The sequence below is a fragment of the Mesoplodon bidens genome (genome assembly GCF_964165515.1).
Source record: "Mesoplodon bidens genome assembly, chromosome: 11".
Taxonomy (NCBI): domain Eukaryota; kingdom Metazoa; phylum Chordata; class Mammalia; order Artiodactyla; family Ziphiidae; genus Mesoplodon; species Mesoplodon bidens.
Window position 1 is genome coordinate 28,061,367 of NC_138167.1, and position 257,008 is coordinate 28,318,374.

Sequence of the window (257,008 nt, forward strand, 5' to 3'; positions counted from 1 at the left end):
CAGAACAAGTATCTCTTTAGTAATAATCTTAGTACAATCATTATGTTATGAGATATATGTGTATTATCTTAGTATACTTTGATTAAAAATAAATATTTCCATTCAGTAGAATAGTTGTTGGAGGTCATAATGATTTAAAGAAAAATGATTTTCTTATGGAGCGTTTTTCCTACTCTCTATTTGGCAAATCCTTCTATATGGTGGCTCCTTACTCTGGCTGTGAAACTTGAAATCTGAGTTGTGTATGTTGCTAGAATGATCATCTATGAAAACAGTGATAAACATAGCTCAAGCTTGTATTTGTTTAATCTCTTGTTTCCCCTTTCATATATTCAAAGGAAGCCCTTTTCAGCATTTGCATGATCATGATTTACTAAGTCTTCCCTCATAAAAATCATACTTTAAGAAAAGATCTGATGAAGTAAAACCTTCCAGAAAAAAAAAAAAATTCTTGGTACAAACAATTATGTCAGTAGTTTTATAAAATGTACTTATTAATTCTTAAAAGTCCCAAGTCTTTCATCTCCAGACCTCCCTATATTTTGTAGAATGAAAGGCTTGGCTTATTGTTAAATGACTTTCAGCAGAGCAAACAAAAGAATATTTGGTGGGAAGGTGTGGGTGAGGGGCAAAGTAATGGTGATGAGGGCAAGGCATTTAGAATTGTGTTCATTTTAGGGGAAAAAACCCCAACAATTTTGAATTCCTTTGATTTTGTGTTTCAGTGTCCTGTGGGTCATCTGGTGATACACAGATTAAGGAACTCACTTTTTCTGAGAGTGGTAGAGTGTTTGTTTGATGATTGAAAAGGCAATAATTCTCAGAAATTCTATAACTCAATGTAAAAGGATGTACTTGATTAATGTAAATTGAGCTTCTCATGAGGACTCTCACAGCTAATTCTTCTGGACATTGCTTCCACAATAGATTTATCATGGAGTTTCATGTGAAATATTTGAATATAATTGTAGTATAAATATATTAGGGAATATAAGTAGAAAATAATCAAAGAGAGAACTTGTTATAAGCAAAGATTATGTGAGAAATAATCTTCATAATGCAGGGCTTCTTTACCATTTTAAGTCAAGATATACTTTCCTGCCTTTAAAGTCAAGATTAAAAAAAAGGAATAATGTAAAATTTCTTGAGGTTAGCCAATAAGGATACTGAAGGCTGCGAGTCCCTACTATCCCAATGTAGCGCAACTGCAAGGCATACACCTGTAAGCTATCTGAGACACATTGATGGGAAAGCTCTGCACAAGCATAATTTTTTAATATAATATATTTATTGGAGTATAATTGCTTTACAATGGTGTGCTAGTTTCTGCTTTATAACAAAGTGAATCAGTTATACACACATATATATGTTCCCATATCTCTTCCCTCTTACAACTCCCTCCTTCCCACCCTCCCTATCCCACCACTCTAGGTGGTCACAAACCATGGAGCTGATCTCCCTGTGCTATGTGGCTGCTTCCGACTAGCTATCTATTTTATGTTTGTTAGTGTATATATGTCGATGCCACTCTCTCACTTTGTCACAGCTTACACTTCCCCCTCCCCATATCCCCAAGTCCATTCTCTAGTAGGTCCGTGTCTTTATTCCCATCTTGCCCCAGGTTCATCATGACCTTTTTTTTTTCTTCTTAGATTCCATATATTTGTGTTAGCATATGGTATTTGTTTTTCTCTTTCTGACTTATTTCACTCTGTATGACAGACTCTAGGTCCATCCCCCTCACTACAGATAACTCAATTTCGTTTTTTTTATGGCTGAGTAATATTCCATTGCATATATGTGCCACATCTTTTTTACCAATTCATCTGTTGATGGACACAGGTTGATTCCATGTCCTGGCTATTGTAAATAGAGCTGCAATGAATATTTTCGTACATGATTCTTTTTGAATTATGGTTTTCTCAGGGGATATGCCCAGTAGTGGGATTGCTGGGTCGTATGGCAGTTCTATTTGTAGTTTTTTAAGGAACCTCCATACTGTTCTCCATAGTGCTGTATCAATTTACATTCCCACCAACAGTGCAAGAGTGTTCCCTTTCCTCCACACCCTCTCCAGCATTTATTGTTTCTAGATTTTTTGATGATGGCCATTCTGACTGGTGTGAGAGAGTATCTTATTATAGTTTTAATTTGCATTTCTCTAATGATTAGTGATGTTGAGCATTCTTTCATGTGTTTGTTGGAAATCTATATATCTTCTTTGGAGAAATGTCTACTTAGGTCTTCTGCCCATTTTTGGATTGGGTTGTTTGCTTTTTTGATATTGAGCTGCATGAGCTGCTTGTAAATTTTGGAGATTAATCCTTTGTCATTTGCTTCATTTGCAAATATTTTCTCCCATTCTGAGGGTTGTCTTTTGGTCTTGTTTATGGTTTCCTTTGCTGTGCAAAAGCTTTTAAGTTTCATTAGGTCCCATTTTTTAATTTTTGTTTTTATTTCCATTTCTCTAGGAGGTGGGTCCAAAAGGATCTTGCTGTGATTTATGTCATAGAGAGTTCTGCCTATATTTTCCTCTAAGAGTTTGATAGTGTCTGGCCTTATATTTAGGTCCTTAATCCATTTTGAGTTTATTTTTGTATATGGTGTTAGGGAGTGTTCTAATTTCAAACTTTTACATGCACCTGTCCAGTTTTCCCAGCACCACTTATTGTAGAGGCTGTCTTGTCTCCACTGTATATTCTTGTCTCCTTTATCAAAGAAAAGTTGACCATATGTTCATGGGATTATCTCTGGACTTTCTATCCTGTTCCATTGATCTATATTTCTGTTTTTGTGCCAGTACCATACTGTCTTGATTACTGTAGCTTTGTGGTATAGTCTGAGGTCAGGGAGCCTGATTCCTCTAGCTCCATTTTTTGTTCTCAAGATTGCTTTGGCTATTCAGGGTCTTTTGTGTTTCCATACAAATTGTGAAATATTTTGTTTTAGTTCTGTGAAAAATGCAAGTGGTAGTTTGATAGGGATTGCACTGAATCTGTAGATTGCATTGGGTAGTAGAATCATTTTCACAATGTTGATTATTCCAATCCAAGAACATGGTATATCTCTCCATCTATTTGTATCATCTTTAATTTCTTTCATCAGTGTCTTATAATTTTCTGCACACAGGTCTTTTGTCTCCTTAGGTAGGTTTATTCCTAGGTATTTTATTCTTTTCATTGCAATGGTAAATGGGAGTGTTTTCTTAATTTCACTTTCAGATTTCTCGTCATTAGTGTAAAGGAATGCCAGAGATTTCTGTGCATTAATTTTGTTTCCTGCTACTTTACTAAATTCATTGATTAGCTCTAGTCATTTTCTGGTAGCATCTTTAGGAATCTCTATGTATACTATCATGTCATCTGCAAACAGTGACAGCTTTACTTCTTTTACGATTTGCATTCCTTTTGTTTCTTTTTCTTCTCTGATAGCTGTGGCTAAAACTTCCAAAACTATGTTGAATAACAGTGGTGAGAGTGGGCAGTCTTGTCTTTTTCCTCATCTTAGTGGAAATGATTTCACTATTTCACCATTGAGGATGACGTTGGCTGTGCGTTTGTCATATATGGTCTTTATTATCTTGGTGGAAGTTCCCTCTATGCCTACTTTCTGCAGGGATTTATCATAAATGGGTGTTGAATTTCGTTGAAAGGTTTCTCTGTGTCTATTGAGATGATCATACGGATTTTCTCCTTCAATTTGTTAATATGGTGTATCCCATTGATTGATTTGCGTATATTTGTGAATTAACTCCACTTGATCATGGTGTATGATCCTTTAATGTGCTGTTGGATTCTGTTTGCTAGTATTTTGTTGAGGATTTTTGCAACTATGTTCATCAGTGATATTGGCCTGTAGTTTTCTTTCTTTGTGACATATTTCTCTGGTTTTGGTATCACGGTGATGGTGGCCTTGTAGAATGAGTTTGAGAGTGTTACTAACACTGCTATATTTTGGAAGAGTTTGAGAAGGATAGGTGTTAGTTCTTCTCTAAATGTTTGATAGAATTCTCCTGTGAAGCCATCTGGTCCTGGGCTTTTGTTTGTTGGAAGATTTTTAATCATACTTTCAATTTCAGTGCTTGTGATTGTTCTCTTTTTATTTTCTATTTCTTTGTGGCTCAGTCTTGGAAGGTTGTGCTTTTCTAAGAATTTGTCAATTTCTTCCAGGTTGTCCATTTTATTGGCATATAGTTGCTTGTAGTAGTCTCTCATAATCCTTTGTATTTCTGCAGTTTCAGTTGTTACTTCTCCTTTTTATTTCTAATTCTGTTTATTTGAATCTTCTGCCTTTTTTTCTTGATGAGTCTGGCTAATGGTTTATCAATTTTATCTTCTGAAAGAACCAGCTTTTTTTTCATTGAAATTTGCTATCATTTCAATTTCTGTTTCATTTATTTCTGATCTGATCTTTATGATTTCTTTCCTTCCACTAACTTTGGTTTTTTTTTTCTTTCTCTAATTGCTTTAAGTGCAAGATTATGTTCTTTATTTGAGATTTTCCTTTTTCTTAAGATAGAATTGTATTGCTATAAACTTCCCCCTTAGAACTGCTGTTGCTGCATCCCATAGGTTTTGGGTTATCGTGTCTGCATTGTCATGTGTTTCTAGGTAATTTTTGATTTCCTCTTTGATTTCTTCAGTGACCACTTGGTTATTAAGCAGTGTATTGTTTAGCCTCCATGTGTTTGTATTTTTTAAACATATTTTCCTGTAATTGATATCTAGTCTCTTAATTCTGTGGTCAGAAAAGATACCTGATATGATTATAATTTTCTTAAATTTACCAAGGCTTGATTTGTGACCCAAGATATGATCTATCCTGGAGAACAGTCCATGAGCACTTGGGAAGAATGTGTATTCTGTTGTTTTTGGATGGAATATCCTATAACTATCAATAACTCCATTTTCTTTAATGTATCATTTAAAGCCCTGTTTCCTTATTTATTTTCATTTTAGATGATCTGTCCATTGGTGAAAGTGGGGTGTTAAGTCCCCTACTATGATTGTGTTACTGTCGATTTCCCCATTTTATGGCTGTTAGTATTTGCCATATATATTGAGGTGCTCCTATATTGTGTGCATAAATAATTATAATTGTTATATCTTCTTGGATCGATCCCTTGATCGTTATGCAGTGTCCTTCTTTGTCTCTTCTAATAGTCTTTTTTTTAAAAAAATAGCATATTGTTTTATTTTTGTTTGTTTGTTTTTTGTGGTATGCGGGTCTCTCACTGTTGTGGCCTCTCCCATCATGGAGCACAAGCTCCAGACGCGCAGGCTCAGCAGCCATGGCTCACGGTCCCAGCCACTCCACGGCACGTGGGATCCTCCCGGACCAGGGCATGAACCTGTGTCCCCCACATCGGCAGGCAGACTCCCAACCACTGTGCTACCAGAGAAGCCCTAATAGTCTTTATTTTAAAGTCTATTTTGTCTGATATGAAAATTGCTACTCCAGCTTTCTTTTGATTTTCATTTGCATGGAATATCTTTTTGCATCCCCTCACTTTCAGTCTGTATGTGCACCTAGGTCTTAAGTGGGTCTGTTGTAGACAGCATATATACGGGTCTTGTTTTTGTATCCATTCAGTCAGTCTCTGTCTTTTGGTGGGAGCATTTAATCCATTTACATTTAAAGTAACTATTGATATGTATGTTCCTATTCTCATTTTCTTAATTGGTTTAGGTTTGTTATTGTAGGTCTTTTTCTTCTCTTGTGTTTCCTGCTTAGAGAAGTTCCTTTAGCATTTGTTGTAAAGCTGGTTTGGTGGTGCCAAACTCTCCCAGATTTTGCTTCTCTGTAAAGGTTTTAATTTCTCCATCCAATCTGAATGAGATATTTGCTGGGTAGAGTAAGCTTGGTTTTAGGTTTTTCTCCTTTATCACTTAAAATATGTCCTGCCACTCCATTCTGGCTTTCTGAATTTCTGCTGAGAGATCAGCTGTTAACCTTATGGGGATTCCCTTGTGTGTTATTTGTTGCCTGTTTTCCTCTTGCTTCTTTTAATATGTTTTCTTTGTATTTAATTTTTGATAGTTTGATTAATATGTGTCTTGGTGTGTTTCACCTTGGATTTATCCTGTATGGGACTCTCTGTGCTTCCTGGACTTGATTAACTATTTCCTTTCCCATATTAGGGAAGTTTTCAACTATAATCTCTTCAAATATTTTCTCAGTCCCTTTCTTTTTCTCTTCTTCTTCTGTGACCCCTATAATTCTAATGCTGGTGCATTTAAAGTGGTGCCAGAGGCCTCTCAGAGTATCTCCAATTCTTTTCATTATTTTTTCTTTATTTTGCTCTGCAGTAATTATTTCCACTATTTTATCTTCCAGGTCACCTCTCTGATCTTCCTCAGTTATCCTGCTATTGATCCCTTCTAGAGAATTTTTAATTTCATTTATTGTGTTGTTCATCATTGCTTGTTTCATCTTTAGTTCTTCAAGTTCCTTGTTAAATATTTCTTGAATTTTCTCTCTTCTATTTCCAAGATTTTGGATCATCTTTACTATCACTTTTCTGAATTCTTTTTCAAGTAGACTGCTTATTTCCTCTTCATTTGTTAGGTCTGGTGGGTTTTTATCTTGCTTCTTCATCTGCTGTGTGTTTTTGTTGTCTTCTCATTTTGCTTATCTTATTGTGTTTTGGGTCTCCTTTTCGCAGGCTGCAGGTTTGTTTTTCCCGTTCTTTTTGGTGTCTGACCCCAGTGGCTAAGTTTGGTTCAGTGGGTTGTGTAGGGTTACTGGTGGAGGGGACTAGTTCATGTGTTCTGGTGGATGAGGCTGGATCTTGTCTTTCTGGTGGGCAGGTTCACATCTGATGGTGTGTTTTGGGGTGTCTGTGGCCTTATTATGATTTTAGGCAACCTCTCTGCTAATGGACGTGGTTGTGTTCTTGTCTTGCTAGTTGTTTGGCAAAGGGTGTCCAGCACTGTAGCTTGCTGGTCGTTGAGTGAATCTGGGTGTTGGTGTTGAGATAGGGATCTCTGTGAGATTGCTGCCATTTGATAGTACGTGGATCTGGGAGGTCTCTTGTGGATCAGTGTCCTGAATTTGGCTCTCTCAACTCAGAGGCACAGCACTGTCTCCTGGCTGGAGCACCAACAACTTTTCATCCACACAGCTCAGAATAAAAGGGAGAAAAAAATAGAAAGAAAGGAGGATAAAATAAAGTACGGTAAAGTAAAATAAAGTTATTAAAATAAAAATTATGAAATAAATATCAAGAAAACAGTTTTAAAATTTAAAAAACAAAGACAAAACAAGGGATGGACAGAACCGTAGGACAAATGGTGAAAACAAAGCTATACAGACAAAATCACACACAAAAGCATACACATACACACTCACAAAAAGAGAAAAAGGGGAAAAATAATTTATCTTTGTTCCCAAAGTCCACCTCCTCAATTTGGGATGATTCTTTGTCTGTTCAGGTATACCACAGATGCAGGGTACATCAAGTTGATTGTGGAGCTTTAATCCAGTGCTTCTGAGGCTGCTGGGAGAAATTTCCCTTTCTGTTCTTTGTTCACACAGCTCTCAGGGTTCAGCTTCAGATTTGGACTCGTCTCTGCATGTAGGTCACCTGGGGGCGTCTGTTCTTTGCTCAGACAGGATGGGGTTAGAGGAGCAACTGCTTAGGGGGCTCTGGCTCACTCAGGCCGGGGGGAGGGAGGGGTACAGATGCAGGGTGAGCCTGCAGCAGCAGAGGCCTGTGTGACGGTGCATCAGCCTGAGGTGTGCCATGCATTCTCCCGGGGAAGTTCTCCCTGCATCACGGGACCCTGGCAGTGACGGGCCACACAGGCTCCCAGGAGGGCAGGTGGATAGTGACCTGTGCTTGCTCACAGGCTTCTTGGTGGTGACAGCAGGAGCCTTAGTGTCTCATGTCCGTCTATGGGATCCGAGCTGATAGCCTCGTCTCATGGCCGTCTTTGGAGCTCCTTTAAGCAGTGCTCTAAATCCCATCTCCTCACGCACCAGGAAACAAAGAGGGAAGAAAAAGTCTCTTGCCTCTTTAGCAGGTTCAGTCTTTTCCCCCGACTCCCTCCTACCTAGCTGTGGTTCACTAGCCCCTTCAGGCTGTGTTCATGCTGCAAACACCAGTCCTCTCCCTGCAATCCAACCAAAGCCCAAGCCTCAGCTCCCAGCCCCTGCCTGCCCCAGTGGGTGAGCAGACAAGCCTCTCGGACTCTTGAGTTCTGGTCAGCACCAATCCTCTGTGCAGGAATCTCTCCACATTGCCCTCTGCACCCCTGTTGCTGCACTCTCCTCCATGGCTCCGAAGCTTCCCCCCTCTGCCACCTGCAGTCTCCACCCACAAAGGGGCTTCCTAGTGTGTGGAAACCTTTCCTCCTTCACAGCTCCCTTCCACTGGTGCAGGTCCCATCCCTATTCTTTTGTCTCTGTTTTTTCTTTTTTCTTTTGCCCTACCCAGGTACATGGGGGGTTTCTTGCCTTTTGGGAGATCGGAGGTCTTCTGTCAGCATTCAGTAGGTGTTCTATAGGAGAAGTTCCACATGCAGATGTATTTCTGATGTATTTGTGGGGAGGAAGGTGATCTCCACGTCTTACTCTTCCACCATCTTGAAGCTCCTCAAGCGTAACTTTTTACAAGTAGATTTCCATTCTTTTGATCTTTATTAAGTCATACCACGTGCACTCAAAGGAAACTAATTTGATCCTCAGCTCTGTTTCTTTATTAGGAAGTTTATCCTACTTGTTCTAATGATATAAATTAATCTTTAGTGAATTTTTATTAAGCATCTTCTCATTTTTGTGTCAATTACAAATATAAGTAACACAATGGCATAAAATAGTAAAATTAAACACAAGCTGAAAGGACAAGGCATGCCCTTCAGTAAAATCTTTGGCAGTTGCTGGTCCTCTACGAAACAAGCACGTCAGTGAATTCTATCAAACATTTAGAGAAGAGCTAACACCGATCCTTCTCAAACTCATGAAAAAAAATTGCAGAGGGAGGTACACTCCCAAATTCATTCTACAAAGCCACCATCACCCTGATACCAAAACCAGAAAAATATATCACAAAAAAAGAAAATTATGGAACAATATCACTAATGAACATAGATGCAAAAATCCTGAACAAAATACTAGCAAACAGAATCCAACAACATATTAAAAGTATCATACACCATGATCAGGTGGGATTTACCCCAGGGATGCAAGGATTCTTCAATATATGCAAATCAATCAATGAGATACACCATATTAATAAATTAAGTAATAAAACCATATGATCATCTCAATAGATGCAGAAAATCTTTTGAGAAAATTCAACACCAATTTATGATAAAAACTCTCCAGAAAATGAGCATAGAGGGAAACTTCCTCAACATAATAAAAGCCATATATGACAAACTCACAGCAAGCATCATACTCAATGGTGAAAAACTGAAAGCATTTCCACTAAAATCAGGAACAAGACAAGGATGTCTACTCTTGCCACGCTTATTCAACATAGTTTTGGAAGTCCTAACCATGGCAATCAGAGAAGAAAAAGAAATAAAAGAATACAAATTGGAAAAGAACAAAAACTGTCACGGCAAATGACATGATACTAAACATAGAAAATCCTGAAGATGCCACCAGAAAACTACTAGAACTCAACAATGAATTTGGTAAGGTTGCAGGATCCAAAATTAATGCACAGAAATCTCTTGCATTCCTATACACTAACAATGAAAAATCAGAAAGAGAAATTAAGGAAACAATCCCATTTACCATCAAAACAAAAAGAATAAAATACCTAGGAATAAACCTACCTAAGGAGGTGAAAGACGTGTACTCAGAAAACTATAAAACACTAATGAAAGAAATCAAAGATGAAAAAAACAGATAGAGAAATATACTATGTTCTTGTATTGGAAGAATCAATATTGTGAAAATGACTATGCCACCCAAAGCAATCTACAGATTCAGTGCTATCCCTATCAAAAAACCAATGGCATTCTTCACAGAATCAGAACAAAAAAATTTACAATTCGTATAGGAACACAAAAGACCCTGAATAGCCAAAGCAATCTTGAGAAAGAAAAATGGAGCTGGAGGAATTCAGGCTCCCTGACTTCAAACTAAGCTACAGTAATCAAGACAGTATGGTACTGGCACAAAAAGAGAAATATAGATCAATGGAACAAGATAGAAAGCCCAGAGATAATCCCACGCACATATAGTCACCTAGTTTATGACAATAGAGACAAGAACATACAATGGAGAAAAGAGAGCCTCTTCAATAAGTGGTGCTAGGACAACTGGACAGCTACATGTAAAAGAATGAAATTAGAACACTCCATAACACCATACACAAAAATAAACTCCAAATGGATTAAAGACCTAAATGTAAGACCAGACACTATCAAACTCTTAGAGAAAAATACAGGAAAAACACTCTGACATAAACCACAGCAAGATCTTTTTTGACTCACCTCCTGGAGTAATGAAGATAAAAACAAAAATAAACAAATGTGACCTAATTTAACTTAAAAGCTTTTGCCCAGCAAAGGAAACTACAAACAGGACAAAAAGACAACCTTCAAAATGGGAGAAAATATTTGCAAATGAAACAACGGACAAAGGATTAATCTCCAAAATATACAAACAGCACATGGAGCTCAATATCAAACAAACAAACGACCCCCTCGTCCAAAATAAAGTGGGTGGAAGATCTAAATAGACATTTCTCCAAAGAAGACATACAGGTGGCCAAGAGGCACATGAAAACATGTTCAACATCACTAATTATTAGAGCAATGCAAATCAAAACTACAATGAGGTATGACCTTACATGGTCAGAATGGCCATTATTAAAAAATCTAGAAACAATAAATGTTGGAAAGTGTTGGTGAGAAGGGATCCCTCCTGCATGTTGGTGGGAATGTAAATTGATACAATCATTATGGAGGACAGTATGGAGGTTCCTTAAAAAACTAAAACTACCATATGACCCATCAATCCCACTACTGAGCATATACCCTGAGAAAATCATAGTTCAAAAAGAGTCAGGTACCACAATGTTCATTGCAGCACTATTTACAATAGCCAGGACATGAAACAAACCTAAATGTCCATTGACAGATGAATGGATAAATAAGATGTTGCACATATATACAATGAAATATTACTCAGCCATAAAAGGAAATGCAATTGAGTTCTTTGTAGTTAGGTGGATGGACCTAGAAACTGTTATACAGAGTGAAGTAAGTCAGAAATAGGAAAACAAATACCATATGTTAATGCATATATATGGAATCTAAAAAAAAAAAATTGGTTCTGATGAACCTAGGGGCAGGACAGGAATAAAGACGCAGACGTAGAGAATGGACTTGAGGACATGGGGAGGGGGAAGTGTAAGCTGGGACGAAGTGAGAGAGTGGCATGGACATATATACACTACGAAATATAAAATAGATAGCTAGTGGGAAGCAGCAGCATAGCACAGGGGGATCAGCTTGGTGCTTTGCGACGACGTAGAGGGGTGGTATAGGAAGCGTGGGAGGGAGGCTCAAGAGGGAGGGGATATGGGGATATATGTATGCATATGGCTGATTCACTTTGTTGTACAACAGAAACTAACACAGTATTGTGAAACAATTTTACTCCAATAAAGATGTATTTAAAAAAAAACACAACCACATCGACCTCATCCTTTTGAGAGAAACCTCTTTATGTTCTAAGCTGATGATAAGCCACAGTTAAAAAAAAAAAAAGTACATGAGTCTCCCTAATTATCTTTACTATGTCTAAAGAACAAAATAGCCTATGTTACATACCTACTGTCACTGCTGCCCACCCCCTCCCCACTATTCAGAGTTTTATCTACCTTTTCTTTCCTCCCCGTATTACATGATGGGAGAGAGAATTTTAAAAGTAGTGGTTGAATCATCTGATGTTCTTTAACTGCAACAGTTATACTCCCTAGTTACACATTACAGTAACCTGGGAAGCTTTTAAAATTAACCTATTCCAGGTGCCATTAAATCATATTTTCTGGTGTTGGGGAGACAAGACGCCCCAAACAAAGTAAAATAGTTTATATATAATATGAGGTGATTAATATGTTAAAATGCAAAGCAAAAGTGAGTTCATAGAAGGTAGTGATTATTGTTAGCTGAAGTTTTAAAAGAACATAGGTGGAGTTGGGGCTTGAGTTAGAACATTCAAATATCCTAGGTGGAGGCCTAAGGAGAGAGCTTGATGGAAGGAAAAATTATGAACTATGCCTGAGACTCCAAATGAACTCAAATTGGTTGGGGAAGAGTGATGAGACAAGCCTGGATAATTTTAATATTCATTTGGGAAGCAATGGAAATTGATATTATAAAACCAGATGATGGAGATGATTGAATAGAAGTCTGAGGGTTCATCCTGTAGTTAAAATTGTTTTCATCAGAGAGGAAGGGAACGGAATTAGAGAGAGAGAACAGCATCCAAAGCTCTTGGGGGTCTTGAGGGTGCCCAGTGACAGTCCTGCTGTTTTCTGCAGCAGGTTTGATGATTTGGAGCTATCACTCTTCTCTCGATATATATCTTTCTCATTGCTCATTACCTAATGCTCATATCCCTGATACCTAGATTGTATGTGCAACTATTAGAATGTGTTTGCATTTATGGAATATGTCTCTGGTATTATTCATTGTACATCTTCTAACAGCAACTCACAAAATTTAAGTAGTTTCACAGTGGTAATGAGCTTTACTCTAGTTACGTCTTGGATAAATCACCTAACCTCTTCAGTCTTGTTTTTTTCATTTATGCAACAAAGATACAAGTCTAGGTATTTTCTAACCTTATGTATAGAACTAACATCACATACATTTCTTATGATTATTCTCAGCCATACAAAGGATAAGGCTTGTAACTGGGACTGTTTCTTTCTTTCTTTTTTTTTTTTTTTAAAAGAAGATGTTGGGGGTAGGAGTTTATGAATTAATTAATTTATTTTTGCTGTGTTGTGTCTTTCGTTTCTGTGTGAGGGCTTTCTCTAGTTGTGGCAAGCGGGGGCCACTCTTCATTGTGGTGCACAGGCCTCTCACTGTCGTGGCCTCTCTTGTTGTGGAGGATAGGCTCCAGATGTGCAGGCTCAGTAGTTGTGGCTCACGGGCCCAGTTGCTCCATGGCATGTGGGATCTTCCCAGACCAGGGCTTGAACCCGTGTCCCCTGCATTGGCAGGCGGATTCTCAACCACTGTGCCACCAGGGAAGCCCGGGACTGTTTCTTAACCATTTGCCCCCACTAGGTTTGGGCACACTATTATTTAAATAAAGAAGTGTACATCTTTCATTTTTTTCTGATCAATTCAAATAAAAATAACATGTTTGATAAGAAGGAAAGAATATTGATCTTATTTATTTTCATTCTTTAGAACTGATGAATGAAGGCAAATAATACAATTGTAGGCTAATAAACTATACTGACATAAATATTTGTGACCAATAAAGGAAATCATCAGATTCCATGTCATTTATACATAAAGTTTACAGAGCAAGTAGTTAATCTTTAAAAGATTTTAATATATACTCCAAAAATGGACAATTTAGGAGTACATAATTATATAACATCGATTCTGTTAGATATGTGAATGTATATATTTTTGTTTTCCATAAAATAATTTCATGCTTATAAAAGTCACCCTAAGTCAACGTGGGACAAAGAGAACAACATACAGTAGAAATAAACCAAGTAGTAAATGAGATATAAGTAAGGAAAATATTATAAAGCATTGTTGACACAAAAGAAAATAACAAATTCACTTTTCTATTACTTAATGGTAATTAACAATCATTTCCAGGAATTCTGTGAGAATTTAAGGCCATTTGTTCTAAAGATATGTTTTAATTTAGACACAACTGTCATTCTTGTCACAAAACTGCAATTCTCATAAAAACTGTACATGCAAAAACTCTTTACAATTAATCGTGGATAGGCAGATCAGTCAGTATATAGGAGTGGGTTATTTCACAAATGTGTTGTGTACTAAGTCACATGGTAGTGTACATTTAAATGGGAATTTCGCAAAAAACTTCCAGCCTGTGCACCCTGCGTGGCAACTTGGAAAGGAATTCAAACCAAGAGAGCCAGTATCCCTCTGACTTAAAATATCTAGACAAGGTACAATGAAATAGAAAGTTTAAAACATCTGCTACATGGTTCACAGTCAAATATTCTGGATTTTAGTCTTTCTACATGGTATTGTAATATAAAGATGCTACTTTTTACACAAAGTATTTTCTGTGCATTTACAGTTCACGATGTTTGACTTTTTATTATTTCTACTTAGCATTACAAAACATAAACAAATTGCAGCCTAAATTTAGAATCTAAACTTCATGAAAAATGCATGTTCTTTCAGAATACATATCTGCTAAGTGTAAACTCCCATACTTGGCAAATGGCACAGAGGAACTGATTACTAAGCAGATGCAGCTTCATAAGACAATTCACTTACTGAGAAATATGAAAGTATCTTCACCTTCCCTTGCTTGCAATTGCATTTCTCCAGACAGTCATTCAAAGAGATATTGCTCTTGTGATTATAGCTATTGCAATTTAGAAGGCAAAGGATTCAATATTCAAAACTTGTATTCTTAAGAACAGTTATAAAAGTATTGGAATTTAAAAAGTAGTAACATGTAAACATTGATATAGAGAGACTGCTTTCCTATATACCTAGCAGTCAAGGACAATATTTGAGTTAAAAACACAGGTTGTGCTTTTTCCCAACAGTACATTGGAAATTAGCTGTTTCTGTCCAGAAAACATTTAAAGATTCAGAGAAGACATCCATATTTTGTTTCAAGCATTTAAACAATTATTCTGTTGCTCATGCAACAACCGTAGTTTACAGTTTTGGTTTAGGAAGATAATAAATTTTGGATCCAAGAAAGCATACAAACCAATACTGCTGAAACCAAACTGAGAAAAGTATCTCATTCCCTAGTTCCTTATAGAGCACCAGGAGAAAAGCATGGACTCAGCAGTTCTAACTGAAGTGTAGTTACATTAGCATTTCGGAGCACAGTCATATTTGAGTATGTAACACATGCGTAGGTGGGGTGTACGGGGGAGGTGCAGGCGATGGCTTGATTCCTCTGGCCCTCATGTAGGAGAGAAACTGCTCTGGGATCTCCGCTAGGACATCTTTAGCTAATCTAGCCATGCTGAGTATGTGGTTTCCGCTTCTGTCAATATAATCCCTGAATGGCACAAACTAAATCAGAGGTGAAAGAAAGTTATTTAACAGACCTTAGCAAGCTATTTAAATAAATTAAAAAATAGACACAAAAACCAACATATGTAAACATTTGGTTGTAGGAGAATCAGAGAAGCCTGGAGTAATGGTGAGATGCATGATAATAACTATGCATTTTAAATATATTTGATTTATTACAAATAGCTCTAACAGTGACCACAACTTTCTAATATATACTTTATCTAATAAGGGATGTAATCTTTATCTATGTTTTTCCCCACAATAACTCTTGTCTCCGGGTCCTGATACACCCATCTTGTTGCTACATGTATTCTGCAGTTTTGAGTTCGACACTTAGGTGGATGGAGCATTATCCTCTTCAGGGCTCAGTTTCTTGTCAAATGGAATTAATGCATGCTTAATTCAGCTTTCAATGTAGAAGTATTACTCAAATCAGAGTTAAAAATAATGTATATTGTTAAAGAGTCCTAAACACATGTAAAGTATTTTTAATTATTTTACTAGACCATCAAATCACATGGGCAATGAATATAAAATTTACACAGTTCACATTAGTAGGTACCCAAAATATTCAGTACATTGAATCTAGCCCCAAATGTTTGTTTTTTATATCTGTTATTTGGAAAGGCAAAACATAAACAACCAAAAACCCTCAGTGTAAGATTTTGGTATACTTTTCATTGAAATATCATCAAATATCAATATTCTTATTTTTACATTACATAAAAATGATTGTTCTATCTTTATATAAACAATCATGTGAGAATACTTATCACTGAATACTCTGGCAATATATTGCCTGATTCCATTCTCATTTATAATGGTTACTTAATAAACACTGTGCTGCTTGTGGGCATTAGTTCAATTTCTCCTTACAGACATCATGATTCTTGAAAGCAACTGGGAATGATTGTAACTGTTAATGTTGTGATAGTTTGGGGACACAGTAATTTTAGGTTTTGGAGAAAAGGCACAGCGAAGACATTTCAGGAGGTTGAACAATTTTCAAATATAATATTTTAAAGTTTATATTAAATCATTTTTTCCTCCAGAGAAACAGAGAGTGTTCACACTCTCATCTCATACTGTAATGTAACTGTTTTAAATTTATTTTGAAAAATTTACTTTTGATTTAAGCAGTTACTCAAGATGTGCCTTCAGAAAATTAACTTTTATTAGGAAGCAGACTTTAAACCACTCAGGTTGCGACAGATAAAGCAGGTTAAAATGTTAAGGAATCAAATAGCAAATGTAATACCATTTATGCAGTGAAAGCAGTCTCTTTTAAGAAAGAGCAGAAAAGTACTCCTTTCTTTTTAAAATAAGGCACCTTATAGACAGAAGCATACCCATATGACCATAATTTTACCGTGTCTTGATACCAGGTGGAAAACTCAGTACAACTTTTAGAAAAGTGTGATAGAAAGGTGACAAATATTTCTCTTACCTTAAAGGTAGCTAAGTAAGGGTAAGAAAAACTAACAGAGTAAATATAATCTTCAGCTGAGAAGAGAAATAGGAGTATATGAACATTTGTGAAGTTATATCATCTGACTTGGACAAGACCTGACAAAGAGGTGCAAACAAAGTTAGGTTTATTTTTCTCTCTGAAACTATAATTAGAAAGGTAAGAAAATAAGAATCAACATAGTGAGGGATTAATAAGAAAAAGATCTCTAATTTCAGCTATAGCTTATTTCACTCTTATTTTAAAAGGCATAGTATTTTAAAAAATTAGTAATGATATGGTTAGTATATACATAATTACCTTTTTAAAATTTTATTTACTTTTAACATCTTTATTGGAGTATAATTGCTTTACAATGGTGTGTTAGTTTCTGCTTTATAACAAAGTGAATCAGCTATACATATACATAATTATCCCTTAAACTATTTCTTAGATCAGTTTTTGAAGAATCTATAACTAATACCTACATTTCAGGGAAATGGTGACACTCTAGCAGATAGTTGATACTTCTCTAGGGAAGGGGGATATTATACCTGCTGTGTTTTTCCTTTACCTCAACTTTGCTCTTATATTTACTTTTATTTTGGTCTTTACTCTTCTCTTAGACCATGGTAATTAAATTCAATTATCTTTTTACTCCCTATTCTCACAAACTCTGGAATTAGACTTCCCAGGTTCAGATGCTGGTTCTGCTGCTTATTAGCTGTGTGGTCTTGGACAAGTTATATTCTACTCTGACTCAGTTTCCTCTTCTATAGAATGAGGATAATAATAATAATGCCTACTTCATTAGGTTGCTATATTAAATAAGTCAACACATACGTGCATAAAATAGTGTTCAACTCATAATATGTATAGTATGATAGTCATTATTATTACTATTCATTAATTTATAAATTTATATATGCAATATAAATATGAGACTTTTCTTTCTAGTCTTTTGTTTACATTCATATCAAACTTTAAATATTTTTATCAATTTTTTATCTCTTTCAAACTTAGGTACCAGTATTATAATCTAAAACTGTAATTCCTGACCTTTTTGTTATTTTAAAACACCTGATTTTTCACCTTTCCAGCAAGTGCTATAGGATGTGCTAAATTTTTTATTGAAGTAAATACAAATTCATTTTTAAGAATGTTATGACACTCTGGAATGTCAAAACTAAGATTCATAATCACTGTTCTCATAATATATACACTTCTACTCATCCTTAAAACATGTTCATAAACAATGGATAAGAAAGAACTCTTAGTTTTCAGCCAAGGAGGGAAGAATATATCTCATTTAACTTACGTTTGCTAAATGCGGGCACAGATTCTGATACATCCCTTGAGTATTAAGGGACCTTGCCCCTGGGTTAAGAGTAACTGTTATAGCAAGTGATATTATCAACAGGAGCACCTCTTATTCCACATGTGTGTTGGGAGCAGAGAAAAAGATGTTGAGAATCTTCTACTCACTAACCTAAATTATCTAATCCTTTCCCAAAGGAATATTCATCTCTTCAGTCAAGTCATGAGGTACTTCCCTAAGTGAGAGATGAAAATGACAAGCAACTCTCTTTCCTTTACCTCTTATTAATGTTAAACCTTACACTTTTGATGACAAAAATATATTCTCTTTCTTGTTGGACTATTGCTGATATCCTTCTACAGTAACAATTTTCCACTCAACTTCTCAGACCCCTCTGTTTATTGTCCCTTTTAATCACTCATTTCTGATCACTGTACCTGGGGACCTCCTGTTCAAAATAACACTCACACATTTGTGAATGTATGTTGATCACTGACTATTACCACAAATTAACTTGGACCCTTAAACTGTTCAGGTTAGAGGAACAAATCATTTTTACTTTGCACTAATTTATCCCATTCATATGAAGAATACAAATAAATGCATTCTGTTCAGTTGAAATATACCATTTCCTTGACACGCTACATCTTTCTTTTAGCATCTATCCTGTACAAGGAAAATGTTCTATGTGGTTGCTCTAACAGCTAGCTTTGCCTATTTGTGAAGAAAGTTTGAATCAGTTTGGGCAAATGAGCTTTTAGTTGTGGTTCTGCTCAATTTTATTTGATTGTTCCCACTTTGCAGAGCTCCATTAGTGATTTTCAAGTCTAAGCCTTCAAGATAATTATTCTCCTTTTAATGAAAGATATGATTTAAATATAATTTTTAAGGAAATGATAGGCTGGACAGCAGCTGAATGCAGCCAGGAGAAATGATATTGCATTATATACAATGGCCAATCCACAGCACAAGCAAGCAAACAAACAAATGGAAAGCCTTTACATATATTGATCTAAGAAAATAATCCATTTAAGTTTTAGAATAACAACCATAGAATCTCTTCCTGCATACTGTTTATATTATATTCATATGAGAGTGAATCTTGAGGCAATGAACATAATCATATATAAGACTGACTACAGTGTCATATGTCAAGGTACAGCTACTATGAAACAGTGACATAAAAATGCCTTCCCACTGTACTATGCCAACATACTAACTAATAATAATAACTGAAACTAATATTAATGCATTTATTGTGCAAGTTGTAGGTGAGGGGCCTTCTGCTAAGTGATTTAGTATAATATCTCATTCAGTTTCTTACAAAGCAAAAAGGTAAGAGAGCCTAAATACACCTTATTTTCTGATATTATTTTAGCCAGCAGTGTTTATAACATTGATTATGATGGCTTAGATATTTCCTGGTGGTAGGAAGATTGACAATATTATTCTTGGTGTGCCCTTGCAACCCCAATATTATACATATTCAAGAATATTTCTATTCTTAAAAATAAATCATTTAAAAATGTTTTAGTGAATGGTAGGACCAGGAAACCTGTAATGGTGGAATGTTTTAACATTTTATTCAAGGTGAGAGAAAATATGCTAATTCTTGAATACAATGTGATATATAAATGTTTACCCTGGGAACTTTTTTTTTTTTTTTTGCGGTACGTGGGCCTTTCACTGTTGTGGCCTCTCCCGTTGCGGAGCACAGGCTCCGGACACGCAGGCTCAGCGGCTATGGCTCACGGGCCTAGCCGCTCTGCAGCATGTGGGATCTTCCCAGACTGGGGCACGAACCCGTGTCCCCTGCATCGGCAGGCGGACTCTCAACCACTGCGCCACAGGGAAGCCCAGTGGGAACTATTTTTAATAGACCAATCACCATTTAAGAACTTTTCCATGAAATTAGAAAAGGGTGCATCAGATATCCTTAACTAAATATAGACATGTAAGTCAAGGTGTCACTGTCATTCAGGAGTCTACTAATTCTCTGGGAAGATTTTAGTTTCCTGTTCAGTATCTGTGAGATCTCATGACTCTTTCACTTCAACTTTATATGGTAGAATCCCTTGAGTGTTTAGCTATATCCTCAGGTGTCTTCAAAATCTTTGGTGATCTCAGTGTCACTTTATGGTGATAGACCAGTCTCAAGATTTTGACTTTCAATGAGAGGAAATATATATATATATATATATATATATGTGTGTGTGTGTGTGTGTGTGTGTGTGTGTGTGTGTGTGTGTGTGTGTGTTTATGTATCTTATACTGATAAGTAACAAAGTATTTTCATGTCTGTTACTTCCTCTGAGACTCACTACATCATGGAAAGAGCAAAGATAAAAGAATGGAGTCTGGAGGTAATGAAAGAAAAGCTCAAGGGAGATTTACTGACTTGTTCAAGATCATAGATTTGAGTCCTATCTCACTATTCTGTCCAATGTAGCATATGCAATTAGAGATGAAGTACTTTCATGATCATGGAAATTTTTGTTTTATAAATAAAATAACCAACAACTGTTGGTTGTCACTAACATAACATGTTAATCCTCTTAAAGTAAATCTTAATGATGTGAGCAATCTTAACTACCTTCTAAAGGAGAGAGTAATACCAGTTTCCCTTTAGCATCATTTAAATCATACTATGAGATATGAAGCTGTCTCCTTTAACTTTGTAAAAATGCATTCCAACAGCAACATAATACATTTTAAAGGACTTCAAATTCATACTTCCATGCAGTAATTTGATTTTTTGGTTACTGTGAACTGGACATTATGAAGAGATTTTTAGAAAAAGTGTAATTACTTGGACTTATAATTATGCTAATCAGCATAAGGTGAATAATCGTGTGTCTACTTATAAAAAACAAAACATCATGGGATTCTTAAATAGATGACCACATCACCATGTTCCCTTTCTCAGCTGCTTTTAAACAAATTATTCATGTGTGTGTGTGTGCTCTTTACGCTACCAAGAACATTAGGTTAAAATGTTAACATTTTAATGTTAATATTTAAACATTAGGTTTAAATCATATTTAATTATCTTCTTAAAAAACTGTTATACAGATGTTTCTATTTTAAAACTTAATTTTGCTGACAAATGAAGAATGCTTTTTTATCTTTGTCAAGATTAATCTTTATATTTACAGATTATTTTACATTATTCTCCCTCTCTAATTTTTAAATATTTTTTGTTGTATTTTACTGAGTTCTATTTCAGTAATGTAATGTATTTTATATATATTATCTGATAAAATCTTTAAACAATGCCAGAACACTGAAATTTAGAAAGCTTATCCAAGTTATCACAGTGGACAATCCAGGATTTGAACCAAATTCTCTTGGATTTCAAATTAGATTATCTTAATGACTGTATTATGGGTGAATATATAGGTTGTTATTTAGGAGATAATATTGAATTCCATTGTTTGCTCCTTTAAGTGCTCAAATTGTACTGAGAACTTTCCTTTACATTTAGTCTTCCCTTCACAGTCTTTTTTTGCTTCTGACATCCTAAAAGATATGAAGACTCTAAAGTATGCAGAAATTTTGTTGATTTAACTCCTTTGTTTCAATTATAAAATTTAACTGCTTTTTTTCTTTCTATTCACTCCTAGAATAGTAGGCTTTAGTTAAGTATTTTTCTTGATTCTAATAGAATCATGAATCATATATATGTCTATATATCTATATATAGAGATATATAATCTATTATTATGTTATATTTCATTATAGTATTATACATATTATGTTACCTTGTATTATATTAATATTATTATTTATATATTTTATATAATTTTAATATTTATATATAATTATAAGATCTATTTTTCCACTTTTCTAACCATAACCTATGGGGGAAATAGAACAAAATCTACATTTTTGGTTTGTTTCTACTGTTCACTTACACTGAATATGTATCAGCTGTCTTAAAATTTTATCTTTATTGAGGTCTAAGTAATAAATAGATAGCATCATTAAAAGCCTGTTATGTTTCTAGCTTTTAATTTTACTAAAGATCTCAATGATATTTTCTGGTAATAATAAAGTAGGAAAAGACACTTATTAACAATTCTATTTTATATATGGTGAACATGAAGAACGGGTGAAAATAATTTGCTGCTTATTCTAGGCCATTACTTAACATGCATTTTATAGAGAATCAACTGCCTAAATTAAACAGAACCTGAGACTCTTGATTTCAATTTAAACTCTTCAATTACAAATCAGAGCTGACATGGGCTCTTCACAATGAACAAAATAAATAATTTTCATTAAATTTCTTACCTGCACAATGTCCCTTTCAGCATATTTTCCTCTGGAGGAAACTCTTACATCATCTCCATCCAATTCAACCATTGCTTGAAAATAAAAAAGGATAATTTATTCAGTGCATTTTAGCTAAATACTATAACAAATGTTGGCAATAATGAAATCAAGATACGAAGTAGCAATATGTCCTATGTCAAAGGCAAAAAGCTTGTTGATCCTTTCATCTCTTCGGTGATTTCTTCCACAAAACTTAACTGAGTGCAAATTTTACAAGTGGAGAAAGCATGCTAAGACCTCATGTGACCCTTTGAAAGATGAGGAGAGCGTATGCAGTGTAGAAGTCTTTAGGTACATCTCCCAATTCTATAGGTCCTTAACTCTGGATTACATGCTTACATGACTGATTCAGCAAGTGATACTAATTCATTCAATTTTAATTTTTTCTTTCTAATTTAAGAAACTAGGCACTAATAATTATAGAACTTCCAATAACAATTTGAACTTTATTCTCTTTGAAACTACACAAAGCTATATAATCATATTTTCTGTAATCTTTTTATGAATAGATTTATAAACAAAAAGGCATTTTCTCTGCTCTTATAGTGATTGGATAAAGCATGAAATTTCTGAAGTATGATTTTTTTGTTGATTAAAAATAATTTCAACATTACATAGATCAACTGGTATTTGGGAATGCTGTGATATAACGGGACAGCTGGTATACAATAATGTTACGCTGCAATTAAGAACATTTTCCAGAGTTTAATGTTTCAGTGAGAATTCTCTAAATAACTAATTACATGAGGAATGCTAATTTGTATTTAAAGTATATTCTCGTACTAATAATCCATTTTGTATGCACATGATATTCACCAGACTCCAGAGAGCCACTTGCAATTATGCTTGCTTTGTCGCCTTCTAAAAATACTAGAATACAATCCTCACCTTTTCACTATTTTCTTCAGTGCTTGGATAATGCATTTGGGTTAAAGACATTTTAATCTTTTTTCCTATTTTATTTTTTTTGATTGAGGTATAATTGACAAATAACATTATATTATTTTTAGCTATATAACATAATGATTTGCTACTTGTATATATTGTGAAATGATCACCACAATGAGTCTAGTTGACCATACATAATTAAAATTTTTTTTCTTCTGATGAGAACTTTTAAGATCTATTCTCTTAGCAACCTTCATATATGCAATACAGTATTAAATATACTAACCACACTGTACATTACATTCATGTGACATACTTATTTTAAAACTGGAAATTTGTACCTTTTGACTTCCTTCACCCATTTCACCCACCTCCAATGCTGGCAAGCCTCTGGCAACCACCAATCTGTTCTCTATATCTATAAGCTTGTCTTTTTTTAAAACAGGTTTTAAGTTTTACTTTTCTACACATGTTCAGGAATCAGTGTCTGGACTGAAACATTGCCAGTACACATAACTGTTAGTGAGCCATCATCCAATAATGTCCTTAGATATATAATATATGTCATAATTTAGTAACATGTAAATTACCAATAATAAGGTAATTAACATTCAAAATACAATAGAACTATTTTTTTTCTCTCCTACTTATTAGGGATTTAAATAGGAAAATTCAATATACCTAGATATTTTCAATAGTTAATTCCTTTTTTTTGGTCTAAGTTTGTTTTCAAAATTTTCAAATTACTTTGAGACATAAATGTACATTGATTGTGACATGCCAGCAATTGGAGAATCTTCTCCTTTATTATCTAATTTGCTAATAACTCCTAAAAATTACCCTATACTCACTCTAAAATGGGAGCCAAAATTAAATGATAATCTGGGCCTCACCTTCTACAATCCTCTACAATCTCCATTGGCCTTTGTAAGTGTTTTATTTCAATTAAAGAAAGTGACAGTTATTCAGGCAATAGTGTATTAGAATGAGATCCTATAAAATATCTCCCACTTTTCAGTATGTCCTTTGAGTTAAAAAGCTACGGGTAGCAGAATTGGAGGCTACATTTTTGAGAACAAGGAGAAAAGAAATGTCATATAAGTGGTGGAAGGGAAATGTTCACCCTTCAGTTTTTCAGATCATCTAGTCCTCAAGGAGCCTGAAATTGTAAGCAGAGGTTCCCCATCAGTACCCGTCTCTGGAAAAAAGCTGTATAAGATACAGACCTGTATTTCTTTCTAGCTTTGGGAGACAAAATCATGTTAGAATCCCTTATAGTTCTCTCCCTTTCCTAACTTGTATCAAAGTAGTTAATCAGATGCTACTTTAATTTGCGTTTTTGCCTTTTAAGGATAAAGAAATCCTGCTTTGAGAAATTATACAGAAAGTTTTAAATTGTTCTCATTGAAATAAAGAAACGACTTTTAAATACTCATGAATCTAGTAGTTTATTTATATTTCCTCTACCTTCAAAGAATGAATGGCAAAATGTGGCATTTCTTGCCTATGCAAACCTCCTGGTTAAGTTACGTGTAGATGTTGGATTTATGTGGTTAACTGATAAAATCTGCAAGTTTTATTTCAGTCTTTATGTCAATTTATGTGTGCTATTTAAACTTACTTATCATAGATTTGGAAGTGCCTAGAAAAACGCTCTTCTGATAGGATAGCAGCAACTTGAATATAAGTCAGAAATTTTCTTCCAGCAGGGTGAAAGCAGAAATCAGGTGTTTCAGGACCCTAATTCCCTGTTCACAGGTTTGCCAGAGGAAAGTTTCACTGTAATTCCCAGAGGGAATTCTATGCGACGGCAACTTCCCTCTTTGTCGATAATCTTTGCTACTTTTCCTCAGGAAAAGAGGACTGATTCACAAGATAACTAAGATTGGGAGATGGAATGATCTTGAATCTCTCTCTTTGGAGTAGGCTATCCTCAAGTTGAAGACAATTTCTCCCTGTGGTATGCTTAATAGGCAAGGATCTGCCCCTGTACAGAGAAGGCCTGGAGATAAAGGTGAAGTCATTTAATCTTTGGGGAAAAGTAGCAAGAAGTCTAATTCTGTGCACGGGGCAACCCAAATTCTCCAATTCTACACTACTATTAATAAAACATATTCTGATCTCTGAGTGACTCCTGCATGTTTTTTTTTTTCATTAATTCAAGAAGTCAGAGAGGGAAATGATGAATTTTCATACCTCAAAACCCTGATAAATAATTCACTGGGAACAAAATTTTGAGGAAAATAAATAGGTGTGGCAGTTGTAAGAAGGTAGTACCCAAATACCTGTGCCTACTGCTTTGAATAGAAATTTATGACCAGAAATATACATAGGAAGGTCAGTGGCTCTCTATTTACACATTATGTGTGGGAGCTGTTGGGGAACAAGTGACAGGGCTTACACCTAACAACGGCCTTCCATAGGAGTCTGGGAGACCTGGAATGTACCCAACGAGAAGTGCATACTTGAGATGCAAAAGCAAATTAGTAACTAAAGAAGAAATCTTGAGTTATTTTAACCTAGCAATCAGTGAAGTTTGTGAGCCACAGTCTATCACTGCTCAATACAGATGATCAAGTACACAAAGTGTTAACAAGAAAGATGTGTCTTAGCTTTCCTGACTCCAGAGTGGTATCTCAGATTCATGCCTGATGGACAATGTAAACAGATGTAAATATTCAGAGAAACAGAAAATATTAGCAGGAGCTAAAATGACTTCTGCTTCAGAAACTGGAAGATTATAATGATGCAAATTGTGACCAGCCAAGCATGGAATCAAAGGAAAGAATTTCCAGGATCAGCAATATAACTGCTTGTGTTGTTTTACCTGAGACTGAGAGATCTATACTATTCTTATGGAGGAGGCACTGGTGGTTAAACAAGAATCATCCTAGTGATGATCATACGACAATTAGCCACCTATGTGCCTAAATTAACCTGTAGCATACCAAAAGTTGTTCCAAATATTCTAAAATTATTCTCATTTCTAAAGTTCCAAGCTAAATACTGTCATCATTAATGTAAAAAGACCTGAACCAGGTGAATGTTCTGTGGTTATGCAGTTGATGTCTAGCATAGAGTTCTCTTAAAGGAATTCATCAGGTGACGAGGAATAGGCTATCCTTAGAGAAGTTTACCCAGATCAGTAGTCACACAAACACCCGTCACACTAATTGGCATTTGAAGATGGCTTGAGCCCAAACAGAAAACTACCCAGTAAGTGAATTTAGCATAATCATATAAAGTCTCATTAAATTTCAGATGGTCAATTCCATTTTCATTTTACTTTGCTCTTTCATATGACAGAACTTAAATATTAAAGATAATGTCTATCAAGTAGCCAAGGTCTGAAAATCCATTATTATGCTTGTGTTAATATTTCTATTATACAACCTAGTGGTTTATTAATTTAGTGCTCATTCTTAAAAGTTTTTAGGGAATCCAGAGTGTATTTTGCCTTGGGAAGAAAAACTCAATTTATCACTCGGTCTTAAGAAATATTTTGAGGTACACGCCATCTCTAATAAAACAGAAAGCACGCTTCCCTGGTGGTGCAGTGGTTGAGAGTCCGCCTGCCGATGCAGGGGACAGGGGTTCGTGCCCCAGTCCGGGAAGATCCCACATGCCACAGAGTGGCTGGGCCTGTGAGCCATGGCCGCTGAGCCTGCACATCCGGAGCCTGTGCTCCGCAACAGGAGAGGCCACAGCAGTGAGAGGCCTGTGTACCAAAACAAAACAAAACAAAACAAAAAAACAAACAAACAAAACCCCAGAAAGCTATATGTTGAATTATCCTATACTAGAGAGATAATGTCCTACTCAGAAGACATCCTTTTAATTTACTCACCTTAATAGACTCAATCATGTAATATTTATATTTATGTCTATATGTACATGGACACTGTATACAAATCCATATGCACACTCACATCCTTATATGCAAAAAAAAAAGAGTGATAGAAACCTAAGTGCATAATGAGTCAGATTAAATAAACTCCCAAGGAATACTATTGAAATTTTATTACTCACCATCAAATTCTGCTGGCCCAACACCTACTATAATTATTGACATTGGAAGTTTTGAAGCCTTCAAAGAGAACACACAGTTAATTCACAATTAAGAAACTGAATTGAGAAAACAACTAAGAATTAAGAAGAAAAAAATATCCTGAGTTTTGATATTTTTCACAGATGTTCATTAAAATAGTTTTGAACATATTTAAAATTAACACAGAATAATATACTTGATTCCACTCTTATCCTTTCTGAACTCTGTACATATGATAATTCACTGGGATGTTCTTCAGGAATGACCAGTCTTGGATAATTCTTTTTTTAAAAGTACTGAGCATCTGATTTCACTTGCTATTCTCAGACAAAATATTCCTAAGCTTATTCTGGGTATCTTTGGTCTCTTTTTCCATGTTCTCTCTCCACTCAAAAATCTTTCAGTTGCTAAAAGGGAAAAAAAGGTACCATATTTGTGAAAAAGTAGTACTCTATTTCATTTATAGCTATGGTTAGGAAAGCAATTTTCATAGTAAATGAGTGAATACAAATGATAATTATAGAAAGTTATTATTAGTATGATAAAATAATTTTATGGTAAGAATATAAGATCCACCAACAGATAGGTGGAACAGCATAGCAACCACATCTTCAGCTGTGAAGTTCACTGAATTATGAATAACTGTTCCTCAGTGCATGTTCTGTTAGTTTAAACCTAAATTACTAAGTCCATATTTTAAAGAGGATGCTAATGCCACTGATCAGAACATAAAGGAAATCAAGACAAATCCAACCCAGTGTGTCTAGTCAAAACCAAATAAACAAACAAGTAAATGTGCAAGATTTTACCTCTCTTCCTTTTTGAGTTTGGTTTTGCTAAGTGTATGTCTATAAACATTTGATTTTTTCCCCACATGTAACTATTTTTCTCTCACACAAACAGCTAATTATATTTTCCCTATGCTATTAATAATTATGAAGTATGATAAACAATTCTTTCACACAGCCCATTTTTACTAATGTCTATTTTGTGTCAAACATTGCTAAACCTGAGTATAGAAAAGTAAGTAAAAATAGATATAATTTTAGAGGTTGTAGTCTAGTAAATATAGATGTTATAAATTATAGTGTAATAAAGAAGACAATGAATCATAAATATAACACATAATTAGGAATAATGAGAAAAATGGATTTTGAATCAATGTTAGCCCTTATCCAGTTCTATAAATATAGAAATTAGCACAGTTCTCCTGCAACTATTACTGTAAATGTAAATGTTAAAGAAATATTCTGTATAAATTGTACAAACTATATACAAGCACAACAAACTAATCAAGATAAACACAGTCATGCACATGAAGGTGATGCTATTATTTTATTTTAATTTTTTGGAAATAATTTTGTTACAACCCAATTATTCACACCTCTTAGTTTGGTCCTTATGGATGAATGCTACAAATGTGTGTGAGTTTTCTGGATAATGCAATTGGCTGCAAAGGCATGGGCATTTTGTTTCACTCTTAAGTCAACTAAGTAGACTCTAGTTAGTCAACCTAAGTAGCACCATGCATTCAGTTAGCCAGCCCAAGGCTGAATGACTCCTACTTACATTAACTATGGACTCCTTAGTTTGAGCCATATCTGAGATAACACCATCTGTCACAATCAGTAGCACAAAATACTGGGAGCCATCCTTCACAGAAGAAGCATATCTGAAAGGCAAAGAAAAGGTAAAGAATACCACAAAATAAAACATTTCCTCTCGACATGATAGTTGCTAAATATAATTTGGAATAGCCAACAAACATTTTAATCTCAAGAAAATATTTAAACATATCTTAGGAGCCTATATATGAAAACACTCAAATATGCATTTTTTTCTGAAATAGCACACTAGAATAACAGCAACATTACTGCATGTTGGCACAAAGAAATGCCTGGCTGCCTTAGAAATTCATTCACTAATAAAAGGTGAGCTCGATGGTATGTGAGCACAGAGGAATGGCTACAGCTTTTGGAAATAGACATCCTGGCTAAGCAACATATTATGTGTATGATCTTCAGTATAACATTACATAAGCTATCTGAACTTTATTTTCTCATCTTTAAAATCAAGATAATGCAACTTTGTATTCTTAATAAAGAAATTTCACATATGGTAGTAAATATTTATACAGTTATATAACTGGTAGATTTTATATATGGTAGATTATATAAGTGATTATGATTTTTGTTTTGGAACTAGATAGCAGTGATGATTGCCCAACATTGTGAATATGCTGAATGTCACTGAACTGTAAACTTTAAAATGGTTGGTTTTATGTCATGTGAATTTCACCTTAATAAAAAAATGCAACAGAAGAAACACTTTTTGACATAGCTATAGTTCCAATTCTTAATACGTGTTAAATTGGTGAAAGATGGGAAGGAGAATTATAGCAAACAAAGACAAAAATTAGGTATGTAATAAGAACATATTCTAGTACTTGTTTTTTGTATTCTAGTGCAGAATTCTCACCAAATAATACTCAGACATTTAGAGGAGAATTTTAGGACTATATTTTGTCTCTTTTTTTCCATTGTGTTCTACTATTATGGGTATCTAGATTATATTCTCAATAGAATGACTTTTATGATTTTTAGTACACAACTAGTATGCCAGTCATATCTAGTAATGAGCAAGCACTGTAGTGCTTGTAGGAGATAAATAGTTAACAAGAAGACTTTGGTCTACTTTCCTAAAAAATCATCAAGTAAATCACAGAAAAATTGGTTTCAAGAAACTTCTATTGATTACCAATGAAAATCTTTCAGTACCTGATGGACTCTAAATAATAAATTTTGAATAGTTTGGGGAAAAACCAATAGCATAATATGACAGGGGAAAACTTATTTCTTGTAAAGCAGAATTTATAACTATATGAACAAGAAAATATTCACAACTTTGCCATAGACAAGAGAAACTAATAATTGCTTATGCTGTTAATAAAATGATTGGTAATTTTATAGATTGATGAAGAGAATACAGCAAGTGATATGTTCATATACTGAGGAGCCAGTTAAAAATAGCATTGAACTCTTCTACAACATATAGTCAAAAATGCTCTCACAATGTTGAACAATTGATCTTCGACACTAAGGAATTTGTATTAATTTGATGGTAACACAGCAATGAAAAAATCCAAAGCAGGTATGAACTTACTCTCCTATTTTATGCTTAAATTTTCTTTCTTAAGAAAAGAAGTAGGATAATCTCCCTCAGGAATTCATTTTTTAATTTTTAAATACCCATTATTTTTAAAAAGCATTTTTTACTGCTATGCTTCAAAAACATAAGGATTATATTTCATGTGATTAACAGGAGGTTATAAATATTGGGAAAAACTTCTATGAGTACAACTCTATGGCTTTTATGCTTTTCATGCCAAATTATGTGTTGAAAATGGTGAGAAGATGGAAAGTTGAGCCTTATGCAATCTTATGAATATCACTTCAAGTGGCTTAACTGATCTTTTTTCTGGGGGGGATGTTTACTTTTTTAAAATTAATTTTTATAGGAGTAGAGTTGATTTACAATGCTGTGTTAGTTTCTGCTGTACAGCAAAGTGAATCAATTATATATATATATATATAAAATTATATATATATATATATATATATATATATATATATATATCCATTCATTTTTAGATTCTTTTCCCATGTAGGCCATTACACACTATTGTGTCGAGTTCCCTGTGCTATACAGTTGGTTCTTTTTTTTTTAATTAATTAATTAATTTTTATTTTTGGCTGCCTTGGGTCTTTGTTGCTGCGCTTGGGCTTTTCTCTAGTTGCAGTGAGCAGGGGCTACTCTTCATTGTGGTGTGCGGCCTTCTCTTGTTGCAGAGCATGGGCTCTAGGCGTGTGGACTTCAGTAGTTGTGGCACTCAGGCTCAGTAGTTGTGGCTCGTGGGCTCTAGAGCGCAGGCTCAGTAGCTGTGGTGCATGGGCTTAGCTGTTCCGCAGCATGTCGGATCTTCCCAGACCAGGGTTCAAACCCGTGTCCCCTGCACTGGCAGGTGGATTCTTAACCACTGTGCTACCAGGGAAGTCCCTACAGTAGATTTTTATTAGTTATATATTTTATATATAGTAGTGTATATGTGTCAATCTCAATCTCACAATTTTACCTCTCCCTCACCTTTCCTCCTTGGTAACCGTAAGTTTATTTTCTACATCTGTGACTCTATTTCTGCTTTGTAAATAAGTCAATTTGTACTATTTTTTTAGATGCAACATATAAGAAATATCATATGATATGTGTTTTTCTCTGCCTGACTTACTTCATTCAGAATGACAATCTGTAGATCCATGCATGTTGCTGCCAATGGCATTATATCATTCATTTTTATGGCTGAGTATTTGTATATATGTTGTATATATATTCCACATCTTCTTTCTCCATTCTTCCATTGACGGACATTTAGGTTGCTTCCATGTCCTGGTTATTGTAAATAGTGCTGCAATAAACATTGTGTTGCATGTATCTTTTTGAATTATGGTTTTCTTGGGATATATGCCCAGGAGTGGGATTGCTGGATCATATGGTAACTCTATTTTTTGTTTTTTAAGGAATCTCTGTAGTGTTCTCCATAATGGCTGTACCAATTTACATTCTCATCAACAATGTAGGAGAGTTCCCATTTCTCCACACCTTCTCCAGCATTTATTGTTTGTAGATTTTTTTGGATGACGGCCATTCTGAATGGTGTCAGGTGATACCTCATTGTAGTCTGATTTGCATTTCTCTAATAATTAGTGATGTTGAGCATCTTTTCATGTGCTTTTTGGCCATCTGTATGTCTTCTTTACAGAAATGTCTTTTTAGATTTTGTGTCCATTTTTTATTGGGTTGTTTGTTTTCTGATATTGAGCTGCATGAGCTGTTTATATATTTTGGAGATTAATCCCTGGTCAGTCATTTCATTTTCAAATGTTGTGCTGGCCAAAATGTTCATTCGGGTTTTTCCATAAGATATTTTCTCCCTATCTGTGGGCTGTCTTTTCATTTTGGTTATGGTTTCCTTTGCTGTGCAAAAGCTTTTAAGTTTAATTAGGTCTCATTTGTTTATTATTTATTTATTTATTTATTTTATTAATTAACTAATTTATTTATTTTTGCTGTGTTGGGTCTTCGTTTCTGTGTGAGGGCTTTCTCTAGTTGTGGCAAGCGGGGGCCACTCTTCATCGTGGTGTACAGGTCTCTCACTATCACAGCCTCTCTTGTTGTGGAGCACAGGCTCCAGACGTGCAGGCTCAGTAGTTGTGGCTCACGGGCCTAGTTGCTCCGCAGCATGTGGGATCCTCCCAGACCAGGGCTCGAACCTGTGTCCCCTGCATTAGCAGGCAGATTCTCAAACACTGTGCTACCAGGGAAGCCCATCATTTGTTTGTTTGTTTTTTCTTTTCATTACCCTAGGAGGTGGGTCAAAAAAGATCTTGCTGCGATTTATTTCAAAGTGTGTTCTACATATGTTTTCCTCTAAGAATTATAGTATCTGGTCTTACATTTAGGTCTTTAATCCATCTTGAGTTTCTTTTTCTGTATGGTGTTAGAGAATATTCTAATTTCATTGGTTTAAATGTAGCTGTCCAGTTTTCCCAGCACCACTTACCAAAGAGACTGTCTTTCTCCATTGTATATTCTTGCCTCCTTTGTCACAGATTAGGTGACCATAGGTACGTGGGTTTACCCCTGGACTTTCTATCCTGTTCCACTGATTTATATTTGTTTTGTGGCAGAACCACACTGTTTTGATTACTGTAGCTTTGTAGTATAGTCTGAAGTCAGGGAGCCTGATTCTTCCAGCTCTGTTTTTCCTTCTCAAGATTGCTTTGGCAATTTGGGGTATTTTGTGTTTCCATACAAATTGTAAAATTTTTGTTCTAATTCTGTGAAAAATGCTATTGGTAATTTGGCAGGGATTGCAATAAATCTGTAGACTGCCTTGGGTAGTATAGTCATGTTGACAATATTGATTCTTCCAATCCAAGAACATGGTATATTTCTCCATCTGTTTGTATGATCTTTGATTTCTTTCATCAGTATCTTATAGTTTTCTGAGTACAGGTCTTTTGCCTCCTTAGGTTTATTCCCAGATATTTTATTATTTTTGATGGGATGATAAATGGGATTGTTTCCTTAATTTTTCTTGATAATCATTAATTGTTAGTGTATAGGAATGCAAGAGATTTCTGTGTATTAATTTTGTATCCTGTAAATTTACCACACTCATTGATAAGCTCTAGTAGTGTTCTGGTAGCATCTTTAGGATTTTCTATGTATAGTATCATGTCATCTGCAAACAGTGATGGTTTTACTTCTTCTTTTCCAATTTAGATTTCTTGTATTTCTTTTTCTTCTCTGGTTGCCTTGGCTAGGACCTCCTAAACCATGTTGAATAAAAGTGGAAAGATGGACAACCTTATCTTGTTCCTTATCTTAGAGGAAATGCTTTCAGTCTTTTACCATTGAGAATAATGTTTGCTGTGGGATTGTCATATATGGATTTAATTATCTTGAGTTTGGTTCCCTCTATTCCCACTTTCTGGAGTGTTTTCATTATAAATGGGTGTTAAATTTTGCTGAAAGCTTTTTCTGCATCTACTGAGATGATCATATGAATGTTATTCTTCAGTTTGTTAATGTGGTGTATCACATTATTTGTGTTTATTGAAGAATCTTTGCACCTCTGGATAAATCCCCCCTAATCATAGTGCATGACTCTTTTAATGTGTTGTTTGATTTGGCTTGCTAGTAATTTGTTGAGGATTTTTGGGTCTATGTTCATCAGTGATAATTGGGCCTGTAATTTTCTTTTTTTGTGATACCTTTGGTTTTGTATCAGGTTGATGGTGGCCATGTATAATGAGCCTGTGAGTGTTCCTTACTCTGCAATTTTTAAGAATAGTTTCAGGATAGGTGTTAACTCTTTTCTAAATGTGTGACAGAATTCGCCTGTGAAGCCATCTGGTCCTAGACTTCTGTTTGTTGGAAGTTTTTAAAGCACAATTTCAATTTCCATATTTGTGATTGGTGTGTTTATATTTTCTACTTCTTCCTGATTCAGTCTTGGCAGGTTGTGTATTTCTAAGAATTCATCCATTTCTCCTAGGTTGTCCATTTTATTTGCATAGAGTTGCTTGTAGTAGTTTCTTATGATTTTTTGTATTTCTGTGGTGTCCATTTCAACTTCTCCTTTTTCATTTCTAATTTTATTGATTTGAGTCCTCTCCCTTTTTCTTGATGCGTCTGGCTAAAGTTTTCTCAATTTAGTTTATCTTCTCAAAGAACCAGCTTTTAGTTTCATTTATCTTTGCTATTGTTTTCTCCATCTCTATTTATTTCTGTTCTTTAGAATTTCTTTTCTTCTACTATAGGTTTTGTTCATTTCTCTTTCTCTTGTTGCTTTATGTGTAAGGATAGGTTGTTAATTTGAGAGTTTTCTTGTTTCCTGAGGTAAGATTGTATTGCTATAAATGTCCAAGAACTGCTTTTGCCAAGTGCCATACATTTTGTATCATCATGTTTTCATCATCAATTTTCCGTAGGTATTTTTTTATTTCCTCTTTGATTTCTTCAGTGATCCACTGGTTGTTTAGTAACATATTGTTTAGCCTCCATGTGTTTGTGTTTTTTTTACCTTTTTTTCCCTGTAGTTGATTTCTACTCTCATAGCGTTGTGGTCAGAAAAATATTTTATGGTTCCGATTTTTTAAATTTACTAAGGCTTGATTTGTGGCCCAAGGTGTGATCTTTCTTGGAGAATGTTCCATGTGCACTTGAAAAGAAAGTATATTCTGCTGCTTTTGGATGGAATGTCATATAGATATCAATTAAGTCTATCTGGTCTAATGTGTCACTTAAGGCTTGTTTCCTTATTAATTTTCTGTCTGGATAATCTGTCCATTGGTGTAAGTGGGGTGTTAAAGTCTCCCACTATTATTGTGTTACTGTTGATTTCCCCTTTTATGGATGTTAGCATTTGCCCTATATATTGAGGTGCTCCTATGTTGGGTGCATATATATTTATAATTGCTATATCTTCTTCTTGGATTGATCCCTTGATCATTATGTAGTGTCCTTCCTTGTCTCTTGTAACAGTATTTTAAAGTTTATTTTGTCTGATATGAGTATTGCTACTCCAGCTTTGATTTCTATTTTCATGGAAAATCTTTTTCCATCCTCTCACTTTCAGTCTTTATGTGTCCCTAGGCCTGAAGTGGGTCTCTTGTAGACAGCATAATATGGGTCTTGTTTGTATATCTATTCATCCAATCTATGTCTTTTGATTAGAGCATTTAATCCATTTACATTTAAGGTATTTATCATATGTATGTTCTTATTGCCATTTTCTTACTTGTTTCAGATTTGTTTTTATAGGTCTTTTTTCCTCTCTTCCTCTTTTGTTCTCTTCTCTTGTGGTTTTATGGCCATCTTTAGTGTTGTGTTTGGGATGATTTTTCTTTTTTGTGTGTGTATCTCTTGTAGTTTTTTAGTTTACTGTTCCCATGAAGTTTTGATATAGCAATCTGTATAGGTACAAGGTTGTTTTAAGATGCTGGTGTCTTTCCCACCTAGAGAAGTTCATTTAGCATTTGTTGTAAAGCTGGTTTGGTGGTACTGAATTCTCTTAGCTTTTGCCTGTCTGTAAAGCTTTTGATTTCTCCATCAAATCAGCTCGGTGGTTTGTGGCCACCTGGAGGGGTGGGATAGGGAAGGTGGGAGGGAGGGAGATGCAAGAGGGAAGAGATGTGGCAACATATGTATATGTATAACTGATTCACTTTGTTATAAAGCAGAAACTAACACACTATTGTAAAGCAATTATACTCCAATAAATATATTTTAAAAGTCTAAATGAGAGACTTTTTGTGTAGAGCATTCTTGGTTATAGGTTTTTCCTTTTCATCACTTGAAGTATATTGTGCTTTACACAATATACAGGAGTGCCTTTCTGGCCTGCAGAATTTCTGCTGAAAAATCTGTTGATAACCTCATGGGGATTCCCTTGTATGTTATTTGTTGCTTTTCCCTTGTTGTTTTTAATATTTTTTCTTTGTCTTTAATTTTTGTTACTTTGATTAATATGTGTCTCAGCATGTTCGTCCTTGGGTTCATCCTCTCTGGGACTCTCTATGCTTCCTGGACTTGAGTAAGTGTTTCTCATGTTAGGGAATTTTTCAGCCATAATATCTTCAAATATTTTCTCAGGCACTTTCTCTTTCTTTTCTCCTTCTGGAACCCCTATAATGTGAATGTTGGCATGTTTAATATTGTCCCAGAAGTGTCTGACACTGTCCTCATTTCATTCTTTGTTTCTTAAAAAAATTTTTTTAGATTGAAGTATATTTGATTTACAATGTTGTGCCAATCTCTGCTGTACAGCAAGGTGACTCAGTTATACACATATATATATTCTTTTTTTATATTCTTTTCTATTATGGTTTATCACAGGACATTGAGTATAGTTCCCTGTGCTATACATTAGGACCTTGTTGTTTATACATTCTTTTTTCTTTATTCCGTTCTGTGGCAGTGATTTCCATCACTCTGTCTTCCAGCTCTCTTATTTGTTGTTCTCCTACATTTATTCTTATATTGATTCTTTCTAGTGTATTTCAGTTACTGTATTGTTCATCTCTGTTTGTCTTTTAAATCACACTCCTTCTTAAACATTTCTTGCATTATCTTGATCTGTGCCTCCATTCTTTTTCTGTGATCTTGCATAATCTTTACTATCATTACTATTAATTATTTTTCAGGTAGATTGCCTATCTCCTCTTCATTCAGTTGTTCTTGTGGGTTTCTATCTTTTTCCTTCATTTGCACCAATTTCTCTGTCATCTCATTTCATCTAACTTACTGGGTTTGTGGTCTCCTTTCCACAGGCTGCAGGATAATAGTTCCTCTTGCTTCTGGTGTGTGCCTCCTGGTGGGTGAGGTTGGTCCAGGGCCTTTTGCAGGCTTCTTGATGGGATGGACTGGTGTCTGCCCTTTGGTGGAGCTGGGACCATGTCAAAGGGTGTGTTTTGAGGTGGATGTGAGCTCAGTACCACTTTAAGTAGCCTGTGGTCTGTTGGATGAGGCTGGGCTCCTATCCTGTTGGTTGTTTGTCCTGAGGCTTTCCAGCACTGGAGCTTGCAGGTTGTTGGGAGGGGTTGTGTCTTGGTGTTGAAATTTTGGCCTCTGGGAGAGCTCACTCTGATCAATATTCCCTGGGGCTTCTGCTACCAGTGTCCTTGCCCTCATAGTGAGCTATAGTCAACGCTTTGCACCCCAGGATACCCTCCAACACCCCTAAGTAGGGGTAACCCAGGTTCCTATGGAGGTACTTTGTGCTGGGCCCCAGCACAGGTGAGACCTTTGTACACCCTCAAGATTGGAGTCTCTGTTACCCCCAGCCCTGTAGAGCTCTTGCACTCAAGCCCCACTGGCCTTCAAGTCTGAATGCTCTGGGGGTTCTTCCTCTCATTTCAAGACCCTCAGACTGTCTTGGGAGGGTTATTTTTATGTGGGAACATCCCTGTGTAGCCTGTGCAGGTTTAATATTTTTTTGGTGCAAGCATTGTTTTTAGTATAGAAGACTGCCACCTTTTCCCTCAGTGTATGTATCAACTCCCATTGATAGGAGATGTGACTGATGTTGTGGTGACCAGAGCCTGCACTGGATATTGAGTGGGGCCTCCCCTTTGCTCTGTGGTTGTCACTGCCCTGTTAGAGGTGGGGTTTGTGCTATAGTTGTTGGAGTAGAGGCCCCAAGATCTGTTTCTTAGCTGTGTTTCTGATCTGCAGTGTGAGGTAGGCAGGATTAGATCACTCCCACTGGGAGGAAAGCCACTGAGTATTCCTCCTCTGGAGTTATTCACCTGTGGGTGTGCTCTGTCATGTCACTTTTCACCCATTGTGCAAGTTCTCAGATTACACTATTGTTGGCACTGCTCTCAGCCTTTCCTTAACTGTGGGTATGCCCACAATTGGCCCTGGTGTCTTTCAGATGTTTTCACCAGGCCATCAGCATAGGTCCACTAAAGTCAGGTCCCAGGATTGCAGTAATCATGGGTCTGGAACCCCTGTGGTCAACTCAGACTCTAGCCTGGCACAACCCTGGCATGTCTGTCCCCACAAAGTCTACAGCTGCTAAAGCTAGACTTGTCTTTGCTGTGGGAGCACTTGTTGTCCATTCAGATGTTCTGTAGGCACTGAGTTTACAAAGCCAGTTGCGGGGGTGTCAATTGACAGTTTGCACAGCTGCGAGGAGAGATTTCAGATTTTCTTCCTTAATTGCATGGCTCCTGGGGCTTAGCCATGGTTTCAGCCCCACCTATTTGTGTGGGCCACCCACAGGCATCTGCTTCTGAGGCTGCCCGGAGCACATGAGTCCACCCATGAAGAGGGGGTGCAGAGGAGGCAGCAGATGGGGTTGTAGGAGCCCATGTAGGAATGGGTCATGCAGGGGAGCTGGCAGCCACAGGAGTGAGAAAGCCAACTGGTGGCATTGGGTATGATAGAGCTGGCCCTGGTGGGAACAGGGTATGCTGGGGAGCTGGTGGTCAACAGTGCAAGAGAGTCAACCCTGGCAGGAGCCCTTCCTAGTGTCTGGGGAGGCAGGGGCTGGCATGTGGGGAGAGAGGATGCAATGGTAGCCCCACCCTTTTTGTGTCATTCAACAATGGCATTTCACTTATATTGTGGTCTGGGTTTCCTCTACAAGCATTCCCAGTTGTGGATTTCCTCACTCCCATCCCCTCAGGCTGTCTCCTTGCAGCCAACAGCACTATTCTCCCCAGATTTGCTCTCCAAATCACAAGTTCCAGTACCCAGCCCCCTTCTGCACTGGTGGATGCACTTCTCAGGCTGAGGCATGCAGGGCTGTGGCACAGACTATCTGTGTAGGTCTCACTGTGTCCTGCTTGTCACAGACTGGTTGCTGCACTTTCCTCCGATAGCCCCCAAAGCTTCCCTTCTGTCCCAATTGATCTCCACACCAGTGAGGGGGCTTCCCTGGATGCAGGAACCTCTCCTCTCCTTCAGCTCCCTGCCCAGGGCTGCAGGTCCCTTTCCACTTCCTCTCCTCTTCCTCTTCTCTTCTTTCATCCTACCCAGTTACATGGGGATCTTTCTTGTCCTTTTAGGTGTCTGAGGTCCTCTGCTAGTGTTCATGTGGTGCTCTGTGAGAATTGTTCCATTTTTAGATGCATTCTTGATGTATTTGTGAGGAGAGATGAACTCCATGTCCTCCTACTTCTCCACCATCTTGGCAGAGTCAGATTGGGGCCCCAGGTTCAGCTCTAGAAGCCCACTTTGATGCAAGTAAGCCTTCAGCTTCTTCGACGGCCTCTGGGGCAAGGCACTGCTCCATTGTGCGAGTGAGGAGAGAAGTGAGTCTTCCACCTGGGGGCATTTACTTTTTATTTCTCTTTCAACACTTCTTGTTACCTCTGGAGAAAGTCTCAGTTGTTATTACTATGTCTTTTTCCCCGCAGCTTTATTGAGGTATAATTGGTATACAAAAAACTGCACATAATTAATATAAGCAAATTGCTGTGTTTCAACATATGTATATACTCATTTTACCATAAAAACAATCAAGGTAATAAACATATCCATTAGCCCCATTTCCATGTGTCCCTTTCTCTCTCTCTCTCTCTCTGTGTGTGTGTGTGTGTTTCAATTGCCTTATTTGTTATTGTTCTGTGCAGGCTCTCTATTTCTTCTTGGTTCATTCCTGGTAGGTTGTAACTTTCTAGGAGTTTATTCATTTATTCTAAGTTGTCCAATTTGTTGGAGTCCAATTGTTTATAATAGTCCCTTATAATATTTTTTATTTCTGTGACTTCAGTTGTAATGTCTGCTCTTATATTTCTGATTTTATTTACTTAAGTCATTTTTCTGCTTAGTCTAGCTAAAGGTTTGTAGATTTTAGTTATCTTAAAAAAATCAACTCTTAGTTTTGCCAGTTTCTATTGTTTTCCTAGTCTCTACTCCATTTATTTCTGCTCTAATTTTTATTTAATTTTAATTATTATTTCATTCCTTCCATTAACTTGTGCTTAGCTTGTTGTTTTCCTAGTTCCTTGAGGTATAAACCTAGGTCATTTGAGATTTTTCTTCTTTTTAAAAATGTTGTCTTATCATTATAATTTTCCTTTTTAGTACTGATCACACTCAAAAAAATAGTACAGTATTTTACAGTATCCCATAACTTTTGGTATATTGTGTTTTCATTTTTCTCATGATATTTTCTATTTTCCTTTTTGATTTCTTTGACCCAATGATCATTCAAGTGTGTGTTAATTTCCATTTGTTTGTGAGTTTTGCAATTTGTTTTTGTTTTTTTCCCATTGTGTTCAGAAAATATACTCAGAATGATGTCAATCTTCTTACATTTAATGAGACTTGTTTTGTGACTCAGCATGTGATCTATCCTAGAGAATGTTCCATGTATGCTTATAAAAAATATGTATTCTGTTGCTATTGAATGGAATGTTCTGTATATGTCAATTAGGTTCCATTTGGTCTAGATCATTACTCAAATTTGCTCTTTCCTTATTTATTTTTGGCCTGGGGTGATCTATTCATTATTGAAAGTGGGTAGTGAAGCCTTCTAATACTATTGTATTAATGTCTATTTCTCCCTTCAGATATGTCAATTACAAAATATGCTTAGGTTCTTTGATGCTTAGTCTATACATATTTATAATTATTATGTCATCATGTTGTATTGACCCTTTAAAATTTTGTTCTTTTTAATAAAATTTGCATTTAAGGTGTACAACATGATGATTTGATATACATATACACAGTGAAATAATTACTACAGTCAAGCATGATAACATATCATGATGTCACATAGTTACCATATTTTTTTGGGTGTGATCAGTGCACTTGAAAATTACCCTAGCAAATTTACAGCATTCAGTGCAGCATTTATTATAGTCATCATACAACATAAGAGATCTCTACACATATTCATCCTATGTAATGCAACTTTGTACCCTGTGACCAATATCTCCCCATTTCCTTTACCTCTCCATCTCTGTTAACCACTGTTCTAACACTCTGCTTCTATGTATTCAGCACTAAAAATCCTACATATAAATGAGATGATGTACTATTTTTCTTTCTGTGTCTGGCTTATTTCACCTAGCATAACATCCTTCAGGTTCATCAATGTTGCAAATGACAAGCTAAAAAATATATACATAATTATATAAAATGATATATATCACATAAATTGACCCTTTTATTATGTAATGACCTTTGTCTGTTGTGACTTTTTTTTTTTTTTTTTTGCAGTACATGGGCCTCTCACTGTTGTGGCCTCTCCCATTGCGGAGCACAGGCTCCAGACGCGCAGGCTCAGCAGTCATGGCTCACAGTCCTAGCTGTTCCACGGAATGTGGGATCTTCCCAGACCGGGGCATGAACCTGTGTCCCCTGCATCGGCAGGTGGACTCTCAACCACTGCACCACCAGGGAAGCCCAGTTGTGACATTTTTGACTTAAAGTTTATTTTGTCTAGGTATAGCTGCCCTTGCCTTCTCTTTTTTGGCTACCATTTTCATGGAGTATCTTTCTATCCATTCCTTCATTTTCAACCTATATATGTCCTTATTTCAAAGTTGAGTCTCTCATAAACAGCAAAAAATTGGGTCTTTTTTAAAAAAAATCTATTCACCTACTTTACATCTTTTGATTGATGAATTTAATCCACTTATATTTTGGTTTTCTTTTGATTCACCATAAAATATACCTAAGAGAAGGGGAAATATATTCAACCATCAAGAGAGTTAAAGATAGAGCCTGAAGCAGATGCAGTAAACTTGGAATTTCTTTGAAGTTTGTTGTTTTATCTTAAATATTCATAGAAATTTTGCATTTTACTTTAAAATAAATTTGTGCTTGTATTAATGCTTTATGTCTTAATTTTGAGGAAAATTAATGGTGTAGAAAAAATCATAAGTGTATTGTGTGGCTCTCACTCCTGCTAGATACACTAATTTGAAAACACAATGTACTTTATATAAGAACCATTCAATCCATTTTAGTCTTGTCACCATCAGTAGCATAGAATAATCCTTTAAAACTATTATCTCGGAGACCTTCAAGATGGTGGAGGAGTAAGACGTGGAGATCACCTTCCCCCCCACAAATACATCAGAAATATGTCTACACGTGGAACAACTCCTACACAACACCTATTGACCACTGGCAGAAGACATGACTTCCCCAAAAGGCAAGAAACTCCCCATGTACTTGGGTAGGGCAAAAGAAAAAGAAAAAACAGAGCCAAAATAATAGGGAGAGGACCTGCACCTCTGCGAGGGAGCTGTGAAGGAGAAAAAGTTTCCACACATTTAGAAGCCCCTTTACTGGTGGAGATGGGGGTGGCAGGGGGAAGCTTTGGAGCCACGGAGGAGAGCACAGCAACAGGCGTGCAGAGGGCAAAGCAGAGAGATTCCCACACAGAGGATCGGTGCTGACCAGCACTCAACAGCCTGAGAGGCTCCTCTGCTCACCTGCCAGTGTGGGTTGGGGCTGGGAGCTGAGGCTCAGGCTTTGGAGGTCAGACCCAGTGAGATAACAGGGGTTGGCTGTGTGAAGAGTGCCTGGAGGGGGCTAGTGCACCACAGCTAGCTGGGAGGGAGTGTGGGAAAAAGTCTGGAACTGCCTAAGAGGCAAGAGACCATTGTTTTGGGGTGTGTGAGGAGAGGGGATTCAGAGCACTGCCTAAATGAGCTCCAGAGACGGGCGTGAGCCATGGCTATCAGCATGGACACCAGAGACTGGCATGAAACACTAAGGCTGCTGCTGCAGCCACCAAGAAGCCTGTGCTCAAGCACAGGTCACTATCCACACCTACCCTCCTGGTAGCCTCTGCAGCCCACCACTGCCAGGGCCCTGTGATCCAGGGACAACTTCCCTGGGAGAACACACAGCATGCCTCAGGCTGTTGCAACCTTATTGTGGCCCCTGCAGCTGCAGGGTTGTCCTGCATTCTGTACCCCTCCCTTCCCCGGACTGAGTGAGCCAGAGCCCACTAATCAGCTGCTACTTTAACCATGTCCTCTCTGAGCAAAGAACAGGCACACTCAGGGGACCTACATGCAGAGGCAGTGTTAAGTCTAAAGCTGAACCCCAGGAGCTGTGCGAACAAAGCAGCAAAAGGGAAATTTCTCCCAGCAGCCTCAGGAGCAGGGAATAAAAACTCCACAATCAACTTGATGTACCCTGCATCTGTGGAATACCTGAATAGACAACAAATCATCCCCAAATGTAAGCAGTGGACTTTGGGAGGAACTGTAGACTTGGGGTTAACATTCTGCATCTAATTTGTTTCTGGTTTTACATTTATCTTAGTTTAGGATTTAGAATTTATTATCATTGGTAGGTGAGTTTATTGATTTGGTTGCTCTCTTCCTTTTATATATATATATATATATATATATATATATATATATATATATATATATATATATATATATATATATATATATATATATATAATTTCCTTATCGTCTTATTGTGAGTGTGTATGTGTATGCCTCTTTGTGTGATTTTGTCTGTATAGCTTTGCTTTTACCATTTGTACTAGGGTTTTGTCTGTCCCTATTTTTTTCTTTTATTACTTTATATATTTTTTTAATAATTAAAAACTTTTTTGTTTTAACAATATTTTATTTTTTATTTTATTTTATTTTACTCTTTCTTTCTTTCTTTCTTTGTCCCTTTTAATCTGAGCCATGTGACTGGGTCTTGGTGCTCTGGCTGGGAGTCAGGCCTCGGCCTCTGAAGTGGAAAAGCCGAGTTCAGGACATTGGTCCACCAGAGACTTACTGGCTCCACATAATATCAAACGTTGAAAGCTCTCCCAGAGATCTCCATCTCAATGCTAAGACCCAGCTCCATTCAACAACCAGCAAGCTACAGTGCTAAACACCATATGCCAAACAACTAGCAAGACAGGAACACAACCTCACCTATTAGCAGAGAGGACACCCAATACCAGAGAGGCTGCCTAAAATCATAAGTTCACAGTCACCCCAAAACACACCACCAGACGTAGACATGCCCACCAAAAAGACAAGATCCAGCCTCATCCACTAGAACACAGGCACTAGGCCCCTCCACCAGGAAGCCTACACAACCCCTGAACCAACCTTAGCCACTGTGGGCAGACACCAAAAACAATGGGAACTACAAACTTGCAGCCAGTAAGTTAAGCAAAATGAGAAGACAGAGAAACACACAGCAGATGCAGAAGCAAGGTAAAATCCCACCAGACCAAACAAGTGAAGAGGAAATAGGCAGTCTACCTGAAAAAGAATTCAGAGTAATGATAGTAAAGATGATCCAAAATCTTGGAAATAGAATGGAAAAACTACAAAAAAACGTTTAACAAGGACCTAGAAGAACTAAAGAACAAACAATGATGAACAACACAATAAATGAAATTAAAAATTCTCTAGAAGGAAAAGAAAGCAGAATAACTGAGGCAGAAGAATGGATAAATGACCTGGAAGATAAAATAGTGGAAATAACTTCTATAGAGCAGATAACAAAAAAGAATGAAAAGAATTGAAGAGAGACTTAGAGACTTCTGGGACAACATTAAATGCACCAAGATTCAAATTATAGGGGTCTCAGAAGCAGAAGAGAAAAAGAAAGGGACTGAAAAAATATTTGAAGAGATTATAGTTGAAAACTTCCTTAATATGGGAAAGGAAATAGTCAAGTCCAGGAAGCACAGAGAGCCACATACAGGATAAATCCAAGGAGAAACAAACCAAGACACATGTTAATCAAATTATCAAAAATTAAATAACAAAGAAAAAATATTAAAAGTGGCAAGGAGAAAGCAACAAACAATATATAAGGGAATCCCCATAAGGTTAACAGATGATCTTTCAGCAGGAACTCTGCAAGCCAGAAGGGAGTAACAAGACATATTTAAAGTGATGAAAGGGGAAAAGCTACAGTAAAGATTACTCTACCCAGCAAGGATCTCATTCAGATTCGATGCAGAAATATAAACTTTTACAGACAAGCAAAAGTTAAGAGAATTCAGCACCACCAAACCAGCTTTACAGCAAATGCTAAAGGATCTTCTCTAGGAAGGAAACAGAAGAGAAGGAAAAGACCTACAATAACAAACCCAAACAATTAAGAAAATTGTAATAGGAACACACATATCAATAAGAACCTTAATGTAAATGGATTCAATGCTCCAAGTGAAAGACATAGATTGGCTGGATGGATAAAAAAAACAAGATCCATATATATGCAATCTACAAGAGACCCATTTCAGACCTAGGGACACAGACAGACTGAAAGTTAGGGGATGGAAAATGATATTCCATGCAAATGGAAATCAAAAGAAAGCTAGAGTAGCAATTCTCATATCAGAAAAAATAGACTTTAAAACAAAGACTACTACAAGAGACAAAGAAGGACACTACATAATGATCAAGGGGTCAATCAATCAAGATATAACAATTGTAAAAATTTATGCACCCAACATAGGAGCACCTCAATACATATGGCACATGCTAACAGCCATAAAAGGAGAAATAAACAGTAACACAATCAGAGTAGGGGATCTTAACACCCCACTTTCACAAATGGTCAGATCATCCAAAATGAAAATAAATAAGGAAACACAAGCTTTAAATGATACATTAAACAACATGGACTTAATTTATATTTATGGACACACCATCCAAAAACAACAGAATACACTTTCTTCTCAAGGGCTCATGGAACATTCTACTGGATAGATCATATCTTGGGTAACAAATAAAGACTTGGTAAATTTAAGAAAATTGAATATATATCAAGTATCTTTTCCAAACAGAATGCTATGAGACTTGATATCAATTACAGGAAAGAATTTGTAACAAATAGAAACATATGGAGGCTAAACAATAAACTACTAAATAACCAAGAGATCACTGAAGAAATCAAAGAGGAAATCAAAAAATACCTAGCAAGAAATGACAATGAAAACACGATGACCCAAAACCTATGGGATGCAGCAAAAGCATTTCTAAGAAGGAAGTTTATAGCAATACAATCCTACCTCAAGAAACAAGAAACATCTCAAATAAACAACCTAACCTTACACCTAAAGCACTTAGTGAAAGAAGAAACCCCACCCCCCAAAAGTTAGCAGAGGAAAGAAATAATAAATATCAGATTAGAAATAAATGAAAAAGAAGTGAAGGAAACAATAGCAAAGATCAATAAAACTAAAATCTGGTTCTATGAGAAGATAAAAAAAATTGATAAACCATTAGCCAGACTCATCAAGAAAAAAGGGAGAAGTCTCAAATCAATAGAATTAGAAATGACAAAGGAGAAGTAACAACTGACACTGCAGAAATACAAAGGATCATGAGAGATTACTAGAAGCAACTATATGCCCCCAAAATGGACAACATGGAAGAAATGGTCAAATTATTAGAAAAGCACAACATCTGAAGACTGAAGCAGGAAGAAATAGAAAATATAAACAGACCAATCACAAGCACTGAAATTGAGACCATGATTAAAAATCTTCCAGCAAACAAAAGCCCAGGACCAGATGGGTTCACATGTGAATTCTATCAAACATTTAGAGAAGAGTTAACACCGATCCTTCTCAAACTCTTCCAAATATAGCAGAGGGAGGAACACTTCCAGACTCATTCCATGAGGCCACCATCACCTTGATATCAAAACCAGACAAAGATGTCACAAAGAAAGAAAACTTCAGGCCAATATCACTGATGAACATAGATGCAAAAATCCTCAAGAAAATACTAGCAAACAGAATCCAACAGCACATTAAAAGGTTCAGACACCATGATTAAGTGGGGCTTATCCCAGGAATGTAAGGATTCTTCCATATACACAAATCAATCAATGTGATAAACCATATGAACAAATTGAAGGAGATAAAGCATACGATCATCTCAATAGATTCAGAGAGAGCTTTTGACAAAATTCTACACCGCTTTATGATAAAAACCCTCCAGAAAGTAGGCACAGAGGGAACTTACCTCAACATAATAAAGGCCATATATGATAAACCCACAGCCAACATCATTCTCAATGGAGAAAAACTGAAACCATTTCCTGTAAGATTAGGAACAAGACAAGGTTGCCCACTCTCACCACTATTATTCAACATAGTTTTGGAAGTTTGGGCCACAACAATTGGAGAAGAAAAAGAAATAAAAGAAATCCAAATTGGAAAAGAAGAAGTAAAGCTGTCACTATTTGCAAATGACATGATACTATACATAGAGAATCCTAAAGATGCTACCAGAAAATTACTAAAGCTAATCAATGAATTTGGTAAAGTAGCAGGATAAAAAATTAATGCACAGCAATCTCTTGCACTCCTATACACTAATGATGAAAAGTCTGAAAGAGAAATTAAGGAAACAGTCCCATTTACCATTGCAACAAAAAGAATAAAATGCCTAGGAATAAACCTACCTAAGGAGACAAAAGACGCGTATGCTGAAAACTACAAGACAGTGATGAAAGAAATTAAAGATGATACAAACAAATGGAGAGATATACCATGTTCTTGTATTGGAAGAATCAATATTGTGAAAATGATTATACTACACAAAGCAATCTACAGATTCAATGAAATCCCTGTCAAACTACCACTGGCATTTTTCACAGAACTAGAACCAGAAATTTCACAATTTGTATGGAAATACAATAGAACCTGAATGGCCAAAGCAATCTCAAGAAAGAAAATGAGAGCTGGAGGAATCAGGCTCCTGGACTTCAGACTATACTACAAAGCTACAGTAATCAAGAGAGTATGGTACTGGCACAAAAACAGAAATATAGATCAATGGAACAGGATAGAAAATCCAGAGATAATCCCACGCACATATGGTCACCTTATTTTTGATAAATGAGGCAAGAATATACAGTGGATAAAAGACAGCCTCTTCAATAAGTGGTGCTGGGAAAACTGGACAGCTACACGTAAAAGAATGAAATTAGAACACTCCCTGACACCCTACATAAAAATAAACTCAAAATGGATTAAAGATCTAAATGTAATGCCAGACACTATAAAACTCTTAGAGGAAAACATAGGCAGAACACTCTATGACATGAATCACATCAAGACCCTTTTTGACCCACCTCCTAGTGAAATGGAAATAATAACAAAAATAAACAAATGGGACCTAATGAAACTTAAAAGCTTCTGCACAGTAAAGGAAACCATAAACAAGATGAAAAGACAACCTTCAAAATGGGAGAAAATATTTGCAAATGCAGCAACTGACCAAGGGTTAATCTCCAAAATTTACAAGCAGCTCATGTAGCTCAATATTAAAAAAACAACCCAATCCAAAAATGGACAGAAGACCTAAACAGACATTTCTCCAAAGAAGATATGCAGATTATCAACAAAAAATGAAAGGATGCTCAACATCACTAATCATTAGAGAAATGCAAATCAAAACTGCAATGAGGTATCACCTTACAGCATTCAGCATGGCCATCATTAAAAAATCTACAAATAATAAATTCTGGACAGGGTGTGGAGAAAAGGGAACCCTCTTGCACTGTTGGTGGGAATGTAAATTGATACAGTCACTATGGAGAACAGTATGGAGGTTTCTTAAAAAACTAAAAATAGAACTACCATATGACCCAGCAAACCTACTACTGGGCCTATACCCTGAGAAAACCATAATTCAAAAAGATTCATGTACCACAATATTCACTGTAACACTATTTACAAATAGCCAGGACATGGAAGCAACCTTAATGTCCACTGACAGATGAATGGATAAAGAAGATGTGGCACATATATACAATGGAATATTACTCAGCCATAGAAGAAAACAAAATTGAGTTATATGTAGTGAGGTGGATGGACCTAGAGTCTGTCATACAGAGTGAAGTAAGTCAGAAAGAGAAAAATACTGGATGTTAACACATATATATGGAATCTAAAACATAATAAAATAAAAAAGGTTCTGAAGAGCCTAGGGGCAGGACAGGAATAAAGATGCAGATGTAGAGAATCGACTTGAGGACAGTAGGAGGGGGAAGGTTAAGCTGGGATGAAGTAAGAGAGTGGCACTGACATATATACAGTACCAAATGTAAAATAGCTAGCTAGTGGGAAGCAGCCACATAGCACAAGGAGATCAGCTCGGTGCTTTTTGAACACCTAAAGAGTGGGATAGGGAGGGTGGGAGGGACATGCAAGAGGGAGAAGATATGGGGATATATGTAGATGTAAAGCTGATTCACTTTTTTATACAGCAGAAGCTAACACACCATTGTAAAGCAATTATACTCCAATAAAGATGTTTAAAAAAAACCCATAAAACTATTATTTCTATGGTATATGCTCTACACATTGGCATATTTTTGCACTTTGCAAGGAAACCTAAATTTCAAACAAAATAATCTTTTCTGCTACCATTTCTTCTAATTTAGCTTTTTAAAGTGTTATATATTTATGATAAAATAATTAAATTGCTTCAGAAATATATGAAGTAGAAAGTAGAGTCTGATCACATCCTAACTTCTTCAAGGAGGTAACACGTATATATAGACTTACAGAATCAGATTATATTTTAAATGTACTAAAGAAGCTTGCTCCTTCTGTCTTTTTTCAAGTATAGGCAATCTATAATTTATATTTTAATATTACTATGACAAATCTTAGGGAGACGTTAACTTTGTCAGGGTTTTGGAATTCAAACACATTTCTTTGGAGTCTTTGTCAAGTAAAATTCTTTGATTGTTTTTATAAAAGTTCATAAATCGTTGGTTCAGATTTCTGGAATATTCTTTCAGCTCATTATTAGTACATAGGATTAGAGAGGGCAACAAGAAAATGTAAGAAACTGACTCAGAAATATTTTATTTGAGTAGTTTAATTTTGATATACACAATGAGTTAAATCTTCTCAATTATGGTGTACATTTAAATATGTCAAAGTAACACAGCAATTTTTATGTTACTATGTTATTACCCAAACTACTTTTGACAGTGTACTGAAGTGACCAACAGTATCCACAATGATAAGTCATTTTCTTACACTTTCTTTTGTGACTCTTTACCTCTCTAGCAGAGATTAAAAGTATGCAAAGTATCATAACACAGTGAATTGGAATCAGATTATTTTGTTTGGAATTTTAGCTCCACCACAAATGGACACTGTATGTATCCATTTTATCATCAGTAAAACATAAATAATAACACTATTGTCACATATTAAAGGAAATAATCCATATTATAGCCCTGAGCATATTCCCTAAAATAGATTATGGGTTTGATAATGATTGTTTTGAGTTTATTATTATTGATCATACAGATGGAAGAGAAAAAACATAATACATTTTTTAGGTTAATTTGAAAATTAGTCATAAAGATTCCAAAACAAACAAATATTATTTCCTGAAAAAGGAATATTAATTTTAGCTGGTTATCTGGATCCTGGAAATTTCTTAACATCAGAAGAAAAGAAAAGAAAAAAAAAAAAACAATGGTCTAGCTAATAGTTGGAATTGATAGGTCCCTCTTAAGAACTGAAATGTGACAGTCTCAAAACAAGTGACTGGTTAGGCATAGGTAACAAATGAGTAGTAGCTGGGAAACAATAAATATTATTGAAGTCAAGTGAAAAAAATAATGAAACTTTCTTTTTTTCAATGTGGAAAAGATCTATATGTAACAATGGAGTGGAATCAAATTAGTAAGTGCTGTGATAGAGGTATACATAGAATGACATTACAGACTAGGAGTAATGATTCTCTGTGACTGAAGTGCAGTACACTTTGGAGAATGTGGAGGGAAATGAGATTGGATAGCTGAGTGGTAGTTGGATATTGGAAGTTCTTGAATACCAAACTAGAGTGTTAGAACTTAAATTTGTGACAAGGCATAAACGGCTGTTGAGTAGGATTTTTATATCATTTGAAATGCTGTTCTCTGGACAGCATTAAAAAATTAAAACTGAGAAGGCAGGAAATTTGAGTTAGGGGTTGGAAAGCCTCAGAACAGCACATAAAGACTTCAAGTTTTGTAAACTTGATGTCTTGGGTCTTGACTATTTCACAATATTGCCATCTCAATATTATCTCAAAAGTCTTATCACATAGATATTAGTTCTAAAAGTGAGCAAGTGCTTAAAATGATTATTCTTAAAAAGAATAAGAATAAACTTTCTTCAAGATGCTTATAGAAAACTATTACAAATAACTAAGCTTTTACCAATATAGAAAACACACTTTTTAAGAGGAAAAATTAAGCAAATAAATAAAAATGGGTATGTATTTACTCTTGACTTTACAAAAATCATTTTTAATGACAAATATTATAACATATATAGAATTCACTTACTAGATACTTGTTGAGTACATGGTGAAGTATTGTTGAAATGTATTTAAGAGTGACAAAAGGCACCAGGAGCTTTATTTAAATAAAGGCCATATACATTGGAATAAAGGCTCTTCTCTTGATTTAGAAACAAATAGTTGTCTTGAGCTATTTGTTCTAAATATATTTGTTCTTGAAAAATGTAGCTTGTATTTTAGTTGACAAATTTTTTAGATGATAATTTTGGGTCAGACAGAAATTGTCTCTCTTAATAATAGATTAAAAATAAAATTAAACATAACTCTCAGAGATTAGAAAAAAAGGAGAAAGGTATTTCTTAGATAGATTCATAGGAAGAGATAGATACATGGAATTTCAAATTGTATTGGAAAGAAAAGGTGACTACCCAAAAGTCATAGATTTTTGTATTTCTTATTTTCTTTTATTAAAAATAACAATAAAGAATTATTAGATCACAGATTTTAAAGTAGTCTGAAAGTGTTAACTGACAACTACCCCTATATTTGAGAATTTTTAAAATGCTGGACAAAATATAAAAAACTGCAATATAACAGTGTGGAGCCTGTAGTTTTAGTTGGTGTATAGAAATGCACCTAGGAATTTTATATCTAAAAGTTTAACTTTTACAGTAGAGATATACCAGTACAGAATCTACAAAATTAATTGGTAAACACTGATAAGAGCATTTATAATAACTATCATGAGTTCACACAAAATAAGTTCTTTCATTTTTTCTTCTACTTTTATAAAAAACAGTGATGGGTATGATACTGTGTAAGAGAGAGTAAGAATCGACTATAATTTATTTTGCATTAATATAATTTTTGATTCTGCTTTATTTGAGAGCCATCAAAAAACTAGGAAAAGAAAGTATAGATAACACTACTTATATAGGCTAACACAATGAGCTAGGATTTGATTTTCAAATTACAGATAATGATCCATTAGTGAATTCTGAAATCAATTTTGTGGGTCAAGACCTGTATTTAAAAAAAAGTAATACAGAAGAATAGGATACCATAGTAATAAAGAGAAAATATAAGTATTATTTCATAATCTTTTATTTAGTTGTGTGTGTCCAGAGATGAGATATAAAATTCATAGCTTAGTATAGATTGTGGATGAAAATGCTTGAAAAACCTGAGCTAAAGAGTCACACTCAGAAAATGGTTATCAATGTATCTGTCAACCTGAGGTGGAGTTCCACAGGAGAGTCCACTGGGGTCAACCCTGAGTGCAGGTGTATTTTAGCATTTTGTCTATTTCTCAGATAATGAAAAGTAGAACACATTTTGCTAACAATGTCTAATAGGGAGATGGTAAAGTACCAGAACCTTCGAATAGAGAACTGAGGTTTCATACTGCCTTTGAACATTGATAAACTGATCCAAGTGAAGTACTTTTTCAAATTTTGGCTACATATTGGGAAAGATATGAGAGCTATACTTTTCTAATTACCTAAAAATAAGGCAGGGTTTCATAGGATTTGCAACTGAGCCAAGACAAACGTTTTAGTGATTTTAAAAGTGGTGTCTAATTTACTTATGCATTAGTAAAAAATGATAAGCAAGAGTATATAGAACTTTACATTAAACATTTTTTTTTCTAGAACATGCATTTGGAATCGTTAACAATTATATTCTGATCTCAATACCATGTATTATATACAGGTAGAACTCTGGGAATTTATAAAATTAGCTAATATATTAATTTCAGAGAGGTTAAAAGAGTGTGCCCTATATATCACTGAAAGGCTTCAGTTGTCTTCGTAGAATTCAGTCTCTTATTACTTCTGAGCTACTATAGAATATACATTAGATATGAATGATTTACACAATTGAGATTATGATTGATATTGTTCTCATGGATGCCTTTTCAATGAAAAAAAAATGTTTCCTCAGTCGAACAAATATAGGTCCTAACAGAAGCCAGTGTATGTTTCTTCATTTGAGATTCTGATGTAAAGTTCTTATTGAAATATCATGATAGCTCAATGGAGATTCTTTTTACTGTATATCTTTTCCCTCACTTTCTTGGAGGTAAATTAGAAGAAAACAACTTTCATTTGTGGAGCCAGGCTAACAATAATGTTATGATTTCACTCTGGTCCAGTACACTAGAAAAAATAAGTTATCTACTACCACTTACCTCGCTACATGATTAATTACAGGAGCAAAGTTGGTTGGCCCATACAGTTGTACAGATTTCAGACTCCTATAATAAGCCTCCATGACACCCTCAATGCCATCACAGTAGGGGTTTCGAGGGTTCCCATTCTGTAGAAAGTTACAGGCAAAAAAAGAGAGTAAAGAATGAATAGTGTCTGTAAAACTCAATTAAAAAAGAGAATGATACAGGTTCATACTCATAAAGCTTTTTTGGATGAAAACTCAGTTATAGATTTATAATAGCAAAACATAATAATAAATTAAGTGATCAACATAGATTACATTTAAATAGATTGTGATATGAGGTAATGTGCAATCATTAAAAATGGATACTTTTCAACTAAAGGGCAGGAGAAAATTCTAAATAATCTTGAGAAGCTGAATATAATGACATTTTACAATTAATAATGTCTTATTTATACACAGGTCTGTGTACATACAGAGATAAACATATAAAAATCTAAAAAGAAGGAAACAAAATGCTAAATTTGTTACCTCTGAGTAGTTATAAATTGTTGATTTTTATTTCATTGTTTAGACTATTCTATATTTTCCAAGTTTTCTGCAGTGACATGTATTCAAATCAGAAAAATAATTCTATTAATTCAAACAGTTTTACTTTATAGAAGCAAAAATGTAAAATATCTGCCATATGCACATTTTCAGGCCACAATTAATAACCCCAACTAAAGAAGCAATCAGAGGGAATGTAATATGGTGTGAGTAGCATCAAGACAAGGTAAAGGGAAAAGAATCAAAGAAACATATCCATATTGTTCAAGGGAATTGGAGCTTAACACCGGAGTTCTCATTCTGCAGATAGTAACCCAGAAGGGCAACTTTAAACCTGGAGACCTAGTCTAGCTTTCTCATACTTTGAATGCTCTATTAGGTTTAATTCTCCTAGTCCAGCTTCCACAACTAACACAAATAAGGCAGTGTTATCTATTGCTATGTAGTAAATTATCCCTAAAGTTAGTGTCTTAAAATAGTAGGCGTTTATAACCCCACACATTTTTTTAGGTGTCAAGAATCCAGAAGCAGCTTAGCCAGGTCATTCTTGCTCAGGATCTCTCAAGAGCTTGAAATCAAGAAGCCAACATGGGCTGCAGTCATCTGAAAGCCTGACCAGAGTTGGAGGATCTGCTTCTAAGAAAGCTCACTTACATGGTTTGCTGGCAGTAGGTCAACACGAACTCTGCATAGGGCTGCTTTAGTGTTCCAACAACATGGCAGCTAACTTCCCCAAAATGAGTGATCCGAGAGAGAGAGAGAGAGCAAGGAGGAAGCTCCAATAAGCTCCTAGTCTTATAAGTTGCATAGCATTACTTCTACTTTCATCTATTTGTTAGAAATGAGTCACTAAGTGTAGCCCATACTCAAGGGAAGATGAATTAGGTTCCACCTCTGGAAGGGGGTAATATAAAAAAATTTGTAGCTCTATTTTAAAACACTAGGTACAGTGACCATGCTTAAACATAGTCAGCAGTAATTTTAGCATGTAAGTTTTTACCTGAACAATCAAAAGCGACTAGCAATTTATAACTTAAATTTGATGAATTCTATATACTAAGCTTTATATTAAAATATTTACATACATTATATAACTTTTATAGTATGACAACCTAAAAAAGTAGATAAAATGCTATTATTATTCTCACTTTACAGATGAGGCACTGAGAGCTTAGATATTGTGCCCAAAGTCACGCTACACCAGTAACAGAGACAACATTTCCAGAGCCCCATCTCTTAACCACCAGTACACCACCATATTACAAAATCCTAAGCATTTTGAAAGACTGAGGATCTTAGGGAACTAAGTCAGATGTTACCAACCATTTCAATTTTGTCATTTGTGAAAGAAGGATTTATAACCATTGTCCTTTTAATTTTGTCTTTTTATTCAAACTTTTTATTTTTATCTCATGTAAAATTTTAAGACATAAAAATAATAAAAGAACTCTTTATATTATAAAATTGCCTACAGGAATTGATTGAAATTAAAATGTGAAAGTTTAATATTTAGCACAAAGCAGCGACTAGTTGGTTTTGATGTTAATCTGAGCTGACCTTTAATTAACCTTCCTTTTAATAAAATTTTATGGTGTTCTATCTCTTGATAAGGTATAAAGCTAATTAAAATTAAAACTCATTACAGATTTTGGGCATATAAAAATGTATTATATATCTGCCTTAAGGGAACAATTACACACCAGGATAGTTCTGAGTTACTTTTTGATCAGCATTTTAACATTTTGACTGGAGGTATTTATATTTCTATAAAATTATGAATTTCCTTTATTCCTCTGGAAATAATAAAGTCACCATTTTCCCCACCATTTCATTTATCTCGATTAGAAAGATTTTATAAATCTTAAAAAAAACATTTCTTAAAATAATTATGTGGAGAATTAGTTTTTGCTTGTTATGACAAATAAAAATAAGCTTATGTGTGGCTCTAACACAAAAGTAAAACAGAATGTTTTTGAAAATAAGTACATTCAATTTTGTTGTTTATTAATGAAGAGGGCAGTGGATGCCCAATTTTATATTTCCTTTTTAATTAACAAATTTTCAAATTCTGAAATAATGAATGTTAATTTGTAGAACACATAGAAAGTATAAAGAACAAAATTCAAAATGAGCAATAATCCCACACACAGACTTAAGTGAGGAGTGTCCAGCTCTCACCAGTTTTTTCCCTTCATTTGGCTTCCTGAGGGATTGTAATGGAGATTTAGATTCAGTTCTGGAAGTGAGGCTCATAGTCTCTGTTGCTACCTATAGCCTATAACAATTTTCAGTGGGGCTAACATGTTGCAAAATGCTGAAGAGAGCTGTTAGGAGCTGTTGCTTTACTCTTTGAAATGTATCTGTAGCTGCCCAGAGACTGACTGCCTACTACAGGGGAAAGTTGAGGGAATTCTCCCTTTTATTCAATAAACAAATATCTATTGAGCTTCTATTTTCTGCATGCAGTCTTAAAGACTTTGGTGATTATACTGTTGAATTTAGTTGGAAGAAAATGTGTACACATAAATATTAAATTGCTAGATTTCTATAAATGCCAAAATAAGTGAAAAGTATACCAGTGATTTTAGATATTTGGTAGGAGAAATCACTTGGACAGATGTAGCATTTCTCTCTATTGATCAACACAGAAGAACCTCTTTTAAGGGTCACTGGCTATATGCCCATTAGAAATACTTCCTCTAAAGCCTTACGCTATAAGGAGTCATCAAGAATCATCATGAGACATGACATTCTTTCCACAACCAACAGTGCTAATGTGGTGATATTAGTATATTTTTCCTTTCTTTTTCCATTCCCTTTTCTTTTTCCACCATATCTATTCTTACACATATTTCAAATGAAAAGCTGGGGTTTATACCTTAAATCCTTTTGATTGAGTAAAGCTCAATTTCAACATCTGTGCTAGCCTCAAACTCACAATTAGGGATTTAAACATTTTTTTAAAGGCCTCCCTTGCTATCTGAAAGATTATTTTAATTTGGTGTGATACACAGATTAATTATTGTGAATACATATCACAAATTCTTACCATGGAAATATGAGGGTTTGGTAATATTAGGTAGTACACTAATTGCCAGATTGACATGGACTGAAGTTTTTCTATTTGCCATTTTCAGCACCTACAGATAAACATTGCAGTTATTTAGGCTGAAGTTAACACAAAAATCAAATGGAGCACTATCTCTCTGAAGACATACTTAACCTTTGCCTTTCTTACTTATTCAAGAAAACAAAAGTGCTTTGAAAAAAATTAAAGTCACATAATTATTAGGTAACATTAAAGGTGAGGCGTTATCATCATCATTGATATTATCATTGTTGTTTCATCAATTTTAGAAACTATTTTTCATGAATTTAAAGGGGCATGATCTCTATCCTATAAATATTTGAGTTGGGTTGAAAGAATCTTTTAAGATGCAAATAATAAAAAAGTCCCTCCTTTGCATAGGTTTGGTTACAAGGAATGAATGTGGAGGTAGGAAAAGCAGAAAATTAGAGAGTGAAAAAGGAAAAAAAAAATCATACACAAAGGTGAGACGAAACTTATGGAAGGAAAATTAATCAATATCATTTAGTTTAACATAATTATTCCTTTTCTTAAGCCTTAAAATAGTTCATGACCTTTTTCCTGAGGCACTTAAGACTCAGGAGCACATGAGTGATTTTCATGGTCTTATAAGTTTCTGGGAGAATTTAATTCTCTAAGACACAACAAAATCCCAACAGATATTCATTTTTATATGACATTGGTGGTTGTGGCATGTGGGCTATTTCACAGAGGAAGAATTAAAACCTCCAGCAACCTTCCCCAAAATTGTGTGGAATAGAAAAAGCAAGAATAAGTATAGGAAAAAAAGTTAAAATATAGCTCTTAAAATATATTTAAGGAAGTTGAAGTCTAATCATATGAAAGCTTCTGGGGGGGGTATGTGTGTGTGTATATATATATACATATATATATATATATACATATATATATATGTATATATATATTTATATATGTATATATATATATAAATACATAATGGTGTTCATAAAGGACATATCTGAGATGTGGGATTATTACAGATGCTTTTATAAAAAGTGGTTTAGTAGTGGTTAAGAATGTGGATTCTAAAATAAGACTGACCTGGGTTCAAGTCCTGTCCTCTGTAATCCTGATTAACTTCTGTGACTCTGAGCTAACTTATACAACTCCTGGGGGTACTCTTTTCACTGTATTTAATATGAGTGGCTCTTAATAGACTAGTGTGATGTGACAGTTGTTATATACCTACCCGATAAGAATTTTATGAAGATTATATAAGAAATGAGTATAAAGTACCTGGCTTGATACTCAGTAATTACTTAATAAATGATTTCATTATTGTTTATTTCTATTTTTCTTGCAGAACTTAAAAAATATATATATTACTTTTGTATCAAGAATAAAAACAATAAAAAAAGACCTAAAAAATATTGGGCATGGAAGAGTTTATTTTTACAATATATAGAGTAGGGTAGGGAGGAATTTCTATTAGGAAAATCTAAATTTTTTTCCAAAATAATATCTAACCATTCCTCCATTGAGTTTCACATTATTTCATTAGAAAGTGCAAGTGAGAATAAGACTGATTAGGAGTATAAGCACCATCTGTGTGAAATTTATTTTAAAGGTAGAATGTAGTACATTGCTTATTTGTAATAATATAGCAGGAGTAGATTTATGTGAATTAAACAATAGAAAAAAAATATTTATTCCAGTCATATTTACTCCATTATATTGAAACTATAATTAATTATAGCCATAATTATTGCTTCACATTTGAAAAAAAATTCCAGCCATAACTAATCCTTTATATTTGAAAAGAAATGACATTTAGAAGATGGAAGATTAAGGATAGCTACACATTCTTTGATACCTCTCCCATTGAGAGGTGTTTCCCCTATCTTGAAACTGGGATGAACTTAGTGACTTGCTTGACTAAGAGAATGTAGGAGAAATAACTTTCTGGGACTTCCAATGCCCTGCAGTTTCCGCCCCAACCTTTTAGAATACTCACTCTGGGAAAGCTGGTTGCTGTGTAAGAAATATGACTACCTTGAGACCACTACACTATGATGAAGTCTGTGATAACCATATGGACAAGTTGTATGTAGAATGAAGGAAAGATGCCTAGACAACCCAGCTATTTCAGCCATCCTAGCTTAGGCATCAGACATAAACTAATGAGCCATCTTAGGGGACATACTAGCTCCAGGAGATATGACATGGAGAAGAACTGAGGAATCTAACCAACAGCCAAAATAAAACTCAGATATATGGCTCTAGAAGAACAATTCCAACCATCTCTAGCCAATCAAGGCATCCCAGGTGAGGCCCCAGACATCCTGAAGAATGTACCATCCCCCATTGTATTCCGCTCAAATTCCTGACCCACAAATCACGAATATAACAGAAGGTGTTATGCAGCAATAGATAACCAGAATAGGGCTCCTGTTTATTGATCAGATGCACTTTAGGTAGATTTACTGATAAGCTACTTAACTGTCTTTTTTCCCATTAATATCACACTCCTAAGTCAATCATTCACTAAAATTAAGCTGAGTGTATAGTCATAAGAAGTTGCTACATGAGTAATTAAAGCATAAGCAGCAAGCCAATTAAAAGATTCAACACATTTTTTTTTCAAAATATCAATTCTTTCAATGTATTCTTACCAAAGCAAACTCATGAGATATCCTTCCATCTGGAGGCAGTTTTGCACCAAAACCTAAAGCTGGGAACATTTTATCACTGTCATAATCTTGAACGATTTCTCCCACGGCTTTCAGTGCCATACCATAGGCATTCAGTTGATAAGGATTCATGTAGTGGAGAGAAGTGGGTTGGGTAGGGTTGCCTGATGACAGAAAAAAACATTTCAAACGTGAGTGATCAGGTTAAACATATAATTTTTTGGACATATTTCTTGATATCTATTTCAGGTTTAAATATTAAAAATAATGTTTTCTGCCTACATTCATATTATGTTAAATATCTTCTTTTGGATAAATATTGACATAGAGATATTTATTAAATTAGATCAGATATGTAGAAAGTTTCCCAAAGATATGCTAAAGCATATGTAGATTTCTTCAAAAATTATTTCTCATTGTCAATGTCACAGGCTATTATTGAGTTTCAGCCACAGAAGCATAAAAGTATTTTTGTTAATCGTATTTTATTGTAATCTTTATTTTTTAAAATTGTGTGCCTTTGGTTTGAATCCTTATGCTATAATCAGAGGACCTAACTTATGTAATAGGCTTCAATAATTATGAGGCCTTCCTAAAGTTGTATCACAAACATAAATTGAATATTTGAGACATATCTTAATTTAATCACTTGAAAAGAAGAGAGTGTAGAGATTTTCAAATTCATGCTAATTAAATATCTAGAGCTGAAAAATTATTCAGAGTTTCTAACTAGACATTTAGCTAGGAGTCAAAAGGCTCGAAGTCGGGTCTTGCCATTTGCAGGACAACTATATAATTACTATGATAAATCCTACCACAGTATTTACTGGGAAGACAAAATAAGATTATGTGTGTGAAAGTGATTAAAAATTATAAAGTACCATAGAAATGTAAAGTTTAACTACTACTGTTATTATTGTCTGGGTCATCCACAAATGTAGGATGTTTCATTTGAATGAGTATGAGAGAGAAAGTAATATATGTACTACCACTCAAACACATTGAGATTCACATTCAGTTGCCCTAATTATCAGCACAAAGGCAGCCCGAAAATCCCTTTAGTTTCTTAAGTGAAAATGGAAATTAAATGGGACTTGTAACAGCTCATAAAGCTCAATTCTACATTAAAACATTGTCCAAAGAAGAAATGCCTCAAGGCATAGTTCTTTTTTGATAGGGAAAAAATAATAATAAGCACTTGAGATCCAGAGAGAAACAAAATAAAGATCTCCCTTTGGTTTATAATGTATATAATAATGCCCAGACCAATTTTGGTTTCAAGATAATTCATTGCGTACATGCATTTATATTTCCAAAGGGTTATCAGCATTCAAGAGCCAAATGACAAAATTTCTTTAAAAAGTGTCTTCTGACCAAGATGGGCCTTAATGTTCCCCTCAGCTTGCCTAAACTTAAGAAAGGTTTCTCTTGACTATAAATCCCTGACCTCCTGTTTCTTAGAACATTTACTTTAGAAAACTTGAAATTGTGAATTCCTTCTCTGTTCCTTTGAGATGTAAATCTTCTACAATCCAGGAATGTCTTCTTCAGGGACCTGGGAGCCATCCCTTTGAAATGTAATCACCAAGAAAAATATCACCTCTGTTGCCTAGTCTCTATGGGAGAGCAGGAGCCTACCTTCAGTAAGTGCTAATTAGTAAACACAGATGGCCTAATCACACAGACCAATTTCCCCTCCAATCTCTCAGTACTTTTCCACTAGCTCATCACAGCACTTAAAAACCCTCTCACCTTTTGCTTTGGAGGAATTGAGTTCAATTTCTTTCATTGCAATAGCTTTGATTTCTATTGCAAAAATCCTGAAACAAGCCTTCCTTGCCTGTTTAAATTATCTGGTGCAATTTTTCTTTGACAGTTCTTTCTAAAGCAGGGATTTTGCCTCTTGTTCAAAAGCCTACCGGAGCCATAGATAAACGATACCAAGACTAAGTTGTTATTTAACACAACTCTCAAATGTAAGAAGAATTGTTACCCATCGCTTGCAATATGCAACTAATTCTATTTCTCTAAGAAAACCACAGCTTAAAGCTAAAATAAAAAAGCTACTAATACCCCAGCGTATCTAAACATCTTAGCCTATCATGCACAGCAGCGCCCAATCCTACCCATTCAAAGATGTTCCTTATCTCTTTGTAGCATCTTCATCCAGACCAATCTCTTCACTATACCACTAATGATGTTTTCTTTTCCATCCCTAACTCTCACTTTGCCACCTTATCCTGAAATTCACTTTCTCCTCCTCCAGCTTATGTCTCACATGTATCAGACAACCTTCCTTATTTATTCCAGCCCTTATTGTCTTTCCTCTCCTACTCTTATGCTCTTGTGTTCCGTATCACAAAATTTGGCAATTCCTTGAATCTGGGACCATATTTGTACCAGCTCTGTAACAGCAGCAATGCATATGGAAAAATGAACTTTTAGTAGGTTGGTAACATTGAGTTATCAGCTAATAACAATAATAATTATAATAGCATGGAATGTAACATGAACTTACTTCATATCTCACGTAATCCCTTTTCAACAAACCTATGACATGGGTACTTTTATTACACCTATTTTTCAGATCAAATAATTTTCAGATTAAATAACTTGACCAAATCACACGGTAATAATTGGTCAAACTAAAATATGAATCTAGGCAGATTCCATAGCCCTTATTCTTAGTTATAACTGTTTGCTTAAAGGATTTTGAAATATTTTAAACCCTGAATATTTTCAAACATATCTGATTTTATTTTAAAGGTACACTATGCCTTAAAAAAAAAAACTTGAATATGCTCTTTTTTTTTTTTTGTGGTACGCGGGTCTCTCACTGTTGTGGCCTCTCCCGTTGCAGAGCACAGGCTCCGGACGCACAGGCTCAGCGGCCATGGCTCACGGGCCTAGCCACTCCGCGGCATGTGAGATCTTCCTGGACTGGGGCACGAACGCATGTCCCCTGCATCAGCAGGTGGACTCTCAACCACTGCGTCACCAGGGAAGCCCTTGAATAGGCTCTTTTAAAAAGCTTCATTGAGATATAATTCATATAACTTATAGTTAACCCATTTAACATGTACAATTCAATTATTTTAAGTATATTTACAAATAAGCAGAACCATCAATACAGTCAATTTTAGAACATTTTCATCACCTCAAAAAATGTACTTATTTACAATCATTCCCTTATTACTCCATCCAGCCCAGCACTAAACAATGACTAATCTACTTTCTGTCTCTTTAATTTGCCTATTCTGGACATTTCATATAAATAGAATTACACAGTATGTGGTCAATTGTGACTAGGTTTCACTTAGTACAGTGATTTCAAGGTTCATCTGTGTTGGTACTTCATATTTCATTCCTGTTTATTGCTGAATAATATTCCATTGTATGAATATACCACATTTTAAAATCAGTTTATCAGTTGATGGACATTTGGGTGGTTTCCACATTTTGGCTATTATGCTGCTATAAACACTCATGTACAAACTTCTGTGTGGATATATGTTTCCATGTCTCTTGCATATATATCAAGGGTGGAACTGCTGGGTCATATGGTAACTCTATGTTTAACAACTTGAAGAACTGCCAGAGTCTTCCAAAGTGGCTGCACTATTTTACATTCTCATCAGCAGTATACGAGGGTTCCAACTTCTTCACATGCTCACAACGCTTATTGTTTTCTGACTTTTGGATTATAGTCATCCTAGTGGGTGTGAAATAGTATCTCATTATGATTTTGATTTGCGTTTCCTGATATGTAAGTATGCCAAGTACCTTTTCATGTGCTTACTGGTCATTTGTATAGCTTTTCTGAATAACTGGAATACCACTTTTAATTGGGTTGTCTGTTTTCGAGTTATAAGAGTTCTTTATACATTCTAGATACAAGTCCTCTATGAGATATTTGATTTGCTAATATTTTATTCCATTCTAAGGTTTGTTTTTTCACTTTGTTAATTATGTTCTATGGAGCATAAAGAAGTTTTAATTTTGATGGAGTTCAATTTATTTATTTTTTACTCTTGTTGCTCATGTGTTTGGTGTCATATCTAAGAATCAATTGTCAAACCCAAGGTCATGAAGATATATCCCTATGTTTTCTTCTAATAGCTTTATAATTTTAACCCTTACATTTAGATTTTTGATCTATTAAGGGTCCAACCGCATTCTTTTGCCTGTGGCTATCCAGTTGTCCCAGTGTCATTTGTTGGAGAGTCTATTCTTCCCCCATTGAATTATCTTGGTACCCTTCTCAAAATCAGTTAACCTTAGATGCATGGGTTTATTTCTGGAATCTCAATTCTATTTCATTGATTGATATATCTATCTTTATGCCAGACCTACACTGCCTTGATTACTGTTGCTTTGTACTAAGTTTCAAAAACGAGTATGAATCTTCCTACTTTGTTCTATTTTTTAAAATCTGCTTTGGTTCTTCTGGGCCCCTTTAAATTCCAACTGAATTTCTGGGTCAGTTATCCATTTCTTCAAAAAAGATCTTTCAGATTTTGATAGAAATTACAGTGAATCTGTCAATCTCTTTGGAAAATATTGCCATCTTAACAATGTTGAATTTTCTAATCAATGAATGTGGCATATTTTTCAACTAATTTAGATCTTTAATTTCTTTCAAAAAATTTTCAGAATATAATTTTAGGGTATAAGTTTTGCACTCACTTTGTTAAATTTATTCCTAAGTACTGTATGCCTTTTGATACTATTGTAAATGGAACTGTTTTCTTATTTTCATATTGTTCATTGGAAGTGTATAGAGAAAGAATTGATTTTTATATATGGATCTTCCATCCTTCAATCTTGCTGAATCATTTAATAGTTCTAATAGATTTTTTAGTGGATTCCTTAGGATTTTCTACATAAAAGATTATGTCATCTGCAAATAAAAATAGTTTTACCTCTTCCGTTCCAATCTGGATGTCTTTTATTTTTTTTCTTGCCTAATTGCCCTGGCCTCCAGTACAATGTAAAATAGAAGTAGCAAGAGCAGACATCCTTGTCTTTTTCCTCATCTTAAGGTGAAAGCATCCAGCTTTTCACCCTTAAGTATGATGTTGGCTATAGGTTTTTATATTTTCCCTTCATAAGGTTAGTAAGTCACTTTCTATTCCTAGTTCATGTGGTTTTATTAAAAAGTATGTTGGACTTTGTCAAAATCTTTTTCTATATCAATTGACATGACCATGTGGTTTTTACATTTTCTTCTATTGGTACAGTGTATGCCATTATTTGATTTTTGAATATTAAGTCAACCTTGCATTCCTGGGATAAATTTTAATTGGTCAGGGCATATAATTCTCTACATATGCTGCTGGATTCAGTTTGCTAGTATTTTGTTAAGGGTTTTATATCCATAAAAGATATTGTTCTTTAGTTTTTCTTACAATGCTTTTGTCTGGTTTGGGTATCAAAGTAATACCTCTTAAAATGAGTTGGAAATTGTTCCTTCCTCTTCCACTTTTGGAAAGTGTTCCTTCCTCTTCTTCTTCCAATTTGTGAAGAATTGGCATTAATTCCTCTTTAAATAGAGTTCATCAGTGAAGCTGTCTACACCTGGGTTCACATAAACTTTGTGGATAGTTTTTAAGTTACTAATTCAATCTCTATTATGGATCTGTTCAGATTGTCTATTTTCTTAAGTCAGTTTCAGTAGTTTGTATCATTGTATTGAATAAATTCTCACCCTTCTAGTGGTGCTAATGTTCATCAATAAATGAAAGCTAGCATTTTAATCCAGTTGGATTTTGGTGTATATGTTTCCTATATTACTGAATAAAACACATGTGTAAAAATCATTAACTTGAAGCCACAATATTGGAGAATAAATTTATCATGTAGTCAAAGATAAGCTAAATTAGAATTTGGTCTCCTCATCTCTATTTGTAACTCTACTGCCAACAAGTCAAAATGTGTTGATTAGTAAAAGGATTTTTCTAGATCTGAGTTTTCTTATTTGTATAAGAGGATGATGGTTGGAGTAAGTGATCTCTTACCTAAAAATTCTATTATTTTGTGAAATGTGAGTGAATATGAGAGAAATGTGAAGTGAATTTAATGTGAGAGTTACAGCACAATAAATAATTTGAAAAGAAAACTAGATAAATATATAAACTAATGGCAACTTCTGGTAAAAGTTAAAATATGAGACTCAAGGGTGTGGTGAAAAGGGAACCCTCCTGCACTGTTGGTGGGAATGTAAATGGAAACAGCCACTATGGAAAACACTATGGAGGTTCCTTAAAAATCTAAAAATAGAACTACCATATGACACAGCAATCCCACTACTGGGCATATACCCTGAGAAAACCATAATTCAAAGAGACATATACCACAATGTTCACTGCAGCACTATTTACAATAGCTAGGACATGGAAGCAACCTAAATATCCATCAACAGATGAATGGATAAAGAAGATGTGGCACATATATACAATGGAATATTACTCAGCCATAAAAGGAAACGAAATTGAACTATTTGTAGTGAATTGGATGGGCCTAGAGTGTGTCATACAGAGTGAAGTAAGTCAGAAAGAGCAAAACAAATACCGTATGCTAACACCTATATATGGAATCTAAAAAAAAAAAAAAGGTCATGAGGAACCTAGGGGTAAGACAGCAATAAAGACACAGACCTACTAGAGAATGGACTTGAGGATATGGAGAGGGGGGAGGGTAAGCCATGACAAAGTGAGAGAGGGGCATGGACTTATATACACTACCAAATGTAAAATAGATAGCTAGTGGGAAGGAGCTACGTAGCACAGGGAGATCAGCTCAGTGGTTTGTGACCACGTAGAGGGGTGGGATAGGGAGGGTGGGAGGGAGGGAGTCGCAAGAGGGAAGAGATATGGGAACATATGTATATGTATAACTCATTCACTTTGTTATAAAGCAGAAACTAACACACCATTGTAAAGCAATTATACTCCAATAAAGATGTTAAAAAAAAAAGATGTGGCATATATACATACAATAGAATATTACTCAGCCATAAAAAGAAATGAAATTGAGTTATTTGTAGTGAAGCAGATATACCTACAGTCTGTCATACAGAATTAAGTAAGTCAGAAAGAGAAAAACAAATACCATATGCTAACACATATATATGGAATATAAAAAAAAATGGTACAGATGAACCTAGTTGCAGGGCAGGAATAAAGATGTAGACATAGAGAATGGACTGGAGGACACGGGGTGGGGGGGGGAAGCTGGGGCAAAGTGAGAGTAGCATCGACATATATACACTACCGAATGTAAAATAGTTAGCTAGTGGGAAGAAGCAGCATAGCACAGGGAGATCAGCTCGGTGTTTTGCGATGACCTAGAGGGGTGGGATAGGGAGGACAGGAGGGAGGCTCAAGAGAGAGGGGATATGGGGACATATGTATGCATATGGCTGATTCACTTTTGAGTACAACAGAAATGAACATAGTATTGTGAAGCAATTATACGCCAGTAGAGATCTAGTAAAAAAAAAATGATAATAATAAGATTCATGTTCTTATGATACATAATAACTGATTTTAAATGATTGTTCTGTTTGAAACAAAGTTACTTCAAAATAAAGTTAAAAGTCCACTCTCCTTTCTTAAAATGTTTGATATACAAATTAGGAATATCCATACATGGGTTGTTACATGATGGTCCATCTAAATTAATTAAATATAAATGTGTTAACATAAGTAATTCTTAAAAATAATTGAGTAAAAGAAAAGTAAGCTGCTACTGTACATGTACTTGAATTACATTTGTATAAATTAATACACAGAAAAGTAGTATAAAAATGAGGATTATAGTTAGACACACTTCAGAACTGTAGTTATGAATGGAGAAGAAGGGAGTGTAGAAAAATGGGGCAGGGTACACAATGAGCTTAACTAGATCTAAATTTTTCCTTTTAAAAATATGTAAAACATAAAAGACAATATTTCAATATTTAATAAATTTGAATGGGACTATTATGTGCTTTTGTTTTGTTTCTTATAGTCTTTTGTATATCTGAAGTATTTCATAATATTGAAAAAAGAAAAGTTATCTGAATTTTATAGGAAACACTTCAGAAGTATGTATTCATGGAAAGAAAACATCTAAACCTCATGAAAATAAATATATATATTTTAATGTAATTGCTGATAATTTTTATTATGGGATAGTCATAATACTCACCATTTGATGCAGTAAAATCAATAGCCACTGTGAAATTGATTTGTGTTCTAAAATATAAGTAAATTAGAATCATTAATAACTGAATAACCTCATACAAAGAAGTTTGATTTCCAGTTTTGTTATATTTTTAACATCACTAAATTTCTTAAATTACTAGCAACTATGTTACAGCACACACTGAATAGTATCACTTAGGCAGTTTTACAAGCTAAGAACCTGGCAAAATACCTTTACGACCATGCAACTGTAAAATACAAAATAAAGCATCAGGAATAAAAATAGCTCCCAGTTGAAAGCACAATAACTAAGTGAGGAGCTCATAATGAAGTCAGACTATAAATAATTATTTGCCAGTCTCCAATGTCAACATTTATTATTAATTTGTTTTCAAAACTATTCTGTAGTCGATGTGAAATTATTATGTCCTTAAAAGTATGGCATTGCTAAAATAATGTCTAATTATATCGTTCCTTAAACTAATTCCAACAATCCTGAAAACAGGATTTTCTTTTGCTTTCTTCAGAACTCAAGTATTTCAAATACTAATCAGTGCTCAGTGCTCACAGCATTCCTGTGTACTTGTGTGTATTTATAGATATGGATAAATATTTATATAGATGGAATTGTTATATATACTTAAAACTTTCAGCACATGGTAGTTACCCAAAATTATTTTACTGTATTAGTGTTTTTTTTTTCTTTTTTTCCCCTGGTAGAAACCAAGGAAGTGGCATTCACATTAAAAATTCACTCTTTTGGATATACCTCTAAGTCTTTCTATATGTAATTCCACTTTCTCCCCAAAGAAGGCATAAAAACACAAATAATGACAATGATATAATTACTGGGATAACCTGTTGTCACATCTAATTTACAAAATAATTTTTAAATTTAAAAATAAATAATCTGAAAACATCATTACTTAGAATATTTTAAATACCAAATTAATTTTGATACACTGCACAATTGATTTAACACTTCAAAGTTTGAGCTGTTATTTATTTATTTATTTATTTATTTATTTATTTATTTTTTGCTGTATGTGGACCTCTCACTGTTGTGGCCTCTCCCGTTGCGGAGCACAGGCCCCGGACACGCAGGCTCAGCGGCCATGGCTCACGGGTCCAGCCGCTCCATGGCATGTGGGATCTTCCCGGACTGGGGCACGAACCTGTGTCCCCTGTATCAGCAGGCGGACCCCCAAACACTGCGCCACCAGGGAAGCCCTGAGCTGTTATTTAAATGGTGGTGTGATGATGATGAGGATGGTGATGATGATGGGTATGGCACTATAGGGTCCCTTGTAGTTCTCTTAGTATAAAGTATAGTAACATTTCCTTCTTTCTATAAAAATTCAGCTGAAAAACCCTTAATACTGCTCAGGTGTTGAAAACAATTCACGTTTTTTCCCTAAAGAATAAACAACCTTTTTTGTTTAACATTAATAAAAAGTAATATAGATTCTCTTTATAGCTATATGGTAATTTTTTTTCTCAGAGTAGAAATTAGGTTTAGAGGCTAAGAATATAGGCTAATTTGGAGCATAACACTTTTAGCACATAAAGCTTTTAGAAAAAGAATCAGTGAAACATTTGGGAGAATATTTTGAGATAATAAATCCATTTGAGGAATTGAAAAGAACAGTCACCATCAGGACATTGCTTTGTCATTCTGCTGCTAGAGAGAAAGTGACTATAATACAGGGTATAATATGGTATATTAGAAAGGGTTTATTAGCTTTTGAGTTTGAAAGGACTGGGTTTGAATTTCAGCAACCCAGTTGCTGCCATTAGCCAAGTTTTAGAACTCTCAGAAGGCAGGTACCTGGCACATTACCATTAAGCAAGGATGGACAGAAAAACTACATGAAACATTATATTTGTGTGTGTGTGTGTGTGTGTGTGTGTGTATAGACAGACAGACACACACATATATATAAAACATATACATATAGAATGTGTTTTTATATAGCTTTTATCAATTAACCTCATAATAATTTTTAAAGGAAGGTACTAGTATTCTCCTTTTATAGACGAGGAAATCTATGCTCATAAAACTTAGCTTCCCACATAAGTAATAAATGTCAGTACTGGAATTCAAATTCACATGTAACCTCCAAGACCATATTTATAAACTCGATGCTACTCCAATTGTACAATTAAATATTTGTGAACTGTCTGGTTATAATAAAAACACAATAAAGGATAGTGATTATTATGTTACAAACTGAAAAATGACACTATACAGATATCGTTAATGATAAAGATACCAGGACATAGTCTCATGCTCGGGCAAATCTGTCCTTCTTCTATCACTTATGTTACATACATAAATCACAAGATAATTGTTATAAATGCCTTTTTATGTTCTTTTACTCAAATGACACTTCCTTAGGAATGAAAAATAACTCTAAGCTTCAAGAACATGGGTTTTAGCACATTATAAAAGTCAATATAGCAGTTGTGTCTTTGGTTCAATCTTCCTTAGGTTTCAGGGATAGACACCTTGTTTTGGCTCAACTCTCTCTTATAGCAGTGTCTGCTTTCTACATATTGGAACATCACTGTGTTTACTGGATGAATGTGTTCATTTTATGACTGTTTCTCATATATTTTCCAAGGTAGCCCAGGATGTGTAGCATAAATACCAACTTCTTAGAAGCATTAGTTGTAGATTAAAAAAAAAACTTCAATAATCAGAGATACAAAGGTCATTTCAAAGCCAGTTTTACCTAGCAAAGCTGCAAAAAGATATGGCTACTAACTGAAGAAGTATACTGTATATAAGAATAAAAAATGAGAGAAAAGTATTTATTTACTGAAACCTTTAGCTAGCTAAACAAACCAAATTATAAAACCAAGTAGATTAGGTACAACAAAAAGTGTAAAAAAAAAAAAGAAGAAGAAGAAGAAGAGAAAATTTCAAAAGAAATGAAAGGAAGAGGAAGGAAAAAGGAAGGAAAAAGGAAAGAAGGGACAGAGGAGCGAGGGAGGAAGGAAGGAAGGCAGGAAGGGAGGAAGGAAGGGAGGGGGGAAGGAAGGAAGGGAGGGAGGAAGAAAAGAAGGAAAAAATAAAGAAAGTAAGAAAGGAGGGAAGAAGGAGGGGAGCCAGGCTGTACCAAGAGTACCTATGAAGCTTGAAGCTTGGGACATTCCAAAACAATACAAAAGACAGGTGCATTTAGCACTAAATGATAACTAAGACCATTTGATAATCATGGTGCAACAGAAAATCTCAACAAGTAAAACAATCATTGATGCATATTTGTGGTTAATTGATTTCAAGATTTGATTACTTCCTTGTTTCATTCTGCATATCAGAATGAATCTCACTCCTTTACTGTGTTGAATCAACAGTATTCTAATCAGAAGGGAAATATGATGGCTCACAAATCATTTCATGGTTGTGATAGTCCATTAATCTATTATCACACCATTTGTATTTTTCCATCTAAAAAACTACAATTCAACAGTTATTTATTGAGCATCTTCTGATTGTCAAGCACTGTGTTAAGTGATCAACAGAAAATGGGAGCAAAGCAAACACTATCATTGAACTCATAGAGCTCAATTTCAACTTTCCACAATTAAAAACAATGACAAAACAGCACAGCAGATTATCATGTAATTCATAAACAATAGCCTAACTTAAAACACAACTGTGCATTTACTGTGGATAACAGCTTGTTCATTCCCACGATTCTTAAATGTTCTAATTCATATTATAATGTATACTTATTATGCCAAGGGCCACATTCTATGTATTTTGAAAATATTAGCTAATAAAAGTTTTAAAGAAAGTTGCTAGCAATACTACAACTTTAGGCTAAAACAGATTTCTTGAAGACTTTGATAAATGATTTGCCATAAAAGTAAAATAAATCATCAGTAATTTTTACCTTTTTATTTTTTTAAATTTATTTACTTTACCTTTAATACTTTTTGAAGCCTAATGTTAGAGAAAAAAGAAGCAACCATGAGTCAAAGTTAAAAAACAACAACAACAACACAACTGAATTCACATGAAATTTCTCTTGACAGAGTATTCATAAAGCTATCACATATAAATCCTTGAAACATTTTGCTTAGGAAGTGTTATTGTAGCTCTCATTTTATGTTTTAGAAGTAGACAAAAAAGAACAGGATTTCAAGAAACCCAGATAGTATAAAAAAGACACGGCTGCAAAATTTCATGAGTTAGTAGTAACATCTCATGACACTTCCCAATGCATCTGTCCTAGTACTACTGAAATATATTCTTGGAAAATGTCCTTATTTCATTCTGCCACCTTTCTGAAAGTTATGAATGACAGATAAATCAGATGTTAATGTGGAAATTTTAACTAGCACATCAGAGATACATAGAAAACATATATGTGCACGTCAAAGAAAGCTACACATACACACATGTATGCACACACACAGAGTGATACCATCTTAGAGAACTTTTCTACAGCTGTTATGAATTAATAATCAAGAACTAACAACTGTGATGGGGATGTGCAGAAGGATTGTTTCACTTTCTTCCCCAATTCAAATTCTGTTCAGTTGAACAAACTGAACGTTATCCAACATGAAAGATGAAATTTCTCCACCTTTCTTTAAATTAATCTTGACAAAGGCAGATTCAGACCAACTAGCTATTGGAATCTAGAACCCTAAAGGAAGTTGAGATGCCCACCCAACTCTAATATTCTTTTCATTCTTTCCTCGCTGATACCAAGACTATGCTTCTGCCTTGATTTACTGAGATGCACTCTAGCTCACTCTTGGGTTCTGGAACCTGCCCTGAACTCAGGTTCACTTCCTCAGGCACTATTATCCAGACTAATCCTTCTTTATCCTAGCTTACCATGGGCTAAACCTTGAACTTTTCTGCCTTGCCTTTCCCTTCTTTCTTAAAAGCAGTTCAACTACCTGAATGACAACACAGACAGCTGCCTGACTCTAAATTTTGCTACATCTTCAAAATTCCGGATTCTTGTGCCCATAAACTACTGACAGGATTATTTGCCCTCGACAAGTGAGGTCTGCTAGAATGAGGGCAGGCTTTGAGAAACACAAATGCAAATTAAAATATAAATAATTTCACCTACCTGCAATATGATCTTTGAAAGGCTATTTAACCTCTCTGCACCTCATTTGTAATAAGCTAGGGTTAACAAAATCTTTCTTGGATTGTTGCTGTAAGTACAAGGAAAGCACCTGCCCTTTATAGCAGGCACTCAAGAAGTAACTGTTATGATTATTATCACCATATTGAAGCTAGTTTTTTAGAACCCAAGTTTAGCATATTTCTTTGAAAACTGGAGTGTGTAATATTTATCCAATTTCTATATCTATCAGAGTTTCAGGTTTTTTCTACAACCTGATCCTCCCATATCAGATTTCCTTTTCTTCACACTGGCTTCTAAGGTCCCAATCTACCCAAACCAAAACAGCACCATAAATGATCTAATTTTGTTAGAAAGTGTCATCTGGGTACTTCCTCAAACAAAATCCTCCTGCAGGAAGTAATTATAAGCTTTGATCCTAGTTTTATTTTCGTTCGTATCCTTCCTAAAATTTTGTATTTCTGTGGGATCAGTGAAATGTCAAAAGTAAGAATAAAAAAAAAAAAAACTTGAAACAAGTGATATGATTCCTAAACCTTTTTATGCTAATAGATTTTGGTACTTATTAAATCTAGTTTCCATAAATTAACAAACCTTTGTACATTCTCCAGGTTTTGAGGATTAATTTCAGTATTATTTTTAACACAATTAAAGTGTTCCAAAATACAACTTTGCAAGTAGGTAAGCTGATCATCCTGTAGTTCAAGAACTCCTTATCAAGGTAGGTATGCAAGATGGCCAAACTTTTTCAAATCATTAGTTTAGAAAATATGTCATAAGTGACATAAAGAAAACAAAATAAAACATATCAACCTCTAACCAAAAAGAGAAGCAGTATCCAATAGAATCCCTTTCTTTTTTTGGCGGGCCACGCTGCAGCTTGCGGAATATTAGTTCCCCAATTACGAGTTGAACCTGGGCCCACAGCAGTGAAAGCACTGAGTCTTAAACACTGGACCACTAGGGGATTCCCTAGAGTCCCATTTTAAATGAGGTAGTTGCTGAAGAGGCATGATGCCTAGCAACAAAGCTATGAACTTTTAAATTATAGATTGGAGTTTGGATTTCAGAATTACAACTAGCTAGCTAGTTGTGACTCATTTGCCAAATTACCATGTCCCTGAATCTCAATTTTCTCATATGATAAAAAGGTACCAGCTACTTTGAAGAAGCCCTCTACTTATCAGAAATAAAATCCTGAAGTACCTGTATATAACAAATATTCTGTGTGCTGGAGGACCAATCTCTTGAGCAACCATGTCATCCTTTCCTTATTCACATTAATCCTTTCCTCTGTTGAGTCAGATGACACACTTCTCTCTTTACATTAACATATATATATTTCTTTTTTCATTAATTCTTCCCATAGTGAAGGTAAGTTGTGTATCATGGCTGGGGTAATGAGCCCCCAAGGGTGTAGGCAGTAGGAGGTACATTGTCTGCAGATAACTTAAAAACAATAATGTAATCTACTAATACACAGTCTACATTTTAATATCACCTTACACTAGCAGTTCTAAGCAATGTCAGTGATAAATTTTCCCACCCTTCCACAACTTGCCCTTGGTATACTACCCTTATTTGCTTAACTCTGTTTCCCTTTCCCCTAGCTGCCAAGCTTTCTGTTCCCACCAGAAAGAAACTATTTTAGACATAGTGTGGCTAAAAGTACGCACTCTGATAATTAAATATAACTAAGAAACTGCCTGGTAGAAAATAGACTGTCAATATTTTGGCTAAATTTGCACTGGTTCTGATGATGAAACATACATGCAATTTCCTTTGACTCTGAAATATATAGTTCTGAAAAAATCATTTGAAAAATAACATAAGCTGGCAATTAAATCACAATCTTAAAGGCTATAACTAGACATCTTCAGAATTCTCAAGCATGCATTTTGTATATATAAAAATTAGAATCAAGCATTAACCAAAACAGTGTTTATGAGTCTTCTTAATACTTCCAAAAGTTTCTTTTCTAAATCACATTTTAGATGAGTTTAGTTTAGATATGATAATATTTTAGGTGAATGTATTTCTAGAAGGCAGAATGGCTTTACTTTTATTATATTTATCCCCAATCAGCACTGCAGGGTTTAGCTCTCGACTTATTTGATGAATGCAAAACACTTGGGTGCCACAACAAGAAGCACTATAAAAAAATCCTAGTTATGTATATTCAGTTTTCAAAAAGAAACTGGACTAGGAAAAAGACTCGTGTTGCATGATCTGGCAAGATGTGCTCCCTGAGATGACATATCTAATATAATGCCACCAACTGTATAAAACTAAGGCAAATATTTTATAGCATCATTTTACTTGCTTCAAGTATTTAAAAAAATCCTTATGGAGCTCGTTAATAATGGCACTTACTTATATTCAACTCACCTTTAAAATAAGCATATTAAGAAGTCCACTTTTAGCCTCTACAATGAGCCTATAATAGGTAGATATCTTTAATTTTTCTAAGACTTTTTACTTGGAGTGGGATATAAACCTTTTGCGTATAATTTCAGACAAGTTTTAGATTCAGTGTCAAGAGTTTGGGTTGTGATTGACTACAGTGGAAGGAATAACCTGGCATGATCCTCCAAAGAGAATTGAACTAAAAAAAATAAAAAGACTGTTATTGACTTTAAAAGTTGAATATGTCTTTTTCTCTCCATGTCTCTGTTAATTAGGACATTTACCACCAACAATGAGAAAAGACATATTAGAACTTTAAACAAGTTCAGATTATTCAGAAAAATGATAGATAGCATTTATCGAGGGTATATGCCATTTAATCCACAGTCACTCTGTGACATACGCATTATTATTTTTATTTCTATTTCATAGAAACGGAAACAGGTTATGCTAGCAAAAGACAAATCTAGGATTTGAACCAGGCAGTTAGTGTCAGAACCCAAATTCTTGGCCACTCTTATGCATTGCCTTCAGCAGCCACTTATTTAACTGACTTGATATTTTGCCAAACATTTACCCCACGTTTTGATTCTTTCCCAGAACTTGCCCACTTAGGGTCTCCCCTATTATCTTCTCTCATGCTCCCTTTCAGTTAATATGTGAGGAAAATAAGCAGTTCATGCTTCTCATCTTGATCTTGCCTTCTTCTAAGTCACTAAAACTCAGATACAGAGTTGAGATGATTTCTGGCAGAGGCAACACAAAAGCATTTTTTCTTATCCCAGAAAGCCTGGTCCATCTGTTTTCTTTGTTGATTATGATATGAGGTATGGAAAGAGGAAGGTCACAAGATGATAAAATCTGAGCTAGACAGACATGGGGGTTTGTAATCCAGTTAACTAAATTGTCACACTCTTTGCTTAAAGTTCCTATTTGTTTTTAATGTTTCATTATGCTAAGAGATTTGGGAAAGAAGAGTGGAAAATCAGGCTTAAAGTGGCTTTCTAATTAATCTATATTTATTCAGTGGCTACTCTATGTTCAGCTCTATAAAAATATTTTGAGAATGAACAATTAAAATGGTAACCAGGGAAACTAGCAACCATTGTATATAAGTGGTTGTGAAGCTTATTTGGGACAAGGTGGATGACATTTTGGGCTTTCTTCAGAAGAAGTAAATGACAGTCTGTAGGCCTGCAAGTTTCTAATACACTCAATTTTCTGATAAAAGTGTAGATTAGGGTTTCAGGTTGACATGACATTCTGGTTGCTTAGGGGTACAGTGTGCACGAGAATTTGAGATCTTCCCCATTCATCTGCCAGTCAAAGAAATGTGAAAAACTTTATATATATTTGTTCCTTGGTCATGTTAGTGGTGGAGTGGAGTTTCATGAAGACTTGAGAGAAATAGAGGACTGAAAGGCAGACAAAACCAAATTGAAACTAATGATTCTGTCCCCAGACACTCATAATGTGAGCTGTTGTCTGTAGAGGTCAATAAACCCATTTCACAAATAATAATTATTATAAAAATGATGATGTTACCCTAAAGGAGTATTTAGATTTCAGAACTGTCTCTGATTTTCAATGAATCTGACATTGTCCTTATCAATGATAACTGGGATATTCAATGTCATACATTAAGGATTACTGAGTAAATATCTTTGGTTGCCAATTATATCAGAATTTTAGTATTAAAATTATTTTTAGTAAGAAAAGAGAAATAAAATAACCACAGGAAAAACATACAAAGCATGAATAAAAATAATAACCCCAATGTCAACAACTCAGAAGAGGCAATCCATTTTTTTTCCTCTACAGTAAGACCACCTTTGTGGATATTATTGTATTTAGAAAATAAAACTCTTTACTACCTCAAGTCATAAATTGTATCTTATGCTCCAGGGAAAGTATGGTTCTGCTTAGCAAAAAAAAAAAAAAAAAAAAGGAAAAAAAGAAGGTCTACAAATTAAATTTTTATTTCACAGAATATTTCTATAAAAATTGGACCTTGTCTGATTGAGAATGCATCTGTCTCATCTGCTCACTGTGTACCTCAATCCATAAACTGTCTACTGCAGCTAAACACAGTGTGTTAGGAACTGAGACAATAAATGAAAAGTAACACACTAACAACATGGTTTCACAAACAATCAATCAATCAGGTAAATATCTACATCAATAATGACTACAGTAATGGAAGCCTAGAATACCCAATACTAAGAATTAGACATATAAAGAAGTTCCTTTGAAGGGGAAGATATTAAAGGACTATTGAGAACAATTTTGTTTAATATTTAAATGTGTTCATTCTTAACTATACATAATTTCTACTTGGATTCATGAGAAAACAATATTTTCATAATTTTCTATTCAATTATTTTTTGTGAGATGAAACAAGAAGAGAGATTACATTTTAAAGTGTGATTCAAGAATTTCCTTCTAAGAGTTTAATCACAACCTGTTAGTCCTACATGTTTCACACGAGTCAACTGTTTTGCCCTCTTTGTCTATTCTCATGCTCCCACATGTTGTCCAGTATAAGGAAAATAGTTGATACAATTAATGTAGAGAACAAAATGAATACAGGAAGACCTAAACTAATGTTATTTTGGATAACCCACAGCTAGCCAGAGTACCAATTTAATTGCTGTTACTCATGTTTTATATGATGATCTTCCACCTTTTTTGAAAACATCTAGTTTTATTTGTCAATTAAGATTCAGCATAAGCAAAACTCAACAATAATTTCTGCTAGACTAGAATGGTGAGTAGGTTCCTGAATTGATGCCATCCAAATTAGCAATAATGATACTCACCCAAGTTAAAAACAAAACAATACACAAATACCAGTAACAAATGCTGATATCTTGGTATTTTAAGTTAAAAGTGAGTAGTTACTATAATTTTTTATAAAAACAAAACTGAATTCAACACTTGGTTCCAATCACTTCTGAAATATCATACTTATTCAGAAATATGGTGGGACATCTCTTCAAAAGAACTAACGATAACTCCACAAATCTGCAAATAGTTATGACCTCCAAAATACTATTTTGGATTGCTTCGTTGATTGCAGCCCAAAGTGTTAGTTAATTTTATTGTTTTTCTTCAATGTAATCACGGGGCAAAAAGCAAGGCCAGATTAAAAAGAGTCTTTTTAGATGTGTGCAGAAGAGAAGTGGTGTCAAAGACCAAGATGTGAATATTGGGGAAGTTTATCTGAAGTGTTTACTGTACTGAAGGATGAAGCTCCCTACTACCTTTGGTCTTGTGTTCTCAGTTAAAAATATTCAATCTTTTATGGTGGGACTAGGGAGGAGGGAACAGGGGAAAAGCAAAAATAAAAGATTCTGAAACCTGTGTTTCCAAAGATACGGCTGGTTAAATATGGGCTTTCACAAAGGACATCACAACGGCTAATAAATAGGTTTCACAGATAAAAACTGACAATGATTTATAATATTTATCTATTAAATTAGCAAAGTTGAAAAAGTAGTGATGCTATCCAGTAAGGGTAAGTATATGGTAAACTTGCATACACATATGTTAGAAGTATAAATTATTATTATTACCCTTTTGTCAACACAATAATTTAGAAATACCTGACAAATTGTAAAATATGCATACAATTTAAACCAACAATACTATTTCTAGGATGTGACCTTGCAGATATGCTTAATGAAGTGTACAAAAACCTATGTACCAGGGTTTACATTGCAGCCTTGTTTATAATATGAAAATAAAATGGATGCAACTAAAGTGTGTATCAACAGGAGATTTTTAAACTAAATTATGTACATCCATATGATGGAAAGCTATTAAAATATGGTAGATCTATAAGTACTGACACAGAAACATGTATACACAGTATATTAAATGAAGAAAATATACATTACAATATTGTTCACAGTGCTATCCTACTCATTAAAAATAATGATGTGTGTTTGGGAATAAATACATTTCTAACAGTGATTATCTCTAGAGAGTATGACTACAGGGGATTCTAGTTTCATAATAAATTATTTTCATTTTACGTTACTTTTTTTTTTACCATTTCACATTTCATGTTTACAATGTGAAACACAAATATAGATATTTATGTTTAAAATTTGGGAGATATAATACTTCTTTTCCTCAAAACTGAAAATAAAACACTAAAAAAAAAATGTTTCTGTGGTTTCAGAAAAAAGTTACTCTGAAGAGTACCAAATATTACTGAGTTGTTTAACAGTTTACAGAATTTTTTTAGTTGCAAGAGACGAGAAATTCTGACTGATAATATTCACAAGAGAGTCAATAGCCATTATTGAAACTATAATAATTAACTGTGAATTATTATAATTAGTTCTAATTTGAAATGAATGTAGTTCATTATATTCTATTTTGCTATTATTCAGAAAGTTTGTGTAATTATGTGTCTGCTCTTAATATAATTTTCCATCATGGTGGTGCATTTATCTACTTGGAGGTTGAGATTTCTTAATAACAAGGGAAGAAAGCTTACAATGTCTATCTTTTTTTTTTTTTTTTGGCCACACTGCACAACAGGTGGGATCTTAGTTCCCCGACCAGGAATCGAACCCGTGCCCCCTGAAGTGGAAGTACAGAGTCTTGACTGCTGGACCTTCAGGGAAATCCCTTACAATGTCTAAAAAAAATCAATAGGAAATCTGTTAAGAAAAATAAAAGTAATTTGCTGCAATATTTGGAATAGATGCAGCTACATTTCCACACTGGCTTTCATGTTCTCCATTTCAAATTGCTACAAGTTGTTATTTTCATACCAATAGAGATTTTTTTTTTTTTTTTTTTTTTTTTTTTTTTTGCTGTACGCGGGCCTCTCACTGCTGTGGCCTCTCCCGTTGCGGAGCACAGGCTCCGGACACACAGGCTCCGCGGCCATGGCTCGCGGGCCCAGCCGCTGCGCGGCATGTGGGATCTTCCGGGATAGGGGCACGAACCCGTGTCCCCTGCATCGGCAGGCGGACTCTCAACCACTGCGCCACCAGGGAAGCCCCCAATAGAGATTTTTAAGAAAGATTAGAACATAAAACTCTATTCCTCATTTCCTATAACTAGAGTCAGGAATTCTATGAGGTAACCATCATAATAAATACCCACAACTCACAGTTAAATAAGTTTAAATCTTCACAAATATCTGATGGTAAAATTCTTAGATATCCTGCATGCCAAAGCATCATTTTCCCTTAGGCTATGTAAACTAAATTATATTTTTGACTAGCAGCAATGAGATAGGAAATATTAGTTATACAAAGACTGAAAGTTAACAGTACATGAAGTAAATAAACTTCATTACTTTTTTAGAAAACAGAGAATTATCAACGTGAATATTACTCATGAGAGAAAGAGGGACAAAGAGAAAGGAGGGGAGCAGAAAGGGAAAGGGACCAACAGAGAGATGGGTAGAGTTAATAACCCTGAGGCACTTAGCTGTCAGCAGATGTTAGCTATTATTATACACAAATTACACTGTATAGTAAATTGGTAGATGAGAGTAAGTTTTTTGTAGGAATATAAGCAATAACTTCAGAGTGAAGGGATATAAATATCATTAAGGTCATGAATGAAACTAAGGTGACTCATGTAAACTACAGGAAATTGAGGTGATAAGGAGTGTCATGATAAAGCCAGATCTCCTCACCATATTATTAATAAAAGTCAGAATTTAAATTTTATGCCCTATTGCTTATAACAAGTCCTTAAGAGCAAAGACGCATAAAGACACAGAATACAGTAATTATATTGCTTCTCAATTGGGATTCCATTATCAAAGGGACAATATCTGTATAATAAGTATTAGAAATAGTGATGAATAATAGGTAAACATGTAATTGTAGTATATTTTAAAAATATATAAATTTATTATATACATCTTCATATAAAAATGAATTATATGCAGATATTTCTCATGTCCTTTTTAGATAATATTATATAAAAATTAATAGAAGTCCAGTTAGATTAACTATGTGGTAAATTTCAAACTCTATTTCTCCATATCCCATTTGTAAATAAAAAAATATGGGTTTTTTTAAAACCCTTGGGAAGCCAGGATTGGAACAAAGTGTACCTCATAGGTTGGGGCTCCATTTATACACTGACTTCTGTCAGAAAAAGGTCACTAGCATTTCTTCCAGCACAGGCAGTGCTATAAAAGTAGGATGTGTGTAAAGCAAAAAAAAAAAAAAAAATCTTGGAGGTGATAAGAAGCATAAAAATGACAGTTGTCAATACTGTTATTGCTTAAGTATTGTAGAAACCCATTTGCTCTAATTAGCCCTAAGAATCCTCAAAAGGAGAATGTGAACAACCAATAAAAGTGATTTATTGGTAATAGGTTCTGAAAATTTCTTTTACTGTTAGATTCACATCAAAATATTACTTGATTTGTACTGCTGACAATACTTATTGGGTATTTCTTTCACACACACACACACACACACACACACACACACACACACACATTACCCACTTCACATGATCACAAAGCAAAGCCAAAAGACAAACAAAACAAAAACTAAAAGGAATTTTTAGTATTTTAAAACTTCAAATCATCATTTCAACATGCAAATTATAGCCAGATCTATCAAGCACCTTTTTAAAGTTTATAAAGAGCATGCTAAGAGATGTCCATCTTTTTAATCAACTATTATCTACAGCTACCAAGGAGTTTATTTATACAGGAATCTTTTTTTTTTTTTTCTGTATGCGGGCCTCACAGTTGTGGCCTCTCCCGTTGCGGAACACAGGCTCCGGACGCGCAGGTCCAGTGGCCATAGGCTCAAGGGCCCAGCTGCTCCGCGGCATGTGGGAACCTCCCGGACCGGAGCACGAACCCGTGTCCCCTGAATCGGCAGGAGGACTCTCAACCACTGCGCCACCAGGGAAGCCCAGGAATCTATTTTTTATGACAAATTCAACTTTCTATTTTCCCATCTTCTAAAGACAACAATATGCACAAACATCGGAATACTAAGGAGAGTTGGCAAACATTTTTTCCTACTTAGTACGTTTTCTTTTAAATTTATTGAAACAATCACCCTGTAGCTTCTTAGTCTATGTATCCAGGTGGCAGGTTTCAAGATGCTCATATATAGCAGAGATTCCCCATTTGGGCAAGTATAGCTTTTGTTTGTTTTGTTTTCTTAACAAAGAGCAAAAGGGGATAAGCTCTTTGTTTTGGGGGAAACTGTCTTTGTTCCTTTGGCCCCCCTCATTCTCTCAATCCTTCTTTGGCTTGACAACACTCTAGCACTAAATCAGTATTGGCAAAACAAAACAAAACAAAAACCTCAAAAAGACCCTGCTTAATTATAATTAGGAAGAGGCTTACATAAGTGATGTCTCTGACTGCTGTTGTCATGAAGTTTCTAAACACATTCAAACTTGCCTCTCACCATTGCTTAAGCAATGAAACAATTTCAGAGAATGACTTACCCTCCCTTAATATAGTCAAGGAATGAAACTTCTGTTTCTACCAAGAAAGAAAGTAACGTGACCTGAAAAAAGAAAAGAAAAAGAAGGCAGAATTACCTGCTAGTACTAATTGCATCCCCAAATGGACGTTATTTTCTGTTAGAGAGAAAATCATGTTTCCTAGCATTTTGAAAATCAATAAAGATATTACTCTTTATTAAAATTTACTAAGACTGATTTTTCTTACATTTAAAATTATCAGAAGAAAAGGGGCCAAAAAATTAAATGACTCCTTTCTATGACCAGTTTACTTCCTTTGAAGAACAACATGCAAATTATCTACAAGGACACTGTGTTACTTCCCATTTTAGATATAAAGGAAAGATGAAAGGAAGCTAGAAAATGGTTAAAACTAAAAAATCAAAATCAGTGAGCTAAGCCATATAAAAAGAAATGGGTGTTTTTGTCAGGGACCTGTAATTAGGCCATCTAATATTTTAAATATCTTGCTTTATAAAAATCTTTTAAAAGAAAACTTGAAGGGAACTTATATTTGCTTCTCCCAAGGACAGTTAATCATAGTATAAAATTTTCTGTATATTTTTTATCAAAATAGGATGATTTTGATTTTTCACAATTTTAACATACTTTCATCTTTGCACCTTCCTGTACTGATTTAGTCCAGCATTTCCACAGAGTTGTCAATTTTAATGCACTATAAACAAATACTTTCACATCTTATAAAACAAGTCTTAAGTATAACCTATAAAGAGTATAATATTTCTTATTACAACTTACACTTTTTCAGGTCTACTTGATTTTCTCTAGTGTGATTTCATTGAATGAAGAATTCATAATCAAATTTCATCTTCTCTCAGAGGCCATTCAACCCCTAAGACAACTTGCAGGAAGCTGAGTCGCTAACTCCTATAAGGTGTTCTCCATTACAATTCCCATAGCAAGTTAATTTTTTATTATATACATTCACATTAAAACCCTAAGTGAAACAGTGAAGTGTTTAGTAGCTTTTACTCAATATAAAATGTTATATATATATATATATATATATATATATATATATATATATATAATTCATTTATTTGAATCCTTAATGAATAACATAAAATTTGACTTACTGTTCCTGAATTAGTATATTTCTTCTTTTTTCCTTTCTTTTTGGGATTTATCACCTTAAAGAGCAGATAAAACAATTACAATGTCAGGTTTTATACTGAAATATTTTTAAAATGTGTAGTTCAACCTGGTGCCTTTCACTTCTTGTCATGAAGGCATTTATTTATTCTTACAAATGTCTTTAGTATGACTCCTAGATAGTTATCAGCCAAAACTTCTCTGCAAAAGTTACTAGTGATCATCTTATATCAAAATATATTTTCAGTAATATTCTTTCAGTAATATTCTTCTCAGTAACTTTATGCATTGATTAACCTACCCATTTACATCTTCTTGATGTGAGAGAGATTTTTAATATTCAAGGTCCCAAATAATAGTGATTGCTTTGTAGAAAAACTATGGGTTTCTCTAATAAATAAAATATATTCAAGAGACATAATACTTTTTATTTGATTAAATGCACTAACATGACAAATCACCCAAATATGTGAATATTTATGGGAGCTCTACTTATTGCTTTATAATGGTAATAATTTCCATCAGACACATAATAATGTGTAAAAGTTTGGAGTCCTTGTGGGAGTCCTGGTGGGAGTCACACCGGTTCACAAACTTAGAAATAGGCTGACTGACTGAGGACCCAACTGTACACCCTGAAAAGGAACCATGGCCCAGGACCACCCTACTGAACAAAGGTACTGGAGCCAGTCTCATCCACCCAGTACCGGACATAATCCACACTCACCTGAGCCCCTATTAACAAGCACATCGACTGCAGATCCCACAGTAGACCTAAGCCTTAAAACTAGCTCCAAACCAGCACAACTGCAATTCTGAAGGTAGTCCCATAAGCCTGGGGAACCACCAGGAGAAGGTCTTTACCTGCCAAAATGAATCTGTAAAGCAGTAGGAGGCGTTTATTTATTTACTTATTTGTTTTCATTTTAGGATTTTATTTAATTTTAAGTTGGGTCTTAAATGTTATTATCCATGGTCTTTTCATCATCCCATTTAATTCTGCCTGGCTGAGAATCATACCCTACAATGTAGTGAAGCTAAGAAACCATCCATAGGGACTGCCTCCTCTTTGTCTCATTTTATCGGTAGTTATAAAGACTCTTTACAAGAATATAAAAGTAACTTGTGTGTTTTCTTTTTTGCACACAGCCTTTAAAAGAATAAATGTAGAAAAAGATTTTAGCCATTACTGGAGTCAAAAACAACAAGAACCCAAGCCTAATTACATCCCAGCACCCACAGTTGCTAATTGTTTCCATTCCTTAGATGCTCCTGCTGCTTGGGTTGTTTCTGGTTTTGTTTTTAACATTTCGTTTTGTTTTATTTTATAATTTTTTTCAATTTTGTCCTTTTTAGTTTTTAAATTTATTTTTTTTATTGAAGTGTAGTTGATTTACAATGCTATGCCAATCTCTGCTGAACAGCAAAGTGACTCAGTTTTACATATATATACATTCTTTGTTTAATATTCTTTTCCATTATGGTTTATCTCGGGAGATCAGATATAGTTCCCTGTGCTATACACTAGTACCTTGTTGTCTATCCACTCTAAATGTAATAGTTTGCATCTACGAGCCCCAAATTCCCAGTCCATCCCTTTCCCCCCACTCCCTTGGCAACCACAAGTCTGATCTCTGTGTCTCTGAGTCTGTTTCTGTTTTGTAGATAGGTTCATTTGTGCCATATTTTAGATTCTACATATAAGTGATATCATATAGTATTTGTCTTTCTCTTTCTGACTTAGTATGATAATCTCTAAGTTGCATCTATGTTGCTGCAAATGGCATTGTTTTGTTCTTTTTTATGACTGAGTAGTATTCCACCGTATATATGTACCACATCTTTATCCATTCATCTGTCAATGGACATTTAGGTTGTTTCCATGTTTTGGCTATTGTGAATAGTGTTGCTATGAATATAGGGGTGCATGTATCTTTTTGAATTATAGTTTTGTCTGGGTATACACCCAGGAGTGGGATTGCTGGATCATATGGTAATTATATTTTTAGTTTTCTGAGGAACCTCCATACTGTTTTCCATAGTGGCTGCACCAACTTACATTGCCACCAACAGTGTAGGAGAGTTCCCTTTTCTCCACACCCTCTCCAACATTTGTTCTTTGTAGATTTTTTAAATGATAGCCATTTTGACTGGTGTGAGGTGGTACCTCATTGTAGTTTTGGTTTGCATTTCTCTAATAATTAGTGATTTTGAACATCTTTTCATGTGCTTTTTAGCCATCTATATGTCTTCTTTGGAGAAATGTCTATTAAGGGCTTCTGCCCATTTTTTGATTGGGTTGTTTGTTTTTTTGTTGTTGTTGGGTTGTATGAGCTGTTGGCATATTTTGGAGATTAAACCCCTGTTGGTTGCATCATTTGCAAATATTTTTCTCCCCTTCCGTATGTTGTCTTTTTGCTTATTTTATGGTTTCCTTTGCTATGCAAAAGCTTATAAGTTTGATTAGGTACCATTTGTTTATTTTTCTTTTTATTCCTATTGCCTTGGGAGACCAACCTAAGAAAACATTGGTACGATTTATGTCAGAGAATGTTTTGCCTGTGCTCTCATCTAGGAGTTTTTTGGTGTCATATCTTATGTTTAAGTTGTTAAGCCATTTTGAGTTTATTTTTGTGCATGGTGTGAGGGTGTGTTCTAACTTCATCGATTTACATGCAGCTGTCCAACTTTCCCAGCACCACTTGCTGAAGAGACTGTTTCCTATTTTATATTCTTGCCTCCTTTGTCAAAGATTAATTTACCATAGGTGTGTAGATTTATTTCTGGGCTCTTTATTCTGTTCCATTGACGGATGTATGTCTGTTTTTGTACCAACATCACTTTATTTATTGTAGCTTTGTAGTACTGTCTGAAGTCTGGGAGAGTTATACCTCCTGCTTTGTTTTTGTTCCTCAGGGTTGGCAATTCTGGGTCTTTTATGGTTCCATATAAAATTTTGGATTATTTGTTCTAGTTCTGTGAAAATGTCATGGGTGATTTGATAAGGATTGCATTAAAACTGTAGATTGCTTTGGGTAGTATTGCCATTTTAACAATACCAATTCTTCCAATCCAAGAACATGTGATATATTTCCGTGTCTTTGAATCCCCTTTAATTTCCTTTATTAATGTTTCAGAGTGTTTTATAGTTCTCAGCATATAACTCTTTCACCTCCTTGGTCAGGTTTATTCCTAGGCATTTTATTTTTTTGGTGCAACTTTGAAAGTTATTGTTTTGTTTTACATTCCTTTTCTGATATTTCATTGTTAGTGTAAAGAAATGAAACCAATTTCTGAATGTTAATCTTGTATCCTGCTACTTTGCTAAATTCATTTATTAGATCTAGTAGTTTTTGCATGGAGTCCTTAGGGTTTTCTATGTATAGTATCATGTCATCTGCATATAGTGACAATTTTACCTCTTCCCTTACAATCTGGATACCTTTCTTTGTCTTGTCTGATTCCTGTGGCTGGACTTCCAATTCTATGTTGAATACATGTGGTGAGAGTGGGAATCCTTGTCTTGTTCCAGATTTTAATGGGAAGGCTTTTACCATTGAGTATTTCACCATTGAGTATTCACTGTTGAGTATTATACTGGCTGTGGGTCCATCATAAATGGCTTTTATTACGTTGAGATATATTCCCTCTATTCTCACTTTGGTAAGAGTTTTTTTTTTTATCATGAATGGATGTTGAATATTGTCAAATGCTTTTTCTGCATCTGTTGAGATGATCATGTAGTTTTTGACTTTTCTTTGTTAATGTGATGTATTGCATTGATTAATTTGTGTATGTTGAGCCATCCTTGTGATCTTGGAATGGATACCCCTTGATCATGGTGTATGATATTTTTATGTGCTGTTGGATTCAGTTTGCTAATATTTTATTGAGAATATTTGTATCTATATTCACAAAAGATATTGGCCTGTAATTTTCTTTGTTGGTGGTATCTTTGTCTGGTTTTGGTACAGGGTGATGGTGACTTCATAGATGTCTTTGGGAGTGTTCACTCCTCTTCAATCTTTTGGAAGAGTTTGAGAAAAATAGGTGTAAGTTCTTCTTTGTATGTTTGGTAGAATTCACCTGTGAGGCCATCTGGTCCTTTTGTTTGTAGCGAGATTTTTTTTTTTTTTTTTACTACAGATTTTATTTCACTTCTAGTGATCAGTCTGTTCAATTATATCTTTCTTCTTGATTCATTTTTGGTGGGCTGTATGTTTCTAGAAAGTTGTCCATTTCTTCTAGGTTGTCAAATTTGTTGGTGTATAATTGTTCATGGTATGTTTTCATGTTGTTTCTGTATTTCTGTGGTATAAGTTGAGAATTCTCCTTTTTCATTTCTTCTTCTTTTTTTTTTTTTGGTGTTCTCTTTCTTTTCTTTCTGGTGAGCCTGGTCACAGGTATGTCAACTTTGTTTATCCTTTCAAAGAACCAGCTCTTGGTTTTACTGATTCTTTGTTTTTTACTGTTTTTATAATCTCTATTTTATTTATTTCCTCCCTGATCTTTATCATTTCCTTCCTTCTGTTGACTTTAGGTTTTGTTGGTTCTTCTCTTTATAATTCTTTTAAGTGGTAGGTTAGGTTAGGTTGTTTATTTGAGATTTTTCTTGCTTTTTGAGGAAGGACTGTATTGCTATGAACTTCCCTCTAAGAACTGCTTTAGCTGCATCTCATAGATTTTGTATGGTTGTGTTTTCACTGTCATTTGTCTCAAGGTATTTGTTAATTTCCTTTTTGATTTCCTCTTTGACCCATTGGTTTTTTAGTAGCATGTTGTTTACTCTCCATGTAATCATTTTTTTCTCATTTCTTTTCCTGTGGTTGATTTCTAGTTTCACGCTTTTGTAGTCAGAGAAGATGTTTGAAATAATTTCTATACTCTTAAATTTGTTGAGGTTAGTTTTGTGCCCTAGTATGTGGTCAATCCTAGAAAATGTTTGATATGCACTTGAAAATAATGTATATTCTGTTTGTTTTTTTTTGCATGTAATATCCTGAAAACATCAATTAAGTCTAACTGTTCTGTTGTATAATTTAGGATCTCTGTTGCCTTACTGATTTTCTGTATAGAAGATCTGTCCACTGATGTGAGTGGGGTGTTAAAGTCTCCTACTGTTAATGTATTCCCATCAATTTCTCCCTTTATGTCTGTTAGTATTTATTTTATGTATTTGGGTACTTCTATATTAGGTGCATATATGTTGATGAGTGTGAAATCCTCTCGTGTATTGATCTTTTTTTCATTATATTGTGTCCTTCTTTATCACCTTTGCTTTAAAGTCCATTTTGTCTGATATGAGTATTGCAACACCCTCTTTCTTTTCATTTCCATTTGCATGAAATATCTTTTCCATCCCTCGCTTTCAATATATGTGTATCCTTTGCCCTAAGGGGAGGGGGTTTCTCTTGTAGGCAGCATATTTTAAGCTCTTGTTTTTTATCCAGGCTGCCACTCTATGCCTTTTGATTGGAACATTCTGTCCCTTGACATTTAAGGTAATTATTGATACATATGTATTTATTGCCATATTATACCTTGTTTTCCAGTTGATTCTTTGTTTCTTCTTTGTTCCTTTCTTTTTGCTTTTCTTTTTTTTTTTTTTTTTTTTTTTTTTTTTTTGCTGTACGCGGGCCTCTCACTGCTGTGGCCTCTCCCGTTGCGGAGCACAGGCTCCGGACACACAGGCTCCGCGGCCATGGCTCGCGGGCCCAGCCGCTCCGCGGCACGTGGGATCCTCCGGGATAGGGGCACGAACCCGTGTCCCCTGCACCGGCAGGCGGACTCTCAACCACTGCGCCACCAGGGAAGCCCACTTTTTGCTTTTCTTTTGTGGTTTGATCATTTCCTTTTATTTTATGCTTGCGTTCTCTTCTTTTTGGTCTTTGTGAATCTCTTGTATGTTTTTGATTTGTGGTTGCCCTATTTTTCAAGTACATTAACCTCTTCCTATTTCTGCTTGCTTTAGACTGATAGTCATATAGATGGAAACATATTCTAAAAAAACCTCCAAGAATCTGCATTTTCTTACTCTCCTTCCCCACATTTTATGATTTTGATGTCCTTTTTTACATCTTCATATTTATCCTTTTGCTGTTCCTTGTGTTTATCATCACTTTCACAAATAGGTTTTTTTTCTTTATATTTTTTTATCTGCATACTGGCTAATTTAAGTGATTTACTTTCAAATTATGATTTCCTCTTTCCTGTGTCTTCTTGCTCTTTTTCTGTTTAGAGAAGATATTTCAATATTTCTTCTAGGATAGGTTTAGTATTGCTGTATTCTTTTAGTTTTTCCTTGTCTGAGAAATTCTTTATTTCTCCTCCTATTCTAAATGATAATCTTGCTGGGTAGAATATTCTAGGTTGCACATTTTTCCCTTTCAAGACTTTGAATATACTTTGGTACTCCTTTCTAGCCTGCAGTGTTTCTGTAGAGAAATCAGCTGACAGCCTTAGGGGGGTTCCTTTGTAAAGAACTCTTTGTTTTTCTTTTGCTCCTTTAGAATCCTCTCTTTATCTTTAACTTTTGTCATTGATGTAGGTCTTGATGTAGGTCAAGATGTCTTGATGTAGGTCTGTTTGGATTCATTTTGTTTGGGACCCTCTGTTCTTCCTGTAACTGGATATCTGCTCTCTTCTTTAGGTTTGGGAAGTTTTCAGCCATGATTTCTTCAAATACTTTTTCAATCCCCTTTTCTCTTTCTTCTCCTTCTGGAATCCCTATTATGAATAGATTGGCACACTTTATATTATCCCATTGGTCTCATATATATATATATATATATATATATATATTTTTTTTTTTTTTTGCATTTGACATTCTATCTGCTGTTCTGATTGGGTAATTTCCATTATTCTATCTTCCAGATCACTTATTCTTTCTTCTGCATTATTCATTCTGCTACTCACTGCCTTTAGCTCAGCTTTCATCTCAGCAAATTAATTTTCTAAATTTTCTTGGCTCCTCCTTATAGTTTCTAGTCCTTTTTACAGTAATCTGCATTTCTGTCCATAGCCTTTCTTAATTCCTTCAGTATTTTCATTATCTCCTTTTTGAACTTGGTGTCTATTAGACTGAAGAGATCTGTTTTATTGTTCCTTCAGGGGAATTCTCTTGGGCTTTTAATGGGAGTGGTTCCTCTGCTTCTTCATTTTGCTTATATTTCTCTTTCTCTGTGAGTTTAGGGGAAACAGCTATCTACTGTAGTGTTGGAGGGCTATTTATATACAGGAGCCTCTCTGCATAGCTTGTATGGGTTTATTATTTTTTTGTGATGAGGGCTGTTTTTGGTTTGGATGATTGCCATCTCTTTCCTCAGTGTGTGCTGGCCATTTTCCCCTTGATAAGGGTTGTGCAGGCATGTGGCTCATGTAGGCTCCCAGGAAGGTGGAGGCAGAAGTTGGCTCTGGGTTGTGGGACCCTTGGCAGCCATGGTAGGTCACACACCTTCCCAGGGAATCTGGGGCAGCAGTTGGTGCCCAGTCACAGGACTCTCTCTGGTGGTGGCAGGCTGTGCATGCTCCAAGGAAAGCAGGAACAGTGGCTGGCTCCCTGTCACAGGACCCTTGGCAGTGGTCTGCACCTGCCTCTGGAGTCCGAGATGGCAGTGGCAGCTTGTACCTACCTCTGGAGCTCATATAGATATCACCTGAGAGTGTGTGTGGAGAAAGGAACTCCCATGACGGACCCACCCCTCTCCTCGCATGCCCCCTAAAAATAGCACCCTCCCTTTCTGGTGGGCCCAGGCCTCCTCTCACACCACACTCTACCACCCTCAGGCTGTTTTCATGCAGCCAACCCCAGTCCTCTCCCCCGGGTCTGACCATCAAAGCCCAAGCCTCAGCAAATAGCCCCCACCTGCCCCAGCAATGAGTGTCTCAGGTTGTGGAGTGCTGGGTGGATGGCACTGACCATGTGTGCAGGTCTCTCTGAGCTTTGCCCTCTGCAAACCGGTTGCTGTGCTCTCCTCCGAGGCTCCAAAGCTCCCTCTCTGTCCTTGCTGATCTCCTTGCCAGTAAGGGGACTTCCCAGTGTGTGGAAAACTTTATCCTTTCACAGGTCCTTCCCAGGAGCACAGGTCCTGTCCTGATTCCTTTCTCTCTCTCTCTCTCTTTTCATTTTTCTTTTGCCTTATCCAGAGATTTTCTTGCCTTTTTGGAAGGCTGAGGTCTTCTGCCAGAATTCAGTAGAGGTTCTATGAGAATTGCTACAAATGTAGATGTATTTTTTATGTAATTTGTGAGAGAAGGTAAGCTCCATGTCCTACTCCTCCACCTTCTTGATCTGATCTCAAATAGGAGGATTTAAAAGCTCAGGCATATTGCTGGGGATCTAGAAGACTAAATGCTTGTGCAGGACTGTATGCATGGCCAGAGAAGACCTTGAGGAAGCCCTAATCCTTCAATTATGACTGACTTTGAGCCTCTGTTTAAAGAGCAAGTGAAAACAAAGGCAGAATTTTTTACTTGGAGCATATAAGAAGTGCACCAACATGCACAAATCTGTCAAATCATGTGTTGACCACTAGCTAACAAGGCACAGACTGAAATGACCCACACAGCAAAGAAAACAGACTTTACAGAATTACTCCAGGAAAGTAACTAAACAAACAAACAGCAACAACAACAAATCCCAGAAAAGCAGGGGATCTGATCTCCAGTGTTACTATATTTTATTTTTTAAAACTTTCCAACATTCAACAACCAAAAATACAGGACATGCATAGAAACAAGAAAGTATGGCCCATACAGAGGAAAAAAGCAATCTAGAAACTGCCCCTGGGAACTTGTAGATATGGGATTTATTTAATAAATTATTTAAATAAGCTACTATAAATATGTTTAAAAAACTAAAGAAGAGGCCAAGAAGCCTGTGTGCGAGCGCAGGTCACTGTCCACACCGCCCTTCCGGGAGCCTGTGCAGCCCGCCACTGCCGGGGTCCCGAGATCCACGGGCGGCTTCCCTGGGAGAACGCACGGCGCATCTCGGGCTGGTGCAATGTCACGCCGGCCTCTGCCACTGCAGGCTTGCCCCGCACTCCGTGCCCCTCCCTCCCGCCAGGCCTGAGTGAGCCAGAGTCCCCGAAGAAGCTGCTCTTTCAACGCTGTCCTGTCCGAACGAAGAACAGACACACTCTGGTGACCTACACGCAGAGGCGGGGGCAAATCCAAAGCTGAGACCCAGGAGCTGTGAGAACAAAGAAGAGAAAGGGAAATCTCTCCCAGCAGCCTCAGAAGCAGCGGATTAAAGCTCCACAATCAACTTGATGTACCCTGCATCTGTGGAATACATGAATAGACAACAAATCATCCCAAATTGAGGAGCCAGGAGTCAGTGCTGTGCCTCTGAGGTGGGAGAGCCAACTTCGGGACACTGGTCCACAAGAGACCTCCCAGCTCCACATAATATCAAACGGCGAAAATCTTCCAGAGATCTCCATCTCAAAACCAGCATCCAGCTTCACTCAACGACCAGCAAGCTACAGTGCTGGACACCCTATGCCAAACAACTAGCAAGACAGGAACACAACGCCACCCATTAGCAGAGAGGCTGCCTAAAATCAGAAAAAGTCCGCAGACACGCCAAAACACACCACCAGACGTGGACCTGTCCACCAGAAAGACAAGATCGAGCCTCATCCACCAGAACACAGGCACTAGTCCCCTCCACCAGGAAGCCTACACAACCCACTAAACCAACCTTAGCCACTGGGGACAGACACCAAAAACAACGGGAACTACGACCTGCAGCCTGCAAAAAGGAGACCCCAAACACAGTAACATAAGCAAAATGAGAAGACAGAAAAACACACAGCAGGAGAAGGAACATGATAAAAACCCACCAGACCTAACAAATGAAGAGGTAATAGGCAGTCTACCTGAAAAAGAATTCAGAATAATGATAGTAAAGATGATCCAAGATTCTATTTCCAAGATGCAAAATCTTGGAAATAGAATAGACAAAATGCAAGAAACAGCTAACAAGGACCTAGAAGAATTAAAGATGAATCAAGCATCAATTAAAAACACAATAAATGAAATACAAAATACTCTAGATGGGATCAATAGCAGAATAACTGAGGCAGAAGAACGGATAAGTGAGGTGGAAGATAAAATAGTGGAAATAACTGCTGCAGAGCAAAATAAAGAAAAAAGAATGAAAAGAACAGAGGACACTCTCAGAGACCTCTGGGACAACATTAAACGCACCAACATTCGAATTATAGGGGTTCCAGAAGAAGAAGAGAAAAAGAAAGGGACTGAGAGAATATTTGAAGAGATTATAGTTGAAAACTTCCCTAATATGGGAAAGGAAATAGTTAATCAACTCCAGGAGGCACAGAGAGTCCCATACAGAATAAATCCAAGGAGAAATACGCCAAGACACATATTAATCAAACTGTCAAAAATTAAACACAAAGAAATCATATTAAAAGCAGCAAGGGAAAAAAAACAAATAACACACAAGGGAATCCCCATCAGGATAACAGCTGATCTCTCAGCAGAAACTCTACAAGCCAGAAGGGAGTGGCAGGACATAATTAAAGTGATGAAGGAGAAAAACCTGCAACTAAGATTACTCTACCCAGCAAGGATCTCATTCAGATTTGATGGAGAAATTAAAACCTTTACAGACAAGCAAAAGCTGAGAGAGTTCAGCACCACCAAACCAGCTTTACAACAAATGCTAAAGGAAATTCTCTAGGCAAGAAACACAACAGAAGGAAAAGACCTACAATAACGAACACAAAACAATTAAGAAAATGGGAATAGGAACATACATATCAATAATTACCTTAAATGTAAATAGACTAAATGCTCCCACCAAAAGACACAGATTGGCTGAATGGATACAAAAACAAGACCCATATATATGCTGTCTACAAGAGACCCACTTCAGACCTAGAGACACATGCAGATTGAAAGTAAGGGGATGGAAAAAGATATTCCATACAAATGGAAACCAAAAGAAAGCTGGAGTAGCAATTCTCATATCAGACAAAATAGACTTTAAAATAAAGACTACTAGAAGAGACAATGAAGGACACTGCATAATGATCAAGGGATCGATCCAAGAAGAAGATATAACAATTGTAAATATTTATGCACTAAACATAGGAGCACCTCAATACATAAGGCAAATACTAACAGCCATAAAAGGAGAAATCGACAGTAACACACTCATAGTAGGGGACTTTAACACCCCACTTTCACCAATGGACAGATCATTCAAAATGAAAATAAATAAGTGAACACAAGCTTTAAATGATACATTAAACAAGATGGACTTAATTGATATTTATAGGACATTCCATCCAAAAACAACAGAATACACATTTTTCTCAAGTGCTCATGGACCATTCTCCAGGATACATCATATCTTGGGTCACAAATTAAGCCTTGGTAAATTTAAGAAAATTGAAATTGTATCAAGTATCTTTTCCGACCACAATGCTATGAGATTAGATATCAATTACAGGAAAAGAGCTGTAAAAAATACAAACACATGGAGGCTAAACAATACACTCCTTAATAATGAAGTGATCACTGAAGAAATCAAAGAGGAAATTAAAAAATACCTAAAAACAAATGACAATGGAGACACGACGACCCAAAACCTATGGGACGCAGCAAAAGCAGTTCTAAGAGGGAAGTTTATAGCAAAACAATCCCACCTTAAGAAACAGGAAACATCTCGAATAAATAACCTAACCTTGTACCTAAAGCAATTAGAGAAAGAAGAACAAAAACATCACAAAGTTAGCAGAAGGAAAGAAATCATAAAAATCAAATCAGAAATAAATGAAAAAGAAATGAAGGAAACGATAGCAAAGATCAATAAAACTAAAAGCTGGTTCTTTGAGAAGATAAACAAAATTGATAAACCATTAGCCAGACTCATCAAGAAAAAAAGGGAGAAGACTCAAATCAATAGAATTAGAAATGAAAAAGGAGAAGTAACAACTGACACTGCAGAACTACAACAGATCATGAGAGATTACTACAAGCAACTCTATGCCAATAAAATGGAAAACCTGGAAGAAATGGACAAATTCTTAGAAATGCACAACCTGCCAAAACTGAATCAGGAAGAAATAGAAAATATGAACAGACCAATCAAAAGCACTGAAATTGAAACTGATAAAAAATCTTCCAACAAACAAAAGCCCAGGACCAGATGGCTTCACAGGTGAATTCTATCAAGCATTTAGAGAAGAGCTAACACCTATCTTTCTCAAACTCTTCCAAAATATAGAAGAGGGAGGAACACTCCCAAACTCATTCTACGAGGCCACCATCACCTTGATACCAAAACCAGACAAGGATGTCACAAAGAAAGAAAACTACAGGCCAATATCACTGATGAGCATAGATGCAAAAATCCTCAACAAAATACTAGCAAACAACAGCAAAGGAAACCATAAACAAGACCAAAAGACAACCCTCAGAATGGGAGAAAATATTTGCAAATGAAGCAACTGACAAAGGATTAATCTCTAAAATTTATAAACAGCTCATGCAGCTCAATAGCAAAAAAACAAACAACCCAATCCAAAAATGGGCAGAAGACTTAAATAGGCATTTCTCCAAAGAAGATATACAGACTGCCAACAAACACATGAAAGAAGGCTCAACATCATTAATCATTAGAGAAATGCAAATCAAAACTACAATGAGATATCATCTCACACCAGTCAGAATGGCCATCATCAAGAAATCTAGAAACAATAAATGCTGGAGAGGGTGTGGAGAAAAGGGAACACTCTTGCACTGCTGGTGGGAATGTGAATTGGTACAGCCACTATGGAGAACAGTATGGAGGTTCCTTAAAAAACTACAAATAGAACTACCATATGACCCAGCAATCCCACTACTAGGCATATACCCTGAGAAAATCATAATTCAAAAAGAGACATGTACCAAAATGTTCATTGCAGCTCTATTCACAATAGCCCGAAGCTGGAAACAACCTAAGTGTCCATCATTGGATGAATGGATAAAGAAGATGTGGCACATATATACAATGGAATATTACTCAGCCATAAAAAGAAACGAAACTGAGCTATTTGTAATGAGGTGGATAGACCTAGAGTCTGTCATACAGAGTGAAGTAAGTCAGAAAGAGAAAGACAAATACCGTATGCTAACACATATATACGGAATTAAAAAAAAAAATGTCATGAAGAACCTAGGGGTAAAACGGGAATAAAGACACAGACCTACTTGAGAATGGACTTGTGGATATGGGGAGGGGGAAGGGTAAGCTGTGACAAAGCGAAAGAGAGGCATGGACATATATACACTACCAAACGTAAGGTAGATAGATAGTGGGAAGCAGCCGCATAGCACAGGGAGATAAGCTCGGTGCTTTGTGACCGCCTGGAGGGGTGGGATGGGGAGGGTGGGAGGGAGGGAGATGCATGAGGGAAGGGATGTGGAAACAGATGTATATGTATGACTGATTCACTTTGTTATAAAGCAGAAACCAATAAAAAAAATAAAATTAAAAAAAAATACTAGCAAACAGAATCCAACAGCACATTAAAAGGATCATACACCATGATCAAGTGGGGTTTATTCCAGGAATGCAAGGATTCTTCAATATATGCAAATCAATCAACGTGATACACCATATTAACAAATTGAAGGAGAAAAACCATATGATCATCTCAATAGATGCGGAGAAAGATTTCGACAAAATTCAACACCCATTTATGATAAAAACCCTGCAGAAAGTAGGCATAGAGGGAACTTTCCTCAACATAATAAAGGCCATATATGAGAAACCCACAGCCAGCATTGTCCTCAATGGTGAAAAACTGAAACCATTTCCACTAAGATCAGGAACAAGACAAGGTTGCCCACTCTCACCACTCTTATTCAACATAGTTTTGGAAGTTTTAGCCACAGCAATCAGAGAAGAAAAGGAAATAAATGGAATCCAAATCAGAAAAGAAGAAGTAAAGCTGTCACTGTTTGCAGATGACATGATACTATACATAGAGAATCCTAAAGATGCTACCAGAAAACTACTAGAGCTAATCAATGAATTTGGTAAAGTAGCAGGATACAAAATTAATGCACAGAAATCTCAGGCATTCCTATATACTAATGATGAAAAATTTTAAAGTTAAATCAAGGAAACACTCCCATTTACCATTGCAACAAAAAGAATAAAATATCTAGGAATAAACCTACCTAAGGAGACAAAAGACCTGTATGCAGAAAATTATAAGACACTGATGAAAGAAATTAAAGTTGATACAAATAGATGGAGAGATGTACCATGTTCTTGGATTGGAAGAATCAACATTGTGAAAATGACTCTACTACCCAAAGCAATCTACAGATTCAATGCAATCCCTATCAAACTACCACTGGCATTTTTCACAGAACTAGAACAAAAAATTTCACAATTTGTATGGAAACACAAAAGACCCCGAATAGCCAAAGCAATCTTGAGAAAGAAAAATGGAGCTGGAGGAATCAGGCTCCCTGACCTCACACTATACTACAAAGCTACAGTAATCAAGACAGTATGGTACTGGCACAAAAACAGAAAGATAGATCAATGGAACAGGATAGAAAGCCCAGAGATAAACCCATGCACATATGGTCACCTTATCTTTGATAAAGGAGGCAGGAATGTACAGTGGAGAAAGGACAGTCTCTTCAATAATTGGTGCTGGGAAAACTGGATAGGGACATGTAAAAGTATGAGATTAGATCGCTCCCTAACACCATACACAAAAATAAGCTCAAAATGGATTAAAGACCTAAATGTAAGGCCAGACACTATCAAACTCTTAGAGGAAAACATAGGCAGAACACTCTATGACAGAAATCACAGCAAGATCCTTTTTGACACACCTCCTAGAGAAATGGAAATAAAGACAAAAATAAACACATCAGACCTAATGAAACTTAAAAGCTTTTGCACAGCAAAGGAAACCATAAACAAGACCAAAAGACAACCCTCAGAATGGGAGAAAATATTTGTAAATGAAGCAACTGACAAAGGATTAATCTCTAAAATTTATAAGCAGCTCATGCAGCTCAATAACAAAAAAACAAACAACCCAATCCAAAAATGGGCAGAAGACCTAAATAGACATTTCTCCACAGAAGATATACAGACTGCCAACAAACACATGAAAGGATGCTCAACATGTTTAATCATTAGAGAAATGCAAATCAAAACTACAATGAGATATCATCTCACACCAGTCAGAATGGCCATCATCAAAAAATCTAGAAACAATAAATGCTGGAGAGGGTGTAGAAAAAAGGGAACACTCTTGCACTGCTGGTGGGAATGTGAATTGGTACAGCCACTATGGAGAACGGTATGGAGGTTCCTTTAAAAACTACAAATAGAACTACCATATGATCCAGCAATCCCACTACTGGGCATATACCCTGAGAAACCATAATTCAAAAAGAGACATGTACCAAAATGTTCATAGCAGCCCTTTTTACAATAGCCCGGAGATGGAAACAACCTAAGTGTCCATCATCGGATGAATGGGTAAAGAAGATGTGGCACATATATACAATGGAATATTATTCAGCCATAAACAGAAACGAAATTGAGCTATTTGTAATGAGGTGGATGGACCTAGAGTCTGTCATACAGAGTGACGTAAGTCAGAAAAAGAAAGACAAATACTGTATGCTGACACATATATATGGAATTTAAGAAAAAAAATGTCCTGAAGAACATAGGGGTAAGACAGGAATAAAGACACAGACCTACTAGAGAATGGACTTGAGGATATGGGGAGGGGGAAGGGTAGGCTGTGACAAAGCAAAAGAGTGGCATGGACATATATACACTACCAAACGTAAGGTTTGGACCAAGAGCTAGCTAGTGGGAAGCAGCCGCATAGCACAGGGAGATCAGCTCGGTGCTTTGTGACCGCCTGGAGGGGTGGGATAGTGATGGCGGGAGGGAGACGCAAAAGGGAGGGGATATGGGAACATATATATGTGTATAACTGATTAAGTTTGTTAATTAAAATATTTAAAAAAAATAAAAATAAATTTGTTATAAAGCAAAAAAAAAAAAAACTAAAGAAGCTATATATAAATAAATGAAGTATGAAACAATGTCTCAACAAATAGAAAAATCAATAAGTAGGTCAAAATTATAAAAAAGAACCAAATAGAAATTCTCAACTTAAAAAGCACAGTAACAAATGAAAAATTCGCTAGAGGAGCTAAATTGAACATTTGAGCTGGCAGAAGAAATAATGAGTGATCTTGAAGATGGGTCAGTTGAGATTTTCTAGTTTAAGAAAGAAAAAGAAAAAATATGAACTTGTGAGATATGATCAAGCATAACAACATATATATATATATATATATATATACATACTGGGAAAACCAAAAGGAGAAGGGAGAGTGAAAGGGGCAGAAAGAATATTTTAGTACAAAAAGGAGAAGGGAGAGTGAATGGGGCAGGAAGAATATTTGAAGGAATAATTGTTGAAAATTTCCAAGGTTGCCTCAACAAAACTGAATCCTTACATGTGTTCAGAAAATGAAGTTTCCAGTGTATTGGACCAAGAGCTAGCTGTCCATCGAAATTCTAAAAGTACTTAGACATAACACATAATGTTCCTCCAGATTTTCTTCAGACTGATCTCTTCTATTGATAATATGAATAATAAGAATACATTTTTATTTGAAGTTATGGCACAAGTATTCATGCAGGTGTTTAATAAGGAATAATTGTTACTAAGTTTATTTGTCATAATATCAGATGTGACACCAATCTCATTAAACAAGCTTTGTTGGATAAGAGAGATACAAAGAGAAGAAGACATTTTAAAGCTAAGGAAACTCAAAATAATTGATCTCTGGAGCATTATGTGACTGGCAGTAAATGAGTTCTAAGTACAAGGAGAACTAGTATTAATGTGTTGTTTCTCCTCAGCCTTGAGGGTTTGGAGAAAAAACAGGCATCCATATAAGTACAACCTGTCTTATATTACTTCTACTGTCTATTTAGAGCCTTAATATTCTGTCCCCAAAAGACCCAGATAGAAAAATTGATCCATTACTCCAACTTTGTCTTTGCCGGGGGTAGCTTTTCTTGGGATAAGTTTGCTGCACCACACTCTAGATATCTCAGAGTCAACTAGGTATATATAGCACCTATCAAGATAATCTAAATGCATTTTACGTGTTTGTCTCTCCCATTAGACAGTGAAATTTTCATTCATTGCTCCATCCTTGGGAGTGTGGAATATAGAAGTCATGTCATAAATATTTTATTCATAAACTAATAAATGAATGAATGCATGGAATACAACTGCTTTAGCCTAGTAAGAAGGTGATAGGAGAAGGAGATTCCTCCACTCTTAACTTAAAGGAGGTCAATTTTAGTGTCAAATAGTGTCAATCTGGCAGGAAAGAGTTATCATTATTTACTAAGTACTGAGATATTCTCCTTTGCTAATGATGTATATTAAATTTAAAAAATCACAGAGGGAACTTCCTGGTGGTCCAGTGGTTAAGAGTTCACCTTCCAATGCAAGGGGTGCGGGTTTGATCCCTGGTTGGGGAGCTAAGATCCTACATGTCTCAGGGCCAAAAAACCAAAACATAAAACAGAAGCAATATTGTAACAAATTCAATAAACATTTAAAAAATGGTCCACATCAAAAAAGTCTTTAAAAAAAATCACAGAGAATATACAGATAACAAAGCTCAAGGATTAACAGTGCTAGAACATACCTTATGCTCAACACGTGTCTGGTAGTTAACTGGCAAGATAGGTTTAAGGCAGAAATAACTAGTGTGTTTGCTTTAATAACTTGGATTTCTTTAATGACTGAATCATACTTTCCCATTTCCTTCAGTCTTCATCTAAATAACAGGTAAGATGCTCAAACATACTAAGCAAAAAAACGACTTGTTATGTAACACAATGCCTACACAGAAAATTTTTCTATTTTTATTAAAAAAGGATTGAGGAAGATCTTAGGAAGGCAAAACATAATGGCTGAAGCTCAAAGAAGAATAAACTTGTATCTATATTGAATGTTTTTAAAATAAGAAAACTAACCTTTGGCAATTATCTTTTGTAAAAACCTATACTTTAAAAGAATAAATATACTTAATCCAGAGAAAAATAATAATAAAATAAAATTCCTCTTACCTCATATATATTGAACTGTGATTGCCCTCTAGAAAGTTCCCTATAGCTTGTTGTAAATTCTCCAATGAAATCATGACTAAAATTAAGGGGAAAAATATACATAGTATTAGTTTTCATATATTTGTTAATTATGTTTTAAAACTTTAAAAACTATAGTTTAATCATGAAAAATGCTTGATATTATTATGAACATAACATGATAATTTAAAACACACTGATACATAATTTCATTGTTCTTTAATTGTTAAGTATACCCAAAATTATATTTTGTTAGTATTCAAAAAATATTTAACTTATCCCACCAATGCTAATATTTCAAAGAGGTATATTAGGTTTAATAACTCATATCTCAAAAGCATTTTATCATCTATGCTATCCAAATAATTAACTATTAATTAGGATGAAAGTTTAAGACACTCAAAGATTTATTATTATCCATATCAATAATCACAAATATAATAAACAAAATCTTCAAACTTTTCTATGACCAGGATGTAATAGGACACTAGTTTTAAAAGGGACACTATTTTTTTTTTTTTTTTTTTTTTTGCGGTACACAGGCCTGTCACTGTTGTGGCCTCTCCCGCTGCGGAGCACAGGCTCTGGACGCGCAGGCCCAGTGGCCATGGCTCAAGGGCCCAGCCGCTCCATGGCACGCGGGATCCTCCCAGACCGGGGCACGAACCCGTGTCCCCTGCATCGGCAGGCGGACTCTCAACCACTGCGCCACCAGGGAAGCCCCAAAGGGACACTATTTTTAAACATTAACATAGAGAATATTCACCAAGCCTTATACTAATAATTTTAAAATATATTGTTAATACAAAACATGGTTATTCTAAACTTCTTTACCTTAAAGCAATCATCACTGCCTTCTCAGAAACAGAACTTCTACAGGTGCCTTCTCAGTTTAGGTGTGGAAGGGTAAGGATTGAGAAAGCATATGTTAGTTCTCACTATAAAATCCTTACTAATGTGATTACTGAGGCTGGCTTATGCAACTGTAAAACAGATGTTATGCATTCACCGGTTTAGAAGGGACGTGTATTCTACTACTCTGCACTAATTTAATGGTCAACACTAGGTTGAACACACACTGCTGAGAAATAAACATATAATGCTGGTATTTGGTGCAGTGGTGAAATGTAATGCATCAGAGGAAGAAGATCAAGACTGTAGGAGCTGAAGTAGTATAACAAACATAGGGGGTGTTGTCACTGTTATTTGTATCATAAGAGTTTAAGCTTGGCCCATTTGCTTGCAAATGTGAGGTGTTTATTACCATAAAAATGGATATTTTCCCCAAACTCCAGGCAGGTTTATGCTTAACTGTGATTCACTAAAATCCATAAACCTTCCATAGACCTGATGACCAGTAACAAGCAACAAGCAAATTGTGGCTAGGCAACGAAACTACTGATTGCTAAAGCTGGGATTTCAAAGGAAAATTTGCTGCCATTAATTTAAGTAGCGTTTTTGTAACAAAAAAATTTTTTTTTTAATTAAGATAAAACTCAGATATCCAGCCTCCCAGTTCTCCCTTATCTTAAAGATCTTGTGCTTTTATGACAATAGTCTATACAAGGCATTCTTCTTTACCCCAGTATCACCTTTTTTAGATTTAACTTTCCAAAGCAGATCTACACACATGAAAATGATAAAAGGAAAGAGCATTGAAGACTGTAACCAAATATATTTGCATTTTTGCATTTGTGAATCCAAACCTCCAGTATTCACTCTTTCGATTTACACAGGGAAAATTACAAAACAGTACTTTTGTGCTACATATTTCTTATAAATAAAATAATTCTCTTTGACTTTTAGAAGTGCAAGCTTATAACTGTGATATCTTTCACAGAAATCTTGAAAATTCTGAGTTATGGAAATTCTGCTTAGAACCTATCCTCTTCCATTGCTATGTGTGTTTTATATAACTTAAGTAATTGTCACCGAGAAAATGTTCTATTAAAGCACTTTAAACACAACACTTTGATATTGGTAAGTGTGGACAAGCCTTGTATAACCAGAGTTCACCACACTTGTGGTAGGAATCTAATATTGAAGCCTTAGAAAATGGCTGGATCATTTACTCCCTCATGGTAGTTTTCTGACTGTGTAAATTCTACACCTGTTTGGTTCATTATTTAAATTCAATGTTTAGGCCTCCTGCCACTCAATACTAATCAAGAACTTGGGTGAGAGAAGCAATAGTTACTGGTTTCCATTACTCAGTTGAGATCAATCATGCAATTATTCAATCACATCTCAAGAACATGTAATACATCCATCTGGATAAAGCCCGTCCAACAGAGTGGCAAATCTGGACTCAAGTGCAATGGTCAGGTTTCCTCAACTGCACACTGACATGCCATGCTGAAGTCATGGTGAAGCTTTCTAAGAAGCAGTTTTTGAATATCTAGATCTGTTTTGTTCTTGTTAAATTTGTTACCCTGCAGAGTTGAGTGATTAACAAAGGGGTACAATTCTCTTTGGTCTCAGTGCTAGGAATCTGTGCTGCTCACTTGTGTTTCCTATTCTGAAAAGACCCTGTTTATCATGAAACGGAGATTTTTGCCTCTGAAGTCGGTTGTTAAAAGAGCTTAAGCCAAATTTGTGGCACATCTCTAGCACGATATGTTTTCATGATGTGCTAGGAATCCTCAGCAACCTTTTCAGATATCTTACTCTTATTTTCCCTTTGCTTCAATTTCCTCACACAGTTTGGTTCACTATGTCTTATTATAAGCTTCCTTGGATCTTTTCAGAATAAGACAGAACATAAATAAAGAATGAATAAAATACTTGTTCCCCCTTCTGAATCTTGTTCAAGATGATTATTTTGCATAAAACACTTAATTTGCATGTCATACAAATGCAATGCCATCTTTGTGCTGTAGAGGAGAAAATGTATTGAGTCACAAATTACATTTCATGCTCCAAGACAAGATTTCTGTGACATACAGAAAACACATCATTGAATCTATTTAGATACAGAGAAATTGATGATCAAGAAGTGATGATTTGTCAAAAGGTCATAAACATAAGTGGCAATAGCAATGAAAGAGCCAAGCCTAGACATAAGGTGCTTTGTCTCATGAATACATCTGAAGAATCTGGGTGGATAAGTGAATAATTCTCAGATCTCTTGAAATGCATGGGAATTTTTAGTTTCCTTTGTCAACTGCTGTCCTTCAAATACTATATATTAAATCATAGGTAAGTACTTTAAAGTAAGTATTGAAGGAGGTTTTCACTGATTTATTCTTATAATTATCTTTTTCCCCATCATCAACCATTACTAGATTCTACTGAGATTAAAAGAAAGAAAAGTAATTTAATATTTTTTTCTGTTCACAACTGTCAATACTGTAATTTGAAACAATTCTTACTATACAGAGAAATATGATGAAAAGTACTTTGATAATAAATTACAATCAACAATTTCCTTGAGATTCAATAATACTGCTTTGCTATTTCCTGTTAATTTAATTGTAACTAAAATAATTCTTCTATGTTATAAGTCTCAAGCTCTCTGACTGCATTTACAAAATAAAGTTTACTGCAGGGTGGTTGATCTGATTTGTGTCCATTTACATCTCTAATTTTTTTCCAAAAAATTTTTTAATTGATATATGTTATTTAAAATCTGAGGAAATAAACCAATATTGAGAGCAAATTGATTAATATCATAGGTAGTAACTTGGCTCTAAAATGCCTTGTTTGAGTAAAGTGATTAAATTTTTGAATAAAATCTGTATATTATAATCATTTCTATGCTCTATTAATAGTGGAAAATGGGTATTATGTACATTCATATTTCTATCTGAAACATGTAGGACAGTCCCTATTTAACAAAGTGTCCATCTTCCCCTACTTTTGGCATCTTGTTTCACTTATCTTTTACTCTACTGCTTCGCTATTATCTCCTCTAAGAAATCTTTCCTGCTTTCTGCTCTTCCCCTTTGTTTAAAAAAAAACCCCAATCCTCTCTATCATCATACTTCCTATATTGTATAAGAGCTGTTGTTTATATATCTCCCCTCTTAGCTTTTATAACATACTTGAAGTTAAGAAAGATGATAATTTCATCTCAGTATTCTCAGCATCTACTTCAGTGCCTGGTAACCAATGGGAATTTTTGAATGTTGCAAATATACTCAAGTTAATGTCACGGTCATGCTGTAATCTTCCCTTGCCAGTAATATTAACAATTTTGCCTCTCATGAATTTTATTTAGTCCAAAAGAATGGCACAACATATTAGCAAATGGCAAAACATATTAGCCATTGTTACTCTATTTCTTTGAAACAACTCTGAGGGTAATGCTGATAACTGTTATTTTCCCATAGAAATGCACCCACATAATCACACCAAAGACATAGAAAAAAGAGAGGAGAATATTGCCTTTGCTTGGCGTTTCCAGTGATCTTCCTGAAGATCAACCTGCTTTGGGCAGAATAGATGACGCTTATTTTCCTCTCAGTCATTAAACTAATTTTTGCACATAGATACAAATGACAAATACACACTGAGTCCATCTCATCCCTCTCTCTATCATCATGTTGTCTTGAGTAAATCAGTCACTTTGGGGTCTTTATGTCTTCACCTAAAAATTGGAGGCAATGTCTATTTACTGTTTTGAAAATAATCCTAGATAATTCATTTGAATTCTTTCTGTGAAAGGTGTTTAATTCCTTATAAAAACATTACTAAAATACATTTTTCTGATTAGTAAGTAATATGACTCTAGACACTTATATGTATAGTTTTAAAGAAGCTTTCATAAAAATAACCCTTTGAAGATATAACAGGTTGATGAATTGCTATTTGGGTGTTACACATATACATGTGTCTTGTACTGGTCTTATGTAAGAATGTTTAATTCATTAAGCATACCTCTCTTTTGGAGTGTGACATGTTTCAGGTGTGCATTAACGAATGTCTCAAATGAGGATTTGTAAACAAACTGTAGATTAAAGAAAATTTCCCTAATTGGGATACTGAAAAGGTTTCAGCACAAAAATTGGCAGGATCTTTCTTATTTGAAGCCAAGCTATTAATTCCATAATTACAAGTAAAATGTACCATGGGACTTGTGATTTCCCATGATCACCACAAAAAGTCTTTATAAGTCCAGATAACAATAGCCTATCAGCTGTCCCTGATTTTGCTTTTTTTTTTTTTCCTTCTAGTCAAAGCTTTTGACTTTGACCCAACTTTTCAGCATTTAGGAATTTTTTATTAATGAGATGACACTAGCCTTCACTGATTCTTAAAATTTCAAAAAAATCAAGTATTTTTTTTACTTCTAACTTTCTCAAATCCAGACAGAGAATTTAGTTTCCTTTAAAAAGTCAGAAATATGGCTTTAACTATTCCTCAGTTATGAGTTGGTCTATATTTAAATCTACAGAACTATCATGATTCTTAATTAATTGCCCCAGTAAACACAGATTATCAGCACATTCTGACAAAAGTAATTTTTTTCTTTGTAATGTCCTGGTTTGTTTTTACTGGTAGAAATTATTATATATAAGATATATATGAATGTATTCAATGTAGAAGTTTTCATTTATCTCCAGTTTTGTTGAAATTTTAAGTAATTTCAAAAGGTTTACGTTTACTTTGCTCCTTCTGTAGATTACAACAACACTTCTGAGCCTCCAAGAAGGAAACAGATATCACCCTCAAATATTAACAATTCCCAGGAGAAAATGGCTAATTTTATCAGTCTTATTAAAACCTGCTCCTTGATCCATTTCTAATACAGGCAGAGATTTTAAAAGATATAAATACCATATATATATATAATAAGTCTTCATTTCCTTTTGGGTGTAAATATATATAAAATTTTATATAATCATATATAATGTTACGTCTACATAATCATACATTATAGTGAGTTTATATTTCACCTATTATTACTTAATATTTTGCTTATTAACTTTATTTTCACTTATTTCTTTATCTACACAAAGAGTTAGACAAATCACATTTTCTAAGATAAAGACAATATTTTTGATGTGGTTTAGATATAGCAAATGATATATGCCATAATAAAGAAACTGTTATTTATGATGAGTTATCAGATTGAAACCAAAATTGTATGCCTAAATACTCCAATTTAAAAAAAATACACGCTGTATACGTATTTTTAAAGTGTATTTTATATTATATACATTACTTTCAATGTTAGATTATTTAAACTGCATGTATATCTATACTGTAAATTTTAACTACACATAAAGTCTAACTTTTGAAAGAGAATTACCTTCAATTTTTTTCTATTGCCTCTAATAAGCTTAATGCACCAAAATATTGTCAAGCAAAAACTCCTCATTCAAATTCCATTTTACCTAATCAAATAAAAAGTGTGTCATATCTAAAGCCAAAAATTCTTAATGCAAAATAACTTTTACCTAGCAACAGTTTTACAAATGCAATTTAATTCATTATAAGGCAGGATGGAGTTTCTTTAGCTCTACAGGGCCTCTGGATATTTTTCTACGATAATATGAATTAGGAAGTTAACTGAGATAACATCTGAAGTAAAAATCTTCTCTAATTTTATGGAGTTTTATTTTTAATTTTATTTATTTATTTATTTTAAAATGTATTATTAATTTATTTATTTATTTTTGGTTGGGTTGGGTCTGTTGCTGTGTGCAGGTTTTCTCTAGTTGCAGCGAGTGGATGCTACTCTTCGTTGCAGGGCGTGGGCTTCTCATTGTGGTGGCTTCTCTTGTTGCAGAGCATGGGCTCTAGGCGCGTGGGCTTCAGTAGTTGCACCACGCAGGCTCAGTAGTTGTGGTGCACAGGCTTAGTTGCTCCACAACATGTGGGATCTTCCCAGACCAGGGTTCGAACCCGTGTCCCCTGCATTGGCAGGCAGATTGTTTACAACTGTGCCACCAGGGAAGTCCCCAATTTTGTGGATTTTTAAATACTTATGTTATGCATGTCACATATTTTCTCTGTAATTTCAAAGTGATTGAATTCTAATCTTTAGCTTGAGCGTTAATCTCTGGAAAGAAATGTCTGTGTGATTCAGTATCCCGTTTCTAAAATATACACTATCAGTTAGTGAATGTTATTTTTTTCAGACTAACGAGAATTAATAAAAATAATCAGTATTACTATAATAAGCAAAGCAAAACAAAATAAATGAAACAGAAGCAGTATTAACATAAAATAATAATAAATTTGATATTGGCCAAAGGATCAAAGTTTTAAAAAATGGGATTCCATGCTTTTGTAGCTTCTTAGTCTTTCTTTGTCATTGGTTTATGACCAAATAAATGCAATTCAAAGTAATCACTTTCTCTCCAGCATAATACAGTAAGTCCCCTACATATGAACCTTCAAGTTGCAAACTTTCAAAGATGCAAACGTGCATGAAATTGAAGCTTGCCCTCCATCTCCTATTGCTGAAGATCCCTCAGCTCTATCATCTCCCAACTCCTCTCCCTCCTCCACTCAGTAACTCTTCTTGCCTGTTCACTTGATGCCAGCCCCTGTATGCCAGCTGTTGTACTGTACTACTGTATTTTTCAAGTTACTGTACTGTAAGATTAAAAATGTTTTATTTCTTTGTGTTTGTTCTTTTTGTATTATTTGTGTGAAAAGTATTATAAACCTATTACAGTATAGTACTAGATAGCCGATTGTGTTAGTTGGGTACCTAGGCTAAATTTGTTGGACTTACTAACAAATTGCACTTACGAATGGGCTCTTGGAATGGAACTCATTTGTACTTAGGAAACTTACTGTAACATTTATTCAAGACTAAAAAAAAAAAAAAAAAAGAAAAGCACACAAACACCAGTCATAAGAAGATAGGCTCAATTCATAGTTTAAAAACTGTTATTTTAGCTATGTATCATATGCTTTTATAAATTGTTTGTTAACACACTGGTATATTTCTTGGCTAGTGCTCATAAATTAGTACTTAATTTATGTATTACTTTTTTCACTCAAACTTGCCTGAGTTCATAGATAAATCTATTTGCTCATCCATCTAGATTTACTATAATATTGCTAGCTTTGTTTATTCTCTGTAAGCATTGACTACTACTGTAATGTCTTTAAGAGATAATTATATCATCTTAACTTGTCTTCCTTTCTCACAATGTTTAAGACTGGAACACAGGGATTCTATGATTTCTCTAACCAAGGTTCGTACTGATAGGAAAGTGCCAGTGAAAAAACCTGACAGGAATAATACACACACACACAACACAATTCCCAGCCTGAAAGAGCAAAAGCTGGCAAGTTGCACACTACAGTCCACTGCTACCTATGGTTAAGGTCTTTTCAGTGGCAAACAATCCCTTCTTTGCCTCTGGCATACCTTTTCTATTCTATGTGTAGGGACACTTTTTCCTACAGTGGTGCCAGAGTTGCCAACAAACATCATAAGTGTTCTAGCTCTGTTGCCATCCTTACTTGTGGAAGGATGTTCCCTCTGGCCACCAGTCTCCATACTGTCCATTACCTTCCTGACAGACTGAGGTACTCCAAAAGAGACAAGAGAGATCAACTGCAAATGGTAAGTCACAAAGATGAGGAAATTAAAGTAAATTTGCTATTGAAGTTCTTTCAAACCTATGGGGAAAAATGCATTTTGGAGAGCTTTCTCTGATCAGTGTCAAGGTTTCAGATTTAACAGGCATACAAGCTAAAAAAAAAGTGTGTTTATGCAGTAGAAAAATATGAATTATTGCTGTTGTAGTTTCTAATTAATATATATAGATAATTCAAGTCTGAAAGCAGTCATCCAAATTGCCTAGAATATTTATCTCAAATAAAACCAAGTAATTCACAAAATTTTATTTTGTGCTGTGTAGATCAGGCATTGGTAGTAAAAAAATGTACATGTTATAAATTTAAAAAATGATCATCTCACTTTGGTGAAATTTCACATTTAAAGCTGACAGAATTTACTGTAATCCTTGGCATAGATCTCATGTGGCAGCTCAGAACTTGCAGATTTGAAAGAGTTTCAGCTACAGGGAGTTGTGTGCTTATTTTTATATTAATATACTTCACATTAATATAAAGATAATAACTACTTATCACCATTCAAGATTTATAAGGTCTTTTTGAGTACCTATATAACTATTCTTTCCACTTCTCTAAATGAATATTATTTTCTTATACTACTTATGGAGAAACACATTTTTTAGGTACTTTGGGTGGCTCTAATAATTCTTTATGTTTTTGAGCAGTGTAATCTTTATGACAATTGGTTTAACAGTGTAAATATCTTCAAAGTATTAGGATATGGAAATAAGATAATATACCTCATAAAAGTGTTTTTTTTGTTAGAAGCTTGAATAAATTAATATATTTTTAACTATATGAGACACCAGAAGACTGTGAAGCAAAATTTCAGAATACCTGAGTTTTCGAGAGATACAGATCTAAGACATTAATCAACATTAAAAGTACTGAGTGAGTACTTTTAGATGGATAATCCCTATTTGTAGAAGCTCTTCTTCTTTAATACTAAGCATAGTACGAAACTTGTGCTTAAAACCCAACCTAAAAATCTGTGAATTTTCTAGTGGAAATCAAAGAACTATCCATGCAACTCAATAAAAATAATGTTTTCCTGTTGGTTCTACCTTTGGGTTCTACTGATTCTGGTTAAGTCATTAGGCTTCTTAGTAAAAGTTTTCACCCCTCAAAATCATAAAATATACTTTCTCATCCACTTCACAAGAAAAGTTTAATTGATTAACTTGAGTTGTTCTGAACAGAACATCAGAAATATGTTTTGGGTTCTTGGAAGAAATGTACTATATTAGAAAATGGCCATAAATGCATAATCTCAATATATGTTAAAATTAATTTGAGAGGTTACAATATAAATTTACAATACATACATTCCATTGGCTTGCTTGTTTAAACTATGCTCTCTATATACAAATATATTAGCATGTAATATAAAGTGCATATATGCTCAACTCTTTTTACATATTAAATATCTTATTCTATACAGTTAGTAAAATAACAATAAAGAACTATTTAGAGAGCAATGGTTTCAAATGGGCATTGTGAATGTGTGAAGATTTAAATATAAGAATATTTTTATATACATCTAAATAAATATTCCAATTTTGAATTCACTTTAAACATAAACCATAGGGAAAACTGCACATCAAAAATTCTTCTCTAGTTTGTATGTTTATTCGGTTCTACCAGTAAAGTCACAAATTAAGGCCAAAAAATATGAGTTAACAAGTATTGTATCTCTATTCCAGGGTTGTAATCATAGAATAATTCTAGTAAATCAAGCAACTTAAGTAGCATGATCATTAAATATACATATATTTTCATATGTTGATACAATTTTATTTCAAGTGTGTATCAATCTCAAGATTTAGAAGATTTGTTTCTGAAAAAGATTGCAAATAATTCTGCAACACCCCTTAGTGTTGCATATATGATTGTAATTAATACATGCCATATATATAATTAACCTGAAATTCGAAAGTTAATAATCCAGATTACTTTGACTTCCTTAGAAACATTACATAATACATATTATATATAGGAGAAATTGAGATACCAAATTTAGTTCTTTTTAAGGACCTTATTTACTACTCACAATATAGTTACTGAGTACTCCCTCAAACTGAATCTTAATGCTAAACAATTACATTTAATCTGTTTAAATATACACACAGAATAAATGAGAAAAATGCAAGAGAATGGCTTATTCTCAGATATTCCTTGATCGTGTCAAATTGAGTGCAATGCCAAAGATGGAAATTTTATGTGGGGCTAGCATAATATTAAAATGTTGCTAATTTTTAGTAACATAAATCTTAATGTGGGCTATAATACATGGCTTAAACTATAATGCAGAAATGATTCAAGACATTATAAAACGTACATACAAAAGAAAGTTGTGCCTTCCATTTCTAATGAAGTGGATAATTGAAGCAATTACTTAGATAATATAAATACACTATTATCTGTATACTTTAAATAAAACCTATTTTTCAGTTTTTGTTTTCCCATCTTCAACTTGCATGTATAGGCACAAATTAGAAATTATGAGTACCAAAACTATGCACCCAAGCAGGTTGGAACTAAGAATATCATAACTGTATATCAGAGTTTAAATATCAAAAACAGAGTAGAAATGCTTGATGTAGGAGAGCAGTGAATCAAACTTCAGGACATTAAGTATCTTTTAGGTACCTCAGCTCAGTCATTTGGTTAAAAACTTTTTAAAATAAATAAATAACACCAAGTTCTCAAATATATCTGAACATTTACCAAAGCTAAGTTTTCACTGGTAGTGACAATGTTCTGTGTCTTAGTTTTCCTTCAGATCAATACAATTTGCCTTTTAAGTGTGATTTGACTATAACATGTATAAATGGCTAAAATATTATTTTTGTCTTGTTTTAATTCTTTCAGGTAATGTCTGCTATAGTTACCATCAAATGCTAAAAGGAAGAACCTGTGCTTCAAAGGAAAGATTCTGGACTTCTGAATATCCTGTTCCATTTTTCCTACACTAAGATGATGGGAGATAAAAGCAGCACTTAGAAAGGCAGTTATGTCACACAGTAGTTTGCTTTGAAAGCTATGACTACCTAGTAGTCATATAAAACAGACAAGTCATTTCCACATTCTGAACCTTAATTTTCATATCTAAAAAAGAAAAAGAACAATAATAATATTCCTTTGGGGGATTTATTTTTATAATTGAGAGGGAATATGTATAATTGCTTAGACTATCAAATTAAAATTAAAACTCTTATAAATAATCATCATGTAATTGAATTATCAAACTATTCTGTAAGAGAAATTTATACAACAAAAAGACCACACCACAATACTCTTTCTTTCCCATTCATATTCTCTCTTCTTTATCTCTTTTATCTCTTTTTCTGACTAGCCAATTTCAATGGAATATTAAAATTATTACAAAATAAATGTATTCGGCAAGTTCATGTGTGTAGTGAACTTCTCAGTTGTCAAATTTTAAAAACTGTTTTTTACAGGATTTACTTATTGCTAAATTTAGTTTCATGTGTATTTGAAACACTAATAGGTGACTGAGAAACATAAAGCTACACAACACATGTTAACACAAAATCTCAAATTGTCTTCGTGTTGAGAATCAGAGAAAACAGTGGGTGACCATTACATACCAATAATCATCCTATTGTATAAAGGATAAGTATCATTACTAACAAAAAGTCTTCATACTCACAACCAGAAGTTTCATTTAACTGTAGGACTTTTATGGCCAGCTCTGCAGAATTTTCTCCCAAAACTCTCATGAAGCAATTACATATACTTAAATTGTTCCAAATAAATTTTTAAAGTAGAATGTTTTCCAATTTATACCTTTAATTTATATTCCAACATCTCTCAGATTCCCTAGTCTCATAGTTCTAATAGCCTGATACACATCTCCACTGTGATATATAATTTTGAAAACAGGAATTAGGGGTGGGAAAGATAAAAGGATATACTGTAAATGGAAAAACCTTTAGCAGCTCATTCTTGGGAGAGGTAAAGAGAAACTGGGTAAAACCCAGCCAGGACTTGGATATATCTGAATCTGTTAGGAAGAGAGAGCTGAGCCATGTGTAAGAAAGCACAACAGAAATAGGTTGATGTCATCTGAAATGTTTTCATTCTTCTGGCATTAGATCATCAGGAGAGTTTTAGTATTATCTGATTGAGACTATAAAATAGGTTTACATTTGGAGTATCATCAAGACCAAGCAAAAGGTAATATTAGAATTTTAAATTCACCAAGTCCAAAATCAAGTCCATTTCATCCATAAACATGGTTTAATTGTATTGATCTGTTCCAAATCTCAAAAAGAAAAAAAACAAAACAACAACAAAAAAAACAGTGTCACCATTGGAGGTTTTTTATTATCCTATTCCAGGATGATTTTCTAAAATGGTTCTCAACCCAAATGTGCATCAGCATGACCTGGGGAGTTTTTTCAAAAACAAACCTTTAGACTGCACCCCAAGCCTTCTGAAGTAGAATCTGCAAAGATCCTATTTTGAGAAAAGCTCTCTAGAGGATTCTCATGCAAGTCTTCAGTTGAGACCACTGCTGTAAATGGTCCACAATGTTTCTGGCAAAAAGAAAATTTCAATATATTTTGATCCTGATTACAGAAAAAGATCAAGGTTTTCTAGAGAACGGAGATGTCACTTAAGGTCATCACAGAGATGTGGAAAATATTCTTCAGGGTAAGCAAAGGTAAAACACTTTGAATATGGATCAAAAATATTTGTGGATGTAGATGGTAAAGTTACCTGAAGCCACGACTATATAAATCAATGCAATATTTTATCCAGTAAACTGGAGGTCAAAAATGATTGTCATGAATTAGTAAAAGAGGTAATGCTTTTTTTGCCTTTTCTTCCTTGGAAACCTCAACACATTTCTCATGCATACTATAATATAAATAAGCTGTATTTTTTCACACTAATTTTTTACAAAATTGCAAACTGGAAGATAGGTCAAAGTATACCATGAAATAACAAAAATGATGAAAACAATGCTGAGCTGCTTCAGAGTTGAATGACTGAATATCTTATGTACACAAATGTCAGTCTCTCAAAATACTGTTGAAAACTCTGCTTTCTTTCATCAGGAGACTGTTCCTTGGCCAAAAGCCTCAATAAAGAAATTATTCTTCAATGTTTGGAATATAACAGAAACATAAAGCTTTTTATTTTAAGGACAAACACTGAGGATCCTTAGAGATCCTAAGATTCAGAGGAACTTAAAATGATCAGCAGTAAAACAGGTGTTACCTTATGTTTTATGGGGAAAAAGTGCTATTAAAAGTTTCCTCTTTGTTACTGCTCAACTTTAAAATAAGATCTAGAGTCCTATGTAGGGAAAATACAGATTGACTTTAAATATGATTTTGATGTTTTTGTCACTAGAACTGGTAAAATGAGCATACAAATTATATTAATTAAATGAGTAAGAAAAAATTTAATATATATTTTCTATAAAGATGAATTTGAAATTTGGAACAAATGAATGATCTGGGAGCCAGTTTAACTTCTGCCAGCTCACTCACACTTAATTAAGCATCTATATTTGGAATATAGAATTCCACTCATCTGCTCTTCCCAAGCTGATCTGAAGCAACCAGATTTTTCTGGATTTAATTGAAAGAAAATAATAGATTCAAGCTCACTAAAAAAAGACACCACATTTTGTATTAACAGCTAATCAAACTACTATTACCAATATTTGTATTTATTGCCAAAGATAGACTCCTTTGTTACGTATCCTCCATTGTGTATCTGTCCAGAGGTAAAATCTCTGCTTGTTGACTTAATCATCTATCTCTCAAGCCCAGAGATAAAAAGGTATGAATTGGATTAGGAATATCTAGTCACGCTGTAGAAGTGGCGAGTTGGTATGTCAAATTGATTTATTTATAATGTTGGTATTTCTATACATCTGGTTGACATATTTTCTTAAGAGCTCATGGTAAAATTCTTGAGGATAAGGTAACGCATAAAAAAGTAAATAAAAGGGTATTTAATCACACTATCCATAGATAAACTTGCTAATGGTTAGTATATATTTTCTATTTACATATTTTAACATATTCCAGATACAATGTATAAAGCTGCACTGTCCAATAAGGGAGACATTAGTGAAATGTAGCCATTGATTACTTGAAAACGTGGCTACCAATATGCTGAAGTAGCCTACTAGTAGACTGGCACCAGCCTTGGGCACCCTGGGCCTTGCAGGCAGCTGCCTCAAACTCAGCCCTGCCCCTAGTGGGCAGACAGGAGCCCTCCACTGCAATGACCCTCCCCCTGCCAGGGTCCTGCAATTAGACACTCTGGGACTTGCCTCTCCAATCAGTGGGCCCAAACCTGCCTGGGTTTGAACTGAGCATCCCCAGGTCCATCAGCCAGTGGACCAGGACATCCACCAACCACCAGCAGCTAGCACCAAACCTGAGAACTCCCAGGCCACACAGCCAACAGCATTGGAACACAACTGCACCCACCAGCAGGCCACCAGTCATGACACAAGGCAGGGTCTGGCAGCCAAACAGGGCAAAAGTCAGCCACGTTCACCAGCATCCCACAGTAGCTGGCATTGACACAAGGGAAGGGCCTACACTGCCCATACAGGGGGCTCCACTAGAGTGATACATCTGGTGACCAGAAGGAAGTATGCTGCTGGGCTCAATAGGATGTCTCCAACATAAAGCCACTCCTCCAAGACTGAGAAACATAAGCAACCTACCTAAACATAGAAATAAACATAGAGAATTAGACAAAATGAAGAGACAGAAGAATATATTCCAAATGAAGGAATAAGATAAAACCTCGGAAAAAGAAATAAATGAACTGGAAATAAAGAATATTACCAAGGAGAGTTCAAGGTAATGATCATAAAGATGTTCAACAAATTTGGGAGAAGAATGTATGAACACAGTGAGAAAGTTATAAAGAACTGGAAAATATAAAGAAAAACCAAACAAAGCTGAAGAATATAATAACTGAAATTTTAAAATCACTAGAAGGGCTTGGTTGAGGAAAATGGTGGAAGAGTAAGACTTGGAGATCACCTTTCTCCCCACAGATACATGAGAAATACATCTAGACGTGGAACTGCTCCTATAGAACACCCACTGAATGCTGGCAGAAGACCTCAGACCTCCCAAAAGGCAAGAGACTCCCCACGTACCTGGGTAGGGAAAAGAACAAAGAGAAAACAGAGAGAAAAGAATAGGGAAGGGACTTGCACCAGTGGGAGGGTGCTCTGAAGGAGGAAAGGTTTCCACACACTAGGAAGCCCCTTCACGGGCAGAGACTGCGCATAGCGGAGGGGGGAAACATCGGAGACGTGGAGGAGAGTGCAGCAACAGGGGTGTGGAGGGCAAGAGATTCCTGCACAGAGGATCAGTGCCGACCAGCAATCACCAGCCTGTGAGGCTTGTCTGCTCACCCGCCGGGACGGGTGAGGGCTGGGAACTGAGGCTCGGGCTTTGATCCTATCGCAGGGAGAGGACTGGCGGCATGAACACACCCTGAAGGGGTTAGTGCGCCATGGCTAGCCGGGAGGGAGTCTGGGAAAAAGCCCGGACCTGCCGAAGAGGCAAGAGACTTTTTCTTCCCTCTTTGTTTCCTCGTTTGCAAAGACAGGGGAATAAAAGCGCTGCTTAAAGGAGATCCAGAAACGGCGCAAGCCGAGGCTATCAGAGCAGACCCCAGAGAAGGGCGTGAGGTGCTAAGGCTGCTGCTGCCACCACCAAGAAGGCTGTGTGCGAGCACAGGTCATTATCCACACCTGCCCTGCTGGGAGCCTGTGCAGCCCGCCACTGCCAGGGTCCCGGGATCCAGGGACAATTTCCCTGGGAGAACGCATGGTGTGCCTCAGGGTGGTGCAATGCCACAATGGCCTCTGCCGTCGCAGGCTCGCCCTACATCCATACCCCTCCCTCCCCCTGGACTGAGTGAGCCAGAGCCCCCGAATCAGCTGCTCCTTTAACTTCATCCAGGCTGAGCAAAGAACACGCGCCCTCAGGGGACCTACATGCAGAGCGGGTCCAAATCCAAAGCTGAGACCCTGGAGCTGTGCAAACAAGCAAGAGAAAGGGAAATCCCTCACAGCAGCCTCAGGAGCAGCGGATTAAATCTCCACAAACAACTTGATGTACCCTGCATCTGTGAAATACCTGCATAGACAACGAATCATCCCAAATTGAGCAGGTGGACTTTGAGAGCAGGATATATTATTATTTCCCCTTTTCCTCTTTTTGTGAGTGTGTATGTGTATGCTTCTGTGTGAGATTTTGTCTGTATAGATTTGTTTTCACCATTTGTCCTAGGGTTCTTGCCCTACTTTTTTTTTTCTTTTTACTTAAAAAAAATTTGTTTTCTTAATTTTTTTTTTTTTTTGTGGTACATGGGCCTCTCACTGTTGTGGCCTCTCCCGTTGGGGAGCACAGGCTCCAGACCTGCAGGCTCAGTGGCCATGGCTCACGGGACTAGCCACTCCACAGCATGTAGGACCTTCCCAAACCGGGGCAAGAACCTGTGTCCCCTGCATTGGCAGGCAGACTCTCAACCACTGTGCCACAAAGGAAGTCCAATTATTTTTTATTTTAATAACTTTATTTTATTTTATTTTATCCTCTTTCTTTATTTCTTTCTACTTTTTCTCCCTTTTATTCTGAGCCGTGTGGATGAAAGGCTCTAGATGTTCCAGCCAGGAGTCAGTGCTGTGCCTCTGAGGTGAGAGAGCCAATTTCAGGACACTGGTCCACAAGAGACCTCCCAACTCCATGTAATATCAAATGGCAAAAATCTCCCAGTGATCTCCATCTCAACATCAAGACCCAGCTTCACTGAAAGACCAGTAAGCTACAGTGCTGGACACCCTATGCCAACAACTAGCAAGACAGGAACAGAACCCCACCCATTAGCAGAGAGGCTGCCTAAAGTCATAATAAGGCGACAGACACCCCAAAACACACCACCAGACGTGGACCTGCCCACCAGAAAGACAAGATCCAGACTTATCCAACAGACCACAGGCACTAGTCCCTTCCACCAGGAATCCTAAACAACCCACTGAACCAACTTTAGTCACTGGGGACAGACAGCAAATAAACGGGAACTATGAACCTGCAACCTATAAAAAGTAGACCCCAATCACAGAAAGATAAGCAAAATGAGAAGATAGAAAAAAAAAAAACAGCGGATGAAGGAGCAAGGTAAAAACCCACCAGACCTAACAAATGAAGAGGAAATAGGCAGTATAGCTGAAAAAGTATTCAGAAAAATGATAGTAAGATGACCCAAAATCTTGGAAATAGAATAGAGAAAATGCAAGAAACATTTAACAAGGACCTAGAAGAAATAAAGAGGAAAGAAGCAATGAGGAACAACACAATAAATGAAATTAAATCTACTCTAGAAGGGATCAATAGGAGATTAACTGAGGCAGAAGAATGGATAAATGACATGGAAGATAAAATAGTGGAAATAACTACTGCAGAGCAGAATAAATAAAAAGAATGAAAAGAACTGAGGACAGTGTCAGAGACCTCTGGGACAACACTAAATTCAAATTATAAGGGTCCCAGAAGAAGAACAGAAAAAGAAAGGGGCTGAGAAAATGTCTGAAGAGATTATAGTTGAAAACTTCCCTAATATGGGAAAGGAAATAGTTAATAAAGTCCAGGAAGCACAGAGAGTCCCATACAGGATAAATGCAAGGAGAAACATGACAAGACACATATTAATCAAACTCAAAAATTAAACACAAAGAAAATATATTAAAAGCAGCAAGGGGAAAACAACAAGCAACACACAAGGGAAACCCCATAAGGTTAACAGCTGATCTTTCAGCAGAAACTCTGCAAGCCACAAGGGAGTGGCAGGACATATTTAAAGTGATAAAGGAGAAAAACCAACAACCAAGATTACTCTAACCAGCAAGGATCTCATTCAGACTTGATGGAGAAAATAAAACTTTTACAGACAAGCAGAATCTGAAAGAGTTCAGCAGCACCAAACCAGCTTTACAACAAATGCTAAAGGAACATCCCTAGGTAAGAAACACAAGAGAATGAAAAGACCTACAATAACAAACCCAAAACAATTAACAAAATGGGAATAGGAACATACATATTGATAATTACCTTAAATGTAAATGGATCAAATGCTCCCACCAAAAGACACAGACTGGCTGAATGGATACAAAAACAAGACCCACATATATGCTGTCTACAAGAGACCCACTTCAGACTTAGGGACACATACAGACTGAAAGTGAGGGGATGGAAAAAGATTTCCATTCAAATGGAAACCAAAAGAAAGCTGGAGTAGAATTCTCATATCAGACAAAATAGACATTAAAATAAAGACTATTAGAAGAGACAAAGAAGGACACTACATAATGATCAAGGGATCGATCCAAGAAGAAGATACAACGATTGTTAATATTTATGCACACAACACAGAAGCACCTCAATACATAAGGCAAATACTAACAGCCATAAAAGGAGAAATTGACAGTAACACATTCATAGTAGGGCACCTAACACCCCACCTTCACCAATGGACAGATGATCCAAAATGAAAATAAATAAGGAAACACAAGCTTTAAATGATGCATTAAAGAAGATGGACTTAATTGATATTTATAGGACGTTCCATCCAAAAACAACAGAATACACATTTCTCTCAAGTGCTCATGGAACATTCTCCAGGATAGAGCATATCATGAGTCACAAATCAAGCCTTGGTAACTTTAAGAAAACTGAAATTGTATCAAGTATCTTTTCCTGCTACAATGCTATGAGACTAGATATCAATTACAGGAAAAGATCTGTAAAAAATACAAACACATGGAGTCTAAACAGTACACTACTTAATAACCAAGTGATCACTGAAGAAATCAAAGAGGAAATGGAAAAATACCTAGAAACAAATGACTGTGGAGACACGATGAAAAAAACCTATGTGATGCAGCCAAAGCGGTTCTAAGAGGGAAGTTTATAGCAATACAATCCTACATTAAGAAACAGGAAACATTTCAAATAAACAACCTGAACTTGCACCTAAATCAATTAGTGAAAGAAGAACAAAAAACCCCAAAGATAGCAGAAGGAAAGAAATCATAAAGATCGGATCAGAAACAAATGAAAAAGAAATGAAGGAAATGATAGCAAAGATCAATAAAACTAAAAGCCGGTTATTTGAGAAGATAAAAAAAATCAATAAACCACTAGCCAGACTCATCAAGAAAAAAAGGGAGAAGACTCAAATCAATAGAATCAGAAATGAAAAAGGAGAAGTAACAATTGACACTGCAGAAATACAAAAGATCATGAGAGATTACTACAAGCAAGTGCATGCCAATAAAACGGACAACCTGGAAGAAATGGACAAATTCTTAGAAATGCACAAACTGCCAAGACTGAACCAGGAAGAAATAGAAAATATGAATAGACCAATCACAAGCACTGAAATTGAAACTGTGATAAAACATCTTCCAACAAACAAAAGCACAGGACCAGATGGCTTCACAGGCGAATTCTATCAAACATTTAGAGAAGAGCTAACACCTATCCTTCTCAAACTCTTCCAAAATATAGCAGAGGGAGGAACACTCCCAAACTCATTCTACGAGGCCACCATCACCCTGATAACAGAACCGGACAAAGATGTCACAAAGAAAGAAAACTACAGGCCAATATCATTGATGAAAATAGATGCAAAAATTCTCAACATAATACTTGCAAACAGAATCCAACAGCACATTAAAAGGGTCATACACCATGATCAATTGGGGTTTATTCCAGGAATGTAAGGATTCTTCAATATATGCAAATCAATCAATGTGATACACCATATTAACAAAACTAAGGAGAAAAACCATATGATCATCTCAATAGATGCAGAGAAAGCTTTCGACAAAATTCAACACCCATTTATGATAAAAACCCTGCAGAGGGAACTTTCCTCAACATAATAAAGTCCATATATGACAAACCCACAGCCAACATCATCCTCAATGGTGAAAAACTGAAACCATTTCCACTAAGATCAGGAACAAGACACTCTCACCACTCTTATTCAACATAGTATTGGAAGTTTTAGCCACAGTAATCAGAGAAGAAAAGGAAATAAAAGGAATCCAGATCAGAAAAGAAGAAGTAAAGCTGTCACTGTTTGCAGATGGCATGATACTATACATAGAGAATCCTAAAGATGCTACCAGAAAACTACTAGAGCTAATCAATGAATTTGGTAAAGTAGAAGGATACAAAATTAATGCACAGAAATCACTGGCAGTCCTATACACTAATGATGAAAAATCTGAAAGTGAAATTTTAAAAAAACACTCCCATTTACCACTGCAAAAAAAAAAAAGAATAAAATATCTAGGAATAAACCTACCAAAGGGGACCAAAGATCTGTATGCAGAAAATTATAAGACACTGATGAAAGAAAATAAAGATGATACAAATACCATATTCTTGGATTGGAAGAATCAACATTGTGAAAATGACTCTACTACCCAAAGCAATCTACAGATTCAATGCAATCCCTATCAAACTACCACTGGCAGTTTACACAGAAGTAGAAAAAAATTTTTCACAATTTTTATGGAAACAGAAAATACCCTGAATAGCAAAAGCAATCTTGAGAACGAAAAATGCAGCTGGAGGAATCAGGCTCCCTGACTTCAGACTATACTACAAAGCTACAGTAATCAGGAGAGTATGGTACTGGCACAAAAACAGAAATATAGATCAATGGAACTGGATAGAAAGCCCAGAGATAACTCCATGCACATATGGTTACCTTATCTTTGATAAAGGAAGCAAGCATATACAGTGGAGAAAGACAGCTTCTTCAATAAGTGGTGCTGGGAAAAGTGGACAGGTACATGTAAAAGTATGAGATTAGAACACTCCATAAGACCATACAAAAAAATAAGCTCAAAATGGATTAAAGACCTAAATGTAAGGCCAGAACTATCAAACTCTTAGAGGAAAACTTAGGCAGAACACACTATATCATAAATCAGAGCAAGATCCATTTTGACCCACCTCCTAGAGAAATGGAAATAAAAACAAAAATAAACTAATGGGACCTAATTAAACTTAAAGACTTTTGCACAGCAAAGGAAACCATAAACAATATGAAAACACAACCCTCAGAATGGGGGAAAATATTTGCAAATGAAGCAACTGACAAAGGATTAATTTACAAAATTTACAAGCATCTCATGCAGCTCAATAACAAAAAAACAAACAATCCTATCCAAAAATGAGCAGAAGACCTAAATAGACATTTCTCCAATGAATTTATACAGATTGCCAACAAACACATGAAAGAATGCTCAACATCATTAATCATTAGAGAAATGCAAAGCAAAATTAAATGAGATATTATCTCACACCGGTCAGAATGGTCATCATCAAAAAAACTAGAAATGGGCTTCCCTGGTGGCGCAGTGGTTGAGAATCCACCTGCCGATGCAGGGGACGTGGGTTTGTGCCCTGGTCCGGGAGGATCCCACATGCTGCGGAGTGGCTGGGCTCGTGAGCCATGGCCGCTGAGCCTGCGCATCTGGAGCCTGTGCTCCACAGTGGGAGAGGTCACAGCAGTGAGAGGCCCGCGTAGCACACACACAAAAAAAATCTAGAAACAATAAATGCTGGAGAAGGTGTGGAGGAAAGGGAATACTCTTGCACTGCTGATGGGAATGTAAATTGATACAGTCACTATGGAGAACAGTATGGAGTTTCCTTAAAAATAGTACAAATAGAACTACCATACGACCCAACAATCCCACTACTGGGAATATACCATGAGAAAACCATAATTCAAAAAGAGTCATGTACCAAAATGTGCATTGTGCTCTATTTACAATAGCCAGGAGATGGAAGCAACCTAAGTGTCCATCCTCGGATGAATGCATAAAGAAGATGTGGCACATATGTACAATGGAATATTACTCAGCCATATAAAGAAACGAAATTGAGTTATTTGTAGTGAGGTGGATGGACCTAGAGTCAGTCATACAAAGTGAAGTAAGTCAGAAAGAGAAAAACAAATGCCGTATGTTAACACATATATTTGCAATTTAAGAGAAAGAAAAAAAGGTCATGAAGAACCTAGGGGCAAGACGGGAATAAAGACACAGACCTACTAGAGAATGCAGTTGAGAATATGGGGAGGGGGAAGGGTACGCTGTGACAAAGTGAGAGAGTGGCATGGATATATATACAGTGGCAAATGTGAAATAAATAGCTCGTGGGAAGCAGCCGCATAGCACAGGGAGATCAGCTTGGTGCTTTTTGACCACCCAGAGGGGTGGGATAGGGAGGGTGGGAGGGAGACGCAAGAGGGAAGAGAAAGGGAACATGTGTGTATGTATAACTGATTCACTTTATTATAAAGTAGAAACTAACACATCATTGTAAAGCAATTATACTCCAATAAAAAAAATCAGTAGAAGGATTCAGTGGTACATTAGATGGTAAATAGGAAAAAATCAGGAAACTAGAAGACAGAATAGTGAAAATCATCCAAGGTGAAAAGAAACAAAGAAAAGAAAATGATTTTTAAAAAATGAGGACGAGGGGTGCGGAGAAGATGGCGGAAGAGTAAGACGCAGAGATCACCTTCCTCCCCACAGATACACCAGAAATTCATCTACACGTGGAACAACTCCTACAGAACACCTACTGTACGCTGGCAGAAGACCTCAGACCCCCAAAAAGGCAAGAAACTCCCCACATACCTGGGTAGGGCAAAAGAAAAAAGAAAAAACAGAGACAAAAGGATAGGGACGGGACCTGAACCAGTGGGAGGGAGCCGTGAAGGAGGAAAGGTTTCCACACACTAGGAAGCCCCTTTACGGGTGGAGACTGTGGGTGGCAGAGGGGGAAAGCTTCAGAGTAGTGGAGGAGAGCACAGCAACAGGAGAGCAGAGGGCAAAGTGGAGAGATTCCCATACAGAGGATCGGTGCCGACCCACACTCACCAGCCCAAGAGGCTTGTCTGCTCGGCTGCCGGGGTGGGCAGGGCTGGGAGCTGAGGCTCGGGTTTTGGGTTTTGGTCATAGCACAGGGAAAGGACTGTGGTTGGTGGCATGAACACAGCCTGAAGGGGTTAGTGCACCATGGCTAGCCTGGACAGAGTCTGGGGAAAAGTCTGGACCTGCCAAAGAGGCAAGAGACTTTTTCTTCCCTCTTTGTTTCCTGGTGTGCAAGGAGAGGGGATTAAGAGCGCTGCTTAAAGGAGCTCCAGAGGTGGACCCAAGAGATGGGCGTGGGACACTGGGGCTGCTGCTGCCACTGCCAAGAGGCCTGTGGGCAAGTGCTGGTCACTGTCCACGCCCCCTTTCCAGGGAGCCTGTGCAGACTGCAACTGCCGGGGTCCTGGGATCCAGGGACGGCTTCCCCAGGAGAGTGCACAGTGCGCCTCGGCCTGGTGCAACGTCACGCCAGCCACTGCCGCGGCAGGCTCGACACGCACTCCGTACCCCTCTCTCCCCCCCCGCCTGAGTGTGCCAGAGTCCCCGAAGAAGCTGCTCCTTTAACTCCGTCCTGCCTGAGCGAAGAACAGACGCCCTCAGGCGACCTATACACAGAGGCGGGGCCAAATCCAAAGCTGAGACCCGGGAGCTGTGAGAATAAAGAAGAGAAAGGGAAATCTCTCCCAGCAGTCTCATAAGCAGTGGATTAAAGCTCCACAATCAACTTGATGTACCCTGCATGTGTGGAATTTATGAATAGACAACGAATCATCCCAAATTGAGGAGGTGGACATTGAGAACAAGATTTATGATTTTTTCCCCTTTTCTTCTTTTTGTGAATGTGTATGTGTATGCTTCTGTGTCAGATTTTGTCTGTATAGCTTTGCTTCCACCATTTGCCCCAGGGGTCTATCCATCCCATTTTAGAAAAAAAAATTTTTCTTTAATAATTATTTTTTTATTTTAAAAATGCTATTATCTTTTATCATAATTTAATCTATTTTACTTTATCTTCTCTCTTTCTCTTTTTCCTACCTTCACTCCTTCCTCCTTCCCTCCCTCCATCCCTCCTTCCTTCCTTTCTTTCTTTCTTTCTTTCTTACTTCCTTCTTTCTTTCTTCTACTACTAATTCTATCCTTCTACTTTTTCTCCCTTTTATTCTGAGCCAGGTGGATGACAGGCTCTTGGTGCTGCAGCCAGGAGTCAGTGCTGTGCCTCTGAGGTGGGAGAGCCAAATTCAGGACACTGTTCCACAAGAAACCTCCCAGTTCCACATAATATCAAATGGTGAAAATCTCCCAGAGATCTCCATCTCAGCAACAGCACCCAGCTTCACTCGATGACCAGCAAGCAACAGTGCTGGAACTCCTATGCCAAGCAACTAGCAAGACAGGAACACAACCCCACCCATTAGCAGAGAGGCTGACTTAAAATATAATAAGGCCACAGACACCCAAAAACACATGACCAACATGGACCTGTCCCCTAGAAAGACAAGATCAAGCCTCATCCACCAGAACACAGGCACAAGTCCCCTCCAACAGGAAGCCTACACAACCCACTGAAACAATCTCAGCCTCTGGGGACAGTCACTAAAAACAACGGGAACTATGAACCTGCAGCCTGCAAAAAGGAGAACCCAAACACAGTGAGATAAGCAAAACAAGAAGACAGAAAAACACACAGGAGTTGAAGAGCAAGATAAAACCCTACCAGACCTAACAAATGAAGAGGAAATAGGCAGTCTACCTGAAAAAGAATTCAGAATAATGATAGTAAAGATGATCCAAAATCTTGGAAATAGAATAGACAAAATGGAACAAACAGTTAACAAGGACATAAAAGAACTAAAGATGAAACAAGCAACAATTAGAAACACAAAAAATGAAATTAAAAATACTCTAGATGGGGTCAATAGCAGAATAACTGAGGCAGAAGAACGCATAAGTGAGGTGGAAGATGAAATAGTGGAAAAAACTGCTGCAGAGCAGAATAAAGAAAAAAGAATGAAAAGAACTGAGGACAGTGTCAGAGACCACTGGGACAACATTAAACACACCAACATTCGAATTATAGGGGTTCCAGAAGAAGAAGAGAAAAAGAAAGGTACTGAGAAAATATTTGAAGAGATTACAGTTGAAAACTTCTCTAATATGGGAAAAGAAATACTTAATCAAGTCAAGGAGGCACGGAGAATCCCATACAGAATAAATCCAAGGAGAAATACGCCAAGACACATATTAATCAAACTGTCAAAAATTAAACACAAAGAAATCATATTAAAAGCAGCAAGGGAAAAACAACAAATAACACACAAGGGAATCCCCATCAGGATAACAGCTGATCTCTCAGCAGAAACTCTACAAGCCAGAAGGGAGTGGCAGGACATAATTAAAGTGATGAAGGAGAAAAACCTGCAAGCAAGATTACTCTACCCAGCAAGGATCTCATTCAGATTTGATGGAGAAATTAAAACCTTTACAGACAAGCAAAAGCTGAGAGAGTTCAGCACCACCAAACCAACTTTACAATAAATGCTAAAGGAACTTCTCTAGGCAAGAAACACAACAGAAGGAAAAGACTTACAATAACGAACCCAACACAATTAAGAAAATGGGAATAGGAACATACATATTGATAATTACCTTAAATGTAAATAGACTCAATGCTCCCACCAAAAGACACAGATTGGCTGAATGGATACAAAAACAGGACCCATATATATGCTGTCTACAAGAGACCCACTTCAGATCTAGAGACACATACAGACTGAAAGCAAGGAGATGGAAAAAGATATTCCATGCAAATGGAAACCAAAAGAAAGCTGGAGTAGCAATTCTCATATCAGAAAAAATAGACTTTAAAATAAAGACTATTAGAAGAGACAAAGAAGGACACTACATAATGATCAAGGGATCGATCCAAGAAGAAGATATAACAATTGTAAATATTTATGCACCCAACATAGGAGCACCTCAATACATAAGGCAAATACTAACAGCCATAAAAGGAGAAATTGACAGTAACATAATCATAGTAGGGGACTTTAACACCCCACTTTCACCAATGGACAGATCATCCAAAATGAAAATAAATAAGGAAACACAAGCTTTAAATGATGCATTAAAGGAGATGGACTTAATTGATATTTATAGGACGTTCCATCCAAAAACAACAGAATACACATTTTTCTCAAGTGCTCATGGAACATTCTCCAGGATAGATCATATCTTGGGTCACAAATCAAGCCTTGGTAAATTTAAGAAAATTGAAATTGTATCAAGTATCTTTTCTGATCACAATGCTATGAGACTAGATATCAATTACAGGAAAAGAGTTGTAAAAAATACAAACACATGGAGGCTAAACAACACACTACTTAATAACGAATTGATCACTGAAGAAATCAAAAAGGAAATTAAAATATACCTAGAAACAAATGACAATGGAGACACGACGACCCAAAACCTATGGGATGCAGCAAAAGCAGTTCTAAGAGGGAAGTTTATAGCAATACAATCCCACCTTAAGAAACAGGAAACATCTCGAATAAACAACCTAACCTTGCACCTAAAGCAATTAGAGAAAGAAGAACAAAAACATCCCAAAGTTAGCAGAAGGAAAGAAATCATAAAAATCAGATCAGAAATAAATGAAAAAGAAATGAAGGAAACGATAGCAAAGATCAATAAAACTAAAAGCTGGTTCTTTGAGAAGATAAACAAAATTGATAAACCATTAGCCAGACTCAACAAGAAAAAAAAGAAGACTCAAATCAATAGAATTAGAAATGAAAAAGGAGAAGTAACAAATGATGCTGCAGAAATACAAAAGATCATGAGAGATTACTACAAGCAACTCTATGCCAATAAACTGGATAACCTGGAAGAAATGGACAAATTCTTAGAAATGCACAACCTACCAAGATTGAATCAGGAAGAAATAGAAAATATGAACAGACCAATCACAAGCACTGAAATTGAAACCATGATAAAAAATCTTCCAACAAACAAAAGCCAAGGACCAGATGGCTTCACAGGTGAATTCTATCAAGCATTCAGAAAACAGCTAACATCTATCCTTCTCAAACTTTTCCAAAATATAGCAGAGGGAGGAACACTCCCAAACTCATACTACGAGGCCACCATCACCTTGATACCAAAACCAGACAAGGATGTCACAAAGAAAGAAAACTACAGCCCAATATCACTGAACATAGATGCAAAAATCCTCAACAAAATACTAGCAAACAGAATACAACAGCACATTAAAAGGATCATACACCATGATCAAGTGGGGTTTATTCCAGGAATGCAAGGATTCTTCAATATACGCAAATCAATCAACATGATACACCATATTAACAAATTGAAGGAGAAAAACCATATGATCATCTCAATAGATGCAGAGAAAGATTTCGACAAAATTCAACACCCATTTTTGATAAAAACCCTGCAGAAAATAGGCATAGAGGGAACTTTCCTCAACATAATAAAGGCCATATATGACAAACCCACAGCCAGCATCGTCCTCAATGGTGAAAAACTGAAACCATTTCCACTAAGATCAGGAACAAGACAAGGTTGCCCACTCTCACCACTCTTATTCAACATAGTTTTGGAAGTTTTAGCCACAGCAATCAGAGAAGAAATGGAAATAAAGGAATCCAAATCACAAAAGAAGAAGTAAAGCTGTCACTGTTTGCAGATGACATGATACTATACATAGAGAATCCTAAAGATGCTACCAGAAAACTACTAGAGCTAATCAATGAATTTGGTAAAGTAGCAGGATACAAAACTAATGCACAGAAATTTCAGGCATTCCTATATACTAAGGATGAAAAATCTGAAAGTGAAATCAATGAAACATTCCCATTTACCATTGCAACAAAAAGAATAAAATATCTAGGAATAAACCTACCTAAGGAGACAAAAGAACTGTATGCAGAAAATTATAAGACACTGATGAAAGAAATTAAAGATGATAGATGGAGAGATGTACCATGTTCTTGGATATGAAGAATCAACATTGGGAAAATGACTCTACTACCCAAAGCAATCTACAGATTCAATGCAATCCCTATCAAACTACCACTGACATTTTTCACAGAACTAGAACAAAACATTTCACAATTTGTATGGAAACACAAAAGACCCCAAATAGCCAAAGCAATCTTGAGAACGAAAAATGGAGCTGGAGGAATCAGGCTCCCTGACTTCACACTATACTACAAAGCTACAGTAATCAAGACAGTGTGGTACTGGCACAAAAACAGAAAGATAGATCAATGGAACAGGATAGAAAGCCCAGAGTTAAACCCACGGACATATGGTCACCTTATCTTTGATAAAGGAGGCAGGAATATAGAGTGGAGAAAGGACAGTCTCTTCAATAAGTGGTGCTGGGAAAACTGGACAGGGACATGTAAAAGTATGAGATTAGATCACTCCCTAACACCATACACAAAACTAAGCTCAAAATGGACTAAAGACCTAAATATCAAACTCTTAGAGGTAAACATAGGCAGAACACTCTATGATATAAATCAGAGGAAGATCCTTTTTGACCCACCTCCTGGAGTAATGGAAATAAAGACAAAAACAAACAAATGGGACCTAATGAAACTTAAAAGCTTTTGCACAGCAAAGGACACCATAAACAAGACCAAAAGACAACTCTCAGAATGGGAGAAAATATTTGTAAATGAAGCAACTGACAAAGGATTAATCTCCAAAATTTATAAGCAGCACATGCAGCTCAATAACAAAAAAACAAACAACCCAATCCAAAAATGGGCAGAAGACCTAAAGAGACATTCTCCAAAGAAGATATACAGACTGCCAACAAACACATGAAAGGATGCTCAACATCGTTACTCATTAGAGAAATGCAAATCAAAACTACAATGAGATATCATCTCACACCAGTCAGAATGGCCATGATCAAAAAATCTAAAATAATAAATGCTGGAGAGGGTGTGGAAAAAAGGGAACACTCTTGCACTGCTGGTGGGAATGTGAATTGGTACAGCCACTATGGAGAACAGTATGGAGGTTCCTTAAAAAACTACAAATAGAACTACCATATGACCCAGCAATCCCACTACTGGGCATATACCCTGAGAAACCGTAATTCAAAAAGAGTCATGTACCAAAATGTTTATAGCAGCCCTATTTACAATAGCCCGGAGATGGAAACAACCTAAGTGTCCATCATCGGATGAATGGATAAAGAAGATATGGCACATATATATATAATGGAATATTACTCAGCCATAAAAAGAAACGAAATTGAGCTATTTGTAATGAGGTGGATGGACCTAGAGTCTGTCATACAGAGTGAAGTAAGTCAGAAAGAGAAAGACAAATACTGTATGCTGACACATATATATGGAATATAAGAAAAAAATGTCCTCAAGAACATAGGGGTGAGACAGGAATAAAGACACAGATCTACTAGAGAATGGACTTGAGGATATGGGGAGGGGGAAGGGTAGGCTGTGACAAAGCAAAAGAGTGGCATGGACATATATACACTACCAATCTTAAGGTAGATAGCTAGTGGGAAGCAGCCGCATAGCACAGGGAGATCAGCTCGGTGCTTTGTGACCGCCTGGATGGGTGGGATAGGGAGGGCGGGAGGGAGATGCAAAAGGGAGGGGATATGGGAATATATGTATATGTATAACTGATTAAATTTGTTAAATAAAAATAAATAAATAAATAAAGACTATTAGAAGAGACAAAGAAGGACAGTATATAATGATCAAGAGATCGACCCTAAAAGAAGATATAAGAATTGTAAATATTTATGCACCCAATATAGAAGCACATCAATAAATATTGCAAATACTAACAGCCATAAAAGGGGAAATCAACAGTAACACACTCATGGTAGGGGACTTCAACACCCCACTTTCACCAATGGACAGATCATCCAAAATGAAAATAAATAAGGAAACGCAAGCTTTAAATGATACATTAAACAAGATGGGCTTAATTGATATTTATAGGTCATTCCATCCAAAAACAACAGAATACACATTTTTCTCAAGTGCTCATGGAACATTCTCCAGGATAGATCATATCTTGGGTCACAAATCAAGCCTTGGTAAATTTAAGAAAATTGAAATTGTATCAAGTATCTTTTTGGACCACAATGCTATGAGACTTGATATCAATTAGAGGAAAAGATCTGTAAAAAATACAAACACATGGAGGCTAAACAATACATTATGTAATAATGAAGTGATAACTGAAGAAATCAAAGGGGAAATATAAAAATACCTAGAAACAAATGACAATGGAGACCCAACGATCCAAAACATATGGGATGCAGCAAAATCAGTTCTAAGGGGGAAGTTTATAGCAATACAATTCTCCCTTAAGAAACAGGAAACATCTTGAGTAAACAACCTGACCCTGTACCTAAAACAATTAGAGAAAGAAGTGCAAAAACCCCCCAAAGATAGCAGAAGGAAAGAAATCATAAAAATCAGATTACAAATAAATGAAAAAGAAATGAAGGAAACGATAGCAAAGATCAATAAAACTAAAAGCCGGTTCTTTGAGAAGATAAACAAAATTGATAAACCATTAGCCAGACTCATGAAGAAAAAAAAGAAGACTCAAGTCAATAGAATTAGAAATGGAAAAGGAGAAGTAACAACTGACACTGCAGAAATTCAAAAGATCATGAGAGATTACTACAAGCAACTCTATGCCAATAAAATGGACAACCTGGAAGATATGGACAAATTTTTAGAAATGCACAACCTGCCAAGACTGAATCAGGAAGAAATAGAAAATATGAATAGACCAATCACAAGCACTGAAATGGAAACTGTGATTAAAAATCTTCCAACAAACAAAAGTCCAGGACCAGGTGGCTTCATAGAAGAATTCTATCAAATATTTAGAGAAGAGTTAACACCTATCCTTCTCAAAATCTTCCAAAATATAGCAGAGGGAGGAAAACTCCCAAACTCATTCTACGAGGCCACCATCACCTTGATACCAAAACCAGACAAGGATGTCACAAAGAAAGAAAACTACAGGGCAATATCACTGATGAACATAGAGGCAAAAATCCTTAACAAAATAGTAGCAAACAGAATCCAACAGCACATTAAAAGGATCATACACCACGATCAAGTGGGGTTTATTCCAGGAATGCAAGGATTCTTCAATATACACAAATCAATAAACGTGATACACCATATTAACAAATTGAAGGAGAAAAACCATATGATCATCTCAATAGATGCAGAGAAAGCTTTCGACAAAATTCAACACCCATTTATGATAAAAACCCTGCAGAAAGTCGGCATAGAGGGAACTTTCCTCAACAAAATAAAGGCCATATATGACAAACCCACAGCCAACATCATCCTGAATGGTGATAAACTGAAACCATTTCCACTAAGATCAGGAACAAGACAAGGTTGCCCACTCTCACCATTCTTATTCAACATAGTTTTGGAAGTTTTAGCCACAACAATCATGAAGAAAAGGAAATAAAAGAAATCCAATTTGGAAAAGAAGAAATAAAGCTGTCACTTTTGAAGATAACATGATACTATACATAGAGAATCCTAAAGATGCTACCAGAAAAACTATTAGAGCTAATCAATGATTTTGGTAAAGATGCACAGAGAATCCTAAAGACGCTACCAGAAAAACTATTAGAGCTAATCAATGATTTTGGTAAAGTTGCAGGATACAAAATCAATACACAGAAATCTCTGGCATTCCTGTACACTAATGATGAAAAATTTGAAAGTGAAATCAAGAAAACACTCCCATTTACCATCGCAACAAAAAGAATAAAATATCTAGGAATAAACCTACCTAAGGAGACAAAAGACCTGTATGCAGAAAATTATAAGACACTGATGAAAGAAAATAAAGATGATACAAATAGATGGAGAGATATACCATGTTCCTGGATTGGAAGAATCAATATTGTGAAAATGACTCTACTACCCAAAGCAATCTACAAATTCAATGCAATCCCTATCAAACTACCACTGGCATTTTTCACAGAACTAGAACGAAAAATTTCAAAATTTGTTTGGAAAAACAAAAGACCCCGAATAGCCAAAGCAATCTTGAGAACGAAAAACAGAGTTGGAGGAATCACGCTCCCTGACTTCAGACTATACTACAAAGCTACAGTAATCGAGACAGTATGGTACTGGCACAAAAACAGAAAGATGGATCAATGGAACAGGATAGAAAGCCCAGAGATAAACTCACGCACATATGGTCACCTTATCTTTGATAAAGGAGGCAGGAATGTACAGTGCAGAAAGGACAGCCTCTTCAATATTGGTGCTGGGAAAACTGGACAGCTACATGTAAAATATGAGATTAGACCACTCCCTAACACCATACACAAAACTAAGCTTAAAATGGATTAAAGGCCTAAATGTAAGGCCAGAAACTATCAAACTCTTAGAGGAAAACATTGGCAGAACACTCTATGACATAAATCACAGCAAGATCCTTTTGGACCCACCTCCTAGAGAAATGGAAATAAAAACAAAAATAAACAAATGGGACCTAATGAAACTTCAAAGTTTTTGCACAGCAAAGGAAACCATAAACAAGACCAAAAGACAACCCTCAGAATGGAAGAAATTATTTGCAAATGAAGCAACTGACAAAGGATTAATCTCCAAAATTTATAAGCAGCTCGTGCAGCTCAATAGCAAAAAACCAGACAATCCAATCCAAAAATGGGCAGAAGACCTAAATAGACATTTCTTCAAAGAAGATATACAAACTGCCAACAAACACATGAAAGAATGCTCAACATCATTAATCATTAGAGAAATGCAAATCAAAACTACAATGAGATATCATCTCACACCAGCAGAATTGCAATCAAGAAATCTAGAAACAATAAATGCTGGAGAGGGTGTGGAGAAAAGGGAACACTCTTGCACTGCTGGTGGGAATGTGAATTGGTACAGACACTATGGAGAACAGTATGGAGGCTCCTTAAAAAACTACAAATAGAACTACCATATGACCCAGCAATCCCACTACTAGGCATATACCCTGAGGAAACCATAATTCAAAAACAGACATGTACCAAAATGTTCATTGCAGGTCTATTCACAATAGCCTGGAGATGGAAACAACCTAAGTGTCCATCATCAGATGAATGGTTAAAGAATATGTGGTACATATATACAATGGAATATTACTCAGCCATAAAAAGAAAAGAAATTGAGCTATTTGTAATGAAGGGGAAAGACCTAGAGTCTGTCATACAGAGTGAAGTAAGTCAGAAAGAGAAAGGCAAATACCGTATGCTAACACATACATATGGGATTGATGAAAAAAAAAATGTCATGAAGAACCTAGGGGTAAAATAGGAATAAAGACACAGGCCTACTTGAGAATGGACTTGGGGATATGGGGAGGGGGAAGGGTAAGCTGTGACAAAGCGAGAGAGAGGCATGGACACATATACATTACCAAACATAAGGTAGATAGATAGTGGGAAGCAGCCACGTAGTATAGAGAGATCAGCTCGGTGCTTTGTGACCGCTTGGAGGGGTGGGATAGGGAGTGTGGGAGGGAGGGAGACGCAAGAGAGAAGGGATACGGGAACAGATGTATATGTATAACTGATTCACTTTGAAAAAAAAGATACTACAAAAAAAGAAAATTACAGACCAATATCACTGATAAATATAGATGCAAAAATCCTCAACAAAATACTAGCAAACAGAATCCAACAACACATTAAAAGGATCATACAGCATGATCAATTGGGATTTATCCCAGGGATACAAGGATTCTTCAGCATACTCAAATCAATCAATGTGATACACCATATTAACAAATTGAAGAATAAAAACCATATGATCATCTCAATAGATTCAGAAAAAGCTTTCAACAAAATTCAATATCCACTTATGATAAAAATTCTCCAGAAAGTGGGCATAGAGTGAACCTACCTCAACATAGTAAAGGCCAAAAAAAAAAAAAATAGAAATATCTTGCCTTTCTATACAGTAACAGTGAACCAACAGAAAGAGGAATTAGAGGAACAGTACCATTTACCATCACATCAATAAGAATAAAATACCTAGGCATAAACCTACCTAAGGAGACAAAAGACCTGTACACCAAAAGCTATAAGATGATGATGAAAGAAATCGAAGATGACACAAACAGATGGAAATACAATGCATACTATCTTCTTGTATTGGAAGAAACAACACTGTTAAAAGGACTATACTACCCAAGTCAATCTACAGATTCAGTGCAATTCCTATCAAATTACCAATGGCACTTTTCACAGAACTAGAACAAAAAATCTTAAAATTTGTATGGAGGCACAAAAGACACTGAATAGCCAAAGCAATCTTGAGAAAGAAAAACAGAGCTGAAGGACTCAAGCTCCCTGTCGTCAATCTACACTATAAAGCTATGTTCATCAAAACACTATGGTAATGACACAAAAACAGAAATATAGATCAATGGAATAGGATAGAAAGCCCAGAAATACACTCACACATCTATGGTCTATTAATCTATGACAAAGTAGGTAAGACTATATAACAAAGAAAAGACTGTCTCTCCAATAAGTGGTGCTGGGAAAACTGGACAGCTACATGTAAAAAAATGAAAATAGGACTCTTTTAACACCATATTCAAAATAACTCAAAATGGGTTAAAGACCTAAATGTAAGACTGGTCACTATAAAACTCTTAGAGGAAATCATAGGTAGAACACTCTTTGACATAAATCACAGCAATATCTTTTTTGATCCACCTCCTAGAGTAATGAAAATAAAACCAAAAATAAACAAATGGTACCTAATTAAACTCAAAAATTTTGCATAGCAAAGGAAACCACAAACAAAATGAAAAGACAACCACAGAATGGGAAAAAATATTTGCAAACAAAGTGACCAACAAGGGATTAGTCTCCAAGTTTACAAACAGCTCATGCAGCTCAATATCAAAAAACAAACGACGCAATCAAAAATGAGCAGAAGACCTAAATAGACATTTCTCCAAAAAAGACATACATATGTCCAAGAGGCACATGAAAGTGCTCAAAATCACTAATTATTAGAGAAATGCAAATCAAACCTATAATAAGTATCACCTCACATGATTCAGAATGGCCATGATCAAAAAAATTTACAAACAATAAATGCTGGAGAGGGTATGGAGAAAAGGGAACCCTCTGGGTTCCCTGGTGGGAATGTAAATTGGTACAGCCACTATGGAGAACAGTATGGAGGTTCCTCAAAAAAATAACGACAGAGCTACCATATGATTCAGGAATCCCACTCCTGGGCATATGTCTGGAGAAAAACATGGTTTGAAAGATATGTGCACCCCAGTGTTCATCACAGCACTGTTTACCAAAGCCATGATATGGAAGCAACCCAAATGTCCATTGACAGATGAATGAATTAAGAAGATGTGGTACATATATACAATGAAATATTACTCAGCCATTCAAGAGAATGAAATAATGCCATTTGCAACAACATAAATGGACCTTGAGATGATCATACTAAGTGAAGTAAGTCCAATTGAGAAAGACAAATATCATATGATATCGCTTATATGTGGGATCTAAAAAAAAGGATAAAAGTGAACTTATTTACAAAACAGAAACACAGACTTAGAGAATGAACCTATGGTTCCTGGGGGGAAGGGTATCAGGGAGAGATAGACTGGGAGTTTGGAATTGACATGTATACACTGCTATATGTAAAATAGTTAACCAACAGGGACCTACTGTATAGCACAGGGAAATCTGTGGGATATTCTCTAATAACCTAAAAGGGAAACGAATTTGAAAAAGAATACATACATATACATGTATAACAATAGATACATGCAGTGTATATAAATCACTTTGCTGTACACCTGAAACTAACACAACATTGTTAATCTACACTACTCCAATATAAAATAAAAATTTTTAAAATGGCAAAAATTAAAGATAAGGAGAGAATCTTAAAAGCAGCAAGAGGAAAGCAACTAGTTGCATAAAAGGGAACTCCAGAAGACCATCAACTGACTTTTCAGCAGAAAGTTGGCAGACCAGGAGGGAGTGGAATGATATATATAAAGTGATAAAAGGAAGAAAATTATAACCAAGTATACTCTACCTGGCAAGGTTATCATTCAGATTTCAAGGAGAGATAAAGAGCTTTACAGGCAAGCAAAGATAAAAAGGAGTTCAGCACAACTAAAAAGTTTTTACAAAAAATGTTAAAGGAAACTTGCTAAGTGGAAAAGAAAAGACAACAACTAGAAATATGAAAATTATGAAAGGAAAATTCTCATTGATAAAGGCAAACATATGGTAAAGGTAGTTAGATAAAGCACTTATAAAATTAGTAGGAAGTTTAAAGGACAAAAGTAGTGAAATCAACTATACCCACAACAAGCATTTAAGAGACACAGAAAACAAAAAGATGTAAAGTATGATGTCAAAAATATGAAATGTGCCAGGGGGAGGAGTAAAATGAATGTGGTTGTTAGAAAGCATTTGAACTTGAGACTATCAATTTAAAAGAATCATACACACACACACACACACACACACACACACACACACATATATAAAATCACGAACAAAAAACATAATAAATATGCACACAAAAAAGAGAAAGGAATCCAAATACAATGCTAAAGACAGTCATGAAATCAGAACAAAAGAGAGCAAAAGAAAAAGGAGCAAAAAAGAAAAACAAAAACAACCAGAAAACAATTAACAAAATGGCAATAAGTACATACCTACAAATAATTACTTTAAATGTAAATGAACTAAATGCTCCCATCAAAAGATATAGAATATGTTGTTACCTCTATGCCTACTTTGTGGAGAGCTTGTATCATAAATGGAGGTTGAAGTAATCAAAAGCTTTTTTCTGCATCTATTGAGATGAGCATATGGCTTTTATTCTTCAACTTGTTAATGTGGTGTATCACATTGATTGCTTTGCTGATATTGAAAAATCCTTGCATCCCTGGGATAAATTCCATTGATCATGGTGTATGATCCTTTTTATATACTGTTGGATTTGGTTTGCTAATATTTTGTTGAGGATTTGTGCATCTATGCTCATCCCTGATATTGGCATATAGTTTTCTTTTATTGTGATCTCTTTCTTTGTCTAGTTTTGGTATCAGGGTGAAATTGGCCTCATAGATGAGTTTGGAAGCATTCTTTCCTCTGAAATATTTTGAAATAGTTTGAGAAGTACCAGTGTTAACTTTTCTCTAAATGTTTTGTAGACTTCAGCTGTAAAGTGTTCTGGTCCTGGACTTTTGTTTGTTGGGAGTTTTTTGATTACTGATCCAATTTCATACTGATCAGTGGTCTGTTCATATTCACTACTTCTTCCTGGTTTAGTGATGGGAGAAAGTAATTTCTAAGAAGTTTTCCATTTCTTCTAGGTTGTCCATTTTATTGGTATACAGTTATTTGCAGTAAATGCCATATATGGCAAACCCACAGCTAACATCATACTCAACAATGAAAAGCTGAAAGCATTTTCTCTAAGATCAGAAACAAGAGAAGGATGCCCACTCTCACCACTTTTATTCAATATAGTTTTGGAAGTCCTGGCCACAGCAACCAGATAACAAAAGGTAAAAAAAAGAATCCAAATTTCAAAGTAACAAGTAAATGTGACACTGTTTGCAGATAATATGAATATATAGAAATACACATAGATAATATAATAAATGGAAAATACTAAATACACCACCAGAAAACTGATAGAGCTCAGCAATGAATCTGGTAAAGTTGAAGGATACAAAATTAATATACAGAAATTTGTTGCATTTCTATACACTAACAATGAACTATCAGAAAGAGAAATTGAGGAACCATCTCATTTCCCATGGCATCAAAATAATAAAATACCTAGGAATAGATTTACCTAAGGAGGCAAGAGACCTGTACTTGGAAAACTATCAGGCACTGATGAAAGTTACTGAAGATGACACCAACAGATGGAAAGATTTATCACATTCATGAACTGGAAGAATTAATATTGTTTAAATGACAGTACTGCCCATGGCAATCTACAGATTCAATGCAACCCCTATCAAAGTACCCATGGTACTTTTACAGAAGTATAACAAATAATTTTAAAATTTGTGTGGAGACACAAAAGACCCTGAATAACCAAAGCAATATTGTGAAAGAAGAATAGATCTGGAGGAATCATACTCCCTGACTTCAGACTATACTACGAAGCTACAGTAATCAAAGTAGTACGGTATTGTCACAAAAACAGACACATAGATCAATAGAACATAATAGAGAGCGCAGAAGTAAACCCACACACTTATGATCAATTAATCTACAACAAAGGATGCAAGAATATACAATGGAGAAAAGACAGTATCTTCAATAAGTGATGCTGGTAAAACTGGAAAGTTACATGTAAAACAATGAGATTAGAACATTTCCTCACTCCATATACAAAATAAACCCCAAATGAAATAAAGACCTAAATGTAAGACCAGAAACCATAAATATTCTAGAAGAAAACATAGGCAGAATACTCTTTGACAAAAATCATAGCAATTATTTTTTTGGATTTGTCTCCTAAAGCAAAGGAAATAAAAGCAAAAATAAACAAACAGGACCTAGTTAGACTTAAAAAACTTCTGCACAGCAAAGAAAATCATTGACAAAATGAAAAGACAACCTTCCAAATGGGAGAAAATATTTGCTAATAGTATGACTGATTAGGGCTTAATATCCAAAATATATAAACAGCTCATACAACTCAATATCAAAAACCCCAAACAATCCAATTAAAACACGGACCAAAGAACTGAATAGACCTTTTTTCCAAAGAAGACAGACAGATGGCCAACAGGCACATGAAAAATGCTCAACATTGTTATTCTTCAGAGAAATACAAATTAAAACCACAGTGAGATACACACCTGTCAGAATTTGGTATCATCAAAAAAGAACACAAATAACAAATGTTGGCAAGGATGTGGAGAAAAATGAGCCCTTGTACACTGTTGGTGAGAATGTAAATTGGTGCTGCCATGGTGGAAAACAGTATGGAGTTTTCTCAAAAAACTAAAAATAGAACTACTATATGATCCAGCAATTCCACTCCTGGGTATATATCCTAAGGAAAAACAAAATCACTAATTTGAAAAGATACATGTGCCCCAATGTTCATAGCAGCATTATTTACAATTGTCAAGATATAGAAGCAACCTAAGTGTTCATCAACAGATTAATGGATAAAGAAAATGTGGTTCTGTCTATAATGGAATACTACCCAGCCATAAAAAACAGTGAAAATTTGCCATTTGCAAAAACATGGGTGAAGTTGGAGTATATTATGTTAAGTGAAATAAGTCAGACAGAGAAAGACATATACTGTATGATATCACATACATGTGGAATCCTAAAAAAACAAAGTAAGTAGGGAATTCAACAAAAAGGAAACAGACTCACAGACATAGAGAACTAATTAGTGGTAGGGGGCAGTATAGGGGTAGGAGATTATGAGGTACAAACAATCATGTATGAAATAAATAAGCTAAAAGGATATATTGTGCAATACAGTAGTATAGCCAATATTTTATAATAACTATAAATGGAGTATAACCTTTAAAAATTGTGAATCAGTATGTTGTACAACTGTAACTTTTATTGTACATCAACTATATCTCAAAAAAAAGATGTAAGCTGATACCACACCCCAATAAAAAGATATAGAGTAGATTAAGAGATTAAATAACAAGACCTATACATATGCTACCTGCAAGAGACTCACTTCAGATCTAAAGACACACATAGACTGAAAGTTGAGGGGACAGAAAATGGTACTCTATGCGAATGGAAACAAAAAAATAGCTAGGGTGCCAATCAGACAAAAGAGACTTTAAAACAAAATTATAACAAGAGACAAAGAACAACACTACATAATTATAGGGATTGATCCAACAAGAAGATATAACAATTGTAAATACATATGCACCCAATCTAGGAGCACATAATAGATAAAGCACATATTAACAAAAATAATGGGAGAAATTGACAGTAACACAATAATAGTAGGAGACTTTACACTCCATTTACATCAATGGATAGATTATCTAGGGAGAAAATCAAAGAGAAAACACTGGCCATAGGACACATTAGAGCAGATGGATTAATAGATACACATAGAACATTCCATCCAAAAGCAGTATAATGCATACTCTTCTCAAGTGTTCATGGAACATTCTTTAGGATAGATCACATGGTACGCTGTAAAACAAGTCTCAAAAAATTGAAGACAATAGTAATCATATCATTCATCTTTTCCAGCCACAAAACTATGAGATTTGAAATCAACTGTGAAAGAGAGAAAGAAAAAAAGAAAGAAAGAAGGAGGGACAGAGGGAGGGAGGGGGGAAGGAAGGGAGGGAGAGAGGGAGGGAGGCAGATGGCAAAAATGCAAACACCTAGCATCTAAAAAACGTGCTAGAAACTCTGTGGACCATTACAGCAGTGGTCTCAACTGGAGGCATGTGTGAACAAATCTCACAAATAATGCTGAAGAAGGCCAGACACAAAACCACTATGTGATTTTGTTTATATAAAATTCAAAACCAGGCAACACTAAACTATGGTAATAGATGTCAGAAAAGTAATTACTTTGCAGGAGGGTGAATACTGAATGGGAAAGGGAAGAAAACAGCTTCTGCAGTGCTGGTAAACCTGTTTCTTGATGCAGGGGCTTGTTATATAGTCAATTTGTGAAAATCAATTGCACTGTATATATAAGATCTGTACACTTTGACTTACAAAGTTTATTTTTAAAATGGACCCTTTAGTTCTATCTCTTATGTTTAGAAAGCCCTTCCAAACTGAGAGGTTATTTCATAGTCATCTATTTTCTTTTCTTTATGTTGTTTTCTTTCTACTTATGTGGAAATTATTTCAGTCAATAATATGAATTTTAATTTTTAAGTTAGTTTGAATCTTATATATAAATTATTTCAAGTCATATGAAAGTATCTGTTATATTTCAATTTATCATTCTTCTTATTCTCATTCAAAAGTAGAAACTTCGTTGTTCTTGAATAAACAGCTACCTCTTTACTGGGTGCCAACCTGAGTTAATGTATAATGTTGGATTTGGGAGATAGATTTTAATATTAACTATTGTCTACAGACCAAATTAAAAAGTAACATTTGCAGATAACTTGAGTTTTTTTCCTATGCCAAGAAGTTAATTCTAATTCAGCAATGGTGACACTAGAGATATAAAATGATTTATTTTGGAAAGGTGGACTTAAAACCCACATCTTTTCTAACACACATTTATAAAACCTCAGCTCCATTCATTTACCCTAATTCCTGAGCTTACTAGAATGCTTTGTCCTATTCTCAACAGTTCTTCCCTGTAAATTCCCTTTCTTCTGTTTCTATAAATATATAAATTATATGACTCTATAAATTCTCTTTCTTCCATTTCTATGATTCAGGCTTTCTTTAGTTCTGATTTCTTTTCTCTTTTCCTAAGCTACTTTGTATAAAATATTTTCTACTGCTCTGTTGCTCTCTTTACTATTCTTTCAGTATCAGTTTACTTTAAAAAAAAACGTATCCCCATTACATTATTGTACAAATTATGATACTGTTGTAAAAAAAAAAACACCAATTTCAGCCTAGTAACAAATATTTATAATTTTTTCCATAAATACCCATATTTGTTCCATCTTTTAACCTACTGAAAACTGCAAATAATTACAGAATTAACTTTAGAAAATTCATTCTAATGACAATAATGGCATCCATTCATTGTTTATTGCTTACAGATGCAGGAGTTGGCAATTAAAGTGGTGGATGAGAGCAAGGGAGGCATCAATATGATTATGATCTTTCAAGTGTGCAAGCCTGGGATTATTATAATGCCTAGAGATGATATTCAAGGGCTGTAAATCAATAGAGTCAAAGTAAATATAAGAATACAAAAACATTTGTCTACTCACCTATTAATAATTAGCCATTGTTCAGAGTCTCTTGTGTCCCTTCCTAATAACCCCAGCTTCTGGGAAACTTCCCCTAGGCTCTCAAGGCCACCCCACAATCCAGCAATTAAAAGGTTGACCTTGAAAAAGAAAAGAACTTCCAGGACCCTACTCCCATTGCTCTCATCTATTTTGACAGGTGACAAACCTTTGAAATCTTACCCCTGGTAATCTTACAATGGAATAAAACTCATGAGAGGAATGACAGATTTAAGGGTAAAATTGATGAAAATTGAACATAAGCAAATATTAGGGCTCAGTCTCCTATTTGTAAAATAAAGAGTTAACTCTAAAGGTCCCTTCAGCACTAAGGACCCTAATATTACCTTATTACAAAAATTAGAAATTAACTTATTTTCCAAACTTGATTGATGATACTGTAATGGAAGCAAATGAATAGTAAGGTGATCCAAAATAAAAATTTACACTATAAATGTATTTTTTAATTTGAATTTGATAATTCTACATGAAGTTGGTAAAACTCATCAGAATTTGAACATGGAATAAAGCATAAAGTTAATTAAGCTGTATGACAAGAAGATCATAGATATGTGAATATAAAAATCTAAGATGTCTATAAATTAAAAAAAGAGCAAATGACAGCTGAATTAATTACTAAATGCCCGAAGTTTCACTAGAGAAATAAAAGCTCTTATAGTATTCAAGATAATTTAACAATTTCAAGTAAAGTGTGGAAATGAGGAGATAAATAACAAACACTGATGGAGAACTGAGAGTCCATTAGATAGACAACATGGTTATTTAAACTACTATTTTCTATAACAATGAAATAACACAGCAAGAACCTACTATTGGGTTGGCCAGAAAGATAGTTCGGGTTTTTTCTGTAACATCAAATAAACTTTTTGGCGAACCCAATACATTAAAGGTACTATAATCTGTACTGTGAGTAATAATAAGACAAAACACAGTCCTTAACCTCAAGGAGTTTACAATTTAATATGAGAGATAAAGCAGAAAGAAATAATTTCAATATAAGACATATTATGTTAGATATGCTAATAAATATTCCTAAATGGCAAGTGCAACACACAAGAGAGAAGGATTAAGTGAATTTAGACATATAAAGAAATCTTTCAGACAATTCACAGCATTTAAATTGATCCAGAGTAGAAAACCAACAGGCAAAAATAAACACAGAAGAAGTTTTCCATGTGTTGAGGCTATCTAAGCAAATATATGGTGATAGAAGAGAGCAGGGCAAACTCTGACACTGCATAGTTGATAGTGGCTTAGAATATCACTTCCCAAAATCTATCCTGCATATATCTTTTTTTTTTTAATTTTGTATTTTTTTTATTTTTTTAATTAGTTTCTGCTTTATAACAAAGTGAATCAGTCATACATAAACATCTGTTCCCACATCCCTTCCCTCATGCATCTCCCTCCCTCCCACCCTCCCCATCCCACCCCTCCAGGCGGTCACAAAGCACCGAGCTGATCTCCCTGTGCTCTGCGGCTGCTTCCCACTATCTATCTACCTTACGTTTGGTAGTGTATATATGTCCATGCCTCTCTTTCGCTTTGTCACAGCTTACCCTTCCACCTCCCCATATCCTCAAGTACATTCTCAAGTAGGTCTGTGTCTTTATTCCTGTTTTGCCCCTAGGTTCTTCATGACATTTTTTTTTTAATTCCGTATATATGTGTTAGCATACGGTATTTGTCTTTCTCTTTCTGACTAACTTCACTCTGTATGACAGACTCTAGGTCTATCCACCTCATTACAAATAGCTCAGTTTTATTTCTTTTTATGGCTGAGTAATATTCTATTGTATATATGTGCCACATCTTCTTTATCCATTCATCCGATGATGGACACTTAGGTTGTTTCCAGCTCCGGGCTATTGTGAATAGAGCTGCAATGAACATTTTGGTACATGTCTCTTTTTGAATTATGGTTTTCTCAGGGTATATGCCCAGTAGTGGGATTGCTGGGTCATATGGTAGTTCTATTTGTAGTTTTTTAAGGAACCTCCATACCGTTCTCCATAGTGGCTGTAACAATTCACATTCCCACCAGCAGTGCAAGAGTGTTCCCTTTTCTCCACACCCTCTCCAGCATTTATTGTTTCTAGATTTCTTGATGATTGCCATTCTGACTGGTGTGAGATGATATCTCATTGTAGTTTTTTTTTTTTTTTTTTTTTTTTTTTGCGGTACGCGGGCCTTTCACTGCTGCGGCCTCTCCCCTTGCGGAGCACAGGCTCCAGAAGCGCAGGCTCAGCGGCCATGGCTCACGGGCCCAGCCGCTCCGTGGCATGTGGGATCCTCCCAGACCGGGGCACGAACCCGTGTCCCCTGCATCGGCAGGCGGACCCTCAACCACTGCGCCACCAGGGAAGCCCCCTCATTGTAGTTTTGATTTGCATTTCTCTAATGATTAATGATGTTGAGCATTCTTTCATGTGTTTGTTGGCAGTCTGTATATCTTCTTTGGAGAAATGCCTATTTAAGTCTTCTGCCCATTTTTGGATTGGGTTGTTTGTTTTTTTGCTATTGAGCTGCATGAGCTGCTTATAAATTTTGGAGATTAATCCTTTGTCAGTTGCTTCATTTGCAAATATTTTCTCCCATTCTGAGGGTTGTCTTTTGGTCTTCTTTACGGTTTCCTTTGCTGTGCAAAAGCTTTGAAGTTTCATTAGGTCCCATTTGTTTATCTTTGTTTTTATTTCCATTTCTCTAGGAGGTGGGTCCAAAAGGATCTAGCTGTGATTTATGTCATAGACTGTTCTACCTATGTTTTCCTCTAAGAGTTTGATAGTTTCTGGCCTTACATTTAAGTCTTTAATCCATTTTGAAATTGTTTTTGTGTATGGTGCTAGGGAATGATCTAATCTCAAACTTTTACATGTCCCTGTCCAGTTTTCCCAGCACCACTTATTGAAGAGGCTGTCCTTTCTCCACTGTACATTCCTGGCTCCTTTATCAAAGATAAGTTGGCCATATGTGCGTGGGTTTATCTCTGGGCTTTCTATCCTGATCCACTGATCTATCTTTCTGTTTTTATGCCAGTACCAGACTGTCTTAATTACTGTAGCTTTGTAGTATAGTCTGAAGTCAGGGAGCCTGATTCCTCCAGCTCCGTTTTTCGTTCTCAAGATTGCTTTAGCTATTCGGGGCCTTTTGTTTTTCCAAACAAATTTTGAAATTTTTTGTTCTAGTTCTGTGAAAAATGCCATTGGTAGTTTGATAGGGATTGCATTGAATCTGTAGATTGCTTTGGGTAGTAGAGTCATTTTCACAATGTTGATTCTTCCAATCCAAGAACATGGTATATCTCTCCATCTATTTGTATCATCTTTAATTTCTTTCATCAGTGTCTTATAATTTTCTGCATACAGGTCTTTTGTCTCCTTAGGTAGGTTTATTCCTAGATATTTTATTCTTTTTGTTGCGATGGTAAATGGGAGTGTTTTCTTGATTTCATTTTCAGATTTTTCATCATTAGTGTACAGGAATGCCAGAGATTTCTGTACATTAATTTTATATCCTGCTACTTTACCAAATTCATTGATTAGCTCTAGTAGTTTTTCAGTAGCATCTTTAGGATTCTCTATGTATAGTATCATGTCATCTGCAAACAGTGACATCTTTACTTCTTCTTTTCCAATTTGGATTCCTTTTATTTCCTTTTCTTCTCTGATTGCTTTGGCTAAAACTTCCAAAACTATGTTGAATAAGAGTGGTGAGAGTGGGCAGCCTTGTCTTGTTCCTGATCTTAGTGGAAATGGTTTCAGTTTTTCACCATTGAGGACAATGTTGGCTGTGGGTTTGTCATATATGGGCTTTATTATGTTGAGGAAAGATCCCTCTATACCTACTTTCTGCAGGGTTTTTATCATAAATGGGTGTTGAATTTTGTCGAAAGCTTTCTCTGCATCTATTGAGATGATCATATGGTTTTTCTCCTTCAACTTGTTAATATGGTGTATTACATTGATTGATTTGCGTATATTGAAGAGTCCTTGCATTCCTGGAATAAACCCCACTTGATCATGGTGTATGATCCTTTTAATGTGCTGTTGGATTCTGTTTGCTAGTATTTTGTTGAGGATTTTTGCATCTATGTTCATCAGTGATATTGGCCTGTAGTTTTCTTTCTTTGTGACATCCTTGCCTGGTTTTGGTATCAAGGTGATGTCGGCCTCGTAGAATGAGTTTGGGAGTGTTCCTCCCTCTGCTATATTTTGGAAAAGTTTGAGAAGGATAGGTGTTAGCTCTTCTCTAAATGTTTGATAGAATTCACCTGTGAAGCCATCTGGTCCTGGGCTTTTGTTTGATGGAAGATTTTTAATCACAGTTTCAATTTCAGTGCTTGTGATTGGTCTATTCATATTTTCTATTTCTTCCTGAGTCAGTCTTGGCAGGTTGTGCATTTCTAAGAATTTGTCCATTTCTTCCAGGTTGTCCATTTTATTGGAATAGAGTTGCTTATAGTAATCTCTCATAATCTTTTGTATTTCTGCAGTGTCAGTTGTTACTTCTCCTTTTTCATTTCTAATTCTATTGATTTGAGTCTTCTCCCTTTTTTTCTTGATGAGTCTGGCTAATGGTTTATCAATTTTGTTTATCTTCTCAAAGAACGAGCTTTTAGTTTGGTTGATCTTTGCTATCGTTTCCTTCATTTCTTTTTCATTTATTTCTGATCTGATCTTTATGATTTCTTTCCTTCTGCTAGCTTTGGGGTTTTTTTGTTCTTCTTTCTCTAATTGCTTTAGGTGCAGGGTCAGGTTGTTTACTCGAAATGCTTCCTGTTTCTTAAGGTGGGATTGTATTGCTATAAACTTCCCCCTTAGAACTGCTTTTGCTGCGTCCCATAGGTTTTGGGTCGTCGTGTCTCCATTGTCATTTGTTTCTAGGTATTTTTAAATTTCCTCTTTGATTTCTTCAGTGATCACTTCGTTATTAAGTAGTGTATTGTTTAGCCTCCATGTGTTTGTATTTTTTACAGCTCTTTTCCTGTAATTGATGTCTAGTCTCATAGCATTGTGGTCGGAAAAGATACTTGATACAATTTCAATTTTCTTAAATTTACCAAGGCTTGATTTGTGACCCAAGATATGATCTATCCTGGAGAATGTTCCATGAGCACTTGAGAAAAATGTGTATTCTGTTGTTTTTGGATGGAATGTCCTATAAATATCAATTAAGTCCATCTCGTTTAATGTATCATTTAAAGCTTGTGTTTCCTTATTTACTTTCATTTTGGATGATCTGTCCATTGGTGAAAGTGGGGTGTTAAAGTCCCCTACTATGATTGTGTTACTGTCGATTTCCCCTTTTATGGCTGTTAGTATTTGCCTTATGTATTGAGGTGCTCCTATGTTGGGTGCATAAATATTTACAATTGTTATATCTTCTTTTTGGATTGATCCCTTTATCGTTATGTAGTGTTCTTCCTTGTCTCTTCTAATAGTCTTTATTTTAAAGTCTATTTTGTCTGATATAAGAATTGCTACTCCAGCTTTCTTTTGGTTTCCATTTGCATGGAATATCTTTTTCCATCCCTTTACTTTCAATCTGTATGTGTCTCTAGGTCTGAAGTGGGTCTCTTGTAGACAGCATATATATGGGTCTTCTTTTTGTATCCATTCAGCCACTCTGTGTCTTTTGGTGGGAGCATTTAGTCCATTTACATTTAAGGTAATTATTGATATGTATTTTCCTATTCCCATTTCCTTAATTGCTTTGGGTTCGTTATTGTAGGTATATTCCTTCTGTTGTGTTTCTTGCCTAGAGAAGTTCCTTTAGCATTTGTTGTAAAGCTGGTTTGGTGGTGCTGAACTCTCTCAGCTTTTGCTTGTCTGTAAAGGTTTTAATTTCTCCATCAAATCTGAATGAGATCCTTGCTGGGTAGAGTAATCTTGCTTGCAGGTTTCTCTCCTTCATCACTTTAATTATGTCCTGCCACTCCCTTCTGGCTTGTAGGGTTTCTGCTGAGAGATCAGCTGTTAACCTGATGGGGATTCCCTTGTGTGTTATTTGTTGTTTTTGCCTTGCTGCTTTTAATATGATTTCTTTGTGTTTAATTTTTGACAGTTTGATTAATATGTGTCTTGGTGTATTTCTCCTTGGATTTATTCTGTATGGGACTCTCTGTGCCTCCTGGACTTGATTAACTATTTCCTTTCCCATATTACGGAAGTTTTCAACTATAATCTCTTCAAATATTTTCTCAGTCCCTTTCTTTTTCTCTTCTTCTTCTGGAACCCCTATAATTCGAATGTTGGTGCATTTAATGTTGTCCCAGAGGTCTCTGAGACTCTCCTCTGTTATTTTCATTCTTTTTTCTTTATTTTGCTCTGCATCAGTTATTTCCACTATTTTATCTTCCACCTCACTTATCCGTTCTTCTGCCTCAGTTATTCTGCTATTGATCCCATCTAGAGTATTTTTCATTTCATTTATTGTGTTTTTAATCGATGCTTGATTCATCTTTAGTTCTTCTAGGTCCTTGTTAACTGTTTCTTGCATTTTGTCTATTCTATTTCCAAGATTATGGATCTTGGAAATAGAATCTTGGATCAGCTTTACTATCATTATTCTGAATTCTTTTTCAGGTAGACTGCCTATTACCTCTTCATTTGTTAGGTGTGGTAGGTGTTTATCTTGCTCCTTCACCTGCTGTGTGTTTTTCTGCCTTCTCATTTTGCTTATGTTACTGTGTTTGGGGTCTCCTTTTTGCCGGCTGCAGATTCGTAGTTCCCGTTGTTTTTGGTGTCTGACCCCAGTGGCTAAGGTTGTTTCAGTAGGTTGTGTAGGCTTCCTGGTGGGGGGGACTAATTCCTGTGCTCTGGTGGTTGAGGCTCGATCTTGTCTTTCTGGTGGACAGGTCCACGTCTGGTGGTGTGTTTTGGGGTGCCTATGGCCTTATTATGTTTTTAGGTAGCCTCTCTGCTAATGGGTGGGGTTGTGTTCCTGCCTTGCTAGTTGCTTGGCATAGGGTGACCCGCACTGTAGCTTGCTGGTCGTTGACTGAAGCTGGGTGCTGGTGTTGGGATGGAGATCTCTGGGAGATTTTCGCTGCTTGATATTATGTGGAGCTGGGAGTTCTCTTGTGGACCCGCGTCCTGAAGTTGGCTCTCCCACTTCAGAGGCACAGCACTGGCTCCTGGCTGCAGCACCAAGAGCCTTTCATCCACCCGGCTCAGAATAACAGGGAGAAAAAGTAGAAAGAAAGAATTAGTAGAAGAAAGAAAGAGAGGGAAAGAAAGGAAGAAGGGAAGAAAGGAAGGAAGGAAGGAAGGAAGAAAGAAAGGAGGGAGGGAGGGAGGAAGTATGGAAAGAAAGAAGGAAAGAAAGGAGGGAGGGAGGGAGGAAGGAAAGGAAGAAAGACAGGAGGGAGGGAGGAAGGAAAGAAAAAGAAAGTGGAAAGAAGAAGGGTGGGAGGGAGGAAAGAAAAAGAAAGAAGGAAAGGAGGAGCGGAGGGAGGGAGGGCGGAAGGGAGAGTAGGAAAAAAAGAAAGAGCAGGTAAAGTAAAATAAAGTATGAAATATAGTAGCATTATTAAAATTAGAAAGTAATTATTGAAAAAAAAAAAAAAAACCGGACCGATAGAACCCTGGGACATATGGTGGAAGCAAAGCTATACAGAGAGAATCTTACACAGAAGATTACACATACACATTCACAAAAAGAGAGCAGGGGGAAAAATCAAAAATCTTGCTCTCCAAGTCCACCTCCTTATTTTGGGATAATTCGTTGTAAAAAGAGGAAAAGGGCGAGAAGTCTGAAATCTTGCTCTCTAAGTCCACCTCCTTAATTTGGAATAATTCGTTGTAAAAAGAGGAAAAGGGGGGAAAGTCTTAAATCTTGTCCTCAAAGTCCACTTCCTCAATTTGGGATGATTTGCTGTCCATTCATGCACTCCACAGACGCAGGGCACATCAAATGGACCGTGGAGCTTTAATCCGCTGCCTCCGAGGCTGCACAGAGAGATTTCCCTGTCTCTGCTCTCACAGCTCCCGGGTCTCAGCCTTGCACCTGGCCCCGCCTCTGCGCGTAGGTCGCCGGAGGGCGTCTGTTCTTCGCTCAGACAGGACGGGTTTAAAGGAGCCGCTGATTCGGGGGCTCTGGCTCACTCAGGCAGAGGGGAGGGAGGGGCGCGCAGTGTGGGGCGGGCCTGCGGCGGCAGAGGCCGGCGTGACGTTGCAGCAGCCCGTGGCGCTCCGTGCGCTTTCCCGGGAAAGCCGTCCCCGGGTCTCAGGGACCCCGGCAGTGGCGGGGTGCACAGGCCCCCCGGAAGGCGGGGCGGACAGCGACCCGCGCTCGCACACAGGCCCCGCGGCAGCGGCGGCAGCGGTGGCGGCGGCGGGCCGCGGCGGCGGCGGCGGCGGCGGGCCGCGGCGGGCGGCGGCGGCGGGCGGCGGCGGCGGGCGGCGGCGGCGGCGGCGGCCCACGCCCGTCTCCGAGGTCCGCGCCTTACCCGCGGCTCGTGCCTGTCTCCGGCGCTTCCCCAAGCAGCCCTCTTAATGCCCTCTCCTCGCGCACCAGGAAACAAAAGGGAAAAAAGTCTCTTGCCTCTTCAGCAGCTCCAGACCCTTTCCCAGGACTCCCTCCGGGCTAGCCGTGGTGCACTAACCCCTTCAGGCTCTCTTCCTGCCGCCAGCCCCAGTCCTCTCCCTGCGCTCCGACTGAAAGCCGATACCCGAGCCTCAGCTCCCAGCCCCGCCCGCCACGGCGGCCGAGCAGACAAGCCTCTCGGGCTGGTGTGTGCCTGAGGGCACCGGTCCTCTGTGCCAGAATCTCTCCGCTTTGCCCTCCGCACCCCTGTTGCTGTGCTCTCCTCCGCTACTCCGAAGCTTTCCCCCTCCGCCACCTGCAGTCTCCGCCCGCGAAGGGGCTTGTAGTGTGTAGAAACCTTCCCCCCTTCACGGCTCCCTCCCACTGGTGCAGGTCCCGTCCCTATCCTATTGTCTCTGTTTATTCTTTTTTTCTTTTGCCCTACCCAGGTATGTGGGGAGCTTCTTGCCTTTTGGGGGGTCTGAGGTGTTCTGTCAGCGTTCAGTAGGTGTTCTGTAGGAGTTGTTCCACGTGTAGATGAATTTCTGATGTATCTGTGGGGAGGAAGGTGATCTCCGCGTCTTACTCTTCCGCCATCTTCCTCCGGGGCCTATCCTGCATATATCTTTTAGTTAAGCACCAGTTTGAAATGTTTATATAATTTTCTTCAAAATCTTATTGAAAATAAGAAAAATCTTTTTTTTCCTTGAAATACAGATCTGAGAGAATCCAAAATCATTCAAAGTGAGTAAAAGAATATAAAAATATTAAGAAAAATTAAAATATTGTTGTATAAAGATTGGAGTTTTTCATTAAGTCACATCACCTGGCAAGCTGTCTGGCACATAGTACATGTTCGATAACAATTTCTTCCAAATTTAATTAACAGAATTTCTACTGGATGATAAATAAATAAAAACATACAGAAGTAAAAAATTGATTGCCACTTCAGTTTTCAAATATATACTAATTAAATCATTCTTTCATGAGAGCAAGAGTAATAGATTGAAGGGGAAAGGAGGACAACACAAGCTAAATGTGAGAAAAATCATTACTTAAACTTTTAGTAGGTGGAAGAAAAAATAGTAAGTAAAATGTAGATTATGAAATTCTGTTTAATAGCATTTTTTTAAGTTTCAAAGAAGTAATAGGTAATGGAATAAGAAAAGATGCTGACTCTTATCTATTGAATGCGTGTTTAGGACACTGAAGGTTAATTGCAAGTAAATAGAGGACTATTGTTAGAGAAAGATTAATTAGAATAAGTGAGGAAATTAAAATAATCAGAAAAATATAAAGGTTTATATAAAAGCCTCCTTGTAAATCAGTTATAATGTCTCAGACAATGTTAAGTTCTTGAGCGAAGCACTGAACCAGGAATCAGTTACTTCATACCATGACGACATATAATCACGTAAATAAAACACCAAATGCATTTATCAAATATTATTTTCAAAGGTGACATACTAGAAAATGATAACATTTGTACAGCATTTCACAGATACATTTATTTACTTATAATGAGTATCACTATTTTAAATGACTACATTTGAAAAATTCAGAGTGATAAGGAAATTTTTACTCTATGTTCAGAGGACACCACAAGCCAGGATTTTATGACTGGCAGTTCACTAGCTCAGCCACTTCATCAAACCATCATTTTCTGGGAGACAGAAATTTACTCAGTGGCCTTTTTACAATCAGTCCCACATTAGAACCACTTGGCTTAAATGCAGAGCTGTTCCATTAATGCTCCTTGAATTTTAAATTAAGCTACTAAGTCAGCTGAAGCAACCTGAAGAATTTGAAGCTTTTCAAGGATACTACCGCTGATTGTTTTATAACCCAGACAAGGCGGTTTCTTAGCACTTCAGCTTTTCAATTGTTAAAATGAGATCTAAATATTCTTCCTTCACATCACTTGATGAAATGGTAGGAATTATGGGAATGATTTTAGAAAATTGGTGTAACTTGTTGAAATTAAGTACATAAGCACATTTAAACCAATTATTCATACCAAGGTGAAGCGATGTCTCTGCACTCTCAAATCACTGTTAATGTGTTAAAGTTTTAAAAAAGTACATATGACTATATTTCTTTTATTTTAAAGTAGCTCAGGATACCCATTTTAATGTCAGCTGGTTGCTTGCTCAACAGCATTACCACATTTTTGTATACCTCATAGATGCACAAGATGTTTGCTACAGAATTAATTTCAAGTTGATGAATTGAGTCAGACATACCATCAGATTTCTAACCTAAGATCACACCAATTCCTAAAGTTCCTAATCTGTAAATACCATTATCACCTCAATTATCTGATGTACCCTAGCAAGTAAAACACAATATAAGTATGTAACACTGTCAACCATTTTTCACTTGAAGTTTTGACTGAAATACTCTCTAGATTGAAACATCAGATTACTCTATTGGTTTCCTATGGTTAAATTTATAGACTAAATAAGATAGATGACTGACCAAATTTTCTCCACTTTGTAAGGGGACAACTCTAAACTTGTATCGAATGCAGACAAATAAAACTGATCTAAAAATAAAACAATTGATATAAACTTACTTATATGCATATTATATGGTCTTTGTTAAAAACATAATAAACAGAAACCTCAATTAAATACAGCCAGGAGATCAGCAGAGGAAGCTCTCTCACCCTGCAACAATAGCAGAGTCCAAAGGAGAAGAAAGACTCATCTTCCTTCTTGGCAAGGACTCAAACAATGAAAAGCCACAGAGTCTTTCTTTCTTTCTTTCTTTCTTTCTTTCTTTCTTTCTTTCTTTCCTTCTTTCTTTCTTTTCTTTCTTTCTTTCTTTCTTTTTGTTTTGTAACATCTTTATTGGAGTATAATTGCTTTACAATGGTATGTTAGTTTCTACTTTATAACAAAGTGAATCAGCTATACATATACATATACATATATGCCCATATCTCTTCCCTCTTGCGTCTCCCTCCCACCCTCACTATCCCACCCATCTAGGTGGTCACAAAGCACCAAGCTGACCTTCCTGTGCTATGTGGCTGCTTCCCACTAGCTATCAGTTTTACATTTGGTAGTGTATATGTGTCCATGCCAGTTTCTTACTTTGTTCCCCCTCCCTGTGTCCTCAAGTCCAATCTCTAGTAGGTCTGTGTCTTTATTCCCATCCTGCCCATAGGTTCTGTAAATTAATACAGCCACTATGGAGAACAGTATGGAGATTCCTTAAAAAACTAAAAATAGAACTACCATATGACCCAGCAATCCCACTACTGGGCATATACTCTGAGGAGAACATAATTCAAAAAGAGTCATGTTCAATGCAGCTCTATTTACAATAGCCAGGACATGGAAGCAACCTAAGTGTCCATCGACAGATGAATGGATAAAGAAGATGTGGCACATATATACAATTTAATGTTACTCAGCCATGAAAAGAAACGAAATTGAGTTACTTGTAGTGAGGTGGATGGACCTAGAGTCTGTCATACAGAGTGAAGTAAATCAGAAAGAGAAAAAAAAATACAGATTTTTTCTTTACTGTAGCTCTCCCAACTTCTTTTTCTTCTTTATAAAAGCAGCCCCTTCCCTTGCCCTGCAGGGATTTGCATTTGGCTTGCCCTGGTTACAGACTCTGAATTGAGATTCTCCACTGATCCTAAATAAAGCCATCTTTGCTGGAGAAATATCTGGCAGTTTATTTGTTTCAGGTCAACAATTTCATTAAACTTTACACAGTGCTGTCCAATATGATAACTACCAACCAGATGTTGCTACAGGGCACTTGAAATGTAGCCATTCTCAATTGAGATGTGCCGTAAGCATGAAATACATACCAGATTTCAAAGACTTAGTATAAAAAATTTAAAACTTCTCCTTAATAATTTTATATTGATTCCATAATAAAATAACATTTTGCATGTATAAGATTAAATTTAAAAAATTATTATTACATCAATTTCACTGGCTTAGTTTTACTTGTTAAGGTTGCCACTAGACAATTTGAAATACACATATGACTCACATTATATTTCTACTGAACAAAGCTAGTCTAGCTGTCATAAAAAAAAAAAAAGATGGAAGCCACCAAGCAGATACTGTTTTCTAAAAAGAAGAATCAAAAGCACTCGGATATACACTTAGATATACAATTTAAATAATGATACACATATAGGATTTATGACAAATATTAAAGATGGCAGGAAGACAAAGAACAGAAAACAGTCTCTGCTGATAATTACATTGTATCATAAAACACGAGTATCATATCATGTTCACTCTGATTTAAGAAAAGAACATCTACATTGAAAAATTATGCCAAATATATAAAAATGAATGCAAAAATGTAATAGCAATATGTTAATATACCACATGTAACCACAAGGTGGAATATCAACTTGTATCACAATCTACACAGTGACTATTTTATTGTATTATAAAACTTATATCTGCATTATTTTATAACTTTTAAGCATCATTTTATCAGAGACTAAATTGCCTTTCAAATTTCATATATTATTTAGTTGAAAGGATTATCAAATTCAGTTAATGATGATTTTAATTTTGCTTTTTATAAGTCATTCACAAAATGATAATTTTGCTTACATAAAAAAAAACCTAAAAAAAATTAAAAAAACAAAAAACCCCAAAAACCTGCTTTAGTGTACATGGATTATACAGAATTCCACATTAAAATATTTTATATTCAAATATAGAGATATATTTCACATTAAAGAAAACATTTTACCCCAACATTAAAAAGTTATATAAGCCACTTATATAATTAAAATGCACTCCTCTCATTATTCTACTAATTGTAAAATTCATTTTGAAGAAATATTTAAAGTTCCCCTAACAATCTTTTTCCCTCCAGCTTCACCCTTTTATTGTCAGACAGTTTTGAACTCCTCAGGCTTCCTTTGAATGTGCTGTTCATGATGGCATATCTACCACCTGCCAATCTTTCTCCCAAATAATTGATAATCCAATGACAACACAAACTTATAAAATCATGTATCCAAATATTTTCTTTGCTGCTAAATTCATGTCTCCAAGAATCATTTTTAATTGAAAAAAGTTCCTAAAGCTAATGAATCAAATGCTTCACTTCTTTGAACTACATTTCATAAATGATGTCTTTCTCTAACTCTACATTTCAATCTATCCCTACTGTCTTTCACTTGCCTTTGCTCTCACTCTAATTCACATAATATGATACAGCTCTTTTATACATTTCACTAGCCTGTTTGATGTCTCTTAGGATTCTGTCAAAATATAAACTCATTCATCTCTACCAAATTACCAAACTTCTTGTTACGTAAGACTTTTACCTAAGAATGATTCATCCATTTTTTACATCATATTGAAAGCAAGGTACAGGAATACCTTGGAGGTATAGTTAGTTTGGTGCCAGACCACCACAGTAAAGTAAATATCATAATAAAGTGAGTCACATGAATTTTTTGGTTTTGCAGTGCTTATAAAAGTTATGTTCATTCTCCAAGTAGATCACATGCTGGCCAAAAAACAAGTCTCTATAAATTTAAGAAGATTGCAATCATATCAACCATCTTCTATGACCACAACAGTATGAGACTAGAAATAAACACAGAAAACACTGCAAAACCACAAAATGTTAAGGCTAAACAATATGCTACTAAACAATCAATGGGTCACTGAAAAAACCAAAGAGGACATTAAAAAAGACCTGAAGACAAATAAAAATGGAAACACAGTGATCCAAAAGTTATGGGATGCAGCAAAAGCTGTTCTAAGAGGGAAGTTTATAGTGATACAAGCCTACCTCAGGAAACAAGAAACTCTCAAATAAAGAATCAAACCTTACACATAAAGGAACTAAAAAAGAAGAACAAATAAAACCCAAAGATAGTAGAAGGAGAGAAATAATAAGTATCAGAGAGGAAATATATGAAACAGAGAGTAAAAACAGAAGCTAGTTATATGAAACAATAAACATATTGATAAACATTTAGCCATGTTCATCAATAAATAAAGGGGGTCCAAATAAATAAAATCAGAAATGAAAGGGACAAGTTACAACTGATATCACAGAAATACAAAAGATCATAAGAGAATACTAAAAACAATTATACACCAATAAAATGAACAACCTAACATAAAATAGACAACTAAGAAGAAATAGATAAATTCCTAGAAATGTACACTCTCCCAAGGCTAAATCAAGAGGACATTTAAAAAAAAAAAGACCAATTCCAGTGATTACATTGAATTAGTAATCAAAAAACTCCCAAAAAACAAAAGTTCAGGACCAGATGGATTCACAGGTCAATTCTATCATCATTTAAATCACTTAAGCATTTAACCATCATTTAATCATTTAACATTTAACACAATCATTTAACACCTATCCTTCTCAAACCTATTCCAAAAAGTTGAAGAGGAAGGTATCACAGAATCACTATGATACCAAAACCAGACAAGATGTCACAAAAAAGAAATTTACAGGCAAATATCACTGATGAGCAGACACGCAAAAATCCTCAACAAAATATTAGCAGACGTAATTCAAAATACATTTAATGGATCATGGACCATGATCACATAGTATTTATCCCAAGGATGAAAGAATGGTTCAATATCTGCAAATCAATAAATGTAGTACACCACATTAACAAACAAAAGGTTAAAAAGCATGTGATCATCTCAAGAGATGCAGAAAAATCTAACAAATTCAACATCCATTTATGATAAAAACTCTTAACAAAGTTGATATATAGGAAACATACCTCAACATAATAAAGGCTATACATGATAAGCCCACAGCCAACATCATACTCAATGCAGAAAGGCTCAAAGCATTTCCTCTAAGATCAGGAACAAGAAGAAGATGCCCACTCCTGCCACTTTCATTCAACAAAGTATTAAAAGTTCCAACCACAGAAATCAGATGAGAAAAAAAAACTAAAAGGAATCCAAACTGGAAAGGAAGAAGTAAAGTGTCACTCTTTGCAGAAGACATGATACTATATATATATATATATATATATATATATATATATATATATATGAAATTCTAAAAATGCTATCAGAAAACTATTAAAACTAGCAAATACATTCAGTAAGTGTCAGGATACAAAATTAACATACAGAAATCTGTTGCATTCCTATACACTAAAAACAAACTATCAGAAAGAGAAATTAAGAAAACAATCCAAGTTACAACTACATCAAAAAAATAAAATACCTAGGAATAAATTTAACCAAGGAGGTAAAAGATTTATACTCAGAATACTATAATATATTGTTGAAAGAAATTGAAGATGAAACAAAACAAAACAAAACAAAATGGAATGACATACTATGCTCACGGATAGGAAGGATTTATATTGTTAAAGTGACCATACTACCCAAGGCAATCTACAGATTCAAAATCATCCCTATCAAAATACCAATGTCATTTTTCACAGAACTAGGATCAATAACTCCCAAATTTGTATGGAAATCTCTGATAAACAAAACAATCTTGAGAGAGAAGAAGAAAGCTTCAGGTATCACTCTACCTGATTTCAAAGTGTACTACAAAGCTACTGTAATCAAAATATTATGTACTAGAACAAAAACAGAACCATACATCAGTGGAACAGAATAGAGAACCCAGAAATAAACCCATATTTACATGGTCAATTAATCTACAACAAAGGAGGGAAGAATATAAAATGGAAAAAAGAAAGATTGTTCAATAAATAATGTTGGGAAAACTGGACAGCTATATTCACAAGACTCAACCTGGGATACTTATTCACACCATAAACAAAAATAAACTCAAAATGGTTTAAGACTTAAGTGTAAGAACTGAATCTATAAAATGCCTAAAAGAAAAAAGTAGGCAGTATACTCTCTTACATTCACCTTAGCAATATTTTTTTTTGGATCTGTCTCCACAGGCAAAGGAAACAAAAGAAAAGGTGGACAAACGCGACTATATCAAACCAAAAAGCTTTTGTACATCAGAAGAAACTATCAAGAAATAAAAACACAGCTTACTGAATGAAAGAAGATATTAGCAAACAATATATCTGAAAAGGGGTTAATATCAAAAATGTGGAAGGAACTCATACAACTCAACAACAATAAAAACAAACAAACAGAATAAGAAATGGGAGAGGACCTAAGTAGACACTTTTCCAAAGAAGACATACAGATGGCACATACACCAGACACATGAAAAGATGCTCAACATCACTAATCATCAGGCAAATTTCAAATCAAAACCACAATGAGATATCACTTTACACATGTTCAGAATGACTATCATCAAAAAGACAACAAATAACAAGTGTTGGTGAGAATATGGAGCAAAGGGAAACCTCATGTATTGTTGGTGGGATTGTAAATTGGTAAAGCTACTATGGAACACAGTAAGACAAATTCTCAGAAAATTAAAGAACCACCACATGATCCAGCAATTTCACTTCTAGGTATTTTCCCTAAGAAAACAACAATACTAATTTGAAAAGATATATGCACACCAATGATCATTGCAGAATTATTTACAATAGCCAATATATGGAAGCAACCCAAGTTTCATTTGATAGATGAGGAAGATGATACACACACACACACACACACACACACAATGGAATATTACTTAGAAATTTAAAAAAATTGAAATCTTACCATTTGCGACATGGATGAATCTAGAGGATATTATAATAAGTGAAGTAAGTCAGACAGAAAAAGACAAATACCTCATGATCTCACTTACATGTATAATGTAAAACAAACAAACAAACAAAACTATCAAACAAAATGAAAACAGACTCATAGATACAGAGAACTACTGGGTGGGTGCCAGAACATAGGCAGGTAGTGGGTATGTGAAATAGGTGTAGGTGGTTAAGAGGTACAAACCTGCAATTATATAACAACTAAGTCATGGCATACTACACAACATAAGCAATATGTTCAATAACATTGTAATAACTTTCTGTGATGATAGATGGTTATAAGACTTATCCTGGTGATAATTTCATAATCTATGCAAATGTTAAAATACTTTGTAGTACACCTGAAACTAACAATATTGTATGCCAACTCTATTTCATTTTAAAATGTTATGTTCACACTGTATTGTTGTCTATTAAGTTTGTAATAGCATTACGTCTAAAAGAAGAAATGTGCATACCTTAATTAGGAAATACTTAATCACTAAAAATGCTAATCATCATCTGAGCCTTTGGCGAGTCACAATCTTGCTGCTGGTGGAGGTTCTTGCCTTGATGAATTTTTCTACCCATGTAAGCAGAAGAAATAAGGGGATGTGCTTCCTCAGGACAGGCCACTTTTTCAATCAAATTTGTTCTTGTATTAACAGTAGTGCTTGGGTATCTAGACATTTTCATTTTCGGGGGCTTGGCTGCTGGCTTATATAAAACACAGAGAGAATGGCCTTGCTTAGATCTTGAGCTTTAACCTAATGTTTCAGCTCCATTTACCAGTGAGCTCTAGGCTGGAATGGAGAACACTAGCCAAATAAAATTAAGTGACTTAGATTTCCCACTTGTCATTCTCCTTTGGTATCTGTATAGTCAGTCCCTTCAGGAACCACCTAAAGAAACACTTACCTAGAGCAAGGTGAGATTTAAGCATGTCTGGGTTCCTTGGCTTAACGTCATTTAAAAACACCTCAATATCAGTCTGACTTAAAACAGTAGAAACAGTGGGAAAATACTTAAAAAAGAAAGAGAAAAAGTAGTGTGTTCCACTCTTTTACTCATTAACATGCTGTGGTATGCAGAAGGAGACCATGATTTTGGAGCTCTGCTTAACTATTTTTATTGGCAATCACCAGGCATAATTCCAGAGTTTTGTTTTGCTGTTTCTTTGTGAGGTGTGGGTCTTTTTTTTATTTTTTATTTTTAGAGGGGGAGCTCAGGTGTGTTCCCATGGATGATAGCTGTAGAAAGGTTATAGGAATCTTCAGAGAGATTATGAGATACAGAAATTTGAGAATCACTACTCTAGATATAAAACTAGAATCTGTAAATTGTGCATAATGAGAACTCATCAAGTCCAAGTTGAAAATCTTTATTATATTACTAGAAAGGAGGATGACCTTTATTTTATTTCACAAGTTTGATACAATCATTCTTAAAATCTCATGTGAACACCTCAGTAATGCTTAGAAAAACAGGACAAAAATATTCAATCTAAAATTAAAATTTGAAAATGTGGTCATGTCAGTATATTTGCTTCTTAAAGCATTATACATTTTAAGAGCAAAAACAAAAGAAAAGACAATGCCTTACCTTCCATCTCGATCCCAGTCATACACCTCTACTTTGACTGTTCTGTCCATGGGGAAAACATACACACAGAGTGAAGTTACTTAGTAAGATCAAATTAACATATGATTGAATGTTAAAAAATGTTATAGATTTTCTTAGATAAAATAGTGTATGCTTTCAGGTTTTACAAAATAGTTTAAAGTTGATTTTGCTAATTTTAATACTATTCTTCAATTTATATCTTAAAATAGGTTTCTAAAATCATACAGATTTTTAATTCTTTAAACAGAGTAAGAAAGTATATGGGAAAAGCATTTATAGTTTGACATAGCTTCTGGATGGAGAGGTATAGAGCTACTCCTCCACTCTTCAAAACCATTATCTTAGAGACATATTTCTCAAACTCAGCATGGATCAGAATCACATGGAGGGCTTGTCAAAACGTGAACTGTTGGACCTCATGCCCAGTGTTCCCAGTTCAGTAGCCCTGGGTTGGGCACAAGACTTTAATTTCTACAAGTTTCATCAGGTGCTGCTGATGCTGCTAACTAGGAACCATATTATAAGAATCACTTTCTTAGAATGAGTCCAATTAAACAAAGTTATGATACTATTAAATGAATAAAGTGACAGTCAAGTAGCATAAATTTTAAAGTAAATTTAATGACATATACCAATATACCAATCAATAGTTCTTTCTATGATATTTGTTAATATAATAAATCTTCATTTTTCTAATATACGAGTAATAAGATAAAAAATATCTTTTGGGGTGAGTAGGGGTTTTTGTATTATAATCTTATAATCAACTTTCATAAGAAAAAGAAAACAATTTTGATACTAAGAAATCTTCAGGTATATTGTGGGAAGATCTTCAGGGCCACATCACCCTCCTATTTGTAAAACACCAGAATTTCCCTGTTCTACATCTCTAGAACTTTTATAATTCAGCAACCATGGGAGCAATGATGTCAAATAGGATTCTCAGGAGTAAATCAGGGTTTATAACATATGTAGTCATAATCTTATGTATATTGTATATTTACTTATTCCTCTCTAGAAAGATAATACCAAATGAAAATATTGAGGCAACGAAAATTCTGGGATGACTTTTGAATATGTTAAACAAATATTCAATATATTTTTAACACTTTGTCCATTTTTTCTTGAAAAATTAGTTAAACCAAATTTTAATTTCTCATATTATCCCCCCTCCCATAATCATTGTGGATTAAAAAAAAAGTTATTTAAAAAATTCTGAATAAATCAACTATGCTTTTGCAAATACACATTTATATCGGTAAAGGAACAAACTTAATTTTTAAAATTCAACTTAGATTATTGGATACAAAATCTATAGTGAATATTCAAAACTCTCAAAAAAGTTGTCATTTATTTTACCTGTCATAATCGCCATTACATAAAGCTCTGACTGAGATCTTGAATGCTTGCCAAATAGGATTCAGAGTGTTTTTGACAACTTCTGTTTTATGACAAATTGTAAAACTGTAAAAAAAAAGTTTTCAGTTATTTTCATGATTCAGTTATAATATATTGTTTTAGTAGTCATTCTTCTGTGTTTTTTTGTGCAGAATACATGTTACCAGTCCCTCTGTTGCTGCTATATCAGTCAATAAAAAGAGATTTGCAGTTTTAAAACTTTAAAGAGTAGCTTATCATAACATAAAGCAATGAGATTTTGCAATGAGTTTACTAAAAAAGATCTGCAAATTCAATAAATCCTAAAGCTGCATTGTAAATACTCTCTATAAAAATTGTGGTGACAAATTGATACAGTGAAAAGTATCCATGGGTCACTAAGAATATGAAGGTCATCAGTAACCCTGAGAAGGGCAGTTTTGCTGGAGTGCTGGGGACAAAAATCTGGTTGGAATGTGTTTAAGAAAGAGAAGAGAAACTGAGGCAGAGTGTATAAACAACACTTTTGAGCAGTTTAGCTGTAAAAAGAAAAAGAGAAATTGGGGATAGCTTAAAGGGGAAAGATTATTCAAATGAAAGGTTTGTTTTTTGTTACTTTTTAAATTTTTTCAAGATGAAAGAAATAACAGCAAGGTTGTATGCTAAAGGAAAAAGTACATTAGAGAGAAAGCAATCTGTGATGCATGAAAGAAAGGGGATAAAAGATAGAGCAATGTCCTGAATTAGATGGAAGTGGATGGGATAGAGGGAATCAATGGAGGGATTGGCCTTGGGAGCACAGATAGTGACTTTGCAGAGCATTCAGGAAGGTCGAGCACAGGGGTAGATGCTGTGATGGGATCTTGAGGAAGTTCTCCATTTGCTTCCATTTTCTTATTAAATAGAAAGCAAGATAACTAGCATAGAAGGAAGAGGGCAAAAGTGCTAAAGTGTCTGTGAGGGAGGGAACACTGATGGATTAAGGAAAGGGAGTAAGATTCCCGGGGAGGGTTAAGGGCCTATTTAAGATTAACATAATAAATTTATAGTGAGACCACTCAGTATGTGATTCTTTCTTTCTTTAAACTGTTGACTCTATATACCTAAAGAATCCCTAGAGGGAAGAAAGATAGCAATTCAAGAATATAAAATAAGGGGTAGAATACATGGAGCCTTAAACTAGGTTTTCTGATTCAAATTCCAGTATTGTTTCCACCAAATCATTCAATCTCCAGACATCAATCAGGTCCTGGAAATGTTCTTGCCTAAATGCAAATTTATGCAGCAGTTACTGAGCTATAAAAAGTTTTAATAATCTTGGTTAGAACAATACCTAAACTCAACCTTCACTAAAACCTTAGCCACGAAGTGTTCTAAATTCAAGGGATCCCTCTAATAGTCATTAACATGAGACTATTACATAACTACCATAGGGAATATATTGTAACTAAACCTCACAAGGAAATAACTTATGTTGAAAGAGCCTTTAGTCAATTTTCCCCTTCTCAGGCAAGAAAAGGTCTCTCTGCTTTAAGAGATCAAATAGAAGCATACTATAAATGGATCATGTATTCAATTTCATATTTATGGCATTAGTGCCATACTCTTCCTGGTAGTGTCCTCACCTATCTAAAGAAAATCATGTTACTAAATTGACAGAGCTAAAGAGAATATGTGTGTATATAATGTGGTCGAATGCTCTCAAAGTTGAGACACCAAAAGCACTGTAGGAATCACTGGGGCAAAAGACATTAAAAGAAAGATAGAGGATAGAAGACTCTAAAAGGTGAATCAACAGCCAACATCGTCCTCAATGGTAAAAAACTGAAACCATTTCCACTAAGATCAGGAACAAGACAAAGTTGCCCACTCTTACCACTATTATCCACCATAGTTTTGGAAGTTTTAGCCACAGCAATCAGAGAAGAAAAAGAAATAAAAGGAAGCCAAATCGGAAAATAATAAGTAAAACTGTCAATGTTTGCAGATGACATGATACTATACATAGAGAATCCTAAAGATGCTACCAGAAAATTAAGAGAGCTAATCAATGAATTTGGTAAAGTAGAAGGATACAAAATTAATGCACAGAAATTGCTGGCATTCCTAAACACTAATGATGAAAAATCTGAAAGTGAAATTAAGAAAACACCCCCATTTACCATTACAACAAAAAGAATAAAATATCTAGGAATAAACCTACCTAAGGAGACAAAAGACCTGTATGCAGAAAATTATAAAACACTGATGAAAGAAATTAAAGATGATACAAATAGATGGAGAGATATACCATGTTCTTGGCTGGGAAGAATCAACATTTTGAAAATGATTCTACTACCCAAAGCAATCTACAGATTCAATGCAATCCCTATCAAACTACCACTGGCATTTTACACAGAACTAGAACAAAAAATTTCACAATTTGTATGGAAACACAAAAGACCCCGAATATCAAAAGCAATCTTGAGAAAGAAAAATGGAGTTGGAGGAATCGGGCTCCCTCACTTCAGACTATACTACAAAGCTACAGTAATCAAGAGAGTATGGTACAGGCACAAAAACAGAAATATAGATAAATGGAACAGGATAGAAAGCCCAGAGATAAACCCACGGACATATGGTCATCTTATCTTTGATAAAGGAGGCAAGAATATACAGTGGAGAAAAGATAGCCTCTTTAATAAGTGGTGTTGGGAAAACTGGACAGGTAGATGTAAAAGTATGAAATTAGAACACGCCCTAACACCATACACAAAAATAAACTCAAAATGAATTAAAGACCTAAATGTAAGGCCAGACACTATCAAACTCTTAGAGGAAAACATAGGCAGAACACTCTATGACAGAAATCACAGCAAGATCCTTTTTGATCTACCTCCTAGAGAAATGGAAATAAAAACAAATGGGACCTAATGAAACTTAAAAGCTTTTGCAAAGCAAAGGAAACCATAAACAAAACTAAAAGACAACCCTCAGAATGGGAGAAAATATTTGCCAATGAAGCAACTGACAAAGGATTAATCTCCAAAATTTATAAGCAGCTCATGCAGCTCAATAACAACAACAAAAAACAAACAACCCAATCCAAAAATGGGCAGAAAACCTAAATAGACATTTTTCAAAGAAGATGCACAGATTGTCAACAAACACATGAAAGAATGCTCAACATCATTAATCATTAGAGAAATGCAAATCAAAACTACAATGAGATATCATCTCACACCGGTCAGAATGGCCATCATCAAAAAATCTACAAACAATAAATGCTGGAGAGGGCGTGGAGAAAATGGAACACTCTTGCACTGTTGGTGGGAATGTAAATTGATACAGCCACTATGGAGAACAGTATGGAGTTTCCTTAAAAAACTACAAATAGAACTACCATATGACCCAGCAATCACACTACTGGACATATACCTTGAGAAAACCGTAATTCAAAAGAGTCATGTACCAAAATGTTCATTGCAGTTCTATTTACAATAGCCAGGACATGGAATCAACCTAAGTGTCCATCAACAGATGAGTGGATAAAGAAGATGTGGCACATATATGCAATGGAATATTACTCAGCCATGAAAAGAAATGAAATTGACTTCTTTGTAGTGAGGTGGATGGACCTAGAGTCTGTCATACAGAGTGAAGTATGTCAGAAAGAGAAAAATGAATACCATATGCTAACACATCTATATGGAATCTAAGGGGAAAAAAAAAGGTCATGAAGAACCTAGGGGTAAGATGGGAATAAAGACACAGACCTACTAGAGAATGGACTTGAGGATATGGGGCGGGGGAAGGGTAAGCTGTGACAAAGTGAGAGAGGGGCACGGACATATATACACTAGCAAACGTAAAATAGATAGCTAGTGGGAAGCAGCCGCATAGCACAGGGAGATCAGCTTGGTGTTTTGTGACCGCCTAGAGGGGGATAGGGATTGTGGGAGGGAGGGAGATGCAAGAGGGAAGAGATATGGGAACATATGTATATGTATAACTGATTCACTTTGTTATAAAGCAGAAACTAACACATCATTGTAATGCAATTATACTCCAATAAAGATGTTAAAAAATAAAATAAAAAAATAAAAGGTTAATCAAAATATCTAAAGCAGAGGGAAGAAAATTAAAGGAGATAAGGGAGAAGTAGGCAGGGGAAAAACAGAGTGAATCAAATGAGAAAAAGCAAAAGTACACAAAAATGGTTAAGAAAAATTCATAGGGACAAAAGTATGTATATATTTTTCATAAACAGGCATCTGCCTATCTTCATAACTCTACATATTCTTAAAAATTTACAAAGGGACTTTCTCTTCTTCATTATATCATATTCTAATATATACCAATCTTCGGTATGGTGATAGATACAGATACCTAGCTATATAGGTATCTAGATAGGTAGGTAGAAGATAGATAAATGATAGATGGGTGATAGATAGATAGATAGTAGATTAAATCAATAGACAGAGAGCTAGATGGAGATAAAGCAAGCAATGAACCATCTTCAAACGAACATGCTCAATAATCTACTGACTTCTAGGCCTTTTTGCTTACAGTTAAATCAAAATTTCTGTCATATTCCTAGTATTATCAGTCATAGTAATTAAATACTTTGAAACTTCTTCTCTTAATAAAGTGACTCACCTTCTTAGTGAGCTACTTGTGAGGTAGTCATCTATCTTCTATTAATCATTCTCATTTGTAAAGCATTAGATGTGATATAGACAGCAAAATCTCTCTAGTAATTTCAGCACTAGTGTAATTAGTGAAAATTCTAACAGGAGTCTAAGGTAGGTCTTTCTACTATTCAGGAGTATTGCTATATAAATATAAATGTGTATGTATATATGTATTACACATAGTATTAGAAGAAAAATATTTTTATTAAATAACCTGTGTTAAAATATTTTAAATGAAGCCAATTACCAAAAAACAGTTATTACCTAATTATGAATACAGGTCAAATTACTAAATAATATGAAAGCAAGAAAATAAGAATTTATAATCATATATTATAATGGATTTTCATTAATGTTTACAGTAGAAATTAAGTTTTACTCTTTCTTATAATATGAGTCTCAAACACTAGGCAACAAGCAATTTTTGAAGTAGCTCCATGTTCAAATACATGTTAAAAATGAAGATAAAGTCTTTGCAGTTACAAAGACACACATAAAAAGTGAGGAGTAAAAGCATTTTTATTCATCCAAAACTCATCAGAACAAAACATATGTATATTAATACATTAATACATATGCCCTAATATATATATTTGGATCTGGGTGGTGAACTATTTTCTGTGTGTATATGCAAGTGGAAAGTTTTCTGAAATGAGATTCACAAAATTTTAGCAATAGTTATTTTTTAAATGATTTGAGATTTTTGGATTTGTTGCACTCAACATTTATATTTTATTTAATCAGCAAGTTAATACCATTTTTATAAGCATAATAAATTTTGTAATATATCTCTTACCAGTAGCATTAAATGTATGATAGACTGAAATTCTATAATTATACAACAAATATTTCTAAGAAAACTAGTAAGAATAAAATAGAAAATTCAGGAAATAAGTCATTCAAACAGGAGGAAACATAAGAACATTTTAATTCAAGAAAATTTGAACAATTCTTTAGTTTTTTTCCTAACTGTGAAATGACTGGAAAATATGATTATTTATCCACTGTGCAATATTTTTCACATGGGTAAATTAGCGTTCAGATACAAATGCTACTCTAACATTTTTACCACCAAAATAGAAAAGAAGCATGCAAAATCCGATATGATACCATAACAAAAATAACTAACAGTTGCCGAGTAGCTGCATCAGCAAAAATCATACACTATGTAAAGCTTCATTTTATATTGCTCAGTATAATCACTTTAAATAGCAAACTTTCTATTTTTATGTACCATTTTATACTTATTACATAGCATTAACATGTTGTATAATTTCATTTATAAGTGAAGCAGGTTACATTTTTTTTACATTCTGTTCCCCTCGTTTGAATCTCCAAATGACATTTTCTCTTTAGCTAATATTTTATTATGCACAGTTAAGGAAAACAGAAGAGGAAACATTATACCATAAGATAATAATAATAATAATAACAGCTAACATAATTCTTATGTTAGGGAAGCTTCTAGATGATTTTTGTGTAGTAACTCATTTGATACTCTCAACAGCCCTGGGAGATAACTATGATCAGAACCCATTTTACAGATGAGGAAACTGAGTGTCATATGAGTTTAAAAACTTGCCTATGGTCCTATAGCTATAAGTAGCAGGGTCATGGCTTACACCTAGGCAGCAGGACCTTATTTAGATCATAAATTTAACCATTAAACTTTTTCATTACTACTGACAATACAATAAGAATCATAGAAGATAACAATAAAATGTATTTCATGGTAGAGTCATATGTATTAAATTATACTCTGTACAATGGAATATTACTCAGCCAAAAAAAGAGAATGAAAACTTTGCCATTTTCAATAACATGGATGGACTTAGAGGATACTATGCTAAGTGAAATAAGCCAGACAGAGAAAGACATATACTGTATGATATTATTTATATGTGGAATCTAAAAAATATAACAAACTAGTGAATATAACAAAAAAGAAGCAGACTCATGGATATAGAGAACAAACTAGTGGTTACCAGTGATGAAAGGGGAGAGAGGAGGAACAATGTTGGGGTAGGGGAATAAGAGGTACAAACTATTTTGTATAAAATAAGCTACAAGGATATAGTACAATACAGGGAATGTAGCCAATATTGTAATATAATTATAAATGAAGTGCAATCTTTAAAAATTGTGAATAACTATATTGTACACCTGTAACATATAATATTGTATATCAACTATACTTCAATAAAAAATTAAAATAAATTATAACTCTATAATACATTTTCAAATCACAAAGAAACCAGTCTAACTGTAACTGGTAAAATATTCAAATTACTAGAGGGTAATGAGAAATTTTCCTGAATGTTAGATATCATTGAAAAAACCCTGTAGTATAAAAAGCAACCGCTAAACTCCATATTCTTCTACAAGAAATTGGCTTAAGGGTTCAATTCTATAACAAAATACTTTAGTTTCATAATTTTAGATTTCCACAAACATGTAAATCTTCCATTCTATTAAGGCAATAATATAAATTTAGGAAAAGTAAAGAGGAAATGTTTCTATGAAGCTGAAAATCATTCATTATAAATATCAAACAAAACATATAAAATGCCTAAAAAGTTACATTTTATTATTGAGAATAAAAAATCAAATCAATTTTTTGAATACCAAAATATTTTACTGTTTATCAACTTAATATGAATATCTGAGAAAAAGTGATAATTTAACGTCATACTTATAATAGCTTTAAAATTCATAAAATATAAATCTACCTGCCATCTTCATTACTTCGATAAAATACAAGAAAAGGATCTGATTTTCCAAAGAAGTCCTTCTTGTCCAATTTGTTTGCACAAAATTGCATCAGAACAGCATCCTACAAACAAAATTAATAGAACAGCTCAAAACCTGGGTGAAGGAGAGGGAGAAGATGCTGGAAGAGTAAGACGTGGAGATCACCTTCCTCCCCACAGATACATCAGAAATACATCTACATGTGGAACAACTCCTACAGAACACCCACTGAATGCTGGCAGAAGACCTCAGACCTCCCAAAAGGCAAGAAACTCCCCACGTACCTGGGTAGCAAAAGAGAAAAGAATAAACAGAGACAAAACAGTAGGGATGGGACTTGCACCAGTGGAAGGGAGCTGTGAAGGAGGAAACGTTTCCACACACTAGGAAGCCCTTTCATGGGTGGAGACTGTGGGTGGCAGAGGGGGGAAGCTTCAGAGCCATGGAGGAGAGCACAGCAACAGGGGTGTGGAGGGAAAAGCAGAGAGATTGCCGCACAGAGGATCATTGCCGACCAGAATTCACCCGCACGAGAGGCTTGACTGCTCACTGCTGGGGTGGGCAGGGCCTGGAATCTGAGGGTCCAGCTTCGGACAGATAGCAGGGAGAGGACTGGCTGTGGGAACACAGCCTGAAGGGGTTAGTGCACCACGGCTATCTGGAGGGCGTCCGGGAAAAAGTCTGGACCTGCCAAAGAGGCAAGAGACTTTTTCTTCCCTCTTTGATTCCTGGTGCATGAGGAGAGGGGATTAAGAGTGCTGCTTAAAGGAGCTCCAGAGACAGGCGTGAGCCGTGGCTAACAGCACAGACCCCAGAGACGGGCATGAGATGCTAAGGCCGATGCTGCCACCACCAAGAAGCCTGTGTGCAAGCACAGGTCACTATACACACCTCCCCTCTCAGGAACCTGTGCAGCCCACCACTGCCAGGGTCCTGTGATCCAGGGAAAACTTCCACGGGAGAACACACGCCCACCTCAGGTTGGTGCAATGTCCCACTGGCCTCTGCTGCCGCAGGCTTTCCCCGCACTCTGTGCCCCTCCCTAACCCTGACCTGAGTGAGCCAGAGACCCGAATCGCTGCCCTTTTAACCCCGTCCTGTGTGAATGAAGAACAGACGCTCTCCGGTGACCTAAACGCTGAGGCAGGGCCAAATCCAAAGCTGAACCCTAGGAGCTGTGTGAACAAAGAAGAGAAAGGGAAATTTCTCCCAGCAGCCTCAGGAGCAGTGGATTAAATCTCCACAACCAACTTGATGTACCCTGCGTCTGTGGAACAACTGAATAGACAACGAGTCATCCCAAATTGAGGAGGTGGACTTTGGGACCAAGATATATTACTTTTTCCCTTTTTCCGCTTTTTGTGAGTGTGTATGTGTATGCTTCTGTGTGAGATTTTGTCTGTACAGTTTTGCTTTCACCATTTGTCCTAGGGTTCTGTCCGTCCATTTTTGTTGTTGTTGTTTTGTTCTTGTTGTTTTTATTTAAACACTTTATTTTCTAAATAATTATTTTTTATTTTAATAACTTTTATTTTATCTTACTTTTTAAAATTTTATCCTCTTTTGTACTTTCTACTTTTTATCCCTTTAATTCTGAGCCGTGTGGATGAAAGACTCTTGGTGCTGCACCCAGGAGTCAGTGCTGTGCCTCTGAGGAAGAGGAGCCAACTTCGGGACACTGGTCCACAAGAGATTTCTCAGCTCCACATAATATCAAACAGCGAAAATCTCCCAGAGATTTCCATCTCAACACCAGCACCCAACTTCACTCAAAAACCAGCAAGCTACAGTTCTGGACACTGTATGCCAAACAACTAGCAAGACAGGAACACAATGCCACCCATTAGCAGACAGGCTGCCTGAAATAATAATAAGGCCACAGACACCACAAAACACATGAGCAGACATGGACCGGTCCAACACAAAGACAGCATCCAGCCTCATCCACCAGAACACAGGCACTAGGCCCCTCCACCAGGAAGCCTATACAATGCACAGAACCAACTTTAGCCACTGGGGACAAACACCAAAAACAACGGGAACTATGGACCTGCAGCCTGCAAACAGGAGACCCCAAACACAGTAAGATAAGCAAAATGAGAAGACAGAAAAACACACAGCAGATGAAGGAGTAAGATAAAAACCCACCAAACCTAACAAATGAAGAGAAAATAGGCAGTATACCTGAAAAAGAATTCAGAATAATGATAGTAAAGATGATCCAATATCTTGGAAATAGAATGGAGCAAAGACAAGAAACATTTAACAAGGACCTAGAAGAACTAAAAAGGAAACAAGCAATGATGGACAACAAAATAAATGAAATTAAAAATACTCTAGAAGGGATCAAAAGCAGAATAACTGAGGCAGAAGAACGGATAAGAGACCTTGAAGATAAAATAGTGGAATAACTACTGCAGAGCAGAATAAAGAAAAAAGAATGAAAAGAACCGAGGACAGTATCAGAGACCTCTGGGACAACATTAAATGCACCAACATTTGAATTATAAGGGTTCCACAAGAAGAAGAGAAAAAGAAAGGGACTCAAAATATTTGAAGATGTTATAGTTGAAAACTTCCCTAATATGGGAAAGGAAATACTTAATCAAGTCCAGGAAGCACAGAGAGTCCCATACAGGAAAATCCAAGGAGAAACACACAAAGACACATATTAAGCAAACTGTCAAAAATTAAATACAAAGAAAACATATTAAAATCAGCAAGGGAAAGAAAAACAAATAACACACAAGGGAATCCCCATAAGGTTAACAGCTGATCTTTCACCAGAAAATCTGCAAGCCAGAAGGGAGTGGCAGAACATATTTAAAGAGATGAAGGAGAAAAACCTACAACCAAGATTATTCTACCCAAAAGGATCTCATTCAGATTTGATGGAGAAATTAAAAGCTTTACAGACAAGCAAAAGCTGAGAAAGTTCAGCACCACCAAACCAGCTTTACAACAAATGTTAAAGGAACTTCTCTAGGCAGGAAACACAAGAGAAGGAAAAGACCTACAATAACAAACCCAAAACAATTAAGAAAATGGGAATAGGAAAATACATATCAATAATTACCTTAAATGTAAATGGAATAAATGCTTTCACCAAAAGACACAGATTGGCTGAATGGATACAAAAACAAGACCAATATATATGCTGTCTACAAGAGACCCACTTTAGACCTAGGGACACATACAGACTGAAAGTGAGGGGATGGAAAAATATATTCCATGCAAATGGAAATCAGAAGAAAGCTGTGGGGCTTCCCTGGTGGAGCAGTATTTGAGAGTCGGCCTGCTGATGCAGGGGACATGGGTTCAAGCCCCTGTCCAGGAAGATCCCACATGCTATGGAGTGGCTGAACCCGTGAGCCATGGCCACTGAGCCTGCATGTCCAGAGCCTGTGCTCTGCAACAGGAGAGGCCACAAGAGTGAGAGGTCCGCGTACTGCAAAAAAAAAAAGAAAGAAAAAAGAAAGAAAGCTAGAGTAGCAATTCTCATATCAGACAAAATAGAGTTTAAAATAAACCCTATTACAAGAGACAAAGAAGGACACTATATAATGATCAAGGGATCGATCCAAGAAGAAGATATAACAATTGTAAATATTTATGCACCCAACATAGGAGCACCTCAATATATAAGACAAATGTTAACAGCCATAAAAGGGGAAATTGACAATAACACAATCATAGTAGGGGATGCTAACACCCCACTTTCACCAATGGACAGGTCATCCAAAGTGAAAATAAATAAGGAAACACAAGCTTTAAATGATACATTAACAAAGATTGACTTAATTGATATTTATAGGACTTTCCATCCAAAAACAACAGAATACACATTTTTCTCAAGTGCTCATGGAACATTCTCCAGGATAGATCATATCTTGGGTCACAAATCAAGCCTTGGTAATCTTAAGAAAATTGAAATCGTATCACGTATCTTTTCCCACCACAAAGCTATGAGACAAGATATCAATTACAGGAAAAGATCTGTAAAAAATACAAACACATGCAAGCTAAACAATACATTACTTAATAACGAAGTGAGCACTGAAGAAATCAAAGAGGAAATAAAAAAATACCCAGAAACAAATGACAATGGAGACACAATGGCCGAAATCCTATGTGATGCAGCAAAAGCAGTTCTAAGAGGGAAGTTTATACCAATACAATCCTACCTTAAGAAATAGGAAACATCTCGAATAAACAACCTTACCTTGCACCTAAAGCAATTAGATAAAGAAGAACAAAAAAACCCCACAGTTAGGAGAAAGAAAGAAATAATAAAGATCAGATCAGAAATAAATGAAAAAGAAATGAAGGAAATGATAGCCAAGATCAATAAAACTAAAAGCTGGTTCCTTAAGAAGGTAAACAAAATTGATAGCCAGACTAATCAGAAAAAAAGGGAGAAGACTCAACTGATTAGAATTGGAAATGAAAAAGGAGAAGTAACAACTGACATTGCAGAAATACAAAAGATCATGAGAAATTACTACAAGCAACTCTATGCCAATAAAATGGACAACCTGGAAGAAATGGACAAATTCTTAGAAATGCACAACCTGCCAAAACTGAACCAGGAAGAAATAGAAAATATGAATAGACCAATCACAGGCACTGAAATTGAGACTATGATTTAAAATCTTCCAACAAACAAAAGCTCAGGACCAGCTGGCTTCACAGGTGAATTCTATCAAACATTTAGAGAAGAACTGACACCTACCCTTCTCAAACTCTTCCAAAAGATAGCAGAGGGAGGAACACTCCCAAACTCATTCTACGAGGCCACAATTACCCTGATACCAAAACCAGAAAAAGATGTCACAAGGAAAGAAAACTACAGGCCAATATCACTGATGAACATAAATGCAAAAATCCTCAACAAAATACTAACAAACAGAATCCAACAGCACATTAAAAGGATCATATACCACAATCAAGTGTGGCTTATTCTAGGAATGCAAGGATTCTTCAAGTTATGCAAATCACTCAATGTGATACACCATATTAACAAATTGAAGAACAACCATATGATCATTTCAGTAGATGCAGAGAAAGCTTTTGACAAAATTCAACACCCATTTATGATAAAACCCTGCAAAAGTAGGCATAGAGGGAAATTTCCTCAACATAATAGAGGCCATATATGACAAACCCACAGCCAACATCGCCCTAAATGGTGAAAAACTGAGACCATTTCCATTAAGATCAGGAACAAGACTAGGTTGCCCATTTTCACCTCTCTTATTCAACATAGTTTTGGAAGTTTTAGCCACAGCAATCAGAGAATAAAAAGAAATAAAAGGAATCCAAATCCAAAAAGAAGTAAAGCTGTCACTGTTTGCAGATATCATGATAATATACATAGAGAATCCCAAAGATGCTACCAGAAATCTACTATAGCTAATCAATGAATTTGTTAAGTATCAGGATAAAAAATTAATGCACAGAAATCTCTGGCATTCCTATACACTAAGGATGAAAAATTTGAAAATGAAATTAAGAAAACACTCCCATTTACCACTGCAACAAAAAGGATAAAACATCTAGGAATAAACCTACCTAAGGAGACAAAAGACCTGTATGCAGAAAATTATAAGACACTGATGAAAGGAATTAAAGATGATACAAATAGATGGAGAGATATACCATGTTCTTGGCTGGGAAGAATCAACATTGTGAAAATGACTCTAGTACCCACAACAATCTACAGATTCAATGCAATCCCTATCAAACTACCACTGGCATTTTTCAGAGATCTAACACAAAAAATTTCACGATTTGTATGGAAACACAAAAGACCCCGAATATCCAGAGCAATCTTGAGAATGAAAAATGGAGCTGGAGGAATCAGGCTCCCTGACTTCAGACTATACTACAAAGCTACATTAATCAAGACAGTATGGTACTGGCACAAAAACAGAAATATAGATCAATGGAACTGGATAGAAAGCCCAGAGATAACTCCATGCACATATGGTTACCTTATCTTTGATAAAGGAAGCAAGCATATACAGTGGAGAAAAGACAGCCTCTTCAATAAGTGGTGCTGGGAAAACTAGACAGGTATATGTAAAGGTATCGGGTTAGAACACTCCCTAGCACCATACACAAAAATAACCTCAAAATGGATTAAATATCTAAATGTAAGGCCAGACACTATCAAACTCTTAGAGGAAAACATAGGCAGAACACTCTATGACAGAAATCACAGCAAGATCCTTTTTGACCCACCTCCTATAGAAATGGAAATAAAAAGAAATGGGACCTAATGAAACTTAAAGGCTTTTGCACAGCAAAGGAAACCATAAACAAGACCAAAAGACAACCCTCAGAATGGGGGAAAATATTTGCAAATGAAGCAACTGACAAAGGATTAATCTCCAAAATTTACAAGCAGCTCAATAACAAAAGAAACAAACAACCCAATCCAAAAATGGGCAGAAGACCTAAATAGACGTTTCTCTAAGGAAAATATACAGATTGTCAACAAACACATGAAAGAATGCTCTACATCATTAATCATTAGAGAAATGCAAATCAAAACTACAATGAGATATCATCTCACACCAGTCAGAATGGCCATCATCAAAAAAATCTAGAAATAAATGATGGATAGGGTGTGGAGAAAAGGGAACAGTTTTGGACTGCTGGTGGGAATGTAAATTGATACAGCCACTATGGAGAACAGTATGGAGTTTCCTTAAAAAACTACAAATAGAACTACCATACGACCCAGCAATTCCACTACTGGGCATATACTCTGAGCAAACCATAATTCAAAAAGAGTCATGTACCAAAATGTTCATTGCAGCTCTATTTACAATAGCCAGGACACGGAAGCAACCTAAATGTCCATTACTGGATGAATGGATAAAGAAAATATGGCACATATATACAATGGAATATTGCTCAGACATGAAAAGAAATGAAATTGAGTTCTTTGTAGTGAGGTGGATGCACCTAGTGTCTGTCATACAGAGTGATGTAAGCCAGAAAGAGAAAGACAAATACTGTATGCTAACAGATATATATGGAATCTAAGGGGAAAAAAAAGGTCATGAAGATCCTAGGGGTAAGACAGGAATAAAGACACAGACCTACTAGAGAATGGACTTGAGGATATGGGGAGGGGGAAGGGTAAGCTGTGACAAAGTGAGAGAGTGGTATGGACATATATATATACTACCAAATGTAAAATAGATAGCTAGTGGGAAGCAGTCGCATGGCACAGGGAGATCAGCTCGGTGCTTTGTGACCACCTAGAGGGGTGGGATAGGGAGGGTGGGAGGGAGGGCGATACAAGAGGCAAGCGATATGGGAACTTATGTATATGTATAACTGATTCACTTTGTTATAAAGCAGAAACTAACACACCATTGTAAAGCAATTATACTCCAATAAAGATGTTAAAAAAAAACACACCTGGGTGAAGTATAACTAGAATCTGCAGATCACAATCAAGACTTTATAAGAAAACAAATTTTTCCATTTTAATACAAATGGTCTAATGTGGGAAAATTCCAGACAACATAAAATTGTTTTTAAAGGACTATAAAACTAAAAAATTGACTCCTGGAAGTTTTTGTTCTTGTCACAGAACTATTACTTATTAAAACCCTTCAACATTTCCTGCCCCAGAGAAGTGCTATTAAACTGGATAATTCTATGTACCCAATATTATAATGCAAGGTCTCTATTTTTATCTTCAGTTATTCAGGTGCACATTTTTAGAAAAAAATTTTTTTTTTATTTCCTAAGGAAATATTTACTAAGCAATGTATGTACCATGTATTAGATGTTGAGATTCATTAGATGATTAGATGAAGCAAAAGACAGATCCCAACTGACAATACAGTTTGCTATCTGAAGGGGAAAAAAGGTTCCTTTTTAATTATATAAAAGTGTACCACAATTTCTAAATAGCTACATTTCAAAATAACATATTATATAGTGCTTGAAGTAAAGTAAAGCACTTTCATTTTCACCTGTAATTTAAATCACTTACTTGTATGTTAATTATTTTGTCAAACCAATCATTTTTATCAATTTATAGACTCAAGCACTCATATCCTACATGATTTAGCTTAAAGGTAAACAAGATGAGGTATCATGAATCAAGGAAGTTAAACATTATTCAATGATGATAAGCAATATTTAAAGGGTATAAATTATATAGTAATTTAAAAATTAAAATCAGTATTTTAGATTTGTTTGTTTTTTTAACTGAAAGGAGATGTTAACAATTTTTGAAGTGGGTGGAGGGTCAAAGTAATTCACATTAAATCAAGAAGTCACAGTTTAAAATATTACTTGGTGAAAACATTAATTCACCACTTCATTTTGCAGAGTTCAGAAATACTTATTAAGCATCTTCACATATATTAAAATGCCCTTAGGAGAATGTGGTTTTCCAAGAACATGGGACAAAGACATTGTTCATTTTTTTTAAGTGCAAATTTTTTTTATTGTTCTTGCTACAGAAATAAATCACTCCTTTAAGACATTTTTCCAAAGCCCCTAAAACAAAACACAAATTACCATAAAACATTCTGATATACTTAAAATACATAGTAGAATCCTGAAATGTATATATTTCATATAAATGCTGACTAAAACTTCAGAGAGACTAAATATTATTTAAACATGAATTTTCATATGATCACTGGTAAATGTAATACCAAATTGTAGTTTTTCAAATTATATTTCATAAGGCTTGCAAAATGAATAACTGACTCAAGAGAAAATATTTCTTTCAATGCACCAAATGATATAAACTTGGGGAAAATGTTTTTTGTAATTACTCAGGTTAATAACTTAGGAGAGATTCCACCTCTATCAAACACAAAAGAAGTCTAATTTCTGGGGAAAAAATAAGCATTTACTACTTCTAGAAGTATACAAGCATCATTACAGTTTTTTTTTTTTAACTCTTATGCTTAATGCCACCCTGAGAGAATTTTAAGACCTTTCTTTAATACTCCACACCAGTGTAACAAACTTCCTATTGAATAAATCCATTTAAATGTTCAGAGGCATTTCTAACAAGTTCAAATCAAAGTTGTTTCTCCAGTAATTTTTCCCAACTCAATGAGTGACTCATCATCCACACAAAGTGCTCAAGGAAGTTGTCCTTGACTCGTCCCTTTCCTGACATTTTATCCAATCCATCATCAAGTTGCATAATTCTATCTCTAAAAAATTTCTCAAATCTTCAATCCAGCTACACAGGCACCACCTTAGTCCAAGCCAACCTCTTCTCTCACCTGGACATGCACATTGGCATTTATTCCTTTCTCTCCTTCCACCTATCCAATCCATAGATCCACCTTCTTGGACCTATCCAATCGATTCTCCATTCAGCAGAGAGAGTAATGGACTTAAAACATCAAAGAAATTAATTTTGTTCATAACTTAAAATTACTCAAGTCTTTCCCTTGCATTTAGGATAAACACAGAATCTTTAACATTGTCTACAAAAGCCCAACACCAAACTCTGAGCAGCCTTTTCCACCTTTATCTGGCAAAGTTTTAGCTCAATCATTCCCCCACTCCCATCCCCTTGCTAACTAACACACACCAGACACACTCTTTCCCTCTTTGGGCCCTATACAAGCTGTGTGCTCTGTTGGAAATCTTACCCTTTGGCTGACAAACCATTACTTGGGTCTAAGCTAAAATGGAAATTTCTCAAAGAGACCCGGAGTTACCTCCACCCAATATAAATTATGATTCTCCATGGTACTCTCTCATATTTATCACTTAGAACACATCATGAAATATTTACCTATACAGTCATCTGATTAATATCCATCTTTTCCACAAACTACATGTTTATTTGAGAAAAGGACAAGGGCTGCTTGTTGTTTTTTCTTGCCATTGTATTCCAAGCTTCCTTTCCAGGGACTAGCACATTATACATTTTGTGAATATTTTTGAATCAATCAATCAGAATGAAAAATATTCTTTGTGGACAATTTCAAGCTACCTTAAAAATACTGAGTGAAGAAACATTTCCAATATGACTTCAAAATTACTTTAATTCTTACTCTAGAATTTGACAAGATATATCACAAAAGTTATATTTGAAATAAACCATGGTTGAGATAATTAGGATTACCACACTGAAAATACACATTTGTATAAATTTATAATTTACCCATTTCTCAAATATGGCCTATTTTTAATTCTGCAAAGTAACCATCTGGAGGAGGTAATACTGTTGTCTATTAAGTGTGCAATAGCATTATGTCTAAGAAAGAAATGTACATACCTTAATTTAAAAATACTCAGTTGCTAAAAATGCTAACTATCATGTGAGGCTTCAGTGAGTCACAATCTTTTTGTTGGTGGATAGTCTTGCCTCGATGTTGATGGCTTCTAACTGATCAGCGTGGTGGTTGTTGAAGGTTGGGGTGGCTGTAGCGATTTCTTAAAATAAGACAACAGTGAAATTTGCCCCATCAATTGACTTGTCCTTTCAGGATTGATTTCTCTGTAGCATGCAATGCTGTTTGATAGCATTTTACCCGTAGTTAGAACTTCTTTCAAAATCAGAGTGGACCCACTCAAACCCTGCTGTGTCTTTGTCAACTAAACTTATGTAATACTCTAAATCCTTTGTTGTCCTTTCAACAATCTTCACAACATCTTCACCAGTAGATTCCATCTCAAGAAACCACTTTCATTACTCATCCATAAGATGCAACCTGTCATCCATTTAAGTCTTGTCATGAGATTGCAGCAATTCAGTCACATCTTCAGGGTCCACTTCCTATTCTAATTATTTTGCCATTTCCACAACATCAGCAGTTACTTCCTCCACTGGAGTCTTAAACCCCTCAAAGTTATCCATCTGTGAGGGTTGGAATCAACTTCTTCCAAACTCCTGTTAATGTCGATATTTGGGCTTCTCCCCACGAATGTTCTTAATGTCATCTAGAATGGTGAATCCTTTCCAGAAGGTTTTCAATTGACGTTGCCCAGATCCATCAGAGGAATCACTATCTGTGGCAGCTGTGGCTTTAGGAAATGTATTATTTCTTAAATAACAAGACTTGAAAGTCGAATTTACTACTTGAGCCTCAGGTTGAATAATGAGTGTTGTGTTAGCAAGCATGAAAGCAACGTCAATCTTGTACATCTCCATCAGAGCTCTTGTGTGACCAGGTGCATTGTCAATAAGCAACAATATTTTGGTTTTTGTTTTGCTTTGTTTTTTTAACTTATTTTTGTATTGTAGTATAATTGTTTTGCAATGTTGTGCTAGTTTCTGCTGCACAATAAAGTGAATCAACTATATGTATATATATATATATATATATATATATATATATATATATATATATATATATATATATATATCCCGTCCTTCTTGGACCTCCCTCCCACCCCCCACCCCCCACCCCCCACCCCCATCCCACCCATCTAGGTCATCACAGAGCACCGAGCTGAGCTTCCTGTGCTTTACAGCATGTTCTCTCTAGCTATCTATTTTACACACGGTAGTGCATATATGTCAATCCTAGTTTCCCAATTTGTCCCATCCTCCCCTTCCCCCTGTGTCCACATGTCTGTTCTCTATGTCTATGTCTCTGTTCCTGCCTGCAAATAGGTTCAGCTGTACCAGTTTTCTAGATTCCACATATATGTGTTAATATATGATATTTGGGTTTTTTTCTGGCTTACTTCACTCTGTATGACAGACTCTAGGTCCATCTATGTCTCTACAAATGACCTGATTTCGTTCTTTTTATTGGCTGAGTAATATTCTATTGTATATATGTGCTGGACGTTTAGGTTGTTTCCAGGTCCTGGCTATTGTAAATAGTGCTGCAGTGAACACTGGGGTAGATGTCTCTATTTGAATTATGTTTTTCTCAGAGTACATGTCCAGTAGTGGGATTGCTGGGTCATATGGTAGTTCTATTTTTAGTTTTTTAAGGAACCTCCATACTGTTCTCCATAGTGGCTGTATCAATTTACATTCCCACCAACAGTGCAGGAGGGTTCCCTTTTCTCCACACCCTCTCCAAAATTATTTTTTGATGATGGCCATTCTGACTGGTGTAATACCTCACTGTAGTTTTGATTTGTATTTCTCTAATAGTCAGTGATGAGCAACTTTTCATGTTCCTCTTGGCCATCTGTATGTCTTCTTTGGTGAAATGTCTATTTAGGTCTTCTGCTTAACTTTTAATTGGGTTGTTTGTTTTTTTTGATATTGAGGTCCACAAGCTGTTTGTATATTTTGGAGATTAATCCTTTGTCTGTTGCTTTGTTAGCAAATATTTTCTCCCACTCTGAGGGTTGCCTTTTCATCTTGTTTATGGTTTCCCTTTCTGTGCAAAAGCTTTTAAGTTTAATTAGATCCCATTTGTTTTTATTTTTATTTTCTTTACTCTAGGAGGTGGGTCAAAAAAGATCTCGCTGTGGTTTATGTCAAAGAGTGATTTTCCTCTAAGTGTTTTATAGTGTCTGGTCTTACATTTAGGTCTTTAATCAATTTTGAGTTTATTTTTGTGTATGCTGTTAGGTAGTGTTCTAATTTCATTCTTTTACATGTAGCTGTCCACTTTTCCCAGCACTGCTTATTAAAGAGGCTGTCTTTTCTCCATTGTATGTTCTTGCCTCCTTTGTCATAAATTAGGTGACCATATGTGCGTGGGTTTATCTTTGGGCTTTCTATCCTGTACCATTGATCTATATTTCTGTTATTGTGCCAGTACCATACAGCCTTGATTACTGTAGCTTTGTAGTAACATTTTGAAAGGAATAATTTTTCTCTGAGCAGTAGGTTTCACCAGTGGGCTTAAAATATTCAGTAAACCATGCTGTAAACATGTGATATAATACAGGCTTTGTTGTTCCATTTATACAGCACAGGCAGAGCAAATTTAGCATAATTCTCAGTGGCCCAAGGATTTTCTAAATGGTAAGTCAATATTGGCTTTACCTTAAAGTCACTAGCTGCAAGCCAAGAGAGTCTTCCTGCCCTTTGAAACTTTGAAGCAAGGCTCTGATTTCTCCTCTCTAGCTATGAAGGTCCTAGATTGCATCTCCTTCCAATATAAGGCTATTTTATGTACATTGAAAACCTGTTATTTAGTGCAGTGACCTTCACTAATTACCTTAGCACATCTGGATAAACTTGCTGCAACTTCTTTATATATAAGCACCTGCTGATTCACCTGTACTACTTTTATGTTATGGACAGAGTTTCTTTCCTTAAACCTCATGAACCAACCTCTGCTAGCTTTGAACTTTTCTTCTGCAGCTTCTTCACCTCTCTTAGCCTTCATAGGATTTAAGAGAGCTAGGGCCCTCCTCTGGATTAGGCTTTGGCTTAAGGGAATGTTGTGGCTGGTTTGATCTTCTATCCAGACCACTACAACTTTCTCCATATCAGCAATAAGGATGTTTTGCTTTCTTATCATATGTGTGTCCACTGGAGTAGATGTGAAATTTTCTTCAAGAACTTTTCCTTTGCCTTCACAACCTTGACTAACTATTTGGCCCAAGAGGCCTAGCTTTCAGCCTATCTCAGCTTGGCTTTCGACATGCCTTTCTCAGAAAGCTTAATCGTTTCTAGCTTTTGATTTAAAGTGAAAGATGTGTGAATCTTCCTTTCACTTAAATGCTTAGAGGCCATTATAGAGATATGAATTGGCCTAATTTCTATATTGTTGCATTTCAGAGAATAAGGATGTCTGAGCAGAAGGAAAGAGACAGGGGAATGGCCAGTTGGTGGAACAGTCAGCACACACACATTTATTAATTTTGTGGTGCCCAAAAACAATTTCAATAGTAACATCAAAGATCACTGATCACAGATCACCATAACAAATGTAATAATAATGAAAAAATTTGATAGTGTACAAAAATTAGCAAAATGTGACACAGAGACTAGAAGTGAGCAATGCTGTTGGAAAAATGGTGCTGATAGGCTTCTTCACAAGAGGGCCGCCATAGGCCTTCAATTTGTAAAAAGTGCAATATATGTGAAGCACAATAAAATGAGATATGCCTGTATAAAGACTTTTAGCTGTTGACAAATGCAGAAATTAAAGCTCCAAAAAAATTCACTCAGCTGAATAGTGAAAGAGATAATACTGAAATTTAGGTGTCCTGATTCCAAAGTTTATGCTCAAGCTAACAAATGGAAATGTGTTTTCAAGAAAATAAATTTGTATAATTTGTATAATGTCAAATTGAAATAAAATTACTTCATTCCAAATTCTAAGTGATAATGCCTGATATTTTTAAAGTACCATAAAATGCACATTTAAAAGGCATTGTCTGAAGTTAACTATGATCATTGCTTTGAACACACTTGTTTCTTCTACTATACTAGCATAATAATATTATTTCAATGATTATTTTAATGATGTTGATTATCAGTGTCCGTAGCTAAGAATCAGAACGTAGGATACATAAGTGAAGTTAGATCAAGATTCTAAACAATTTAAAAATATTAGATATATAATTTCTAAGTGTGAGAAATATGTAAATAATATTAATACTATTAATAAGTAATATTAAAAGATAATTCCAGATGTTTTTAAAGCTTTATTAGTATAAAGAATAGTGAAAATGCCTCTGGATCACTAAGTAACATATTCTACTTCATTTGCATGGAAGCTTCATAATTTTCTTGTTCCTCCAGCAAAACAACAGAATTGAAAGCAGAAGATGTTTAAGATGCAGCCTGGCAATACTCAATCTATGACCTTGATATCTTGGTTCTATTTTGAATTAGAACTCATAATAATTTCTTCATTAGCATATTTACACAAAATAATCTTAATATCAAGATTTTGACAGAATAGCATGTTAATGTCACAATAAAGAACATGCATCTTATTGAACTTGAACTTCTTTTTCTCATTCCTCCCTCATTATACAAACACAGATTACCATATACATATACAAATTCAGAGACCAGAAGTATGAAAGGTGATTAGATCAGCAAATCACAACTAAAAATAGCAGTTTTCTAAGATTAATGAATATGCACTCTATGTCATTATACTCTTAGTTGGAGTGGTAGCTGGTTATTTCTACAAATGTGGGCCTCCCAAGCTAAGAAAACATGAGATCATATATGAATATTGAATTTATTCAATTAGAAATACAGGAAAACAAACATGTTACGCAAAATGGTTACAGTCAAGTGACTAGAAATATTCCTTCAGGATCACACATAAAATCTTCAAATTTTTGCAAGAACTGAATTGGTTGATACAATTGACAATTCCTTATATTAATGCCCCCCCCCGAATGATATTACCATTAGGTTTTATTTTAATAATTTCTATTCATTAAAAAGACTGTTAAAATAACTGATTATCCTATTTGGACTATAGAATGTAGTCTCTCTGGTTAAAGTACTAAGTATCTGATATTTTATGAATTTAGAATTATATAGTAATTTTAATTATTTTTTGCTAAAACTACTCAAGAAAAATCATTTAAGTATAGTTTGAGAATTATCATTTCAAAGAAGTACTGGAAATACTTTTTCATTCAAAGAAATATTTACTTACTCTGCAACAGTTTAATTCCTCTGCTGTAAGGATGATTGTACCACATTTCTTCCCTGGAATTCCTCTAAAACAAGAAAAAGCATACTTAAATACAATGATATTTTATATTAATAGTATATAATATAAATGAATATTAAATATATATTTTATTTTTATATAAGCAAACAAAAAGCATACTACTAATAGGTGGGCTCTAACAAAATATATTCCTAGTTTCAAACTTGAGTTTATCCTATAGATCCACATTTATTGATAAAGCTAAACTTTGAGCACTTTCAACATGTCAGTCTTTTGCCCAAGAATATTCAATAGCTGCACACCGGCTATCATATATAATTAATATAATATAATGTAGTATCTATAATGTAAAATATTCTCCCATGACTTCTAAGATTTCTATTATGTGATTAAAACATATTCCTAATCTTGATTTTCAATATTTCTTTCTTCTTTCATCAACATGGTTATTTATTTGGGCTTATTTTTGCTCTGTGCCAATTCCCACACCTTGGCATACCATAGTGTGTTAAACTCTTCCCTATTCTGCCCCAAACTTTCTACATCCCCAGAGGAAGTTTTACTTGTTCCAGGAACCATTATCCCAGTCAACCTCACACAAAACTTGGCCTTCTCTGTGCTCCTATTGCACTTAAAGTCAGTACCACAGGTTTAGCATTTAATTATTGTTAAATTGTTACAAACACATATTTTTTACCCTTCTTTCCCCAAGTTGATTATAAACTCTATAAGAACAAAATTCATGTTATAAACCTCTTGTAAACTGACAGATTTAAATATCTATACATAACAGGAGCTCAATATATTAGGACAACATACAATACATAAGCAAAATTAAGCAAAGTAAAACTTCTACCCAATTTTCTTTCTAAATGTCTATGCAATATTTATGCTCATATAGCTTTCAGCTGACACCAAGAGCAAAGTGCACTAGGATAATGCAAGGTATGTGCATGGTTTCCTGCTTTACCTGAGGGAATACAGAGACAAGTCCAAGAGAATCGTCAAAAGAGTAATCCTAATGCTCTAAAGGTATACTTCATGCTTCTTTTGTCCTATCACTAATCATAGCTCAGACTCCTGTTTTTCCTAGGAACTACAAATTGTGGAATTAGAGCCAAACAAGTGTTTTTGTCCTCAAGAATATGATTCAACTCCAATAATCTATGCCGGTTTGTATGTGACATTTTCTCCAGGTCTTTATGATCAATTTTTTATCTTTGCATGTTTTTTCATAGAATATTAAACACATTTTTTAATGCAAGACAAGATTTAATAAGTGGATAAACATTTAGTAGACTGGTCACAATAAAAAAAGGAGATTCTTACTGAAATAACAATGGGGTGCAATTTTACATGTATTAAGTTTTCAGTCACTGAAAGAGATGATGCTCTCCAGTACTGGTTGTGTTGGGAGAACTTGCATATGCACCAACTGCAGGTGGCAATGCAGATAATAACTGCCATTTGAAGAAAATACACACATCATTTTTAGCATCCCTCCATTGTCAGTAATCAGTTAATTTTTCTAATCCAGCTGTACTTTTTTCTTCTTTTTTTCTATTTGTGAATCACAAGATTTACACTCTCAGCATTACAGCAAGCTAAAACACCCTGACTGAGCATCTACCTGAAAATAATTTAAAATGCTGAATAAAATTTGCAAAAAGTATTTATAAATGCTCCGATAACCTGGCAAGAAAAGTAAGGACCAATTAGAAACTAAAGATGGAAAGCCAGAAAGACAAACAGGGGTAAAACCTGAAGAGTTTAATCTTGGGCTTTTTTTAAAAAATAGGTCTTTATTGGGGTATAATTGCTTTACAATACTGTGTTAGTTTCTGTTGTACAACAAAGTGAATTAGCCATATGGATACATATATCCTCATAACCCCTCCCTCTTGAGCCTCCCTCCCACCATCCCTATCCCATATCTCTAGGTCATTGCAAAGCACCAAGCTGATCTCCCTGTGCTATGCTGCTGCTTCCCACTAGCTAACCATTTTACATTCAGTAGTGTATATATGTCAATGCTACTGTCGGTAGTGTATATTATGTCAATGCTACTTCACTGCAGCTTCCCCCTCCACCTGCCATGTTCCCATGTTCTTTCTCTATGTCTACATCTTTGTTCCTGCCTCGCCACTAGGTTCATCAGTACCACTTTTTTTTTTTTAGATTCTATATATATATATATATATATATGTGTGTGTGTGTTAGCATACGTTACTTGTTTTTCTCTTTCTGACTTCACTCTGTATGACAGACTCTAGGTCCATCCACCTCACTACAAATAACTCAATTTCATTTCTTTTTATGGCTGAGTAATATTCCATTGTATATATGTGCCACATCTCCCTTATCCATTCATCTGTTGATGGACATTTAGGTTGGTTCCATGTCCTGGCTATTGTAAATAGAGCTGCAGTGAACATTGTGGTACATGTCCCTCTTTGAATTATGGTTTTCTCATGGTATATGTCCAGTAGTGGGATTGCTGGATCATACGGTAGTTCTACTTTTAGCTTTTTAAGGAACTTCCATACTGTTCTCCATAATGGTTGTATTAATTTATGGATCCTTAGAGCATAAAGATGAGAGACCAAAAAAATTAAAAGGTGAAGGAGTACTCACAAGGTGGAGAATTCAATAAATAAACAACTCATAGCATAAACCTTAGATCACAATGACTATATTGCCTGAATGTAGCATAAATTAGATATAAACATTTATTTTGGAGGGACCCACAAAATAAATCCATGCCTTAAAATGTGGTGATTAATGAAAGAGAAAAAATGTCTCCTAATAATTCAGACCTTAACCAGGCTTGCTGCCTTAATTTTAACTACCTGGGTAATTACAAACTTCAAACCAAGAATTCAGCTTAATTCAAGTGATCATAGTTAGTTGGTAAGTACAAAATCTCTCTGGAAGAATTTGCCTTCAAACTACATCTCAAAATAATATCACATTAAAAGTTTAAAAATATGTATGAGCTTATTCTAAAATATCTCAAAACCCTAAAGAAAAAATGTACCATGTTTTAAAGTCTCCAGAAAAAGCAGGCTGCAGAATTTAACACAGGCTTAGAACCCTAAAAATATTATGCATAATATACACAATGTAAGTATGCATAATATACATAATATATAGACAAGAATGGAAATATGAGGAACTAGCAAAGAACTATAAAATAATCAAGAATATATGGAGAAAAATAGGACTTGTAGAAATAATATAGAGACTATAGATGGATTTAACATCAGATTATACACAGCAGAAAAATTAGTGAACTGAAAGATGGATATAAAGAATTTATCACTAATGCAGCATGGAGAGGCTGATATGGGAAAAATTGCAAAGAGGTTTAGTGACATGGAGGGAAAAGGTAAAAGTTTTAATGTACATCTAAGCAGAGGTCCAGAAGGAGAAGAAAAAATGAATAGAGGAGATGCAATTTTGAAGAGAGAATGGCCAGGAAACTGCTAGAACTGTTGAGAAACATCAATTTCCAGATTCAAAAAGTCCCATGAATTTCAAGCAGCATAAGTAAAAGTACATTTATACCTATACATATATTAAGGACAAGTCAAAACACCAGAGCTAATATGGCATATTTTCAAAGGAGCCAGAGAGAAAAGACAGATGACCTACAAAGATAAGAATGTTAAATTAAGAGCTGACTACTCAGAAGGAACATTGGAAGCTACAAGACAATTGAAAAACTATCTTGAATGGTTTTGAAAGAAAATAACTATCACTCTAGGATTTTATATAGTATATCTCTTTTAAGAACAAGTATGAACTACAGGTATTTTTAAACAAAATAGAATTGAGTGAATTTACAGCCAAGCACATTTTCTTGAGGAATTTCTAAAGGATGGACTTCAAACTGAAGGAGAATGATCAAACATGAGATGCATGAAGAAACAATAAGGGAAGTGGTAAATATGAAAAACCTTAATAAATATTGACTTAAAATCTTAATCAATATTATTGATAAGAAAATCAATAATAGTAATGTTAAAAACTAAAATAAAAAATACAAATGATAATGATAGCATTGATCAGGAGGGTGAGAATTTATTTATTTATTTTTATTATTATTATTTTTTAAGATGTTGGGGGTAGGAGTTTATTAATTAATTTATTTATTTTTGCTGTGTTGCATCTTCGTTTCTGTGCGAGGGCTTTCTCTGGGTGTGGTGAGCGGGGACCGCTCTTCATCACGGTGTGCGGGCCTCTCACTATGGCAGCCTCTCTTGTTGCGGAGCACAGGCTCCAGACGCACAGGCTCAGCAGTTGTGGCTCACAGGCGCATATGCTCCGCGCCATGTGGTATCTTCCCAGACCAAGACTCGACCCCATGTCCCCTGCATTAGCAGGCAGATTCTCAACCACTGCACCACCAGGGAAGCCCAGGAGGGTGAGAATTTAAGTTAAAATCTTAGCTTAAAGATTTTAAGGAAGAAAGTAAAAGATTCTTTGAAGTAAATAGAATTTGATAAATTAAGTAAATATATTAGAAATTCCTAGGAAAGTACAATTTTTAAGGACTTTGTAATCTAAAGGTTAGAAAAGAAAGATTGTGAAATGGTGTTTTAAAAATATAACCAATTTAAAAGAAACTAAAGAAAAGTGTGAAGCACATGAGAAGCACTAAATAAGTGATCAAAATAAATCCAGAGCAACAGTTACAAAAGTACATGTTAATGAACTAAATGCTACAGATTAGAAAAAAAGACTGTCATTCTGTATAAAAAATAAAATTCATACATAGCTATTTACAACAGACATTAGAATTTAAGAATTTAGAATATTCAAAAGAAAAGAATGGAAAGATACACTAAAGAAAAGACAACAACAAAAAACTAACCCTAGTGAAAACCAGTGTACCTACATTAATAGCAAACATGTAAATTTTAAATTTAAAAAAGATTGCCAGAAATCACTACTGTGTAATAATAAAGGTTCAGTTAATTAGGAAGATACAATAATCTCAATACTGTATGCATCTAACATTATAGTTCCAAAATATGTAAAGAAGTGACCATACAACAAAAGGACAGATACATCACTATGTTGAACAATTTTAACCTGGTAAGTACCACATTGGTCAGTGACCAATGTTAACAATCACCAGTGATAAGTCACGTTGATATCATGTACCACTGATATGATGTAATAAGAAGGGCATTTCACCACTGTAGTCTTCCACTCCAAACCTGTAACAGCAATCTAAGCATGAGAAAAATATCAAACAACCCCAAATTGAAGAATATTCTACAAAATATCTGACTAGTACTTCTCAAAACTGCCAAAGTCATCCAAATTTTCGAAGGACTTAAAAATTGTCACATAACAGAGAATACTAGAAGATAGGATGACTAAATGCAAAGAGGTATCCTGAAGTGAATTCTGATATAGAAAAATGACATTAGTGGAAAAACAAGTGAAATTCAAGTAAAGTCTGTAGTTTAGTAGTCATATCAACATTGTTATATTAGTTTTTTCAAATATACCATGTTAACCTAAGATATCAATGTTAGAGGAAACTGGGTGAGGGATATACAAAATTCTCTGTAGTATTTTCACAATTTTTCTGTAAATCTAAAGTTCTTATTAAAAAGAAGGCAAGGCAAAAAAAGACAAAGACAAGCTGAGTAACTATTCTAGGTTAAAAGAGACTAAAAATTAGGACAACTAAATTCAATGTAAAATTTTTGATTAAGTTTTAGGCTGGGGATATAGAGCTATAAAAATTGGGACAACTGTTGAAATTTGAATATGGAGTGTGGATTAGATAACTTCATTGTTTCACTGTAAAGTTTCCTGATTTTGATTATCATATTGTGATTCTGTAAGAGAACATCCTTATTAAGAAATACACACTCATTTTGTTTATGGTTTCCTTTGCTGTTCAAAAGCTTTAAAGTTTAATTAGGTCCCATTTGTTTACTTTTATTTTCATTACTCTAGGACAGGGGTCTCCAACCCCCAGGCTGAGGGCTGGTACTGGTCCGTGGCCTGTTACGAACTGGGCCCCACAGCAAGGGGTGAGCAGTGGGTGAGAGAGTGGGGCTTCATCTGCCCTACCCATCACTCCCCATTGCTTGCATTAGAGCCTGAACCATCCCCCCCACCATCCATGGAAAAACTGTCTTCCAGGAAACCAGCACCTGGTGCCAAAAAGGTTGGGGATGGCTGCTCTAAGAGGTGGATCAAAGAAAGAAAACGAAGTGACTGACAAGATATTAATCTCCAAATACACAAACAGCTCATGCAGCTCAATATCAAATAAACAAACAGCCCAGTCAAAACTGGGTGGAGGGGCTTCCCTGGTGGCACAGTGGTTGAGAGTCTGCCTGCCGATGCAGGGGACATGGGTTCGCGCCCCAGTCCGGGAAGATCTCACATGCCACAGAGTGGCTGGGCCCGTGAACCATGGCTGCTAAGCCTGCGTGTCTGGAGCCCATGCTCCACAACGGGAGAGGCCACAACAGTGAGGGCCCACGTACCACAAAAAAAAAAAAAAAAAAAAATTGGGTGGAAGATCTAGACATTTCTCCAAAGAAGACATACAGATGGCCAAAAAGCACATGAAAAGATGCTCTACATCACTAATTATTAGCGAAATGAAAATCAAAATTACAGTGAGGTATCACCTCATACCAGTTAGAATGGTCACCACCAAAATATCTATAAACAATAAATGCTAGAGAGGATGTGGAGAATAGGGAACCCTCTTACACTGTTGGTAGGAATGCAAATTGGTAGAGTCACTATGGAGAACAGTATGGAGGTTCCTTAAAAAAGTAAAAATAGAGCTACCATATGATCCAACAATCCCAGTCCTTGGGCATATATCTGGAGAAGACCATAATTTGAAAAGATACATGCACCCCAATGTTCATTGCAGCACTATTTACAATAGACAAAACATGGAAGTAACCTAAATGTCCATCAATGGATGAGTGGATAAAGAAGATGTGGTACATATATACAGTGGACTATTACCCATACAAAAGAATGAAATAATGCCATTTGCAGCACCATGGATAGACCTAGAGGTTGTCATACTGAGTGAAGTAGGTCAGACAAAAACAAATATCATAATATTGCCTATATGTGGAATATTAAAAAATGGTACAAATGGACTTATTTATAAAACAGAAATAGGGTCACAGATGTAGAAAAAAGAATATGGTTACCAAGGGGGAAAGGGGGGGCAGGGATAAATTGGTAGATTGGGATTGACATATGCACACTACTGTATATATAACACAACTATTAAGAACCTACTGTATAGCACAGGGAACTCTACTCAATACTCTGTAATGGAAATGTATATGGGAAAAGAATCTAAAAAAGAGTGGAGATATATATAAATATATATATATATATATATATATATATATATATATATATATATATGTATGTATATATATAACTGATTCACTTTGCTGTACAGCAGAAACTAACACAATGTTGTAAATCAACTATACTCCAATAAAAATTAATATTAAATAAAGAAATACACACTCAAGTATGTAGAGGAGAGGGGGCACAATGTCTCCGACAACGTTTCCAAATTACTCTCAGATGGTTCCAAAAAAAATAATAAAACTGGAATATGAGAGTGGTGGATGAGAGGGAGGGAAGTGGGAAAGAAAATGATAAAGCAATATGACAAAGTTAACATCTGTTGAAAGTAAACATTCTGGGTAAAGGGCATACAAGAGTTTCTGGTAATAATCTAGTAAATTTTTTGTACAATTGAAATTATATCAAATTAGAAATTTACCCCCAAGCCAATTTTGAAAATAGTTTCCTATACTTGTATTCTCCTATTTTTGTGGCACAGAGAAAGAACAATAGAACTCATCCCCCAAACAAAGATATTATTCGAGTATTATTAGAAATGAGTAATCCTTTCCAGAACTGAGCACATGAAGAAAAAATGGCCTCTGAGAGACTTGGTGGTTTGTTTTGGTTTGATTTGGATTGTTTTGTCTTTTGTTGATTGTTACAGTAGAGTTTTTTCCTAACTAATACTTTTACATATCTTTTACTACTTCTCCATTACCACTTCTCCACTGCCTTTAATAACTTCATATTTTTACACTGTTGCTTGGCTTACTGCAGTTTTCTTGTTCCTAATTGATCTCAGGCTGCTATGCCCTTAATTTATCCTCTTCATTAATAGAAATTGATCTGATTATGAATTACAATCATGAAGCCTTCCATTTTCTAGTGGCTCTATATAGGTCCTACAATAATTTCAAACATTAATTACAACACAATAATCATCATAAAATGCAGCCACTGTTAAGTCTCTTATTTCATCATTCCTGCCACTTTTCAATAGAGCCACCCTTTTAGATCCTGAAATCATAACAGATGTTTTATTTCACTCTGGCTTCACCTGTAAAACTCACTCTACCAACAAGTCAAGGACCATCTTTCGTCTCAGTGATTTCTACTTATTAATTTTTTGTGGGGGAGGGAGTGCCACAGGGCTTGTGGGATCTTACTTCCCTCACCATGGATTAAACCCACATGCTCAGCAGTGAAAGAGCATACTCCTAACCACTAAACTGCCATGGAATTCCCTCAGAATTTGTTTTAACTTATGGAACATTTACTAAGATTGACCACATACTATGTCATAGAACATTTAGTAAAATACATCACATTTATCATCAAAAATATTTGAGTCTGAGATTAATGACAAAAGGCAATTTTTACAACATTTCTGAAATCTCAATTATCAAAAAAAAAGAAATAATAGGATATTTAGAATTGCACAATAATAAACATAACACCTTTACTAATCAGATTGTATTAGTTTAGTATTTTATATGCAAATATATGAACAAAATGGTATTAAACAAAAATCCAGCAGTGTATTAAAAAAGATAATATATCAATACAATAATAGTAGGAAACGTCAATACTCTACTTTCACAATATAGAACTGAACAGATCAATAAAGAAATAGAGGACTTGAACAATACTACAGACCAACTGAACCTAACAGACATATACAGCACACTCCACCCAACAACCACAGAACATACATTCTTCTCAAGTGTACACAGAACATTCTCCAGGAGAGGCCACATGTTAAACCACAAAACAAATCTTAACAAATTTAAGAAGCTTGAAATTCTATAAAGAATATTTCCAATAACACTGGAAAAACTTAGAAATAACTAGTGGAAGGAAAATTAGAAACTACACAAATATGTAGAAATTAAACAGCACACTCTTAAACAACCAATGGGTCAAAGAAAAAGTCACAAGGAAAATTAGAAAATACCTTGAAACAAATGAAAATGAAAACACAACATACCAAAACATATGGGATGCAGCGAAAGCAGTGCCAAGAGGGAAGTTTACAGTTGAAAATGCATGTATAAAAAAAGTAAAAAAGACTATAAATCAACAGCCTAACTTTATACCTCAAAGAACTAAAAAAAACAAACAAAAAACCCAAAAAAGCACAAGAACAAAGTAAACTCAAAGCTAGCAGAAGGAAATAAATAATAAAGATTGGAGCAGAAATAAAGCAAACAGAGAATATAAAAATACCAAAAATTCAATAAAAGAGTTGACTTTTTAAAAAGATCAACAAAATTGAAAAACCCTTCGTGAGACTAAGAAAAAAAGAGAAAACCTCAAATAAATAAAATCAGAAACAAAAGAAGGGCCAATATAACTAATGTCACAGATATAAAAAAAGATTTTAAGAGAATACTATGAATAATTTTAGGCCAACAAACTGGATAGCCTAGAATAAATGTATAAATTCCTAGAAACACATGATTTGACAAGACTGAATCATGAGGAAATATAAAATCTGAACAGACCAATAACTAGTAAGGAGACTAAATCAGTAACCAAACACCTGTCAGCAAAAAAAGGCCTAGGACCAAATGGCTTCACTGAAGAATTCTCTCAAACATTTAAAGATGAATTAACATTAATTTTCCTAAAACTCTTCCAATAAATTGAAAAGGGGGTGAGCATTTCCAAGTTCATTCTATAAAGCCAGCATTATCCCGATACCAAAATCAGACAAAGGCAACACAAGAAAACTACAGACCAATATCCCTGATGAATATTAATGCAAAAATCCTAAGCAAAACACAAGCAAACTGAATTCAACAGCACATCAATAGGATTATACACCATGACCAAGTGTGATTTATTCCTGGAATGCCAGGATGGCTCAGGCATTAAAATAAATTTAATACACCACAGTAACAGAATAAAAACAAAACTATGTGATTATATCAGTTGTTGCAGAAAAAGCATTTGACAAGATTCAACACCCTTTCATGATAAAAAACACTCAGCAAACTAGGAATAAAAGGTAATTACATCAAGATAATAATAACCATTTATGAAAAGCACACAAGTAACTTCATACACAATGATAAAAGATTGAAAGTTTTTCCTCTAAGATCATGAAAAGGAAAGATACCCACCCTGGCTACCTCTATTCTACACCACAATGGAAGTTCTAGCCAGAGCAATTAGGGGGAAAAAAAGAAGTAAAAGGCATCCAAATTGAAAAGGAAGAAGTAAAACTACTTCTGTTTGCAAATGACATACTCTTATATGCATAAAGCCCTAAAGAGTACACATTAAAAAAAAATCTGTTAGAACTAATAAACAACTACAGCAAAGTTGCAGGATTAAAAATCAACATAAAAATAAGTTGTGTTTAAAAAAAAAAGGAAAAACTAAGTTGTGTTTCTATATACTAATAATGAACAAACCAAAAAACAAATTAAGAAAAATTCAATTTACAATAGCATTAAAATAATTTTAAAATTAAGAATAAAAGTTACCAAGGAGGTGAAAGACTTTTACACTGAAAACTATAAAACATTGCTGGAAGAAATTAAGGAAGACACACATAAACAGAAATATATTCTGTGTTCATGGCTTGAAAGAGACATATTGTTAAGATTTTCATACAACCAAAGCAATCTACAGGTTCAACATAATCTCTATCAAAATCCCACTGGAAAAGTTTTAAAGAAATAAACTGTAAAATTCATCCAAAAATTCATGAAATCTCAAGGGACCTCAAATAGCCAAAACAATTTTGAAAAAGAATAAAGTTAGAGAACTCACATTTCCTGATTCCAAAACATATTACAAAACTATAGTAATCAAAACAATATGGTACTGGCATAACAACAGACAAATAGGCATATGAAATACAACAGAAATCTGAGAAATAAACCCTAACATATATGGTCAAGTGATCTTCAACAAGTATCCCAACCAATGACATTCAATGAGGGAAGTACACTTTCTACAACAAATAGTGTGGGGAAAACTGTATATCCTCATAGAAAAGAATGAAGTTGGACCTTTATTTTACACCAGGCATAAAAATCAACTCAAAATAGATTAAAGACTTAAACAAAAGGCCTAAAATTATAAAACATATAGAAAAACATAGGGGAAAAACTTCATGACATTGGTCTTGACTGATTTCTTGGACATGACACAAAAGTACACCAAAAATAGACAAATGGGATTACATCAAACCTAAGAAGCTTTGTAACTCATAGAACATAATAAATAGAGTGAAAAAGGCAATGATGTATTTGCAAATCATACATCTAATAAAGGATTAATATCCAGGGTGTGTGATAAAGGTTAATATAAACAATTCTACAACCCAATGGAAAAAAAATAACATACCCCAATTCAAAAGGGAGAAAATGAAGAAGTGTGGCCAAGATGGCAGAGTAGGAAGACCCTGAGCTCACCTCCTCCCATAGGCACACCAAAATTACAACTATTTACAAAGCAACTGTCTATGAGAATAACCTGATACTAGCAAAAATGATTTTCCACAACTAAAGATATAAATATAGAACCACAATAAGATGGATATGAAGGGCAAAGACACAGCATAGTCAAGACACATACCACTGTGCCTGTGACCCGCAGATGGGAAAATAATCATAACTGAAGAGGTTCTTCCCAAGGAGTGAGTAGTCTAACCCCTACATAAGGCTCCCAACCCAGGGGTCATACACTGGGAAGACAAGCTCCCCAAATGTCTGGCTTTGAAGGCCAACAGGGCTAGAATATGGGAGAGTGAGAGTCAGAGGGCTGTAGGAAACAGAGACTCTTAAAGGGTAAGTGCAAAATCTCACAAGGTCCAAGTCCCAGCACAAAGGCAATAATTTTAAAGGAACCTAGGTCAGATCCATTTGCTGATCTTGGAGACCCTCCCAGAGAGGCAGCGGGAAAATACAACTCACTCTGGGGACACAGACACTAGTAAGGAGATCAAGCATTTATAAAGTTAGTAGGAAGGTTAAAAAACAAAAGAAGTATAATCATCTATATCCACAAGAAGTAGTTAAAGGATACGCAAAACAAAGTGATGTAAAATATGATTCCAAAAACATTAAACATGGGTGTGTGTGTGAAGGAGTAAATATGCAGGGTTATTAGGACATGTTCAAACTTAAGATGTTATCAACCTAAAATATCATATAGAGAGAGGGAGAAGGAGAGAGAGAGAGTTATACATGAACTTCATGGTAACTAAAAACTGAAAGCTTATGATAAATATATATGCAAAAAACAGAAATGAATCCAAATATAACCTTAAACATAGTCATCAAATCAGAAGGGAAGTGAGCAAAAGAAGAAGGAACAAAAAAAGTACAGAAACAACCAGAAAGCAATAAACAAAATGGCAAGAATTTCATACCTATCAATAAATAATTATTTAAAGTAATTATTTAAATAATTACTTTAAGTGTGGGAGTGGCCAAGATGGCTAAGTATATAGATGCTGAGCTCAAATCCTCCCATGGGTACACCAAGGTTGCAACAACTTGCAGAGTGGCTACTGATGAGAATGGCCAGAAGACTGGCAGAGGAGACCTTCTAAAACTAGAGATGTTGGGAGGGAACCACAGAGAAATGGGCAGGATGGTAAAGATGTGGTATTGACAGGATACATAGCCCCAGGTTGGTAAACCACAAAAGGGAGGATAATTGTAATCAGAGTTTCTCCCCAAGGAGCTAGTGAACCCCACATTTGGCTCTAGAGCCCAGGGTCCTGCATGGGGAGATGAGTCCCCAAAATGCTTTGATTTGAAGGCCAGTGAGGTTTGCTTTCAGGAGAGCTTGAGGGCTGGGGGAAACAGAATCCACTCTTGAGGGGCACATATAAGATCTCACATGCTCTGGGACCCTAGGCAGAAGGAGTAATTTCAAAGGAGCCTGGGTCAGACCCACCTGCTGATGTTGGAGAGCCTCCCAGAGAGGCAGGAGGCAGTTGGAGATGATATGAACACTAGTGACAGGCATTTTGGGGAGCTCATTCTACCATGTAGACACTGGTGCTGGCAAAGACCATTTTGGAATCCTCCCTCAAGCTTCTTAGTGCTGGCACCTGGCTGGGTTACCAGCCTTTAGGCACCAGTACTGGAATGCCTTGGGACAAGTAACTGCCCAGGCAGACACTCAGCCCCACCCAGCAGCAGGCAGGCTGCATTAAGACTCTCCTGAGTCCACAGCCACCTTGGGATATGGCTCTGTCCATCAGAGGGTCTAAGGCTCAGCCACAAACATCAGTGCACTGACCCTAGCCCTGGGAACCCCAGGGCCCTGTAAGCCAGAGACACTGGGCGCCAACTCTGCCCACCAGTAGGCCAGCACTAGTCCTGGGACCAGCCTCACCCACCAGTGAGTAGGCACCAGACTCAGGATGCCCTGTGCCCCAACACCACCAACCAGTGTACTGAAATAACAATACTGGATCCATCCAGGGCCCTGCAGCCAAAGATCCTGTGACTCAGTTCTGCCCACCAGTGGAGTAGCATTAGCTGCAGGACCTGACCTCACCCACCAGTGGGCAGGCACCTGCCCTGGGATTCTTGGCTCTCAGGCCCAACCAGGAGCAGGAAGAAACCAGCCCTAGGACTACCAGAGCCATGTAACCTCCAGTACCAGGACACAGCCTACACACCAACAGGTGGGCACCAGCCCAGGGACAACATGGGCCCCAGCCTTGCTCACCAGCAGGACAACACCAGCTCTGAGACCCCCAGATCCATGCAGTGAGAGAACAGAGAACCCGGCCCCACACACCTGTGAGTTGGAACTAGTCCTGGGAACCCCTGAGCTCCAGCACCACCAAAAACCAGGTCCATCAGGCCAAAACCAGCTCTGAGACACCTTGGACCCCTCAGCCAGTTTTCCCAGGATCAAGCCCTACTCACCAGCAGAACAACACCAGCTTGAGGGACCCTGGGCCCCACAGGCAGCCGTATCAGGAAATGGCCACATGCACCAGTGGGCCAACAATAGCCCAGGGACCCTCCAGGGCCCAGCAACCTGCAGTCTTGTGACCCAGCAATACCAGCCAGTGGCTGGCAGCCTCCACACAAGGCAAGGCCTGGCAATCAACCAGACCAGGGACCACCAACACCTACCAGACCACCCACAGTAATCAGACTTCTACACCAGAAGGACCCACGCAGACCAAATAATGGGCATCCCTAAAGCATATAGCTCTGGTGACCAGAGGGGAGAGAGGATGCTGGGACACAAAGGTCATCTTCTATAAAAGGCCACATCTCCAAGGTTGGGAAAGCTAAGCAACTTACTAGATACAAAAAATAAAAATAAAACCATCAAATTAGACAAAACGAGGAATAGAGGAATATCTTCCAAATGAAGGAACAAGATAAAAACTCCAAAAGAAGAACTTAGTAAAGTAGAGATAGGCAATCTACCTTATAGAGTATTCAAGGTAATAATGGTAAAGATGTTCAAAGAACTAGGGAGAAGATTGGATGAACAGAGCGAGAATTTAGAAGTTTTAAACAAAGAGAAAATATAAAGAAGAGTCAAACAGAGATGAAGAAAACAATAACTGGGCTTCCCTGGTGGCGTAGTGGTTGAGAGTCCGCCTGCCAATGCAGGGGACGCGGGTTCGTGCCCCGGTCTGGGAAGATCCCACATGCCTTGGAGCGGCTAGGCCCGTGAGCCATGGCTGCTGAGCAAGCGCGTCCGGAGCCTGTGCTCTGCAATGGGAGAGGCCACAACAGTGAGAGGCCCGCGTACCGCAAAAAAAAAAAAAAAAAAAAAAGAAAACAATAACTGGGATAAAAAATACACTAGAAGTAATCAACAGTAGATTACATGATACAGAGGAATAGATCAGCAAACTGGAAGACAGAGTAGTGGGAATAACAGATTAAAATAAAAAAGAATTTTAAAATGAGAAAATGTGGATAGTTTAAGATACCTCTGAAACAACACTAAGCATACTAACATTCACAATATAGGAATCCCAGAAGGAGAAGAGAGAAAGAAAGGGGCAGTTATTTGAAGACATACTAGCTGAAAAGTTCTCTAACCTGGAAAAGTAAACAGATGTCCAGGAACAGGAAGCACAGAGTCTCAAACAGGATTAACACAAAAAGGACCACACCGAGACACAGGGTAAATAAAATGGCAAAAATTAAAGATAAAGAGAGAATCTTAGAAGAAGCAAGGGAAAAGCAACAAGTTACTTACAAGGGAACTCCCATAGGCTATCAGCTAACTTTTCAGCAAAAACTCTGCAGGCCACAAGGGAGTGGCACACTATGTTTAAAGTGATGAAAGGGAAAAACCTACAACCAAGAATACTCTACCTGGCAAGACTTTCATTCAGATTTGATGGAGAGATCTAAAGTCTTACAGAGAAGAAAAAGCTAAAAGACTTCAGCACCACCACACCAGATTTACAAGAAATGTTAAGGGACGTCTCTAATCAAAAAAGAAAAGGCTACAACTGGAAACATGAAAATTATGGAAGGGAAAATCTCATTGGCAAAGGGAAACACATAGTAAAGGTTGTAAATCAGCTATGTACAAAGCTAGTAGGAAGGTTAAAAGACAAACGTAGTAAAATCATCCTAACTGCAGTAAGTAGTTAAGAGAGAAAACAAAAAGATGTAAACTATGATGTCCAAAACAGTAAACTTTTGGCAGGGAGTAAAAATTCAGTCTTGTTAAAATGTGTTTGAACTTAAAAGATCAGCAACTTAAAATTACCACATAAATATATAAATTACTGTGTATAGAGTAGTGAATATAATAAATAGCTATACAATATCCTTGTATAGTGATATATCATAACTAGACTTTTCAAAGGGATCATTTTGAAATGTATAGAAATACCAAAAAACTATGTTGTATAACAGAAACTAACATAATGTTGTAAGTCAGTTATACTTCAAAAACAAACAAATAAACTCATAGAAAAAGAGATCAGAATTGTGGTTACCAGAGGTGAGGAATGAGGGAATGGAGATTTGAATGAAAGCAATCAAAACTTCCAGGTACAGGATAAATAACTACTAGCAATTTAATGTACAATGGGATGAATATAATTAACACTGCTCTATGTTATATATGAAACTTGTTAAGAGAGAAAATCCTAAGAGTTCTTGTCACAATAAAAACATTATTTTTTCCATTTCTTTAATTTTATATCTATAATGATGTTGGATATTCATGAAACTTATTGTGATAATCATTTCATGATGTATATAAGTCAAATCATTATGCTATACACCTTAAACTTATACAGTGTTGTATGTCAATTATATCTCAATAAAACTGGAAGAAAAAATAATTAAATTAAATTGAAATGGACTGAATGCTCCCATCAAAAGACAGAGTGGCTGAATGGATAAAATTATATATATATATATATATATATATATATATATATATATATATATATATATATGCTACCTACAAGACACTCACTTCAGATCTAAACACATAGACTGAAAGTGATGGAATGGAAATAGGTATTCCATGCAAATGGACATTAAAAAAAACTGGAGTTAAATACTTATATCAGAAAAAAATAGAATTTAAAACAAAACAGTAACAAGAGACAAAGAAAGATATTACATAATGATAAAGAAATAAATCCATCAAGAAGATATAATAATTGGAAATATATATGCACCAAACATAGGAGCACCTACATACAATAGACAAACATTAACAGACATAAAGGGAAAAACTGCAAGTAACACAATAATGGTAGGGGACTTTAACACCCCACTTACAAAAATGGAAAGAAAATTCAGATAGAAAATGAAAAAGGAAATAAAGGAAATATTATCCTTAAATGACTCACTAGATCCATTTGACTAAATAGATATATATAGATCATTACATCCAAAGTAACAGACTATGTGTTCTATTTAGGTGCACATTAACCAGGATGGAACACAAATTTAAGAAGACTGAAATTATATGAAGCATCTTCTCCAACCACCAGGTCATGGAACTAGAAATCAACTAAAAAAAAAAAAAACCACACACACACAAAACTGGAAAAAACATAAACACGTGGAGTCTAAACATCATGCTACTAAACAACCAATGGTTCACTGAAGACACAAAAGAGTTAATCAAAAAGCACCTGGAGATAAATAAAAATGGGAACACAACATTCCAAAATCTATGGGACCCAGTAAAAGCAGTTGTAAGAAGGAAGTTTACAGTGATACAAGCCTACCTCATAAAACAAGAAAAATCTCAAATAAACAATCTAACTTTACATGTAAGCAACTATAAAACAAAGAGCAAACAAAACCCAGAGTTCATAGAAAAAGAAATAAAGATCAGAGAAAAAATAAATGAAATAGAGATTAAGAAAAATAATGGAAAGGTCAATGAAGTTAAAGGCTGGATCTATGAAAAGATAAAATTTATAAACTTTTAACCACACTCATCAAGAAAAAAAGAGAGACAGCTTAAACACATAAGTTGAGAAATGAAAGAAGACAAGTTACAACCAACAACACAGAAATACAAAGGATCATAAGGGAATATTACCAAAAAAATTGTATACCAATAACATGGCCAACCTAGAAGAGATAGATAAATTTTTAGAAATGTAAAATCTCCCGACTAAATCAGGAAAAATAGAAAAAATGGACAGACTCATTACCAGTAATGAAATTGAATCAGTAATCAAAAAAATTCCCAACAAACAAATGTCTATGAGACGGCTTCACAGGTGAATTCTACCAAACATTTAGAGAAGTTAACACCTATCCTTCTCAATCTATTCCAAAAATTGAACAGGAAAGCATACTTCAAAATCCGTCTTGAGGCTGGCATCACCCTGATTCCAAAGGCCAGACAAAGACACCACAAAAAAAAAAGAGAGAATTACATGCCAATATCAATGATGAACCAAAATCCTCAACAAAGTATTAGGAAACCTAATTCGAAAATACATTAAAAGGCTCATACCCCTTGATCAGGATTTACCCCAAGGGTGCAAGGATGGTTCAATATCTGCAAATCAACCAATGTGGCACACCACATTAACAAATTGAAGAATAAAAATCATGTGTTCATCTCAATAGATAAAGAAAAAGCGTCTGACCAGATAACACTATCCATTTATGATAAAAACTCTCAACAAGTGGGTATAGAGGCAATATAATTCAAAATAATAAAGGCCATATATGACAAACACACAGTCAACATAATACTTAGTGGTAAAAGCTAAAAGCAATTTCTTCAGTATTAGGAACATAATAGGAACGAGGATGCTCACTTTGACACTTTTATTCAACACAGTATTGGAAGTTCTTAGCCACAGCAGCCAGACAAGGAAACAAATAATGTAATCCAAACTGGAAAGGAAGAAGTAAAACTACCTCTGTTTGTAGAGGACATGATATTGTATATAGAAAATCCTAAAGATGCCATCAGAAATCTGATAGAGCTAATAAATGAATTCAGTAAAAGTGCAAGATATAAAATTAATATGCAGAACAAACTATCAGAAAAAGAAATTAAGAAAACAACCACACTGACAATTGCATCAAAGACAAAAATACCTAGGGATAAAACTAACCAAGGAGGTAAAAGACTTGTGCTCTGAAAACTATAAGACACTGAGGAAAGAAATTGAAGATGATGCAAACAAATGGAAAGATGTACTGTGCTCATGGTTTGGAAGAATTTATATTGCTAAAGTGACTGACCATACTTCCCAAGGCAATCTATAGATTCATTGCAATCCCTATCAAAATACCAATGGCATTTTTCAGAGAACTAAAATAATAATGCCAAAATTTATATGGAAAAACAAAAGATCCCAAATAGCCAAAACAACCTGAGAAGTACGAACAAAGCAGAGGTATCATGCTCCCTGATTTTAAATACACTACAGTACTACTGTAAATAAAACAGTAGTACTGGCACAAAAACAGATCAATGGAACAGAACATAGATCAATGTAAATAAATAGCAAGCCCAGAAATAAACCCATATTTATATGCTCAATTAATCTATGACAAAGGAGGCAAGAACACACAATGGGGAAAATACAGATTCTTCAATAAAGGTGTTGAGAAAACTAGACAGCAAAAGAATAAATCTGGACTACTTAGTCACACCATTAACAAAAATACACTCAAATGGAATAAAGACTGAAATTTAAAAACTGAAACCATAAACCTTATAGAAGAAAACATAGGCAGTACAATCTTTGACATCCATCTTAACAATATTTTAGTTTTTTTTGGATCTGTCTCCTCAGGCAAGGGAAACAAAAGAAAAAATAAACAGGTGGGACTACATGAAACTGAAAAGCTTTTGCATAGCAACATAAACTGTCATCAAATAAAAAGACAGCCTACTGAATGGGAGAAAATATTAACACACAATATATCTCATAAGAGCTTAAGATACAAAATATATAAAGAAGTCATACAACTCAACATCAAGAAAAGCAAAGAGCCTGGTCAAAAAATGGGTGGAGGACATGAACAGACATTTTTCTAAAGAAGACATACAGATGGCCAATAAGCACAAGAAAACATGCTCAACATCATTAATCATTAGGGAAGTGCAAATCTAAAACTCAGTGAGATACCACCTCACACCTGTCAGAATGGCTATCATTAAAAAGACAACAAATAAGAATTGTTGATGGGGATGTGAGAAAAGGGAACTCTCTTGCACGGTTGCTGGGATTGTAATTTGGTGAAGCCACTATGCAAACTGTGTGGAGGTTCCTCAAAAATTAAAAATAGAAATACCAAATGATCCAGAAATTTCACTTGTGGTTTTATCCAAAGAATACAAAACCACTAATTCGAAAAGATATATGCACAAATTGTAGCATTCTTTACAAAATCCAAGATATGGCAGCAACCTAACTGTCCTGTAGATAGACATGTAGACAAAGAAGATGTGGTATATATAGAATACTTAAAAGCTCAGCTTTTATAACATACTTGAAGGTAAGAAAGATGATAAATTCATCTAAGTACTCTCAGCATTTACTTCAGTGCCTGGTAACCAATGTATTATATTTAAGTATGTCTAAATCTTATCAACTCCAAAGTTCCAATTCTCATCATCTAAATCAGGCGTGGTTAAGGCTCAGGATGTAATCTACCATGGATCACAGTTCTTCCTATCAGGGACGTCTGTAAAACACCAAATTATCTGTCCTAGCCGTACAACACTGGGTCAGACATAGTTATAGACATTCTGGATCAAAAAGGGGGGAAATGTAAGGTAAAATGGAGTCACCAGTCCAAAGAAATTTTGAAATCCATCTGTGCAAACTGTATTAGTTTTCCATGATTTGCAGCTCTAACTTCTGGATCATTTTCCTCCTTTTATGAAATGTAGCAAGAGACTGTTGTTGGGTATTTTATCAGCCTGTTTCCTGACAGTAGAATTGTGGAGGTGGTCCAACAACCTTCTTTTAGTTCATTCACACTCTCTCTTTCAGTCTAAGCTAGCAGCGTTTCTGCTGGCATAAAATGCTCAAGAGCTTTGTGGGTCTCTTGTGGATGCCATGGGGATTCACTTCATGAGACAAGCAGCTCCTCCACAGATCATTGTTAGAGCACCCTATATCTATTTCTGACTTCTGCTAAGATAACTGAGGCGACATGCGGGTGACACACTTAATATCTTCAAAGAGCCTTTCCTACAACTGAATATTTTGATTTTTAGATCACTCTGAAGTTTTAGCACAAGTTACAGAGTCACATCTTCAACCTTTTCTCTAGAGTACACTGACCTTCTTCATTTGAGAGTATTTTGCCATTTGAGTAAGTGGATGGTTTTTCAGCTCATCAAGATTGTATAAAGCAATCTAAGTTCTTCCTATATGTTCTTCAAAATTCTCCCATCTCTACCCATTCCATGATTTTAAAGCCACCCTACACTTTTAGGAGTTTCTTATGGCTGCATCCCACTTCTAGCTACCAAAATAAGTACAGATGACCTTGGACAACACAGATTTGAACTGTGCAGGTCCATTTCAACGAGGATATTTTTTTCAATAAATACATACTACAGTACTACATGATCCACAGTTGGTTGAATCCAAGGATGCAAAAACTTGAAAATGAAGGGCTGACTGCAAAGTTATATGCGGATTTTCGACTCTTCAGAGGGTTGGTGCCCTAATCCCTGTATTATTTAAGGGTCAACTGTATTAGTTAACTATTCCTTTCATAACAAATTGCCATAAACTCAGTGGTTTAAAACAACACCGTCTGACAGTTCTGTAAGTCAAAATCGCAACAGGCTCAGCTGGTTACTGTGCTTAGGGTTGCACAAGGCTTACATCAAAGTGTCAACTAGCCTGGGTCCTACTTTCTACAGGATCTGCGAGAAAATTAACTTCCAAGCTCCTTCAGGTTGTTGGAAGAATTCACTTCCGTTCATGATTTCCATGTGGTCCCCTACATCTTCAAGCCAGTAAAGGTGAGTCAGGTCCTTCACATGCTTTAAACCTCTGTGACTTCCCCATATGTTGCATCTTTCTCACTGTCTATTCTGCCTTTCTCTTCTGTTTTTAAGGGCTCATGTGATTACAATGAAGCCTCCTAAATAATTCATGATAACCTCCCTATCATTTAAAAAATTTTATTGGAATATAGCTGATTTACAATGTTGTGTTAGTTTCAGGTGTACAGCAAAGTGAATCAGTTATGCATGTACATATATCAACTCTTTTTTTTAGATTATTTTCCCATATAGGCCATTACAGAGTATTGAACAGGTGATTATTAGTTATCTAAGTTATCTATTTTATATATAGTAGTATTTATGTCAATCCCAATCTCCCAGTTTATCCCTCTCCCCAACCCTCTGGTAACCATAAGGTTGTTTTCTACATCTGTAAGCTTATTTCACTTTTGTAGATAAGTTCATTGGACCCTTTCTTAGATTCCAAATATAAGTGATATCATATGATAGTTGTCTGTCTCTGTCTGACTTACTTCACTCAGTATTACAACCTCTACGTCCATCCATGTTGCTGAAAGCAACATTATTTCATTTTTTTTAAGGCTGAGTGATATTCCATTGTGTGTATTTACCCAATCTTCTTTATCTATTCCTCTGGCAAAGGACATTTAGGTTGCTTTCATGTCCTGGATACTGTAAATAGTGCTGCAATGAACACTGGGGTGCATGTATCTTTTAAAATTATGGTTTTCTCTGGATACATGCCCAGGATTGGGATTCTTGGATCACATTTTAGCTCTATTTTCAGTTTTTTTAAGGAACATCCATAATGTTCTCCATAGTGATTTTACCAATTTACATTCCCACCAACAATCTAGGAGGGTAACCTTTTCTCCACACCCTCTCCAGCATTTATTGTTTGTAGATTTTTTGATGATGGCCATTCCAACCAGTGTGAGTTGATACCTCATTGTAGTTTTGATTTGAATTTCTCTAATAATTAGTGATGTTGAGCAACTTTTAATGTGTTTTCTGGCCAACTGTATGTCTTCTTGGGAGAAATGTCTATTTAGGAATTCTGTCCATTTTTTTTTATTGGGTTGTTTGTTTATTTAGATATTGAGCGGCATGAAATGTTTGTATATTTTGGAGATTAATCCCTGGTCAGTTGCTTTATTTACAAATATTTTCTCCCATACTGAGGGATGCCTTTTCATTTTGTTTATGGTTTCCTTTGCTATGCAAAAGGTTTTAAGTTTAATTGGGTCCCATTTGTTTATATATGTTTTTATGTTCAGTGCTCTAGGACGTGGATTAAGAAAGACCTTGCTGTGATTTATCACAAAGAGTATTCTGCCTGTGTTTTCCCCTAAGAGTTTTATAGTATCCAGTCTTACAATTAGGTCTTCAATCATTTCAAGTTTACTATGTATATGGTGTTAGGGAGTGTTATAATTTCATTTGTTTACAGGTAGCTCTCTAGTTTTCCCAGCACTATGTATTGATGACTGTGTTTTCTCCATTGTATATTCTTGCCTCCTTTGTCATAGATTAGGTGACCATAGGAGTGTGGTTTTATCTCTGGATTTTCTATCCTAGTCCATTGAACTATTTTTCTGTTTTTGTGCCAGTACCATACTATTTTGATTACTGTAGCTTTGTAGTATAGTCTGATCCAACAACCTGGAGGAATCAGGGAGCCTGATTCCTCCAGCTCTGCTTTTCTTTCTCAAGATTGCTTTGGATATTCAGGGTCTTTCGTGTTTGCATACAAATTGTAATTTTTTTTTCTAATTCTGTGAAAAATGCCATTGGTACTTGTATAGGGATTGCATTGAATCTGTAGATTGCTTTGGGTAGTAGAATCATTTTCACAATATTAATTCTTCCAATCCAAGAAACTGCTATATCTCTCCATCTGATTGTGTCATCTTTAGACAACTACAAGCAACTATATGACAATAAAATGGACAACCTGGAAGAAATGAACAAATTCTTAGAAAAGTACAACCTTCCAAGACTGAAAAAGGAAGAAACAGAAAATATGAACAGACCAATGATAACTAATGAAATTTAAACTGTGATTAAAAATCTTCCACAAAAAAAGCTCAGGACCAGATGGCTTCAGAGGAGAATTCTATGACACATTTAGAGAAGAGCTAAAACTTATCCTCCTCAAACTCGTCCAAAATATAGAAGAGGAAGGACTACTCCCAAACTCATTCTATTAGGCCACCATCACCCTGATAAAAAAACCAGTCAAAGATGTCACAAAAAAGGAAAATTACAGGCCAATATCACTGATGAACATTTTTTAATATAAAAATCCTCAACCAAACACTAGCAAACAGAATCCAACAGCACATTAAAAGGATCATACACCATGATCAAGTAGGGTTTACCCAAAGAATGCAAAGATTCTTCAATATACAAAAATCAATACCATATTAATAAATTGAAGGATAAAAACCATATGATAATCTCAATAGCTGCAGGAAAATATTGAGACAAAATTCAACACCTATTTATGATAAAAACTCTCCAGAAAGTGGGCATAGAGGGAACTTACCTCAACATAATAAAGGCCATATATGACAAACCCACAGCCAACATCATTTTCAATGGTGAAAAGCTGAAAGCATTTCCTCTAAGATCAGGAACAAGACAAGGGTGCCCACTCTCACCACTATTATTCAACATAGTTTTGGAAGTTTCAGCCACAGCAATCAGAGAAGAAAAAGAAATAAAAGGGATCCAAATCAGAAAAGAAGAACTAAAGATGTCACTGTTTGCAGTTGACATGATACTATACATAGAAAATCCAAAAGATTCTACCAGAAAACTAATACAACTAATCAATGAATTTGGTAAAGTAGCAGGATACAAAATTAATGTACAGAAGTCTCTTGCATTCCCACACACTAACAACAAAAAATCTGAAAGAGAAACTAAGGAAATCCTCCTATTCACCATTACAACAAAAAGAATAAAATACCTAAGAATAAACTTACGTAAGGAGAAAAGAGAACTGTATGCAGAAAGCTATAAGACACTGATGAAACAAATCAAAGACAATACAAACAGATGAAGAGATATACCATGTTCTTGGACTGGAAGAATCAACATTGTGAAAATGACTATACTACCCAAAGCAATCTACAGATTCAGTGCAATCCCTATAAAGCTACCAATGGCATTTTTCACAGTACTAGAACAAAAAAATTTACAATTTGTATGGAAACACAAAAGACACCGAATAGGCAAAGCAATCATGAGAAAGAAAAACAGAGCTGGAGGAATCAGCCTCCTGGACTTCAGACTATATTACAAAGCTATGATAATCAAGAAGCTATGGTACTGGCACAAAAATAGAAATATAGATCAATGGAACAGGATAGAAAGCCAGTGAGATAAACCCATCCACATATGTTCCCTTATCTTTGATAAAGGAGGCATGACTATACAATGGAGAAAAGACAGCCTCTTCAATAAGTGGTGTTGGGAAAACTGGACAGGTTGATATAAAAGTATGAAATTAGAACCTCCCTAACACCATACACAAAAATAAACTCAAAATGGATTAAAGACCTAAATGTAAAGGCAGACACTATCAAACTCTTAGAGGAAAACATAGGCAGAACACCCTATGACATAAATCACAGCAAGATTCTTTTAAACCCACCTCCTAGACAAATGGAAATAAATATAAAAATAAACAAATAGGACCTAAGGAAACTTAAAAGACTTTGCACAGCAAAGGAAACCATAAACAAGACCAAAAGACAATCCTCAGAGTGGGAGAAAATATTTGCAAGTGAAGCAACTGACAAAGGATTAAACTCCAAAATATAAAAGCAGCTCATGCAGCTCAATATCAAAAACACAAAAATCCCAATCCAAAAGTGTATAGAAGACCTAAACAGACACATCTGCAAAGAAGATATACAGATTGCCAACAAACACATGAAACGATGCTCAACATCACTAATCATTAGAAAAATGCAAATCAAAACCACAATGAGGTATCACCTCACACTGGTCAGAATGGCCATCATCAAAAAGTCTACAAACAATAAATATTGGAGGGGTTGTGGAGAAAAAGGGAACCCTCTTGCACTGTTGGTGGGAATGTAAATGGATACAGCCACTATGGAGAACAGTATGGAGGTTCCTTAAAAAACTAAAAATAGAACTATCATATGACCCAGCATTTCCACTACTGGGCATATACCTTGAGAAAACCATAATTCAAAAACAGACATGCACCACAATGTTCACTGCAGCACTATTTACAATAGCCAGGACATGGAAGCAACCTAAATGTCCATTGACAGATGAATGGATAAAGAAGATGTGGCACATATATACAATGGAATATTACTCAGTCATAAAAAGAAACAAAACTGAGTTATTTGTAGTGAGGTGGATAGACCTAGAGTCTGTCATACAGAGTGAAGTAAGTCAGAAAGAGAAAAACAAATACAGTATGCTAACACATATATATGGATTCTAAAAAAAAGATAATAATAATGGTTCTTATGAACCTAGTGGCAGGACAGGAAGAAAGCTGCAGACATAGAGAATGGACTTGAGGATATGGCAGCCACGGGAGGGGAAGCTGGGACAAAGTGAGAGAGTAACATTGACATACATACACTATCAAATGTAAAATAGGTAGCTAGTGGGAAGAAGCTGCATAGCACAGGGAGGTCAGCTCAGTGCTTCGTGACAACCTAGAGGGGTGGGATAGGGATGGTGGGAGGGAGGCTCAAGAAGGAGGGGATATGGGGATATATGAATACATATAGCTGATTCACTTTGTTACACAGCAGAAACTAAACACTGTAAAGCAATTATACTCCAATAAAGATGTAAAAAAATTTTTTTTTAAGATGTAAGCAATAATATATTAGGTAGTTATACTAGTCCTCCAAAAGTTTTCACCACCAAAGTAAAATTTTAATATTTATTTCTTTCATATCATTTTGTTATGCTGTTTCATTAAGATTTCATTTTCAATACGAGTTAGGCAAATGTTTTCTTGACTTTAGCAATCCTCTTCATTTTAGTACATTTCTGAAAAATTAATACTTTCTTTATCCTAGCAGTTCTACTGTTAGGAGTTTATCATAAAGATAAGTTCACCCACATCTACAAACCTGACAAGGATACACAAAGATAGGTATAGAGTGTTAATTGTAATCGTGTTTCTAAGAACCAACAAAAACCAAACAGATAAGAACAGAAAAATAAAACAAATTAAACTGAATACATAACTTCAACAAAGCCAAATTATTTAAAATTATGGAAAATGATAGTTTCTATGTAGCTATATTAAAAGGAATTATTTCTACATATATCTATAGTATGGAAAAATGGAAGACAAATTTAAGTGACAAAAGCAGTTTATAAACTGGTGTATCTTATTTGTTTTAAATAATATGTATACATCTTTTATATTAAAATTCTATGGTACAAAATTTAAAAAAATCAACCTTCAAAATATTTTTTAATCTGTTCCCTTCTCTTCATCTTCTTAGTCTGAACTACTGGTGTTCTCCAAACTAGAATATCTCATCAATAATTAAATGATGATAATTCTGTTAATGACCCACAACCATTTTCCCCACAGCAGTGAATGAATTTTGTCTTTGAACAAATATCATGAATTTTCCCACGCATCTATGATAAAATTATCATCTATGATAAAATTCAAATTACAAAAATGGCCTATTTTCTATTCTAAGTCTGTACTCTAATTTTCATAGCTTATATCAGTATGTAATTATATTTATTTGTGCTTATTCATTTAATGAATCGATGGTAAACATTCATTATTCATTTAATGAATAGATGGTAAAATCCATGAGGGAATAGGGGTGGGAGATTATTGGGTGATTTGATTTAAGAGGTCTTTCCTAAAAGATATTGACTATATTTAATAACAACAAAAATGTTAATAACCACCACTGAATGTTTATTAAATTACAGTGTTCTCTATGACAAATGTACTATATTAAGTACTGCTACTTCTTACAACAATCCTTTTGAAAGTGTGTTATTCATATGTTTCAGATGAGGAAACTGGAGCTTAGGAATTTTAAGTAATTTGCTCAAATTATACACCTAACAAATTATGAAACCCAGGTCTGACTGCCCCCAAAGTCCATGTATTATCAACTTCATTACGGTGGCTATTTACTTATCTGTAGACTAAATTCTTCATATTAAAAATGTGACATATATATATATATATATATATATATATATATATATATATATATATATATATATATATAGGTGTACATTACATAGCAAGTTAGTAGCAAAGTTGGGACTTTAAACATCATCTGATTCCCTGCCCAATATTCTTTCTAACAAAATAAACAAGACAAAATAACTGTATCTGTCTAATTTTCAGGGAATTTAATAAAGTCAAAATTTCCTCCATAGTTGAATATATTTTCACACACACAAGTTGCACAATAAAGACATGCACTGCTTTATTGTAAATTTGTAGGTTTCTCACCTTTAAGACTAACCATTCTCCTATCCTCCTTTCTGCTTCTCTTCATCCTCATCCTGACTCTTGATCTTCACATGCGCTCACAGCCACAGCATAGATTTCAAGACAAGGCCACATTTGAGTCAGAACTCTAAGCCAACCCTTTAAGGTTCTGCCTCAGGTCTCTCTTAAGCCCTATTCTTCTACTTGGTTCTTCTGCCTTATTCCCAAGCTCCCTTTCTACTTTATTCCTCTCCTCACATTTTTCATGTTGAACTTCAGCATCCATTGGGCTCTACCCTTGGACCCTATGTCAGAGATGAGATTTCCATATCCATCAGACAACTACAAGCTGCTCTTCCAATTATCACCTGCCTCCAAGTTCCTGTCCTTGTACTCTTCACACCTATCAGGACACTCACTAATCCCTCTTGAATCCCTCCCTTTATTTTCTACCCATTTCTTAGTGCCTAGATCACAAGCTGTTATAGTCAGCCTACAAAGAACATAACCTTTTCCCATAGATAAAACAGCTGTTGGGTCAATTACCCCTAGAGTTTCCAGTCCTCCCCAGAGTAAGAATCTTCTTTCTAATCACAACTAATCCCTATCTCCTTGCCCAATCCTCTTATTTGGAATCAGTCAAGCCTGGATGAGACTAAAAGGAACAAAGAGGTATGTTACATTATGAATATAATAAATGCATTCTTCCCAGAGGAGAGGATGGCAATCTTTATTAAACTGGTGCTGATTCTAGCATTTTGGAAGGCTTTGGTGAATCCATCACTGAGATCTTTAAAGATAGAAGATTCTCTGACAGCATCAGGAAAAAATTGGATATAAGCTCACAGCATGAGAATACACACTGTTGAGTGGGTATAATGCTAAATAATAATGGGATGACCTAAAGAGAGAAGCTGATGAGTCATAGGAAGACACAGTAAATGTTGCAGACAAATTAAGTAGCATAAGACTCACTTTAGGAGTTCAGGGAAAAGACAAAAATGTAGGATGACATTAAAATATGACAGATGTGTTTCCTCAAAACTTGAATCCAACAGAATACACTGTTGGAAACTGAAAATCTTGAGCTGCTATTAAAAAGTAAATTAAAAATTCTTGAACATCAGTTTCAAAAAATTCCACATAAAATTTCCTACAGAATGTTAAAAAATAATTTTATTCTCATAAAAATGAGAAAATCTATTTTTGAAAGTGACAGAAATAACTAAAGCCCAGAAAATAAAAAGATGAGTTGAAATTCAAATTCTGATTATTTCATAGGGTATGAGTCAATGTACAAGAAACCACTTTTCCTTTGTAATAAGTATAACTTAATTTTCAAAGGCTTGATTAATAATAAATAATTTAAAGCTCTAGTATATCTGCTATAGATCTCCAGATTTTATATTTAACATCATTTTAACAAGACCACCTCTGAGAATATATTATAATACAATTGCACCTAAGAAGCTAGCAGACATTCTTCTAAATACCTTACCCAAAATAAATCAAACTAGGCCATTTAAAGAGAAGAAAACAAGGGAATATTTTGAATAACTTAGAATATAAATAGGACACTCATTGGAAAACAAATCTCTAATCTAAAACACTAAATCATTTGGATAATGCTATTTAAGATAGATAACATTTGGGACACAGGAAGACAAAATTCACAATGAGTCAATTTTGTAATTATGGGTGGATTATCTGCCTCAGGAGGTGGTATCCTGTGCTATAGTTCTTAAACCTATACCTATCCAGGTAGAAAAAAAAATCCCTAACTCTTTAACAAAATTGCCAAAGGTAATGGCTGCAGAAGAGTGTACAAATTATATTTCTATCTCCAGCCATGAGAAATATACCATGAAAAATATGTTTACTGATCAGCCTACAATATTATTTTTGCCCTAGATAGCTGAGCCCTGGGCAGGGAAGGTTCACAAGGGAGGAGAGGGGTGGGAGAAAGCAAAAGGGACTATGAGAAATAGATGTGAGATCTGCATGTTTAAATATATACTATTTGCCCAGCATGAATATCTTCATCATTTCTGCCAGGCTTTCATATATTACACTATTTTTATATATTATGTGATAAAACAAGAAATCTTTAGAAGTTGTATTTGTCATCAAGCTTCCTGTCAGAGAAGAAACCATTTCCCTGACCTTGCATCACCTGCAGTACCCAACCTGGCTCCATCCTTTTTTCCAAACCCATTCCCTCCTCCACTGAAACATCATATCTTCCAAACTTCCCATCTCTCTCCACCATCTGTCCATCAGATTGGTTCAAAATAATCAAGTTCACAGAAAAAGATACCACTGAGTAGGGGTTAGCAGGAATAAGTACGGAATCTGAAAGCATCCATGCAGTGGACCAGCTATGAAGGGCTACTTCGACATTATGGGCAGATACAGCTTCCATGCAAGCAACATTTCACTCTCTTCCTCAACCAAACCATGCTTTTTCAAACAAAACATTATGAATAGCTTAGATTGCTTTTCATTTGAAGTTGAGGTAACGAGGTGAAATGCCATTTGAATAGAAGCTGCATCTTCTCTTAAAGCACTTGAACTTCCAAGAGCCCAAGAGGACCAGTGGACCCAGTTTTTTAATTCACATGTTCCCCTTTCTCTAGACCCATGCCTCTCTCATAGCTAGAGTTTTCATTTTTTTTAACATCTTTATTGGAATACAATTGTTTTACAATGGTGTGTTAGTTTCTGCTTTAAAACAAAGTGAATCAGTTACATATATACATAGATCCCCATAGATCTTCCCCCTTGTGTCTCCTGCCCTCCCACCCTCCTTATTGCACCCCTCTAGGTGGTCACAAATCACCGAGCTGAACTCCTTGTGCTATGCTTCCCAACTAGCTAGGTATTTTATGTTTGCTAGTGTACATATGTCCATGCCACTCTCTCACTTTGTCCCAGCTTAAGCTTCCCCCTCCCTGTATCCTCAAATACATTCCCTAGTAGGCCTATGTCTTTATTCCTGTCTTGCCCCTAGGTTCTTCATGACAATTTTATTTTTTTCTTTTTAGATCCCATATATATGTGTTAGCATACAGTATTTGTTTTTCTCTTTCTAACTTACTTCACTCTGTATGACAGACTCTAGGTCCATCCACCTCACTACAAATAACTCAGTTTTGTTTCTTTTTATGACTGAGTAATATTCCATTGTATATATGTGCCACATCTTCTTTATCCATTCATCTGTCAATGGACATTTAGGTTGCTTCCATGTCCTGGCTATTGTAAATAGTGCTGCAGTGAACATTGTGGTGCATGTCTGTTTTTGAATTATGGTTTTCTCAAGGTATATGCCCAGTAGTGGAAATGCTGGGTCATATGATAGTTCTATTTTTAGTTTTTTAAGGAACCTCCATACTGTTCTCCATAGTGGCTGTATCCATTTGCATTCCCACCAACAGTCCAAGAGGGTTTCCTTTTCTCAACACCCTCTCCAGCATTTATTGTTTGTAGATTTTTTGATGATGGCCATTCTGACAGGTGTGAGATGATATCTCATTGTAGTTTTGATTTGCATTTCTCTAACGATTAATAATGTTGAACATTCTTTCATGTGTTTGTTGGAAATCTGTATATCTTCTTTGGAGAAATGACTGTTTAGGTCTTCTGTCCATTTTTGGACTGGGTTGTTTGTTTTTGTGATATTCAGCTGCATGAGCTGCTTGTAAATTTTGGAGATTAATCCTTTGTCATTTGCTTCATTTGCAAATATTTTCTCCCATTCTGAGGGTTGTCTTATGGCCTTGTTTATGGTTTCCTTTGCTGTGAAAAAGCTTTTAAATTTCATTAGGTCCCATCAGTTTATTTTTCTTTTTATTTCCATTCCCCTAGGAGGTAGGTTAAAAAGGATCTTACTGTGATTTATGTGTTTAAATTGTTCTGCCTATGTTTTCCTTTAAGAGTTTGATAGTGTCTGCCCTTACATTTAGGTCTTTAATCCATTTTGAGTTTATTTTTGTGTATGGTATTAGGGAGTGTTCTAATTCCATTCTTTTACATGTAGCTGTCCAGTTTTCCCAGCACCACTTATTGAAGAGGCTGTCTTTTCTCCACTGTATATTCTTGCCTCCTTTATCAAAGATAAGGTGACCATATGTGCGTGGATTTATCTCGGGGTTTTCTATCCTGTTTCATTGATCTATATTTCTGTTTTTGTGCCAGTACCATACTGTCTTGATTACTGTAGCTTTGTAGTATAGTCTGAAGTTAGGGAGCCTGATTCCTCCAGCTCCGTTTTACTTTATCAAGATTGCCTTGGCTATTGGGGTGTTTTGTGTTTCCATACAAACTGTAAAATTTTTCGTTCTAGTTTGGTTAAAAATGCCATTGGTAGTAAGATAGGGATTGCACTGAATCTGAAGATTGCTTTGGGTAGTACAGACATTTTCACAATGTTGATTCTTCCAGTCCAAGAACATGATATATCTCTCCATCTGTTTGTATCATCTTTACTTTCCTTCATCCGTGTCTTATAGTTTTCTGCATACAAATCTTTGGTCTCTTTAGGTAGGTTTATTCCTAGGTATTTTATTCTTTTTTGTTGTGATGGTAAATGGGATTATTTCTTAATTTCTCTTTCAGATTTTTCAATATTAGTGTATAGGAATGCAAGAGATTTCTGTACATTAATTTTGTATTTTGCTACCTTACCAAATCCACTGACTGGCTCTAGAAGTTTTCTGGGAGTATCTTTAAAATACTAACTGTATAGTATCATGTCATCTGCCAACAGTGACTGTTTTACTTCTTATTTTCCAATTTGGATTCCTTTAATTTTTTTTCTCTTTGACTGCTATGGCTAAAACTTCCAGACTATGTTGAATAATAGCAGAGAGAGTGGGCAACCTCTTCTTGTTCCTCTTCTTGGATGAAATGGTTTCAATTTTTCATCATTGATGAGGTTGGCTGTGGGTTACTCATATATGGCCTTTATTATGTTGAGGAAAGTTCCCTCTATAACTACTTTCTGGAGGGTTTTTAACATAAATCAGTGTTGAATTTTGTCAAAAGCTTTTTCTGCATCTATTGAAATGATCATATGGTTTTTCTCCTTCAGTTTGTTAATCTGCTGTATCACATCGATTGATTTGCATATATTGAAGAATCCTTGTATTTCTGGGATAAACCCCACTTGATCATGATGTATGATCCTTTTAATGTGCTGTTGGATTCTGTTTGCTAGAGTTTTGTTGAGGAATTTTTCATCTTTGTTCATCAGTGATATTGGCCTGTAGTATTCTTTCTTTGTGACACCTTTGTCTGGTTTTGGTAATAGGGTGATGATAGCCTCATAGAATGAGTTTGGGAGTATTCCTCTCTCTTCTATATTTTGGAAGATTTTAAAAAGAATATGTTTTAGCTCTTCCCTAAATGTTTGACAGAATTCGCCTGTGAAGCCCTCTGGTCCTGGACTTTTTTTTTTTTTTTTTTGGACGATTTTTAATCACAGTCTCAATTTCAGTGCTTGTGATTGGTCTGTTCATATTATCTATCTCTTCCTGGTTCAGTCTCGGAAGGTTGTGCATTTCTAATGATTTGTCCATTTCTTCCAGGTTGTCCATCTTATTGGCACATAGTTCCTTGTAGTAATCTCTCATAATCCTTTGTATTTCTGCAGTGTCAGTTGTTACTTGTCTGTTTTCATTTCTAATTCTATTGATTTGAGTCTTCTCCCTTTTTTCCCTGATGAGTCTGGCTAATGGATTATCAATTTTGTTTATCTTCTCAAATAACCAGGTTTTAGTTATATTGATCTTTGTTATCATTTCCTTCATGTCTCTTTCATTTATTTCTGAACTGATTTTTATTATTTCTTTCCTTCCTCTAACTTTGGGTTTTTTTGTTTGTTTGTTTGTTTTTCTTCCTTCTCTAATTGCTTTAGCTGTAAGGTTAAGTTGTTTATTTGAGATGTTTCCTGTTTCTTAAGATAAGATTGTATTGCTATAAACATCCCTCTTAGAACTGCTTTTGCTGCATCCCATAGGTTTTGGGTCATCGTGTTTTCATTGTCATTTGATTCTTGGTATTTTTTGATTTCCTCTTTGATTTCTTCAGGGATCTCTTGGTTATTAAGTAGTGTATAATTTAGCCTCCATGTGTTTGTATTTTTTACTGATTTTTTCCTGTCACTGATATCTAGTCTCATAGTGTTGTGGTCTGAAAAGATACTTGATGTGATTTCAAATTTAAAAATTTACCAAGGCTGATTTGTGACCCAAGATATGATCTATCCTGGAGAATGTTCCATGAGCACTTGAGCAGAAAGTGTATTCTGTTGTTTTTGGGTGCCATGTCCTATAAATATCAATTAAGTCCATCTTCTTTACTGTATCATTTAAAGCATGTGTTTCCTTATCTATTTTCATTTTGGATGATCTGTCCATTGGTGAAAGTGGGGTGTTAAATCCCCTACTATGATTGTGTTACTGTTGATGTCCCCTTTCATGGTTGTTAGTATTTGCCTTATGTTTTGAGGTGCTCCTATGTTGGGTGCATAAATATTCACAATTGCTATATCTTCTTAGATTGATCCCTTGATCATCATGTAGTATCCTTCTTTGTCTCTTGCAATAGTCTTTATTTTAACATCTATTTTGTCTGATATGAGAATTGGTATGCCAGCTTTCTTTTGGTTTCCATTTGCATGGAATATCATTTTCCATCCCCTCACTTTCAGTCTCTATGTGTCCCTAGATCTGAAGTGGGTCTCTTGTAGACAGCATATATGCAGGTCTTGTTTTTGTATCCAGTCAGGCAGTCTATGTCTTTTAGTTGGAGCATTTAATCCATTTACATTTAAAGTAATTATTGATATGTATGTTCTTATTACCATTTTAATAACTGTTTTGGGTTTGTTATTGTGGGTCTTTTCCTTCTCTTGTGTTTCCTGTCTAGAGATGTTCCTTTAGCATTTGTTGTAAAGCTGGTTTCATGGTGCTGAATTCTCTTAGCGTTTGCTTGTCTGTAAAGGTTTTAATTTCTCCATCAAATGTGAAAGAGATCTTGCTGGGTAGAGTAATCTTGTTTGTAGGTTTTTCTCCTTCATCTCTTTAAATATGTCCTTCCACTCCCCTCTGGTTTGCAGAGTTTCTGCTGAAAGTTCAGCTGTTAACCTTACGGGGATTCCCTTGTATGTTATTTGTTGTTTTTCCATTGCTGCTTTTTTTTTTTTTTTTTTTTTTTTTTTTTTTGCCATACGCCGGCCTCTCACTGTTGTGGCCTCTCCCATTTCAGAGCACAGGCTCTGGACGCACAGGCTCAGCAGCCATGATGCATGGGCCTAGTCTCTATGTGGCATGTGGGATCTTCCTGGACCGGGACACGAACCTGTGTTCCCTGCATCAGCAGGTGAACTCTCAACCACTGCACCACCAGGGAAGCCCTCCATTGCTGCTTTTAATAGTTTTCTTTGCATTTGATTTTTGATAGTTTGATTAATATGTGTCTTGGCATGTTTCTCCTTTGATTTATCCTCTATGGGACTCTCTGTGCTTCCTGGACTTGATTAACTATTTCCTTTCCCATAGTAGGGAAGTTTTCAACAATAATCTCTTCAAATATTTTCTCAGTCCCTTTCTTTTTCTCTTCTTTTTCTGGGACCCCAATAATTCGAATGCTGGTGCACTTAATGTTGTCCCACAGGTCTCTGAGACTGTCCTCAATTCTTTTCATTCTTTTTCCTTTATTCTGCTGTGCAGTACTTATTTCATGTTTTATCTTCCAGGTCACTTATCTGTTTCTCTGCGTCTGTTATTCTGCTATTGATGCCTTCTAGAGAAATTTTACTTTCATTTTTTTGTGTTGTTCATGACTGTTTGTTTGCTGTTTAGTTCTTCTAGGTCCTTGTTAAAACGTTTCTTGTATTTTCTCGATTCTATTTCCAAGATTTTTGAATCATCTTTACTATCATTATTCTGCATTCCTTTTCATGTAGACTGCCTATTTCCTCTTCATTTGTTAGGTCTGGTGGGTTTTTGTCTTGCTCCTTCATCTGCTGTGTGCTTCTCTGTTTTCTCATGTTGCTTAACTTACTGTGTTTGGGGTCTCCTTTTCACAGGCTGCAGGTTTGTAGTTCCCATTGTTTTTGGTGTTTGTCCCCAGTGGCTAAGGTTGGTCAGTGGGTTGTGTAGGCTTTCTGGTGGAGGGGACTAGTGCCTGTGTTCTGGTGGGTGAGGCTGGATCTTGTCTTTCTGGTGGGCAGGTCCACGTCTGGTGGTGGGTTTTGGGGTGTCTGTGGCCTTATTATGATTTTAGGCAGCCTCTCTGTTAATGGATGGGGTTGTGTTCCTGTCTTGCTTGTTGTTTGGCATACGGTGTCCAGCACTGAAGCTTGCTGGTCGTTGAGTGGAGCTGGGTCTTGGTGTTGAGATGGAGATCTCTGGGAGATTTTCGCCATTTGATATTACATGGAGCTGGGAGTTCTCTTGTGGTCAGTGTCCTGAACTTGGTCCTCCCACCTCAGAGGCACAGCACTGATTCCTGGCTGGAGAACCAAGAGCCTTTCATCCACATGGCTCACAATAAATGGGAGAGAAGAAAGAAAGAAAGAAAGAAAGAAAGAAAGAAAGAAAGAAAGAAAGAAAGAAAGAAAGAAAGAAAGAGGAAGATAAAATAAAATAAAATAAAATAATAAAATAAAATAATATTATTAAAATAAAAAATAATTGTTAAAAAAATTTTTTAAGCAATAAAAAAAGAAAGAAAGAAAGAAGAAAGCAACCAAAGCAGAAAACATATTCACCAATGGTAACAAGTGCTAAAAACTATACTAAAAAACAAAACAAAACAAAAAACGGACAGACAGAACTCTAGAGCCAATGGTAAACACAAAGCTATACATAGAAAATCATGCACAGCATACAGATACACACTCACAAAAAAGAGAAAAAGGGGGAAAAAATCTATATCATTGCTCCCAAAGTCCACCTCCTTCAATTTGGGATGATTCGTTGTCTACTCAGGTATCCCAGAGATGCAGGGCACATCAAGTTGATTGTGGAGATTTAATCCACTGCTCTTGAGGCTGCTGGGAGAAATTTCCCTTTCTCTTCTTTGTTTGCACAGCTCCTGGGTTTCCGCTTTGGATTTGGACCTGCCTCTGTGTGTAGGTCCCCTGAGGGTTTCTCCTCTTTGCTTAGACAGGACGAGGTTAAAGGAGCAGCTGATTTGGTGGCTCTGGCTCTCTCAGGCCACGCAGATGGAGGGGTACAGGGTGTAGGGTGAGCCTGTCACAGCAGAGGCCAACATGACATTGCACCAGCCTGAGGTGCACCGTGTGTTCTCCCGGGAAAGTTGTCCGTGGATCATGGGACCGTGGCAGTTGTGGGCTGCACAGTCTCCCAGGAGGGGAGGTGTGGATAGTGACCTGTGCTTGCACACAGGCTTCTTGGTTGCTGCAGCAGTGGTGTTACAGTTTCATGCCCGTGTCTGGTGTCTGTGCTGATAGCCATGGCTCGCATCCGTTTCTGGAGCTCCTTTAAGCAGTGCTCTTAATCCCCTCTCCTTGCGCACCAGGAAACAAAGAGGCAAGAAAAAGTCTCTTGCCTCTTCAGCAGTTCCAGAATTTTTCCTGGACTCCCTCCCTGCTAGCTATGGTGCACTAGCCCCTTCAGGCTGTGTTCATGCAGCCAACCCCAGTCCTCTCCCTGCGGTCTGACTTCCAAAGACCGAGACTCAGCTCCCAGCCCCCACCCATCCCAGCACGTGAGCAGACAAGCCCCTCAGGCTGGTGATTGCTGGTCGGCACCGGTCCTCTGTGTGGGAATCTCTCAGTTTTGCCCTCCGCATGCCTATTGCTGCGCTTTCCTCCATGGCTGCAAAGCTTCCCCCCTCTGCCATCTGCAGTCTCTGCCCGCAAAGGGGCTTCCTAGTGTGTGGAAACCTTTCCTTCTTCACATCTCCCTCCGACTAGTGCAGGTCCTGTTCCTATTCTTTTGTCTCTGTTTTTTCTTTTTTCTTTTCCCTTAGTCAGTTACATGGGGGAGTTTCTGGCCTTTTGGGAGGTCTGAGGTTTCCTGCCAGTTTTCAGTAGGTGTTCTGTAGGAGTTGTTCCACATGTAGATGCATTTCTGATGTATTTGTGGGGAGGAAGGTGATCTCCATGTCTTACTCTTCCACCATCTTGAAGGTCTACTCCTCATAGCTAGAGTTGTTAACAAAAGCCAATATTTTCTCAAGCAAGAGCGTGGGTGACTACAAAATATTTGTGTATTTGTTTGATATAATCCAGTGTCCACCTGGGTTGGAGTAACTGCCCAGCTGGGAGAACATGATTATTATCACCTGATTTTTTGATTAACAAATCCAAAATATCCTTCCACTAGCAAGCTAAATCTATTCAATTTTACTGTCCTACTTTTGATTAATCTCCTAAGAACCCTCTTAATTCTTTCCTCTGTTCTCTTTATGTCAAGTATCTAATTTAATTCCTTCACGTAATAGGCTCCATTCTGCAATTCTTAATTTCTTTGCTTCTTTCTTTTGTAGCCAATCTCTTTGCTACACTAAAACTCTACACTTCATTACCCATTTAGTAATCACATTTGCCTAGCTAAACTTACTTTGAAAATCAAAAAGTTTCCCACTGCCCAAACAATGAACCCACCTTTAAACCTTTTTCTTAATGTTTATTTACCTGGTAAGATTGCCCAATAAAGTCAGAGGGAGACATTGAATATAAGATTAGTTACACATACTTTTAAAAATTGAATAAATTTTATCTTTTTCAATAAGATAGATATAATATCAACACTCATAATAAACTTGCCTAAATTACAAAATACCCTATAGATGAAGTAAAGTATGTAGTTATAATAGCTCCATGTTGTCTGAAAAGATTTCCAAGGTTTTTCCTCATTTGTGCTACCCTAACCTCAGCAGAAGCTTAGAAAAATCTAAGGAGCATTTCACCATTTCTGATTATGTAAAATGATTATGACTCAACTGCTGGCAAATACTCCCTACATTGGTGTATTCTGCCAATCATTACTGTAGGAGTCTTCACCCTGTAGCCTGAATTTGCTTCTGTTTGTCTTGTCCAGTAGGGCTTGTTGAGTTAACTGAACAAGGACTACATCTTACACTACATTCTATTTACCACATAACCTAGCCAATATAATATCAACTTTTTAACGTGTTTCAAGACTAATATAATGCTAATTTTCCACTGGGAAAAATTCTATGGAATTTAAGAGCTTTCTGAAATGAGTTATGATTTCCTCTTACGGAGAAAATAACATCAGGTAAAATTGTTTAATAAAATTATCAATTTAAAAATATGAGTGGAAGCTCTATAAAAATCTCTATTTTGTTGCTCTAAAATAAAAATTCTACATTTTAACTGCTTTTTTCTCTCGAAGAATATTAAAGGCATATTTATGGTAGCATTGTATAGATAATAATGATTATTTTTTTCAGCAAAAGAAAGGGTGTTTTAGTAATCTAAGAATGCTTATGGTCCTACGTTACTAGACTAGACAATGCAATAAGAATTATGCATACTTAACAAAAATATCTATATTTGTTTTATAGATAACTTATCATTGACTTATTAAAGTGAGCATAAATATAGTTAAACCATAACCTTCCAAATCCTACAATGATGTAAAAACAACTTACATGTGAAAAGAATGTTAAAAAGATCATTGGTATGCAAAAATTTTCAAACTGACATTCAGCAATGATTTTCTAAGATAATCAAAGTTAAATAAAATAAGTTAGAATTCATAGACTTCTTATTAGCCTAAGAAGAAGATACTTAGTATAAAGTTCCATTTTATATAGGGAAGGTGAAAATGATGCTTTAACCATTTCAAGTGTTTGATGTCAAAGGTGAATAGATTTGTAAAGTTTTGACATAATTATTTTGTGAGTTTGAGATTCTTAAAAAATTGGTGAAGATAGAAACTTCAGAACTCCCCAAATCTTTAGACATTGTGGTTTACTCTGCAATAGACTTAGACCCTCCTAGATCTTTTGATTTTTAAAAGCAGTTAAGTGAATCAAAAAAATCAAAATTAGAGATGGGGGGAGAAGGAGGACAAGGAGAGGAAAGTATTAGAGAAAATGTCTAGGGTTTGTTTTCTGCCTTGTATGGAACTAGAGAAAATAGGATCATCTCATGCAATTGATCTGAAAATTAAGCATGATAGCCATAATTGAAGGTGAATATGGAAAATATAATTCTTAGTGACCACCTTCTATTAACATTTTCATACTTACTGCCTTCTTTTCAGAACAATTTTTTAGTAAAAAATATTATTAAATCTCAATCACTAAAAATGCATTTATTAAACATAAAAGGTGGTACTACATATAATCCCTGGTCCAAAGAAGTAAAATCTCTTCTTCAAAAAGTACTACATGTAAGAATTAATAGTACAACCAAAAGGAAAACAACAACTTTTCTGGCTTAAATCTGCTCATTTCATTTTGTGAAGATTTTGTAGCCTGGCATATGACAGCTGAAATATAAATTATCCTTTACAAAAATGTCAAAATGATTTGTTGGAAGAAAAAAACTCAAGATTTTAAAACACACTTTTGGTATACAACCACATATTCATCAATTTATAACTGCCAAAACAGAAAATAAAGAGTTAACATTTCATTATCTAAATTTAAAAAATACTTACACTATGGACTTTTCCAGGCGACTTCCCTGTGAACCAACAATCTCCCCCAATGTACAAAACACTTGTCCCAGAAAGTCCTAAAATAGATAAAAGGATTAAATCTCTTAAGTTCCCAAACTGTCTTTACACTATGTATTTTGTACATCATATCTGCACTGTTTTCATTGCTAAAATATTGAATTCTCAAACTTCCAAGAATAAAGAAAATAAGCTGAAAATGCACTAATTTTAGCATGTGATTGTCTCCTAAGTTTGCACAGCCTTTTGTCCTTTAATCACTAAGCTGGTTTGTTATTAAGAGTGTTTAGACATTGTGTTTATTTTCTTTCTCCTTTTTAAATTAAAATGAAAATGGAAAAAATGTTCCATGATTTGAATCCACAATTGGGTTCACTTGAGATGTCTCTGAGACTTCTAAACTTTTGGCTGAGAAGGCAAATCATGAAAGCACAGAGCAGTGGTGGCTAGCACTAACAGTGATACTTACAAAGAAGCAGTGTGACATCATGGCTACAACTAGGATCCAGAGCCACACTGCCAGATGTCTGTTCCAGTACCACCACTGACCATTTGTGACTGTGGCAGTTATTAAACTCACTGGTTCCCTCTAACATGTAGTCACCCCCTTACAGAGCTATTTTGAGGTTTCAATGAGTTACTGCATGAGATAATATTAGCATATATTAAGTGCCTAAAAATGGGTTAAGTATAAAACATTATAAAGTTATTAATGTACCACTAGATGATTCTTATTTTCAAGACTCAGAATAACCTTGCAAAATGAGAGATCTGTTACTAATACTAAATTTCATGTATAAAGAAACTAATCATCTAGGAGGTTATTTCTCTCATGTTTTAAGCAGTCAGTAAATAGCAGAGTCAGAACTAACCCAGATATTCTGATTCAAGACTGAAATACTGCCTAAGAATTTACATATCATAAATACAATGCAACTTCCCATGTCAATAAAATAAGGGCTCCAACACCATCTGGATATGTGGGTCAAGAAAATATAGAGGTGGGTCAGATAGAGGCACTCTCTCTAGCATAGCCTGTGTAAGAATCCAAGCTGTCCTAAAGGAGAAAGTTGGAGATCTCCCTAAATTGTACTGTGAACTGGCCCAGGAAAAGCCCTAAGAAGGATGGGCAGAGGAATGACAGCAAACAAAATGTTGTTTTAAGTTTCACTAAATAAAAATTTTAAATGCCTAACAAGCCATAAAAGTAAAAACTGTGTTATTCAGGGTAAGTTGCTATAAGTCTCATGAGAGGAAAAAAAACTGTAGACTAGGATAGTCAAGGGAATATTTTCCCAAAGTAAGTAAGCCTTGAGAACCAGGTAAGAATCAGATCATGGATAGAAGACAGTTGGAACATTTGAGTCCTAGAGAACAAATCAGAGTATCAGGCAAGAATGTAATGAGAAAAGAGCAGACCTCAAATAAAGGACAGAAACAGAGATAAAGAATCAAGACTGTGGAGGGCCCTCTTGGCCAAGCAACAACAAAAACAAAGTTGCCTTAGATTAATGAGAAGCAACTGACAACGTTTCAGCAATTCAGGGACACCATTAGAACAGTGCATTTAGAAGATTACTCAGATACCAATTTGCAGAATGGACTGAGGAGTGAAGAAAAATATGGAAGCCAGATCAATTAGAAGGCCACAGTAGTTAATAAGAAGTAAAGTGTTAAGGCCCAAGCTAAAGTAGCAAATGCTTGGGAACAGTGCACAGAAAAATGGCAGGATTTGGTGTAAGCTGTACCTGCACATGGTGGGGGGTAGGGCAATGGAAAGAGGGAGAGAGAAATAGAAAATAAATCTGGATTTGGAACTTGATGGCTGACAGATTGGCAATAACTTAATAAAATTGTAAATCATTTTAAATTTTGCTTTCGAGTAAGCAAAAACTACTTAAGGTAAAGCCTTGACATACTTAAATTAAATATCCATAAAAATAGCATGTCTTTCCCAATTTCATAAAAGACTTTACAAATATGTTTATGGTTTTTTTTAAAACAAACATAACTTTTTCTAAGTCTTATGGCACACAAGGGAGCTTAATACTAAAGATTTGGAATATGTCATTGGTCTTGTAAGTCAGCAGCAAAAAATACATGGGGATTCTGGAACTCTTTCCTAAGGATACCGATATTGATGGACAGCTGCTCATACTACATATTAAATGGATTTTGCCAATATAGTAACAAGTCTCAGTAAAAGCTGTTCATTGCTGTAATGACTCAAGAAAACAGAACAGATATATTGAGCAGTCCATATTAGAGTAGACACATATTAGCAAATAGAGAACACACACATATCATCATTGAGGAACAAAAAAGGAAATAAAAATAATAAAGTCAATAAAATGTGCTCCAAAAAGATATAGTGTGCATCTGCACACATTATAGTTATTGCACTCTTTGCCCCTAAATATTTATGGTATCTATGTAATTACTTTACATCTGCCTATGTTTGTGTATTCCCAATTAAGCAACACATTTACTACTCACAATGCAAAAATTAGCACATAATATTTAATATTTGTCTACTTCTCCTTGTGTTGGAAAACTCTAGTGAATCCACTTTTTGTCATCTCAATGGTCTACATTTCCTATGAATTTTACACAATACTAGTAATATACTTAGTGTCCCTTAATGGATATTTTTAGATATGTATTCTGTAGTTAGATAAAGATAGAAATAAAAACTAGCTATAATAGAAACTGCTTTACTGTTTCTTATTATAGTGTTGTATTCCAGTTGATGAGCCACCATAGTTAGTTCATAATAGAATTTCCAGTATAAATCCAAGCACTTTTCTACAATTCTAACACACACATAGACCTAATCCACTTTACAGTGGCTGGCAATTTAGAAATGTTTCAATTTATTCAATCATATTAACTACTGGGCTTTCCAAAAACTGACCATGAATACTTGATAAATGTATTCATTATTATTTTATAATCTAAGTAATATACAGTTAGAACTTAGTTTTGAAATCTGTTTAAATGACTATAAACCATATTGTTAGTATATAACAATATAAGATGCATTATGCCACTCTTTAAAAGTATCCAGATATTACCCTAAATCCAATATGCTAGTAATAAAAGTGGAAGGCTTATCACCGAGCAGTAGAGGAGACAAGAAAAAACAAAAAACAAAAACCAGAGAGTATAGCTATACAAGGCATCATAATAATAATATGTTTCACATTGCATAGATAGTTTTTTAAAAACTTAGCAAATCAGAGGAAGTGTTTGGATTATTCCCATAACAATCTAAATCTAGTTTTATTACTAGCATAACACAACTCAAAATCCAAGGGAACATTGCTGTACTATCAGATTCCAGTTGATTACTCTACATTTATGTTTCTCTTCTATTTTTTTTAATATTCAGAGGAATGTCTACTTTAATTGTATGCATGAGCATAATATCCTAATTTCTTCCGAATTTTTTTTTTTTTTTTTTTTTTTTTTTTTTTTCTTTTTGCGGTATGCGGGCCTCTCACTGTTGTGGCCTCTCCCGCCGCGGAGCACAGGCTCCGGACGCGCAGGCCCAGCGGCCATGGCTCACGGGCCCAGCCGCTCCGCGGCACATGGGATCCTCCCAGACCGGGGCACGAACCCGTATCCCCTGCATCGGCAGGCGGACTCTCAACCACCGCGCCACCAGGGAGGCCCATCCGAATTTTTTTTTATTATACCTACATTTACATTTATTACAGGGAAAGGATACATTAAAGTTAGCCATGGAAAGACACATAGGGAAGAATACAGGAGGGTTCCAAATGGAAGTTTTCATTGTCCCTAAGATGCATTACTCTCCTGTCATTATTACTTTATTATTTCATTTGTACCAATCTTCATTAACGAATTCCATCCATCTACATTTTATATTATATTATAGCAAGAAACTTATCTATACTCATGAAAATTACACTGATGCTATGTGCTCTAATACTTCCACACAAATAAAAAGGTAATTTACTTTGCATTAAATTAACTGGTTTTGTATTGGTTTGTATGCTTGCTTGCTAGGTATTACTATTAATGACTCATATATTCTTTATAAAAGTTTTTTTTACTTACATACATTTATTTATTTATTTAGGAAAGCAGAATGACATACTCCTCAGGAGTGAGAATTATAAGAGGCTAGACTGCCTGTGTTTGTATTTTGGCTGAAACATTTACTAATGTCTCTACACCTCAGTATCCTAATCTATAAAATACACTTTGTAAATAATACTTGCCAATTAAATTGTTGGGAGGTCTAAGTAAGATAACGTATGCAAAACACTTAAAATAAATGCTGGGAACATAGTAAGTATCTAATAAATATATGCCTCCTCTCTCCATCTTACTTTCCTGGGTTAAAGAATATTACTACATACACAAAACTTTCCACTTGCCACTAGATTCCACTACTGGAGATACTATAATTATCTGAATAAAATAATACATTTTCTTTTCCAAGACCCCTTTACACTCATGGTCAACACAAATGCTCATTTTGAGTGTCGTTATAAAACCCAGAAGTGTCTTATCTTAAATGTTAACAAGTATACATACAAATAAGAATGACATTTTTAAAACATAGTATAATGAACCAGGAGGCGTGGTTTCATATTAACTTGTAAATAAAATTTCTCATTTCTATACTATTACAAAGCTAACCAATGAATGTAGATTATCATCAGCATCATCATAAACAATTTTGTAAGCATTCAATAGTGTGGCATCTTTTTCCTAAAAGAACTACAAAGATAATATTTAAATGGCTTTCCTGTTTTATAAAATGACCAATGAGCATAGAAAATATTTCTAATTAATAGATAATTCAAATTAAAAGACAAACGGGTTATTGATAGCTAAGTTTTAACACAGCATAGTAATTGAGTACAATCAACTGTTCAGGAGTTAATCATTCATTCTTGATAAGATAGAGTCATGATTTGCCTCCACTTCTTGCTTTTACCCATTTTGTGATCATTAAGCTTTTTTAAGCACATGCACACCAAGCCAGTAAAAGCAAGAGAAAATAAATGATACAAAATTCCTCACTTTTATAAAATTTTAACCATTGTGGAAAAAATTGGTGAGGAAAGTTTGTATAACTTGTGAAATTTTATTGTCAGCATTATTTACTAATATTTTACTGTTGGTACTACCTGCTAATATTGCTGACTTCCTCTATATTTAATTAATTCATACTAATCACAGCAACTATAGAGATTGAGGAGTGACTTAGTTATATTATGTACTATATACTAATATGACAATCATTTATAATAATCAAGAATGGTGATTCTTTGCTCAATAATCTTTCCTACTTTCTTTTTTTTAATTAAATTTATTTATTTATTTATTTATTTTTGGTTGCATTGGGTCTTGGTTGCTGTGAGTGGGCTTCCTCTAGTTGTGACAGGGGGGCACTCTTCATTGCAATGTGCAGGCTTCTCATTGTGGTGACCTCTCCTGTTGCAGAGCACGGGCTCTAGGCATGTGGGTTTCTGTAGTTGTGGCACTTGGGCTCAGTAGTTGTGGTTCATGGGCTCTAGAGCGCAGGCTCAGTAGTTATACCACACGGGCTTAGTTGCTCTGTGGCATGTGGAATTTTCCCAGACCAAGGCTCGAACCCATGTACCCTGCATTGGCAGGTGGATTCCCAACCACTGCACCACCAGGGAAGCCCCTGTTTTCTTAATGGTTGTGCTGTTTGGGGTATAAAGCAAACTCAACATGAAGCAATTTGATTTAATATTTTAATAAAAATAATTTGTCCCATTTTAACATTATAATAATACACCCTTTTTTAAATCAAGAATTTGTCTTTTTAATGAATGGATCCATCTACAAAGCAAAAATGCTAATCCTACCTCCAAGAAATTAACACAAATTTCTTTTTTTTCCTCCACCCACTCCTGAAATTTATTTTTTAAATGCACAGAAATAATATAAATAGCAAAAAGTATATACAAAGAAAAATAATTCATCCACCTATTTCAGGACAAATTCTTACTACACACACATTACCAGTATCATCAAAATATCATAAAAAGTTCCCTATAATTTTCAAGAATATGCATACATATATATGTGTGTGTGTGTCCATGTGCAGTGTTTCTTCATATAATGTTTTCCACAAATGAGAGAATTTCCCACACATTATTATTAATAGATTTAAACTTAGACATCAGTAGCTAAATTGCAAATATAATTTCAAACTTATACTCTAAAGTTGAATTTATTTTCCCTCAGCACAGTTGTTGATTTTCAAAATATTTCTTGCTTGATAAGAGTCCAAATGAAGGCAGTTAAATAAGACACTGAATGAAAGTTAATCTTTCAATGAATGAATAGATATTGATCAAAATGAACCAACTTTCTAAAATTATCAACAACATACATATTTAAATTGTGAACCGTACTATTTATAGATTAAGAGTAAAGCTACTCTATTCACAAATACTATAACAAAGCTATGGAAAATATTTACCTTCTAGAGGCACATCACTTTTTGTCTAGATGTTAGTTCTCATCAGTAAAGATGTGAGAAATGTAATATGTTAACAAAAAATGTTAAGTAAATATTCTCACTGCTGTCAAACATGATGATACAGTCAACAGGCTAAATAACTAGAAAACTTACTATATAGTACTATTAAATAATATGATATATATTATAGCATTATTAAATAATAAATATAATACTATCACACAATGTCATTAAATACTAAGCCCTGAGTAAGGGCCAGGTTTACATGCAAACACTCTCACCTAATATAACGTAATAAGTGCTAAAGACACTGTCATCAAACCTACCTCAAGCACTGTCCCTAATTCTGTCTCAAAGTCTAGGATTCTACAAGACCATGTTGAAAATGCAAATAGAAACATAATCCATTTATTGAGCATCAGTCATAAATTATTTAATTTGAATATGCTTATAAGGCTAGCTCTCATTAGCTGATAAAGACCAGAAAGCTTGCTACATAAAAAAAAGAAAGTTATTATTGAAAAGGCATCAGAGGATAGCATGGAGAGCTCTTTTACACAGGGCAGTCAGGCAAGGCCTCTAAGTAGATGACAACTAGGTAGAAATTTCAATAATATAACAGAAAGAACCATGTGAACATTTGAGACAATAGGTAGGTAGGAGAAAAAGCAAGAACAAAGTCCCTGAGACAAGAAGATACTTGGGGTGTTTAAGGAAAAGCAAGAGGGCCAGTGGGGTTAGAGTAGAATGAACAAGGAAGAGAATGGAAGGAGAGGACGGAGCCAAGGGCCCATGATGGATTGTGAATTCTGTCTCAAGTGTGGAGGGAAGCCACTGGAAAATTAATTTGAACTAGAAAGTGATATGTCCTGACTAGCCTTTTAAAATGATAATTCTGGCTAATCATTTCCCACCAAATTTGTAAATGCTAAAGTTACCCCAAGGTTCTATCCTATTCTCTTCTCCATTTATACTTTTTATATAATTTTATTGAGTTCCAACTTTATAGGCTGACAGTTCTCAAGTCTCCAGAAATGGCCTAGTCAATACCTCCAGTTAGATGCTCACTGGAGTCTCAAACAACATAAACCTGCCCTGACCACTGATTTCTCTATTCTCATCCCCACCACCTCAGTCTCTTCCTCCCCAATGTACCCCATGGCAATAAACTGTATCTTCATTTATCCAGTTTCCAATAACCTAGGAGTCATTCTATCTTCATCTCTTATTTTCAGACCTGATATCTACGTCATCAGCAACCATATCACCAAAATATATTCCAAATCTGCCACTTTTTACCACTTCAAGGTCTATACTTACCAAATATTGTTTACCTAGCTAAATTAACAGCAGTTTTATAACTGGTCTCTGTTGGTTCACAACAGCAGGAGTTCCATGGGTAAAACCTGAAACTGGCCCCTGTACACTGGGACTTCCCAACCCCATTATCCACTTCAGCTGCCAGTTGTTATTTAAACCTATAAATCAGATCACATCATCTTCCAGTGAAATCCATTAAAAAAATCCAAATTCTTTAAACTTTGGCCTACAAATCTCCACATCATCTGAATTCTATCTACCTTTCCAAATTATTCCATTCTTCTTTCCTCACCATTCAGTCTATATAAGGTAGCTATCTTTCAGTCACACCAACATACTAAATTACTTCCTGACTCAAGGTCTTTGCACTACTGTTCCTTTTGCCTTAAATGTTCTTCCCCTAGATTTTCAATAGTTCCCTCCTTCTCTTTAATAAGTATACCCAGGATAAGAACTGGTGCAGAATCATGCTGCCTGGTTGAGGGAAATATAAGCTTCTAGCTAACTAGCATCATGAGTCACCCTCTCTCAGTATCACAATTTTATTAATATAAATGTTATAAAGAAGTACGTTATCTTAGCCATTTATTTGCATTTGTTTTTATTGAATAAATCTATATACGCCACTTCCCCAACTCTAAACTGTAAGCTGTTTTAGGACAAGGATCTTGTTTGTCTTATTCATTGCTATATTTCTCAGCATTAGAAGAGTGCCTGAAATATATTTATTGCTTACCTTGTTGTGTGAATATACATTAGAATTCAGTTCAGTTATATATGGGTTAAACTGACATATACTAATGAAAAACTCTTTCCCCACTTATAAATCTATTCCTATGAAAAATGCATTTCATGATCTGAACAATTAATTAACTTTCAAATAAAATTTTCAAATACAACTGATCTATATGTGGAAGTTTATACATATAATATTTAGAAAACATATTGAAGAACACGTACATCTTCACTGAAGGTTGGTATTTTGTGGCTGAAATAATCCAGTAAGCAATTAACTATCTAAAACAAAAACTGTAGTGGGTACCTTCCAAGACCAACCAAATGGATAAATGCATTTTGGATTGCCTGGTAGGTATGAAAACTTAGTACACAAAGTACAGTTTCAATGTTATCTGCTCCAGAACACCAAACAGAATCCTAGATACACCAATTATGGGTCTGTTAATAATCTTTTCATTAATGATGCAATTAAATTATGCAAATGGAATATGTAAAGTAATTTCCTTAGAGAATCATAAAATGGATAAATCATCTAAAGGAATACATCCCTGAATTCCATAAGTCAGCTGTGAACATAATGTTTCTTCACTAAAAACTTGTCCATCACCAATAAAATCAATTAAAGTTTTACTGATTCTTCATCTATTCACCTTGTATTCATTTGCAATGTTAGAAATCTAAGGTACAGTTCTATATTATATCTCCATTTTCCTTATTACTCCCAAAAATTTAAGACTGGTACTTAATTAAGACCCCTAAGTACTAGAAACCAAATAAAATCATCCTGAATGCGGGATCTTTCAAAATTATCAGAAATGAGAAAGAGAAAAAATTTATTATTGTTAACTCAAGGAGTCTCTCTTGCTACCAAATCCCTTTTGTAAAAGATAGGTGCCTGTACTCCACATGCAAGCACAGACACTTAGCAGTATTTCCTAAAAGGTTTCAGTTTTTATTTCCCTTTGCAAAATTGGCAGATGTAGACAACCACACTTTTAAAGAACTGCATGTTCAGGGAATAAACTTAGTTTGTTTATTGGTTTCTCTGGTCTTTCAAATGCCTCCTGAATTCCTTTTGGGTTGAATAAGTTATATGCTCTTTTACCTAAAATCTGTACTTGTTTGCTTTCAAATAAAGATGGGCTTTTGTTGTTGCTAAAATCTAGCAGAAATTCAAAGCAGTTATCTCTAACAATTCTTGTAACAATTCAAAAACACATTTCCTCTTTCTTTTGACACGCTTCATCCACTCATAGCTCAGGCACTTATTAAGTAATTTGTGTTGCTTACTATATATATTTGAGAAATATAACAGAGAATAATGTGAGAATACATTAAAATGTGAGATAATATAAACTACAGGAGCTATAAAAAGCTATGCAATACTCCAGCAGAAAAGTGATGAAAATGTGAACTAAGGCAGTAACGGTAAGGAAAGAAGACAGAAGAGAAACAATTCTTTGTTAGAATGAGCAGGATTTGGTGACTTACTAGATGTGAGACAGGAAGAGGTTAAGGAAGACTGACCCTGAAATATAAGGGGAAGGAGATGTTAAGCAATTCTACTTGGGAGAGTTAGTGATCAGTTTCCATTCAGGAAAGAAAATGGGGTAAGATTCATAAAGAAGTGAAAACTGAACAAGAAACGTTAGTTCTAAAGGGGTGACTTTCTGTGATTGACTCAGGGCTGTCAGAGCTTTGCAAGACCTCCTCTGGGTAGGGGTTATCACTGCTCTCTAAAGGTATCACTAGAGCTTTGAGTGCAACAGGCCAGGTGGAATATCTCAGAGCCTCTGTCTTTGATGGCAGTAGATTTAATGTGTTTAAAGTTAAACACAATTTGTTTCTCAGTTCCTTTTTAAAGGGTCTCTAAAACACTGTGTTATGGTATTAAATGAGCCAGTATTATGTGTGCTGTTAATTATTTATTTTTATTCTCAGTCATTCAAGAACTAAGTGTATCTTCCTTTAAAGAATCATTTCAGAAACGCGAAATGTTTTTGTCATAAGAAGGATCAGGAAAATTATATGAAAGTTTTCTAAGTAAGTACACTGTGTTGATGATTATTCTCATGAAGATAATACAGGCAGAGGAGCAAAATTGGGATGGAAAAGGCCATCAAAAATACATTTTTTATATATTTGAATTTTAGGCTTCTGCAAAATATCTACCATGGAATATCTGACAAAGAGTTGGAAATTTAGATTTTCTGGGGTGTACAGAGGGTACAGGAATCATCAAGATAAGACAGGTAAATGATTGAACTCTCCCAAAGAGCGTTTATACAATAAGATGAGATGAAAATTGAAAATAAAGCCATAAGAAGCACTAATATTAAGAAATAGGAGGAGAAAGAGAAACTAAAAAATAATAGGTACTGGATAAACAGAGAGGTAGGAAAAGAAGCAAGGGAGCAATTTCCATGGAAGTCAAGGGAAGTAAGTATTTCAAGAATACAGTAGTCAATCATGTCCAAAATAATGGGGAGATCAAGTAAAGTAAAGAATGAAGAGAGGCCACTACATTTTGATCTAACCTATGTCAGAATAGTTTGAGCAGAAATGAACATGAGAATACAGTAAAGAAATTGAAGGGAGAATGAAAAGAAAGTTATGATAGAAACCTAGGCTATTTGGTAAAGAAGTATGGTGATGAGAAGATAGTAAAAGAGATATCATGACAGTAAAACAGTCAGGATAAGGATTTTTTACCATGAGAGAGTCATGAAACTCTACTTATGAAAAAAAAGCTATTCTACAAAAGAAGAATATTTGAAAAGATATGTACATTGATGGCTTCTATAAGACATATCTCTTACATAAAAATATTTAGTCATTACTGATTATTGAAGGAAGACATAATTAATCATGTTTGAGGTACCTTCCTATCCCATATTCCATATACTATACCCTGAACATCGATGGTAAGGACTACATGTTACGATCCTCACACTCAGCCTCAATATATACAACCCCATGAAAATGTCCTTAACTTCTCAGTTATTATGCCCTCTGAAGACTAGTCTAAACTGAGAAACACTGAGAATTTTTTTTTTTTTTTTTTTTTTTTTTTTTTTTTGTGGTACGTGGGCCTCTCACTGTTGTGGCCTCTCCTGCTGCAGAGCACAGGTTCCAGATGCGCAGGCTCAGCAGCCATGGCCCATGGGCCCAGCCACTCCATGGCATGTGGGATCCTCCCAGACCGGGGCACGAACCCGTGTCCCCTGCATCGGCAGGTGGACTCTCAACCACTGTGCCACCAGGGAAGCCCCACTGAGAAAATTTATTCAGAGGGAGTGGGCACTTGAAAGTCTATGCCCAGTCAGTGTTAGGGAGGTCATTTTCCCTATGTACACAGGATGAATAAATAGAGAAACTTGGTCTTCAGAGAGAAACAGAAGCTCAGAGAAAAGCCATAGTGAAAAGAATGTGTGGCTTTTTTGACTGAGAGAGAGACAGAGAGAAATAGAGAAAATAGCTGTCTCAGTCCAACCCACCATGCCTGTTTCTAGTAGCATTTCCCATACAGCAAGTTACATGTCACATTTATGAGATGCTCCTAAATCCCTTCAATAAACCGTCTCCATGTGAGATAACTTAATGCATTTTTGTTCCTTGCAACTAGATAATTTTGACTAGAAAATGTGGTTCCTTTTCTGATTCTTCCAATGAAGTTTCGAAAACTTCCAATACAAAGCTATGCAAATAAGTTTTATATGTTTAACCACATGCTATAAGTCTTATCTTAAGGAGTAAAAGGGTATCATGGCAACTGCAATGAACTTTACTTATGGGAAGTAATGAGCTTGTTACAGTATTTTTTTCAAATTGTACAAAGACTAACCTTTGAATCTTTCTTCAAATGATTCTGCTGTATGCTTCATAATAGAAATAAATATCATACCTCCTTTAGTGAAGGAAAAGATCAGTAAATTGTGATTTTTTTTTACCACCATGACCAGGCTTCCAGTTTTCCCAAATCACCTTGGGATCACTCCCTACATCCTCTCTTTCTCTGAACTATGACATTCCCTGTCTGCAAACTACATAGGAAATTATACATATACATATCTAGATAGATATCTAGATAGATAGATAGATAGATAGATAGATAGATCTCCACCTATTCTAGCTAATAGCCTACAAAAATAGTAAAATCTCACCTTCTGAGCCTCTGGGCATGAACATTAGTCTGGCTGACCTCCCAATCCTGGCACAGCTACCAATTTTACATTTGTATACTCAGATTTCACTTAAAACCTAGTTAAACCCCTTTCAGAATACTCTTTTCACCCTCATCCAGCCCTTCCTATTAGATACTGCCTAATTCCAAACTGGTCAATATTCCATTGATAAAACCACCAGTGCTTAGCCAAAGAATATCACTCTCATCCCTCACTTCCCACCACCTCCTCTTTTTCTGCCTATCTCTGACACTCTTGCTGCTCCTGAACCTGGAAACTCCCCAGATAATGGTTGTTGTCTGGTGAGTAAATCTCTCAAGGAAAAGGAATGGGAAGATCAGAGCCCAGAAAGGAAAAACAAGATAGTAAGTGACTTATGGATGGACTCTATGTCTGTGTTACTCATCTTGTACACTCAGAAACTGCCATGGTACCTGGCATGAGGAGGTACTTAGAAAATACTGTTGAACAAATGAACTACAGGGACAGCAGAATAGCATATCACTCTGCCTACACCCTAGTACTTTCCATTCTCTCAAAAGTGAAGATTCCCAAAAAGACATAATCTCACTATTTCATCTTCTTAACCTGATCCAACTTTGAACATTATAGGGAACTGACATCATTTCTTTAAAAAAACCAAATATAACAAATAAGTAAGATTAATCCATTTCACATACTGAAGATATCTTTCTTTCAATAAGCTTATCCAAATGTTATTCTAGGGTTCTTTAAAAATGTTATTTATTTTCAATGCATTTATTACATAAGTTGTGGACATATAACCTTAATATTAATTAATCAACATAAATATCAATCAAATCATGATATTATAATTTATATTTACAATCATCATAAAGAACATAAAAATATGAACTTACATGTTTTGACAAGTTGGGACTCTTCGAATCAACATCATACCTAAAAGATTAAAATATAAAATTTAAATTATTTCCACAAAATAAAGTTAGAGAAAAATGTCAGTATTTCCCCCAAAACATAAATTAAAAATGAATCAAAATTATATGAATGGGGAGAAAAACTTAGCAAATTTAGAAATTTCTCATAATCTGTGGCCTACATAGCAAAGGTAGAACTCACAATCCCTGGGTGCTTTTATTTCTACAACTTAAGTAGAAGTCCTAATATTTTCACAGTCATGAATTCTTCTGCTCGATAAGACAAGTTTAAAATTTCCCTTTTCTGTAAATCAATAGATTCCTAATACTCTGTAAAAACTGAAATTCCCTTTTAAAACAAGTGAGGATAACAGGCTATCATTTGTTATAATTATAATTACATTATATAATTATATATAAATATAAGTATATTATAATTATATTATAATTCTTATTTAATATCATAAATGTTCTTATTAATTTTGAAATTTGACCAAAGTAATGATATATTATTTTTCCCCAATCACAGAACTTGGGGAAACCATGTATTTTATGGAAAAAGAAATGTATTTATATAGGATTATTATATGTCCTATTTTTGATCACTTAGTACTGGAAATAAATGATTTCTTTAGGAGATCCTGGGAAAACATCACCTACTGTCACTTTAGCCCCTCGTTTTAAAATTTTTTTAGAAACAGAAAGGCTGCTAATAACCAAAACAATCTCAATTTACTGAATTTTTAAATAGGAAAATATTTGTACTGGTTCCAGTCTTTCTCCCAAATCATATTCCTTTCACATTCTTTGTGCATAGCTTCCTACCAAAAATTAACTGCCTTTTTTTTAAGGTTTAAGTCTTCCCTCTCACATAACAAGAATGTTTCACAGAGAAATGAAGCATCTAGTCAAAAGAAAGGCAAAGAAAAAGAGTTCACTGAGTGTACTGATTCTGGGCAGAGGTGCACTTACTCCATAGCAAAGAATGTTTACCACAAACTGGCTTTAAAATTTTGTGATGCAAATACCTGCCTCAGAAGAATTACAAATTACTCTTCTTCACAACAGGGCATTTCGATCACTCTCAACAGCTGTAAACTAGAATTTTGAATCAACAAATTGCCAACATCTACTGAAGACCTACAAATATTAGTTAAAAAAATATTTTTCTTATTTAAGAAATTTTTCTTGTTCAAAACAATTTCTAAGGGTAAAATTAAAATTAGCAACTGTAGCAATATCAAAGGTAAAACATAACTCTGCTGGCTCCTTCTCAAGTATCATCCCTGGAAACCATTTTCTATAAAGGGTTTAGTGTGGACTAGGGAGAAATAACATGGCATATTCAGCTCAGTTAAAAAAGCAAAAAGAAAAGTATTTATGTTTTCATCACAAAGAGTTTAAGTATCCTCACATACAATCCTCCTTCACTGTCTTTAACAAAGCTTTTAATGCTATTACCTCAAAAATAGGTCATTTACAGCATACCTCTGAAGGCTTTAAATAATATGTTGGATTACAATGCACTTGAAATTGCCATGATTTTTCTTCTAAAATAATTTTCCTTCTACCTTTTCTAAAAGTATCACTGGTTTTAATCCTCACAAGTCAGAACATAAACACGACATCCTAAATAGTTAAAAATATATCTGTGTGCATGGGGGTGGGGCTGTGTGAATGTGGGTGTCTGTCTATGTTTATAAGTGCCATAATCTCCTTAAGTAAAGGAGAATACACTGCAAAGCAGAACTTCAGTAGTCTACCCCCAGGATGGTACACTTGTGCCTAAATGTACTAACAGCAATTTTGTAAACCATTTCATCCTGTTGTTGAAATCTTATTAGTAGAGTACTGAATTGGCAGTAACTGATTTGAATGGCTCCTAAGGATTATGTTTTCTAGTGGAGGGTAACAGATGTTGACTGGAATTTTTCCTGTATTTCTGCAATTCCAACTAAGGCCCAAAGCTGTAAACAAAAGATGCTAAGTTTCTCCTCACTGCTTAGCTCAGAGATCCCATCGAATCACTCTCATTATGGTCAGACCCGACTCCACAAAGCTTACTCATGAAGTGACAGGCTATTCCTTACTTCTGGGGGGACATCAGGAGGTTCTTTCCACTCCCTAAAGCAAGGTAAATGGGAGCTCCAAAACCTAGGGTGATTGTGTGAAGAGGAGGACAGCATCTGGTCACTTAAAGAACCCACCTATAGGTCCATCCTAGGATGCCAATGGAAGAGAATGTTAGCTAACAGTGTTAGGAAGTGCCTTCTAAGAGCTGAAGAACAAGGAACAATGTCCTTTTGAAAGCAAGAAGGACCCTCTGGGGCTCCTGGGTACGGAAGCCTTTCCATGTCCCCCGTTTCTCATTTGTAGGGAACAGACTCCAGCCTCCATAAGTTTCCCTGAGTTCCAAAGGGCAGATTACAACAGTTGTTAACCAAGGAAGGGAGGGGATGCAGAGACAAGGGAAGAACAGCAGAGAAACAATAGTGCAGCCTTGGGGCAGGGTCCTGGTTCACCCTAAAGGAGTACACATAACAATATCTTTAAGCTCTTTATAGAACTAAAATCTCCAACAAATGGAAGATGTTGGCATTATTCATTCCAGAGAAGGCCACCTGAGGCCAGATTAAAGGAATCAGAGAAGCACATCAAGAGATTACCTGAGATTACCTGAGACCAGATTAGAGGAATGCAGGCCCTGAACACACCCTAATCTTATCAGGAACCCCACCCTTGAATCCTTGCTATAAAACTCATCAACAAATCTTCCCAGGTTGGGACATAAGTTTTCAAGGGCAGCAGCATGCTGTGTCTCCCTTTGCCTGGCAAAGCAATAAAGCTATTCTTTTCTACTTCACCCAAAACTCTGTCTCTGAGATTTGATTCAGCACCACTGCATAGCTTTTTAGTCCACTTGATATGTGACCCCTGTGGCCAGTATCCTCTAAGGTCTAGGTTTTGCAGAACCCACATATCTGCCTCCCAACTCCCCTAGCTTTCTGCTCTTCCACTCCCCTTCTCTCCTGCAAGTAGCTATGATAGTATCTCCAAATGAGGGGAGAGAAAGTGAAGAGTTTTGGATTAAGTTTGAGATTAAAGTTATAAAATGAATAGTACATAACTATTAACAAAATGAGATGGCTCTAATAAACAAAAGTGATTGAAAAGTCATGCAATTAGACCTTGGCATTGTTAAGGTAGCCCTTAACCAATGGGAAAAACTGGAATTGGCAGTGTTGGGACAATTATTGGAAAAAATAAAGCAATATATTTCCCCCCAAAGTGTTGAGAATCTTCAAAACTAGATTGTAATAACATAATACATTCCATAATTATCACCATCTGATTTATCAAGGAGGAAAATCATCTACTAGGTAAGTCAAACATACACTTGTAACTCCCTTGTTGGTGTTCTAGGCTAAATGGAAAAGCAAGAGCAAAAAGAATTATATCTGATTTCTCATATTCTCCTCACATACTACATAGTGATACAGCTACCCACACTTCTTGCTCAAAGACATTACTGTACAGCTGTTCTGCCAATAATAAAATTTTCAACTATGACAACAAAGTAATTTATAAAGTACCTATACTATTATAGGCGTAACAGTTATATAACAAAATAAATAAATGAAAAGTTTATGACTTTATCTGTGATATATACATAGCATGATGACAGAAACCGTGTCTCTTTAATGAGTAAGTACACAGCAAATCAAAAAGGCGGGAGAATTTTACAACTCATAGCTGATAAATTAATCTTAAAAAATCTCAGGCAAATCACCATACCAATAATTGTGGATTAATCAGAACTTACAGGAATTTGGGCCACTGCTGCCAGGAATCAAATCATAGTCATTCATTTTCTTTCTCTCTCTCTCTGATTACAATTTTCTATCAGCATTGAAAGTTAACTAAACATACCTCCCAAAAGCCATTTCTCAAACCTTCCATAATATGCAATTGTTTAGATGTTGTACTTCCAAAGCTTCTTTTTTATTGTTTTTTAGAATTTTGTAAAATCAATACACAGGTTAACTAAATAAAACACAATCCTGAAAACCATTTACACCTATCTGTTGGCCAATGTAGACTACTGCACTATCCAGCACTGCTGTTCCTTCAAAGGGACATGTTACTGTAAACATGTTGGAGTATTTGTGGTAGTGCTCTGAGTGATGTACATTGGGATCACAGGTGATTTTATTGACTACTTTATCCTTTTCTCATTTCCTAAATTTTCTACAATGAACATTTTCTCCTAGGACTAATACATTGCTAAGACAAGATTTAAAAACTAATCATAGGTACAATGGATAAATAGGTACTCATAACTAGAGAACAATTACACTGTTCCTCACATTTATTTAGATAGATATGGTGGAAAAATCACAATGTTTAAAAAGAAAAAAAGAAAGCCTGCCCTCCCAGGTTATATGAGATACTTACAAAAGTGGGAAATCAGAAGACATTATTTAAAGTAATATCAAAAATAGTACATAAACTAAAAGAGAATATACTTGTTACTTTTCTTGATAATCTTCTCCAGTATCCCTTTCTGTGGTCCTAAATTTTGTCTGAATTTTTTAGAGACAATATAAAATTGAAATAATATTATGTGACTCAAATTTCTGAAATTAACCAAATACATTCAAAAGTTTAAATGATACTTATTTAACTCAATTTTGCAATATGCTTCACATTTCAAACATGATACAATTTCTATGAGAAATCCTGTAATTTTTAGAAAAAAAGAAAAAGCTGAAGAAAAAATATATCATTTACCTACACTAATTTGGTACTATATTTCTTCTTGTTACACTATGATAAAATAATACAACATACTCCCATCCTAATCAAACATACTAATTTCCTATATATTCTTACTTTTGCTTACTTATAATAAATATATTCCATTACTACATTCACTGTGCAGTAGAACCCTTCAAACATATACTTTCATCAGTATTAGATAACCAAGACAAAAATAAAAATTCCTCAGTCCAGGCATTATTTATTCTCTTCATAAAATTTTAGACATTTGGCTTTTGTACCATTAAATTATAAACTATTTTATGCAAAATTTAATTCTATATTGGAAAGCACAGATCCAATGAACATGTTAATTAAACTATCCAGGCCTCGGTCTTCTCATTTATAAAAATGAGATTGGGGCTTCCCTGGTGGTGCAGTGGTTGAGAGTCCGGCTGCCGATGCAGGGGACACTTGTTCATACCCTGGTCCAGGAGGATCCCACATGCCGCGGAGTGGCTGGGACCATGAGCCATGGCCACTGAGCCTGTGCGTCTGGAGCCTGTGATCCACAATGGGAGAGGCCACAGTAGTGAGAGGCAAGTGTACCAAAAAAAAAAAAAAATGAGATAACTCTGCCTCAGAAATTTATTGGGTTGGTTAAATCTGTTTACATATAGCAATGATTCTATTACAAACTGTGAATAATAGCAGTAGTACTACTATCACAAACCACACCTTTTTGTCTGTACTTACAAAACTTACTCTCAAACGGTATGAGATTCCATAGTTATTTTACTTAGTTTATAAAAAAACTGGAAGATATTAGTAACAAACATATTAAAACATCAAATCATTCTTTTCTTCCATATTTCCACCAGTAAGTGTGCTGAAGTTTTGTTTTCCTTTTTTTTTTAAATTCCCTGAATCACATACAGTACAATATTACTGATTTATCACAAAGTATTAGAGAAATATGTTAAGTTCTATCAATGGCCTAACTTCCTTCCTACATTTAAGTCTTCCTTGTCCATGCTAAGCATACCTGGTGAGCTTGACAAACACAGTATAAGTATCACGTGCTTCCCGAACCTAACATATTCTCATTTGAGTCATTAGTTTGTCAAAGTAACTCTAGAAATGGCATTTGGTAAAATAGACATAATATTTAAATGACTAACCAACACCAAGTTCAGTGGAATTATATTTTCTTACCTGGACACTCCTTAAAATCCATTAGCTTCCTTAGTCTCATGTTCAGCAGAGATGAGCACGTGACCACCACTCCATGTACAGGTAAATCATTCTTTACCTACTTCTCTCCAGAATGACCTGACCAGCTCTTAATTTTTGCTCTCAGGTCTACTGACTAATATTCGATTGCTATCATCCTTTTTAGAGCACCATTTTCCTTCCTTTCCTTCTACTAATGCAATTCTAGAATAGCCACAATTATGAATGTGAAATGACGTAGACTTAAGAAGCCAATACAAGGAGGGCTAAGATTAAACAACAGTGTGGGAAAGTGGGTGAGTACCACAGTTCACCTCTGTGGAACAAAAACTCAATAACTAATAAGATCTTGTAAACTGACTGACTCCAGATTCTCTGTGGATAGGGAGTTGAACTGAAAGATAATATTTTAATATGCCTGATTCAGCATCAAAATAAAAAGAATATTAAAAATTCTAGCTTTATTCTAGGGAGAAGATGGCAGAAGAGTAAGACACGGAGATCACCTTCCTCCCCACAGATACATCAGAAATACATCTACACGTGGAACTGCTTCTATAGAACACCCACGGATCACTGGCAGAAGACCTCACACCTCCCCAAAGGAAAGAAACTCCCCACATACCTGGTTAGGGCAAAAGAAAAAAGAATAAACAGAGACAAAAGAATAGGGATGGGACCTGCATCAGTGGGAGGGAGCTGTGAAGGAGGAAAGGTTTCCATACACTAGAAGCCCCTTCATGGGAGGAGACTCCAGTGGCAGAGGGGCAAGCTTCAGAGCCATGGAGGAGAGCACAGAAACAGGGGTGTGGAGGGCAAAGCGGAGAGATTCCTGCACAGAGGATCGGTGCCGACCAGCACTCACCAGCCCGAGAGGCTTGTCTGCTCACCCGCCGGGACGGGCGGGGGCTGGGAGCTGAGGCTCGGACTTCAGTTGGATGCCTGGAGAGAACTGGGGTTGGCGGAATGAACACAGCCTGAAGGGGTTAGTGCACCAAGGCTAGCCGGGAGGGAGTCCGGGAGAAGTCTGGAGCTGCCAGAGACAAGAGACTTTTGCTTGCCTCTTTGATTCTTGCTGCACGAGGAGAGGGGATTAAGAGCGGTGCTCTGGATGAGCGGTGCCCGTAAAGAGACGGGCCCGAGCCATGGCTATCAGAGCAGACCCCAGAGATGGGCGTGGGATGCTAAGGATGCTGCTGCAGCCACCAAGAAGCCTGTGTGCCAGAACAGATCACTATCCACGCTGCCCCTCCCGGAAGCCTGTGCAGCCCGCCACTACTACGGTCTTGTGACCTAGGGACAATTTCCCCAGGAGAATGCAGGGCGCACCTCAGGCTGGTGCAACATCACACCAGCCTGTACCGCCGCAAGCTTGCCCCGCATCCATACCCCTCCATCCCCCCGGCCTGAGTGAGCCAGAGCCCCCGAATCAGCTGCTCCTATAACACCATCCTGTCAGAGCAAAGAAGAGATTCCCTCAGGTGACCTACATGCAGAGGCGGGGCCAAGTCCAAAGCTGAAACCCAGGAGCTGTGCGAACAAAGAAGAGAAAGGGAAATTTCTCCCAGCAGCCTCAGAAGCAGCGGATTAAAGCTCCACAATCAACTTGACATACCCTGCAACTGTGGAATACCTGAATAGACAACGAATCATCCCAAATTGAGGAGGTGGACTTTGGGAGAAACATATATTATTTTTTCCCCTTTTCCTCTTGTTGTGAGTGTGTATGTGTATGCTCTGTGTGAGATTTTGTCTGGATATCTTTGCTTTCACCATTTGTCCTAGGGCTCTGACTGTCCATTTTTTTCTTTCTTTTTTTTTACTTAAAAAATTTTTTTTCTTAATAATTATTTTTTATTTTAATTATTTTATTTTATCGTACTTTCTTTTATTTTATCCTCTTTCTTTCTTTCTTTCTTTTTCTTCTCCCTTTTATGCTGAGCCATGTGGTGAACAGGCTCCTGGTGCTCCAGCCAGGTGTAAGGGCTCTGCCACAGAGGTGGGAGAGCCAACTTCAGGACACTGGTTCACAAGAAACCTCCCAGATCCATGTAATATCAAATGGTGAAAACTTTCCAGAGATCTCCATCTCAACACCAACACCAAGCTTCACGCAACAACCAGCAAGCTACACTGCTGGACACCCTACGCCAAACAATGAGCAAGACAGGAACACAGTCCCATCCTATAGCAGAGAGGCTGCCAAAAATCATATTAAGGCCACAGACACCCCAAAACACACCACCAGACGTGGACCTGCCCACAAGAAAGACAAGATCCAACCTCATCCACCAGAACAAAGGCACAAGGCCCCTCCACCAGGAAACCTACACAACCCACTGAACCAACCTGAGCCACTGGGGAAAGAAATCAAAAGCAACGGGAACTACCAACCTGCAGTCTGCAAAAGGAAACCCCAAACACAGTAAGATATGCAAAATGAAAAGACAGAAAAACACACAGCAGATGAAGGCACAAGGTAAAAACCCACCAGACCTAACAAATGAAGAGGAAATAGGCAGTCTACCAGAAAAAGAATTCAGAATAATGATAGTAAACATGATCCAAAATCTTGGAAATAGAATAGAGAAAATGCAAAAACATTTAACAAGGACCTAGAAGAAATAAAGAGCAAACAAGCAATGATGAACAAAATAAATGAAATTAAAAATACTCTAGAAGGAATCAATAGTAGAATAATGGAGGCAGAAGAATGGATAAGTGACCTGGAAGATAAAATAGTGGAAATAACTACTGCACAGCAGAATAAAGAAAAAAGAATGAAAAGAATTGAAGACAGTCTCAGAGACCTCTGGGAGAACAATAAACACACCAACATTCGAATTATAGGGGTCCCAGAAGAAGAGAAAAAGAAAGGGACTGAGAGAATATTTGAAGAGATTATAGTTGAAAACTTCCCTAATATGGGAAAGGAAATAGTTAACTCAAGTCCAGGAAGCACACAGAGTCCCATAAAGGATAAATCCAAGGAGAAACATGAGAAGACACATATTAATCAAACTATCAAAAATTAAATACAAAGAAAACATATTAGAAGCAGGAAGGGAAAAACAACAAACAACGCACAAGGAAATCCCCATAAGGATAACAGCTGATATTTCAGCAGAAACTCTGCAAGCCAGAAGGGAGTGGCAGGACATATTTAAAGTGATGAAGTAGAAATACCTACAACCAAAATTACTGTACCCAGCAAGGATCTCGTTCAGAGTTGATGGAGAAATTAAAACTTTTACAGACAAGCAAAAGCTGAGAGAGTTCAGCACCACCAAACAAGCTTTACAACAAATGCTAAAGGAACTTATCTACACAAGAAACACAAGAGAAGGAAAAGACCTACAATAACAAACCCAAAACAATTAAGTAAAAGGGAATAGTAACATACATACATATCGATAATTACCTTAAATATAAATGGATTAAATGCTCCCACCAAAAGAAACAGACTGGCTGAATGGATACAAAAACAAGACCCATATATATGCTGTCTACATGAGACCCACTTCAGACCTAGGTACACATACAAACTGAAAGTGATGGGATGGAAAAAGATATTCCATGCAAATGGAAATCAGAAGAAAGCTGGAGTAGCAATTCTCATATCAGACAAAATAGATTTTAAAATAAAGATTATTAAAAGAGACAAAGAAGGACACTACATAATGATCAAGGGATCAATCAAAAAAGAAGATATAACAATTGTAAATATTTATGCACCCAACATAGGAGCACCTCAATACATAAGGCAAATACTAACAGCCATAAAAGGGGAAATCAACAGTAACACAATCATAGTAGGGGACTTTAACACCACACTTTTACCAATGGACAGATTATCCAAAATGAAAATAAATAAGGAAACACAAGCTTTAAATGATACATTAAACAAGATGGACTTATTTCATATTTATAGGACATTCCATGCAAAAACAAAAGAATACACATTTTTCTCAAGTGCTCATGGAACACTCTCCAGGATAGATCATATCTTGGGTCACAATCTAGCCTTGGTAAGTTTAAGAAAACTGAAATCGTATCAAGTGTCTTTTCCTATCACAATGCTATGAGACTAGACATCAATTACAGGAAAAGATCTGTAAAAAATACAAACACATGGAGGCTAAACAATACATTACTTAATAACGAAGTGATCACTGAAAAAATCAAAGAGGAAATAAAAAAATACCTAGAAACAAATGACAATGGAGACACAAGGTCCCAAATCCTACATGATGCAGCAAAAGCAGTTCTAAGAGGGAAGTTTATAGCAATACAATCCTACCTTAAGAAACAGGAAACATCTCATATAAAAACCTTAACCTTGCACCAAAAGCAATTAGAGAAAGAAGAACAAAACAAACACAAATTCAGCAGAAGGAAAGAAATCATAAAGATCACATCAGAAATAAATGAAAAAGAAATGAAGGAAATGATAACAAAGATCAATAAAACTAAGAGCTGGTTCTTTGAGAAGATAAACAAAATTGATAAACCATTAGCCAGACTCATCAAGAAAAAAAGAAGACACAAATCAATAAAATTAGAAAGGAAAAAGGAGAAGTAACAACAGACACTGCAGAAATACAAAAGATCATGACAGATTACTAAAAGCAACTCTAGGCCAATAAAATGGGCAACCTGGAAGAAATGGACAAATTCTTAGAAATGCACAACCTGCCAAGACTGAATCAGGAAGAAATAGAAAATATGAATAGACTAATCACAAGCACTGAAATTGAAACTGTGATTAAAAATCTTCCAACAAACAAAGCCCATGACCAGATGGCTTCACAGCCAAATTCTATCAAACATTTAGAGAAGAGCTAACACCTATCCTTCTCAAACTCTTCCAAAATATAGCAAAGGGAGGAACACTCCCGAACTCATTCTACGAGGCCACCATCACACTGATAACAAAACCAGACAAATGTGTCACAAAGAAATAAAATTACACGCCAATATCACTGATGAACATAGATGCAAAAATCTTCAACCAAATACTAGCAAACAGAATCCAACAGCACATTAAAAGGATCATACACTATGATCAATTGGGGTTTATTCAAGGAATGCAAGGATTCTTCAATATATGCAAGTCAATCAACATGATACACCATATTAACAAATTGAAGGAGAAAAACCATATGATCATCTCAATAAATGCAGAGAAAGCTTTCGACACAATTCAACACCAATTTATGATAAAAACCCTGCAGAAAGTAGGCATAGATGGAACTTTTCTCAACATAATAAAGGCCATATATGACAAACCCACAGCCAGCATCATCCTAAATGGTGAAAAACTGAAATCATTTGCACTAAGATCAGGAACAAGACAAGGTTGCCTACTCTCACCACTCTTATTCAACATAGTTTTGGAAGTTCTAGCCACAGCAATCAGAGAAGAAAAAGAAATAAAAGGAATCCAAATTGGAAAAGAAGTAGTAAAGCTGTCACTGCTTGCAGATGACATGATACTATACATAGAGAATCTTAAAGATTCTACCAGAAAACTACTAGAGCTAATCAATGAATTTGGTAAAGTAGCAGGATACAAAATTAATGCACAGAAATCTCTGCATTCTTATATACTAATGATGAAAAATCTGAAAGTAAAATTAAGAAAACACTCCCATTTACCATTGCAACAACATATCTAGGAATAAACCTATCTAAGGAGACAAAAGACCTGTATGGAGAAAATTATAAGACATTGATGAAAGAAATTAAAGATGATACAAATAGATGGAGAGAAATACCATGTTCTTGGATTGAAAGAATCAACATTGTGAAAATGACTCTACTACCCAAAGCAATCTACAGATTCAATGCTATCCTTATGAAACTACCACTGGCATTTTTCACAGAACTAGAACAGAAAATTTCATAATTTGTATAGAGATACAAAAGACCCCGAATAGCCAAAATAATCTTGTGAACGAAAAATGGAGTTGGAGGAATCACGCTCCCTGACTTCAGACAATACTACAAAGCTACAGTAATCAAGACAATATGGTACTGGCACAAAAACAGAAATATAGATCAAGGGAACAGGATAGAAAGCCCAGAGATAAACCCATGCATGTATGGTCACCTTATCTTTCATAAAGGAGGCAAGAATATACAGTGGAGAAAAGACAGCCTCTTCAATAAGTGGTGCTCGGAAAACTGGACAGGTAGATGTAAACGTATGAAATTAGAACACTCCCTAACACCATACACAAAAATAAACTCAAAATGTATTAAAGACCTAAATGTAACAGCAGACACTATCAAACTCTTAGAGGAAAATATAGGCAGAACACTCTATGACAGAAATCACAGCAAGATCCTTTTTGACCCACCTCCTAGAGAAATGGAAATAAATATAAAAATAAACAAATGGGACCTAATGAAACTTAAAAGCTTTTGCACAGCAAAGTAAACCCTAAATGAGACCAAAAGACAGCCCTCAGATTGGGAGAAAATATTTGCAAGTGAAGCAACTGACAAAGGATTAATCTCCAAAATATAAAAGCAGCATATGCAGCTCAACAATAAAAAAACAAACAACCCGATCCAAAAATGGGCAGAAGACTTAAATAGACATTTCTCCAAAGAAGATATACAGATTGCCAACAAACACATGAAATAATGCTCAACATCATTAATCGTTAGAGAAATGCAAATCAAAACTACAATGAGATATCATCTCACACCGGTCAGAATGGCCATCATCAAAAAATCTACAAACAATAAATGCTGGAGAGGGTGTGGAGAAAAGGGAACACTCTTGCATGTTGGTGGGAATGTAAATTGATATAGCCACTATGGAGAACAGTATGGAGATTCCTTAAAAAACTACAAATAGAACTATTGTACGACCTAGCAATCCCACTACTGGGCATATACTCTGAGAAAACCATAATTCAAAAAGAGCCATGTACCAAAATGTTCATTGCAGTTCTATTTACAATAGTCAGGACATGGAAGCCACCTAAGTGTCCTTCAACGGATGAATGGATAAATAATATGTGGGACATATACACAATGGAATATTACTCAGCCATAAAAAGAAACAAAATTGAGTTATTTGTAATGAGGTGGATAGACCTAGAGTCTGTCATACAGAGTGAAGTAAGTCAGAAGGAGAAAAACAAATACCATATGCTAACACATATATATGGAATCTAAGAAAAAAAAAGTCATGAAGAACCTAAGGGTAAGATGGGAATAAAGACACAGACCTACTAGAGAATGGACTTGAGGATATGGAGATTGGGAATGGTAAGCTGTGACAAAGTGAGAGAGTGGCATGGATATATATACACTACCAAACGTAAAATAGATAGCTAGTGGGAAGCAGTTGCATAGCACAGGGAGATCAGCTAGGTGGTTTGTGACCACCTAAACGGGTGGGATGAGGAGGGTGGGAGGGAGGAAGATGCAAGAGGGCAGAGATATGGGAACATATATATATATGTATAACTGATTCACTTTGTTATAAAGCAGAAACTAACACACCATTGTAAAGCAATTATACTCCAATAAAGATGTTAAAAAAAGAAAAAAATTCTAGCTTTAGCATCCTGCGTCTATAAATCAGAAACTAACACACCATTGTAAAGCGATTTTACTCCAATAAAGATGTTAAAAAAAATTCTAGCTTTAGCATCCTGAGTCTTGGAAATATGAGTCCACAAAGAGATAAAAGGAGCCATAGTTAGGCAGAGATCCATGTACTATACAAAGAAGCAGCTGAGAGAAATCAAGGTCTGGGAAATATCAGCCATGGGAATATATGAGAATCACCTTGGAGTATAAGTAGAAATTTTAAGAAACCTACTGAGGCATAGGATGGTTTGAAAGAATGTCCATATATACCACCCAGCATTTCTACATGGTTAAATTAATCACTTATATTTTCAATAACCAGGTAGCAGAAAATCTATAAAATGCAAAGCAATGCTGGGGACAGTGCTCAGGCCACACTCTAAATAGAATTAATCTGATTACCTGCTAATATAATCTAGTATTTAGTA

At 35.6% G+C, this 257,008-nt stretch overlaps 1 protein-coding gene across 2 annotated transcripts; it reads right to left on the reverse strand.

Moving 5' to 3' along the window:
* Window positions 1-13,405: 13,405 nt before the first annotated feature.
* CPNE8 (copine 8) lies at window positions 13,406-243,013 on the reverse strand. Of its 2 annotated transcripts, none has more exons than XM_081247806.1 (15): window positions 242,961-243,013; window positions 188,329-188,392; window positions 172,753-172,856; window positions 165,333-165,437; window positions 163,953-163,994; window positions 102,541-102,616; window positions 84,353-84,406; window positions 83,238-83,299; window positions 68,261-68,307; window positions 60,053-60,234; window positions 53,799-53,926; window positions 28,839-28,941; window positions 27,251-27,308; window positions 22,292-22,365; window positions 13,406-15,230 (listed from the first exon to the last, which is right to left on the reverse strand). In XM_081247806.1, exons 1-15 carry the CDS (start codon window positions 242,996-242,998, stop codon window positions 15,042-15,044), a joined length of 1,326 nt encoding a protein of 441 aa, XP_081103932.1. In that variant the 5' UTR covers window positions 242,999-243,013; the 3' UTR covers window positions 13,406-15,041. The 2 variants fall into 2 exon arrangements, with proteins under 2 accessions (XP_081103932.1, XP_081103933.1); XM_081247807.1 differs by lacking the exon at window positions 242,961-243,013 and adding an exon at window positions 229,327-229,377.
* Window positions 243,014-257,008: the final 13,995 nt, after the last annotated feature.

Coding starts and splice junctions, on each gene's coding strand:
- CPNE8 (XM_081247806.1), bottom strand. CDS start 242,998: ATGATGTTGATTCGAAGAGTCCCAACTTGTCAAAACAT. Junction 163,995..165,332: donor TGTAATGGCGATTATGACAG/GTAAAATAAATG, acceptor CCCCATGGACAG/AACAGTCAAAGTAGAGGTGT. Junction 102,617..163,952: donor GACTGGGATCGAGATGGAAG/GTAAGGCATTGT, acceptor CCTTAATTTTAG/TCATGATTTCATTGGAGAAT.